We start from the raw sequence: 288,358 nt of genomic DNA on the forward strand, positions 1-288,358 counted from the left end.
GTCAATAAACAGAACTGGCGCATATGGGGAACCGAAAAGCCCCATGTTGCAGTCCCATCGTCCCTGCATCCTCAAAAAATACTGGTCTGGGCCGCCATTTCTTCCAAAGGAATCATTGGCCCATTTTTCAGACCCGAAACGATTACTGCATCACGCTATCTGGACATTCTTCGTGAATTTGTGGCGGTACAAACTGACTTAACGACACTGCGAACACCTCGTGGTTTATGCAAGATGGTGCCCGGCCACATCGCACGGCCGACGTCTTTAATTTCCTGAAAGAATATTTCGATGATCGTGTGATTGCTTTGGGCTATCCGAAACATACAGGAGGCGGCGTGGATTGGCCTCCCTATTCGCCAGACATGAAGCCCTGTGACTTCTTTCTGTGGGGACACTTGAAAGACCAGGTGTACCGCCAGAATCCAGAAACAATTGAACAGCTGAAGCAGTACATCTCATCTGCATGTGAAGCCATTCCGCCAGACACGTTGTCAAAGGTTTCGGGTAATTTCATTCAGAGACTACGCCATATTATTGCTACCCATGGTGGATATGTGGAAAATATCGTACTATAGAGTTTCCCAGACCACAGCGCCATCTGTTGTTGACAATTGTAACTACTGTAATTTCGAAAGTTTGTCTGCCTGAAAATGTACTGTTGTCCCAAGCATATTGCAACAAACGGTGTATTTCCATCGCTGCTCGTTTAGTTCGTATTGCCGTTTCAAATATACCGGTCATTTTTGAAACACCCTGTATGTAAGTACCGTCACAGGAAATTCACGTTTGCGTTTAATCATCTCATGAAATTAAACTGCTTATCGGTTGTTATAGGCTTATCAAGGGTAAAATAATCTGTGCACTCTGTACACTGATGTTTCCTTATTAAGGAGTGGCAACAGAAACCAGCATTAAATGTGAAAACCAGGAAAGCAGATTCAACAAGTTTGAAATCATCATTACTGATACTCAAACTAAAAAATGAATCACTAATATCACACACACATTGCTCTCAGCACTTTCATCATAACTATGCATTTCTACAGTTCTCAACTTCTTTCGTGGGTCAAATTTACTTGCAAGATACTAATTAATCATAACTTCTTTTCAGTTTCCAACAACTGCCTAAGTGAGATAAGACAACAACAGCCTGATTATTGTCTATATAGACCAAACCTTGTTTCCAATGAATCAGTCTGAAACTTACCTCGCAGGAAATATGACATATTGAATTCTTTCTTACAATATTTAGTTACGTGCATTAATGCATATCTAAGAAGCTGAAGTGCTCTGAGTATTTTTAGGGGCAGATTCCCATTCTCTGAGCTTAAACTTCTCCATTTATCTAACCAAGTAAGAAATTTATCCAGGAAACTATACCACATGTCTCCTGCTTTATTGATCAGAGGCGTTTGCATTTCTTCTTTATGATGAATCCCTTTCAGACGCGCTTTAACATTGACAATGTACCACCAGGTCCTAACCAAATCTATAAATTTGGCCGTACCCTCCCAGTTTTCTACATTACGGACTGACCGATACTCAATCAAGCTTCTTTCAACGTAGTCGCTGAACACTTGAGTAACCAGTTTAACATTTTGCCGTTCTAAATATGAAGGTCACAGAGATTTCACTGCCTACATTTTAGTAGTTTTTGACTTTCTGTATCATAAACTTCCATAACTGCAGTAAAAGATGAATATCTGACAGTGTCAATATAATCTATGAATAACAAAATGTTTGCCGATGGTTCTCCATATTTATCCAGTTGTTGCACATACACTTAAAAATGTGAACAGTGTCATGAGGGAAAAAAGAGGTCTTTTACTATCCGTCGGAGACAGGTACACAAAACTGGCTTGTTGTGGATTTGCAAAACGTGCAACTTATTTTCTATTGATGGCATTGTTATCTGCAATAAACTAAACAATCTGAAATCCAACAGCTTTTACATCTATTACTACTGTCCTTACCACATTAAACAAGCTTTCTGCATTCAGTTTCTTCACATGCAGTACACACACAATCTTTTAGAAAGGGAAAGAATACCCTGAATCGTGAATGCATGTGCACTGGTTGCTACATCAGAAGTCTCCAAAGTCAGTTCAGTAATATTTTCTGCCTTCAAATCTAAATATGGCTTGACGTGAATCTCATCTAGCATAAAGGTCACAATAGTTCATGTGGTTCCAAACATGAAACTTCATCCTTCAAATGACTTAAGAAATTAGAATTACTCACGTTCACATTTATATTGTAACTAAGCTCCCTTAATGAATTAGGAAGAGGTATAATGAAAAATAAGCATCTGGAGAAATAGTAAATAATATACAACAAAGAGTGAAGAGCTCTGCATCAAATTTATGAGGACCCTTGGAGTGAAGAGACTGTGCAGTTTGTGACTTCAGGAATGAAACAACCTTCTTCTTACCTTCTTTAAATGGTAAAGTATCAAGAAGCGAGTGAATAACTGGCACGCGTAGATCACTTCAGTTACACTGTTAACTGTCTTTGTGTGTGTGTTCGCAACAATCTTTACAGCCTTCACATACAATTTAACACTGAGGATTCTACAAACAGTTCTATATACGCAATATCATGAGGTGTTTTCTCAAACCTGAAATACAGGAATAGTATATAATCTGTTCCATTAAGTTTCTGGTGTGCAGCTGCAAGAATTCTCCTTCTTCTTCTAATATTTCGGCTGTATAACGTTCAGCCATCTTCAGAGAGAGGCGCAAGACTTCCGCTCCAGTGTAAGCTTCGTCCCTTTATACTCATGTACCCCACGACTGCGCATGCGGCCACAGATGCAAATGCGCCAGAGACGTTGGTCGGCGACAGAGACGTGCACAATGCGCGAGTTGCATCTATGACTCCACAGTCGATCTGTGTTGGCATGTCGATATATCATTGTGAGCTGCACTGTGACGACGTCTTTGTGAGTTTATTACAGCAAGTGCCGGATTCCATGATTTATCAAGGTTGAAACCATTACCTATATTAATTAAATTCCTCGTCAAGCGAATTTCAATTGCCCACTTCACAATCGAGCCCACAAAAGATGATGTAGTTGCCGAAATTTCGACGTTGTCATACAGCATACTGTGACCAGTGTCAATACAGTGCTCTTCGCAGCCGATGACCCATGAATCTACCAATGTTAACTCCACGACATAGGCAAGAGTGACTGAAATGCGCACGTGACGATCGGCACTGAACGTTGGCGCAGTGGCAGAGCGCTGCATGGTCTGATGAAGCCCGATACCTACTTCATCATGCCGATGGGAGGGCGTGAAGCCGTCGACTTCCAGGGGAATAGCTCCTTGATACCTGTACGGCAGGACGCAGTCAAGCTGGCGGTGACTCCATTAGGCTCTGGGGAACATTCACGTGGGCATTCATGGGTCGAGCGGAGCTCGTGCAAGGCACCACGACAGAGAAGGAATCTCGTACACTGGCTGCTGACAGCGTACACCCCTTCATGAAAATCATGTCATTGCCGACGACAGTGGAATTTTTCAAAAAGATAATGCGTGACGTCACAAGGTCAGGAATGTCATGGAGTGATTCGAGGAACACCGTGGTGAGTTCCAATAGAAGTGCTGTCCCCCTAATTCGCCAGGTCTGAACCCGATCTAACGCATTAGGGATTCGATTTAAATTGGCCTCAGAGCTATCGTCCCCCTCCGAGGAATATATGGGAATTAAGTGACTTGTGTGTGCAGCTGTGGTGCTAACTCCCTACACCAACTTACTAAGGGCTCACCGCTTTCATGCAACGATTTGTCCCCGCTGTTATCCGTGACAAATGTGGACGTACCGGCTATTAGGCAGGTAGTCATAATGTTCCTGCTGATCAGTGTATTTTGTACACATATAAATTTGTTTTATGTCTGACACGACCATTATGTAATTATTGTCACTATTATTATTATTATTATTATTACCACACTTCCGTCTGTGAAAAGTGCAGCACCGAGAAGGAATTACACGAATAGCGCCTCACTTGGTGGAAGTGGCGACGGGTATGCAATCAATACGTGATACGTTTTGCAGCGTGATGGATATTGAGGTATTGAATAGAATTGGGGAGAAGAGGAGTTTGAGGCACAACTTGACAAAAAGAAGGGACCGGTTGGTAGGACATGTTCTGAGGCATGAAGGGATCACAAATTTAGCATTGGAGGGCAGCGTGGAGGGTAAAAATCGTAGAGGGAGACCAAGAGATGAATACACTAAGCATATTCTGAAGGATGTAGGTTGCAGTAAGTATTGGGAGATAAAGAAACTTGCACAGGATAGAGTAGCATGGAGAGCTGCATCAAACCACTCTCAGGACTGAAGACCACAACAACAACAACAACACGGACAAGTGGACAACATGGCGGTCATCTCGCCTGTGGTCACACTGTGTCGTCCTGTATCCTGTCGGCGTTGTGTACGGCCCTCTTCTCTTCACTGGTTCCGCAGACGCCTCATTGTTGAAGCAATGTGCCCTATACCAAAGAATGTTCAAATGTGTGTGAAATCTTATGGGACTTAACTGCTAAGGTCATCAGTCCCTAAGCTTACACACTACTTATCCTAAATTATCCTAAGAACAAACACACAAATCCATGCCCGAGGGAGGACTCGAACCACCGCCGGGACCAGCCGCACAGTCTATGACTGTAGTGCCCTAGACCGCTCGGCTAATCCCGGATGGCTGCCCTATACCAAACGGAATGTTACGGAACGGCAGACCCGCCTCCCAGAGATCAATCCCTCTGCCCTGTACTAAAACACTCAAATGCCGATATCCTACAGTGTGATGTCGGCGACGCACGGAGACACTTGATTACTTCCACTTCGTAAGACGGCTCCGCCCCAACTGAGCGTCTCGTAAATTGACCTGTCCGATCACATAAAAGAGGGCGCTGATGGGCCTACGTACACGCCACCTCTCTGTTATTTGGATTGCCTATTATAGTTCCGCTATACTACGAGTTCTTTTATCGTGGTGTGTTGCAGATCATTGCTTCTGAATGTTTCACATTCTTCAAAGGGTAGTGCATTTGTGGATGGCTGTGTTCTTCTTCGACGATCCTCAATTTAGTAAATTCCACGAAGCTGGACAAGATTCAGCATGGATAAAATAGCACTGATGAGTTTGCCGAAAAGAACTTTCTACGAAATGATTTATCAGTATAATACCAACTTTTTTGTTTATAACTTTTAATGTTAAATGTATGAGTTCACATTAAAATGCAATTACGCTTTTCTTTTCTTCCTGTAAATAACTCATATAGATCTGATTTGTATCGTTATCGTTCTAATCCAAAACCTGACAGCCCATAAGTCGAGTTTGTTCTTTCCCTCGATCCGATGTAGTTCTCTTTTTCACATCAGAAAGATAACTCTGAGCAGAAAGATAATCACAAGCAGAAAGATAACTTTTAAGTATGGGCTCAGTGACAAGTTACTTTTAATTCATTCCATTACTGATTACATATATCGAATCTTGATCTCGTAGGGCAACAAAAAGTGTTTGAAAACTGAAAACATCTAAAGTTGTGTAGAAACTAAGTGGTACAGAAAATAGGAAACGAACTATTGAACGAAAGAAGAAGATGCTGTTCAAACTATAAGATTTTGCAGATGTTTCTTCCAAGGGTGGAAATGCAAATTTTAGCTGAATGATAACTAGTAATAACATTAACAATCAATGTGAAATTTTAGCACCATTTAGTGAAAGAGTTAACGACGGTGAAATGAATGAAGGCAGTCGCTGAAAAAACATTAGTAGGAGCTATATTGTTGGTGTTATAGGTGCTGTAGGGGCATTACGGACGGGGGCTTATGATTGTAGCAGGCGAGGAAGTAGAAGAGAACAGAACTGGTGACAAGAAAATTTTCGAAGAGTGTCATAAAAGTCGAAAACAAAGGAAAGGAAGGGGGAGGGAGGCTGGGAGACACAGAAAAGTCTCTGGTAGGGGCGTCGCCTTCTATAAATCCGGTCCTGACTGCGAAGGTCCGATTTAAACGAAAAAACAATACGTCATTAGTCACGATTCCCATTAACTCGACATTAAACGAAGGAGAATTGCAAAGCCATAAATACATTGAAACATAACCATCGAAAATACACTGAAAGAGAGCAGTGTCGCCAGGCCACAGCAGTACGTAATTACTGGCACAACCAAACACAGGGACAACGGAAGACATCTGTTGCAGGTCCGCGTGGGTGAAGGTCGCCCGCCAACTCTCAGCTGATTAGCTGCTTGAGCCGGATCGCCGCAGCGCCTGCAATCTGTTAACAGCAAGCAAGACAGCAAGAATTTCCCCAGATTTGCTATGCTTATCAAATATCTCTTAGTTACTGGTTTTTTCCATACGAGTTGAATACCGCAGATGGATTCTAAACTATACATCTGACGCACTCGTAACTGTGAATAGTTATCTTATCTTATAGTTGACGGAATTTACCAATTTATCGACATTATTTCGCTATCTTTAAAATTTCCATTTTTGATGTATACATGCAGACTGAAGCGACGAATGAAAATCTTCATCAATGCTGTGATTCAAACCCGATCTCCCGCTCAGTGTGCAGATGTGTTAACCACTACGCCACCCTGGCACAGTGGCTTTGCACACTGCACGAACTACCTTAGCACGCCTCCCTCCTCAACCCAAAGTCCCTATCACGTCTTAGTCAACTCTATTTCGATTGAGGAGGGAAGTGTGCTAGGGTGGTCTGTGCAGTTGTGCAGACCCACTGAGGCAAAGTGACGTAGTGGTTAGTGCGTCTGTCTCCTGAGCACACTACGATTTGGTACAAATTTTCATTCGTCGCTTAAATCTGCGTGTAACACCGAAAATGACTTCTGCGCCATGCAAAGCTTTTCGACGGTCAATATCTGGTTAATTCTTATATGCTGCTAATTCTGAATCTGTAAGCTTTATTACAGAAACTACGTTTAATTACCACCCCATGAACCATGGACCTTGCCGCTGCTGGGGAGGCTTGCGTGCCTCAGCGATACAGATGGCCGTGTTGTAGGTGCAACCACAACGGAGGGGTATCTGTTGAGAGGCCAGACAAACGTGTGGTTCCTGAAGAGGGGTAGCAGCCTTTTCAGTAGTTGCAGGGGCAACGGTCTGGATGTTTGACTGATCTGGCCTTGAAACAATAACCAAAACGGCCTTGCTGTGCTGGTACTGCGAACGACTAAAGCAAGGGGAAACTACAGCCGTAATTTTTCCCGAGGGCATGCAGCTTTACTGTATGGTTAAATGATGATGGTGTCCTCTTGAGTAAAATATTCCGGAGGTAAAACAGTCCCCCATTCGGATCTCCGGGACTACTCGAGAGGACGTTCTAACCAGGAGAAAGAAAACTGGCGTTCTACGGATCGGAGCGTGGAATGTCAGATCCCTTAATCGGGCAGGTAGGTAAGAAATTTGAAAAGGGAAGTGGATAGGTTAAAGTTAGATATAGTGGGCATTTGTGAAGTTCAGTGGCAGAAGGAACAAGACTTTTGGTCAGGTGAATACAGGATTATAAATACAAAATCAAGTAGAGGTAATGCAGGAGTAGGTTTAATACTGAATATAAAAATAGGAGTGCGGGTAAGCTACTACAAACAGCATAGTGAACGCATTATTGTGGCCAAGATAGACACGAAGCCCAGGCCTACTACAGTAGTACAAGTTTATATGCCAACTAGCTCTGCAGATGATGAAGAAATTGATGAAATGTATGATGAGATAAAAGAAATTATTCAGATAGTGAAGGGAGACGAAAATTTAATAGTCATGGGTGACTGGAATTCGAGTGTAGGAAAAGGGAGAGAACGAAACATAGTAGGTGAATATGGATTGGGGCTAAGAAATGAAAGAGGAACCAGTATGTTAGAATTTTGCACAGAGCTTAACTTCATCATAGTTAACACTTGTTTCAAGAAACATAAATGAAGGTTGTATATATACTGGAAGAAAAGGTATCAGATAGATTATATAATGGTAAGACGGAGATTTAGGAACCAGGTTTTAAATTGTAAGACATTTCCAGGGGCAGATGTGGACTCTGACCACAATCTATTGTTTATCAACTGCAGATTAAAATTGAAGAAACTGCAAAAAGGTGGGAATTTAAGGAGATGGAACCTGGATAAACTGATTAAACCAGAGGTTGTGCAGAGTTTCAGGGAGAGCATAAGGGAACAATTGACAGCAGTGGGGGAAAGAAGTACAGTAGAAGAAGAATGGGTAGCTTTGAGGGATGAAGCAGTGAAGGCAGCAGAGGATCAAGTAGGTAAAAAGACGAGGGCTAGTAGAAATCCTTGGGTAACACAAGAAATATTAAATTTAATTGATGAAAGGAGGAAACATAAAAACGCAGTAAATGAAGCAGGCAAAAAGGAATACGTCTCAAAAATGAGATTGACAGGAAGTGCAAAATGGCTAAGCAGCGATGGCTAGAGGACAAATGTAAGGATGTAGAGGCTTATCTCACTAGGGGTAAGATAGATACTGCCTACAGAAAAATTAAAGAGACCTTTGGAGAAAGGAGAACCACTTGTATGAATATCAAGAGCTCAGATGGAAACCCAGTCCTAACCAAAGAAGGCAAAGCATAAAGGTGGAAGGAGTATATAGAGGGTCTATACAAGGGCGATGTACTTGAAGTTAACGTTTTAGAAATGGAAGAGAATGTAGATGAAGATGAGATGGGAGATACGATACTGCGTGAAGAGTTTGACAGAGCACTGAAAGACCTGAGTCGAAACAAGGCACCCGGAGTAGACAACATTCCATTAGAACTACTGACAGCCTTGGGAGAGCCAGTCCTGACAAAACTCTACCATCTGGTGAGCAAGATATATGAGACAGGTGAAGTACCCTCAGACTTCAAGAAGAATATAATAATTCCAACCGCAAAGAAAGCAGATGTTGACAGATGTGAAAATTACCGAACTATCAGTTTAATAAGTCACATCAGCAAAATACTAACGCGAATACTTTACTGACGAATGGAAAAACTGGTAGAAGCCGACCTCGGGGAAGATCAGTTTGGATTCCGTAGAAATATTGGAACACACGAGGCAATACTGACCTTACGACTTATCTTAGAAGAAAGATTAAGGAAAGGCAAACCAACGTTTCTAGCATTTGTAGACTTAGAGAAAGCTTTTGACAATGTTGACTGGAATATTCGCTTTCAAATTCTAAAGGTGGCAGGGGTAAAATACAGAGAGCGAAAGGCTATTTACAATTTGTACAGAAACCAGATGGCAGTTATAAGAGTCGAGGGGCATGAAAAGGAAGCAGTGGTTGGGAAGGGAGTGAGACAGGGTTGCGCCTCTCCCCGATGTTATTCAATCTGTATATTGAGCAAGCAGTAAAGGAAACAAAAGAAAAATTCGGAGTAGGTATTAAAATTCATGGAGAAAAAATAAAAACTTTGAGGTTCGCCGATGACATTGTAATTTTGTCAGAGACAGCAAAGGACTTGGAAGAGCAGTTGAACGGAATGGATAGTGTCTTGAAAGGAGGATATAAGACGAACATCAACAAAAGCAAGACGAGGGTAATGGAATATAGTCGAATTAAGTCGGGTGATGCTGAGGGAACTGGATTAGGAAATGAGACACTTTAAGTAGTAAAGGAGTTTTGCTGTTTGGGGAGCAAAATAACTGATGATGGTCGAAGTAGAGAAGATATAAAATGTAGACTGGCAATGGCGAGGAAAGCGTTTCTGAAGAAGAGAAATTTGTTAACATCGAGTATAGATTTAAGTGTCAGGAAGTCGTTTCTGAAAGTATTTGTATGGGGTGTAGACATATATGAAAGTGAAACATGGACAATAAATAGTTTGGACAGGAAGAGAATAGAAGCTTTCGAAATGTGGTGCTACAGAAGAATGTTGAAGGTTAGGTGGATAGATCACATAACTAATGAGGAGGTATTGAATAGAATTGGGGAGAAGAGGAGTTTGTGGCACAACTTGACGAGAAGAAGGGACCGGTTGGTAGGACATGTTCTGAGGCATCAAGGGATCACAAATTTAGCATTGGAGGGCAGCGTGGAGGGTAAAAGTCGTAGAGGGAGACCAAGAGATGAATACACTAAGCAGATTCTGAAGGATGTAGGTTGCAGTAGGTACTGGGAGATGAAGAAACTTGCACAGGATAGGGTAGCATGGAGAGGTGCATCAAACCAGTCTCAGGAATGAAGACCACAACAACAACAACAACATGTTTAATTCACCACTGGCCATTAAAATTGCTACACCACGAAGATGACCTGCTACAGACGTGAAATTTAACCGACAGGAAGATAATGCTGTTATATGCAAATGATTAGCTTTTCAGAGCATTCCCAAAGGTTGGCGCAGTTGGCGACACCTACAACGTGCTGACATGAGGAAAGTTTCCAACCGATTTCTCATACACAAACAGCAGTTGACCGGCGTTGCCTGGAGAAACGTTGTGATGCCTCGTATAAGCGATTGTAGCCTATCGCGTTTGCGCTTTATCGTATCCCGACATTGCTGCTTGCGTTGGTCGAGATCCAATGACTGTTAGCGGAATATGGAATCGATAGGTTCAGGAGGGTAAGACGGAACGCCGTGCTGGATCCCAACCGCCTCGTATCACTAGCAGTCGAGATCACAGGCATCTTATCCGCATGGCTGTAACGGATCGTGAAGCCACGTCTCGATCCATGAGTCAACAGATGGGGACGTTTGCAAAACAACAACCATCCACACGAACAGTTCGACTACGTTAGCAGCAGCATGGACTATCAGCTCGGAGACCATGGCTGCGGTTACCCTGGACGCTGCATCACCGAGAGGACTGCCTGCGATGGTGTATTCAACGACGAACCTGGGTGCACGACTGGCAAAACGTCCTTTTTTCTGATGAATCCTGGTTCTGTTTAGAGAATTATGATGGTCGCATCAGTGATTGGTGACATCGCGGTGGATGCTTATTGGAACTGTGTATTCTTCATCGCCATACTGGCGTATCACCCCGCGATATGGTATGGAGTGCCATTGGTTACACGTCTCGGTCACCTCATGTTTGCATTGATGGTACTTTAAACAGTCGACGTTACATTTCAGATGTGTTACGACCCGTGCTCTACCCTTCATTCGATCCCTGCGAAACCCTACTTTTCAGCAGGATAATGCACGACCGCATGTTGCAGGTCCCGTACGGGCCTTTCTGGATACAGAAAATGTTCGACTGCTGCCCTGGCCAGCACATTCTCCAGATCTCTCACCAATTGAAAACGTCTGGTCAATGGTGGCCGAGCAACTGACTCGTCACACTACGCCAGTCACTACTCTTGATGAACTGTGGTATCGTGTTGAAGCTGCATGGGCAGCTGTAGCTGTACACACCATGCAAGCTTTGTTTGACTCAATGCCCATGCGTGTCAAGGCCGTTAGTAGGGCCAAAGGTGGTTGTTCTGGGTAGTCATTTCTCATGATCTATGTACCCAAATTGTGTGAAACTATAATCACATGTCAGTTCTAGTAGATTTGTGCAATGAATACCCGTTTATTATATGCATTTCTCCTTGGTGTAGCAATTTTAATGGCCGGTAGTGTATGTAATGGTTGCAATAAAATTATCGGGTAATCGCCCCGGAAACTTTGTTTAAATGCATCGATAGCAACGACGAAATGACAATAGCTGTGCCGTTGTTTATCTTTGCGTATAGAGAGTCTCTGTCGCGCTACGAGCAAAGATGGAGCAGAGCAGCTTGAGTCAGGAAAGAGCGCCGAAGTGTTTGTTGGGCGTTCCCGCAGCTGCGGTGTGCAGCTATGACCGCGCCAATGTAGGCGCACCTTCTTTGTTGACCCTCCAGTATTGAGAGCACGGTCTGAGTTGCAGGGGGAGGAATCTGCAATTCTAGCTGTTGTCTGTCCCATAACTATCTGTTCCTCTGTAAACGAATCGTGGTTCGCAACCAGCAGCAACAGCAGCAGCTCAGCGTTGTCGTCGGCAATATTCTCCGTCGTCCGCACAGCTACAACATCGTAAGACTGTTAACTGACAGAGTATAACTAACACTGTACAGTCATTACCCAGTGGCACTTCTTTAACAAACTTTAACGACTAACTTTCTCGAATAATATTCTGCAATTAGTTAAAACTTGTAGGGCATCAGTGTTGTCGTTATCCTCAGACATTATTACCAAACTGGGTCCCTTTCCTTCCCATGCAATCACCGAGTGCCGCAAAAATATGAAAATTGGTCAACTGTTTACTGCCAGTTTTGTTTGTTTGCTAATTACCAGTTTCAGTCTGAATTTTGCTGCCTCAGTAACTGTTCATTCTTGTAATGCGTAACAGAGGCTTAACTAATTTGCAATTTTGGGAATTAACTTCACTAATTTTAAATTTTGTAAAATTTTACTGGCAAAACTAGCAACTAAAGATAAAGCACAAATTAAGAGAGCGCAATTTCATTTATTCTGTATTTCGCTCAGCGAGTGACTTCTGCTGGCTTGGTATATGTTACTTTTTATCTTAAAAGTAAGTCAGTTGATCATTTTCTTAAAGTAAATTCAATCCGATCTCTCAATGACTAAAAGTAAAGTGCTTCCCTTTTTTCCAAATTTTGCATTACGTTATGCTGAAAGTCATTTTTTATGTAACAAAGTTTTAGCCGCAGTCAGTCATATATGTAAGCAGCAACTTCATTTAACTTTGCTTCCAAAATTAAGTATTTCAGAACAAGGAACCTGCAAACTCAGTGCTTTATTTATTTTCTCGTAAAATGTTGTAGAAAAGCGTGAGAACCTTGTGTTGCCACGACAGTGATTATTCGCTTAATTTTCTTTGCCATTACCTTTCATAGGATTTTGCTTATTCATTACAGTAGTAAGCTGGAGACCGTTTAATTATCTTTTTCTTTCCTAATCAAACTTTTTTCCCCCTGTTAAAATAGATTCTTCTTACAGCAGGGTCGGTTGTGCACTTTCCTGCTCCTAATCGGTATTATTTTCCTTCGGTAACGATAGCCTTGCTCATCGTAAAATTTTATTAAGCGTAAGTGATAAAGCTCGTTATATCGCATTCCAGTAAGTCTGATAGAAAGAAGGAAGTTACAGGCGTAGATATAGCATAGATGTTTGAGACCTTTTCGGTTTAATTTGATGAAAAGCAAGTTGGCTGAGGCGTCAATGGACTGAGGAGGGAGCAGTGCTAGAATAGACAGGCAGCTGTACAAAGCCGTTGTTCCAGGGTGGCATAGTGGTTAGTGCATCTGCCTAGAGAGTATTACACCAGGATTCGAATGCGAGCCTTGGCATAAATTTTCATTCGTCGCATCACTCTGCATATAGATATCATAAATGTTAGAAACTTGATAAGCTTTCTGGAACCACTTTTTATTTCCATTTCTCCTCCTCCTACCACGAAATAGTTTGTGGTATGACAAAAGAAAGCATCAAGGGAAAAGGTACGCCTTCTCTGCTACAGAGCTTGCGTATGGATTTCCAAAATGAAAGGCAGGATAGTGAAACTTTGTAAATAATTATTACGGCAATTGAAAACTTTCTGCATTGATGGTATGCAGTGAGTTTTTTCATGCATGTTTAAGAAGACATTTCCGTTTTGTGAAGATTATTTACGCCCTTGAAAACGAACCCTACCACGCTATGTGGACTTTCTGGACCACTCACTTCTTCACCGAGTAATTTGGTAAAATAGTGTGAGATAAGTAAATAATAATAATAAAGCATTTCTGTCATTTCCCAACACACGTTTCTAATATAATTTCTTGTCTCGAAAATTTTACACCAGAGATCTGCAATGGAATATAGAAAACTCTCAACCTGAGCTCAGTATCACTGAGGGAAATTGACTCAGTTTTTCAGTCTATTAAATGTGAAGTTGGGGTACACATAGGGGAAACAAAGCTTCATCGTCATGGTCCTCATGCCAGCTGGCAGTGTATGTAGTGTGTGAAATGATTTCTGTGCAGAAATGAATGTACGGGTAGGTCTATCTTTTTACACTATGAAACAGCATTTTTTGTAAGCATGTATAAACTAAGCAGTGTTGTACACTGAAGATAAAAAAATGAAGTTGCGCTGCTTTAAACTGACCGACCTTGTTATTTTCGGAAGCGTGGACGCGCTAATTCACATCCTCATTTAGCTTTTCCTAAATTACTTCAGGAAAATGCCTACATCTACATCTACATCTACACCTGACGATGTGTGACGGAGAGTACTTCTGGTACCACCAATTGATCTTCCCCTTCCCTATTCCACTTGCGAACGGCGCGTAGGAAGAATGATTGGTGGTAAGTCTCGGAATTAGCTCTAATTTCTCAACTTTTTTCACCGTGTTCATTATGTAAGATGTACGTTAGAGAAATAATACTTTGTCCGAGTCTTCCCAGAAAGCATGCTCTCGAAATATCAGTAGTAAATCTCTCCGTGATGCACAAGTCTCTTGCTCTGTCCAAACGATCTCGTGACGAAACGCGCCAGTCTGCATTCAATCTTCCTTATCTCTTCTATCAGTCCTACCTGTTAAGAATTCTATATTGATTAACAGTACTCAAGAATCAGCCGAACCAGAGCTGTGAAAGCCACTTTCTTTCGTGGGTGAGATACATTTCCGTAGGATTCTTCCCATGAATCTCAGTCTGCCATCTGCTTTTCCTGACGTTTATTTCAAGTGGTCATTCCAGTTAAAGTCGCTCTGGATAATTACTCCTAGATATTTTACGGTAGATACTGTTTCCAGCAGTTTGTCATCAGTTGTGTAGTTTACAGTAATGGAATCTTTTTACATGTATGTGCAACATACAGTATGTATGTTACATTTACTAATATTCATTTGTTAATCCTCCGTAAGTCATTTTGTAAATCGATATTGTCTTTTTGTAGAAAACCGCATCAATTGCGAACAGTCTTAAAGAGCTTTCGACTCTTTCTACTAGATCACATATACACGTTGTAAACAATAACGGTCCTTTCACGCTTCCTTGAAGTACTCCGGAAATTACCTTTACATCGGTGGATTTTGTTCCGCCTAAAGCGAAGTTTTGAGTTCTCTCTGTAAGGAAATACTGAATCCGGTCTCCTCTGTTGCCTGACGCTCGATAAGCTCGTTTTTTTTCAGTAAACAGCAGTGCGGAACAGTGTCAAATGGCTTCCTGAAGTCAGGGAACACGGCATTACCTTGAACACCGTTGTCTACGGAGCTATGGCATTCATGAGGGAACAGAGCTAACTGAATTTCACAAGATCTCTGTTTGCGAAATCCGTGTTGGTTTTTATAGACGAAATCTTCGTTCTCCAAAAACATCACTATGCTTGAGCATAAAACATGTTCAATAATTCTACAACTGACTGACATCAACTATATAGGTCTATAATTAAGTGCATCTGTCCTACGACCCTTACTGAAAACAGGAACGACCTGCGTTTTTTTCCAGTCGCTAAGTACTCTTCACTGCTCCAGCAATCTACAACAAACTGCTGCCAGAAGGGGAGCAAGTTCTTTCGCACAATTTCCGTAGAATCCTACAGGTATCTCATCTGGTCCTGATGCCTTTCCACTACTTAGCGATTGTAGTTATTTTTCTCCCGCGGTAAAACAACTTCGGAAGACCGAATTCGGAATTTCGGCCTTCTCTCTGTTGTCTTCCACTTCAGTACCTGTATGGTCTCTAAGTGGCTGACTAGATGATATCAAATCGCTTACTGATTTTACGTAAGACGAAAACCTCTGCCGGCCGCGGTGGTCTAGCGGTTCAGGCGCTCAGTCCGGAACCGCGCGACTACTACGGTCGCAGGTTCGAATCCTTCCTCGGGCATGGATGTATGTGATGTCCTTGGGTTAGTTAGGTTTAAGTAGTTCTAAGTTCTAGGGGACTGATGACCACAGGTGTTAAGTCCCATAGTGCTCAGAGCCATTTGAACCATTTTCGAAAACCTCGTATGATTTTTGGTCAGATCGGCAGACAAAATTTACTTTCAAAGTAAATGGTTCCTAAAATACACCACGGTCATCTATCTGTTTCGTCCTTGTAACATCATACCCCTTGTAAGTAGGCTGTTTAGGTTTTTATGTTGGTAACGCCATGTAGCGCTCTCTATGAAACTCACTGGCTGTGCTGTGTGCAGTCTGTGGCTGGTTGGCATTGTTGGAATAGTCGCTGTTGTAGTGTTGGGCAGTTGGATGTGAACAGCGCGTAGCGTTGCGCAGTTGGAGGTGATCCGCCAGCAGAGGTGAATGTGGGTAGAGAGATGGCAGAATTTTAAGATCGGACGATCTGAACGTGTGTCGGCAAGAAAGAGTAAATTTGTAATCCTGGAGATCATGAACTGATATATATATATATATATATATATATATATATATATATATATATATAATGACTTTTTAACAGTATTAAGGTAAATACATTGTTTGTTCTCTATCAAAATCTTTCATTTGCTAACTATGCCTATCAGTAGTTAGTGCCTTCAGTAGTTAGAATCTTTTATTTAGCTGGCAGTATTGGCGCTCGCTGTATTGCAGTAGTTCGAGTAACGGAGATTTTTGTGAGGTAAGTGATACATGAAAGATATAGGTTATTGTTGGTCAGGGCCATTCATTTGTAGGGATTATTGAAAGTCAGATTGCGTTGCGCTAAAAATATTGTGTGTCAGTTTATTGATGATCAGAATAAGTAAAGGGTGAAATGTCTGAGTACGTTCAGTTTTGCTCGGCTGTTTGAAAATCAAATAACCTAAGGGGTTTACCAGCACAATCATTTATAAATTTTTCTAAGGGGCGTTTCATATGTCGACCCTTAGCTGAGGATACCTCACTGGAATCTTCTGATTTTTTCTTGTAGTTTGAGTAATTAGTGTAGCTATTGTTTATTGCTAGCGCGTAATTATAGAGAGAATTTCCTTCATAGTTGTAGTTTTTCATTGTTGTACAGTAAAACAGTTGTGGCATGCATGTAGATTTGCACCAAGTATTTCGCAGCTGCGCTTGCAATTAACGAGATATTATTTTCGGTGCTATGCTAATGTGTTTTCTTGTTTTTGTTCTTCAAATTGTGCTTTTCCTGTTATCGTGTGAAATACGTGATAATTATGGCGAGTGAAAGACGTAACACTAGGCTCCAAAGCAAATTGAGAAATGATAGTGACGACGAGCGTAGTTTATCAGCACCACCGTCTAATGAATTAACAGACATTCAAACTAGTAATTTGGTAATTGTGCATAGTGAAATGGAGCGGGCGGCAAATAATGGTGTAGACAGTGAAACAATTAGTGAACAGGGAAGCATTATCGATCGATCGGTCGGCAACAGCTCGCCTCAGGAATCCGAAATGACGGGTCACAATCTTGCAAATACTGTAGATTAAGGTTTTGGATCCTCACCATTTTCTCAAATAAGTCAAGACACATTTTCTGCTTGTCAAAATGTGAATGTTGCCGGTGCAAATGCACTGCAGAAAAGCATAGAGGAACAGATTCCAGACACTAATACATTATTATTGCAATTAATGCAACAAATGAAACAAAATCAGAGACAAACACAGCAACATTTAGACACAATGGAACAAATCTTCAAAGTTAGACACAATGGAACAAAATCAGAGACAAACACAGCAACAGTTAGACACGATGGAACAAAACCAGAGACAAACACAGCAACAGTTAGACACGATGGAACAAAATCAGAGACAAACACAGCAACAGCTTCAAAAGTTAGACTCAATGGAACAAACGCTTGAACAAACACGTGAAGGTTTAACTGCTGAGTTACTTAAAATCGAATCGAAATGTCAAAAAGTCTGTAATGACGTAAAAACACAAATTTGTGAGTATTTCCAACCTATTTTGTCGCTTCATGAAAATGCATTACAGAATCACGAAACAGCCATAAAGGAACTGCAAACTATTGTTCATGAAAATCACGACACCTTGCAAGGTAAAATTGACTCAGTTGCATCTACCGATTCGGTTACGCAACTTGCAAAAATTCAGGAAAACTTAAAGGACACATTAGATACGATTTCAACACAAGTGCACACTCTGGAACTTGGTTCAGAAAACCACACTGAGGACATAAGTTCACTATCGGAGAAAGTATCCGAACTTTCGGACCAGTTCTCTAACTTATCTACAAAGGTAGATGATGACCACTGACACAGAAGAGTATGAACAAATTAGAAAATTCAAACAAAATCAAAATCAAATCAATACACAGTACAAAAGAGAAATCCGGGAAGTACGAGATCAGTTGGCACAAGTAATACAAGAATGCCAAAATCAGACATGCCCGCTCTGCCGTATGCGGCATATCAAAACCTGCTGCACTGTGGAAAAAGCTGCGCAGTTTCGGTATAGGGAAGCGAAGATCTGACGCTGTTTATCAAGCGTCTGCAGAAGAATTAAACGATTTCTTCTCAACAGCTGTAAACTGCCACGCAGCGACAAATTACCAGCCCCAAGATATCAATCTCTCGAGAGACAAGTTTTTCCTAAGACATGTCACTACCGGCACAGTACACAAGGCAATTATGAGAATCTCTTCCGAGGCAGTAGGAAATGATGGTGTGAGCATTGGCATGATTAAGAACGTCGTAGACACTATTATTCCAGTTATCACAGACATCTTCAACCTGTCGCTTGTCAGTAGTAGTAGTTTAATTCAACCTATACCCAAGACTGACAACCCTAAGTCGCCAGGTGACTACAGGGCGATCAGCATACTACCTGCAATATCTAAAGCCCTAGAATACATCGTCCATGAACAGCTGACGGATTACCTCAAAACTCATAACATCCATGACGAATATCAGTCAGCTATCGAAACCACCATAGTACAGCAACTGCATTAATCAAAGTAACTGATGACATTAAACATGCTATGGACAGACGTGAAGCTACTATCCTAACACTGCTTGACTTTAGCAAGGCTTTTGACACAGTTGACTTCGATATATTACTAATTAAAATGAAACAGCTGAATTTCTCAAACAGCGCAATACACTGATTCGGCAGCTACCTCAAAAACAGAAGTCAACAAGTTATTTGTGGGTCGGAAAAGTCACCATGGAAAAACGTGCGCTCTGGAGTTCCCCAAGGCTCCGTCCTTGGCCCACTACTCTTCTCACTGTACATTAATGATATTTCTTCTGTGATTCACTCCTGCAACTACCATCTATATGCCGACGACATCCAACTGTACATAAGTGCAAGCCCCAGAAACATTGCAGACGCAGTAGCGAGTATGAACGCAGATCTTTGCTCTGTTTCTCGATGGCCACAGATCCTAGGTCTGAAACTAAACCCCAAAAATCCCAGGTCATACTTATATCTCATCCAAAGTTAATCAGCCGGTACTTTCGCGAAACAATCCCTCAAATACTCCTCAATGGTACCCAACTACCATACCAAAAAACAGTAAAAGACTTTGGAATAATCTTGGATGAACACCTAAACTGGGAAGAACAAACAGTCACAGCTTGCCGAAAATCGCTCTTCTCCCTACATGCAATTCAAAAATTTAGAAAAATATTTCCAACCCATGTTAAACAAAAATTAGTCCAAACACTAGTCTTGCCTAATCTTTACTACTGTGATGTAGTTCAACATGGCACAAATAGTGAAAATTCTAGATGCCTCGAGCTAGTGATGAATGCTTGCGTTAGACACGTGTGCAATATTCGGTTGTATGATCATATCAGTCCTTCATACTCCCAGCTAGGTTGGATACGCCCACATAAGGCACGCGATCTCCACACGATGTGCTTACTTCATCGATTTCTTAGCCACTGGTGCCCCCAATACTTATCTTCTCACATTAAACACCTATCATCATTCCACAATCGCAATATCAGATCGGATACGTCTAGCATCTTGGCTGTACCTTCACATAACACAAAATCTTTCTCCGTGTCATTCTCCATCTCAGCCATACGATTATGGAACGCGCTCCCCGGTGATCTGCGTCTTATCCAGAACTACTCAACATTCAAGAGGGAACTCAAAACTTACATATTAGGGACGGTATAGCCACCATTGTTGTGCCCCTCTCATCTCCTTCTTTCTCCTCTCCACCACAGCTTCGAATTTTACCATTCTATTTCTCTTTCTCTAACCTATCTACCTCTTATGTATCTCTTTTACCCCATTCTATCGTCTTATGTCTCTGCTCGATGAGAATAACTCACAAGCTGCAAGAACATGACGAGAAAATTCCCAGCTAACAATAGGACTGACATTCACAAAAGAAAAGTATGTTTAATTTCATATACATAGTCATTACTATTATTATTATTATTATTATTCTTGATTGTTATAATTATTTTTTATTATTATAGTTATCATTGTACTACTGTTATAATCTCTATTTTTTTCTTTATCATCAAAACTGCATAATATGTTATATGTCCTTAATGTTCTGTAGAAACGGTAACTCGTTCAATCTGAGTATGCCTGGTTAGGTGTAAGAGAGGGCCTGAAGGCCCTAATCTTGTCAGGCAAAATAAATGCATAAATAAATAAAATAAATAAATTACATATTTCAGAGGACACTCGCGTTCCAATATGGGAAGGGGACATAGAAATACGGAAAAGCCACAAAATAATAACACAGCGCGCTTCGGAAATTATGAAAGAAATTGGCAAGGTACACCGAATTTTGAGATGGAACAGCCGAAAAGAAGTAACAATGACCGATATGCGACTCGCCGGCATAATTATTTTGACTATAAGCTGTTCATTACTACACGTAAATTCAAAACATTTAAGAATTCTGGAAACGACATTCATCCACAAGCATGGCTTCATCAATTCTCTCATTGTTTTCCTCCCAACTGGTCATTGGAGCACGGGTTAGAATGTATGTGTGCCTACTTGGAGAATTAACCAACTGTGAGAATGCGATCGGTCATTCACGATTGTCACAGTGAAGGAGAATTTTATCATGCCTTCCTCTCAGCATTTTGGTCTCAAGCTACACAAGACCAAGTAAGACATAGCATCATAATGATGAAACATTTCGAACAATCTGAATTTTCCAGTCTTGTGAAATATTTTGAAGACATGTTGCATAAGAATCAGTACCTGTCAAACCCATACAGCGCCTCAGAACTCATCCGCATTTGCTTAATCAAATTGCCTGAACATTTACGACATATTATTTAGGCAGGACGTTGCAAAGACGACATTGAAGCTTTTCAGTGACTGTTACAAGAATTGGAAATTGACACTGACAATCGCGGGACGCGAAAACCGGAACACAACAATTACAGGTCACAATTCCGCCATGAAAGAAATAATAACTGGACACTACAAGGCTATAAAGCAAATCATGAACAAAACTGACACCACCCGTATGACAACCGTTGGCAGAGTAGTAATAATTACAGAGAAAGATCGCACTTCCATAGTAATGAATATGACAGAGATAACGATAGAAACAGAGAATATGGGAACCAAAACAATTATGATCAAGGGAGACAGAATAACTTCAGACGCAACAGTTCAGCGAGCAGTTACAATTCAGGGAGAAATTCTCCACCACGTGACCGGCAAGAAAGAAACTATGGAATCTACCGACATGACGACAGACGATATAATCATAACGACTAACCTGAATTTCATCAGAACCGGCGGATTTCAAACAGGGCAGGGCCCTCTCTCCTAATCCTAATAACGAAGCGCGTCAGCAAAGAGACAGACAATGACTCGCACCGTAGGCAGCCACGTGCGCCAGCTGGCTCAGAGAAAAACAACATAGATGCTAACTTTGAGAAAAATTTTAGCGTTCGTTACCGACAGATACAACATACTAATTGCTTTAAAGTTGAAACTCTGCGCACTAGAAAGGGTAAAAGATTGCACCATATTTCACATGTAAAACCGTTTATTGAAAGATAATCTGTTTTTTAATTTAGTCATTGCTAATAAAAATTTCACTTCACGTTACTAGTACTCTTTATCACACTTAGAAACTGTTAACATGCAACTATGTTTTAAAGTTAACTATCCAGTCTAGAACGTGGGGAACATATTTAGACAGTTATTACGAATGCATTCTTATAGTGAACAGACATCACAGTGTTATTGTGCGTGTACATTCTTGCTTGTTAGTTGCACGATTACGTAACGAATATAAGGATGACATACTTAGAACATATACCGGTACCGCTAACGAGATTTTAATGCAACATTTTGGTTTACTTGAAAATACGCAATGGATTTAAAGTGCTTTCTGAGGGATATCAGATGACACAGTGGTTAGTTTATTTGACAGCTACACAATTATATTACGACACTAGTAATATGTGACACAATTTACATTGTTGCTTTTGCGGTGTATCTGTTTTATATCTGCACAGTTTTTCTGAAATCTTCTGGAAAGTAAACATGTTTTAGTAGTAACTTTTGTGGTGTAGCTACAATGAGACAGCCTTTTCCGTAGCGCAACAATACGTTACATTATAGTACTTTCTTGATCACGGTAAGGTAAGTAATAACTACGATATCTATTCACATAGCATTTCACTTTTGTTTATTGCGAGGTAAGTACATTGACTTCTACGGAACATTGCTTACGGACAACGATAACGGTAAGGCACGTAATAACTACGGTATCTATTCACATAGCATTTCACTTTTGTTTATTGCGAGGTAAGTACATTGACTCCTACAAAACTTTGCTTAAGGACGACGATAATTACGACACTTGGCACATTTTTACCCTTAACTAATAACAGAGATTATCTTATAACAAGACGCACAGTTCAGCGCTACAGTACACGTATTTGAGTGATTAATTTTGTACTTAAAACATCTATTTTTAAAGATTTTTGAGTGACAAAGATACAAATGTTTTCTGGGATACATTTCATTCCATTGCTGTAATCTGTAACACCTGATGGTATAATAACATAAATCCTCAGGGAGTACACGCTTATTTTGTGTACCATGTGTTTGGCAAGCGCTAGGAGCCCTAGCTAATGTGGTATTTGCTTATACAACTTTACACATCGGTACCATATTTCTGTAACACAGAATTACACAGCTGTCTGAGCATTTAACTGAGAGAGACAATCATTTTCTTTACTACGTCAGTGACCCATGTTTACGCAGTTAAACAGTTGGGTAATTTCACACTTATGAAATTGAATTTTGTCTGTACTGTGTGAACTGTTCCTATTTTTTCGGAACCATTGTGATACTATGAGAGCTTTGAATGATGTATTTGGTATGGAATCATGATTTTCAGAGTACGTTTGAGGTAGATGACACTACTGAAATGAGCAGAGAATTTTATTTTTAGGTTTTGAAATTACTGCAGAATGCTACGAAGTTTTTGAGATCTGACTGATGTGTTGTTATTATTACGACGACGATGTGTATTATGCTGTTGAGGTATGTTTATGATCAATAAGCTGATGCTATATGAGGAATTTGATTATCCTATGTATTTATTATGATGAAATATTGAAGAAGTGTTGACGAATATGTATGTGTATAATAAGGTAAGGAATAATTAGTAGTGGTAAGGGACTCTGATTTGTGAAAAAGGATGTTGGAAACCAAGAATCGTACTTTAAGAATTATGAAATTGTGTTCATGCGTGAATGTATCACAATGCCGACGAAAATTTTTTTGACTCTGTTATATTTATATAATTTTGTTTCTACACATCTGTAATGCAAATTCTCGACCTGTGAATTTTTTTTATATGAGACTGTCGCTATAGCGGAAACTGCTGTCGCAAATATTTCGGTAAGAAAGCTAAGTGACCTTGACCTAATGCGTTGTGGAGGCCCAGCTGCGCCAGAAGCCTGGAGAAAAAGCCATTAGGTGGAGAAAAAAGAGGCCATTAACCTCGCTATTGACATTCCTTTGTAGACAGCATCGCAAATATGACACGCTATTACTTGGAAACATATGATTATACTGTGGAGCACGTACTTTGTGCTACTTGCTGAAATGCCTAATGAAATGATGAGAAATATTTTATGTCTATACACCTGATTATGACTACTGTCTTTCTAGATGAGGGTCTTTTTTTTACTGCCTTATGAAATGCCATACGGCTAGTGAATGACATTTGACACTTTGCTTTATGTATTTATTTGCTCATTTTGTTTAATATCTAGTTTCTAGTTGCACTGCAGCATTGGTTAAAATGAAATTTAATAGATGTACTAATATCACTATTTTCTGTCTACAGACCCAGTAAAGAATAATTTTATGATGCACTTTCTTAGAAAAGAGAGCACAAATAGACTTTTCCCTTCACAGGAACAGCATAAATATTTTTTTAACAATTTGGTAACTTGTCTGTTACAGTAAGTTATCGTGATGCATCACTCTAGTGTTAAGATGTCACATAGGTGTTAGACATGGCCATCTTAACTGTAATATTTTTTCTACTTGAGCTTTGTCATGTTTAGGTATAAGTTATAACATTTTCTGCTGCTGTTTACCAGGCATAGTGCTACTGAATTTTATTTTGTATTACTCTGTTAAGCCAGTTTTAATACTAATTTATATTTCTTGTTGCTCCACATTGGCTCAAATTAGTTGTAACGTTGCATTTGCTTTGCTAATTTAGATCTACTGCTGCTTGCCATGCCAATTTGCATGTTTCTTTCATTTCTGTTTGTGTTAATTTGTTGTGTGTTGCTGCATTGCCTCATCCCCTAGTATATATATCTTAGCTCAGTAGATTTAAGTTAACTTAAGAGGGAGTAGACCATATAAGAAACTAACACAAAACAGTGGGGTTTAAGAACAACAGTTTTTTTTTTTTTTTTTTTTTTTTTTTTTTTTTTTTTTTTTTTTTTTTTGCAGGATCAAATGTTGAAATAAGACGGAAGATCTATTGAATGAAGTTTTGGGTTGGACTGCAGTGCCAGATGTCTCACTGAAAATAAACCCTGTCCTTTCCTTTTGTTTTATTCCGCTATGTGTTTGTGTACCTTTGTGTATTTGTGTTCTTCCTGTCTTTATATGTTTATCTGATAAGAAATATGTTGTAGAATTTTTCTAATACTATGTTATTTACTTTGTAAAGATGTTTAGACATTATTAATTTTGTTCCGTTTCAATGCTCATGTGTGAAATTAATATTTCGAAAACCATTCTCACTATTTTATGTATTTACTTATGTATTATTCCTGTAACACTGATGTATATTTTTATTTCTATTCTTTTGTAAGGGCTGTGTTACTACAAATGTTATCTGTACTACTGTGTTCTTTAATGATGTATTTTGTACCTTTGTAATTGTATTCTTATGTTGTAAATTTATAATTGTATAGACACCAGTGCTTCAAATTAAGTTACATTTTACTGCACACATTTCTGTTTGTCATAGTATATGCACAATAGATGAGAAATTGGAACTGTTAGTGTTTGCACGCGTGTTGATAATTCAGCAAGGGACTGGTTAACAGCATTGCTGGTTCTAAGGACATACCAAACAGTTTGTGAGTGCACAAGTGGTGGTTTATGGACGTGCTATATTGTCTGCAAGACTCTTTAATGGTGACTATGCACCCACACAGTCGCAACAGATGGCTGCTGGCCATCTTTACAAGGACTACAGTGTGTCTACACCTTTGATGACTCACCAATACCATTATCTCTACAAGGACTACAGTGGGTCTGCATCTTTGATGGCCCACCAATACCATTATTTCTACAAGGACTGCAGTGGGTCTGCAACTCTGGTGGCCCACCAATACCGTAATCTCTACCAGGACTACAATGGGTCTACTCTGTGATGACCTACCTACCAATATTCTTTAAAACTTCGACTTACTCTGCTGTGGGTTTGCTCTGTTGTGGCCCATTACCTGTCTGCATGTGAAGAGTTAACACTGTCTTTCTGTTGGAAGGACTACACTACTTCTTCAAGACTGCAAGGAAATCCGCTACTTCCGTGTGCATTTTCTTTTACTGCTCAGAACTTGCGAAGAACACTACTATTTTACTGTGATGAACGATCAGGACTGTCTTTATGGACTGTGAGAAAATCTTTGCTTTTAACCAACATTGTATCAATAAGTGTGTGCATTTGATTTCTTTCTTTTTGTCATTATGAAAAATTTCTTCAAGTCTTTATTGGCCACTGCCCAAAACAATTTGTAAAAGTTTTTGTGGGGAGCATGGGGGCTATGCAAGTAGGCTGTTTAGGTTTTTATGTTGGTAACGCCACGTAGCGCTCTATATGAAAATCACTGGCTGTGCTGTGTGCAGTCTGTGGCTGGTTGACATTGTTGTAATATTCGCTATTGTAGTGTTGGGCAGTTGGATGTGAACAGCGTGTAGCGTTACGCAGTTGGATGTAAGCCGCCAGCAGTGGTGGATGTGGGGAGAGAGATAGCAGAGTTTTGAGAGCGGACTATCTGAACGTGTATCCGTCAGAAATAGGAAATTTGTTTAAATTGATGTCACAAAATTATATATGCTTTTGAACGCTTTTAAGGTAAATACATTGTTTGTTCGCTATCAAAATTGTTCATTTGCTAACTATGCCTATCAGTAGTTAGTGCCTTCAGTAGTTAGAATCTTTTATTTAGCTGGCTGTATTGGCGCTCGCTGTATTGCAGTGGTTCAAGTAACGAAGATTTTTGTGAGGTAAGTGATTCATGAAAGATATTGGTTATTGTTAGTCAGGGCCATTCATTTGTAGAGATTTTTGAAAGTGAGATTGCGTTGCGCTAAAAATATTGTGTGTCAATTTAGTGTTGATCAGAACAGGTAAAGAGCGAAATGTCCGAGTACGTTCAAATTTCAAGGTCCCGAGTTCGAGTCTCGGTCGGGCACACAGTTTTAATCTGCCAGGAAGTTTGAGTACGTTCAGTTGTGCTCAGCTGTTTGAAAATCAAATAACGTAAGAGATTTATCAGCACAGTAATTCACTAATTTTTCTAAGGGGACGTTTCACTCTAAATATGCAAACGCTTCTTTATACTAATTATAATTTTTGTTCGCAATCTGTATTAACCAGAAGTGTCCAGTATCCTTGCAAAAGTGGTGCACAAATGAATAAAGTAACAACTAGTGCAGCTACTAGTATATGAACGTACGAAAGTGTTGACAAAGAAAATATCAAAATTTTCGTATCCCCTTAGAATCGTGACATGTTAGCATAACCCGAGAAGGAAGACTGAATGTAAGCAATTCGTTGACATTGAGTTCATTACAAACTCTCAGTTCTCTGAACAGTTGATGCAACGAGTTCGGCTTTTGCCTGAAGTGGCCGAGGAAAACAGCAGTAAAAGCGAGACAAAATGACTAGCACGAGCATCTGAACTCTTTTATTCTGAGCAATAGTCTAGTGTCTTAACCAAAGAGCGTTCTGAAACGTTACGGATTGCGTTTGTAGTCACACACCAAAATATCTGCAACATAGAAGTTATTGGAATCATGGTCTGTTAGAAAACCAATTTAAATTTGGTGCATTTATTACACTATTTTGAAAACTACAAACAGGATGGCGATAAGACACTTTTGAAGTCTTACTGACAACTTTACACACACATTTGGAACATGAAGACACCAATGCCACGAACTATGTCACTCCACAAAATCCTAACTGTGACAAAGATGGGATTTTTTTCAGTTATGCAGTATAACTGTGAAGCATGTTTACATTATAGTATTTACAACGCACAATCCCTGTAACTACCAGCTGCAACTGATTTGTGAGTCAAGGTCTCTAAAAACATCGCTACATGTCGGATGGCCGAGCGGTTCTAGGCGTTACAGTCTGGAACAGCGCGACCGCTACGGTCGCAGGTTCGAATCCTGCCTCGGGCATGGATGTGTGTGATGTCCTTAGGTTGGTTAGGTTTAAGTAGTTCTAAGTTCTAGGGGACTGATGACCTCAGCTGTTAAGTCCCATAGTGCTCAGAGCCATTTGAACCATTTTTGTCGTGCACTATGTACCAAAGAGCATTTCATAACGTTGTGATAAAACGCCTAATTAAGAAGTGCTGTTTGAAAGCAATTAAATGGCCTAAATTTACACACTGAAAGATATAGCAGAAAATAACGCTCATGATCCAGTATCTATGAAACTATAAATGGGTCAATGTAGAAAACAGATGTTTGACAGTGTCACAGATACACTCACTCTTCTAACGAATCCGATCAAGTACAAACAGTGATTCAAAATAATAGATTTAAAGAGAATTTCAAATATTGTTACGCTGAAATACGAATTGGTACTGTTGCCTATGACTTAAAATACGACGAAATCGACTCTTTCATCCCATATACGTCATACTCCAAAAGTTTGTCTCACTTTGTTTTCATTACATCCATACCACGATTATAAATGGGAAAGTAGCTCTGTCTGCTACGTTTCCACAACTAGCTCGCTGAATCGATTTCTATGAAATTTCGTATGGAGACAGTCTGAAGGGAGAACATTAGCTACTTTAAAATGTGTGTAGTACAAAATATTTATTGATCTGAAGAAAATTACGCGAATTAGAAAAATATTTATTGTTCGAAAAAGCTATTCACTCTGATTTTATAACTTTATAATATTTGCGTAAATGCGTTTCTTGGTCCATATGTTCTATGTAACACGATTCAACGTAATTTATACAATGCTTATACACTCATCAACGTGTATAATCCATAGTTCCATAGGTCTCCTATATTATTAAATGTAGAAGTAACTCTGTTTGAACCGGCTTTGATGAAATTTGGTACGGAGATAGCCTAAACCATTATTAATATTTTAAAATACGATACACGTGACTGGGACGCAGACGACACTTGCGCGATGGTAGGTGACAGGTTTATAAGTTATCCCGTGGTAGTGTGAATCCAATGTTATTGGTCGTGCGGTTCATGATATTGAACGGCTACACCACCTGGAGTAGCTGGAAAGTTTTTATGGAGCTAGAGCAACAAAATCCGACGGCAAGACCGACACCTAATTTAAAACTATTCCGATATGCCTCGAAATGTAAGTCCGATTTAGGACGTAGATCTAAAGACAGCTTGAGCTGTTTGCAATAAACCTCGGGGCAATCTCAGATACACCGGACATTAGATAAAGAAAGTCTTGCGGCCTTAAGGGCTCCAGAGACATTAGAAGTCACAAGTCCGTCACATTTTAGACGCTGAGTGTCACACGTCCCTTACAGTTACCGAGACACTTGAAGACCCTCAACGACGGCGTCATTGAAAGACTGTACGAAAAACAGAGAAAAGAGTGCCTTTACACATAGCAATGCGATGGGTTCTTTTGGAGAAAGGATAAAAAAATGTAGATATTGTATTGCGTTGATATACACTCATGCTCATAAATTAAGGATAATGCTGATACATGCTGAAACAACGCTCTGGTGGGCGGTTTGGGGTTTAAATCATCTTGGGGTATGAGCATGCGGTGCATCTGACCTGCGGTCGTCGCACGGTGGCGCTGGCAGCAGTACACACACGCACAGATGTGTTGGTGCATGTCAGAGTACGGTGCAGTGAGTAAGTGTGCAGATGTTTTCAGACGTGCTAATGGTGACTGTGTGTTGAAAATGGCTCAATGAATACTTACTGATGACGTTATGAGTGGTAGAATACTAGGGCGACTGGAGGCTGGTTAAACACAGTAGGTCGTAGCACGGGCCATCCGTGTGCCACAAAGTGTGACCTCACGATTATGGCAATGATTCCAGCAGACAGGAAACGTGTCCTAGTGCTACAGTATGGGACGTCCACAGTGTACAACACCACAGGAAAACTGATATCTCACCATCAGTGCCCGCAGACGGCCACGGAGTACTGCAGGCAGCCTTGCTCGGGACCTAACCGCAGCCACTGGAACAGTTGTCTCCAGACACACCGTCTACAGACGACTGAACAGACATGGTTTATTCGCCCGGAGACCTGCGATGTGCATTCCACTGACCCCTGGTCACAGGACAGCCCGTAAAGCCTGGTGTCAAGAACACAGTACATGGTACATGTACTGTGGTCCCAGGTTATGCTCACGAACTAGTCCAGGTATAGTCTGAACAGTGATTCTCGCCGGGTTTTCATCTGGCGTGAATCAGGAACCAGATACCAACCCCTCAATGTCCTTGAAAGGGACCTGTATGAAGGTCGTGGTTTGATGGTGTGGGGTGGGATTGTGATCGGTACACTTACACCCCTGCAAGTCTTTGACAGAGGAACTGTAACAGCTCAGGTGTATTGGGAGGTCATTTTCCACCAGTGTGTCCGCCTTTTCAGGGGTGCAGTGGGACCCACCTTCCTCCTGATGGATGATAACGCACGGCTTCACCGAGCTTCCATCGTGGAAGAGTACCTGGAACTAGAAGATATCAGGCAAATGGAGTGGACTGCCTGTTCTCCAGACCTAAACCCCATCGGGCATGTCTGGGATGCTGTCGGTCGACGTATCGCTGCACGTCTTCAAACACCTACGACAATTCAGGAGCTCCGACAGGGCACTGGTGCAAGAATGGGAGGCTACGCCCGAGCAGCTGCTCGACCACCTGATCCAGAGTATGCCAACCCGTTGTGTGCCTCTGTACGTGTGCAGGGTGATCATATCCCGTATTGATGTCGGGATACGTGTGCGGGAAACAGTGGCGTTTTGTAGCACGTGTGTTTCGGGACGGTTTTCTCAACTTATCACCAATACCGTGGACTTACACATCTGCATCGTGTGTGTTCCCTATGTGCTTATGCTATGTGCCACATTATGTGGCACTACATTCTGCAATTATCCTTATGAGCATGAGTGTAGATGGAAGAAACGGTTGGTATCTGCTGCGGTAGAGGCAATATCTCACTTCCAGTACTTAGTGAGCCAGAAGCAACCATAAAAACTCTATCTCTGTACGAATGTGGTTTTTAAATATAGATGGAAAATATAATGCGTTCTTTTACAGGACTTCGGCGCCCGGTTTTTCACTTACTTTTACGGTTCAAGGTCAAATTTACCGTAGTATTGGCCCTTTGCTTACACCAGATAATCATCAGCGTTATTTCCTACAGAATGACTTCATGGAGGATGAAACCAACGAAGCACACTGTAGGTGTTGCATGAACGTAACCATCTAATAACCACTTTTAAAACAGCTTAAAAGAAAGTGAGAGGGGAAGCTTACTGACTAATGATCTACCCAGACAGTACGCCAAGTGGGGAACACGACAGACAATATAAAGCACCATTGATAAATGAAGTAGCAGCTTTGGTTATGGGCGAACAGTTCGCAAGTCGCAATATCCTTTTGCAGTCTCGTGATGATAGACTAACCGGGGTGTATGATACACGTAAATATTATGATGCGTTGAAGTACCCGGTGTTTTAACAAGGGACGGGGAAGACATGATTTTCAAATATCGTATAATGAGCATAACCCTGCCAAACAAAAAACTGTCATGTATCGACTTTCATGCTTATTTTAAGACGATACGAGAAAATAATTTTTATACGATATCACGATGCCAGCAACTGTCCAATCATTTTATGTCAATATGTATGTTTAGGTGGAAAGCGAACGACTGAGAAAAAAAAATCATTAAATCAAGATAGGCTGACAGCAGAGAATTACATTCATCTTAAAGATGCTGTGTCAAATGATGGAAATGCAAATACTAATAGTGCGGGCAAGACAGTGACTGTACACTTTTCATTTGTCTATAGTCCACGTTACCTGCGTGGCTAAACCAAAACATGTGCGCACGTATAATCGTGCTGATTTATTCACAACTTTCACATGCAACCCAGCATGGACGGAAGTAGTCACTGAATTATTACCTGGACAGGGAGGTATATCATAGTTGCAAGAGTTTTTAGATTAAAAGTAAAGAAACTAATGTCAGTTATAACTAAGGGAAAATATATAGAGAAATGCTTTGTTTTATGTATTCCATTCAACGGCATAACTGCAGCTTACTACATGTATGTGTTTTATTTTGGTTAAAAGACAAATTGAGATCTAATCAAATTGATAACATCAACGGTGGAGAAATATTTCATTTAACAGTTGGCAAGATACTCCACGACATTCTTGTAAAAAATATGATCAATGGTCCATGCGACTCAATCCTGAGTCTCCTTATTTGAGCGCTCAGTCCGGAACCGCGTGACTACTACGGTCGCAGGTTCGAATCCTGCCTCGGGCATGGATGTGTGCGATGTCCTTAGGTTAGTTAGGTTTAAGTAGTTCTAAGTTCGAGGGGACTGATGACCACAGATGTTAAGTCCCATAGTGCTCAGAGCCATTTGAACCATTTTTTTCTCCTTATTTGAAAGATGGACAATACACGAAAAGGGCTTCACAAGAAGGTTATAAACAAAGTACCGACGAAGACCACAAGACACAAGTCTAATTGCAGTGATAAAGCTTCGAAACGTCAGTTACGTTATTGTCGATAAGACGTTGGTCGCCTTTTCTCTACTTTTGTCAAAAATGTTTCAAATGGCTCTGAGCACTATGGGACTTAACATCTATGGTCATCAGTCCCCTAGAACTTAGAACTACTTAAACCTAACTAACGTAAGGACATCACACAACACCCAGCCATCGCGAGGCAGAGAAAATCCCTGACCCCGGCGGGAATCAAACCCGGGAACCCGGGCGTGGGAAGCGAGAACGCTACCGCACGACCACGAGATGCGGGCTCCAATTTTGTCAAAATTGTTTTAGTGTCCATACAAATTTGGAGGCTTGCAGTTCAGTGAGTGGTATAAAAAACATTTAAATACATAAACAAAGGCAGTGTTCAAGCTATTTTCGACTTCAGAAAGAGAGATCTCGCAAATCCCGTAGCCGAGGTACACACACATCAATCCAGCAGTTCCATCAGCAGCAACGAAGCTGTGTGGCCGCTTCTAGATTTTCCGCTACACGAAGGACATCCCACCGTGACACACCTCATTGCTCACTTAGAGAATGGTGAAAAGGTGTATTTTAATGAAAATGATTTTCGTGGGGGAATATTAAGCTATCCATAAAAAACACTGATTGCATTTTTTAATATTTGTGCAAGAGGCGATCTAGCAAAAACTCTTCCATATGTAGAGGTACCGAGGTATTATATCTGCATTACATAGAGAAAAGGCTGGAAACGTAGAGTTCAAGGAATCCCTGTTCACATTTCGCCTGCTGCTAAATCCGGAGACCTTTAGGCAGAATCTATATGGCGCATATCAGCAACATGGAATAATTTTTCTTGGGAATGATGCTACACCGTGTGCCACAGACAATCTCTTTCAGATATCTTAAAATACAAAATAGTCAGGGTGAGGCAAAACGGTTGTTAGAAAATGATCGTGTGGCACTGTTCCTCCGAGTGCCACCATGGCCACCATCTCCCGTTCCCACCCTACAGGAACCAAGAAAAGAGTAGAGAACATGGAATAACGTCGTTTATTTATTTATGTTTCTTTTCGTTCTTTTCTTTTTGTTATGTATTTATTTTTGTCATTGATACCGAAACGATATCAGAAAACCGGCGTCACGCGAGGAGGAGGGCGCAGCATGACGTCAGACAAATTGTGACGATCAACGTAAAATTTTTCCGAGAAGATCATTCTGATAACAAGTCAGTATACCGGATCTAAGTGTGGAAGATGGAAGGATCAGCTCTTCATGACAGCAACACCCCATCTCTGGGGCAGATTAAGAAAGACACTGCAGAGGAAATTGGAAAAAAATTGTATTTTGGATTGCGGACAATTGCACAATGGTGTTCTTTAAGAAACTGCCAAAAGTCAAGGATATTTTTCTCGCCATCAGCAAACAAGTAGTGTGCTACGTGTCCACAAAGCCACCTGACAGATTTCATCTTCGCTTGTGGCAAGTATCCAGTTTTCGGAAAGAGGGGTAGTTGAGTAGGTATCTGATGAGGAGTCGTAGGGTAATTAGGGACCACATTTGTCGCACCAAGAACCACATTTCGCCAATCTCGACTCGAGGCGGTGCTCGTCTGTGTCCATAACATCACAGTCGACACAACAACGGAATGTCTGCGAAGGCGTGTCGTGTGAAGGCGTGACCGGCATACTTGTTTCCCATTGACAGTAAGGTACCATGCAGACTGGACGTCAGTATCAAGATAAGGAGCGCACGCCGACCGCCAAACGGCACGCCAGTCGACGTGGGAAAGCTTCCCCTCGACCACATTCGGTGACCTGTGCTTCTGAAGGAAACCATAGATCGCCTTTGTGGATGTCAATTGCGCCAGCAGTATCACAGTACGGATGTAGCTAAGTTCAAGGAAAGACTGGCCGAAATTTTTTTTAAAAAAAAGGGCGAAGTGACTTCTGAAAGTTGGATAGGTGCTGAAGAGAGTGTAGTGCAAGGGCCTCCAGCAATAGACTGGTAAGTCATGTAGGACTACGGCACCACAATGTTATGTGAGAGCCACTGAAAAGAGCTACCGCTCTGTCAGGCACATGGTACAGACCTAAACGCCCCTGGACCATGGGAGGGTGAGGGTGAGGAATCGCTCGATTTGCGGACGCCAAGGCATCCACCAGAAGCTTCGTCGTAGGTGGTAACCCATGCCAGTGACTCCCTGACCTCAGCACAGTTACGAAGAAACATGACGAGATCGTCTGCATATGCAGTGCAGCTGAATACATGCTCACCGAGAGACATCCCAGCGAGGCGTTGACAGAGGTCGCATAGCAACGGTTCCATGGCGAATGCATACAACAGGGCACAGACCGGGCAGAGCGGGCAACCTTGACGCACTGAACGATGGATCGTGATGGGAGGGGTAAGACAGCCATTATAGCGTACGCGAGACGTAGCTCCACGAGGGAGACGCATTACGACTTCCACAGTAGTATCAGGGTAGCCTCTATTGCGGAGCACCCCTTTCCAAGAAGTCTTGATCGACCCAATTAAACGCCTGGCTGTAGTCAAGAGCAGCCAAAAGTCCAGGCATACGACGTGAGCAAGAGAGATTATGTCCCGACAGCGGTAGAGGGCAGTGCGAATATTATTGGTACCTCCCAAAGAAGCTTGATCGGGGGAAACCACGTAGCGAGCTGTTCGTTTAAGTAGTGCAGCCAACAGCCGGGTGAAGATCTTTGTATCGCTGTTGAGTAACGTTAAGAGGCGGTAGTCGCATATCCGTGATGGAATGGGATTGTAATGAAGAAACCATCGAGGAAACCGTCTGGAATTGGCACCAGAAGGGGAAAAAATGTGCGATAAAACTCCAGTGGCCAACCGTCAGGGCCAGGCGACCTGTTCGTGAAACCCGCCGGTATAGCGTCACGGACTTCGTCCTCCGTGACGTTAGCAATCAGATCCATCGTCGCATCCACGTGAACCGAGGCAAAGGAGATTTTGGAGACCGCCGTAATGTTGACAGGGCGGTGACGTTGTTCAGAGTCGAGCGTAACATAATGTGCATGGAGGACAGACCCGATACCCCAATGGGTATCAAAACACTGCCCGACACCAGTAGTAAGAACATTAATCAAATTCGTCCGACGGTGGCGTCGTTAAGCTATGACATGTGAAACGTCTCCGTGAAGGCGTTTCATAAGACGCTTGTCGAATTCGGTACAACTTATTCACTTTACTACCTGATTTTAGCTCAGTTCATGAACTCTTCCAGAAAGACTGAGCACTCAATAAGATCTATTGAATATTATACGTGTGTTTTAATATGGGGTTTCGGTTTTATTTTGTGAGAATCGCTGAATTGGTCATCGTCTGCTAGGAGCTTCTGCCTGAGGTAGGATTCGAACCTGCGACCGTAGCTGTCGCGCGGCTCCAGACTGAAGCGCCTAGAACTGCTCGGCCACTTAGGGCGGCGGGGCACTCTTCAGTGAACTCTTGGTGAGTACGGATCTAGCTCTTAAGGGGGGTTTCAGGTTCTAGGAAGGAGGTAGAGTTAGGACTTCCTTATGTTTAACTGCTGAAATACTTGAGAACTTCAGCTAACTGAAGCGTGTGAAGCGAGCTATTTTTCCGCATGTGCCATAATTATATTGCCGTAAATAGGCGATTTTTGGGTGTTGAGTTAAAAGTGTCGAAGTTACTTTGTTCATTTTGAACAACGGTGAAGTAGAATCTCAAACGGTAGATCTGATTAGGAAAATCTGGTTAGGATCACTTCAACTGTACGTGAGTGTAATACTGTGTCGAATCAGGTATGATTTATAAAGATTTTAATCTTATATTTTGTGGAAGTTGCTTTTGTCTTTGTGTGTCGATTTTGTGCCACGTATCTGGTAATCAATGACCCTTCTGGTCCACCACGGCATCGCAATAGTCTTCATTTTAACAGTTTGCTATAATTTCTGCAAGAATTTCTGTTCTTTCGTGCGCTTTCTACAAAGCAGCACATTAGCTTGATTCGGGACGTATTACGTGCTCTAGTTTGGCCGTTTGCAAGCAGCAAGCGCAGTTTGTAGGTTGAATAATTATTGCACAACCTCGTGCAATGGTTAAACCTCTGTCCAGAATAGTGCATGCGTAGAATCGTAATGCGAATCTCACTGAGATATTTTTATGCTATGAATGCAAAGGAGATGAAAGTACCATTGTCTCCCACCCCCGTTTTCTGTGCTTCTTCTTGCTGTAGTTAAATTGTGCTCTGTTACATTCTCACCTAGTCCTTACTTAAATATTTATAGTCCGGCACTAGTTATGTGTAGTTAGGATGTGCAACGAAAGACTTAGATACAATAAACAATCTACGTGGAGATAAATTCTGTTTGGTGTTGATCTTACCCACTTACTACGATTTCCAATCCTGAATTAATCAAGTTGCTTCATGCACGACATGGAGTGCTATTTATCTGGCTACTTAAAGAAATTTGCATACTTGTGATTAAATTATTAAGGTAATTAAACCAATAATTTTCCAGCTCCGTTTTTTTTCTTTCTAAATGGTTAGGAAGGGCTTGAGCTGGTGGCGACCCTGAATTTCTGAATTTTTGTCATTATTTGTGTGAGAGAAGCAGCTAGAAATGCGAGATAACGTATATGGCTCGACGAGAAACGTCGTAAAGATAGTAATACGTTACACATGATACATGTATGGTCACTCTTGCACCAGCTCATCGTGTGTGCGCACCCTGACCATAGCTCCTTTATGGTGGCTGCGAGATAGGGACGTGAGCTGTGCCTTAGGACGATTCGCCATCGCTTGGCGCCCTTACGAATACGGCATCATAGTACATTCCCAGAGAACAGTGAAATAGAATTCCTGAGCCCGTCGCCGCCACGCCGTAACCTCCCTTCCGTAAGCAATCAAGGCCTTGCGGAGTGCAGGCTTTGCATAAGACACCCACCATGACAGGGCAGACTAATAGGCATCACGGCGTCGACGACAAGCTGCTCACGTGCTCTCGATGAACTGCCGGCAGTCGGGTGAAGTAAGGTGGATCGTGTTCGGTTTCCGTGGTCCACGGCCGCGCCACGTCCTTTGGCGGCAGAGATTGATGGCGCAGAGATATACGTCATGGTCAGAGAACGCAGTGGGTCAGACTTCAGCAGCCTGCACCCCACTGATAATATTTCGATAGATATGAGCACGACCGAGTTGGCTGGAAGATGGCTAGTGAAATGCTAAACGCCGGATGATCGCCATGAACATGCTCACAAGAATCAATCAGGCTGAGGTGCTGGAGAATCGTCGCTAGCGCCGCGCACGGTGAATGACGTGGTAGTTTGTCTTTGGGTGCTTGGGTGCAGTTGAAATCGGCTCCTATGATCAATGCATCCTGGCGGCCCAGGAAGAGACGTTCACGGCGGCGACCAGAACCAGATGGCGCATAGACATTGACGCTGCTGACGACACTGGCATCAGGAAGATAGGCAACTGCATCAGCGAGGGTGAGGGTACCGTCACGTAAGAGGATCGTCATCCTATTACCAGTAGGAGTAGCATAAGAGACATGTGCTGTAAAACCATGGGGAGCACAGAAAGTCGCAATATGCACCTCCTGAAGGAGAGCTACATTAACCTCCGCGGAATACAGCATGTCATGGAGCAAAGGCAGTTTGTGGCGTACGCGAATAGTGTAGTCATTGACAGTGACTATGCGATAGGTCTGAAAAGCTGCCATCGCCAGGAGGACAGGCATTTCAAACGCGGTGGAAGCACAGGGAACTCCCTGTAAGGTCCCCACAGAAGGGCACATCACCGTGATGCGGAGGGAGCCGACCCCACGAAGGGGGTTCCATCGTTCTGTACACCTCCAGAATGTCCATCCTCAGCATCGACGTCGTCCGCCCAGGAGGCAGACGTGTCACCGGACCGGTTCAGGGGAACACTAGCGGAAGTGGGCCCACAGGTAGCGTCAGACACAGAAAGGGAGGCAACCGCATCTGATTCAGGCAGGGGAAGGTCGGTGTCCGGAGGTGGACACTGACCGGAGATGGAGGCAGGGAAGACGCCCCGACGTCAGGTGTCAGGGCGTCAGAGGGCAGCGCACCATCAGTAGCAGGGTCATCATTCTTTGCAGACTTCCAATTGACGCAGTCATCACAAGAGGTACGGCATTGTCTCTTCCGTTTCCTTGGCTACCGTTTTCTCCTAACACGCTGTTCCGTGTCGGATGGCGGGCAGCTATCGTCCGACATGTGGCCAGACGGCAGAAAGGCGGAGGTAGGTACAGCTCCATGATCAACAACCCTGAGGTCGGGACAGACGGCTTGTACCTGCTGGTTGTATTGGCTCCAGCAGTGGTGTAGGAGAGAGACAGGCAAAACGTCCATCGCGTCTTCGAGAGGAGCCGACGCCGGTACCGATTGATTCAGAGGGGATGCAGCAGACAGCGCCGCCGCAGACGCATAAGACAGAGGTACCAAAGTGGACGCCGCTGGAGGACAGACGTCTCCAATCGGCGTCTGAACCAGTCTATGTCGGAGACACTCAGAACGTACAATGCCTTCCTGTCCACAAACTGAACAGTTGCGCGGCTGGCCATCGTACATGACGACAGACCTGCGGCCGGCAATAAAAAGTAGTAGGAAGGCACATGTTTCCGTAGTTCAATGTGCATCCGACGTACACCATTGAGAACACGGTACGTTTCGAACGTTTTCCACGTTACAGCCAAGTGACTGAGGACGTTGCCGTAAGGTTTAAAAGCGGCCACCAGAGCGTCATACGGTACTTCAAACGGGAGTTCGAATACCCGCAAAGTTCGGAGGCCAAACCAAGCGTTCTCAACCACTACAGTCCCTGTATGCCCGTCAAAGTATCGAAATTTTAGATCGTTAGCGTGGCGCCGCACAACGTCGGCACATAGATCGTCATTCGCCAGCTTTATGTACACAGTAGTACCGAGGATCGAAAAATGTATCCCGCGAACGCCTTGTGGTGGGAGACGCACTTCATCCCGTATAAAACGTTCAGCTTCATACACCTTCGGTCGTTCGTGATCTAATGGAAATGTTAATTTGATCGTGGCTTGGCGGTAAGAAAGATCCATGACGGTGAATGAAATCGGACTCTGAAACAAGCCGCTTCGTGGAAGTAAACAAACGCGCGCGCGCTCACAAGCAGCACAACAGGTGAGACGCAAATAACACGTGTGCGCCTCGCCACAGCCAAAGTCCGACTGCCACATTGGGCGACTTGAGTGCCGGTGATCAGAATTAAATGACGATGAGGACAACACAACACAAAGTCCACGAGCGGAGAAAATAAATCTCCACCTCGGCAGGGAATCGCCCGCTGCACGGGTGGCAAGCACGTTACCACTCAGCTTTTTTTTTTTTTTTTCGTCTGCTCGTGGCGGGTCGCAAGGCTCCCGTTTCAGTTCGTCGTTGATCCATTAACTCAGTTTTTTTTTCTTTTTACAGAGGGCAGATAATCCTCCGACCGAACACGCTGAGTTACCGTGCCGGCGTTAATGTGTGCCCCGACCGGGAATTCATTTTTTTTTTTTCGATATTGTTCGTTACGTTTAGTCTGGGCGGACGCCACAAGACATCCGTTCAAGTTGATCGATGATTCTTTCACTCAGTTTTTTTAAATGTATATATATGTATTACAGAGAGCACACAGCCCTCTGACCGAACACGCTGAGCTGCCGGCACAGGTAAGCAGGCGGACACAACAGAAGAGACCGTGCAGTGCAGTGCAGCGACAGAAGTGGTAGAGCTCTTTGCGGTGTTGATAGCACCCTAGGCTTTCAAATCTCCAACAAATGTTGGAAAAATACAAAAGTTTCATGGCGGAAGGTATATTATCTGATTTAAAGGCGTTAAGTTATGACCTTATTTCACTGCAACAGCAGGCAAAGGAATACGTTCCGCTATTCAGTCCAGAAAAGATAGATTTCAACAACTTTATACAACAAACTGAGAGCGGTCAGGCTGTTTGTTCTTTTCAGATGCTCTGCGAGGAACTGGTAAGACTTTTCTTCTAGGTTTGCTTTTAGCTCAAATTAGGAAAAGCAATAGAGTTGCTGTTCCAGTATCGTCCTCTGGAATAGCTGCTACGCTACACCGTGATGGGTGAACCGTGCACTCAGTACTTCAGCTTCTGTTAAACTTGACTTATGGAGGAACACCTATTTGTAACATCAGTAAAAATAACGATCGTGGACGGATATTGCTGCAGTATGAGCTGTTGATTTGAGGAGAATTTTCGATATTTAACAAATGACCAACTGCATAACTATCTCGTGCCGTGCAAAGTAGTAAAAGCAACCAAACTACCGCATGAGGGACTTTTGCACTATTAGTTGGCGTTTTTTAGCAGAATCTACCCTTAATAAGTAACGGCACACGGGAAAATTAAGTAAATGCATTTTTAAAGGTGTTAAACTTAGCCTATGGCAACACGTTTAAAAATTTAGTTTCACAACAATTATGCGCGTACAACTGCATAGTGACACGGAATTAGGACAAAATGCGGATTCTCTTCTGATAATCGGCGAAGACCGTACTGATACAAATGCTAACGGCATGACTGCATTACATTGAGAATTCTGTAGGAGAAATAAATGGAAAAATTCATAAGTAGAAGGAGATATTGTAGAGTATCTCTTTGTCGACAACATTATAGGCATTAAACAAGTTGTCTCGTACTCTATAGAGTTCCTTAAGTCTTTGGAATTGTCAGGAGTGCTTTTCATAAACTGAGTGTCTCGTCATTTTAATGCGAAATCTCGCCGCGATCAGATTGTGCTCAAGTACACCCAAACCACAAAAGCGTGTAAGTCCTTGCAAAAGAAGGCGAGACCAAAAACGTAGTTTATTGAACTCTTTTAAGGTCTTGCACCTGAAGGAAAAATGCTTGTAGCGTTTAATAATTTTTAACTAAGATTAGACATACTACAAAAATAAATAAAAATGCATCGTTGTGTACCTATATATAGGCACTATAAACGTTCATTCATATACCCACTGCACCACTGCGCCACTATATACACCACTATATACCAGATATTTATAAATTATACTTCCACACCATCACTCATGGCGGTCGAAGGCTGGTAATCCGTAACGGTTAAGATCCAGAACAAGTTCACAGTATCAAGTTAAATACTATTCTTTCCAACACTTGATTCTTAGTTATGGCAGAACGTATTTAGGGATCAAATTCGGAGGACACATAAGCCATTTTTAACTGCATGAAGGTATCACAAGGTTGATTAGTACAATAGTTAGCGGACTTTGTATGGAATATCTTTAGAAACTGAAGAATCAGTGGGTAAATATGCTCACAAAACTGAAGTGTAAAATTAAGCAAAAACATTGTCCAGAAGTGGTCAATGACTGCCGGCGTTCACAAAAGCGACAGTTGCTTATTATCAAGAAAATCTTCCTCCTGCACTTCAACATGCTTTCCTTAAAGGTAGGAAGAACGAAACAGCTGCAGTTCAGTTCACAGAAACACCAGCGAACTTGACAGAACTATTGCACTGTAGGGATGAGTTTGGACTTGCATTTCATACACTAAACTACAATATGTTATTGGAAAAATAGGTGAGAATGGAATAAGAGTATAATAACAAAGAGTTTCAGTCTCATGTTGAAAACAGGTACATGTAGTAGAAATAATCTTGACTAACAGTCTTAAACAAGTAATTAAATTCACATCAAACATGGTACAGTGGGCATTCGACAGTGCAGTGTGTTGAGTCCCTCCTGTTTTTTTTATTTATGTTAAAGATATCAGCGTGCCTACAAGCAAAGCAAATTACATTGCTTCTTGATGACGCAAGTGCTATAATGAAGAACTAGATCAGGCGTTACCATACGCTGCAAGCAGAGTTCTGGCGTATAGACAAAACTGGTATCACTCAGTTTTGGTGACTGTAAATCTTTCAAAACGTAATTTCATTCATTTCAAGTAAGCAAAATAAGAATTTCAACTAGGACTTGTTCTCAGTAACAGGAATCACTACGCGGAGAGGGTGGAGACCACAAAATTTTGGCGGCTGTATGTAAACGAAAACCTGAACTGGAAGCTCCACATTCTATGTCTCACAAACCAGCTGAACTCAGTTGCTTTGCATGACGATTTATTATAAACAGATGCAGCATAGAAAGGTCAGAGCCCAATGGTTTTCTTATGTCCACTATCCAGTTACTTGTGTGATCGACGTCTGGTAATACAGGGAAAAAAAAACTCACATCAGTTTTGACCTTACGGAAACGGGCTTCAGAATAATTACAAATAGTTCCAGATTAACAGTCTCTGAACAACTACTCGTTTAACTAAACATGCTTTCTATTCTTTATCTCTGTATTTAAAAAACGTAATTAGCATAAAATTAACTGAGAGAAATTTAAAAATTTAAACTGATCTTAATCCACACAATACGAAGATATGTAGCAATTTCTACATAAGAGGAAGTAATGTCGGAGAATGTCGAGGCGGTATTCCAGCTCCCGCCGTGTGTTTCGTAACATGTGTTCTGTCACAGCACCCACAGCAGCTTGTATCCTAGCCGTCAGTTCGTCGACGTCAGCAATTGGTGTGACGAAGAGTGTGTCAAGAGGCGTAATGTCTGGAAAGGCTAGTAATGTCCGGATCGGTGGACTGGAAGGACCGGTCCAACACGCTGGGCATCCCGCTATCTAGACAATACGCCCCTTGATTTTTCTTTCTGGAGATATATCAAGGACAGAGTCTTCGTCATATCAGTTGCTAACGTTGACGAACTGGAGGCCATGATACAAGCTGCAGTGGGTACTGTGACAGAACACATGTTACGAAACACCGGGGGGTGGGGAAGGGGGTGGGGAACTGGAATACCGCCTCGACATTCTACCAAGGGAGCACATGCTGAGGTCTACTAACGTAAGTGGTCTTAAAAAAAACTAGTAACACTAATCTATGTAACCGCATCAAATGTAAATTATAATGTCAAACTGTTATTCTGTTATACATTTTTAAATTCAGGGCAAGACTTTGTGCTCACCCTGTTCATCCACTCTTCACTCGAAACCTAATGATCGTGCCCTTTTGGGCGTCAGATAAATCGCTCCGCTTCCGCATTACGACAACGTCTGCACTGTTTTCCGCGTCCCCACATCCTCCCCGACATGCTTTATACACACAACGTCGCACCGCTAGTAGTGCCACCTGCCTTCTTGAGTGATTATTACACGCTGACGTCGACAGTGGTCATACTACTGTGACTGAAGTGTCTAAAATCATTATTTTGAAGACTCCACCACCCTCAAATGCTTCACGAATGACATCTTCCAACCGGGAGAAGCTGCTGTATCAGTAATTTCCTTATTTACGAAAAGTTTGAATCATAGTTCTCCATCGGTTCGACTCAATACAAGAAATATACCACACAAGGGAAGATCTTTGACATTAGGCATGCAAGGAAATAAGAGCTCACTGTATAAAGTTTCATGCTTTTCGAGATGTATTTTGTTCTGCAAACTGCAGTGTCTCTAGAGCCGCGATGCTCAGTGTAGTAGGCCCTTATAAATCGGTTGTGTATCTGACGTTAACAAACTGCCCTTTTAAATTATATTTGTAACACTAGGTAAGAATTTGCATTCTCTTAATCATATGCATCAGGAGCGAAATTCACAAAATTTTCTTACTATATTTAACAGCAAATGTATTGTGCTTTCGAAGCTATCATCGCATTTGCCGAGCTGGCAATCATCTATGACTGAAACCAAACCCAAATAAAAAAATGCTGATATAGCGATTTTGGTAGTACAAATAAGACATTCCTGAATGTTCTGAATATAGAAAAAGAGGGTAACGCAATTATATAGGAATTTTTCTCGCCACTGTTTGTATGTCACAAAATACTTGTTTCTCGACGATTTACGAACTCAACATAGCAGTCATTCAAAATGGATGTTGACTCAATTTCCTTTGAGGCAGTGGTGAAGGAAGCCAGAGGATGAATGTCACAGTACAATGACACTTTCAAGTCTTTCGATAACACACATAAGCGCTTGAGTGCGATGTCAAGTGAACAACGCTGCACTTACGAGGGGTGTTCAATAAGTAATGCATTTTTTTCTCCACCAATATCGGTTAAAAAAATGTGGAATTTGTTCAGCCCCTATAGTTAAATGAAGTTCCGATAGGTGGCGGCGCAATACGTAGCCTTCAAAATGGCGTATGTAATGGAAGTGCGTTCCAGGCAGAGAGTTGTCATTGAGTTTCTTTTGGCGGAAAACCAGAGCAGTTGAGTCACTGGGCGAGGCCTGTGTCACCGTCGTAGCAAGATCACGCAAACCTGTCCGATCCCTCGCGTGCCGACCGGCTACACACACATGTGACTCCTGCAATGTGTTGGCCGTCACAAAAATGCAACGAACTTCTCCTCCATGACAAAACAAATTAGTGCACTCGAGAGTAGCTCACAGAACTTCATTGGACTGTTCTTCCTCAGCCACCCTACAAGCCGGATCTCGCACCTTCGGACTTCCATGTTTGGCCCAGTGAAGGATGCACTCCGTGGGAAGGAGTACTTGGGTGATGATTAGACTACTGATGCAGCAAGACGTTGGCTCCGACGTCGACCAATAGAGTGATATACCGAGCGAGGTGGCGCAGTGGTTAGCACACTGGACTGGCATTCGGGAGGACGGCGGTCCAAACCCGTGTCCGGGCATCCTGATTTACATTTTCCGTAATTTCCCTCAATCGCTTCAGGCAAATGGTACCTTTGAAAGGACAAAGCCGACTTCCTACCTCATTCTTCCCTCATCCGATTGGACCAATAACCTCGCTGTTTGGTCCCCTCACCAAAATCAACCAACCAACCAGTAGAGTGATACTATGCGGGCATACAGGCCTACCAGCAAGGTCGTGTGAGGCCCTCTTATTGAACGGAGACTAAGTTGAAAAACAGGGTTTTGTAGCCAGAGGAGTGGGGAATAATATGGTCCATTGGAGTCCTGAATGAAGTCAACCTTTCAGAAAGAAAGTGTTACATTAGTTATTGAACGTCCCTCGTACATTATGAGGGGTCGCAATGCAGTTTCAACTGTCACCTCGAAAATATAAAGTTACTTAAGTAATTTTTCGTTCGTTTGCAACTACTCGAATCCAAATGGTTCAAATTGCTCTGAGCACTATGGGACTTAACATCTGAGTTCATCAGTCCCCTAGAACTGAGAACTACTTAAACCTAACTAACCTAAAGACATCACACACATCTTTGCCCTAGGCGGGATTCGAACCTACGACCGTAGCGGTCGCGCAGTTCCAGACTGAAGCGCCTAGAACAGCTCGGCCACAGCGGCCGGCTCTACTCGAATCGCTCGTCCACAGTACCCCAGCACTCTGCTATAGGACACACAACAAAACGACGCAGCGCGTTATTAATGTGCAGTATCTTGCGTGAATTTGTTTCCTGCTGTCGAAAGGAACAATGCTGCAGCAACCAGAAGTGTATAAATTCTCCTTCCAGCCTGTCTGCCCCTAATCTCCTCCGCATCCATTAAAGCAGCTCACGGAGCTGCAACGGAAATACAAGAGTACATGTGTACTGAAGCACAGAGGCGAAATCGGGCCAGCACGATTTTCCGCAAGTCTGACAAGCTTCACCGGCCCCAGCTTGCGCTAGCAGTCCGACGTTATTATCCACGTCTGCGTAGGTAGTTTCACTGCAGCTCATTTCTCTTAACGGTGGGAGCAGCAAAACAATTAAACCAAACTTAAAGAAGACTGAAGAGAAATTAAGAATTGGGGAATATATAAACTATGTGATCAAAAGTAACCGGACACCACCAAAAACATACGTTTTTCATATCAGGTGCATTGTGTTGCCACCTACTGCCAAGTACTCCATATCAGCGACGTCAGTAATCATTAGACATCGTGAGAGAGCAGAATGGGGTGCTCCGCGGAACTCACGGACTTCGAACGTGGTCAGGTGATTGGGTGTCACTTGTGTCATACTTCTGTACGCAAGATTTACACACTCCTAAACATCCATAGGACCACAGTTACCGATGTGGAAACGTGAAGGGACACGTACAGCACAAAAGCGTACAGGCCGACCTCGTCTGTTGACTGACAGAGACCGCCGACAGTTGAAGAAGGTCGTAATGTCTAATAGGCATACATCTATCCAGACCAGCACACAAGAATTCCAAACTGCATCAGCATCCACAGCAAGTACTATGACAGTTAGGCGGAAGGTGAGAAAACTTGGAATTCATGGTCGAGCAGCTGCTCATAAGCCACACATCACACCGGTAAATGCCAAACGACGCCTCGCTTGGTGCAAGGAGCGTAAACGTTGGACGGTTGAACAGTGGAAAAACATTGTGTAGAGTGACGAATCACTGTACACAATGTGGCGATCCGATGGCAGGGTGTGGGTATGGTGAATGCCCGGTGAACGTTATATGTCAGCGTGTGTAGTGCCAACAGTAAAATTCGGAGGCGGTGGTGTTATGGTGTGGTCGCATTTTTAGTGGAGGGGGCTTGCACCCCTTGTTGTTTTGCGTGACACTATCACAGCAGAGGCCTACATTCATGTTTTAAACCCCTCCTTGCTTCCCACTGTTGAAGAGCAATTCGGGGATGGTAAATTGCATCTTTCAACACTATCGAGCACCTGTCCATAATGCACGGCCTGTGGCGGTTACACGACAAGGCCTGCACAGAGTCCTGACCTGAGTCCTATAGAACACCTTTGCGATGTTTCGGAACGTCGACTTCGTGCCAGGCCTCACCCACTGACATCGACACCTCTCCTCAGTGCAGCACTCCGTGAAGAATGGGCTGTCATTCGCCTAGAAACCTTCCAGCACCTGACTGAACGTATGCCTGCGAGAGTGGAAGCTGTCATCAAGGCTAAGGATGGGTCAACACCGTATTGTTTTCCAACATTACCTATGGAAGACGCCACGAACGTGGTAAGTTATTTTCAACCAGATGTCCGGATACTTTTGATCATATAGTGTACCAGTCACGAAACAGAACCCAAGTCCAGAAGTGGAAAATTTTTAGTGTGTTTTTGAGGCAGTTTCAAGTAAATCGGTAAGTGTCCCTCAAAGCAACTTGCGTAAAAATGTTACTAAACACTCATTCGGGAACCTCTAGCATGTTACGATATTTTCGTAAATTTCATCAGCAATTTCGTGACTCGATAATTACTTTGAAAGAGGATAAAGACTTAGTGTCCGACAAGTGTGTGGAAATGTGTGCTAAGGACTTGACGCCGTTTTGCAGTATATAGCAGATTGACTGAAACAGGAAAAGAAACATTGTGGATATTAAAAACCACTTTCTCGTGGTATGTAACGTGGTGCCAAGGAGTATGAAAGAAAAGATACTTGTTTCAGATATATACTTTTTAGATTAACATAATATAAAAAGTCGACTTCTTGTTTGTTAAAATGCATTTGGGGAACTGAGAATGAACTGTTTTGGCCACAAGAATAAATGCAGCGAGCCCGAATATGCATCTTGCAAAAAATAATTGAAACTGATACAACTGGAGTCATATTTAGTTGGAACACACTAATGTTATAGAAACTATACTTCCAAAACCTTGCTTTAATTGGCGTTGCAGTATGATAGACATCTTAAGTGGCAAAGGATTTCGACTTTCAGAGATGGCTTAATACTGAAAATATGGATCAGAGGTGACCTGATGACGGTTCGAACTGAGAATAGCAGTACTATTTGAAAGAGGGTGGAGCCGTTCACATCGAATTAATAAATAATCGATAAAAACGCCGATAAGGAAAAAAGGAGAAATTAAATCCTTGTCCTACAAAGAAGCAAAATGAATATTTTGATTGAACCTCGTCTTGTGATACTCGGGTAAAAAATGACTTTTCATCAACTTCCTAATGCTACTCGCAGCATTGTAATAAAAACGTACAGAATAGACTGTTACATAGCGTAGCACAGCGGGAACAGGGCCAGGCAAGATTCGTTTGGTCTGCTTGGGTTGGGCGTGGCTTGATTGGGATTAAGGCAGACTGCCCTTTCTCCTGGTAACGTGCAGCAGCTTGCCTGCTTAGCTAATAGGTAAGCGTGCGCAGCTTAAAAGCGGAGTATGTACACCTCTGAGCAACAACCCATGCCGAGTCGGTAGACGTGTACGACAACAATGCACTGTCGTATGACACTGTGGTCACAGACGCTTTCAGTGTAGCCACAAGTCTGACTGACGAAGAACGAAGTGGCAGACCATATCTCTGCGGAGAATCGAGAAGTCCTGGTACTCGAAGACCTCCGACTCACAGTTAAGACGATAGTGGAAACATGGAAATGAAACACGGATCAGTTTTCAACATCTCGCAAGACATTTTGAACATAACGTAAGTCACCTTCCATTGAGTTACGCCGAGTCAAGGCAGCACCGGAAATGTTGCACATATGTCAGACAAATATAAAATGTTTTGCTTCCTAGTCGCCATGGACGGGTGCTGGGTGTGTCACTATAACCCCGAGACAAAAGAGGAAACTGAGCAGTGGAAACCTGTGAATCCATGATAGCCGCAAAGGCCAAGATCCAACCACAATCAGGCAAGGTTATTCAGTGTAGGTTTTGAGCCTACATTGATGTTTTGCTAACAGATTGTGCTAGTAAGGTGCACACTACAAAGGGCATTCAATAAGTAATGCAATACTATTTCACTGAAGGTAGTTTGGTTTTATTCAGGACTCCAATACACCATATTATTCCCCAATATCTTGGATAAAACCCCTATTTTTGAATATAATCTCCGTTTTATGTAATAGCCTTACGCCAACTTACTGGCTACCACTCTACTGATCGACGTCAGAGCCAACGTCGTGCTGCATGAATAGCCTCCATATCCTGCTTCTCACGGAGTGTATTCTTCATTGAGGCAAACAAGTCGGAAGGTGCGAGATTCAGGCAGTAGGGCGAGGACCCTATCTGGTGGATGAGTGTGTCACCACTGTCAACAGAGACGACCAGTTGTGCAGCAAGGTGTTTGATTGAGATCCTTCGATCACATCGAATGAGAGTGTCCGCACGTTCCAACACTGCAGGAGTCACAGTTGAGTGCGGCCGGCGACTGGCGGCAGATCGGACGGGTCTACGCAACCTTGCGATGATGACAGATGTCTCGCCCAGCGGCTCGCCATAGTTTTGTGCAAGCGCCCATGAATATGCTCTGGTTTTCCGCCAAAAGAAACTCTATGATCGTTTTCTGCTTGGAACGCACGTCCGTTGCAGATGCCATTTTGAAGGTTACGTATAGTGCCTCAACCCTTCAGAACTTCTTGAAAATATAGGAGCTGAAGCTGGAGTATTCCACCATGCCCCACTATAAATTCCGTTTTTTTTTTCAACCGAAATTGACCGAGAAAAAAAGAAGTGTTACTTACTCAACGCCGCTTGTACAGATATCTCCTGACAAGGTAACAAGAGGATGTCAAGGCGAAGTGTCGCCGTAAGTTGTACGAAGGGATGCTTTTGCTCCACGATCAACACCCCAGCTAATTCTAAGCCCAAATTTTGTCTCACCCATTTTTGCGTAAATGACACCGAATGATTTCTATCTGCTTCTTCTGCTGAAGAAATCATTGCGTGGCAGTGATTTCCAGAACGAAAACGAGATGATTTTTAAGTTGTAACGTATCATAAACAACCAAACTACAGACCTCTACAAACAAGGTCTCCACAAAGTCATCTATTGTTGGGGAAAGTCTGTGGCATTGAAGGGTGAATACCTAGAGGAATACTAATACCACCAGTACATTTCATGGTCTCAGCTTGATTTTTTCGAAATGATGAATAAAACTTCATGATTTCTCCTCCAAAAATAGCAGAATTCTACATAATCAATTTAGTTTAGAGTTGTCTAAAAGTTTCATATAATTTGTCTGGTTTAGAGACGTCAGAGTACAAACACCCACAAGAAAGTGGAACACTTGTGACATTTAAGTCACACGATTTCCGCGAGTATTCAGCACAGCCGCTGTGAGGTGACCTTCTGCAGCTTCTGCTGCTCTGTCACCATGACGTGCACTCCCGGCCGGGAAATACCGAACAACTCCGCCTTCCCGTGGGCTTTCATCCTCTCCTTCTGGCCCTTGGCAGTCCGGACGTTCCGTTTCCTCCGTGGTCAGTGTAATGGCCGTCCACAGTGCTCTTCGTCTCCTCACGATTTCCGTGCCAATTGGAATTACATACTGGATACATTAAAGGAAAAAGAAGACAGAACAGGGATAAAAGTGCAAAGTAACATAGTTAGTTTCATGGATCATTTGCACGGTAAATCATAGTGATGGGGAACGAGTTATTTTACATACACAGCGTAACTTTTTTTTTTTTAGATGTAGCTACATGCTGAACATGTACAAAAGCTTTTTAATGTCTGCAGATGTAGGTTAGTACTTTCCACCTATCTCGTTTTACACATTACAGTAATAGAAAGGAGAAGCCTTTTAGTTTGTTTTCAAATTTTACTTTGCTATCTAAAAAATGTTTTACTGGCAAATTAATAAAACATTTTTGTTGCAGCATTATGTATAACTTTTTCTGCTACAGACAATCTTAATGTGGATTAATGAATGTCATTTTTCCTTCTGATACTGTAATTATGTACATCAGTGTTCTTTTGAACTGCAGAGGATTATTTACAACAAACGTCTTGAGGGAATAAATATACTGTGAAGCATCTCTCCAGATGTCTACAAGGTGATCGTAGATGTGCACCACATATTACTCTTACAGCAATGAAGACTTTCTTTATTATTGAGTGAAAATATGCAAAATATGTCAGCTCACAGATTTCCCTCTCCCCAAGATTTGCAATGATTCTAAGTGCAAATGTGTCTGAACTGCTTTTGGAGTTCCAAAGCGTACTTTTTTCCAGTTTAAATTCTCAACAATACGAACACCTAAGAATGTTGAAGTTTCACCATGTTTATTATTTCCTCACCATGTGCTACACTTATCAGAGAAGTAGTCCCCCTGTATGTCAAACACCTGTGCTAAAGTTCGCCAGACCACTGGCCTGCCTTGAAATGAATATATGGGCTACTTAGCATAAGATTTAGATCAAGCATAAATACAACAAGAGCAACGGCAAAGAAAATTAGTCGATGTGAACGTTCCGTTTACATCTATGTCATTAGAAAGAACAGTCTCAGTTTGGATAATCTTTGGAAAGGAACTGGTCTTGCTTAAACAAGCATTTCGGGAATAGGAAAAACCTAAATCACTGTGGGTGCACAGTGATTTGTATCAGCTCCACACGAACGCGAGTCTAGCCTTGTCAGCACTTCTCCACCTCACTACATCTACATCTACACCTACATTTATACTCCGTAAGCCACCCAACGGTGTGTGGCGGAGGGCACTTTACGTGCCACTGTCATTACCTCCCTTTTTTGTTCCAGTCGCGTATGGTTCGCGGGAAGAAGACTGTCTGAAAGCCTCCGTGCGCGCTCGAATCTCTCTAATTTTACATTCGTGATCTCCTCGGGAGGTATAAGTAGGAGGAAACAATATATTCGATACCTCATCCAGAAACGCACCCTCTCGAAAACTGGCGAGCAAGCTACACCGCGATGCAGAGCGCCTCTCTTGCAGAGTCTGCCACTTGAGTTTGCTAGACATCTCTGTAACGCTGTCACGGTTACCAAATAACCCTGTGACGAAACGTGCCGATCTTCTTTGGATCTTCTCCATCTCCTCTGTCAACCCGACCTGGTACGGATCCCACACTGATGAGCAATATTCAAGTATAGGTGGAACGAGTGTTTTGTAAGCCACCTCTTTTGTTGATCGACTACATTTTCTAAGGATTCTCCCAATGAATCTCAACCTGGTACCCGCCATTCCAAAAATTAATTTTATATGATCATTCCACTTCAAATCGTTCCGCACGCATACTCCCAGATACTTTACAGAAGTAACTGCTACCAGTGTTTGTTCCGCTATCATATAATCATCCAATAAAGGATCCTTCTTTCTATGTATTCGCAATACATTATATTTGTCAACGTTAAGGGTCAGTTGTCACTCCCTGCACCAAGTGCCTATCCGCTGCAGATCTTCCTGCATTTCGCTACAATTTTCTAATGCTGCAACTTCTCTGTTTACTACAGCATCATCCGCGAAAAGCCGCATGGAACTTCCGATACTATCTACTAGGTCAAAAATGTTCAAATGTGTGTGAAATCTTATGGGACTTAACTGCTAAGGTCATCAGTCCCTAAGCTTACACACTACTTAACCTAAATTAGCCTAAGGACAAACACACATCCATGCCCTAGGCAGGATTCGAACCTGCGACCTTAGTAGCAGCTTGGTTCCGGACTGAAGTGCCTAGAACCGCTCGGCCACAGCGGCCGGCTACACAGTGGTAATATACGACGTTCTACTCAATGGTCCTTGAACATCCAATGGCACGTGCGTCCCCACCTCCGTGCTGCAAGTGTAGAACAGGTCGGTATTTCATAAGTTCTAATTGGAAACTCCATTCGCAACGTTGTCTAACATGGGACTACTCGACGTGCCAACGTGACCGCGTAGCGAGCTACGACGTACCGTACAGGCGGTACACTGCGACCGGGGCCGACGTATCTTGCAGACGTAGGACGGATAGCGGCTCTAAACATGACAATACTTGCTCAGCGTTTATTGCATGTACTATCATTTGGAGAACAGACGCGGAAGTGGACTATGAATGTTTTAACTGCAGAAAATAACTGAAATGAAGGTGATTTACAGAGACTGTAGAAGAAATGTTGGGGCTGTTGTTGACTTGTATGCCGACCGTTTTCCAGAGAAAGCTCGCTCTCCTTTGTTCTTTTACAAGGTTGTGAACATCTTTATGTCAGATGGCATTTTACAGACGTAAGCACACCGCATGCGTTGTTCAAATGACAGAACGTCCACATTACAACACACACACACACACACACACACACACACACACACACACACACACACATACACACGACAACAGGAAATAGAAGACCTGTACAGAAAAAAATTCTGTGGTGTGAAGGAGTTGACTTAAGTTTCCTTCGTAATATATAGATGTTTATTTAGTTTATTATTAACGATTCTGTTACTCCCCCTCCAGTCAAGTAAGCCTGTGACATTTGCACTTGCCTTTGTGCCCTGTTAATGTTGTCTGTCAGCCTTATCTGACGTAAGATGCTATTTTCCTTGACTTCCGGAAGGCGTTCGATACAGTTCCGCACTGTCGCTTGATAAACAAAGCACGACCCTACGGAATATCAGACCAGCTGTGTGGCTGGATTGAAGAGTTTTTAGCAAACAGAACACAGCATGTTGTTATCAATGGAGAGACGTCTACAGACGTTAAAGTAACCTCTGGCGTGCCACAGAGGAGTGTTATGGGACCATTGCTTTTCACAATATATATAAATGACCTAGTAGACTGTGCGGCTGCTCCCGGCGGAGGTTCGAGTCCTCCCTCGGCCACTTCCGCGTCTGTTCTCCAAATGATAGTACATGCAATAAACGCTGAGCAAGTATTGTCATGTTTAGAGCCGCTATCCGTCCTACGTCTGCAAGATACGTCGGCCCCGGTCGCAGTGTACCGCCTGTACGGTACGTCGTAGCTCGCTACGCGGTCACGTTGGCACGTCGAGTAGTCCCATGTTAGACAACGTTGCGAATGGAGTTTCCAATTAGAACTTATGAAATACCGACCTGTTCTACACTTGCAGCACGGAGGTGGGGACGCACGTGCCATTGGATGTTCAAGGACCATTGAGTAGAACGTCGTATATTACCACTGTGTAGCCGGCCGCTGTGGCCGAGCGGTTCTAGGCACTTCAGTCCGGAACCAAGCTGCTACTAAGGTCGCAGGTTCGAATCCTGCCTAGGGCATGGATGTGTGTGATGTCCTTAGGTTAGTTAGGTTTAAGTAGTTCTAAGTCTATGGGACTGATGACCTCAGATCTTAAGTCCCATAGTGCTTACAGCCATTTGAACCATTTTGAACGATTGTTTACCCATTTCTATTCCTTTGATTACAGCGCCGTCTGTGGCGAAAAGAAGAAAATGCGTCAAACTAAAATTATGTGATGTTGCCATAGAATCGTAATCACCAATAAAAAAAATGGGGGTTCCCATCGAAGATTTCGAAGTTGCCCCCAGCCACCACGCACGGGGTCTGCCCCTGGTAGCTGAGTGATCAGCGCGGCGGAATGTTATACATAACGGTCCGGGTACGATTCCCTGTTGGGTTCGAGATTTTCTCTGCTGAGGGACTGAGTGTTGTGTTGTGCTTATGATAATCATTTCATCCCCATCGACACGCAAGAGGCGTCAACTCGAAAGACTTGCACCAGGCGAACGGTCTAACCGACGGGAGGCCCTAGCCCCACGGCATATCCATTTACCACGCACGGGGTAGAGTGGAGGGTCGCGTATGGTATCATTGAATGCCCTATCCGAGACAAACAAATTGGAATTATAACTTTGTTTCATCCGATGTGTAGTTTTCGAGATATTTCAGTGTATTTAGTTGAAATAATCACCCTGTATATAATAAATAATTTAAATAGATTATGACACTGAAGACTTTTTTTTTCTTTCTTCCCCGCTGCATAAAACACTCCATGGCTCTCCGGTACGTTACCGGTTCCCGGGGCGCTGCGGCGTGCGTTCTGGTTGCATCCGCCTCTTCTGTTGTCTTGTGCGAGCATGACGTCATTTTGACGTCACTCGCAGTTACCCGTAGACCTTGCAGTTACCGAAGACCGCAGCAGCTGTTAGGGACTTGTTAGCGTTCGTTGCGAAGTACGTGGAGACACTATACTGGATTTCATATCGTGACTTGCATGTTATGGATTTTTGCCCTTTAAAGGCAACGGCACATTGAAGATTTATAAAAGCACCTGATTCTTGGTTCGATTTGTCATAATTAAACGTCACATAGTGACGTATCGGCAGTGAAAGTTTTAGTTATCTTGAAGTTATAGTACACTGGGTGAGAATCCAGTGGTGAATCGTGGTATGCGGGTTATATACGTTGAGTTACAGGATATAGGGTTGCATGGAGGCAGTTCACCTCCCCCTCTAAACAAATTTTTTGTGTGCTTATAGGACTGCTCTCTCTCTCTCTCCCCCTCTCTCTCTCTCTCTCTCTCTCTCTTTGTGTGTGTGTGTGTGTGTGTGTGTGTGTGTGTGTGTGTGTGTGTGTGTGTGTGTGTGTGTCTGCCTGTCTCTCTCAGGTGTGAGTTGTCATTGACAATAATTTATAAATTAAGCCTGAAACATACAAAAGCGGATAAATATTCACACTTTGATCATCTAGTTAAGCTAACTACCAGTCAAAATAAAAATCTTAGAAAAGACAGACTAATTTTCAACAGAATTAAAAGGTAAGTTGGTCTTAGTCATCTATAAAGTGTATAAAAGACAATTTACGAAATGGTTTTTTCAGAGCTCTTGTTTCCAAACAAACGTCTTCAATTAAAGCACATCTTTAACCACCAATATTATGCTTCCGCATTTTATTACAACAAATTTTATCAATAGCGACTCTTTTTCGAGAGATCCTCAACGTGCTGGTGTTCTGAAACAGCACTTATTCATTAGAAAGAAGATAAGAGAACTGCTGTTTTATTTCGTCTGTTAGAATGGTAACCCATGCTTTCTAACTACACACCAACTGCAAAAACTAGTCACCAGCGTTTCTAAAAATAAGCTTACTTACTTGAGACACCCTAATGAACGCTGTTGAGCATGTACGTCATTGGATTCAATGTTGGTTGGTTTCAGACTTCTTTTCTTTTTTTCCTTGTAAATCAGTAAGTCGTCTCACTTTCGGGCTGGTGAAGCCGTATTTGGAAAAATAGTTAATACAACTTTTTAAGTAAGTCTCGGAGTTAATTCTTGCCAACACTTAGCTCTCCCTTATCCACAGTCCATTCCACATAAATGCAGAAATAAACACATGTATAAACGATGTAACTCCGGGGTTAACGTACCCAGCAGTACAGATAAAGCGTAACCTCCAGTTCTCTGTACTCGAGGTGAATGTTACTATCCTGCACGTCATGTTCGCCTCGCATTTTGCGAATCGAACGATCGTGAAAGCCGATGGACAACATTTTTCGTCTTTCAAAATGACGTGACGTTTGTTCAAAGTCTTGTGAACTGCGTGTTACCTGCGCCACCGCGATACTAGTTCCTTGGCTTGCGAGACTCGGCTGGCTGTTGGTCTGCCGCAACCGTTGACCTTAGCTGTCTTCGCTGCTCCGTTTCTCGAACTTCCGTCTCAACAGACCGCAGTGCAGCGGACCGGGGACGACTGATAAGATGATACGTTAGCAAAGCCAATCAGAATCCCGGTATGACAGGCAGTCAATCATCAGTACAGCATGGAGACGGCAGCACACCAGACCGCCGAAACATCATACCATTTGGACGACGCTACAAAGTTGAAAACAAAGAAAATTTCAAGAATCCTAAACGCATACCAAAAGTAACTTCGTTTTCCTCCTGCGAAAGTTCTGTCCATATTTTTTCTTCCTAATACAAAGAGGTTATAGTTTTAGAAATGGCTGTGTTCCGATCTTTGATTCCCAGGCAAAATCTGAATTCTGAATTGTGTACTGAGCTAATAACCTTCTACTGAAAACATACAAAATTCATCATTTCCATGGTCTTAATTAAATAAGACCAGACAGCTCTATTTTATACACATTATACGAGGATTGGAACTTTGGTAGTGGCAACTATTTATTTACAGCTCGAACAAAATAGATACGTGTTTCAGAGTTTTACTGATCTTCAACGTAGTCACCAGCATTGTGTACAACCCGTTGCCAACGATATGGAAGTCGTAGGAAACTCTTAGCAGTGCCAGTTGTTGACAGTTCGAGCGGCACTGTCTATTGCCCTACGAGTTTATATCAGTTCTGAAGCGAATGCCGTGAGGTGTTTCCTTCAGTTCAGAAATCGTGTTGAACTCACAAGGGCTCAAGTCAGGGGAGTGCAGTAGGTGTTAGAGCACTTAGCAACCCATCAGTCAAACAAATCAGTAACAGCTTGCACTGTACGTGCTTGAGCATTGTCCTGCACAATGATGGTCAGGTCTTGCAGAAAGTGTCATCACTTCTGTCTCTATGCTGTTCATTTTTGGAACATACCCTACGACTAGCTGAGAGACAGAAGTGATGACACTTTCAGCAGTACCTGACCATCATTGCGCAGGACAATGCTCAAGCACGTACAGTGCAAGCTGTTACTGATTTGTTTGACTGATGGGCTGCTAAGTGCTATACCACCCACTGCACTCCCCTGACTTAAGCCCTCGGGAGTTCGATTTCTAAACTGAAGGCAACACCTCACGGCATTCGCTTCAGAACTGCTACAAATTCGTCTGGCAATAGATCGCGCCGCCCGAAGTGTCAACACAACTGACACTGCTAAGAGTATCCTACGACTTCCACATCGTTAACAACGGCTTATACACTATGCTGCTGACTACGTTGAAGGACAGTAAAATTTGAAACACGTATCTATTTTGTACGAGCTGTAAATAACTATTAAACTTCCAGCCCTCGTATGATCCTCCGAAGATCCACAAGAAAGCCGTGCGATTACGACCAACTGTGAGCAAAATTGGCGCACCGAAAGATGACTTAGCTAAACATCTTACTCCCCTTTTGTGGGGAAAATGCTTTCACCGTATCCGCTGTTCTGCTGACTTTTTTTAATAGACTGATGTCAGTGCGACAAATGGCAGAAAACCTTGTAGGCAAGGCAATAACAGTGGTGACTAATTATGACTTCTTAATTCATAAAATGATCAGTTAACTGGACTAATTAGCAAGTTTAGACGTTGTGTCTCTCTTCACTATGTACCTTTGATAGATTCGTTGTTGGTCATCGGCAGTAGGGGAGAAAGGAGTAATTGCGGTAAGTTAAGCAGTAATCATCATACTAATGTTTAAGAGTACCCCACATCAAAATTCAAACTCTTTAAAGTCGAGCTACTGCTAATGATCATTAGTACTACGCATACTTTCAAAGGTTCGTGTACTTAAAAACTGTGCAAGATGAATTATACTAATTAGGAAATGGTGGCCGTGATGAAAGATGAGTCATGGATCAACCACTTAACCATATAGGGTGATTTAGCTTCCCTACCTCTGTGTTTTGTGCAGACCAGAACACCATCAAATATCAAGCGCAAGATTTTTACATTATCTCGCTCGCAACACGGGCACTATTAGTCTTACAGAAAAAACGAACTGAGTCTTTTTGTAGGAACTTTAATATAATTACATTTTATTCTGCGATACGTTTTCGCTGGTGGCCCGGGTTTTCGAGTTTGTCAATAAAAACGCGTTTAAAGGTCGCTATTGTACGGTTTTTTTAATAACTCGAAAACTATGGCCTCTAGCGGAAACGCATCACAGTACAAAATTTAGCTATATTAAATTTCTCACAAAAAGGTCCTGTGAATTTTTTTCTCCAGAACTAATAGTTTGTTTGTAGCGAGCTAGAGAATATGAATCTTGCTCGTGGTATTTGACAGCTTTGTGGGTTGCATACAACCCAGCGGTAGGAGCAGCTGAACCACCCTGTACATAATTAATAACAGGAGATCATCTATCAACGAAACAAAATAGGATTCTATATCAAACCTACTTATTGGAATAGTTCTCTTGTTTAAATACACTGAAGAGCCAAAGAAAGTGGTGCACCTACCTAATACCATGTACGGCCACTGCGAGCACGCAGAAGTGCCGGAACAAGACGTGGCATGGACTCGAATAATGTCTGAAGTAGTACTGGAGGGAACTGACAGCATGAATCCTGCAGGTCTGTCCATAAATCAGTAAGATTACGACGGGGTGGATATCTCTTCTGAACAGCACGTTGCAAGGCATCACAGATATGCTCAATAATGTTCACGTCTTGGGAGTTTGGTGGCCAGCTGAAGTCTTTAAACTCAGAAGGGTGTATTCCTGGAGCGATTCTGGGCATCTGGGGTGTCGCATTGTCCTGCTGGAATTGTCCAAATGCGTCGGAATGCACAATGAACGAGACTGGATGCAGGTGATGAGACAGGATGCTTACGTACGTGTCACTTGTCAAAGTCGTATCTAGATATACCAATCCCACTGCACACGCCCCACATCATTACAGAGTCTCCTCCAACTCGAACAGTCCTTGCTGACATGCAGGGTCCTTGGATTCATGAGGTTAACTCCATACCCGTACAGGCCCATCCGCTCGATACAATTTGAAACGAGACTCGATCGACCAGGCAACATGTTTTCAGTCATCAACAGTCGGTGTTAACGGGCCCAGGCGAGACGTAAAGCTTTGTGTCGTGCAGTTATCAAGGGTGTACGAGTGGGCCTTTCATTTCGAAAGCCAATAATGATTATGTTTCGTTGAATAGATCGCACGCTGATACTTGTTGAGGCCCAGCATTTAAATCTGCAACAATTTGCGGAAGGGTTGCACTTCTGTCACTTTGAAAGATTCTCTTCAGTCGTCGTTGGTCACGTTCCTACATGATCTTTCTCCGGCCGCAGCGAGGTCGGAGATTTGATGTTTTACCGAATTCCTGATATTCACGGTACACTCGTCTGATGGTCTTACAGGGAAATCCCCACTTCATCGCTACTTCGGAGATGCCGTGTCCCATCACCCGTGCGCCGACTATATACTTAATTATTGATAACCTGTCATTGTAGTAGCCGTAACCGATCTAACAACTGCGCCAGACACTTGTCTTATATGAGCGTTGTCGATCGCAGCGCCGTTTACATTTTTCTGGGTTTGAATACGCATGCCTATACCAGTTTCTTTGACATTTCAGTGTTAGAACTAATCGACATGAATTCAGTGTAGTTATTCTATGCGATCAAAAGTCTCATTTCTGTTCTCCTCATTTCTGCTATCTTCTTTGTTATACTGTACCTTATCTTCCTATGGACAGCCTAAGTTTTATCGAATTATGTTCCTTGGTAGTGACGTATCATACGAAAGCTACTTTTGTTTTACCACAGCTGTAGAGTTGTGTGAGTAAGAAGAGGTCCAACAGCCTGTGGAATAATGTCATTCAACAAATCTGATGCCCACTTTGAAGAAGTTACTTTCGTGAGGTTTAAGACACATGATTATGCTAATGCCTTGTTGACCCACATTTCAACCACAAAAATACGATTACGATGCATTAACAGTTCAAAATGGTTTAAATGGCTCTGAGCACAATGGGATTTATAATGTGAGGTCATCAGTCCCCTAGAACTTTTAAACGTAACTCACGTAAGGACATCACACATATCCATGCACGAGGCAAGATTTGAACCTGCGACCGTAGCGTTTGCGCGGTTTCAGACTGGAGTGCCTAGAACCGCTTGGCCACACCGGCCAGCACACCAACAGTCAAACAAGAAATTTTATAGTACAGATTTAACACGAGTGATAGATTTTTGAAGTACGCAACATGCCTCACTTCAAATCCATTCGGCAACGAAGTACGACGTACGCAACACGTATAGACTGATAAAGAACGAGTTTTAAACATCGTTGTGACGCTATGAGGAGGGCTTGAAAAACCCAATCGCAAGACTGACGTTTGCGTTGGCGGCAGCTTCAGAAGATATCGTCGGTAAGGTGCTACCGCTGAGAGGTATTCGATTATCGCCACACGCTGTCAAACATACCGCCACTGCACTAGGCCTCGTAGTTTTCTTCGGTCTGTGCGATAAGGAGCGCGGACGCTAAGCGGGTGGTGGGGGAACCGTTGGCGGCTGGGTCGGCAGCTTATGCGCTGGGGCCAGTATGCGCCGTGAGCCGGCCGCCACCGCAGCCACTCATCTGCAAACATGGAGCCGCGCATGCGCGGGGTACTCATGCAGTTCGCCGCTGCCAGTTCAGGTGGGTAACCACACCGCTCGTCACTGGCCTAGCCGCTAGAGATCAGAAAGGGAACGAGCGCGAATCCAGTGTTGAGGGTCACGTACCTTAGAAATCAAGGCCCTGCTGTTACGACAGTGCTATTCCGGTTTCCTCTCTTCCACCGGTAATTTCACGACCATGACGAGTCTGGGAAGGAGACGCTGCGATCGTTTCATATACGGGGACTCGTTTTCTCTTACTGAAGCGTGCAGGAGTGTAAAGTCGTGACGTAGCACATAAGTTCAGTGCATGATCTTGTTGTTGCAGTTTAGGCGGAAAATGACCAACCCTCGGGATGTGATGTCTCTAACGAAGCTGTGAGACAGTGGAGAGTGTAAGACGAAATTTTGTGGTCTCGCGGTAGCGTTCTCGCTTCCCGAGCACGGAGTCAGGGATTTTCCCTGCCTGGAGATGACTGGGTGTTGCGTCGTCTTCATCATCATCATTCATCCCCATTACGGTCGGAGGAAGGCCATGGCAAACCACCTCCACTAGGACCTAGTAAGGCGGTGCGTGTCTCCTGCATCGTTTCCCTACGCTCTGTAAAGAAGCATGGGACTTCATTTCCATTTTCCATGTATGTATATACTCTGTGGTGACAGAATTCATGAGTTAGCGATATGCACATATACAGATGGCGGTAGTATCTCGTACACGAGAGCAGTGCAGTGGAGAAGCTGTCTGACTCAGATGATTCATGTCAAGAGGTTTCCGACATGATTATGGCGGCACGACAGAAATTACCAGCCTTTGAACGCAGATTGGTAGTTGGAGCCGGACGCATAGGACATTTTTCTACCGGAAAACGTTAGGGAAATCCGTATTTCGTGATCCAACGTGTCAAGAATACCACATTCCATGCTTTATCTCTCACCACGGACAGCGCAGTGGGCGATGGCCTTCACCTAACGACCGATAGCAGCGGCGTTTGCATAGAGTTGTCAGTGCTAACAGACAAGCAACACTTCGTGAAATAACCACAGAAATCAATGTAGGACATACGACGAACGTATCCGTTAGGACAGTCCAGCAAAATTAGGCGTTAATAGGCAATGGCAGCAGATGATCGACGCGAGAGCCTTTGCTAACGCCACGACATCGCCTGCAGCGCCTCTTCTGGGTTCGTGGCCTTATCGGATGCACCCTAGACGACTGGAAAGCCGTGGCTTGGTCAGATGAGTACCGATTTCAGTTGGTAATAGCTGATCGTAGGGTCCGAGTGTGGTGCAGACCCCACGAAGCCATGGACCCAAATAGTCAACAAGGCACGCTGCAAGCTGGTGGTGGTTCCATAATGGTGTGGGCTTTGTTTACATGGTGTGGACTGGGTCCCCTGGTCCTGCTGAACCAATCATTGACAGGAAATGATTATGTTCGACTACTCAGAAATCATTTGCAGCCATTCGTGGAATTCATATTCCCAAACAACGATGAAATTTTTATGAGTGAGAATTCTCCAAGTCACTGGGCAATTGGTTTGAAGAACATTCTGGATAATTCGAGCGAATGATTTGGTTACCCAGATCATCCGACATGTGTCCGTCGAACATTTACGGGATATAATCGAAAGCTCAGCTCGTACACAGGATCCTGCACCTGCAACAGTTTCGCAATTATGGTTGGTCATGGAGACAGCATGGGTCATTATCCTGCAGGAAATTTGCAACGACTTGTTGAGTCCATGCCACATCGAGCTCCTGTACTACGCCAGACAAAAGGAGTACTGATACGATATTAAAAGGTGTCCCATGACTTCCGCCACCTCAGTGTGTCTACAGTATGGTCCATTTACAGCGACCGGGCCAAATATTTCACGAAATAAGCATCAAACGAAAAAACTACAAAGACCGAAACTCGTCTAGCTTGAAGGAGGAAACCAGATGGCGCTACGGTTGGCCCGCTAGTTGGCGCTGCCACAGGTCAAACGGATATCAACTGCGTTTTTCTTTTTTTAATAGGAACACCCATTTTATTACATATTCGTGTAGTACGTAAGAAACATGACTGTTTTAGTTGGACCACTTTATTCGCTTTGTGATAGGTGGCGCTGTAATAGTCACAAACGTAAAGGTACGTCGTATCACGTAACATTCCGCCAGTGCGGACGGTATTTGCTTCGTGATACATTACCTGTGTTAAATTGGACCGTTTACCAAAAGTGTAAAAGTTCGATATCGTGTATGTATGGCTATTGTGATCAAAATACCCAACGGCCGTGTGCTATGTATGCTGCTCGGTACCCTGGACGACATCATCCAGGTATCCGGACCGGCCGCGCGGGATTAGCCGAGCGGTCTAGGGCGCTGCAGTCATGGACTGTGCGGCTGATACCGGCGGAGGTTCGAGTCCTCCCTCGGGCATGGCTGTGTGTGTTTGTCCTGAGGATAATTCCAAAAAATGTTCAAATGTGTGTGAAATCTTATGGGACTTACCTGCTAAGGTCATCAGCCCCTAAGCTTACACACTACTTAACCTAAATTATCCTAAGGACAAACACACACTCCCCCATGCCCGAGGAAGGACTCGAACCTCCGCCGGGTCCAGCCGCACAGTACATAACTGCAGCGCCTTAGGATAATTTAGGTTAAGTAGTGTGTATGCTTGGGGACTGATGACTTTAGCAGTTACCATACGATTTCACACACATTTGAAAATTTTTGTCAACAGGAAGTGTTGAGCCACATGTGAAAAATCAACCGCGACCTGCAACAAATGATGGTGCCCAAGTAGGTGTTTTAGCTGCTGTCGCGGCTAATCCGCACATCAGTAGTAGACAAATTGCGTGAGAATCGGAAATCCCAAAAACGTCGGTGTTGAGAATGCTCATCAAAATCGATTGCACCCGTACCATACTTTTATGCACCATGAATTGCACGTCGACGACTTTGAACGTTGTGTACAGTTCTGCCACTGAGCACAAGAGAAATTACGGAACGATGACAGATTTTTTGCACGCGTTCTATTTAGCGACGAAGCGTCATTCACCAACAGCGGTAACGTAAGCCGGCATCTGCGGCAAATGGAACATCAGCGACCTTGGCGGGTTAATGTACGGTGCGGCATTATGAGAGGAAGGATAATTGGCCCTCATTTAATCGATGCAATCTAAATAGTGCAATGCATGCTGATTTCCTACGTAATGTTCTACCGATGTTACTACAAGATGTTGCACTGCATGACAGAATGGCGATGTACTTCCAACATGATGGATGTCCGGCACATAGCGCGCATGCGGTTGAAGCGGTATTGAATAGCATATTTCATGACAGGTGGATTGGTCGTCGAAGCACCATACCATGACCCGCACGTTCACCGGATCTGGCGTCCCCGGATTTCTTTCTGTGGGGAAAGTTGAAGGATATTTGCTATCGTGATCCAGCGACAACGCCTGACAACATGCGTCAGCGCATTTTCAATGTATGTGCGAACATCGCGGAAGGCGAACACGTATTGCCAAATGCATTGAGGTTGACGGACAGCTTTTTGAGCATTTCTTGCATTAAGGTGGTATTTACAAGTAATCACGCTGTAACATCATGCGTTCTCAGAAATGATAAGTTCACAAAGGTACAGGTAGCACATTGGAACAACCGAAATAAAATGTTCAAACGTACCTACGTTCTGTTTTTTAATTTAAAAAACCTACCTGTTACCAACTGTTCGTCCAAAATTGTGAGCCACATGTTTGTAAATATTACAGCGCCATCTGTCACAAAACGAAAAAAAGTGGTCCAACTAAAACATTGATATTTCTTTACGTACTACACGAATATGTAATAAAAATTGGGGATCGTATTTTTTTAAAAAACGCATTTGATATCCGTTTGACCTATGACAGCGCCATCTAGTGGGCCAGCCATAGCGCCATCTGGTTTCCTCCTTCAAGCTAGACAAGTTGCGTTCATTTTAGTTTTTTTTCGTTTGACGCTTATTTCGTGATATGTTTGGCCCGGTTACTATCAATGGACCACCTTGTATACTTATATAAATATCTACTTACACATATACAGGGTGATTTAATTGATCGGTGAGAGGATATGGAACAAAGAAGTTCTAATGAACTAATATCCGGAAATGCATGTTTTCCGTGCTAGAGACTATTTAATCAATCACACATTGTTACAGAGACTGCGGTCTAATACGAGCTGTTCCATGCAGCCACATTTACAGTACGTGTTGAAAATAGTTTGCATGTGCCTCAATGCACGCGTGTATGTGCCGTGTTATGCTCTGTCCCACACGTTCACATTAGCCAGGCTGCATCTGAATAGCGTCAAAGGCAGGATGAACACGTTGCTCCTTTGTCTCCACCTCTAAGTCGGCTCTGCATACACAACACATCTGAGATGGACCCACAACGAGATATCGCACGGATTGAGATCCGGTGAACGAGCAGGCCATTCAAGTGGAACCCATCGTCCCATCCATCGACCAGGGAAGGCAGAATTGAGAGGTGTCTGGACATTAACAGTGGAGTGTGCTAATGTCACTTCTTCCAGCAGGGGAGGCAAGGTTACCCAAAGAAACGTCAACAGTTTCGGACTATGGAAGAAAGAGTGGTCCCAAAATATGTCGCCAATTATTTAGCCCACAAATTCCGGCTGCATCGATGCTGAAGATTCGCTGTCACCATACCATGAGGGTTCTGCATATATCACGTAGATGACTCTTTTGATACTGAAGATACCACTCCGTGTAAAAGTGGCCTCGTCTTTGAATAGTATGGATGACATAAATCCCTGCCTAGTGAAGAAACCGGTGACAAAATTGCTCCCGACATGGAAGGTTGTCGTTAGCAAGCCCTGCACACGCTGTATGTCATAATGATAGTAACAATTGTCATGGATGATGTTCCACACAATCGTTTGGCTCACCATGTACTGGAGGGCGAAGTGCCTGGTACTGACACAGCAGTCGCTTTCCACAGCGTTAATCACATTTTCCTCCAAGCCTGGTGTCCGAAAATTTCCGATATGTCCTTTATGATTTCCCGCTTTCTGAAACCACCATGTCACGGTCAAACAGCAGAACACTGTTGCAAACAATGAATGCTGTGGTTGTTGCTGGCGGGGATAGGTCTGCTGATACAACCTTGCTGCCCGCCGCCCTTTGCCATTTGCCTTTCCATAAGTAATCACCGCGTCGGCAAGCTTTCGATTCGAATACGGAACCATTGTGTACAGTGCTCTATCACATCCACTACAAGGTGAGTCAGCAGAGAAGTGAATCGGACACAGCATTACCAATTACGATGGCAGGAGAGAGCGCTAGGGCATGACATATGAAGAACAGTACCACTCTCTAGAAGAAAATCAAGCATACTTTTAACTGTGACTGCATGGCAGAGTGCTTATTAGAGTGCAGTCTCTGTAACAAAGTATGAATGAATAAATGGTTTCTGGTGTGGAAAGCATATATTTCCAGGCATAAATTCATTAGACCTTCTTTGTTCCGTATACTCTCATCAATCAATCCATAGAGTTTGTACACGGTGGAAAGATCACCCTGTAGATACTTACATACAATATAAATATTATATACATTTGTATGCATACACATGTATATGCATTTATACATACATTTGTACATATAGACATATTTAAATACACATATGCATGTACATACATTCATACATGTAAATATAAACTTACTTACATGAGCCCACACATATACATGCATATATTTACATAAATAATTAACATATATACGAGGGCTTCTTTTTTTTTTTTTCTTCTTCCAACCCCCGATCGCTCAGTATAGACGCTACGGGAGCGGCAGAAAGTGTAAATGCGCTGTAGGCTACTGCGCAACTCTCGCACTACACACTCCCGCCGATGCCGACCTCAAGGCATTAGTCTGCGTTGCACTACAGCCACGTAAACATGACTACCGTCATTGTTGCTCGCGTCGAGTGTGAATTACGAAGCGTAATTCGGCTTCTGCGAGCAAAAGGGAATAGCGCAACAGAAATTCATCGGAGAATAACTTCATGACTGATAGTGTAGTGCGTAGACGGTGCCGAAAGTTTAAAGATGGCCGAAATGACGTGCATGATGAAGGGGGTCAAGGACGCAAGTCTGTCGTTACAGCTGAACTTGCTGAACGAGTTGCCAGAATGGTTAGAGAAAATCGTAGGTTCTCCATAACTGCTCCGTCTATGGAAAGTCCGGAAGTTTCAAGATCTGTCGTACACTCTATCGTTACTGAAAATTTAGACTACAAAAAACTTTGTGCTCGCTGGGTTCCAAAAATGTTGAAGGATGCCTTCAAACGTGACTAAATGGCGTCAGCTTTGAATTTCCTTGATTGTTATCACGATGAAGGAGAGAACATTTTGAAATCAAATGTTGTTGGAGATGCAACTTGGATCCGAAATGACATACCGGAAACAAAACGATAATCACAAGAATGGATGCATCCAAATTCACCAAAAAAATTCAAACAAACCTCCAACAACAGAAAGATTATGGCTACCGTGTTTTGGGACCAAAAAGGTATGCTGCTTGTAGAGTTTATGCAGCCCAGAACCACTATCAATGCAGCTGGTTATTGTGACGTTTGCGGAGAGCCATTCGAAACAAACGAAGAGGAATGCTGACTTCAGGAATAGTGTTGATCCATGAAAACGCTCGTCCACGCACTGCTGGCACAACCCAGCGGCTCCTTGAACAATTTCAGTGGGACATTTTCGATCATCCGCCGTACAGTCCTGACCAGGCACCCAGCGACTTTCACCTTTTCCCTAAACTGAAGATGTGGCTAGGAGGGAAAAACTTTCAAACCAGCGAAGATTTTCAAAACAATGTCAATGCTCATTTGAAATCATTGGCGGCAACATTTTTTGAAGAAGGCATTGCAAAGCTTGTCCACAGGTACGATAAATGTCTCAATGTTTTCAGTGATTATGTTGAAAAGTAACCATAAGTGTACCAAACTTTTGGTGTTAAAATAATTGTTTTCTATGAACTTTTATTTATAGCCTATCAGAGGTTGAAAAAAAGTCACTCGTAGGTATCATGTAAATACAACTTACATATACAGGATGAATCACGTAAGAAGTAACACCCCTTTTATTTCGTGAACGATTCCAAATATGGAAAAGAGATTTTCGCCAAATGATAGAAGGAGCGCTTACCTTTGTTATTTGATAAAGAGTCTTAACTCTTATATCGATGGAGATATTGAAGTAAGAATGATTTTTTAAATAAAATGATGTACTTTTTTGACGACACCTGAAAAGACGAGTGCAGTGATATAATGATAGCTAATTTTGAGATTGAAAATAATGTAAAACTGAAAGGTAAACTAGCCGGAATCAGCTTTTGCGTTGTAAACAGGCACATCCCAGGTTACTAATACCTGACCACGATATTACTGCACTTGGACTCCCGCAGCGTTATCGGAAAAACGCGGTGACGTTACAGTAAAAAGGTACAGTGGTGACTAAATAAAAAGCATCAGATTGTGAATGATTTCGAGACAATTATGCATATGCTACCAAGTAGTTCATTGAGTTTTCGAGAAATATCACTCATGATATGTCGAACAAAGTACCCTCACTTCCAGGTGCAGCCGTTATCGGAAACATTCCGTGATGTTACGGCTAACAAGTGCAGTGGTGACTGAGGAAAACCCATCATGCTGTCAATGCTTTCAGCTCAGTTGTCCATATACTATCAATTCCTATTTAGCCCTGGATCACAATAAACCAACAAAAATGCCTTCACGCTCCAGTGCAGTAATATTGCGGCCAACTAATACACCGTTGTATCAAGCCTTTCGATTGTTTACGTGTCTGCACTGCAGAACTAGCAGGTATTGTGTCGTCTTTCGAAAGGTTATTTCTGTTTCAACATTCCTTGCATGCAGACATGTTCACCAATGTGGAGACGTTAGACATGCTACATTCACACATCTAATGTAATAAAAATACTGTCAAGAAGGTACAGCAGTGTTTATGCTGATCGCCGCTGTCCGTCGCGCCAGGCATTTCCACGCATCATTAGGTCCCTAGTGCCAACAGGAAGCTCCAACGTCAGAAGACGAGGATGAAGACTGCAACTCACAGCACCTGAAGACGCTGTTCTGGCTACAACGCTTATCAGTCCGCATGGTGGAACGAGATGTTTTGCCAAGGAAGAGAGTCATTCGCATCTTGCATCGATATAGACCCCCACCCTTATCGCCGGCCGTGCGGTTCTAGGCGCTACAGTCTGGAGCCGAGTGACCGCTGCGGTTGCAGGTTCGAATCCTGCCTCGGGCATGGATGTGTGTGACGTCCTTAGGTTAGTTAGGTTTAATAAGTTCTAAGTTCTAGGCGACTGATGACCTCAGAAGTTAATCCGCATAGTGCTCAGAACCATTTTGAACCACCCTTATCGTCTTTCACTACATTAGGCACTCGGAGTACGTGCTTCCGAACGTAGTACAGAATTTTGTCGGCTTGCCCTGAAGCGCCTGGGAGACGACAGTATACGTTTTTTGAACGTGTGCTCTTTGCCGACGAAGCGACATTTACAAACCACGTTATAGTAAGTTTAAGTAACATGCGCTACTGGACTACGGAAAGTCCGAGCTGGTCTGGTCAGATACAACACCGATACCAACGACTGTGGAGCGTAAACGTATAGTGCGGCATCATAGGAATTTGCATTGTTGAACCTTACTTTATACCAGAGTCGATAAATGGAAATACGTATGTACACTTTCGTACTAACATTCTACCTGCTCCTCCGGAAGAGGTACCACAGTATAAGCGACATGTTCCAACACGACGTCTGCCCAGCTCAATCTTCCGTGTTGCAACGTAAATATTGAATGATAAGTTACCTGACCGTTGGGTAGGACGGAATGCTGCAGTACAAAGGCCAGGCAAGTCCCATGATTTGACGGTTCTTGATTTCTTTCTGTGGGGAGCACTGAAAGGCACACTATATCATGAATATCATACAGCAGGTGATGTTCGCCTTCGAATCGCCACAGACTGCAATGGCATATCATCCAGTATACTTTCACCTGTTCATGTATCTCTCGAACAGAAACTACAAATGAGCCTTGTAATTGTGGTAAACAATTTTTCTACATACTTAAGTAAAGTGCAAAACTACATTTCGTTAAGAAAAGTATTTATTTTGTGAGTGACATGTCGTGAGTCATGTTTAATTTATTGAACATACCTTCCGTATAATCATAATTTTGAGTAGTGTCTATACACACATTTGTCCGACAGGAGGCGTTTTACCTTTTAGAAGCACTCAGGCGTCTCATGCAAAGACAGATCAGTTTTTTTTAGAATCTAGGAAAGCTAATACAGTAGTTTCTTTTTTCCGTGCATAGGGTTGGTTATGATTATGAAGTATGAATCACCGATGTTTCTGTTTTGGCTTTGACAGGTAAGCAGCAATGGGGTGGGGTTTAAACGGAAAACTGCCTGACGTAACTGTAGTTGTTTCCACAAAAACCTGGAAACGTACACATATTTGAAATAGTTTTCCTAAGCTCCATCTGACGTGCCAGAATCTGGCATATGCCGTAGTGCCATATACAAAAATCGTAGCTATTCCTGTATCTACATCGTCTAGGAACTGACGTTTTAGCTCAGTAGCGTAGGCCTCTGCACATAAAATCGGACCCTGATATGAGAGCTCTTCCTGACGGTGTTTACAGTGCAACAGCTGACTCTGGCCAGATAGCTTTCCTATTTTAATACATGTCCCGGATTCTTTTGCGAAAGGCTTCAACTTCAGTATTATCAAGCGCCATATCACTGTAATTGTCTTTCCATTAAGAAGATCATACTTGTTTCAATATCTTGGTTGATACCAAAGTTCAGAGCATTATCCATACAATATATTACATGCCTCTCAGCATACTATCATTTGCGGAAAACGTCGTTTAGATATCTGAAACCAATCATGATTTGAAAGGTGATTACGTCTTATGTGACTCATGCTGTACATACGTACATACGAGGGTTGGAACTTAAATAGTGGCAACTATTTATTCACTACCGATACAAAAGAGTTACATGTTTTCACCTGTCCTGTGCTTCAGGGTAGTCACCAGAGTTGTGTAGAACCCGTTGCCAGCGATGTAGAAGGCGTAGTATACCGTTAGCAGAAACTGTTCTGTTGATGGTGCGAATGGAGCGGTCTACTGCCTGTCGAATCTCTGGAACAGCGAATGCCACGAAGTGGTTACTTCATCTTTGGAATCAAATCAAAGTCACCAGGGCTTAAGTCCGGGGAGCATGATAGGTGGTACAGTACTTCCCAGTCCCATCGACCAAACAGAGCAGCCACAGCTTGCGCTGTATGCATCCGCGCATTGTCAGGTGGGTTGCTCGAAATGTGTCGCCGCTTCTTTCGCAAAGATGCTCCAAAAACGAACAGTGATACTGTGCATTGACGGTCTGCCGTGGAGGAACGTAATGCGTTAGGATAACACCATCACAGACGTACACGAGGATCACCATAACTTTAGACTGCTCCATTCGCACCATCAACAGAACAGGCTCTGCTAAGGGTATACTACGCCTTCCACATCGCTGGCAACGGGTTCTACACAACGCTGATGACTTCGTTGAAGGACACTAACAGGTGGAAACATGTGGCTATTTTGTGTCGGTTGTGAATAAATAGTTGCCACTATTTAAGTTCCAACCCTCGTATTTATATGTATACACTGGATTGGCGCATAAGTTCGTAACTTTTTCCCATAAGTTTAATAAACGCAACAGATGTACGTAACAGAGAGTTTAGTTATCAATAATGTATTCTTCTTCGCTATTTACAGTAGTGTGCCAACGTTGGGGTAAGTTGTCAATTCGGCAACTGCAGAAATCACGTAGTTTTAACGTGAAGAGCGCTTCGAGTCATGTTCAGAGCGCATTTTCATTTGGAAAGGCAGTTCTTTTAAGGTTTCAGAAAACATTGTTCTTGTGCAACGCAGCTAGCTCTTTATTCGCGCCCGCATCTCGTGGTCGTGCGGTAGCTTTCTCGCTTCCCACGCCCGGGTTCCCGGGTACGATTCCCGGTGGGGTCAGGGATTTTCTCTGCCTCGTGATGGCTGGGTGTTGTGTGTTGTCCTTAGGTTAGTTAGGTTTAAGTAGTTCTAAGTTCTAGGGGACTGATGACGATAGACGTTAAGTCCCATAGTGCTCAGAGCCATTCGAACCATTCTTTATTTGTACTAAGTAATGGCCGCTATCGACAGGGGATCGCAAATTGATTCCGTATTTCTAGATTTCCGGATAGCTTTTGACACCGTTCCTCACAAGCAACTTCTAATCAAGCTATCGTCTCAGTTGTGTGACTGGATTCGTGATTTCCTGTCAGGAAGGTCGCAGTTCGTAGTAATAGAAGGCAAATCATCGAGTAAAACTGAAGTGATATCAGGTGTTCCCCAGGGAAGCGTCCTGGGACCTCTGCTGTTCCTTATCTATATAAATGACCTGGGTGACAATCAGATCAGTTCTCTTAGTTTTTTCGCATATGATGCTGTAATTTACCGTCTAGTAAGGTCATCCGAAGACCAGTATCAGTTGCATATCGATTTCGAAAATATTACTGTATGGTGTGGCAGGTGGCAGTTGACGCTAAATAACGAAAAGTGTGAGGTGATCCACATGAGTTCCAAAAGAAATCCGTTGGAATTCGATTACTCGATAAATAGTACAATTCGCAAGGCTGTCAATTCAACTAAGCACCTGGGTGTTAAAATTACGAACAACTTCAGTTGGAAAGACCACATAGATAATATTGTGGGGAAGGCGAGCCAAAGGGTGCGTTTCATTGGCAGGACACTTAGAATATGCAACAAGTCCACTAAAGAGACAGCTTACACTACACTCGTTCGTCCTCTGTTAGAATATTGCTGCGCGGTGTGGGATCCTTACCAGGTGGAATTGACAGAGGACATCGAAAGGTGCAAAAAAAAGGGCAGCTCGTTTTGTATTAACACGTAATAGGGGAGAGAGTGTGGCAGATATGATACGCGAGTTGAGATGCAAGTCATTAAAGCAAAGACCTTTTTCGTCGCGGCGAGATCTATTTACGAAATTTCAGTCACCAACTTTCTCGTCCGAATGCGAAAATATTTTGTTGAGCCCAACCTACATAGGTAGGAATGATCATCAAAATAAAATAAGAGAAATCAGAGCTCGAACAGAAAGGTTTAGGTGTTCGTTTTTCCCGCACTCTGTTCGGGAGTGGAATGGTAGAGAGATAGTATGATTGTGGTTCGATGAGCCCTCTGCTAAGCACTTAAATGTGAATTGTAGAGTGATCATGTAGATGTAGATGTAGATGGGACAGAGAGCGGAAAAGGTGAAAATCTGAGGGCGCAATATCAGATGAATAAGGTGGGTGAGGAATGATTTCCCAACCTAACTACTGTATAGTGTTTTTTGTCGTTCTAGCAGAATACGAGTGAGCGTTATCGTGGAGTAGTATCACTTCATGCACTCTTCCCGGTCGTTGTTCTTGGACTGCGTCTGCAAGACGTCTCAGTTGTTGACAATAAATATCAACAGTGATGGTTACACCTCGGAGAAGCAATTAATAGTACACCACACCGTCGCTGTTCCAGTAGATGCATAACATTTTCTTTTTTGGATGTGAGTAGGCCTTTGTATGGGGAGTTGCAGCTTTGTTTGGGCTCACCATTCCTATGTTTTCTTTATGTGATCATAAAGACATTTCTCGTCAACAGTAATGATACCGGATCGATGTTGTTTACGAGCCAACAGATGACGAGCAAGCAGAGATACATCCGCTAATTTTTGAGATTTTAGCTTAGAGCATGTGCGTACTCATACATATGATTCTTGAATCTTTCCCATTGCATACAAATGTTGCACGTTGGTGAGGTGGTCATGTCTGCCGGTTCTCGAGTACCGTGACGTGGATCACTGAGGATTAATAAGTTTAAACGATCTTTATCAAACCCCACAGATAATCCTGAACGTGGAGGGTCATTAATGTCATAACGATCCTCCTGAAAACGAGAAAACTCTTTCCTTGCCGCGCTCTGTCCATTGGTATTACCCCCATACACGGCGCAAACGTTTATGGCTGCCTCCGCTGATGTCACCCCTCTATTGAACTCAAACAGAAGAACATGTAGGAAAAGTTCCGATTTGTCCACTTGGCACTCCTTTTTCTAGCGTCCACGGATCCACTCACTATCACTAAAAATGTCAAAACATGCAAGCTCAAAGAGCGACAGTGAAACACAAATAAAAGAACATAATCGAAAAATAAACCCATAGCAAACGGAATACCAACAGGTAAAACAAAAACGCTACGAACTTACGCACCAGTTTAATGTAAACCGAACAACTTTCACTGTTGACCCATCGATCTGTGCATTAATAAGTAATAATCGTCATACCTAATAGTTGTGTAAGAAGTGGCAGTGTCACGAGTTCTCAGTTATACTTAACTCCTTTCTCCGCTGGTAGTGCACATGAACTCGACAGCAAAGTGAAGAGTTTTCAGTTAGTGGGCAGCAGTGAAGTCTAGTGTGCTGAGTTTCATCCATCTATTATTTAACCGAAAAGCCGAGCTGAAAACCTGGCTAGGTTGGCAGCACGTTCGTATATAGTGTCTAAACGATAACTCTTTACAGTCTACCACAGTAGAGACAAACAATATGCTCTACGGAACATCTGCGGTTCATCACGCCGGAAAATAACCTCAAATTGGCCTACTACAGCCACCTCACCTACAGCGCGCCTTGTTTGGAACATCTTTTAGCCATCTTTGGCTGGCGCAATAGAAACGCACATAAAGCCTAGTTTACACGACGACATAGGGTTGCGCCACTCGTTGCGTGGAATGAGTTGCACGTATGTCGTTTCATATATAACTGTAGACACGGCGACACAAGTACACACTTCAGTTTAGTCGTTTCGTGGGTCCCTGAGTCGTGTCTGAAATGAAAGTTTTGGCAGCTGCACGTCGCACGAGTTGTGTAGGAGTTAAAGCTTGTTGTGTGGAATCGCTGCATAAGAAAAAAATAAGAAACGTGTTTCGATTCGCGACTAGGTGAAGAAAAGACGTCAGCTCGGTTGCTCAGCAACCTTACTGAAATAATTTATAATGGAAGATCCAAGAAGTTCTTTAAATTGTCTTAGAATGTCATCAGAACTGTTCACATTTCTTCTAAATAGAGTTACTCATGCGATAAGGAATAAAGGTACCGTAGTGCATGAAGCACTGTCGATAGAGCTGGAATTACATATCACATTCCGTGCAATCGAGAACACTTGGCTTGCTGTAAGATTCGGTTTTAGTTGGCGACGACGCTTTTTCATTAACACCAATAATTATTAACATTAATAGTAATAATTATTATCATTAACAGCAATAGTTATTCGAAGCAGGCCGCATTAAGAAGAGAATGGTTTATAAACTACTCTCTTGAAGATAGATCCGTACAGTGGCAATAGTTCAAAATTCTAACATATGTGAATGGGGAGCACTGCTGCGACGTTTTAAATAGATGAATATTGAGTAAAGGATGCAGCTTCTTGATTTGTATAGCCGTACCTCCTGTCAACAACATTCCTTAACAAAGAGTTGGCCAAATCGAACGGTGGGATTTCAGTCTTGTAGACGAGAGCATTGCCACAGCTAGAATTACGCTTGCTTATTTTTTTTTTTTTTTCTTTATTCAGTTGTATACGTGCTCCTAACTCAATACATTTTGCCCTGAAGCTCAGATATTGTCAAACCATCTATGTTATGATCGCACATAACGGTCTCAGCGGCAGCAACATGTTGCTTATTTTTGTAATCAGCATAACTGAAATACCACAAACACCTATGCAAAGCATAGAAATCCAAAACGCGAACATTATTCTCCGTTCCCCACTTCATATTTCAGTTTGTCTACACTCTACAAACATACGTAACCTCAAAAACTCATGCAATTAGTGTCGCCAAAGTTAGAACACGCCGAAAGTGTTTAGCTTCACCAACGAGTTGCGCAAACGTTCGGCGCGCACGCGCAGTGGCCGGTAGCGCAGTTGCCTGCAACCTAGGGTCCTCGTGTAAACTAGGCTTAAGGCTGCGGTCACAATGGCACCGATATCAGTGGAGTCCGCCGACGACCGACATCGTCCGAAGACGCTCATTTTTTCAGACCAGTACGCCACTACGGTGCGGTCACTATGTAGCCCGAACTTACAGATTTCGGACGACACTGTGTGAAATTCAAATCAGGTTTTTTTCGCTCATAATGGCCGAAACGAAGTGAAACATGGACTGTGGGAAACTGATACGTTTAGTCATAGGATTAGTTTTGGAGTCTTGAGAATAAAAAATCTCATAATCGGGATATACACTTCTGGAAATGGAAAAAAGAACACATTGACACCAGTGTGTCAGACCCACCATACTTGCTCCGGACACTGCGAGAGGGCTGTACAAGCAATGATCACACGCACGGCACAGCGGACACCCCAGGAACCGCGGTGTTGGACGTCGAATGGCGCTAGCTGCGCAGCATTTGTGCACCGCCGCCGTCAGTGTCAGCCAGTTTGCCGTGGCATACGGAGCTCCATCGCAGTCTTTAACACTGGTAGCATGCCGCGACAGCGTGGACGTGAACCGTATGGGCAGTTGACGGACTTTGAGCGAGGGCGTATAGTGGGCATGCGGGAGGCCGGGTGGACGTACCGCCGAATTGCTCAACACGTGGGGCGTGAGGTCTCCACAGTACATCGATGTTGTCGCCAGTGGTCGGCGGAAGGTGCACGTGCCCGTCGACCTGGAACCGGACCGCAGCGACGCACGGATGCACGCCAAGACCGTAGGATCCTACACAGTGCTGTAGGGGACCGCACCGCCAATTCCCAGCAAATTAGGGACACTGTTGCTCCTGGGGTATCGGTGAGGACCATTCGCAACCGTCTCCATGAAGCTGGGCTACGGTCCCGCACACCGTTAGGCCGTCTTCCGCTCCCGCCCCAACATCGTGCAGCCCGCCTCCAGTGGTGTCGCGACAGACGTGAATGGAGGGACGAATGGAGACATGTCGTCTTCACCGATGAGAGTCGCTTCTGCCTTGGTGCCAATGATGGTCGTATGCGTGTTTGGCGCCGTGCAGGTGAGCGCCACAATCAGGACTGCATACGACCGAGGCACACAGGGCCAACACCCGGCATCATGGTGTGGGGAGCGATCTCCTACACTGGCCGTACACCTCTGGTGATCGTCGAGGGGACACTGAATAGTGCACGGTACATCCAAACCGTCATCGAACCCATCGTTCTACCTTTCCTAGACCGGCAAGGGAACTTGCTGTTCCAACAGGACAATGCACGTCCGCATGTATCCCGTGCCACCCAACGTGCTCTAGAAGGTGTAAGTCAACTATCCTGGCCAGCAAGATCTCCGGATCTGTCCCCCATTGAGCATGTTTGGGACTGGATGAAGCGTCGTCTCACGCGGTCTGCACGTCCAGCACGAACGCTGGTCCAACTGAGGCGCCAGGTGGAAATGGCATGGCAAGCCGTTCCACAGGACTACATCCAGCATCTCTACGATCGTCTCCATGGGAGAATATCAGCCTGCATTGCTGCGAAAGGTAGATATACACTGTACTAGTGCCGACATTGTGCATGCTCTGTTGCCTGTGTCTATGTGCCTGTGGTTCTGTCAGTGTGATCATGTGATGTATCTGACCCCAGGAATGTGTCAATAAAGTTTCCCCTTCCTTGGACAATGAATTCAAGGTGTTCTTATTTCAATTTCCAGGAGTGTAGCTCGAATCTATGGACTGAAATCACAGGTTTATTGGAAACCACAAGTACGAAAAAACTTTATTGGAAATTTTAGATGTAGATTGTAACCCCGAAACATAGTTTTTTCAAGTGTCAAGGTTGGTGTATCTTATGGTTAAAGTTACTGTAGTCGATCTTTTTGGGTTTCGGTATTTGGGCATTGGCTGGCCAGAAATTATTGTTACTGCTTACGGGGCTTTTTATGACAGTAGACTGGTTATTCTGTTCCATGAAGTGATTTGCAAATGTGGTGCGCGTTTGTTTGTTTTTTTTTTCTTCACTTTAGAATGCCTTAGGTTTTAAAAGTATCTCGAGACTTGGTGTCTATGTTTCAATCGTATCTACATCTAAATCCATGCTCTGCAAACAACCGTGAGGTGCATGGCAGTGGGTAGGGTCCATTGTACCAGTCTTTAGGGTTTCTTCCTGACCCATTCACGTATGGAGCGCGGGAAAAATGATTGTTTGAATGCTTCTGTGCGTGCAATAAATACTCAAATCTTATTCTCACGATCCCTTTGTGAGCGATACGTAGGGGATTGTACTATATATACCCGGAGTCACCATTTAAAACTGGTTCTGGAAATTATGTTAATGGACTTTCTCAGGAGAGTTTACGGTTATCTTTAAGAGTCTTCCAGTTCAGTTGCTTCAGTATCTCTGTGACACTCGCTGAATAACAGTCATTAAAGGTTAACTGACAAATGTCTGCACAGCTTCAAATAAATTCAACAAAACAGATCTCTAGTGCCTGTCTAGAGGAGTGATTTGGGTTCTATTAAAAAATTCGGTACTCACATTAAAGAAACAATTCTGGCTCAAGTAAAACTAAAAGTGACACTTTGATATTTGATATGTGATTACATCTTTCCAACGATTAGACGTACATCGCGTTCTAAAAAGAACAGTTTCAAAGTGTTTGTGTGATATTCTGTATGTTCTGTACCTTGTCCTATATACTAATTTAAAAGCTAATATTTTCAATCTACGGAATTTTTAATTTATTCTGTATTGAGCTAAGCTTTGAGCAAGTGCTCTAAAAGACACTGTAATATTGATGATTCTCTTTAGTACAAGCTACACTGAATCTGAAATAATACTGCAACAGAACTTCCTTTCTCAAATCCGCTGTGGGAGTGTTCAAAGAGCAGTGAAGTTCCTAGTACTAGAATCTGATTATCTGAACAGACCTATTGCCAGTATTGCATTAATATACACCGTTTTTAGAATAAATTGAGCTGCTGTAAAACCGCAAATATACTTTTCATTAATTAAATAACATATGCTTGCTCACACACAAATTTTATCCGTTCATCATATAATAGAAACATCTACTTTCACCTCGTAAATTAACAATTATGTGCTCATAACCTCAGTAGCAAAACCTTTACACCGAGGTCGCCAGTGTTGCATAATAGGACATACTCTGGACAACGTATTTTGGAGAGATTCTTAGTACGTTATATCATTTAAACTATATATTTTCGTACTATATGAGTGTTTCTTAAAACATGCCCGATAATTCCAGTAACTGAATACAGAGTGTATAGTACTCGAAACATGGGCAACGCGCATTTTTGTAATTTAATAGGCTCAAGTGGGAGCGCACAAATTCGGACGCGACGCGATTGTAACGCAACTCTCGCTTGCGCGTGGTCGAGTGGTGTGGTTGTGGGCTTGTTGTCGTTTCGCACTGTGAGAGACGTGAGGAAAGCAGTCCTTTCATATGCTTCCTTCGGTAACGCGCATAAAGGCAGTGGTAGTATTGGCCGTCCGAATGATATTGCTTCGCTTCTGTACTTTAGTGTCATCGATTAGTGTTTCGTTTTACGCCATTTAACCTCTCGGTCTGTTTTCATTAGTACATTATACAGGGTGTTTGAAAAAAAATGTCGAGTACTTTGAGGGGCGGTAGCACTCATCGAAACAAGAAAAATAAGTCCAATAGCCATGAGTCCGTAAATGCATACTTTCTGAGATAAGTCCGATAAACATGTCTCCGGAAACGCATACTTTCTGCAATAAGCAAGTGTTACAGGGGTGTTCAACGTGGTGCCTGTTAATGACACTGCTACCATCTGCCCTCCGAGTAAGGAATGACGCACCCTCTGAACTATACCCAGTTGTTTGTACCGGCTGGCTCGTATTGAAGACCTGACCCTGTAGTGTCTGTACGTCACTGATTGGCGTAGCGTAGACCAATTCCTTCAAGTATCCCCATAACCAAAAGTTTAGGGGAACAAGCAGACCAAGGTGTGGCTCGTAGAAGGCACCGTAGCAGAATATCGTACCCGCCATTACACTTGTCGAGTAGTAGGCTTCCATTGTTAACAAGTGGTGGCAGAGAGAAAATGTAAATGTACTACACGATTTGTAGGTACAAACGGCGCAACTACAGTAAACACATAAATAAATCCTTGTTAGTGAGGCGGTAAAACACCATGATACGTACCCAGAGTGGACTGCACTTTACAATAACGCACACAAACACGACGAAAACTAACGTAGCTTACAACACGACTCGAACCACACAAATGACTGCAGACCACCTAATGGTGGGTAGAATACTGCGAGCAAGACGGTATAATAACCTGCCGACACATTTTACGGGGTGCAGATGCAAATACTATGCTAATATCCGCAACCAAGTGCCGCTTACTTCTTCCTATAAACACGTGATTATCTCGGAAAGTATGATTTTCCTGATCCGTGTTTCCTGGAATTATTTTTCTTGTTTCGATGAGTACTACCGCCTCTCAAAGTATTCGACTCTTTTTTTTTGAACATTCTGTCTTTGTCGGTTATATATCTCTGTATAGTTTTGGTGTTGTGTTTCGTTATTGCTTTTCTTCTGTCAAGAAAAATGCACATATGAATGACCGCTGGGATGATATCTTGTCCCTCCATAATGTCTTCAGATCCCAGGAAGGGACCGACGAGTCATTGCAAGGAAAGTGAAATAGTAAGGAGTATTATAAAACCATGTATCAGGAAGCAATTTTAAATATACATTGAACAAGTTTGTCTAACAGCTACCCATTACGCTGGTACATATGTACGATCTGTTACAAAAATTCTAAAAGTGCTCCTCGTGAAAAGAGTCCAAGATCTAAAGTATATAAGTTTCACTATGATTATTTGGATATGGATGTAATAAGAGACATTACACTACAAAGCGTGTGGACATCACATTTTCACAGTAAGCTAGAAACAATCGAGAAACCCCCACGAATAATAATTCCTAATTGGACCGTTGTGACGAGAAAAAGTATTTCAGTGGTTTCATGCACGATATCAGCATTAATAAGCTGGTTATACAACAGGCTACGCAAATTAAGAATGTTATCGGTATTATTCTGAAAGTACCAGTATCCTGAAAGTGTCTAGTGAAATGATAAATTTAATTAGCTTATATTAGTTGCTGGCATAGACAGGGCTACATCCCTGACTATGTTTTTCGATCGACGTGAACTCTTCCCCTCACGAAGGACTTCTGACTAGCTTCCTCGTTCCTGTCACACGCATTATTCCTCCCATGTACTTCAGGAAATTGCTTTCTAGTCATTCTGAAGTAATCTGTAAAATTAAAGAAACTCATCTCCTTCACAGTTTCAACTTGTCCACAGATTTATTTGGGATTTGAAATGTTTTATTCATTTGAGAACAAACCGACACTTCGTCTTCAGTATTAGTATCCGAATGTGATCCGGAACAAAAATGTAACAATAATTACACTTTCATACGAGAGTTCAACATTATCATTTTGGCAAGTTGTAGATGAGCAACCAGTGTCCGACATGTGTACGTCACTCCGCCTGAATTACACACTCGTCAATATGCGCAGGAACGCACGGCACTATAATGTCGTGCCACTTCACATGTGCTATTCGCGTCTAAATTTGTGCCTAGCCTTTGGCCGGCTTCATTGGTCAGATTTTTAACATATTTTACTTCGTTTAAAATAATGGTAATGACAAAAATAAGACTGTTATAAAAGTTATGCAGAAACTAATTACATTTCGGATTCGAGAAAAACTTACCCGCACTAGCACAGTAGTCTCGTAAGGCCAGAGAAACAAAAAACACTTTTATTCTTGTGCCTCATATTTCTGCAAAATTCTAGCGTAGTTTGCCGTTTTTGAAAAAGAACAACATTTAGTTTGTATATATCATTTTTTTTATTCTAGCGAATTTTAAAAACAAATTTCATAGAGAAAACAATTTTTTTCACTAGTGGGAATGCAGGTCAGATAACGGATAGTTTGGTGATCTGGCTTAAGCTGCCAGCTATCTCACGATTGAGCCACTCTGGCTGTTAGGCATTAGTACATGAAATATCATCCTCCATAATGGTATGAGATCATTTTATCCATCAACCATTAAAACAGCGCCCACCGTGAGACAGCCTACCATGTATAGCATCATTTTAGGTCTTAGTCGTACAATAAACTTTTTAATTTTTATCGCTGTCGAAATATGTTGGTGCAGCAATGTCTCCTTCGCCCAATATTCATGTTTCTATATAGCAAGTCTCACTAGTATCAGCACTGTGGGATTTATAACCTCCTAGCTCCAATGGGAGCAGAGATAGAGCAAAAACACGCTTCTTCAGGCCTGGCATGTAGGCTGCCTGTATGACAGTCATGTTACGTGAGAACAGTACCAGCCTGCCAAATCAACCAGCTATACAGGGCAGCTGTATGTCAGCGCAAGAAACAGTTTCCCAGGGCCTGACAAGTATACTGCCCTGAACAACAGATGTGTTGCGTTGGAGTAGTATCGGTCTGCTTTATCAACGTACTTTGCAAGGTGGCCTTTATGTCAACAGCAAATAAATTATTTTCGAGCCCTGATGAATAGCTCCCCAGCATGACAGTGGGAGTAGAATTGGCCTGCTTTATTAAACTATATTTCTGGGGTTACACATGGCAATGAGCATAGCTGCAGACAGATTGGAATGGATACAGGAGAGGATGGAAAGAGTGAGGGAGAGCAGAAAATGGACAGATAGCTGGAAGGTGTAGAGGGGTGGTGGGACAGTGGAAAAGGAAGAGGGAGAGGTAGAGATGGAAAGAGTGGGGAGAGGAGGATATGGTCAGATAGGGTGAGAAGCATATATAGTGAGAGAGAGTAGGTGGAGGAAATAGACGGATAGAGGAACAGAGAATGAGGAGCAAGAGATAGAGATGAGAGAATGAGATGGACATACAGAGGGAGGAAGAGGTGGACACACAGAGGGGGAAGAGGAGATGTGTTCAATATATATGCACAAAGCCGTGGAGAAATTGCTGGTATCCACAATCTGTTTTTCTGTCTGTGCGTGATGGCTAATTTCAGAAATTTTTTAGAGATTTTGACATGGTTTTCACAAATAGACAGATTGATTCACGGGATAGGTTTCTGTGCATAATTTAGTACAGCTATGCCACGCAAGTCGTTTGGGAGGAAGAGGTGGACACACAGAGGGGGAAGAGGAGATGTGTTCAATATATATGCACAAAGCCGTGGAGAAATTGCTGGTATATATTTTTTAAAGTTCCACAGTCTGTTTTTCTGTCTGTGAGTGATGGCTAATTTCAGAGACTTTTTTAGAGATTTTGACATGGTTTTCACTAATAGACAGATCGATTCACAGGATAGGCTTCTGTGCATAATTTAGTACAGCTATGCCACTCAAGTCGTTTGGGCCATAAATACTTAGCAGGGGAGACTGGGGCTACTTGACATAGATGTTTGTTTTTGATATTTCTATTTTAGCTGCAGTACTTGGAGAAATTCTAGTGAATGCAGCATATTAATATTTTTACTACAAAATCATCTAAAAGCCATCTCTTAATCGCTCATTTAGGTAACCCCAAAGACACTTTTGCTAAAAGTTTACAATTATGCCAAATAAACCTGGATGTGGGGTTAGTTGGCATACTCGTAGGGGCAAGCTCTCATAGCGAGATATGGATAGGGATACTTGGACAGAACACAGCAGTTTTCAAAGAAATACATATTATTGTAGCAAAAGGTGGAGTAACCTCCTTTTCAAGGAATACGTTCCTCAAAAAATAATATCCCTCTGAGGAAATAATATTTGAACAAAAATAATTATTTCTTACATGTAAACAGTATGAACCTAAATGTATGAATAAACAATGAATCCTTCTAGAAAAGTAAACACTGCTTGGTATTATAGTTACCTATAGTTATCCAAATTTGTTTTAAATCAAATATGTTTTAAATCGACGATGAATTTAGGAACTAGGCGTTAGTTTATGTGAATAGAGGGTTCAATTTCCGCACAGTTCCATTTTTGTAGTATTAAATTAAATCTCGAAAATCTCGTTGCCATCGGTTTCGACAATCTTTCCTATACTGGCGGACATGATACTTCACCAAAATAAATTAATTTATATTGTATTCAGGATGATCAGGAGGCCCTTGAGACTGTGGTGGATTTGTTATTGGTCTTGTTCGACGCGACCTATTGACATCTTTGTGAGGTTCTCCAGGGTGTGAACTGTCGAATGAGAACCGCCAACATCGTCTTGGTAGCAGGCTAAGGGTAAAAGCTTTTGGACATGAAAGGTTCATCATCACATTCATTAAGGATGCCAAGCTGTCGTCACTTTCGGCATCTATTGAAGTCAAGTTTTTCAATAAATACTGGCAGAACAAATATATTTAATATGTTATTAACTTTGTGGCCGGATTCCCTTCCTGTGGCCACAGTCGCCAGTTAACCTAAGACAGGGAAGGAAAGTCATATGGGCCGACTGTCTCTGTGAACTTTTTTATGAGGCAGAGACTGGCGACCAGCCATTATTTGCATAAATGAGCGTGGGAAACGGCCTAAAAGCGATACTCAGGCCGGCTGATGTACTACACCAACGGTCTCTAACCCGCCTCACGGAGACCAGCCGGGTCTCGCTTACTTTCCCGTCATGCGAGCTAGCACGCAGCGCTTTACGATAAAAGACATGTTATCAGCAAAACATTCGTACGATATCTACAACTAAAACGAGCGGAAACAGCGTTGCAGACGCCATCTACATAACATATGATATCACACTATAAATAGTACACCAATGTTCGCACCGTTCGCTAGACCCACATCTTATTTATCTACCAGCCATAACTCCTGAATTAACATTTAATTCTTTCCGTACTAGCTCTGATTCTTGTTATTTTATTACGATGGTCATTTCTCCCTATGGAGATGGAACCCAATTTTTTTTTTTTTTTTTTTTGTTTTACATTCACTGGAGAGAGTTGGTGATTGAAATTTCGTGAAAAGATGTAACCCCAACGAAAAACGCCCTTGGTTTAATGAATGGCACTCCCAACTCGCTTATCATAACCGTGACACTCCCTCCCTTGTTTCTCGAAAAGACTAATTAAGTTTCTCATCATTCAAGTTTTTCGATATCCTACGTCAACAATATCTTGTAAGGATCATATACCGCCCAGCAATACGCCAGAAGAGATCAGACGAGCGTTCCGTATGCAGTCTCATTGGTAGATTTGTTGGATCTTCAGTAAACACAGTCTTCGGTTCGCCTTCCCCACAACATTTTCTGTGTGATGGTTCTAATTTAAGCTGGTCGTAATAGCAATCCTAGGTGTTTGGTTCAATCGACCTTTAAATTTGTGCCATTTATCGTGTAATCGTAACGTAACGGATTTCTGTTTGTTTGAGAGACCTCGCAGTTTTTATTCACCAAAATAGACTGCCAGTTTCCGCACCATTCTAAATTATTTTGCTACTGGTTTCAGTCTTCTGATAAAGACGGTAAATGATAGCAATATCCCCAAACAATCTAGGAATGCTTCTCAGATTCTCTCCTTAATCGTTTATAAAGATTAGAAACAGCAGAGGGTCTGTAGCACTTCCTTGGGGAACGCCAAATTTCACTTATGTTTCACTCATCTAAATTATGATCTCTGCAAACCACTGTGAAGTGTATGGCAGAGATTACTTCCCACTGAACCAGTTAAAGGGCTTCTCTTTGCATTCGTGTATGGTGCGCAGGAATATGACTTCCCGTTAGTTACTGCGAACTGTGTTCTTTCTGACAGTAAATCAGGATCCAGTCGCATAACCACGATGATAATAATCCATAGGTACGGAATTAGACTAGAAATCGCTTGTGAGGAAAGCTGCCAAGAGCCTTCTGTGAGTCTAGAAATATAGAGTTAATTTGATATCCCCTATCGATAGCATTCATTACTTCATGTGAACGAAGAGGCAGTTGTGTTTCACAAGAACAATGGTTCTGAATCGATGCTGACTACGTGCCAAGAGATCGTTTTCTTCCAAGTAATTCTCAATATTCGAACATAGTATAAATACCAAAACCCTGCTTCACATCGACGTCAGTGTTGGGCCTATAGGTGTAACTCAGTGGATTATTCAATTTCCGTTCTTGTGCATTGGTGTGGTATTTGCGAATTTCCAGTCCTTAGGTATGGGGCTTTCTATTGTCGAGCGAAAGGTTATATATGACTGCTAAATATGGAGATATTACATCGGCATACACCGAAAAGCACCTAACTGATATACAGCGTAACCTGGAAGTGACGTAACTTGCTTCGCTATACCGAGTATATCTATTTCTAAATTACTCATGCTGGCAGCTTTTCTTGATTCGAACTCACGAATATTTACAGTGTCTTCTTTGGTGAAAGAATTTGGGGAAATCGTATTTAGTAATCTCTTTGGATTTTCTGGCAGCACATGAACATGACTCAGTAAGTCATTTTTGGGTGTACATATTGATTAAAACTTGAACTCAAAGAAGCATTTTGCTGAGCTTCAGCTACTTTTGTTCCTCGTATAATTACTAATTTTCGAAAGAAGTGTGTCATCCTCCTGACATATTTTGTGTACATCCGCTCAATAGCGTCGCAAGGAATAACTTCCTGGGATAACTCATCACTTACGAAGAAAGTATTGATTGTACAAAAGCGAGTAGTGAGGATAATATGTGATGACATGTAGGCGCCTCTTCGAGGAGCTAGAAAATTTAACCCTGGCGTCACAGTATATATTTTCGGTAGTGAAATTCTTCATAAATAATCCACCACAATTTGAGAAGAACAGTGACATACTTATCTACAACACTACAGGGAAAAATGACCTTTATTACACATTGGTAAAGTTATCAGTAACTCAGAGTGGAGCTCAATCTGCAGAACAAAAATTTTTAATCATTTGCCCAATGACATAAAATGTCTGACAGGTAGATAAGCAAGTTTTAAATCTAATTTAAAATCATTTCTCCTGGACAACTCCTACCCCATTGACGAATTTCTACTTAAAAATTGGTAGCGAGTAAAAAAAAGACCTTGTTTCTAAATGTATTTTCATGAGTGGGATAAAATGATAATGTGTTCAATAACGTCGACACTAATCATGTACACATATCCTGTGCACTGACTCGTTCCACATCATTGGCATAAAAAAATCTTCCAAATTATCTCTGTAACTAACTAAATAACTATTTTATTTAGACACAGATGAACGTTAAACTTAGTACACATGAATATTGTATGGTCTTTACAATTTGGTCTTTTACATCTTTGAGGTGAGTCTGTAACCTGAGATCAATTGCTTACTACATCAGTTTGAGTTGATTTATCTGGAATCGGTTTTATTGGACCCTGATGCTTTTCGCGTAGTAACTCTACATTCATAGAAGGCCAACCTCTTTATTTTTGTCATATCTTTTCGCTGCTTGCAAAGTACCTCTGTTATTCTGGGTTTGAATTCTAGTACATTTTATTTATTTCGTATGATTTTGAAACCATCACAGTCCCTCTCTGCAGATGGTACACGAACTTTGAAATTTCCATTTGCATTTAGAACAAATAAAACCTCGAGGATTCATCTCTATTAAAATAAAAACTTCAGTTCATTAGAATTTTCACATCGCAATAAAAGTGAAAAGTTATCAGCTAAACTAGTAACGAACACAATTGGTCGCTGAAGTAGTAGTAGTAGTAGTAGTAGTAGTAGTAGCAGCAGCAGCAGCTTTTTTCGTCTGTAGATCTCTTTTTACAAGGATATAGAACATGTCAAAGTATTTACAAGTTTTGACCAATTTAAAATAATCTAATTCGTATACACATGTATTTACAGACTTCTAGTTAGAGATAATCATTAGATTTACTCCTGATCTACTATACGTTTTTACAAATAACTTATTCAGAAATTTAATGCCACACAGTTCACTAATAACTCACTATCAGTCACTGCACACACTATACACACATTGTTTCGTAACACTTCACTCACTACACTTACACAGTCACACACACACACACACACACACACACACACACACACACACACACACACACACACACACACACACCGGTGATCTCTGGGCCATTTTCTGTACCACTACATCCCATTTGCTATCCTGAAAAACTGACTCAGCATCCCTCCATAATGAGTGAGAAATTGAGCTCAGAAAGAGGAAGAGGTGTTAGTACTGTGCAATGCATAGCTTGGGGCTAAGTTTTTCTAGAAAAGGAACACAGAAGGAAAAAAACTTAATGTGAAGGTGTTATGTGGAATGTTGGATGTTTTATAATCATTATTGTTATTTATATCCAAGGTGGGAATTTAAGGAGATGGAACCTGGATAAACTAAAAGAACCAGAGGTTGTACGGAGTTTCAAGGAGAGCATAAGGGAGAAATTGACAGGAATGGGGGAAAGAAATACAATAGAAGAAGAATGGGTAGCTTTGAGGGATGAAGTAGTGAAGGCAGCAGAGGATCAAGTAGGTAAAAAGACGAGGGCCAGTAGAAATCCTTGGGTAACAGAAGAAATATTGAATTTAATTGATGAAAGGAGAAAATATCAAAATGCAGCAAATTAAGCAGGCAAAAAGGAATACAAACGTCTCAAAAATGACATCGACAGGAAGTGCAAAATGGCTAAGTAGGGATGGCTAGAGGACAAATGTAAGGATGTAGAGGCTTATCTCACTAGGGGTAAGATAGATACTGCCTACAGGAAAATTAAAGAGACCTTTGGAGAAAAGAGGACCACTTGTATGAATATTAAGAGCTCAGATGGAAACCCAGTTCTAACCAAAGAAGGGAAAGCAGAAAGGTGGAAGGAGTATATAGAAGGTTTATACAAGGGCGATGTACTTGAGGACAATATTACGGAAATGGAAAAGGAGGTAGATGAAGATGAAATGGGAGATACGATACTGCGTGAAGAGTTTGACAGAGCACTGAAAGACCTGAGTCGAAACAAGGCCCCTGGAGTAGACAACATTCCATTGGAACTACTGACGGCCTCCGGAGAGCCATTCCTGACAAAACTCTACCATCTGGTGAGCAAGATGTATGAGATAGGCGAAATACCCTCAGACTTCAAGAACAATATAATAATTCCAATCCCAAAGAAAGCAGGTGTTGACAGATGTGAAAATTACCGAACTATCAGTTTAATAAGTCACAGCTGCAAAATACTAACGCGAGTTCTTTACAGACGAATGGAAAAACTAGTAGAAGCCGACCTCGGTGAAGATCAGTTTGGATTCCGTAGAAATGTTGGAACACGTGAGGCAATACTGACCCTACGACTTATCATAGAAGCTAGATTAAGGAAGGGCAAACCTACGTTTCTGGCATTTGTAGACTTAGAGAAAGCTTTTGACAATGTTGATTGGAATACTCTCTTTCAAATTCTGGAGGGGTAAAATACAGGGAGCAAAAGGCTATTTACAATTTGTACAGAAACCAGATGGCAGTTATAAGAGTCGAGGGACATGAAAGGGAAGCAGTGGTTGGGAAGGGAGTGAGAAAGGGCTGTAGTCTATCCCCGATGTTATTCAATCTGTATATTAAACAAGCAGTGAAGGAAACAAAAGAAACGGAATGGATAGTGTCTTGAAAGGAGGATATAAGATGACCATCAACAAAAGCAAAACGAGGATAATGGAATGTAGTCGAATTAAGTCGGGTGATGCCGAGGGAATTAGATTAGGAAGTGAGACACTTAAAGTAGTAAAGGAGTTTTGCTATTTGGGTAGCAAAATAACTGATGATGGTCGAAGTAGAGAGGATATAAAATGTAGACTGTCAATGGCAAGAAAAGCGTTTCTGAAGAAGAGAAGTTTGGTAACATCGAGTATAGATTTAAGTGTCAGGAAGTCATTTCTGAAAGTATTTGTTTGGAGTGTAGCCATGTATGGAAGTGAATCATGGACGATAAATAGTTTGGACAAGAAGAGAATAGAATCTTTCGAAATGTGGTGCTACAGAAGAATGCTGAAGATTAGATGGGTCGATCACATAACTAATGAGGAAGTATTGAATAGGATTGGGGAGAAGAGAAGTTTGTGGCACAACTTGTCCAGAAGACGGGATCGGTTGGTAGGACATGTTCTGAGGCATCAAGGGATCACCAATTTAGTATTGGAGGGCAGCGTGGAGGGTAAAAATCGTAGAGGGAGACCAAGAGATGACTACACTAAGCAGATTCAGAAGGATGTAGGTTGCAGTAGGTACTGGGAGATGAAGAAGCTTGCACAGGATAGAGTAGCACGGAAAGCTGCATCAAACCAGTTTCAGGACTGAAGATCACAACAACAACAAACAACAACTTTTTTTTACCAAACCCCTATTCTGTTTTATCTAACTAATCCTTCAATGTATAAAATGTATTGTATAACAGATACTTTTTAACTGCTTTTTTAAATTAGTGAGTGTTTTGAAGTATCTTTAATCTCTTTTGGTAATTTATTGGACTGTTTTATTCCTTTAGAGAAAATGCTGTTTTGAGTTTCCTGTTTATTTTTTCTTGGCAAATCTGAGTCTCGCTCTTGTTCCATGGTCATGGACAGAACTATTTGTCTGGTAATTGCCAATGTTCTTTTTGATGTGTACAACTGACTGGTAAATGTATTCACATGGAGCAGTTAAAATCCCCAGTGTTTTGATCAGTTCCATACAACGAGCTCGAGTACCATTTTTGGTTATGATTCTTATGGCTCTTTTCTGGAGTTTGAAACATGTGTTCATATTTTGTGCACTTGTTCCCCTAAAAAGAATGCCTTAGTTAAGAAATGAGTGAACATATGAGTAGTATGTAACTAAGAGACACTGCATGTTATACACTGATGATAGAATTCTAAGGGCATAAAATGCTGATGACATTCTGTTTGCAAGTACCTTTGTGTGTTCACACCACTTCAACCGAGAATCAATATTCATTCCTAGAAATTTTTAATTTGTTGCTCAGTCTATAGAGGTGCCATCTACATTTAATTTAACATTGTCAATTTCCCTCTTCAAACTGAAATTCACGGCGTTAGTTTTCTTTATGTTCAATGTCACTTTATTGCTTATTGACCAATTGTAAACTTCCTTGAGAGCTTCATTTGCTCTCTCTCTACAAGGAGTTATCTTGTTTTATCAGTGATTATAGTACTGATGTCATAAGCGAAGAGAATTTTTTCACCATGAGTAACACTACTAGGAACGTCATTGATGTATATCAGGAATAGTATTGGTCCTAATATACTATCTTGCAGAACCCCTATATTAATGTATATCGGTTCTGATGAGTGTTTTACTAAATGTTTAGATCTATTTGAAGTATGTGTTATCTCTACTATTTGTACCCTATCTGCTACGTACGATCGAAACAAGTCATTATCTACCCCTCTTATTCCCAATGCTTCTAATTTATTTAATAGAATCTTGTGGTCAGGTGTATCAAAAGCCTTAGAAAGATCCAAAAATATGCTTGTGACACACTCACTTTTGTCAAGAGCATCAAGTACAACCTATGTGACTTCTACTATAGCTCACTCCATATTTTTGCCACTTCAGAAACCAAACTGTGATTCGCTTAAAAGATTGTAGTTATTCAGGTAATTCATTAATCCATCTTCCATAATTGCTTCTATTATTTTTGAGAATGGTGACAGCAGGAAAATGGGCCAGTTAGCCGGCCGTTGGTGGCCGAGCGGTTCTAGGCGCTTCAGTCTGGAACCGCGCGACCGCTACGGTCGCAGGTTCGAATCCTGCCTCGGGCATGGATGTGTGTGATGTCCTTAGGTTAGTTAGGTTTAAGTAGTTCTAAGTTCTAGGGGACCGATGACCTGAGATATTAACTCCCATAGTGCTCAGAGCCATTTGAACCATTTTTTTTTTGGCCAATTATTTTTCTTAAGGAAAGTTACAACTCTTCCCTGTTTTAAATGCTCTGGAATGTCCCTGATGTGAAGGATTCATTTATTATATTTGTTGAGGGGTCTTGTACAATCTCTATGCATTGTTTCAGTACACACATTGGTACTTCATCTAAGCCTACTGACTTTTAATTTTATAGTTTTTTAACAGTTTTATTGACTTCGTTCTCTGTGGCTGCATTTTTTACAGGTGTTATATTTGTTTTGTGGAATTTTTGCTGTAACTTCACTGCAGTACTTGAAAAATGCTCATTTACATAGTTTGCTAAATGTTGTGGATCATTTATTGCCTTATCACCCTCGCATAGCAGCGTGTTATTCTGCGTTTCTTTGCCTCTCCTCGTTTCCTTTTTTATAACATCCCATGATGTTTTGCTTTTATTATGTGCATTATATATTATTTTGTCACTAAATGACTTTTTTGCAGTAGTCAGCAGCTTCCTGTAGATCTTTTTGTATCTATGATAGAAATTTAAGAATTCTGGATCATTACGACACTTATTCTTGGAACTGAGATACAGGGTGTGCTTAAAGTCCGAGAACACTTTCAATTATTTATTGCACAAGAACCAAACATGTCATTTTGAAGAGAAAACATGAAAGTTTTTTATTTCATATATACAGCCACAGCGTAGTTTGGTAATTTGCCGATAGTCATTTCTAGTCGCAAACATGGCGAGTGCAAGTGCTGTGCTACAGAAGGGGACAGCTGTTTCATGAAATGGCCTCCCCGATCACTAGATCTCACTCCGTGTGACTCGTTTCTGTGGGGACACATTGAAGCTATGGTGTATGTCCCGCCTCTACCACGTGATTTAGCAGAGCTCTGGGAGAGAAGACGGGAAGCGACTGCCACAGTCGCCAATGCCTTGCTGGGACGGGTATGGCAAGAATTCGATTACCATATTGACGTCTGCCGGCTCACTCATAGTTCGCAAATCGGAAATCTGTAAAAAAAAAAAAAAAAAAAAAAAAAAAACACTTCCAGAGTTTCTCTTCAAAATGCAATATGTATGACGTCTGTACAATGTATATATCTTGTGCAATAAATAATCGAAAGTGTTCCCAGACTTTATGTACACCCTGTGTTTAAGTGTTTGGGAGGACTTCTTAATACCTACTGTTATCCATCTGTTTTTGTGAGATGTTGATTCAGAAATGCCTTTTCAAAGTTCAATTTAAATAATGTGGAGAATTTGGAGAATTTCATATTCACATTGGTTTCCTTATACACTTCATCCCAGCTTTGTTTTACTAGTTCCTTTTAAAAATCTTTAATTTTTATTTCTGATAGATGTAGTTTGTAGGCTTGTAGTTTAGGGAATGATTCGATGCCTAATTTTACTGTTGTTATTTGACAGAGATGGTCTGATAGTCCAAGATATCTTACAGCTGCATCACATTTTTCCCTGTCCATATTTGTGGCCACATGGTCAATTACTGATGCAGTCATTGTAGTAACCATTGTTGGCTATTGATCAATAGGGACATGCCAAAACTTTGAAGGATATTTATGAGGGTGCTGCCGGACTCATTTATGATATTAGTGTTGATCTTAATGAACTCACACAGAATTACGTTGACCTTTGTACTTGAGACTTTATCTAGAACTTCTGTTAATTTATTGAAAAAAATGTCCACACTACCACTGGGAGATCCATACACACATAAAATTATTAATTTCAAGCCCTGTTAATTCAATAGCTGATATTTCAAAGTGTTTGTCTTCACTTGCTGTACTGAGGTCATATCTTGATTTGAACTGTGTTCCTTTTCTGATATAAATGCATGATCCTCCACCCCTTGAAGCAGTTCTGCAGTAAGAGTTTGCCCTTTCATGCGATGATAACACTACATGTTGGATTTCTGTCTCTCTACACCAGTGCTCAGCAACGCAAACTACAGTGCAGTTCAAACACTGCAGCTCTACTTCTAATAGTTGTATTTTATTTTTTATTGATTGTACGTTTTGATGGAGGATTTTTAAGTCTGTGAAATGTCCCATGTTATTCTTTCCAATTGTTTGTTTTTCTTTGTGATATTTGAAGAGCTAAAAATCTGTCTTTGTGTGATATTTGACCTGTTAAAATCTGTCTTATGAGTGATTGTTTCAGTATTTTTTAAAGTGCTGGAGATATTCTTTAGGGAAGGGGATCTGTTGTCTGGATTTATCCAAAAAAAGACTTACTTTTCCTACCCATGAAAACAGGTATTTGTCCATGTGTGGCCCGAGATCCAACCCCTTTTTCTTTTATGAATCAGCTGCAACAATATTCTCTTGCCAGCCCTGTTTAGGCGTAGGCCATGCCTAGTGAAACTCCATCTGTTGATAGTCCCGACGGGCACCAGAGAAAGATGAACAAAGTTGGCTGCCCTCAGAGACATCCCTAATCCCATATTGATTCGCCTCACAGCTCCATCAAGGAGTGGCCGAGCATGATGCTGGAACAGCTCATCAAAATATATGTTGGTGCCACGAGTCAGAGTAGCTATCTTTTCCATGTCACCACCTATGTCATATGCCCCATCCTCTTTCGTAAAGTCCTTACTTAACGATCCTACGTCCTCTATCACATGATTTACCCTGCATCTGGCTTGAAGATACTGGTGGCCTGGTACGCTGCCCCTAAACTTTCCTGTAACTGCGGCTGAGTCAAGACCGTTGTTTTCTAATTTGAGATAAAACAGGATTCCACAGTTTTCGTAAAGGGTAGCCCTTGTCCCCATTTATAATATTATCTGCCAGTCTGATTTCAACTGATTCCCTTAAGACCAGACCCAACAGCAGGACACAGGGACAGCTATCTGCGTCTCATCATATGCAGCTGTGTGTCCCTCGACTAGAAAGTGTTCCGCCATCTCAGATTTCTCAGGTTGTAATAATCGTGTATGATGCTCAACAACCCGCCACCATTAACAGTATCACACAGGAATTCTCACGGAGAGAATTGGTATGTTCAAGCAGAAATGCAATAGTGGTCACCACTTTGATTTCTCTTGCTTTGAATTAGAGCATGCAGTACTCCTACAAACGACTTCTGAACATTGTCTATTGAAAGCAAATGTCGACCGAGGGTAAAATAGTTGCAGTCCATCATATATCTCACCTACGGAGGTTTCCTGAATGTGTCAGAACGACCTTTCCTGAAACAAGAAAATCGTTTCCTGACGCGATTTGTCCAATAGGACTCGCCCCATACATGATACAAATGTTTCGACCTGCCTTCTCTGCCTTCGCCCCTCTATTAAACCCAAATAACAACTGAACAACATTTGTACGATTCGAGTATGCAAAATCCTATTCAAATCCAATAACATCAAATGGAGAATGGCAATTAATAAATACTGCATGGGCCAGTAGGCTGTGACGATTTCGGATACAGGATGATGAAGTGTGGAGAACCGTGCTGTGCTGAGGGCCCATCAGGCACTCTGGGTGCTAATAAGATAGCATTAGCCACTTATACATTTATTAGCTTTAGCTTACAATTGAACTGTCTTCTCCACAGCAGAAGTGAAGAGGGCTCTGAACGCAGCACACACAGTGGAATGTGCTGACATGTGCAGCTCAGCAGTTTCTCGAGGCCATCAGTATGGTCATGGTAGATGACATAGGAGAATTGCGTCCACAAGGTAGACCACCCAGCTGGCTACAATCGTTGCTCATGCAGCGTCGACGACCAACAGCTCAACAACGCTTTTGACTAGGGCACACTCGAGAAACCATTAGGAAGTTCCCCAGTTCGCTTTCATCAGCTGTGCATGGAACGGCAATGGTGGTGTAGAGTTACATCATGGCCTCTTCAACAGGCGAAGACTATGGACACCAGCACCTGCTCACAGACGTGAGTCAATGGCAGCAGCAGCTAGCACGCCTCCTGAGTACAGCAACAGTGTGATAGTGTATGAAGCACCATCAGTTCAGGCCCCAGTGAGCTGGCCGTAGGAGGCTTCAACTTCTCACATCAGTGGATGAGAGGCTGTCAGCACACAGCAGCTAAGCTCAGCAAACCAGACCAGTTGCAGTCTCGAAAATAGTAATCTGGCGAAAGGTACACAGCATATTACAGATCCTGTCTCGATGCCAGCTCACTGCAACTGAAATATGGAGGGGCTCAGGGGCCAAAGTATTTAAGTTGTCTATTGGATGCAAGAGGCTCTGTCTCTCCAAAGAGGACTAAACGTGGCCTCGTTTGCTACATCCCTCAGCTGCGTTCTCTGCAACTTGGTGTTCCAATTGTGGTTTTCAGCTTTGCTGTAATATCAGCGGGCTGAAAGGCGTTCATGTTTAAGATTTATATGTAGTTAACGGCGTCTTGCGGAGCTGTCCAAATAACGATACGTTCCTTCTTCAGTGAGGTAATCCTGCTGAACTGGCGATTCATACACTCCTGGAAATTGAAATAAGAACACCGTGAATTCATTGTCCCAGGAAGGGGAAACTTTATTGACACATTCCTGGGGTCAGATACATCACATGATCACACTGACAGAACCACAGGCACATACACACAGGCAACAGAGCATGCACAATGTCGGCACTAGTACAGTGTATAACCACCTTTCGCAGCAATGCAGGCTGCTATTCTCCCATGGAGACGATCGTAGAGATGCTGGATGTAGTCCTGTGGAACGGCTTGCCATGCCATTTCCACCTGGCGCCTCAGTTGGACCAGCGTTCGTGCTGGACGTGCAGACCGCGTGAGACGACGCTTCATCCAGTCCCAAACATGCTCAATGGGGGACAGATCCGGAGATCTTACTGGCCAGGGTAGTTGACTTACACCTTCTAGAGCACGTTGGGTGGCACGGGATACATGCGGACGTGCATTGTCCTGTTGGAACAGCAAGTTCCCTTGCCGGTCTAGGAATGGTAGAACGATGGGTTCGATGACGGTTTGGATGTACCGTGCACTATTCAGTGTCCCCTCGACGATCACCAGAGGTGTACGGCCAGTGTGGGAGATCGCTCCCCACACCATGATGCCGGGTGTTGGCCCTGTGTGCCTGGTCGTATGCAGTCCTGATTGTGGCGCTCACCTGCACGGCGCCAAACACGCATACGACCATCATTGGCACCAAGGCAGAAGCGACTCTCATTGCTGAAGACGACACGTCTCCATTCGTCCCTCCATTCACGTCTGTCGCGACACCACTGGAGGCGGGCTGGACGACGTTGGGGAGTGAGCGGAAGACGGCCTAACGGTGTGCGGGACCGTAGTCCAGCTTCATGGAGAATGGCCCTCACCGATACCCCAGGAGCAACAGTGTCCCTAATTTTCTGGGCAGTGGCGGTGCGGTCCCCTACGGCACTGCGTAGGATCCTACGGTCTTGGCGTGCATCCGTGCGTCGCTGCGGTCCGGTCCCAGGTCGACGGGCTCGTGCACCTTCCGCCGACCACTGGCGACAACATCGATGTAGTGTGGAGACCTCACGCCCCACGTGTTGAGCAATTCGGCGGTACATCCACCCGGCCTCCCGCATGCCCACTATACGCCCTCGCTCAAAGTCCGTCAACTGCACATACAGTTCACGTCCACGCTGTCGCGGCATGCTACCAGTGTTAAAGACTGCGATGGAGCTCCGTATGCCACGGCAAACTGGCTGACACTGACGGCGGCGGTGCACAAATGCTGCGCAGCTAGCGCCATTCGACGGCCAACACCGCGGTTCCTGATGTGTCCGCTGTGCCGTGCGTGTGATCATTGCTTGTACAGCCCTCTCGCAGTGTCCGGAGCAAGTATGGTGGGTCTGACACACCGGTGTCAATGTGTTCTTTTTTTCCATTTCCAGGAGTGTATCTCTCGCTCAACTGATGTCTGGCAATGGCCTTTGTTGTGTGTTACGCTAATCATCATACTGGCTCTCCTGCTTGTTTGTCATTCTGGTTACAACATTGTGCTCGAGCCTGTCTTGCCATTATTCTACACTGGGTGGGGAAGATTTTAAGCAATTTTTATGTCCTGCATTCTGTCTTTTTGTGTTGTATCACTGCATCTTGTTCTCTCAGTTTATCAAGGTTACTGGCTGAGTACGCAGGATTGCCAGTGTACGTATTTATTCTAAACTTCTATTAGTCCGTCTCCTCCTTCCCCCTCTCTCTGTCCTCCTCCTCCACCCTCCACTCTCCATCCTTCCCCTCCAACCCCTCTCTTTGTGCTCGTCATCATCTCTCCTCTCCCCGCCAAACTGTACCTACTATCTCTGTCTCTCTGTTCCTCCGCCCCTCTAATTGCGTTCCTCCACCCCCTTTGTCAATCTCCTCCTCTCCCTCTCTCTGTACATTTCCTCATTCCCCACTCTCTGTCCATCTTCCCTTCCCCCTCTCCCTGATTATCTCCTCCCCTTTCCTTTCTGTGTCCATCTCCTCCTCTTCCTCTCTCTCTGTCCACCTCCTCCTCTTCCCTTTATCTGTCCATTCAGTCTTACCCCTCTGTCCATCTCCTCCTCCTATCTGTACCTATCTCCCCTATCCCCACAGTGTCTGTCCATCTCCTCGTCCTCCCTTCTCCCTCCACGTTATCACACTCACCTCAATTGGAGGCTGATGATTCTTACCCCTACAGTATTTATCCCAGATCATAATAGTAATACGTTAACATAAAAACTGAGGTGCCGATTTTTAATATTAATTACACTAGGAAGCCAATGAAAGTTACATAATTCGAAAGACATTTTGCCATAGACGTGCACAAAGAAGTGTGTATGAAGCGATTGAAAGTGGTAAAGGGAATTAGATGCTTTCATATTCATAACTCTGATGATACCTTCTCTATCACGCATTAAAACCACCAATACTTGAACATTAAAAATTGTAGTGCTACCAATTTCTGCCTTGTGTACCGATCAGGTGCTATGGCGGAATCGACAAACCAAAATAACGACATTTCGTGAAATTGCATTCTAAGGACGTTCATGTTTAAGTATTTCATACAGTTCACTTGCAGCAAGTAACACAGGCATTCCGGGCAGCTACAACGCTACAGTTTTCGTTAATGTTGTCAGCAGTGGAAAGCGAAACGTAGTAACGAAGCGGTCGAGGGCACCAAACGCTGTTTACTGCCATCGTTTTTTCCTCTTACTTTAGTTTGAGAGTAAACGGACCTAAGTCTGTGTTCGTTAGCTGCCGTCACCTCAAAATTTCAAGTATTCCTAGTTTTCAGTTTCTTCATTTTGAATAGCTACGACTTCCTTTACTATACGGAAACTACGAGGGTCACTCTAAAAGAAATGCACACTATTTTCGTAAAAATACAGTTTTCATTCTGCGTGTGTGAAAGTTTTACAGTATGTAGATACATCCTTCCCGCTGTTTTCAAACTTAGTTCAACCTGTTCATGTGAGTGGTGCCGTCACAGCATGTCTTCAAGATCGCTGCTACACTTGACGTTCGTCAGAACCAACGTACTGTCATAGAGTTCCTGTGCTGTGAAAACGAGACAGTAGGAAATATCCGCAAGAGGTTGAAAAGGTGTATGAAGATGCTGCTGTCGATCACAGTACAGTTAGTCGGTGGGCAAACAGGTTATGTGATGAAAGCGGTCACGGCATTATTGAGGATTGTCCTCGCAGCGGCAGGCCTCGTACTGCACACACTCCAGACAATGTGCAGAGAGTTAACGAACTGGTGACTGCTCACAGACGCATCACAGAGAACGAACTGTCACGCAACGTTGGGATAGGGGAAGGAAGCATTTGCAGAATACTGAAAGTGTTGGCGTTAAAAAAGGTTTGTGCCAGGTGGGTTCCCAGGATGTTGACAGTGGCTTACAAAGAAACAAGAAAAACGGTATGCAGATAACTTTTGCAACACAACGAGAATGGTGGAGATGAATTCCTTGGAAGAATTGTGACAGGTGATGAAACATGGCTCCATTATTTTTCACCAGAGACGAAGAGGCAATCAATGGAGTGGCATCATGCAAATTCACCCAAGAAAAAAAAATTCAAGACCATCCCTTCTGCTGGAAAAGTTATGGCTACGGTGTTTTTCGATTCCCAAAGACTCTTGCTTGTGAACATCATGCCAAGTGGAACCATCATAAATTCTGACGCACATGTGACGACACTGAAGAAACTTCAAGCTCGACTGAGTCGTGTTCGACCACATCGGCAAAAGCAGGATGTCTTGCTGTTGCACGACAAAGCACGGCCACATGTCAGTCAAAAAACATGGAAGCTATCACAGAACTCGGATGGACAACACTGAAACACCCGCCTTACAGTCCTAACCTGGCTCCATGTGGCTATCATCTCTTTGGGAAACTGAAAGACTCTCTTTGTGGAACAAGTTTTGAAGATGATGACTCCCTTGTGCACGGTGCCAAACAGTGGCTCCAAAAGGTTGGTCCAGAATTTTACCGTGCGGGTACACAGGAGCTGGTTCCAAGATGACGTAAGACAGTTGAGAGGGATAGAAATTATGTGGAGAAATGAAAATATTGTTCCTAAAGGATATATCTACACACCTTAAAACTTTCAAAAATGTAGAATGAAAGATGGATTTTAAAAAAATAGTGTGCATTTCTTTTGGAGTGACACTCGTATACACTCCTGGAAATTGAAATAAGAACACCGTGAATTCATTGTCCCAGGAAGGGGAAACTTTATTGACACATTCCTGGAGTCAGATACATCACATGATCACACTGACAGAACCACAGGCACATACACACAGGCAACAGAGCATGCACAATGTCGGCACTAGTACAGTGTATATCCACCTTTCGCAGCAATGCAGGCTGCTATTCTCCCATGGAGACGATCGTAGAGATGCTGGATGTAGTCCTGTGGAACGGCTTGCCATGCCATTTCCACCTGGCGCCTCAGTTGGACCAGCGTTCGTGCTGGACGTGCAGACCACGTGAGACGACGCTTCATCCAGTCCCAAACATGCTCAATGGGGGACAGATCCGGAGATCTTGCTGGCCAGGTAGTTGACTTACACCTTCTAGAGCACGTTGGGTGGCACGGGATACATGTGGACGTGCATTGTCCTGTTGGAACAGCAAGTTGCCTTGCCAGTCTAGGAATGGTAGAACGATGGGTTCGATGACGGTTTGGATGTACCGTGCACTATTCAGTGTCCCCTCGACGATCACCAGAGGTGTACGGCCAGTGTGGGAGATCGTTCCCCACACCATGATGCCAGGTGTTGGCCCTGTGTGCCTCGGTCGTATGCAGTCCTGAATGTGGCGCTCACCTGCACGGCGCCAAACACGCATACGACCATCATTGGCACCAAGGCAGAAGCGACTCTCATCGCTGAAGACGACACGTCTCCATTCGTCCCTCCATTCACGCCTGTCGCGACACCACTGGAGGCGGGCTGGACGACGTTGGGGAGTGAGCGGAAGACGGCCTAACGATGTGCGGGACTGTAGTCCAGCTTCATGGAGAATGGTCCTCACCGATACCCCAGGAGCAACAGTGTCCCTAATTTTCTGGGAAGTGGCGGTGCGGTCCCCTACGGCACTGCGTAGGATCCTACGGTCTTGGCGTGCATCCGTGCGTCGCTGCGGTCCGGTCCCAGGTCGACGGGCTCGTGCACCTTCCGCCGACCACTGGCGACAACATCGATGTACTGTGGAGACCTCACGCCCCACGTGTTGAGCAATTCGGCGGTACGTCCACCCGGCCTCCCGCATGCCCACTATACGCCCTCGCTCAAAGTCTGTCAACTGCGCACAGTTCACGTCCACGCTGTCGCGGCATGCTACCAGTGTTAAAGACTGCGATGGAGCTCCGTATGCCACGGCAAACTGGCTGACACTGACGGCGGCGGTGCACAAATGCTGCGCAGCTAGCGCCATTCGACGGCCAACACCGCGGTTCCTGATGTGTCCGCTGTGCCGTGCGTGTGATCATTGCTTGTACAGCCCTCTCGCAGTGTCCGGAGCAAGTATGGTGGCAATGTGTTCTTTTTTCCATTTCCAGGAGTGTATTTGTTCTATAATATCCCTCGAAGAAGAGCACTTTGGCCGGAAAGACGAAGAGCTAGAGAGACACAATTTTTGCGTAGACAAAGTAAGAGGAACAGTATGCATGGTGATAATGATAATCTTATTGCTGTTTTGAAAGATAAATTTAAATATCCAATGAACATAATTTCAAATTATTGTGAGAGTTTGATGAATTTACGGTGCAGATTTTGTAATGCAAATCATTTCGCATCTGAGGTTACCTCACGCGATACAAAGGCACTCTTATTGTGCTGTCATAAGGGAAAAATTAATTTACTGTCATTAACACAAGATTTATTTTCCAGCACACTGTATCAAAGACTTATTTTAAATGATCTAACAATTTAAGAGAAACGAAAGAATTATTTGAAGAATGCTCAAAGCTACAATGCAACATTTGCTATTTACAGTTTTATATGCAGTATATCACTTTAAGATACATGACATTTCTTATCACAGATCAGGCCCACTGACTCAATTTGTGGAATTTCGACCATAAGTGATACTAGTTATAATTAATATGCGTACCATATTTGATTGAAATGATTTCTGGGATTCAGGATGAGCTATTTAGCTATGGCTTTGGCCACACACGAAAATGTCTAACATATTTCACACATATTTAAAGGGTATTTGTACACATATTTCACCTCCATGTCTAAATAATTGCGTCCCGCAGTTTCATTTTCACGCAGCTCAATCTTTATGACGTCGTATCTTCTAAACTACGTGCTCTACAATAATATAAATGTGCAGGTACATCCAGTGGTACATTTGCCTACTGTCTACGGAATGTATTGTGAATAAAGTTAGTATTAAGAAAGTAATCAATTAAAACGTAACACATAATGAGGCAGTTTCTCACGGATCTCAAGGTCTATGACGTCGTATGTCCTGAAATGTGTGTCGTATAAAGATATATATTTCTAGGTACATTCTGCGGCATATGTGGAATCTCCTGAATTATTGGTCGTACAATGACATTTTTGTAGGTACATTGAGGAGCATATGTGGTTACTGTATACGAAAAGTGTTGTGAATAGAATTAGTAGCAAAGAAGTGGTAAATTTAAACTTGTTACATTGTGTGTGTGGCGTGCGTACTGTAAGACCTTCCGTACACACACTATCAGATTATTTGACTTGTCCCTCTAACGAAGTAGGCGAGTGTCAGCAATATGTCTCGTGGTCTTATCGTGGCGTGTTTATCTTCTGCCGTTAGGTCAGACGATAGAAATGCCACTTCCATGCTTAGAGTAGCAGATTGACGGTGACCAACTTTAAACAGAACTTGATTAATTTTCACACACATTTATTAAAATAATAAAAAGGCATAGATATTACGTAACTTGATTCTGGATTATGTTTACAATTGACCATCTGAAGTTCCTTTGGTCTTGGTACGTTAATCTTATTCTCACATATCTCTGATACTTGACAAAGTGTCTATACATTTATCTTCATGGCTATGTACAGAAATATGATAATCTTCTTAGGTGCAGACTGAAACTTGACTATAGACTGGTACAGACAGATGGAGACTAATGCAGACTGACTAATCGGAGGTCTGTACACTCGTTATAATACCTCTCGCATTCAGGTATCACTGCACGAGTGTGATCCGAGAGGAGAAAAGTTTCTAAATTAGCAGCTATCTCATTGGCTGCGTTACATATTAATACACAGATCGGCGGAAGCAGAATTTGGTCCGTCTCTAAGACAGCGCCATCTCGTAGTGCGGAGACGGACGAGCGCTGCGCCTGCGCTGTTGTGCTTAGCGGGGCGCGCTCTAGTGGGAAGGTTGTGTACGAGCTGACTACGCGGAACTATGTACACAACAGTGCGGTAATTTTCACGCGTCTCAGGGTTTGTGACGTCATATCTCTTGCACTAAAAGTCATACAAGGATGTAATTTTTCTGACACATTCAGTGGTATATGTGAATATAGTCTGCAACATGTTTCATGAATACAGTTAGTAGTAAATCAGTAACAAATTAAAACGTTACGCTTCAAGTCGTAGTTTTACTGCATGAACAGCGAAAACGTAGTAAACGATAAACTTTTCTCCTTTCATCATTTTGTGGGCGTCGTCAGTGAGAAAAAATTTCGTTAAGTCTTGAAATTATGTGTAAAATTTGTCGCAAGTCTGTAAGTGCTACCATTCTCAAATACTTGGTGATTAAAGTATGGATATTCTCGCGTCGTGGACTACGCTGCTTTTTCACCGCTACCCCCACCTGTTTGAAAGGTGGTTGGTTCTTAGTGGGTGGTTCTTACACGCCACACCGATTGCTTTCAGACAGTAAATGATACGGGTACCAAGTTTAGTTGAAATCGGTCCAGCGGTTTAGGAGGACATATGGAACGTATACAGGGTGGTCCATTGATAGTGACCGGGCCAAATATCTCACGACATAAGCATCAAACGAAAAAACTATAAAGAACGAAACTCGTCTAGCTTGAAGGGGGAAACCAGATGGCGGTATGGTTGGCCTGCTAGATGACGCTGCCATAGGACAAACGAATATAAACTGCGTTTTTAAAAATAGGAACCCCCATTTTTATTACATAATCGTGTAGTACGTAAAGAAATATGAATGTTTTAGTTGGATCACTTTTTTCACTTTGTGATAGATGGCGCTGTAATAGTCACAAACGTATAAGTACTTGGTATCACGTAACATTCCGCCAGTGCGGACAGTATTTGCTTAGTGATACATTACCCGTGTTAAAATGGACCGTTTACCAATTGCGGAAAGGTCGATATCGTGTTGATGTATGGCTATTGAGATCAAAATGCCCAACGGGCGTGTGCTATGTATGCTGCTCGGTGTCCTGGACGACATCATCCAAGTGTCCGGACCGTTCGCCGGATAGTTACGTTATTGGAGGAAACAGGAAGTGTTCAGCCACATGTGAAACGTCAACCACGACATGTAACAAATGATGATGCCCAAATAGGTGTTTTAGCTGCTGTCGCGGCTAATCCGCACATCAGCAGCAGACAAATTGCACGAGAATCGGGAATCTCAAAAACGTCGGTGTTGAGAATGCTACATCAACATCGATTGCACCCGTACCATATTTCTATGCACCAGGAATTCCATGGCGACGAATTTGAACGTGGTGTACAGTTCTGCCACTGGCACAAGGGAAATTACGGGACGATGATACATTTTTTGCACGCGTTCTATTTAGCGACGAAGCGTCATTCACCAACAGCGGTAACGTATACCGGCATAATATGCACTATTGGGCAACGGAAAATCCACCATGGCTGCGGCAAATGGAACATCAGCGACCTTGGCGCGTTAATGTATGGTGTGGCATTATGGGAGGAAGAATAATTGGCCCCCATTTTATCGATGGCAATACAAATGGTGCAATGTATGCTGATTTCCTACGTTATGTTCTACCGATATTACTATAAGATGTTTCACTGCATGAGAGAATGGCTATGTACTTCCAACATGAGGGATGTCCGTCACATAGATCGCGTGCAGTTTAAGCGGTATTGAATAGCATATTTCATGACAGGTGAATTGGTCGTCTAAGCACCATACCATGGCCCGCACATTCACCGGATCTAACGTCCCCGGATTTCTTTCTGTGGGGAAAGTTGAAGGATATTTACTATCGTGATCCAGCGACAACGCCTGACAACATGCGTCAGCGCATTGTGAATACATGTGCGAACATTGCGGAAGGCGAACTACTCGCTGTTGAGAGGAATGTCGTTACACGTATTGCCAAAGGTATCGAGGTTGACGGACATCATTTTGAGCATTTATTGCATTAATGTGGTATTTACAGGTAATCACGCTGTAACAGCATGCGTTCTCAGAGATGATAAGTCCACAAAGGTACATATAGCACATTGGAACAACCAAAATAAAATGTTCAAACGTAACTACTTTCAGTATTTTAATTTAAAAAACCTATCTGTTATCAAATGTTCGTCTAAAATTGTGAGCCATATGTTTGTGACTATTACAGCGCCATCTATCACAAACCGAAAGAAGTGCTCCGACGAAAACATTCATATTTCTTTACGTACTACACGAATATGTAATAAAAATGGGGGTTCCTATTTTTTAAAAACGCAGTTGATATCCGTTTGACCTATGGCAGCGCCATCTAGCGGGCCAACCATAGCGCCATCTGGTTTCCCCCTTGAAGCTAGACAAGTTTCGTTCTTTGTAGTTTTTTCGTTTGACGCTTATTTCGTGAGATATTTGGCCCGGTCACTGTGAATGAACCACATACATACGTATATCCATTTTTATATTTTGTGTGAATTTCGTGCAGAAAATCAAACTCCAATAATAAACCATATTATGCTTCTCAGCGCGAGAGTAGAAACAAGCCGAAGGTACTCCTAGGCAGCCCCCAGTGTCGTCAGGCGGTCGATGACGTCTGGCCGGTGCCCGATGGTCAGTGGCTGCTATACAAGGTGTGTGAGAAAAGTAACGAGGCCGAGTTTTTATCCACCAAAGGTTTCATTTCTTCATGCAACAATATTATTATCTTCATAGTAGATCCTTTCGGTAGCTACACTCTGGCGGAATCATTTGCAGACTCGGCAGCACTTTTTAATGTTGTCCAGAGACCCAAAATGAAGCCCGTTAAAGGCATTTTTCAATTTCGGGAAAAGAAAAAAGGCATAAGGACTCAGATGATATGAAAACGTGGACTCTGGAACAACATGAATGCCTTTTGAGGTTAAAAACTTCGTGATGCAAGTGGCCGTTTGAGATGGGAGTTGTTACGATGCAGTATCCGCTTGTGTGCAATGTCCAGTCTCACACCATTCACCCTTTTCCTGAGCCTTTCAGGGACAACTGGACTCGCATTCGGGAGAACGACGGTTCAATCCCACGTCCGGCCATCCTGATTTAGGTTTTCCGTGGTTTCCCTAAATCGCTCCAGGCAAATGCGGGGATGGTTCCTTTGAAAGTTCACAGCCGACTTCCATCCTCGTCCTTGCCTAATCCGATGAGACCGATGACCTCGCTGTTTAGTCTCTTCCCCCAACCAACCAACCAACTTTCAGGGACATCCTCGTAAAGCACGTGGCTGACAGAGTTTGCCCTGGAGGAACAATCTAACAAGAGCACACACACGCGTTCGACTTTTTCGTGGTTTTTGAAGTTGAAGGTCTCCCTGAGCAGAGCTCATTTCCAACGTTTTCTACGCTTTCTAAAAATCATTTGTGGTAGCATATACCTAGTGCTGTTGATAGGAAAGGCCAGTTTCAACTTTTCAAAGGTCACACTCGCGGATTCCCCAAGTTTAACACAAAAATTAATGGAATAACGTTGCTCTAAATCCCGCTGTTCCATTTTCGTAACACACAACAGAAACACAGCTTCACTGACGACGCTCTTAAAAGTCATGGCTGTTTGGAGCTGAAACTTGGACCGAGGACCTGGAAGGGATGAACACGCCCGTCTACACAAACAGAGAAACACAACATTCCCAGACTGCGCACAGTGTTATCAGTCTCATACTTTTGGCACACACCTCGTATGGTGACGAAACTATCGAAGTGATGTGAGTGTAATGCTTACCACTGTACTGCTCCAGCGCTGCTGATGTACACGTTGCCACATTATTGTCACAGTGGTGCTGATGCACATGTTGCCACGTTGTAGCCGCAGTGGTGCTGATGCATAGTGTGCGGAAAATACCGTGGCCGGTAGATGCGCAGTCGGCTGGGGAAGCACGAGGAGAGTGGCAGCGGTGGGTGGTCGCTCAGAGTGCCGCAGGGGAAATGCCATTCTAAACTGAGGTCTACACTCACATTTTTGGAACATATTAAGTGGGGCCCTTCCACACCCACACTTGCAAGGTGACCATTCAAAATGATTTGTCACCTCTTCTTTGATCATTCCGCCAAAAATGCGGCGATTTATTTTCGCCTGGTTTGTCAAGAATCTGCGGCAACGGCCTTGCCGCAGTGGATACACCGGTTCCCGTGAGATCACCGAAGTTAAGCGCTGTCGGGCGTGGTCGGCACTTGGATCTACATCTACATCTACATGAATACTCTGCAATTCACATTTAAGTGCTTGGCAGAGGGTTCATCGAACCACAATCACACTATCTCTCTACCATTCCACTCCCTAACAGCGCGCGGGAAAAACGAACACCTAAACCTTTCTGTTCGAGCTCTGATTTCTCGTATTTTATTTTGATGATCATTCCTACCTATGTAGGTTGGGCTCAACAAAATATTTTCGCATTCGGAAGAGAAAGTTGGAGTCTGAAATTTCATAAAAAGTTCTCGCCGCGACGAAAAGCGTCTTTGCTGTAATGACTTCCATCCCAATTCGCGTATCATATTTGCCACACTCTCTCCCCTATTACGTGATAATACAAAACGAGCTGCCATTTTTTGCACCCTTTCGATGTCCTCCGTCAATCCCACCTGGTAAGGATCCCACACCGCGCAGCAATATTCTAACAGAGGACGAACGAGTGTAGTGTAAGCTGTCTCTTTAGTGGACTTGTTGCATCTTCTAAGTGTCCTGCCAATGAAACACAACCTTTGGTTCGCCTTCCCCACAATATTGTCTATGTGGTCTTTCCAACTGAAGTTGTTCGTAATTTTAACACCCAGGTACTTAGTTGAATTGGCAGCCTTGAGAATTGTACTATTTATCGAGTAATCGAATTCCAACGGATTTATTTTGGAACTAATGTGGATCACCTCACACTTTTCGTTATTTAGCGTCAACTGCCACCTGCCACACCATACAGCAATCCAATCTTTTCTAAATCGCTTTGCAACTGATGTTGGTCTTCGGATGACCTTACTAGACGGTAAATTAAAGCATCATCTGCGAACAACCTAAGAGAACTGCTCAGATTGTCACCCAGATCATTTATATAGATCAGGAACAGCAGAGGTCCCAGGACGCTTCCCTGGGGAACACCTGATATCACTTCAGTTTTACTCGATGATTTTCCGTCTATTACTACGAACTGCGACCTTCCCAACAGGAAATCACGAATCCAGTCGCACAACTGAGACGATATCCCATAGGCCCGCAGCTTGATTAGAAGTCGCTTGTGAGGAACGGTGTGAAGAGCTTTCCGGAAATCTAGAAATACGGAATCAACTTGAGATCCCCTGTCGATAGCGGCCATTACTTCGTGCGAATAAAGAGCTAGCTGCGTTGCACAAGAGCGATGTTTTCTGAAACCATGCTGATTACGTATCAATAGATCGATTCCTTCGAGGTGATTCATAATGTCTGAATACAGTATATCCTCCAAAACACTACTGCAAACCGACGTCAATGATATAGGTCTGTAGTTAGATGGATTACTCCTACTACCCTTCTTAAACACTGGTGCGACCTGCGCAATTTTCCAATCTGTAGGTACAGATCTATCGGTGCGCGAGCGGTTGTATATGAGTGCTAAGTAGGGCGCTATTGTATCAGCGTAATCTGAAAGGAACCTAGTCGGTATACAATCTGGACCTGAAGACTTGCCCATATCAAGCGATTTGAATTGCTTCGCATCCCCTAAGGTATCTACTTCTAAGAAACTCATGCTAGCAGCTGTTCGTGTTTCAAATTCTGGGTAAGGAATTTCGGAAAACTGCGTTCAATAACTCCGCTTTAGCGGCACAGTCGTCGATAACAGTACCATCGGCACTGCGCAGCGAAGGTATTGACTGCGTCTTGCCGCTTGTGTACTTTACATACGACCAGAATTTCTTCGGATTTTCTACCAAATTTCGAGACAATGTTTCGTTTTGGAACCTATTAAAGGCATCTCGCATTGAATTCCGTGCCAAATTTAGCGCGTCTGTAAATTTTAGCCAATCTTCGGGATTTCGCGTTCTTCTGAACTTCGCATGCTTTTTCCGTTGCCTCTGCAACAGCGTTCGGGCCTGTTTTGTGTACCACGGGGGATCCGTTCCATCTCTTACCAATTTATAAGGTATGAATCTCTCAATTGCTGTTGCTACTATATCTTTGAATTTGGGCCACATCTCGTCTACATTTGCATAGTCAGCTCGGAAGGAATGGAGATTGTCTCTTAGGAAGGCTCCTAGTGACAATTTATCTGTTTTTTTAAATAAAATTATTTTGCGTTTGTTTCTGGTGGATTTGGAAGAAACGGCACTGAGCCTAGCTACAACGACCTTGTGATCACTTATCCCTGTATCTGTCATGATGCTCTCTATCAGCTCTGGATTGTTTGTGGCTAAGAGCTCAAGTATGTTTTCGCGTGGGTTCGTGGACTAACTGCTCGAAATAATTTTCGGAGAAAGCATTTAGGACAATCTCGGAAGATGTTTTCTGCCTGCCACCGGTTATGAACAAGTATTTTTGCCAACATATCGAGGGAAGGTTGAAGTCCCCACCAACTATAACCGTATGAGTGGGGTATTTATTTGTTACGAGACTCAAATTTTCTCTGAACTGTTCCGCAACTATATCATCGGAGTCTGGGGGTCGGTAGAAGGAGCCAATTATTAACTTAGTTCGGCTGTTAAGTATAACCTCCACCCATACCAATTCGCACGGAGTATCTACTTCTACTTCACTACAAGATAAACCACTACTGACAGACACAAACACTCCACCACCGATTCTGCCTAATCTATCTTTCCTGAACACCGTCTGAGACTTCGTAAAAATTTCTGCAGAACTTATTTCAGGCTTTAGCCAGCTTTCTGTACCTATAACGATTTCAGCTTCTGTGCTTTCTATTAGCGCTTGAAGCTCAGGGACTTTCCCAGCACAACTACAACAATTTACAACTACAATTCCGACTGTTCCTTGATCCAAGCACGTCCTGTATTTACCACGCACCCTTTGAGATTGCAGCCTACCCCGTACTTTCCCGAGGCCTTCTAACCTAAAAAATCGCCCAGTCCACGCCACACCTGACCATCCAGGCCGCCATGCGCTGTTGTCATTTTTCGGGGTGCACTCAGCCTCATGAAGCCAATTGATTAGCTACTCGACCGAATAGTAGCGGCTTCGGTCAAGAATACCATCTTGTGACTGGGAGAGCGGTGTGCTGACCCCACGCCCCTCCTATCCGCATCCTCCACTGAGGATTACACGGCGGTCGGATGGTACCGGTGGGCCACTCGTGGCCTGAAGAAGGAGTGCTTTTTTTTGTAAAGCGTCTGCAACTTTCAGAGAAGAGTCAAGAGTGAGGAATTTTGAGCAAAACCTACACATTTCTCTTGTTGCCATGTTAAAATTTGCTTCATTTTCCAAAACTCAGTGGAGTTTACACAGTTTCACATCACCAACATGTTGTGCAGATGCAGTTGCGAGAGAATTTTGAAATAGTGGTTTATTAAGTTTATTGAGTGACAAACTGGAGAAATGTAAGGTCAGCATCTTATGAAAAAGCACATCCTCTGTCCAGAATAAAGGTGTAATGACGTAACTTATGTTGTTCCAAAACCCATAGTAGTTCCTCATTCAACCACCTATCGATTGCCTTTAAAAATTACATTATTTCTTTGGAGAAGTCTGTATTTACTGGAATAACACAGTAGATAATGAAATTTTGCTTAATAACATACAGCGAAAAACTTTTCTCTTTGTCTGCTATCATTTGCCAAAATCTCATTTCGATATCTGAAACCGTTTATGAAATATGAGGAATGTTGTGGGTTTTGTCACTAGCTTTATCGCTGGCACAGTGCGATCGCAAATCAATGCGCTACGTCAGATCAATTTTTTCGAGATAGGTGACAGATACAGACATCCAACCAGTTCCGAAGAAATATTTAGTGTGTTAGCTAAATTTCATAAGGAAAAACATATTATGTAATACACACCTGCAAAATCTGAGCGACCCCTATTTTTAATTGCAAACTTTTTTGAATTTCGAGAAGTGTCTTACTTTCACGTAAATATCCCAATAACTATGACCATTAGCGAAATGATGGGCTCATCACAATGAACCTGACATACAAAGTTAGAAGTAAACCAAAAACGAATTTTTTTACCGAACAGTTTCTATAAAATCATTTGAGAAAGACTGCCGGCCATATGCGTCGATTCTGTCATCGCCGACCACCCGAAAGGTGGCAAACGCTTGTCGGCCTCCCCTTCTGAACAAACGAATGAACTCACCCAGCACTTTGGACGGAAACTGGTCACTGCGCATCGGCCACCATATCGTGCGCAACCTATACACGTTGCCATGTTGTTGCTGCAGTGGTGTTGCTGTACACATTGCCAAGTTGTTGCCGCAGTGGTGACGATGTACAAGTTGCCACATTGTTGCCACAGTGGTGCCGATGCACATGTTGCCACATTGTTCCCTCAGCAGTGCTCATGTACATGGTACCACCATATTGCCACAGCGGTGCTGATGTACATGTTGCCACGATGTTGCCACAGCGGTGCTGATGTAGACGTTGCCACATTGTTGCCACAGTGGTACTGATGTACATGTTGCCACGATGTTGCCACGATGTTGCCGCAGCAGTGCTGATGTACATGTTATCACGATGTTTCCAGAGCAGTGCTTAAGTACATGTTGCCATGATGTTGCTGCAGCGGTGCTGATGCACATGTTACCACGATGTTGCCACAATGGTGCTGATGTATATGTTTCCATGACGTTGCTGTAGCGGTGCTGATGTACATGTCGTGCGGCGTGTTCATCGGCTGGACGTCGCCAGTGCTGCCGTACCTGCAGGGCGCGTCGTCGCACATCCCGATGTCGGCGGCGGACGCGTCGTGGCTGGTGTCGACCATGTCGCTGGCCATGGCGGCGGCCGTGGTGCCATCCGTGGTGGCCGTCGAGCGCCTCGGCCGCAAGACGGCCCTGCTGCTGTGCGCGCCGCCGCTGCTCGCTTCCTGGCTGATGGTCGCGCTCGCGCACGACGCCGCGCTGCTGTTCGTGGCCCGCGCCCTCGGCAGTGTCAGCGTCGGCGTCGCCTTCATGACGACGCCCATGTACCTCGGGGAGATCGCCGAGGACCGCCTGCGTGGCGCCGTCACCACGCTCTACCAGGTCAGTCGCTGTCTGCTGCACCCCATCTTGCAACACATGTTAATTTCGTACGTGAGGTGTTGGCTCCCTCATGCACCATCACCCAGAAAGTCTGCATGTCTCTTCTTTTCCCTCCGATTCACGCAACTATTCCTACTAAGAATATCTGGACAACCAAACTCATTAGCATGTGGTAACACTACCAGGTCAACACCATACTTTCTCTGTAAATGTCATGAAACAACTTTTGTTGTTGTTGTCGTCGTCTTTAGTCTAAAGAATGGTTTGATGCAGTTCTCCACGCTACTCTACCCTGTGCAATCCTCTTCATCTCCGAATAACTACTGCAAATGGTTCAAATGGCTCTGAGCACTATGGGACTTAACATCTGAGGTCATCAGTCCCCTAGAACTTAGAACTACTTAAACCTAACTAACCTAAGGACATCACACACATCCATGCCCGAGGCAGGATTCGAACCTGCGACCGTAGCGGTCGTGCGGTTCCAGACTGAAGCGCCTAGAACTGCTCGGCCACAGCGGCCGGCCAACTACTGCAACTTCCATCCTTCTGAATCTGCTTACTGTATTCATCTCTTTGTTTCCCTCTACGATTTTACCCCTCCCTCCCCCCTCACCGCCCCACACACACACCTCTCTCGAATACTAAATTGGTGACCCATTGATGTCCTATCAACCGATCCCTTCTTCTAGTCAGATTGTGCAACAAATTTCTTTCTTCACAGTTCTATTCAGTTACCTCCTCGTTATTCATCTGATCTACCCATCCAACCTTCAGCAGTCTTCTGTGGCACGACATTTCACAAGCTTCTGTTCTTTTCGCGTCTAAACCGTTTATCGTCCATGTTTCACTTCCACAGATGGCTTCACTCCATACAAACACTTTCATAAACGACTTCCAAACACTTACATCTATGTTCAATGTTTAACAAATTTCTCTTCTTCAGAAAAGTTTTTCTTACCATTGCCAGCCTATATTTTATATCCTCTCTACTTTGGCCATGATCCGTTATTTTACCCCCAAAATAGCAAAACTCATCTACCACTTTAAGTGCATCGTTTCGTAATCTAATTCCCGTATCATCACCTGATTTAATTCGACTACATTCCATCATCTTCGTCTCGCTTTTGTTGATGATGATCATCTTCTATCCACCTTCCAAGACACTGCCCATTCTGTTCAAGTGCTCTTACGAGTCATTTGCTATTTCTGGCAGAATTACAATCTCATCCGCAAACCTCAGTCTTTATTTCTTCTCTCTGAACTGTAATTCCGTCTCCACATTTCTCTTTGGTTTTCTTGACTGCTTGCTAAATGTGCCGATCGAATAACATCGGGGATATGTTACAACCCTGTCTCACTCCGTTCTCAATCTCTGTTTCCTTTTCAAGCCCCTCGACTCTGGTTTCTGTACAAGTTGCAAACAGCCTTTTGTTTTCTGTATTTTACCGCTGCTACCTTCAGAATCTCAAAGAGACTATTCCGGTCAATACTGTAAAAAGCTTTCTCTAAGTATACAAATGCTATAAACGTAGATTTGCCTTTCCTTAACCTGTGTTCTAAGATAATTCATAGGGTCACTCTTGCCTCGCTTTGGCCCACATTTCTTCGGAATCCAAATTGATCTTCTACCGAGGCCAGCTTCTAAAAGTTCTATAAAGTTCCGCAGTGGAGTTTCGGTTTCACCTTGCAACAGAAAATCCAACTAACTGACAGCGAAACACAACAGTAACTCCGTAATGGCTAGTAGGGCCTACCCCGTATTATTATTATTATTATTATTATTATTATTATTATTACTGGCAGTAGTCAGGCGAAGTATTGGCAGTCTGAAGTCTTCCACTTTCTGCAAGTTCTGAAGTAAAAAGGCCTGGTCTAGATCTAAGTATAGCGCACAATTTTTAATGTGGTCGATTTTAAATGGAGGTGTATGGTTCGGGTGTAGCAGATATCGCCAGAAAGAGGAGGCGTGCAGAGGAAACTTGTTTTGCAACAAGTACCTGCCGGTAGGTTTGTTAGCTTTCATTTCTGAGATGGACTCGTAGGTAGCACACGCGATGCACTGAGAAAAAGAAATGCTTCACAAATGTTTAAAAAAAGGTTGTTGAAAATAAACAGTACTGGCTGAGTGACTCATTATTTCATGGCTTAAAACAAAAACTAAATATCACTATTGAAAAGGAAAATACTTCTTAATGTTCTGGAAAATTATATTTATTCGGTCACGAACTGACTTTCGGTTTCTCAGTCAATCTTTAGGTGACAACTGAATGTCGCAACGCAGATAAACTTTGTGGGATCGTAGTTACTCCCAAAAAATACAATCATCAAAAAACTTACGGGAATGCAGCCGGGTGACGCCATCGACAAGTGCCCATATTTCGATAGAAGCACAGCCTGTCATTTTCAAGGCAAAACTGCAGCAAGTAAGGGCTGTGCAAGCGAACTTAAAACCTCGGTTTTCACATAAACGCCGTAGTGGTAAAACACACACACACACACACACACACACACACACACACACACACACGCATACACACACTGTAAACACTAGCGCCATCGCAAACTCAAAGACGACCGACGTAATAAATTACCAATAGTGAAATCAATAATCATTTGGTGAGGTAGCATAAACTTTGTCCCTCTCTTTTTTGCTTTTTGCTTTTTTTACAAGTGAGAGAGTAGGATTCCATGCAGAATTCAAAGAAAATTTTTATGGTTACTTTCTAATTTAATTGCAACAACTTCCTTATTAACACTATCCCAGTAGGTGTAAGTGCAAGCCAGAATCAGCGTGTTGTTATATACCGCAGGATTACCCTTGTCAACTCTCCAGTGGCGGATTGGCTCGACTGCAGTAAACATGTGTGCTGCATATGCTCAGTACAGCGGTCGCACGTAGTCCTGATAGTCTGACCAATATATGATGCGCCACAACTGCAAGGAATTCGGTATACACCCGCCTTACGCATACCAAGATCATCCTTTACGGGCCCTAAAAGGACCCTGATCTTATATGTTGGTCAAAAAAACATACTTCATGTCATATTTCCACAAAAAAGGACCAATCCTGTTCGAAATGCTCCTTGCGTAAAGCGAAATGGGTGTAGAGTTTTGTGCCACCTCGGTATTATCTGCAGTCAGCCGGTGCACCATTGGTCGATAGCGCTACGCACGTCTGATCCGTCTTTCACTAAACCATTCTGATGAAAAGTGATTTCGAGATGGGCTAACTCAGCTGATAGAATCTCAGGGTCTGAGATTATATGGGCCCTGTGAACCAAGATACGAAGTATACCTACACATTGAGTCGGGTGGTGACAACTATCAGCCGGCAGATACAAATCAGTGTGAGCAGGCTTCCTACAAACGGCGTGTCCCAACGTGCCAGCTAACCAACGCATCAAGGGAGAGAAGGCGATCAACCTTTTCCACCTCCATAGTGAAACGAATATTCGTATGGATCGTCTCAGGTATTCTAAAAAGTCGTTAAAATCCTCACAGTCATGAGGCCACTCAACATAATTATCGTCAACATACCTGAAATACATGCAGGTTTCATAGCCGCCAACTCCAACGCAAGTTCCTCGACGTTTTTGACCAACATATAAGATCAGTGTACTTTTAGGGTCCGTAAAGGATGATCTTGGTTTGCGTAAAGCGGATGTGTACCGTATTCCTTGCAGTTGGTCAGACTATCAGGGCTGTGGAGGACCGGTGTATTGAGCGTAAGCGACTGACACGTTTACGACATTCGAACAAATTCACCATGTCTTGATACCGGTCATCCTATGGAATGTAACAACACGCAGATTCTGGCATGCACTTCCACCTATTGGGATAGTGTTATTAAGAAAACTAAATTAGCAAGTAACTTTATAAGTAGAGACATTGGGTTTTGTTTGAATTCTGCATGGACTCCTGCTCTCTCACTTGTTAAAAAAACAGAGAGATAGAGTTTATGTTACCTCAGCCATTAGTTATCAATTACACTAACAGTAATTTATTATGTCGGCCGTATTTGGTTTGTGGTAGCGCTAGTGTTTACAATGTGTGCGTTATCTTTACGGATTTACTGTGAAAACCGAGGTTTCAAATTCGCATACACAGCACTTATTGCTGCAGTTTTGCCTTGAAAATGACAGGTTGTGCTCGTTTGGAAATACGAGCGCTTGTCATCGACGTCACCCGCCTGCATTCTCGTAGGCTATGTGAACAGATAAACACGATGTGCGACTTACACAGATTTTATTTATCCAGAAGATTTTTTTCATTAATTTTTTTGTGTCTTCTGCACAATATCTGTAAATTGCAAGTCATGTTTATCTGTGTTTGCGACAGTCAGTTGTCACCTGAAAATGGCATGCGAAGCCGAAAGCTGGTTCGTGAGAAAACAAATAAAAATTTGTAGAGCATTGGGAATTGTTTTCCTTTTGAATAGTATTATCGTGTGCTGCCAAACATCAGCGGAAAATTCAGTTAAAACGAGATATCATTTGTTATTATTTGCCCTTTTTAAAATGACAGTGTTCAAGGAAAATTCTTTTTCATTGCTAATTTTCGTGGGACGGTAATGTTGAAGACGATGGTCCAGGTGGTGAGGCGGTGAGGGGGGGTGAGGGGGGCTAACATCTAATTGCATTTAGGGGAAGTGGTCTCAGAAAGGTTGGAAACCACTGTTCTAGGACCAGTTCCCTCTTTTGTACCAGATCCTTTGCCTCGGACTGATTGTGCAGGCTATTTACCTGGTCCGGTGACCAGTGGCACGGTCCACGGACTTGGGTAACCACCAGATTTTGGCAGCTGGACGTTTCAACTGACGTGGCGGACGCCGGCAGGTGCTGCTGAACGTGGGCACGCTGTACTGCTACGCGGTGGGCGCGTACGTGTCGTTCGCGACGCTGGCGTGGGCGTGCCTGGCGCCGCCGCTCGCGTTCGCCGCCTCCTTCCTCTGGATGCCCGAGTCGCCCTACTTCCTGGCCATGCGCGGCCGCGACGCCGAAGCCGAGCGGTCGCTGATGCGCCTGCGCGGCGCCGACGACCCCAAGGCCGTCGAGCAGGAGATGAAGCGCGTGCTGCAGACCGTGGAGGAGCACAAGTCCTCCTCCGTGGCGCCCACCCTCATCTTCACGGACCCCACACACCGCAGAGCGCTCACCTACTCCATCTGCTTCATCCTGTTACAGGTAAGCGAGCCACAGTATTCTGCAAACTCTTCAACCATTTTCCATACGTGCCAGTATTGCAGAGATGGTGTCGCAATTTCTACTAACGAAAGAAAGTAGTTTCATGTTCCATGGATCATTCTGCACAATAAATGTGGAACGAGCCATTTTACCTCAGCATCGCAAATTAATTTGTATGTATGACTACAGGCTTAGCATTTCTAAGTTATTTTTAAGTAAAAGAGATATAAAGATGTCATTTGGTAGTGCTTACCCACCACCTTTTAGACATTACAATAATAGAATTTCTTCTACAGAATAGAAGGAGCACTCAAGGACAAACTTTCTCAGTTTATGTTCAAACTTTACTTTGTTGTCTGTCAGACATTTTATCAGTGGCTAAGTAATGAAGTAAGACATCGAAGAAATTCAGAGGAGGGTTGCTGGAGTTGTTATCGGTAGGTTCGAACAACACGTAACTGTTATGGAGATGGCTCGGGAGCTGAAATGGGATTCCCTCAGGGAAGGCGGTGTTCTTTTCGGGAAATACCATTGACAAAATTTAGAGGCTGAATGCCAAACTATTCTGCTCCCAACAACATGCATTGCGCCTAAGAACCACGAAGATAAGATACGAGAAATTAGGGCTCATACGCAGGCGTATAGACGTTTTTCCATCGCTCCATTTGCGAGTGGAACAGGAGGGGATGTGACAAGTAGCGGTACAGGGTTCGCTCCACAACGCATCTTAAGGTGGCTTGCAGACTACCTATGTAGATGTGGATGTAGATATAGATGCAGATGTAGAAGCGACCTAAATAAAATCTTTTTGTAGCATCTTGCTCTACTTTTTGTATTAAAGGGAACCTTGATGTGGAATACGAATTCCTTCTGGTGTTGTAAACATGTACATCATTATTCCTTTCAAACTGTTGTGTATTATTTACAACAAACTTCATGACGAAACAAATTCCTCATTCCTCAAATAGATGTCTACAAGATGATCCTTGATGAATACCACATATTATCATTATTCTCAAAGCACGTTTTTGAGCAATAAAGACTTTCTTTCTTAAAGACGAGTTACCACAGAACATTATTCCATATGAAAATCTGCAAAATATGGCGACGAACTGAATTGTCTCTCCCCAAGATTTGCAATGATTCTAAGTGCAAACTTGGCTGAACTAAATTGTTTTAGGAATTACAGTATATAAACTTTCCGATTTAAATTCTCATCAATACGGACACCTAAGAATTTTGAAGTTTCCACCCTGTTTATTATTTCCTCACCATGTGTTACACTTATCATTTGTGTAGTACCCCTACATGTGCACAGCAGAATATGTTGTGGGTGCGATCATTCGCAGAAAACGTCAGTGAAAGTGCCAACAACTTTGTGTACCGTTTCTTCGGTTTCTGTATTCACGCTTGGATTGAATACTAGTGTCTCCAAGAAGAACTAATACTGCTCGTCCTGTATTGGGCGGAAGGTCGTTTACATATATGAGGAACTACAGCGGATCTAAGACTGAGCAGTGGGGAACCCCATACATGATTTCTCTCCAGAGGAATGTCCCCCGGACTACGTAGGTTGAATTACGAAGTGCAACTTTCTGCATTCTTTTGATTAGATACGAAATCCATCGGTTGAGTTTTAGATAAGTAATGAGGAATCCCCCACCCCTCTCAAGAACCATGGACCCTGCCGTTGGTGGGGAGGCCTGCATGCCTCAGCAATACAGACAGCCGTACCGCAGGTGCAACCACAACGGAGGGGTATCTGTTGAGAGGCCAGACAAACGTGTGGTTCCTGAAGAGGGGCAGCAGCCTTTTCAGTGGTTGCAGGGGCAACAGTCTGGATGATTGACCGATATGGCCTTGTAACAATAACCAAAACGACCTTGCTGTGCTGATGCTACGAACGGCTGAAAGCAAGGGGAAACTACAGCCGTAATTTTTACGGAGGGCATGCAGCTTTACTGTATGGTTAAATGATGATGGCGTCCTCTTGGGTAAAATATTCCGGAGGTAAAATAGCCCCCCCATTCGGATCTCCGGGTAGGGACTACTCAAGAAGACGTCGTTATCAGGAGAAAGAAAACTGGCGTTCTACGGATCGGAGCGTGGAATGTCAGATCCTTTAATCGGGCAGGTAGGTTAGAAAATTTAAAAAGGGAAATGGATAGGTTAAAGTTAGATATAGTGGAAATTAGTGCAGTTCCGTGGCAGGAGGAACAAGACTTCTGGTCAGGTGAATATAGGATTATAAATACAAAATCAAATAGGGGTAATGCAGGAGTAGGTTCAATAATGAATAAAAAATAAGAGTGCGGGTAAGCTATTACAAGCAGCATAGTGAAGGCATTATTGAGGCCAAGATAGACACGAAGCCCACACCTACTACAGTAGTACAAGTTTATATGCCAACTAGCTCTGCAAATGACAAAAAAATTGATGAAATGTATGATGAGATAAAAGAAATTATTCAGATAGTGAATGGAGACGAAAATTTAATAGTCATGGGTGACTATAATTCAAGAGTAGGAAAAGGGAGAGAAGGAAACGTAGTAGGTGAATATGGACTGGGTGTAAGAAATTAAAGAGAAAGCCGCCTGGTAGAATTTTGCACAGAGCATAACTTAATCATAGCTAACACTTGCTTCAAGAATCATGAAAGAAGGTTTTATACACGGAAGAAGCTTGGAGATACTAAAAGGTATCAGATAGATTATATAATGGTAAGACAGAGATTTAGGAACCAGGTTTTAAATTGTAAGGCATTTCCAGGGGGAGATGTGGACTCTGACCACAATTTATTGGTTATGAACTGTAGATTAAAACTGAAGAAACTGCAAAAAGGTGGGAATTTAAGGAGATGGGCCTTGATAAACTGACTATACAAGAGGTTGTACAGAGTTTCAGGGAGAGCATAACGGAACAATTGACAGGAATGGGGGAAATAAATACAGTAGAAGAAGAATGGGTAGCCTTGAGGGATGAAGTAGTGAAGGCAGCAGACGATCAAGTAGGTAAAAAGACGAGGGCTAGTAGAATACCTTGGGTAACAGAAGAAATATTGAATTTAATTGATGAAAGGAGAAAATATAAAAATGCAGTAAATGAAGCAGGCGAAAAGGAATACAAACGTCTCAAAAATGAGATCGACAGGAAGTGCAAAATGGCTAAGCAGGGATGGCTAGAGGACAAATGTAAGGATGTAGAGGTTTATCTCACTAGGGGCGAGATAGATACTGCCTAAAGAAATATTAAAGAGATATTTGGAGAAAAGAGAGCCACTTGCATGAATTTCAAGAGCTCAGATGGAAACCCAGTTCTAAGCAAAGAAGGGAAAGCAGAAAGGTGGAAGGAGTATATAGAGGGTCTATGCAAGGCGATGTACTTGAGGACAATATTATGAAAATGGAAGTGGAAGTAGATGAAGATGTTACGGGAGATATGATACTGCGTGAAGAGTTATAGGAGTTCTAAGTTATAGGAGACTGATGACCTCAGAAGTTAAGTCCCATAGTGCTCAGAGCCATTGGAACCATTTTAACTGAAAAAGGAAACAAACGTTTCTATGTGCAGATATATTTACTGATGAAATATGAAGTTGAATTTATAATTTTAATCCGGTATTTATAATTGAAACTTTACTATGGGGAAGAAGGAAACTGAGTTTGGTTGCTTAGCCCCAGCAATATCAACACGTTTTCCATAAGGCGCATTACCAAGGGGAGGTGGGGGGAGGAGGTACTTTATGCGCAAACTAAACAAGTTAAAAAAGCTAAATTCATTAATTGTTTTTTAATTATATTAACAGTAGACATTTTAAAGAGGCACTCATGTTTAAGAATAATCCAGAACTTGAAAATATCTTAGCTATATAGACGCATTTTCATAACATGTACTATCAACTTGGGGTTACTTTATTTTTAAAAATGCAACTTTCGTTAATTGTTGTTGACTTTTATTTACAACCTACTTTTTCAAGATATACTCATGTTTGAAGTAATATCCTGATCTGGAAAATATTGAATACGACATTCATTGTGTAAAGTGACATCACTATTAAGACTTAATTTTTTGTATTAAGTTTAACTGAAAATTATTAAACATGTATTGAATCTGATAGAATAATTCATTAAAAACGACAATTTTTTTTCAGAATTTTAAAACATAAAACGCTGACTAAATTACAACATTTCCATAAGGTGGGTTTAAAGTAACACCCCCCCCCCCCCTTTTGGTACTGCGATGGTTAATACTAAGCTGTCTCATATGTTTGTTGATTTTTACCATTTTCAGTAGAGCATTTTTCTGCTTTTCTTAACACAAGGAAAAACTTTATATTTTACAACATATGATTGCTTTAGACCTAATATATGATCATAAAAGGTTTAATCTTTCCTCCTTACTGTCCAGCATCTCTTCTTTTTCCTAGTCTTTATGCTGTATCTTCACGGGTTCGGCATCTTAATTTCTGGATTAGGCAATGTTAGCATTAGAGGGTGGCTGCATGCCCTTCATGTCGCCACCCACATCCTTCAAATTCCACCTGGGCCAACTGTGATTTTTCCATAATCTTCCCACTTATCATTCTAAGGATTTAGAGGTCTGAGAGCTGTCCACTCTGCAAAAGGTGAACCGCACAAATTCGTTTACCCTTCCCTGCTGTAGGCTCATAAGTGGGGCGAAGATAAAACTATGGCTACAACCTCCAGCAGACTGCTCCAATTTAGGAAAAGACCAAACAGTTCATATCCATTCACAGTCGAAAATATAGGCTCTCCAAGGTGGACGACACTATTATTCTTCTACTAACACTGTTTTTTTTTTTTAGGTAGGCTTTCAGTTGAGAATGGGTTATAGTTGCTTGATGGTTTCATCATACAACATCTACTTATATTTATAGTTAGCTTCCAGGTGCTCTGCCAAGTTGTTGTTTCCATTTTCTGACAATATCTCGACCCGGCCGTCTTTTTTAGGTACTGCGAGTTCTGCTGTTACGTATACTCACTGCTAGGACTCCAACGCGTCTACTGTTGGTCTCACAACTGTCTAACGTAACAGTCGCGACTCTCAGTTTCGTTTTTGTTAGCACCGGCGATAGCAGCGCCCCAAGCGGCCAGTAAACAACACCTCTGAATACGACGAGTGCGAGTACTAATGTTTATATTGATTTGTAACACAGCTCTTACAAAAGAGAGTGTATGTAGTTCTATAAAAATCTCCATACGTAAAAAATTACACCACATTTGCAATTTCTTAGTGTCCTAAGGAACTGGGAAATACAAAACCGTGCACTAAAGGACAGTTTATTCAATATTCTCTTCTAACATACAGACATTTACTGAATAATGTCGTTTTTCTTTAATAACAAAAAGTTGCTAGTAAACACCAGGACACCTCACTTTCTACGGAAAGACGGCGTATATCGACTCAACAAAACAGAGTTTCGTTCGCTACATTTTCGGCCAAAGCAGTGAATGTGTAACGAAAATGGAAATGAGCGTTTGGCGTCATTGCCCGGGAGGCCCCTAGCGAGGCATGTCCGGCCGCCTTGGTGCAGATCTTATTACATTCGACGTCACATTGGGTGACCTGCGCTCCAGATGTGGATGAAATGATGATGAAGACAGCACTACACCCAGTCCCTGAGTGGAGAAAATCCCCGACCCAGCCGGGAATCGAACCCGGGCCTGTAGGACGGCAGTCCGTCACGCTGATCATTTTTTTTAAAATTTTGTTCGGTGTTGTTCGTTTTGTTTGGTCTGGACGGACGTCACATGTCATTCGTTCAAGTTGATCGTTGATTCTTTTACTCAGTTCTATTATCACAGAGGACAATCGGCCCTCAGCTATCGGGGCGGAGCAATGTGGAACGAAGGAAACCTATATGGAACGTAATAGCTACATTATTTAACGTATCAAATAAGCCACCACAACTGTAGCTTAAGAGAAAACCACATAAACCTAATAGTAAACCGCCATAAGCAATAACTGTTTCCCGACACAGGAGAAGCAAATTCCACAATTGTTAATAAATCTGAGCCGCAAGCCTCAAGAATCTCCAATACATTCACTTTTGAAACAAAAATAATTACATATTCAAAAATATTCCTAGATTAGAAAGTGGAGTGAAATGTAAGAATGGGAGAATCGTTGGCCTCCTTAAAGATGTTTTAAGAATCAGAGAAAGTGCCTATGATAATAACAACAGACAGCAACATAAATATATGCTTCCCATGCATGAGATGTCTTTGCATTCTCTTGTTCTCAACAGAATAAGCTGCAAATATAGACATATTCGAAAGTATTTCTTCATGAATGAGCTGTAGCGTATGTCACTGAATCAGTGTGATTCGGCTGTGTTTACATGTATTTCACAATAATTCATGACTCGTGGTAACTTACCAACACGTGGAGAGCAAAAATATAACAACTATTCCGTTAATTAAGCAAAAAATAATTAAAAGCAAACATTATCCTTAAGACACATTAACTGTCTGCTTTCTCGCACCTTGGAGCGCTAGTGTCGCTCCAGCTGTCAAAAGGTAACAACTTTCGCACCAGAGTGTCGTGACTGTATTTATTAGACGGTCGTCTCACGCTGCTATTAATGGACGAGTTCGATTCCGGGGGCCCACTACACCCTTAGATGGTTTTTTTTTTTTTTTTTTTTTTTTCAGAGTTCGCACTGGTATTCCGTAATACGCAAAGTCTCTCGGCCGATATGGCATCCTTTCAGCTAAGATAAAAAGTATTGTTTGTAATTTTACAGACGATCTAGGTCTCCGAAAGCCGGGTGAGTATCACTTTCCATCAACACCACATAGATCGAAAGGCCGAACAACTGCAAGAATCTGAAGTTGTGACATCTACGAGAAGCGGCGAAAGTCGACAGATGTCTTATACTGTATCGACAATGTGTTGCGTATAAAAACATGTTGTGCTATGTGATCGTTACGAGATTGTTATTTAAGAGCACAGAAATCATATTGTGTGCATGAGTTTATCGCAACATAATATACAGTTACGCAGTTTCATCTTCATTGTGGTCGTAAAATGTTGCGTACCAAAAGGCAATGGAAATTATATGGCAGAAAACAAGGTTCAAGTGTTCAAGTTTCCTAAAGACGATGTAATGTCTTTATTTTCGAACCATAAATAATAAATCTGTTATCTTCTGTGGATAAGCACCATCATTTTAAACTGAAATAAATGAATGTGTTACTAAAAGAAAGAGCTAGACATTGTGTAAGATTTTTGTCTTTTGTATACATTTAAATCATTTGCTCTTTTCAATTCATTCGTACTTATTTCCATTCTTATTGAGTCTGAGATAATTCGGAAGACTTGTTTTTCATCTACGACAACTTTTACTCTTTGATTTTCGTTTGTAGTTATGGAGTTATCTATATCTGTGAATATGAAAGGCCTGAAGCAGGCTTTGGGCGTAGATATGATCTCAACCATTCAGTTTTTGCAATTACGTGATCTTCCTGGTTATGTTCGATGTCGTGAGTGCTGGGAAAATATACGCCTGAGAAGTGTGTGCTCGTCGTACTTAAGATTTCTTCATATGGAGGTGTACAATTAGATGAGGAACATGGTCTGAGAAATCGAAGCTGGCCTTGAGGGAAACCATGAAAAGAACATACTGTTGGTACTTGAGGTATACCGTGTGGTTTTGTGGGCCTGATTGTCGTGTGAGTGAACGTACCATTTTAGATTGGTATTCGTTTTGTACGAAAATTTGTGGGGAATATACACTGGAGAGCCAAGAAAACTGCTACAGCTGCCTAACATCGTGTAGGACTCCCACGAGTACGCAAAAGTACCACAATATGACATGGAATAGACTCGACGAATGTCTGAAGTTGTCCTGGAGGGAATTGACACCATGAATCTGCAGGGTTGTCTATAAATCAGTGAAGTACGCGGATCTTTTTCCGGCTGCAGCGATATCAGAGATATGACGTTTTACCAGATGCCTGATGTTCACGGTACACTAGTGAAATGGTCGTACGGAAAAATCTCGACTTCATCGCTATCTCGAAGATGCTGTGTCCCATCGCTTGTGCGTGGATTATAACACCACGTTTAAACTCGCTTAAATCTTGATAACCTGCCATTGTAGCAGCAGTAACCGGTCTAACAGCTGCGCCAGACGCTTGTTGTCTCATATAAGCGTTGCCGCCACAACACCGTATTCTGCCTGTTTACATATCTCTGTATTTGAATACGCATGCCTATGCCAGTTTCTGTGGTGCTTCAGTGTATAAAGTGTAGGGAACCTTTGGGGGACCAAGTGTTATCGTCGAAATCGATGAGGCAAGTACAAGAAGGGGGAAACTGCTGTAGGATTATGGGTTTTGGGGACTGTAATTTCAGCTCCAGAATGTAATAATGTACTTCCACCCGAACGAAGGAAGTTTCGTTGAAATGAATTGAAGATCATGTGGCAGAGGGTTCTTTATAATTCCCGATGGGCTTTCATGATACAGGGATTTGGGGAAAAGAGGTTTTGAGCATCTTTTCGTGAACCATGATAATGAATTCCGATATACATACCTGGGGCTTATACCAGTAGTGTAAAAGGCTATTGGTCAATCATACAATCTGTTGTAGGGAGGGAGAAAAGACGCATTTCGACACTACAGAGCCATTTAGATAAATATTCATGGAGGCGTAGTGTACCCGATACTTATTGCCCGTTTAAATGTTTTCTTAAAAGTCTGGGCACATGTACGCTGCAAAATTTGTTATTTCGAGGTGGTGTTGGGGTTGTAGGGTAAATGATAATGAAGGAAAAGTGTTGCTTTGGTTTTGGAGTTGTTAGAGTTGGTGCCTCATTCTTCAGTTTCTTATCTTACGTAATGTTTTATGTGGGTATTTATTTTATTATTTTAGTTCATTTGGTTGATGTGAGCTTCTGGATTTATATGTTTTTATGTATGTCTGTATGTGTGTTTTCTTGTGATATTGTCTTTCTTGTGTAATTGTATGTGAGCATGTGACTTTTGTTGACGTCTTTCAAGACTAACCTTTTTTTACGAATGAATTTGAGTACTGTAAGTTCAGTTTCTTTCATTTTTATGTTGTACTGAATTTATCTTTATCGTGTATTTCTTTGACGTACTATGTTGTTCTGCGTTAAGTTTGGATTCTCAACTGCAGTACGGAGTACAGTTTATACAGTTATTGCTTTTTTCCCCGTTTGCTAGAAGTAGTATTACTACGATATTTTCGAGTCCATACTAGTACTAGTCAACGCGAAAAGACCGACATACGTAAAATTCGTATCCCTTACTTCAGTTGATCTACATAAGTCAACTGAAGAATAGGATACCAGTGCTAGCAAACTCGAAAAAAGCTCTCTATGTAACGTTAGTATCATTTACTTCAGTTGACCTACGAAGGTAAGTATCCCGTTCTTCATTTGACCTATATAAGTGAACTCAAGAACAGGACACAAATTTTATATATGTCACTCCTTTCGTCTTCGTGTAGTTCAGCTGAGGTATAAGTTACAAATGTTACGTAAGTCGATTTCTTCGTTTTCGTTAGCATTAGTACCCCACACTTCAGTTGACCTATAATATAACGTATGTATTTTCACCTTCGCTAGTACTAGTATCTACCGAGGAACAGATTGCTAATAGTAACGGAGACGAAAAAAGCAACACTTGTAATATTTGTATCCCGTACTTCAGTTGACCTATATAGGTCAAGTGAAGAATATGATACTACTGCTAAAGAAAACGAAGTAATCGACGTATGTTAAATTTGTAGCCTGTATTGCAATTAACCTACACAGACCAACGAAAGTTCGGGATACAAGTTATACATATATCAACAGATATATTCCATGCTAACGTCTCATCATTTGAAAGGGGACGTATATTCAAAAGGAGTTTCATTAAACAAAATTCTAGTAACTGAAGTCGTTCTTGAAGCTGTGCTGATAATAGATTATTATATGAATACAACCGTTTGCGATGTGCATGCCTCAATATTTTTCTATAAAATTTTTATTTGGAAATACGTGGATTTTTGCTAAAGAACTACTGAACATTTAAAAGTGCCCCTAGATGTCCCTGACAGTTCATGCACACGAAAATAACGGATTTTTTTAAAGACATCACCAGCTTTGCAAATATGCTAGACGCGTTGCTTATGCTACGTATGAAATCAATCGCAGTCATGCTTTCGTAATTTTTTTTTTCACATTGTCACAAAAACAACTCTACCACGCAGGCGACGCACACAGTTCTCCACTGACGTTAGTTACATCTACATTTATACTCCGCAAGCGACCCAACGGTGTGTGGCGGAGGGCACTTTACGTGCCACTGTCATTACCTCCCTTTTCTGTTCCAGTCGCATATGGTTTGGGGGAAGAACGACTGTCTGAAAGCCTCCGTGCGCGCTCGAATCTCTCTAATTTTACATTCCTGATCTCCTCGGGAGGTATAAGTAGGGGGACGCAATATATTCGATACCTCATCCAGAAACGCACCCTCTCGAAACCTGGACAGCAAGCTACACCGCGATGCAGAGCGCCTCTCTTGCAGAGTCTGCCACTTGAGTTTGCTAAACATCTCTGTAGAGCTATCACGGTTACCAAATAACCTTGTGACGAAACGCGCCGCTCTTCTTTGGATCTTCTCTATCTCCTCTTTCAACCCGACCTGGTACGGATCCCACACTGATGAGCAATACTCAAATATAGGTGGAACGAGTGTTTTGTAAGCCACCTCCTTTGTTGATGGACTACATTTTCCAAGGACTCTCCCAATGAATCTCAACCTGATACCCGCCTTACCAACAATTAATTTTATATGATCATTCCACTTCAGATCGTTCCGCACGCATACTCCCAGATATTTTACAGAAGCAACTGCTGCCAGTGTTTGTTCCGCTATCATATAATCATACAATAAAGTATCCTTCTTTCTATGTATTCGCAATACATTACATTTGTCTATCCGTTGCAGATCTTCCTGCATTTCGCTACAATTTTCTAATGCTGCAACTTCTCTGTATACTACAGTGTCATCCGCGAAAAGCCGCGTGGAACTTCCGACACTATCTACTGGGTCATTTATATATATTGTGAAACGCAATGGTCCCATAACATTCCCCTGTGGCACGCCAGAGGTTACTTCAACGTCTGTAGACGTCTCTCCATTGATAACAACATGCTGTGTTCTGTTTGCTAAAAACTCTTCAATCCAGCCTCACAGCTGGTCTGATATTCCGTAGGCTCTTACTTTGTTTATCAGGCGACAGTGCGGAACTGTATCGAACGCCTTCCGGAAGTCAAGGAAAATGGCATCTACGTGGGAGCCTGTATCTAATATTTTCTGGGTCTCATGAACAAATAAAGCGAGTTGGGTCTCACACGATCGCTGTTTCCGGAATCCATGTTGATTCCTACAGAGTAGATTCTGGGTTTCCAGAAACGACATGATACGTCAGCAAAAAACATGTTCCACAATTCTACAACAGATCGACATCAGAGACATAGGTCTATAGTTCTGCGCATCTGCTCGGCGACCCTTCTTGAAGACTGGGACTACCTGTGGTCTTTTCCAATCATTTGGAACCTTGCGTTCCTCTAGAGACTTGCGGTACACGGCTGTTAGAAGGGGGGCAAGTTCTTTCGCGTACTCTGTGCAGAATCGAATTGGTATCCCGTCAGGTCCAGTGGACTTCCCTCTGTTGAGTGATTCCAGTTGCTTTTCTATTCCTTGGACACTTATTTCGATGTCAGCCATTTTTTCGTTTGTGCGAGGATTTAGAGAAGGAACTGCAGTGCGGTCTTCCTCTCTGAAACAGCTTTGAAAAAAAGGTGTTTAGTATTTCAGCTTTACGCGTGTCATCCTCTGTTTCAATGCCATCATCATCCAGGAGTGTCTGGATATTTTGTTTCGAACCACCTACTGATTTAACATAAGACCAGAACTTCCTAGGATTTTCTGTCAAGTCGGTACATAAAATTTTACTTTCGAATTCACTGAACGCTTCAAGTATAGCCCTCCTTACGCTTACTTTGACATCGTTTAGCTTCTGTTTGTCTGAGAGGTTTTGGCTGCGTTTACACTTGGATTGAAGCTCTCTTTGCTTTCGCAGTAGTTTCCTAACTTTGTTGTTGAACCCAGATACCACAGACGCCGGAAGATTTGCCTGCAGAACAGTAAAGGGGCTACACGCCAACAGAGCGGAGAACCTGCTAAACGTAAGACTAGACGTGTTCGGTTCCTGGGCTCGAGAGATGTGTCTGTGTAAAAGCGTGATTGTCCCTGACCACAATATGCACAAGGACCAGAGCATATTAATTTTTCGTTTCAAGGCACATCAGTATATGACAGATAATTTATTAACAACACACAATGCACCATTTCGTGCTTCCCAATTGGTAGTATTATATAAATGCTATGATATCCTTCACTGTAGTAAAGAACAATGAATATAATATCATAAATGATGTTTCTTTAAACCTATTTTATAGATTGGCAGATCTTTATAATTGCAGTGCCGGCCACTGTGGCCGAGGGGCTCTAGGCGCTTCAATCTGGAACCGCGCGACGGCTAAGGTCGCCGGTTCGAATCCTGCGCGGATGTGTGTGGTGTCCTTCGGTTAGTTAGGTTTAAGTAGTTCTAAGTTGTAGGGGACTGATGACCTCAGATGTTAAGCCCCATAGTGCTCAGAGCCATTTGAACCATTTTATAATTGCATTATTCACAATACAAATGTTCAAATGCATGTCCGCCTTGTTGGGCGTATAGATGTAACCGCCTTTCAGTATTAGCAAGGACAGCTGTTAACATTTCTGCAGCGCAAGCATGACATATTCATTCTTTTAAACACAACTGGATTTTCTGGTTCCGTTTCGTAAACCCTGGCTTTGATAGAATCTCATACGAAAAAAATCAAGGGCATTAGTTAAATCAGGCGTCTCGGTGGCCATCGAATTAAACCACCACGACCTATCCACCGTTCAGGGAACACATTGCTGAGATATCCCCTAACCACTCCACAAGAATGGGTTGGTGCACCATCGTGCTGAAACCAGTGCCTCACAGCTAACTGAAGTGGGATGTCTTCTAGGAGATGCCCAAGATCCACCTCATTCTGTAGGAATTTCAAACACGGCTACCCAGTTAGTCTGGAAGCCAAATAAACTGGTCCAATGATGTGGTCTCCTAGAATTCCGCACCATACGTTAACACAGCAGTGTGCTTTCTTGTGATGCGGTCATAGCCAGTGATGATCTGCAGGAGCCGAGTAATGTACATTATGTCTATTGACAGTGGTGTCATTGGCGAAATAGCATTCACCTCCCCATAAAGTCTGCTTGATTAAATCCGGATTTACGGCTACTTCATTTACGAGACGTCGGCACAACTTCGCCCGAATTTTGTAATCGTTTCCATACAGCTGCAGTGCAGGTGAAGCTTAAAGGGATACCATTTTCGTTCCTCCAGAATACTATGTACAAAAGACCTCGATATTGCCAGGTCTGCCGCAGCTCTTCTTTGTACTAATTATGATGAGAAATAGATATTACTGGGCGAGATCTAATGACTTTCATACTATTAATAATAATGACTATCATGGTATTATTATTATTACGAGGGTTGTCCAGAAAGTAAGTTCCGATAGGTCGCTAAATGGAAACCACAGAGAAAATCTGAAACATTTTATTTACAAGAGTTAGCTACACTTTTCAGGTACACTACACAGTCGGCGCTCCGACTTAGACATTTGTCGGAGTGTTATATCATATTTTCAATACCATCGTCATAGAAGGCAGCCGATACTTCCGATAATTCTCTACGCTGGTCTATAGCGAGTAGCCTGCGCCCAAGTGTTGTCTTCGTATCCAGCGCTTCATGTGAACAGAGATGATACTCAAGACAAGCCAATTAAGGCTGTGTTGTGGGTGATCGAACACTTCCCATCGACAAGGCTGCAGGAGCGTCTTCACTGCCCCTGCAGAGTGCGGCTACGAATTGCCACGAAGAAGGAAGTGTGTGGCAGCTGTGTTGGGTGGGCTGCATTCATTAAGGCGAACCCTCTCAGCAGGCCCACCTACTTGGCGGGAGACATCGTTGTTCTAGGCACCTTTACTCGCTCACAGTCCGCTCACAACTGAAAAGAGCGTCTTGATGCGATCGACGGCCATACTAGAGACACTACCCAACACAACTTCATCGGGTTTTCACTGTGGTGTCCATTTCGCGACCGATCGGACACCCCTCGTATTATTATTATTATAGATGCAAATAACACTTCATCCTAAATGCAATATAACGATAATACTTTCGTTTATACTACACTGTACTTATTCGTTATTTTCATGTAAGCTATACATACTGTGCGTGGGATGTGCACCAAAATACTCAATAACTTTCCAGGCAACATCGGGTGCGTAGCGGACTGATCTTCCACGACAGCTCCCTTGATTCTTAAACGCATTTCCCTACGTCTAAAAACATGCGTAGAAGGTAGATGTCGCGTTGTGAAACGTCGTGAATCCAACCTTCAGGCCTCAGCTGCATTTCGGGGCATCTCCCTGTGGATCAGTATCATTTCGGTGTAGTCTTCGCTGGAGTACATTGCAGCTGTTACCTGTTTGACTGCAAGACCTGACTTGAACTACAAACAGACGCACACGCGACCTGACCAGAGTGGAACAGGAGGAAAACGCGCGCAGATGGGGGCACAGCTCGGTGGAGGTTCGCCTGTGCGTACACTTCCCCTCTGGATAGCAGTGACGAGGCAACCCTCCTTGCACTGACGTACATGGGAAACATAAAACTACCAGAGGACGGCTTGCGTGGACCACCGGATATGTGTTTCCCCTGTTAAATAACCTCATTCAGGTATCAACACAAAAATCTTTAAATTTACTAGCCAAACGATTATGTTGGTGTTGGCTGCTTTGTACTACAATCGTCGCTTGGCTATGAGGTAACGATACGGTTGTTTGGGTTTTTCTGTACGTGGTGTTGATTCCATGGGAATGAGGTATGTCTTACGTGAGGTAGATTATCAGAAAAGATGAGGAGAGATGCAAGGAACACGAGCAATATACCCGACAAAACAGCCAATCAAATCAGCTGTCGCTGAGCGCTGTCTCGAATAGTTATTTAATGGAATACGATGAGACCAGTAACGTGGTGCAAACATCAAGTTTCTGGGACAGCGCTATTAATGAGTCTATCGAAACTAAGACGTCAGAAAAGCTAACAAACAAGGACTGCAGTTTGTTTAAATAACGCCTGGGATCCGGCACTCAGTTTATCAAAATTTCCCCGGCCATCATATCCACCAGCCGCTGAAAGAATCTGTGCGAGCTCTTAAAACTAAAAGAGCATCAAAGAGCGTAGTGGGCACCGTAAATCGAACCCGGCTATAAATAGCGGTGTGAGACCAACAATAGTCGGTAGGGGTCCAATCAGCGAGTACGCGTAACAGCAAACCTTACAGCACCCAAAGAAGACAACTGGGTCAGTCGTCTAAATTCATACATATTGCAAAAATATGTGTGGATATGCGTGTGTGTATGTTCTACATGTCGTTCCAACTCACTGGACCGATTTCAGCCAAACTTCATACACATATCTCATACTGTTGACCTACTAATGATACTGCCTACACTACACTTGTCCGTCCTCTTTTATAATACTGCTGCGCGGTGTGAGATCCTTACCAGATAGGACTAATGCAGTACATCGAAAAAGTACAAAGAAAGGCAGCACGTTTTGTATTATCGCGAAATATGGGAGAGAGTGTCACAGAAATGATACAGGATTTGGGCTGGAAATCGTTAAAAGAAAGGCGTTTTTCGTTGCCACAGAATCTTCTCACGAAATTCGAATCACCAACTTTCTCCTCCTCATGCGAAAATATTTTTTTGACGCTGACCTACATAGGGAGGAACGATCACCACGATAAAATAAGGAAAATAAGAGCTCGTACGGAAAGATATAGGTGTTCATTCTTTCCGCGCACTATACGAGATTGGAATAATAGATAATTGTGAAGTTGGTTCGATGAACCCTCTACCAGGCACTTAAATGTGATTTGCAGAGTATCCATGTAGATGTACTGTCAGGCAACAATTGCTGTGTGAATAAGAACCACCTATATATCATAGTTTAGCAGATATAATGTCATAAACAGTGAAATGCGTGAAAAACGCCGCATCATGCATTACGTTTAAATGTATTACTTCCACAATACTGACTGGATTCGCAATTAATTTCACAAGTAACTCCCACATATGCTGCTAAGTGCACCTACAAAAGTATATCATGTTAACACACATAGTTTTGGAGATATTGCGTCATAAACACTGAGATGTATGAAAAACTGCCGCACTGTGAATGATGTTTAAATTTATTATTTCTTTGCATCTAACTCTATTCGCAACACAGTTGGCAGACAGTACCCATGAATGTCGCTGAATGTACCTACACAAATATATCATTGTATGGCACACAGTTCAAGAGACATGACGTCATAATCACTGAACTTCGTGAAAAACGGCACATCATGCACAAAATTTTAATATATTTATTCTATACTACTAAGACACTTGTATAGTCGAGTCAACTTAAGGAGACCCTGACACCTGGAAGCGCTTTTGAGAGCTTTCAACTGCGAAGCGCAAACAGCTGTAGGAGAAAACAGTAACCATCTCTATCGAGCTATGAAGAGGCGTGACCACAAAGTGGTTTACAAAATTGTGTTGTAGAGACCCGAAGCAGCTGCGCCCAGCTTACATAAACTATCTGGGACCATTTTTCTTAATTTGGGTACTGTAATTATACATTTCTGCACTATGCTTATTTCTTTACACAACTATTTTATAATTCCAAAGGAGTTTTCACGAATATATGGAAATATTTTTTTTCGATACTTCAGAACAAACACAGTTCATTTTTTGTTTTCGTTTCTAATAGGAAAATGGCAAAATGAATACCCGGGCAATGCTGGCTTTATCAGCTTGCATTGTGTATAAAGTAGACAAAGATTCGGCGTAACACTCGGAAGCACACTTTAATCAATCGCACTGAGAAAACCTGAGAGATCACATTTATGTATTTATTCCAAAACGCATTCTAGTGCATTTGCTGTGATATAATGCCTCGTTGGTGTTTTTGTAATGAAAGTTCTCTGGAAAAATGGCAGATGACCAATATTAATGTTATAGCAGCAGCTTTTACACTGCTGCCATGTAAATATAACATAATCGGAACTTTACTGCCTCAACAGACTTGGTCAACCAATGTAACATAGTTTCTGCCTCTCTCAGTGAAACATTTCCTGTGAATACTGGGTAGAAAATCTATGATACTTTTGAACTGGATATGTCTGACCTAGAAAGATAATGAGGTTCAAAATCTGCAAGACGCTTATGGGCAAATCTTACTTTATAAGAGGGTGGGTTAATAGGTCTGGTAAATTTCCATGAAAGAATGGAACATTTTTGTTGCACCTTAATGGTTGGTCAGCGTGGTTATTGCAGTGGTTGTATACAGAACTTCAATAATATGCAGCCGTTTGAATTGGTCAGTGTGTCGACTGCGATTGGAAATTAAAAAAACCGAGTTCTGTGCTGTCATTAAACATTTTCGTTTTAAGGTTTGGATTGCCGCATAAATCAAAATAGAATTTGATGAAGATCGCCCGGATTCTTCACCATCATTGAAGTCCATTTACTTTTGGATTAATGAATTCAAACGTGGTCTGACAAGCAAAGAAGACGAAGCGCATTCCAGCCGTACAGTTGAGGTCAACACAAAGGAAACCATTAATAAGATCCATTATGTGGTAATGCAAGACCGCCGATGTAAATTCGTGAAATTGCTGAGACTCCAGGCATCTCAACTGAGTGAGTGCATAATATCCTGCATGGAAAACTGGCTATGAAGAAGCTGTATGCGCTTTGGGTGCCTCGACTGCTCACTCCACCAAAAGCGCATCTGGCATAACAATTCAACACAACGCTTGATGATGTTTAATAGCAATCCACAATACTTTATGCGCCGATTTGCGACTGTTGATGAAACCTGGATTCATTATTATACATAACAGTCAAAACGTCAGTCAACAAAATGCACCAAGGCTGGTGAAAGTGCACTGAGGAGGGAAAAGACCATTTTATCAGCTGGTAAGGTGATGACCACTGTTGGATTTCCAAGGAACAATCCTCATAGATTACTTGGAAAATGGCAGAACCATTACTGGACCCTATCGATCGTTTGAAACTTGCGCTGGCTGAAAAAAAAAAAAGGTTGGCACCCAAAGGCGTGATCTTTAACCAGGATAATGCATCATCCCACACATCAGCGATAACAGTGGTGAAAGAGCATGAATTGGATTTTGAATTACTTCCTCATACACTCTATACACCAGACTTAGACCGAAGAGACTTCTTCTTGTTCCCTAACTTGGAACTTTGGCTTTCTGGGAAGAAATTTTCATGAAATGAGGAAGTTATGGTTACAGTCAACGAGAATTTTGCAGTTAACAAAACCTCAAAGGAGACTACGTCGAGAATTCAGATGAGTTGTTTACAAAACAAACATTTTTCTTGCTTTTTTACCATACTTGTCAAATCCCCCTCGTGAAATAGTCACGTAACTTTGGAGCCAGTTCTGAATCTGAATGTGTGGTTGGTTAAAATGGAGCCAAGATCAAGGTGTACACTTCAAGAGTATCAATACTGACGAGCCAAAACATTACCTGCTTAATAGAGTGTTGGTCTACCTTTTGTATCTAATACAGCGAAGATTCTGCGTGGCATGGACTGGAAAAGCCCTTGGTGGGTTTATTCAGGAGTGTGGAAACCTAATTTTTACGAAATTGTCGTAAATTTTGGAAGCAGAACTGACGTCCCATAGGGTGCAGATCAGGTGAATATAGTAGTAAAGACATCAACGTGAGTGCTCCTCAACCCTCTGTAGCACGATCCTGATCTTGTACCACGGATAACTATCCTCCTCCAGGACATCAAGCTGAAAGGGATGTGAATACAACAACTCTGAGATGCAAACATCAAGAGGGAGATCAACCGAAACGAAGAAAGACAACTATCCAAAACGAAAGACGACGAAATGGACATTTACAATAAAGTGCATAGGTACATGCAGCGTGGATACGACAGTGTGGGAGCTAAGAAGTCGCTTGGCAGCAGCACTCAACACGCGTCAGAACTCATAACGTGGACGTGGCAAAAATTTTACACCGTTCTGCAGTTCTTGGACCTACATTTTAAAGTAAAATCAGCCTGGAGGTACTGCCTTGGTCTGCTAAAGACGCACCTACGGCTATAAGCGCCGTATGGAACTCCGACTTTTAAGCAGGATTTCTGAATCATTTCTGACGAATGCCAGTGTGGTTCCTCCAACAATGTCACTACCGATTTATACCCTCGTTAGTGCGAGCTAGCGCTATGGCCGTAATAATCATTATGTGCACGGTGCATTAAACCCCTACCCTCCTCCTTACAAGCAGAAAACGATTTAGTGTTCGGGTCAGCATTGCATCTGAGCGAATTTCAAGCGATTCCTCACTTAAATTCTAAGAGTTGATTCGGTCTTTGTCCACGCTACTTGGAGGAGGAAGAGGACATTAGTGTTTAAGGTCCCATCGACGACGAGGTCATTAGACACGAAGCACCATCTCGGATTAGGAAGAATGGAAAAGCAAACCAGTCGTGACCTTTCAAAAGAATCATCCCTGCAATTCCCTTAAGCTATTCAGGTAAACCACCGAAAACATAAATGAGGAGGAGGCGAGTCTGATCCGTTGTCCTTCAGAATGCGAGTCCAGTGTGCTAACCCCCGCATCGTACGCTGCTTGCAAGTACGCAAGATGTGACAGAGAAACGGTATAGTTCACATGCTCCATTTGCTTCTTCGTTTAAAGACTCTAACGTCAATGGGGAGTGCAGCTTGATTCGTACTTCTTTAGCCAGCCTTGTTTACTAATTTCCTCTAAGTCATTCTTGATTCTACATTAGTGCCGTGTACCGTACGTTACAGTGTCTGTAAAGTTATAAGCAACGTTCCTTCTTCGAACATGCAAATTTTTGAAGGCGTTTTTTGATCTTGACATTCAATAAAATCGTAAAAATTATTTAATATCACAAAGTGCAGCTCTTTGTGAAGAAAGTAAGCCTTTAACCGTTACTGTTGGATGATCCGCTGAGCAGATCTAGCCAATTATCGAGTGTCTTTTTGTTCAAAAAATCGATATATCTCGAAAAATAATTAACATTTTGTAACTTTTCCTACAAGTACACTTTTTATTTACCGCAGGCTACGCTTACAGTAAATAGCAAGTATGGGAATGTGAATGTTAACGGTCTTTTCGACATATCTCGAAATTTAAGAAAGCAAACAATACTTATAAACTCTAATCGATAAATCTGAACCCCCACAACTTTCTCAATCAACATTTTTCGGTCGTAGATGTAGTTTTTATGGTTTAACCATAACTAGTTTTGCATCATTGCGGATTTTTTTGGCCATGTTCTCCATCTTGGATCAGGTTTCATGAAAAAGAAGCTCTATTTAAAATTTAATTTCCTCTGCTCTCATGTTTTTGTTTTCAGATAGTAATTTTTGCAATCACTTCTCCGTAATGCTTGGATCAGAACGAGTGCTGCTCACACAGCCTCGCCACACGGATGCAGTGCGCTTTTGCATTCCCTACTCTGGGGCAGGTTGAACTAACGACCATCACTTGTAATAAGAGCCAGATTTACAGACAGTGGTGCCCTAGGTCGGAGGCATTTGGCACCACAACAGCTCCCCCCCCCCCCCCCCCCCAAAAAAATCACACACACACACACACACACACACACACACACACACACACACACACACACACAAGCGCGCGCGAACATCTATTTTTCACATTTCTATCATTTTTTGTCGCCCTGCAAAATTAAGATGTTACAAGAATGTTGTCATTGAGGAAATCACTTAAACATTTCATGTAAATTGCACTTAGAAGCTATTTTTCTCTCGCAAAAAGGAAAAATATACCGAAGCAAGGACAGGAACAAGCTTGTTCTATATACTGTCGAGTTTTGAATGAAAAGGGGTTGTATAGGTAGGAAATTCAATAACCAAATTTCACCTTAGAATAATAAATAGACCAATTTAGCTTACTGACAAAAATAAAAGAAGTACTTTACTGTGAAATCTGGTATATAAACATTAACACAGAAAGTTAGCATTAAACCCAGAAATAATTTTAGTTGAGACTTAATTTCAGCAAAGTCATCAATTGTCTGAACACAATTAATTCTGTTAACGATTTCACTTTAAGTACTTGTAAAAACAATAGCTAACAAGCGCAGCAATGACAACTGAAACAATGTATGCGAATTGATGCGAAACACAACCATGCATGATCTGATCAAAAGTATTGGGACATCTCTGTGTAATGTGGAAGTGACCACTAGGTTTCACGAGAGGTATACCCGCCTGTATAAAAGGAGACAGGCAGTACTGTGTTGTCAGTGGCACTCGCCTCGCTCGCCTACACATCCGACATGGCTGGAAGAGAAGAGGGAGGCAACGTCGCTGCCGTGGTTGATTTCCTCCTCAAGTTGGATGTGGACTAACGCCAGCCAAGAAAAAGGAGACGAAATCAGAGCAATGCTACCGCTGTCAGCAAATTGGCCACGTCGCTAAGAACTGCAGAAATGAGATTGCACGCATGAAGTGTGCGACAGCATATGACACACACAGCTGCACCAAGGCACGCGACGAAACTGCGGTGGCGTTCACGCGGCAGACCATCGCGGTTGTAGTTATGTGAAGAACTGTATCCGCGGCAACAAAACGAACAGAGGGTCGCGGTGCCCTGCAACACCGAGGAAGGGGCGCCACCAGTTGCCCCGCTCCCCCACCACGTCGCCGCTCTCCAAAGGGGGATAGCCGGGCCGTGCTGCCACAAAGAATAAAATGGTGACTTCCGCCCAATGTTGTGGAAAGCCACTGATGACGCAGTTGCTGCAATCAGATCCGCCACGGCGGAGGACAGGGTGACCTTGTAGGCGGAACTGAACGAAGCGTACAGCCAGGTGCAACACCTACTTAAGCCACTAAGTAGCTCGTGTGTGCCTCATGCAATAGAAGAAAAGGCGCATGCCCCCACTAAGAGTGGGGGTAGACACAGGAACACAGATGGTTACCATCCTGATCGATGCGGAAACGCAAGCAGCTTACATGATGGCCATAGAGCTGGAGACGCCTGCCCCAGCCACACAGACAGACAACGTGGATGCGACTGCCTTAGCAGCCCCTCAGAGATGCAATAGGCTGAGGAGGTGGCTATAGGTATGGAGACACCGGTCTCACCTGCCCCCTCCCCCAAAGCTGAGGTGAAGAAGACAGAAAAAAAGACAAGGAACAGTCTTCGAGTACCTGCCCTTCCAAGACAAGAACATCACGATGACGGTGCTTAACGAGATCACCGTCTCTCTTCGTGATGGCGCTTACCTACACCATGACTCTCCCTAACCCTTTCAGCAGCAGACATCCCTAATCTCCCACACCAACCCTACGGTTTCCCATGGGAGTGTGAAACCTTGAACTGGGAATTTGAGGCCCAGGAGTTTATGCTAAAGACAGACCTGGGACTAATAAATTCCTGTCCTAATTTCACCGACTGAGATTGGAAGGACATGACCAATGAAGCAGTCAGGTTCTTACAGTAGAGTTTACCACCACCAGAACTTGACTGCATCCTCGGTCATGTCCTTCTGGACGAGTTTACCACCACCAGATTATTTCACCCTTACATATATGAAATTCAAGCCACCAAAGAAGAAGAACTGATATCCACGTCTCTCTATGATTTTTCAGATAATCTTCAAGCCAATCCACTAACGAGGAGTCACCATCACCAAACTGACAGGAACAGAATAATCGACAACTATCTGCTCAAATCCTTATACACTGCACCAAGGACAAGGTCCATCAGTCAGTTAATAGAAGCAATAACAGCAGATGTAATCGAATAGCTCAGAAATTTGAGCATGATCTAGACACTGGATGTCACATGAGTAACAAAATCTATCACGCACAGTTCAACCCATCTAAGGCTGCCTAAGTCAACTCCTGATAATATGATTATGTAGTGGAAACACGAAGGAACAACCACAGCTAAAGCAAGACCAAGCAGATCTCGTGTACTGACAGAGAGAGACCGTCGAGCATCGAGGAGATTGATTATAAAAAATGAAACCAGCGAAAGGAGTCACTCGTGAGTTCTGAAGTGCTACCAACTGTTCAGCTAGCACATTGACTATGTGTACTGAGCTAAGAAAATGAAGTCCAACGGTCGAGCAGCTGCTCATAAGTCACTTGTTTCTGTAGTCAGCGCTAAGCGACGCTTGATGTGGTGCCAGAAGTGGTGCCACTGGATAGTGGGTGACTGGAAACGAGTGATTTCTAATAATGAATCAAGCTATAACCTATGGCAATCTGATGAATTTGGCGAATACCTGGCATCATCTGTAATGTCACCAGTGAAGTACAGAGGAGTTTGTGGTATTGTGGGTGTTTCTAGCGGTTAGATTGTGCTCCCCTTATAGCGCTTAACAAAATGCTAAAAGTGGAAGGATATTAAGACTTTTTACAAGCACTTTGTACCGCATACAATATAGGAACAGTGTGGAGACGATTATCGTGTCAGTATAACAGTGCACTCTCCTGAAGTCGACTGTCCACCCAAGAGTCCCACAATCCAATAGAACACCTTTGGAATGTGTTGGAACGTTGTTTTCGCTCCAGACCCCAGCGTCCAACATCTCTGCCTTCTCTGGTTTCGACTCTTGAGAAAGAGTGCGCTGCCATTCCTCCACAGACATTTAGACATCTCATTCGAAGTGTCTCCAATAGAGTTCAAGTCGTCATAAAGGCCACTGATACATGCCCGGACCCTCTTAATTAGATAGTGTACAGCAGTTGCGACCAGGGGTGTTAACATTCGCCATCCAACTGAACTCAAAAATTATCCAAACGCTAGTTAGTTAATTAGTTACATGTTCCAAAGCTCATTTGAGTGATTCTTTTATCGAAATAATGTGGAGATTAATGTTAACATTAATGAACAAATTATTATTTTTAGTCCTGCCCATGCAGCTACACCTTTTGTACTGGCTACCAATTTTTTTAGTACAAATTTGTCAATAACATAGGAGAAATTGTCAGGGAAAAATGATGTTAAATTAGACTTAAAACTTGCTTCGCTACCTGTCAGACATTTTATGTTATTGGGCAAATGATCAACTATTATTGTTGCTGTGCACTGAATCCTTTCTGAGACACTGACAGCTTCAATAATGGATAAAAAAGATCTTTTTTGTCTAGTGTTGTAGGTATTGACATTACTGTTCTCATATTGCGAGGGATTATTTGTGACGAATTTCCTTAACGAAAATATGTATTGTGACGTCGCAGTTAAAATGCTCCTTGAAAAGGTATCTGCATGACGTCTTGACGTTATTCTTCCTACTCGCTTTTGTACAATCAATTCTACTTCCTAAGTGATGAGTTAAACCAGAAAATTAAGCCATACGACATAACTGAATATATATACACAAAATATGTCAGGGGGCTGACACATTTGTGTCGAACAGTAGCAATTACACAAAGAGCAAACGTAGCTGAACTAAACTGTTGGAGAAGCTCATTAATATGCTTCTTCCTGTTCAAGTTTTCATCAATATGTACACGCAAAAAATTGTAGCATTCTACCCTACTTACTGCCTGATGTTCACGGGCTACATCAATTGATGGTGTGATTCTATCTGTTGTACAGAACTAAATGTAGTGAGGTTTCTTTTTTTTTCAAAATTTAGGGAGAGACCATTTTCAGAGAAAATATCATTTGCCAGCTCTTCTGTTGCTTTCTCTCTAATGAGATTTATTATAATTCTAATACTGTCAGCAAAAAATACAAATTTTCCTTGTTGAATGATACACTGAAGAGCCACAGAAACTGGTACACCTGCCTAATATATTGTAGGGCCCGCGCGAGCACGCAGAAGTGCTGCAACACTTCGTGGCATGTACTCGACTATTGTTTGAAGTAGTGCTGGATGGAACTGACACCATGAATCCTGCAGGGCTGTCCATAAATCTATAAAAGTACGGGGAGGTTGGGATCTCTTCTGAACAGCACGTTGCAAGTCATCCCAGATATTCTCAATAATGTTCATGTCTGAGAAGTTTAGTGGCCAGCAGAAGTGTCTAAACCCAGAGTGTTTCTGGAGCCATTCTGTAGCAATTCTGAATGTGTCGGGTATCCCATCGTCCTGCTGGAACTGTCCAAGTCCGTCGGAGTGCACAATGAACATGAATGGATACAGGTGATCAGACAGAACGCTTACGTACGTATCACCTGTCAGAGTCGTAACTAGACGTATCAGGGGTCCCAAATCGCTCGAACTGCACACGCGCCACTTCATTGCAGAGCCTCCACCAGCATGAACAGTCCCCTTCTGACATGCAGGGTCCATAGGTCATGAAGCTATCTCCAAACTCGTACACGTCCATTCGTTTATTTCAATTTGAAACGAAACTCGTCCAACCAGGCAACATGTTTCCAGTCACCAACAGTCCAATGTCGGTGTTGACAGGCCCACAGCTTTCTGTGGTGCAGTGATCAAGGGCACATGAGTGGGTCTTCGGCTCCGAAAGCCCATATCGATTATGTTTCGTTGAATGGTTCGCCTACTGACACTTGTTGTTGCCCGGCATTGAATTCTGCAGCAGTTTGCGGAAGGGTTGCACTTCTGTCACTTTGAACGATTCTCTTCAGTCATCTTTGGTCCCGTGCTTGCAGGATCTTTTTCTGTCCGCATCGATGTCGAAGATTTGATGTTTCACCGGATTCCTGATATTCGCAGTACACTCGTGAAGTGGTTGTACAGGAAAATCCCCACTTCATCGCTACCTCGGAGATGCTGTACCCCATCGCTGGTGCGCCGATTGTAACACCACGTTCAAGCTCACTTAAATCTTGCTAACCTGCCATTGTAGCAGCAGTAACAGATCTAACAACTGCGACAGACAGTTGTCGTCTTACATAGGCGTTGCTTATCGCAACGCCGTATTCTGCCTGTTTGCGTATCTCTGTACTTGAATACGCATGCCTATACCAGTTTCTTTGGTGCTTCAGTGTGTAAGGAACATAAGTGGAACCAAAATTGGACCCTCCCTTTGGTATTTTTTTCTCCTTTACTAAAATTTTCCCTCCCGACATGATCTGATCTATTCAGCGTAACCTTTTGCATTCTTTTGTCAAGTATGTATCAAACCAGCAGCGTATGAAACCATCAGTTCCATAAAACTTAGGTTTTTCTCAGAGAGTATCATGATCTACGCACTCAAACGCTAGTGATGAGCTGCTGCGCTGGCTTCCTTTTTTTTATCAGATGTGTTTCATTTTTCGTGTATAACCACGTATACCGAATACACGTAGGTTGGAACATAGATAGTGAGAACACTGCTGTGAAGACACTATGCAATGGAATCTACTGTTGTCGCTGATAGTACACGTTTTTGGAATACCTACCTTACCTCCGAGCAAATGGACTCACCCGTCCCACGTCACTGGCGTGCTCACAATCGCGGGAAACACAGTCACTTGTGAGCGAGCGGTCTAACGTAGCGGTGTCACCATGTTTTCGAAACAGGAACAATGGAGTTGGATCAAGAGTGAATGTGCCAGAGGTCGTACAGCAAGACAGTGTCATCAAGGAGCGCGGGGAATCGGCATTGCCGTACATAAGAGTGGCACGTCGGGTAAAAGCCTTCAGCGAAGGTCGGCAAACGGCGGCAGACGAGCATCGGGCAGGTCGTCCTAGCGTCTCCGAAGAAGAAGTGCATTTTGTTGGCGCGTTAGTGGACAGTGATCGACACCATACGATTCGTGAGGTCGGCCACGGAACCGGATTAGTGCATACGCCTGTGCCTCGCATCCCGAAGTCCTAGACATGTGAAAAATTGCATCACGATGGGTCCCGCATGACTTGACGGAAATTCAGACATGGATGCGTTACGACGCTGCTAAGACGCACTTGGGGCACTATGAGCGCGAAGGAGAGGCTTTCTTACTCCTTATCGTAACACTGCATGAGACATGGGCCACATCGTACGAGCCAAAACAGAAACGCCAATCCAACGAATGGCGTCATTATGGGTCTCCGCGATAGTGGAAAGTGCGTCAGAGCCCCAGTATGGTGAAAATTATGGTGACGCTCCTGTACGACTGTGATGATGTTATCCTAACGCATTACTTTCCTCCAAGGCAGACCGTCAATGCACAGAACTACTGTTTGTTTTTGGAGCATCACCTGCGACCAACTTGCGAAAGAAGCCGCGACTCTCTGCGCAAGCTGTGGCTGCTCTGTTTTGTCGATGGGACTGGGAAGTACTGTACCATCCACCACACTCCCCGGACTTAAGTCCTTGTGACTTTGATTTCATTCCGAAGATGAAGGAACCACTTCTTGGCATTCGCTTCAGAACTGTTCCAGAGATTCGAGAGGCAGTAGACCGCTCCATTCGCACCATCAACAGAACAGGCTCAGCCAACTGTATACTACGCCTTCCATATCGCTGGCAAAGGGTTCTATACAATGCTGGTGACTACTTTGAACGACAGTAACAGACGCAAACATGTAACTCTTTCGTATCGGTTGTGAATAAATAGTTTCCACTATTTAAGTTCCAGTCCTCGTACAAGACGCTATGAGGGTCGCTGGGTGCCCCCTTCCTCTCAGCAAAAATGGTTCAAATGGCTCTGAGCACTATGGGACTCAACTGCTGTGGTCATCAGTCCCCTAGAACTTAGAACTACTTAAACCTAACTAAGCTAAGGACATCACACACATCCATGCCCGAGGCAGGATTCGAACCTGCGACCGTAGCAGTCGCACGGTCCCGGACTGCGCGCCTAGAACCGCGAGACCACCGCGGCCGGCGTCCTCTCAGCACTCTCAGCTCTGGGCTTCCTAGCACAGGCGTAACCCCGGTCCTTCTCGTCATTCCCGCAGTCTTCGAGCGGCGTGATGGTGCTGGTGTCGTACGCGGCTGACATCTTCGCGCGCAGCGGCGCCGCGCTGGACGTTTCCGTCAGCTCGATGGTGCTGGGCGCGGTGCAGACGGCGATGAGCGCGGTGGCGGCGGCGGTGGTGGACCGCGCGGGCCGCCGGCCCATGCTGCTCGCCTCCTGCGCCGGCTGCACGGTCTCGCTGGCCGCCGTCGGCGCCTACTTCTACCTGGCCAACACCGGCGCCGACGTCAGCTCCTTGGGCTGGCTGCCGCTCAGCGCGCTCGTCGTCTACGTGGTGAGTCTGACGCCCCGTGTCCCGTGTCGGTCGCATAGCAAGAGCCACTCAGAATTAAAAGCAATCACACTCGGTTACCACAAAGTTGTTCACAGGTTATTTTCTAATTAATATTAGCACTGAGATGTCATAGTCCTTACTAATGTCAAGCCATGTCAGTACATAGCGCTTAAATTCACATCTATGACCTCTTTCCACATCTCAGATAATACTCTTTGTACGATCCTTAGTAGGACCGAGACTCGAACTCGGGACCTTTGCCTTTCGCGGGCTAGAGCACTTGCCTGCGGAAGGCAAAGGTCCCGAGTTCTGCAAGGTTCGCATGAGAGCTTTTGTAAAGTTTGGAGGGTAGGAGGCGAAATACTGGCAAAAGTAAAGCTGTGGGGACGGGGCGTGAGTCGTGCTTGGGTAGCTCAGATGGTAGAGCACTTGCCTGCGGAAGGCAAAGGTCCCGAGTTCTGCAAGGTTCGCATGAGAGCTTTTGTAAAGTTTGGAGGGTAGGAGGCGAAATACTGGCAAAAGTAAAGCTGTGAGTACCGGACGTGAGTCGTGCTTGGGTAGCTCAGATGGTAGAGCACTTGCCCGCGAAAGTCAAAGGTCCCGAGTTCGAGTCTCGGTCCAGCACACAGTTTTAATCTGCCAGGAAGTTTCACATCAGCGCACACTCCGCTGCAGAGTGGAAATCTCATTCTATTACAATAGATGCTCAATAAGTAATGCAACACATTTTCTTCCTCGGCCAATTTCAGTTGAAAACAATGCAGAATTTGTATTGAGACATCGTGGAATGTTCCCGCCTCAGCTCCTATAGTTTCACGGTATTCCAGTGGGTAGCGGCGCTATCTATAGTCTTCAAAATGGCGTCTGTAACGGAGGTCCCTTCCAAGCACAAAGCGGTCATTAAGTTTCTTTTGGCGGAAAACCAGAGCATCGCACATATTCATAAGCACTTTTGGAACGTCTAAGGAGACATGGCAGTGAACAAAAGGTCGGTGAGTTGTTGAGTGAGATGTCTGTCATCATCCCAACAAGGTCCCACAAACCCGTTCGATCTCCTGTTTGCCAGTTGGCCACACACAGCTGTCGCCCCTGCAGTGTTGGACCATGCTGACACTCTCATAGAAGGTGAACGACGGGTCACAATCCTCTCGCTGCTCAGCTGGACGTCTCTGTTGATAGTGCTGACACATTCGTGCAACAGTTGGGGGTACTCAAAGTCGTGTACCCACCGAGTTCCTCCAGCAGCCTAAAAGAAGACCGCGAAGAGAAACAAAGGGCCACCTGTGCAGAATTTCTTGCATGTTACGAGGTTGAACTTGACAATTTTTTGTCGAACTTTCCCCCCTTGCAACAGCAGTGTACCGCATGTCTCTAGAGGAACGGAAGGTTCCAAATGATATGAAAAGAGCACAGGTAGTTCCAGTTTTCAAGAAGGGTCGTCTAGCAGATGCGCAAAATTATAGGCCTATATCTCTGACATCGATCTGTTGTAGAATTTTAGAACAAGTTTTTTGCTCGCGTATCATGTCATTTCTGGAAACCCAGCATCTACTCTGTATGAATCAATATGGATTCCGGAAAGAGCGATAGTGTGAGACCCAACTCGCTTGATTTGTTCATGAGACCCAGAAACTATTAGATACAGGCTCCCAGGTGGATGCCATTTTCCTTCACTTCCGGAAGGCGTTCGATACAGTTCCGCACTGTCGCCTGATAAACAAAGTAAGAGCCTACGGAATATCAGACCAGCTGTGTGGCTGGATTGAAGAGTTTTTAGCAAACAGAACACAGCATGTTGTTATCAATGGAGAGACGTCTAGAGAGGTTAAAGTAACCTCTGGCGTGCCACAGGGGAGTGTTATGGGACCATTGCTTTTCACAATATATATAAATGACCTAGTAGATAGTGTCGGAAGTTCCACGCGGCTTTTCGCGGATGACACTGTAGTATGCAGAGAAGTTGCAGCATTAGAAAATTGCAGCGAAATTCAGGAAGATCTGCAGCGGATAGACACTTGGTGCAGGGAGTGGCAACTGACCCTTAACATAGACAAATGTAATGTATTGCGAATACTTAGAAAGAAGGATCCATTATCGTATGATTATATGATAGCGGAACAAACACTGGTAGCAGTTACTTCTGTAAAATACCTGGGAGTATGTGTACGGAATGATTTGGAGTGCTCATATAAAATTAATTGTTGGTAAGGCGGGTGCCAGGTTGAGATTCATTGGGAGAGGCCTTAGAAAATGTAGTACATCGACAAAGTAGGTGGCTTACAAAACACTCGTTCGACCTATACTTGAGTATTGCTCATTAGTGTGGGATCCGTACCAGATCGGGTTGACAGAGGAAATAGAGAAGATCCAAAGAAGAGCGGCGCGTTTCGTCACAGGGTTATTTGGTAAGCGTGATAGGATTACGGAGATGTTTACCAAACTCAAGTGGCAGACTCTGCAAGAGAGGCGCTCAGCATCGCGGTGTAGCTTGCTGTCCATGTTTCGAGAGGGTGCGTTTCTGGATAATGTATCGAATATATTGCTTCTCCCTAATTATACCTCCCGAGGAGATCACTAATGTAAAATTAGAGAGATTCGAGAGCGTACGGAGGCTTCCCGGCAGCCGTTCTGCCCGCGAACCATGCGCGACTGGAACAGTAAAGGGAGGTAATGACAGTGGCACGTAAAGTGCCCTCCGCCACACACCGTTCGGTGGCTTGCAGAGTATAAATGTAGATGTAGATGTAGAACAGGTGATGAAACATCGGTTCATCACCTCTAACTGGAAACGAAACGGCAATCGATGCAGTGGCGCCACGCCACTTCTCCAAAGAAAAATGGTTCAAATGGCTCTAAGCACTATGGGACATCTGAAATCAACAGTCCACTAGACTTAGAACTATTTAAACCTAAGGACATCACATCCATGCCCGAAGCAGGATTCGAACCTGCGACCGTAGCAGCAGCACGGTTCTGGACTGAAGGGCCTAGAACTGCTCAGCCACAGCGGCCGGCTCTACAAAGAAGAAGTTCGATGCTGCACCCTCGGCTGGACAAGTCATGGCGAAAGCCTTATGGGGCTCTAAAGGGGTTATTCTGTTTTGTGTTCTCCCTCACGGTGCATTGATCAACTCTGAGGCGTATTTTGCTACCTCAGGAATTTGAAGAAATGCGTTTAAGCATGTTCGTAGCCACAAAAATGCCAAGGAACTTCTCCTTCCGATGACAAAGCGAGATCTCACACAAATCTGCGCACCCAAAAGGAGCTCACAAAACTTCATTGGACTGTTCTTCGTCATCTACCCTACCGCCTCGCTCTCGCACCTTCCGACTTCCATCTGTTTGGCTCAATGACCGATGCAGTCCAGGGTAAGTAGTGCATGGATGATGGGGAGGTTATTGATGCAGCAAAACATCGGTTCCGACGTCAACCAGTAAAGCGGTGCTATGCGGACATATAGGCCGCCCCAGTGCAAGGGCGCAAGGCTGTCGTATTGAATGGAGATTGTGTTGAAAAATAGCGTTTTGTAGTCAGAAGAGTGGGAAATAATATGCTGTATTGGAATCTAGAATTAAACCAACCTGCTTTCAGAAACAAATGTGTAGAGTACTTACTGAAAGCCCCTCTTAAATGAACGTGTAACAAAACGCGCCGCTCTTCTTTGGATCTTCTCTATCTCCTCTGTCAGTCCTACCCAGTACCGATCCCAGATGACGAACAATAGTTAAGTATTGGTCTGAAGCAGCTTTTGTAAGCCATCTCCTTTTTGAGAGGACACCTCTGGAGGACTCTCCCAACAAACTCAGCCTGGTGTACGCCTTACCTGCGAATAGTTTTATGTGGTCGTTCCACTTTAAATAGCTCCTTACACATACTGCTGGGGAGTTAATGTGTAACTGTTTCGAGTGCTGCTATCGTGTAATCATACAATAATTGATCTTTTTGCCTATTTACGAGCGGACATTTCTTAATGTTGAGGGTGAACTTTGTAGGGCTTCCTGCATTTCGCTGCAGTTTTTAGCTCTGTGACTTCTCTGTATACAACAGCATTATCCGCGAAAAGATACATGGAACTTACGTCATTATCCTGTTTCTGTCCGTAGTAATATGTGTGTGTTATTACCGTTTATAAACAAGACTACATCTGGGATCTAACTATGGACGCTCTTATGGTAAACTAATGCTTTATTAACTCTTTCTGCAATCTGCCATGATCAATGCTGCCCTCTTTAATTAAGGGGCTCATATTCTTTCCTGGCTGAAATTGGGACATATCTTATCAGACTGTGAAGAAATTTCTCTATCCTAAAACCCACATGTGCATGCTACGAGCTACATGTACAGCCTGACCTGCTAAGGTGGTCCTAATTTTACACACGATTACAGAGGTCGAGAAGTCCGCACTAAGACAGTCACAGAATCGTCTGATCCTCTGATTTAAATCTTCCACAGAGGCCCACGTTTCGTTCAGGGAACGATGCTGCAAAACACTAGCTGTCTCTGCTTCCACTCCACGTACGAAGCTAGTTGCCTTCAGCAAAGTGCTGACACGAGCCACGATTTGCAGCTGAGTGCAGCCTGGACGCTCAGTCACTGCCGGCTGAGCCTTCCCCAAATCTCGGACGTGACCCCCACCTCCCCCCCCCCCCCCCCCCCACCGCCCGGCAAGCAAACAGAGTGAGCACTGGCTTTCCTTCCTACCTGCTATATCTCTAAGGGACTTCATCACTCGTCTAACGATGGAGCTCTCAGCAACTAGTTTCTCTACAATGTTTTGGGCCCGTTTTGTGGATCATACTTTCGTTTCGCTCATCAGTCGTAGTATTAGATTATCAGGTTACTCCAAAAGCATTCGGTAGTTGGTTACACAAACCATTTGTGCGCTGTGACCTTTGTTTGTTGTTGCAGCTGTGTTTATGTCACAGGTGGGAAGTTCAGGTCCGGATCAAGTGTGGGGATCTGGAGAGGGTCACAATACGCAACAAACTCTCTCCCCTCCCACTGCTACCCTCTAAAATTAACTCGCCATTACACCCACTTTCAGTGCTCCAAAGATTCTTACAATAATAGCAACACAATATAGCAGGTGTTTTAATACATGCTACGGCCTTGGCGCAGTGGATACACCGGTCCCCGTCATATCACCGAAGTTAAGCGCTGTCGGGCGTGGCCGGCACTTGGATGGATGACCATCAGGGCCACCATGCGCTGTTGCCATTTTTCGGGGTACACTTAGCCTCGTGATGCCAATTGAGGAGCTACTCGACCGACTAGTAGCGGCTCCGGTCAAAGAAAACCATTGTAACGACCGGGAGAGCGGTGTGTTGACCACACGCCCCTCCTATCCGCATCCTCAGCTGAGGATGACACGGCGGTCGGATGGGCCCCTTGTGGCCTACAGACGGAGTGCTAACTATAACATGAATAAGTTTCCATGCTTAGTGCATCACTTCAGCACAACTACCAAGAAATTACATTTCAGGTAAATACAGGACTTGAAGAGCGTTCTTTGTTAATTTAAGGGAATTGTATGACATGTGCATAGACATCTGGTTCCACATAATTCGGAAAAACCTACCAAGGACTCATCGCATCCATGCCACTCACAATCACTTCTTAGCTGCGTTCCAAGCACGGACCAGTAAACTATTAAGCAAGGAGTCGTAACGTTTTGGCTCATCGGTGTAGATATCCCACCTCTCACACCAAACTTCCAGATCTTACCCAACAGTCCACACACCCTAAACAGCTGAAGACGTAACACAATCATTGAAAAAAGAAGAAAACGCCGTATTTAGTTACAATATCATCACTGACGCCAGCTTAAGAAATATTCCAGAGTCGTTCACGTAGTCCTTTCCACTCTTCACAGTATCATCCAATTCACAGGTTATTTTCTACAGTAGCGCAAAATACCAAAACTACAAGGGGCGTTTAATAAGTACAGGTAATGTAGCACAAGTATTTTCTCCACCAGTTTCGGTTGAAAAAAATAGAGGAATTTACTGTGGGACATAGACACTACTGGCCATTAAAATTGCTACACCAAGAAGAAACGCAGATGATAAACGGGTATTCATTGGACGAATATATTATACTAGAACTGACATGCGATTACACTTTCACGAAATTTGGGTGCATAGATCCTGAGAAATCAGTACCCAGAACAACCACCTCTGGACGTAATAACGGCCTTGATACGCATGGGCATTGAGTCAAACAGAGAGTACAGGTACAGCTGCCCATGCAGCTTCAACACGATACCATAGTTCATCGAGAGTAGTGACTGGCGTATTGTGGCGAGCCTGTTGCTTGGCCACCATTGAACAGACGTTTTCAATTGGTAAGAGATCTGGAGAACGTGCTGGCAAGGCAGCAGTCGAACATTTTCTGTATCCAGAAAGGCCCATAAAGGGCCTGCAAGATGCGGTCGTGCATTATCCTGCTGAAATGTAGGGTTTCGCAGGCATCGAATGAAGGGTAGAGCCACGGGTCGTAACACATCTGAAATGTAACGTCCACTGTCCAAAGTGTCGTCAATGCGAACAAGAGGTCACCGAGATGTGTAAACAATGGCACCCCATACCGTCACGCCGGGTGATACGCCAGTATGGCAATGACGAGTACACGCTTCCAATGTGTGTTCACAGCGATGTCGCCACACACGGATGCGACCATCATGATTCTATAAACAGAACCTGGATTCATCCGAAAAAATGACGTTTTGCCATTCGTGCACCCAGGTTCGTCGTTGAGTACACCATCACAGGCGCTCCTGTATGTGATGCAGCGTCAAGGGTAACCGCAGCCATGGTCTCCCCGCTGAGAGTCCATGCTGCTGCAAACGTCGTCGAACTGTTCGTGCAGATGGTTGTTGTCTTGCAAATGTCCCCATATGTTGACTCAGAGATTGAGACGTGGCTGCACGATCCGTTACAGCCATGCGGATAAGATGCCTGTCATCTCGATTGCTAGTGATACGAGGCTGTTGGGATCCAGCACTGTGTCTCGTATTACGCTCCTGAACCCACCGATTCCATATTCAGCTAACATTCACTGGATCTCGACCAACGCGAGCAGCAATGTCGCGATACGATAAACCGCAATTGCGATGGGCTTCAATCCGACCTTTATCAAAGTCGGAAACGTGATGGTACGCATTTCTCCTTCTTACACGAGGCATCGCAACAACGTTTCACCAGGCAACGCCGGTTAACTGCTGTTTGTGTATGAGAAATCGGTTGGAAACTTTCCTCATGTCAGCCGACCGCGGTGGTCTCGCGGTTCTAGGCGCGCAGTCCGGAACCGTGCGACTGCTGCGGTCGCAGGTTCGAATCCTGCCTCGGCCATGGATGTGTGTGATGTCCTTAGGTTAGTTAGGTTTAAGTAGTTCTAAGTTCTAGGGGACTGATGACCACAGATGTTAAGTCCCATAGTGCTCAGAGCCATTTGAACCATTTTCCTCATGTCAGCATGTTGTAGGTGTCGCCACCGGCGCTAACCTTGTGTGAATGCTCTGAAAAGCTAATCATTTGCATACCACAGCATCTTCTTTCTGTCGGTTAAATTTCGCGTCTGTAGCACGTCATCGTCGTGGTGCAGCAATTTTAATGGCCAATAGTGTATTATGTTATTTGAGATATGTGCATCCACAACGTACTACTGTTGGAAAGAGCAAACTCTCGAGTTTTAGATGGTGCCCGCTAGGTAACAGAAGTGTTTGCCCACTTCAGTTCTAGTAAAAATGGTGTCGGGACAACAGAACGCGTTTTGTGTTCTACGTTTTACGCCGTGTGGGTCAGTTATAATTGTTCAGCGTGGCTTTCGTACTAGATATGGTGTGGATCCTCCTACAACACAAAGCATTAGACGATGGCATGAACAATTTCGAGAAAGATATTGTTTGCGTAAAGACAAATCGCAGGCCGTCCCCGAATATCTGACACAGTAGTCGAAGGTATCCACCATAGTTTCACAAGGAGTCCGCAGAAATCTAAAGGCGGGTATATTGATTACATACGAAAAGGAATGAAAAAAAAACTTTTTGAATTTCCCGTTCATCGAAAAACAAAATTCATTGTATATGTTTATTAGTTTCAGAAATACAAGCGTGCCAACGGATGATTGTTTTTGATACACCCTGTGTAATCTTTGACAACAATAATGCTGGTATTGTATGATGGTGGTGTTCGTGATGCATGAAAATAATCATGTTCATATTGGAAGTGTAATGGTGAGCTATGATTATGGGGCGTTGTGGAACCATAGATAGCGAATAAAAGTCATGGAGGAGGAAGAATGGGGGATAGGGGCCGGAGGAAAGAGGGAAGATGTGAATTGGGGAATTGTGACAAGGGCTGGAATGAAGGGTGTAGAGGTGTTTGATACAAATATGGAAACAGCGCGAGAAATGCATGGTTAAAGATAAATGCTGGCGCCAGACACGCCTGCGGGTGGCGCTGTTGCATTTGACCACAAGTGACACCCTTGCAACGCCCTTGGTACGTTGCAAGTGTCAGTCATGGTCAGAACAGGGTTCTGTGTAGCAGTGATTGCAATGTGTCGAAGGTAATTGAATTTGAAGATGGGCAAATCGTTGGTGCTCGTATGGTGGATGTTTCCGTAACCAAGGTGGCTGAAGTGTTTGGTGTTTTAAGAGGCGCCGTATCGAAGACTTTAACTGCATACGTGGAAAGTGGCAAACATCACCCGCTAAGTCACAACGTGGACGAAAGTGTGTGTTGAGTGATTGTGACAGACGATCGTTGAAGAGGATTGGAGCGAAGAATAAGATGAAGGTAGCTGCAAAAGTCACTGCAGAACTGAATGTGCAGTCACACTACCAGTACACGAACTACACAAACGGAGCTCCTTTGTCTGAGAATTGCAGGGCGAAATGGAATTTCAGAATCACACATCGGTGATCCAAATGCCTGCAAAAGGAAAACATGGTCCCGAAGTCATATAACCTGAGCTGTCGAGCAATGGAAGAAACTCATTTGATTGTATGAGTCTTGTTTCACACGGTTTCCAATTTACGTCTGATGTAGGCTGTGCCATGTATGTAATTCCTTTGTGGCAGACACAGTCTCCTTTCCTTTGCTCTACTTGGAAATGGAACAGGAAATGGAACGACTAGCAGTGGTGGATGGTAACGTCCGCCATAAACTAAATGGTGTCTTGTGGGGCATATATGCTGATTTACCTGGGATTACTGTGGCCCTTTGTGGTTAACTCACTGGTGGGGAAAAAATTAATTTTTTGTTGCTAAAATTACGTCATTAGCGTGGAGCAAATAAGACAGAATCCATTTACTACGTGTGAATAATGATCTAGAAGGTTGTGAATTCTATGAAATAACATCGTGTTGGCAGCACCGAATTCAATGTTGTTCATATATATTTTAACAGCTATTACTCCGCAATAACGTTCACGTCAGTTAAGCTAAAAATACAGAGAGTGTAATTTTGCATTCCGTCAGTATTAGGTTGTTGTTGTGGTCTTCAGTCCTGAGACTGGTTGCATGTGGCTCTCCATGCTACTCTATCCTGTGCAAGCTCCTTCACCTCCCAGCACCTACTGCAACCTACATCCTTCTGAATCTGCTTAGTGTAGTCATCTCTTGGTCTCCCTCTACGATTTTTACCCTCTACGCTGCCCTGCAATACTAAATTGGTGATCCCTAGATGCGTCAGAACATGTCCTACCAACCGATCCCTTCTTCTAGTCAAGTTGTGCCACAAACTTCTCTTCTCCCCAATCCTATTCAATACCTCCTCATTAGTTATGTGATCTAGCCATCTAATCTTCAGCATTCTTCTGGAGCACCACATTTCGAAAGCTTCTAATCTCTTCTTGTCTAAACTACTTATTGTCCATGTTTCACTTCCATACATGCCTACACTCCATACAAATACTTTCAGAAACTACTTCCTGACATTTAAACCTATACTCGATGTTAACAAATTTCTCTTCTTAAGAAACGCTTTCCTTGCCATTGACAGTCTACATTTTATATCCTCTCTACTTCGACCATCATCAGTTATTTTGCTGCCCAAATAGCAAAACTCCTTTACTACTTAAAGTGTCTCATTTCCTAATCCAATTCCCTCAGCATCACCCGACTTAATTCGACTATATTCCATTATCCTCGTTTTGCTTTTGTTGATGTTCATCTTATATCCTCATTTCAAGACACTGTCCATTCCGTTCAACTGCTCTTCCAAGTCCTTTGCTATCTCTGACAGAATTACAATGTCATCGGTGAACCTCAAAGTTTTTGTTTCTTCTCCATGGATTTAAATACCTACTCCGAATTTTTCTTTTGTTTCCTTTATTGCTTGCTCAATATGCAGATTGAATAACATCGGGGAGAGGCTACAACCCTGTCTCACTCCCTTCCCAACCACTGCTTCCTTTTCATGCCCCTCGAGTCTTATAACTACCATCTGGTTTCTCTACAAATTGTAAATAGCCTTTCGTTCCCTGTATTTTACCCCTGCCACCTTCAGAATTTGAAAGCGAGTAATCCAGTCAACATTGTCAAAAGCTTTCTCTAAGTCTACAAATGCTAGAAACGTAGGTTTGCCTGTCTCATACATTTCCCTCACTAGATGGCAGAGTTTTGTCAGAACTGGCTCTCCCAAGGCTGTCAGGAATTCTAATGGAATGTTGTCTACTCCCGGGGCCTTGTTCCGACTTAGGTCTTTCAGTGCTCTGTCAAACTCTTTTCGCAGTATCATATCTCCCATTACATCCTCATCTACATCCTCTTCCATTTCCATAATATTGCCCTCAAGTACATCGCCCTTGTATAGACGCTCTATATACTCCTTCCACCTTTCTGCTTTCCCTTCTTTGCTTAGAAATGGTATTAGGTAACAAGGTCAGAAACTGTTATTTGTGTGAAATTCAATTTAGATAATATATTTAACACTTCTTTAAAATGGTACACATCTTTGCAAAATATGTGATTATCTTAGCCCGGGCCAGAGCAACCTCAACAAGAAAGTGAAATGGTATTAGAATCTGAATGTGATTCTTACAGTTTTCTGGTGTGGAAGATGATGTCCAGCATTACCAGATGTTGAAAACCAAATTATCAGTTGAGCAATACGCTACGGTTTTATACGATAAAGACGAATATTCCGGAATTGGGACTGAGTCGACTTATGGGGGCACTAAGGTGAACTGTATGGGAAAGGCAAAGTCCTGCTGGAAATTACCAGAACAAAAAGATTAAATATTATATTTTTGAGAGAATTTGACAAGAATTACCAGTCGAACACGACTAACAAAACATGGGTATTTTCAGGTACCAGAGCTTCAATAAACGGTGTAATAATATATTTGTATAATAATATATTTCCATGATTCGACTATCTGAAAAATTTCTGTCTTACGTATGTAGTCTTCATCCTACACTATTACAATCGCATCCCTTTGCCTGTCTTTTAGATAACTACTCTCTCTTATTCAATCTAAGTGTGCAATTTACTGACGGCGCATATTTCCTTCCCTTTCCTCCCAGGAAACTGCTCCTCTTCGGATAAGACACATGTGTTTAATTACAGATCTGATTATGCAAGGAGTTGAAACATCATTGTAATTAAAGACGTACAGGAAGTGAAATAGTCTGTTTTATTAAGAAAAAGGGCTTAACTAGCACATGCTAGCATTATAACACACATGGAATACGTTTTAGTCAACACCCCCTCACGCCACTGGTTAGAAAGAAACTAAGCAACTAAAATACATGAAGCTATCAATAAAGGACATCAGTCCCCGCCACTACAATCCCGCTATCCAATCAGAACTCAAGTTTCCATGACTTTTTTGATAATGTGGCATTAGGAGCGGGATGAAATAATATATTATATACACTGGTTCTTTTTTAAATTTTCCATATTTTACAGGAAATAGTAGTGGTCAAAATTAGAAAAAAAGTCCTATAAACAGATGCCTGGAAACAAATACTTGTTGGAATTTGGGCCTTCTGTCCTACGGCATATATTTGTCTGTTGACTGTACAGGATGTGATCATCAGAGTAAACACCCATATTTACACGTTCTTCAGCCCTTTTTCTCAAAGAATCAGCGACTCGTGTGAACACACCTGGCTGCCCTCGAATCTGGTCACACACAAGAGACAAGTGACGCACTGCCGATGGGTATGGAATACACCAAAGCCTTCAAATGTTCCCATAGCCGTAAATCTCAGGAATTGAGGCCTAGTAAACGGTGAAAGATGGAGGGGTAAGAGGACATGCCACCTCACCTCCTCGGCCAATCCATCATCTATTCTGCTAAAGTATGTGGCCTATAAGACTGGCACTCGCAATTCCCGCCCTCACATTGTCACTCGTTGATGCTAAATCGAACTTGATGTCTTTCTCCCATGACCGCACGATGGTTTCCATCTGGTCACACAAGCAATAAGATATAAGCAACTAACGCCCCAGGAAGACAGCCCAGAGCATTAAGTACTGACCTCGCCACAACTGACTGCTATTGCAATACACATTTTATATCTAGTTTTGAACAGAACTGTCTCCCATAAAAATGGGGCACTTAAAAAAAATAAAAAAAGCATACCATTATGTTTATGTACAACACATGCAAGAATAAGATATGTTGCATGTCAGAGAAGTAATGTGAGAATTCAAGCGCCAATTTCAAATAAATATTACGTTTCATGTAAGTACCGAGACTAAGATAGTAACTTTAATCGATTTAAATGTCTTGTCAGTCACGTGCAGCGAGATAATATTTTGTTCTTGATATGTGTGTAACCTTGTTACTTCAAGGCAGTGATTAGTCTGTTTCCACATGCTTTGTATCCGAGATAATGGAAGGATAGATTACCATCAGAATTTTAGTCGAGCATTGTTCCTCAGTAGATAAAATCTTTTTCACCTGACAGGGTCATTTTGAGTCTAAATACCTTTAAAAGCTTTATCATTAATAGGAAACATATAGCACACATTTTAGAGAAACTGACTGCACCGACGTAATGCTTTGAAGTTCAGTCTTCGTAACACACAGAGAACGGAAAAACCGACTGAGCTATTCGAATGTCGAGTTAAAAACTAAGTGCTAACCCACTCACCCACACCGGTAATCTTACAGCGTTATATTAATCTGATTACCTTCATTGATTGCAGCAACGCTGCGTTGCTGAGACGTTGTTTGCAGGCTGTTATTCGTTTACGTATAGTGTTGTACTTGTAAACTGTAACGTCACGAAGGATAACAAGTAACGGAATTCCAGCTATTGCGCATGCACAGTACAGTAGGATTGTTAAACCTGAAAGTGATTTGGTAGTACACAAGATGTGAAATTTAATATTGAACTGCCACCCCTTCTAACAAAAGCGGCTGTAAACTGGCTAGCCATCGAGTTGGACTGAGCTTGAATGGCAGATACGAGTACGTCATTCCACTATGCTTCAATATTCTACTCGTATGTCAGGTCAGTAGTAGTGGCTGGCGAGTAGCAATGTGTCATCTCTCGGCAACACATACACACACGTTTTCAGTGGGTGAGAGATTTCGGAGAACATGCTGACGAGGGCTACATCGTAACACCCTCTGTATCGAGGAACAGGGGTTCGGCAAAAATATGGAAACTGTGACAAATTCGCGCTTGAACGTAAATGCAGATACTAGGCAAGCCTACAGATGGTGTTGGTGTATTTGACCACGAAGGGCACCTGTGAAATGTCCTCGAAACGCCGCAAATGTTAAGTCGTGGTCAAAACAGTGTCTGCGTAGTCGTAAGTGCATTTTGTCGCACGAAAGTGAATTTGAACGTGAGCAGATTGCTGGTGCTCGTATGTTGGATGCTTCCATATCCAAGGTAAACGGACGTTTTTGGTTTTTCAAGAACCACCGTATCGCATATTTGTACCGCATACAGGGAAAGCAAAAAAATTATCATCCACTAAATCACAAAGTTAGCTAAAGTGTGTGTTCAGTGATCGTGACAGACACTCAGTGAAAAGGATTGTGACGAAAAATATGAGAACAACAGCCGGAAAAGTCATTGTAGAACTGAATGTGGCATTCTCGAACCTTGTCAGCATCAAGACAAAACGAAAGCAGCTCAATAAGTTGCAATTTGCAGGACGGATTCCAAAACGACACATCAGTGGAGCAATGGAAAAAAGTCATTTGGTCGAATAAGTCTTGTTGAACACTGTTCTGGTCGAGTTTACGTCTGGCGTAAACCGCCGTAAATCTACAATGCAGACTGCTTGCTGCCAAGAGTGAAACGTAGCAGTTATTCAGTGATGATTTGGGCTCCCATATCATGGCATTCTATGAGCTCAATTGTTCCTCTGCAAGGTAGCATTACTGCCAAGGGTTATGTGCCCATTTTGGCTGATCAGGTCCAGCCCATGATACAACTGTTATTTCCCAATGGCAATGCTCTGGTTCAGGTCGACATGCCCTCTGCTTACACAGCTATTTGTCTCATCTTCCCTGGCAGTCGCAATCACCATATCTCAATATTACTGAGCCTTTCAAGAAAAGGGTGAGTGATAGTTATCCACCTCCATCGTCGTTACATAAGTTTGCCACAATTTTACAGGAAGAATGGAAAAGAATTGCCTTGAAAACCATATAGGACCTGTATTTACCCATCCCGAAATGACTGGAAGTTGTTTTGAAAGCCAACAGTTTTCCTACACCTTACTGGGCATGACAGTGTCTTGTGTTTTTGGTGTTCCCATATTTTTGTCCACTTCCTGTAGGTGAGCATAGTGCAGACAAAATGTATTTTTGCATTGTCTTGTTGAAAGATAATGCCGCAGAGTCTTCGAAGATAGTGCACAGCTACTGGACTTAACACATCAAACATGTAATGACTGCTGTCCAAATTACTGGTGTGTGAGCCAAAGGTGATTGTGTTTTGTACCCAACGACATCCCAGACCATTACACCAAATTTCGGACCCTAATGACGATGAAGAATGCAATCTGGCAATGTTCAGAGCCTCCACACATGGATACATCCATCGTTATGCTGTACACAGAACCAGAACGTCATGGTACCAGTCCTGTGTCCAGTGTGGTCGGTGGGTTCCTCTGACACTGCGTCTCTTTATTGCCGTCAATCGACTCTGCAACAGTTGTCACCCTGCTGACTGTGTGTAGTACTACAGACAAGTCTCATTGCCAGTAAGGATATGCACCCATTTCCTGATACCTGGTATATGACTGTATCTGTACGATCCAGCTTGGCCAAGTGAAGACTATGTCTGTCCTCTTTGGTGCTAATCACATGGGGCTGCTAAGATCCTGCATGATGTTTGTTCGGCACACAAATAGTAATATCGCAGCACAGTAAAATACACTATCAATGGGCCATGATCCTGCAGCTGTCATATTTCAATACACACTGGTAGACTTTTCTCCATGTACTCAAAGACACAATATGGTGCATAGTGTAGGATATCTTGTAACACACTTTCCCTTTCCTGTTCCTCTAGCAAGTTCATTGCTCCACCTCTTAACTGTGTCAACAGAGGTGCTATACTTTCCACTTTTTAGGTGATCCAAGACAGAAAAATCAAGAGAGTTGAGGCCATGTCATCTTGGAGACCAAGGTGCAGATTCTGCTCCACTTGTTATCTTGGACAATATTGGTGTGTTCGACACTATATAACTGTAGCAGCAAAATGTACCAGATCTCCATCATACATCTACCACATTCCACAACCATGGCACATAGGTGTCATGCAGAGCCTAATTAGAAGTGGACAGTCGAAAAGTTTATATTTGTGCTAACTACCATAGGAACACAATGGGCATTCAAGATACAAACTGACCTTTGACCTTTGCACTGCAACATACAGGGGCAACAGCAAATGTATGACAGCAACATGCCCCAAGTCACATCCACCCTCCCACTCCCACTCCCACTCCCGTTACCTGCCCCTCTCCTCTCCTCTCCTCTCCTAAATAAAACAACTTTCTTGGAAATATGATAACCAGAGAGCTTCTAAGCCAACATGGACGTGTTTTGCTCTCTGAGTCACAAACCACTATTTTACTGGCCATTTAAATGGAACAGCCAATCAAAGCCCAGTATTTTACTAGGCATTAGAATGAAACAGCCAATCAGTACATACCCCCAGAGCTAGCCATCCTGTTCTATGTTTACCACCTGGCACCCAAATACAACTGCAGTTCAGTCTTTGAACACTACTTGGGCCAAGGCACAATGGACTGTCAAATTAATTATCACAATGTTCTTTCCCCGTCTAAATTGTCTATAAAAGTACAAAATACACGTGGCTCATCAGTTGGCACTACTTGTGTAACTCATAAGTTAAAGTTTGGTTGATGCCTGAAACATGACAGTGGACCCTCATGTTAAGTGTTACAATTTCATCCCAATATCTAAATTGTCGGTAATACTTATAAAAATACGTAAGATATTAGCATCTCAATTGTAGGCCCTCTTACAGCTATGTCACTGATAGTACAAACGTTTTTACAAGTTTTTTTTAGTAATGATTCGCCTCAGCAAGTGCCATTTCAGGGGGACAAGGTTATGCATCATTTTCCACATTAAAAATGTAGCTGGTGTTATTGGCTGGCTAATACAGCTTTATTATCACTTTTGTTCTTAAGCATACTTGAGGTTATGTTGCTAGTGGTACAGAGATAGGAAGACTGTAAAATTGACCAGTTGGAACTATGATTCAAGAGCTTTCTAAAAAAAAGTTTATAGACTTCCTTTCCTTAATCAACTACTAAATAATACCAAGATTTATAGAATATTCAATTTTACCGACACTTTAGCATGGCTAACTGTATGAAAAATGTGTTTTGGAGAGATCTTTAACATGGTATACCACTTAAACTGTAAATTTTAGTAACACCCAAATACAACAATGAAAAGCACCAAAATTAATTAATTTAATGTTCCGACCCTTTAATAAGTACCACTACACCCATAATGCACATTCACAAATCAATGTTACGTCCATGTCAAAATTTATATCACAGCTGCGAATCAGTACAATGTAGCACATGCCTGCAAGTTGTTACTACTGAAAGAGGAACATTAATACATCCCCCTCTGACATTCTCTAAACCCTCTGTCCTGAGGGAAGCAGTCAACTTTACTTATCTCATTGACAAATTCCCCAATGTCAAATGAAACTAAGTATATTTTAAAATATCAGTGTCTCTGTAGGTATTTTTATTTGTTAGTGAACAGGAGAATCACATGTTTAAGAAGCTCTTAACATTAGGTGATGTTTTTGGATTTGGGTGTTAGTCGCTAGATGCATATTACTATAAAATATGGCTAAGAATCATGGGCTGCATGAAAGCTTGACTCACCATTTGATGAGCACTGGTTTAGACACACTGGTAACTCAAGGTCATGGTGGGGAGTGTTCATCACTTGCTCATCAACACAGCCCATGGGTGTTACAGTATGCAGTCTCACTATACAACTATTCCATTGCAAGAGAAATTTATCGGTGGACCCAGAACAAGTTCCTTTGCTCTAGTACTAACAAAATTAACTGCCCAATGTAAAAAGTCAAGCACCAGGAACACATGGTCAGATGTCAATGTAACTTCAGTGGGTATATAAATGACAAAAGTTGCAGTTCTTTGCAACAGGTGGAATGTCCACCAGAGAGCACTAGTGTTGTTTGTGTTTAGTGTTGTTACCTTGCCTAGTAGTGTGCATATGAGGCATCAACAGTGTTGGATGAGTGATCAGTGTGAACAACACAGAGATGCTGTGTACTCATCAATGATGTCGTAATCAGCACATGACAAGTTTTAAATGGGCACCATTGTGGTTTGCCTTTTGGCCAGCAGGTCAAATCATGCAGTTTGCAGATTTTTGGAGCATTCGGATGTGACAGCGGCCCAGTGTTGGACTGCATGGGAACAGAAGAGCAGGCATACTCTCTGTCGAGGTTCTGATCAACCAACCACATCTTAATCCCTTCACATCTGCACACACCATCTGAAAACAAATAATGGACTCCCTGAGACATTCTGTGTCATCCTACACCCCTGGTCAAAAGCTAGCTGCAGCTGAACTAGGGGTTTATGGTCCCATGTATAGGTAGACATTAACACTACAATGCAAATGGCTGCAGTTGGAGTGGTGCCATGACTGGGAAGCATGGATGTATTATAAATGGTGTTGCATTGTGTTCAGCACTGACTCAGGGTTCTGTACTAACTTGGATCATGACCATTGTCAGTGAGTTTGGCAGTGACCTGGGGAGAGGCCCCATTCTCCTAATATTATGGAGAGACAAAGCACTGCTATTCCAGGTGTAAATGTGTGGGGAGCCACTGCGTTCCACATCAGGTCACAGCAGGTAGTGACTGAGGACATGTAGATGGCACAACATTTCCTCATGGACATCCTGTGTCCTCATGTGTTCCCTCTCATGTGGCAGTATCATGGTGACATTTTCAACAGAACAATGCACATGGCATGTTTTTCTATCAACTGTCTGTATGATGTGAGGTGCTTCTATGGCCAGCAATGTCCTCACATATTTCCCCAACTGAAGATAGGCGGGACCAGCTCGGATGCCAACTCTGTCCAAGTGCCAGCAGCCAGGATCTCAAGGAGCAATTACAACAGTTGTTGGGCAGCTCGCCTCAGGAGATGATGCAACAGCTTTACAACATCCTTCCAAACTAAATCAATGCTTGCATCAAGGCAACAGTAGGTGCATCATCATACTCATAAGTGAGCCGATGCTGTCAGTTCTTTGTGAATTTGTCTCAATTTTGTAATTGCTAAAATAACATCACATACCCTCTCAACCTCTTAAGTTTCATTTCTTTTTCTCTTCCCTTTCTGGTGTAGAGAAACAACTGAAAGATTGAGACTGAGAAGCATACATACACGAATCAGCATAGTTTTAGAAAGCATCACTTGTGTGAAACTCAGTTCGCTCTTTTCTCACATGATATACTGCAAACTATGGATGAAGGGCAACAGGCAGATTCCATATTTCTAAATTCTGATGTAGCACCCCATTGCAGGCTGCTAACAAAGATACAAAGACATAGAATAATTTCACAGATATGTGAATGGCTCAAAGGCTTCTTAAGTTATAGTACTCAGTATGTACCCAGTATGTCAGAGACAACTGTATCATCAGTATTGCCCCAGGGAAGTGTGATAAGACTTCTGTTATTGTCTCTATATATAAATGATCTGGCAGATGGGGTGGGCAGCAATCTGTGTTTCTTTGCTGATGATGCTGTGGCGGTGTGGCGTACAGTAAGATGTCGAAGTTGAGTGACTTTAGGAAGGTACAAGATGATGTAGACAAAATTTCTAGTTGGTGTGACGAATGGCAGCTAGCTCTAAATGTGGGAAAATGTAAGTTAATGTGGATGAGTACAAAAAACAAACCTGTATTGTTTGGATACAGCATTAGCAGTGCACTGCTTGACACAGTCACATCATTTAAATATCTAGATGTACAATTGCAAAACATTATGAAGTGGTACAAGCACGTATGGATTGTAGTAGGGAAGGTGAATGGTCAACTTCTGCTTATTGGAAGAACTTAGGAAAGTGTGGTTCATCTGTAAAGGAGACTGCATATAGGACACTGGTGCAACCTATTCTTGAATACAGCTCATGTGTATGGGATTGGATTGAAGGAGGACATCAAAGCAAATCACAGGCAGGCTTCTAGATTTGTTACCAGTAGGTTCAAAAAAAACATAAGTGTTATGGAGATGCTTCAGGAACTCAAATGGGAATCTCTGGAGGGAAGGTGATCTTCTTTTTGGAGAACACTATTGAGAAATTTAGAGAACTGGCATTTGAAGCTGACTGCCGAATGAGTCTATTGCCACCAACAAACATTGTGCATAAGATAAGATATCAGAAAATAAGGTTCCTATGGAAGCATATGGGCAGTCATTTTTCCCTCACTTTATTTGTGAGTGGAACAGGAAAGAAAATGACTAGTAGTGATACAGGGTACCCTCCAGCACACATCATATCGTGACTTGTAGAGTATCTATGTAGATGTATATGGATGCTTCACTCTTTTGCCAAGCAATGTAGTTTAAATAAGGTTATCTTGGCCCTTCAGGTGATGGTAAATAAGTCAGCAGTTACATACAACCATCATCTCTGCAGGACTTGGATTACCTTCCGGTAATTTCTAAATTCATGCTACCAAACCAAAAACATGCAGTGTTTCCATTTTCCACATAATCCACAACTAGCACCCTACAATTTCATAGAACAGCATAGCAAATATATGGTTCTAGGAAACTGCTCATGCAACTCCATGTCCACCCACGGAACATGGGAGTTCTTGCAGTATTTCCACACCAGAAACAAACCTCAGCCAATCCCAAATATCTGTCTTGAAATACTAATATAACAGAAGTCTGTCAGTCTCTGATGACACATTGCCAACAAATGACATGAAAGCAGTCTTCTCATCTTCTTCTTCTGTGTCGCTCCTGGGGCTGTTGTGCCGCAGGCCAATCTGAATCTGTCGGTTGCTCTATCCATTCTTGTGGAAGATGGAGTATGCCCTGTGTACTAGAATGCTATTCTACCTCAAGGGATGTTGGCAGCTGGAAGCATGGACATATAAATGGAAGAGTGCCATCTTTTTCTATATCCTAGGTAACCTGTAGCGGATAGAATTCAGAAGTTCTAAAAAAAAATTGGTTCCCTGTGGTCAAATGACAAAAGTATTGCTGACAAATCAAAAGAAATGAACAGGTTTTAAAGTCGAGAAAATACATGGCAATCAGTCACTAATAATCTTATATGCGAAAGCAGGCTTTCTCGGCAAATTTCATATATGAAGTCTTCACGGGTTGTCAGCTGAGTAGCATCGTCGTCTCGTAGCTATGTTTTGATGGAATACGTCTCCATTATCTTCAGGCGAAGTGTCGGGATTTCGTCAGTTGCAGGCTTATATCTCTGCTGGACCGCTCTCCGCTTCCCGCGGCCGGCCAATCATATGCCCGCAGAATTGCCCGATGCACCTGGGTGGGGGGGACGCATGCACAGGGTTCGAGTACCGGCGTCCGTCTCTTTCTGCTCCGACTGTGGCCCTTGGTGGAACGGAACGTTCTTCCCTGATTTTCCTGATTGCAGGCTCCCAGGCTGTGCTGAGATGGTAACACTGTCGCAATTGATTAGGTTGTCTTGTAACTGTATTTCTATGGATTCTTTGATTACTGAGTCCCAAAATCCATTTTTACTGCATATTTTCTTTGTGTCCTCGAAATCAAAGGTGTGCTTCTCATCAGTACTATGTTCCGCCACAGCAGATTTGTTGGTCTGACCCAAGCGTACATGCCTAATGCAATATATAGGACAGATGCAGCATTGCATCTCACGGTGCTGCAGTGAACACATTAGGCCTTAACCATCTATTCCCTTCCCTATTCCCATTCCACAACCTCCTATTCCACAGATGCATCCACAGTCTTTTTGCTTCCCTCCTTTACCATTTCCCGCTGTCTAATCTCCTGAATGCACCTAGCTGCCATACCCTCTCTCCACTTCGTCCCTGTATGCTCCTGCTCTGACTCCCCGTCCCAGCCCCAGCTACCCCCAACACCCAAATTGCTTCTCCCTTCAAGTGCAGTTGCCCGCAACCTGGCTCTGGCAGGCAGAGACAGTGGTCATGTGTGTTTGAGTTGTGTTTGTGAGAGTGTATGTGTGTGTATTGTCTATTTCAGAAAAGGCCTTCTGACTGAAAGATTGTGTGCTTGCTCAGCAACTGAATTGTCCAGTTGTTTCTTAGCCACAGTTTGTCAGTGACCACACAGATAGACAGCCTGTTGGTTGTCATGCCCATGCAGAATGAAGCACACTGGTTGCAGCTTAGCTTGTAGATCAAATGAAACCAGTATGAGGAGTTGCTGCTTTGTTTGGGCTCAACCATTTCTTTCTTTTCCTTGTGTTAGCATAAAGACACAATTTCACATCACTAATTATTCGTGAGTCAATTGATGACAAGGAAGCAGTGGTGCAGATGTGGTCACCTGCTGATTTTTGTGATTTTTGCTTAGAGCATGTGGTACCCGTACACCCAATTTCTGAATCTTCCCCATTGCATACAAAAGTCACACAATGGTAGAATGATCACATTTCACCACATTCGCCAGTTCTTGAGTATCATGATGTGAATCATTGTAGATTACCGCATTTAAACAATCTTCATCAAACTCCAAATGTCTTCCTGAACATGGAGAGTCACTAATGTCTTGAAGATCCTCCAGAAAATGAGACAACCATTTTTTTGCAAACTCTGTCCAATCACATTATCCTCTCTCTGTTGTGTGTATGAAATTATGCATCAAACCAGTAAAGCAGATATGTAACTAACGTATTAAATTCTGCTTGTTCAATTCCACTAACTTCCATAGGATCAAAGGTACGGACAAATAGCCATTTTTTCAGCCCCTGACATACAGTCTGCCCTGCAAGACAGGTGTGTTGAGTGAGTAGTATCAGCCTGTTTTATCAACCTATTTTGCAGTGGCCACATGTGCAGATATGGGCACATCTGGGGGAAAGTTGAGATGCACTGAGGAGGAGAAGGACAAGTGGGAGGTAGGAGGGGATGGACAGGGAGGGAGTGGACCGGGAGCGGATGGAAAGAGATAGGCTGGAAGGAGGAGAAGGGTAGATAAAGGGGGAGGGAAGAGATGGATAGGGTTGGGGGAAACAGATAGAGAAAGGTAAACAGGAAGAGATGGAAAGAGAGAGGGGGCAAGGTGAGTACAGACAGAGGGAGGGGCAGAAAGATGTGGTCAGAGAGAGGGGGGGGGGGGGGCACAGTAGATTGGACAAAGAGGGCAGAGGAAGAGATGTGTGAAACATATATCTCTTAACACACATGCAAACAAAGCCACAGAGAAAAAACTAGTTATTTATGTTTGAAAGACACATTTGTGTTGATACACTGCCCTCCCCGTCAAATTGCATTATGCAAAAATTTTGGCCAATTGCATCTTTTTCATGTAAACCATTTTTAACAGTAATAATAATATTAAAGTCTGAACCATGTTTAGCAAAAATTAAATCAATATATTCTAGCTACATTTTGAGAGTTATTTCTGGCAATTCTTTAATTCTTTTTTATCTTCTTGCATAATACCATTTAATATTTTTATGTTTATCTTATTCCATTTCCTAAACTAAAACATACATGACCTTCTACACAACAAAGAAGTTTGTTAACCAATTTTGAATTTTCTTCTTTATTTCAAATGTAGGTTACAAACTGAATTTAAGAATAAGTTAGAGTATCTTTTATCTGAAATTTCACCAATATCCATAGAATCAGTTTCAAGATATCCAACATTTATAAATATATTGTCACATAGAAGAAGGTGTAAATAGCTGAATGACGAAAACTTACTTCACTTAACAAAGGTTTATTCACCACTTGCACATACGGCCAGAACACATACAGTATATATACAGCTACAGAACATTCCAGTACAATAACTCTTTCCATTTGTGGATACTTGTATAATGTACTCAAACCGAATACAGAAATTAAAATTGTACAGTCCAGGTGAGTTTTGTACTCAGGACCCTCGGTGCAACAGTTTAGTATCGTAACAACTACACCACATCTCTACTCAGCTTCTTCTGTGACATTGCTCCCTCCTTAAGAGAACAGCATCTCAGTGTTACGTCCTAGTTCGGGAACAAGTCATCGGCCCTGCATACTCCCACTCCCGATGACTGGTGCTTGCCCTGGCGGTGATCTTCTTAGAATTTCTTTCGCCACTATGCTCTTTATCACCTTTCCGCTTTTTGCCTGTTACTGGAGCTTCAAATATGCCCTCAGTTGCAGAATCCTTGTAGGGCTTCATTCAAAGGACGTGGACCGTATCTCTAACCTTACGTCATCTTGTGCCGGGGTCGAAATCTTCAACTTCATAAGTAACATCAGACAACTGTCTTACAACCTTATAAGGTCCAAAGTAGCGCCTGAGGATCTTCTCAGAGAGATCAACCTTCCGAACAGGAGTGAATATCCAGACGAGGTCACCAGGCTGGTAGACAACAGGATGGTGGCTTGCATCATACCTTCGGCGATCGTTTTCTTGAGCCTGCAGCGTGCAAAGTCGAGCTAACTGCCAAGCTTCCTCAGCTCTGGTTAACACCTGATTGATGTAGTCATTGTCCATGTCATCAGGGTGTAATGGAGACACAGTGTCCATCGTGGTAGTCGCCTCACAGCCATGCACCAAGAAAAATGGTGTAAATCCTGTGGTGTCTTGTTTGGCGGTGTTGTAGGCAAATGTCACAAAAGGTAGCACCTCATCCCAGTTGCTCTGCTCAACATTGACGATCACTGATAGCATGTCGGCCAAGGTCTTATTACGGCATTCAGTAAGCCCTTTAGTTTGAGGATGGTAGGCAGTCGTTGTGTGATGAGTAATGTTGCACTGATAGTTTACCTCTGTCACAAGATTCAATTGAAAAACTTTCCCTCAATCTGTAATTATGACCTTGGGGCACTGTGTTTTAATACAATGCCTTCCACGATGAATTTGGCTACCTCGGATGCTTTGGCTGTTTTCACGGCTCTTGTAATGGCATTGCGTGTCAGATAATCAGTGCAAACAATAATCCATCTACTGACACTAGCAGATGTTGGAAATTGTCCAAGGAGGTCAATCCCAACACGCTGGAAAAGTGTTTCAGCTGGTGGAAATGGTGTAAGTTGGCCAGGTGGTTTCTGAGGAACTGCCTTTCTCCTCTGGCACTCTCGACAGTGAGACACATAGTGATGGTCACTCTTAAATAAACCTGGCCAGAAAAAATCTGTCACAGATTCTATCGTATGTCTTAATAAACCCTAAATGTCCAGTGTCAGGTGTGTCATGGAATTTCTGTAGAATGTCTAAGAGCATGTGTTTAGGAATCACTTGTAGCCACCTCTTTCCAAACGGATCAAAGCTTTTCTTGCAAAGCAATCCAGTATCTACCTTAAATTGTCCTTTCACATCCTCTGACCAATTTAAGGCATGCATAATCTGAGATATCTTGGTGTCCTCCTCCTGCTCAGCAAAGAGATCCTGGAGTGCAGCAAGACAGTCACTATCTTCTTTGAAGTCTTGATGGTCTTGCACAGGGTTTCTTGAGAGACAGTCGGCATCTTGGTGTTTTCTTCCACTTTTGTACACTATCGTAATGACATACTCTTTAAAACGTAGTGCCCACCTGGCAAGCCGTCCTGTTGGATCCTTAAGACCCTTCAACCAACAAAGTGAATCATGGTCTGTAACAACTGAGAATGGCCTTCCAAAGAGATACTGTCGAAATTTGCACGTGGCTCAGATCACAGCAAGACATTCTCCTTCTGTAGTTGAGTAGTTTCTCTCGGCTTTAGTAAGTGTCCTAGAAGCATTGGCTATAACCTTCTCTTTTCCATCCGAAATTTGCACCACAACAGCACCGATCCCATACCCACTGGCATCTGTGTGAAGTTCTGTACGTGCTCTCTCACCATACAGACCAAGTACAGGGTCAGTCATCAGAGCTTTTCGCAGCACATCGAAAGAATCTTGTTGAGCAGCACCCCAGATAAATTTAGCATCAGCTTTCAACAACTCTTGGAGTGGCCTGGCTTTGATACAAAAGTCTTTAATAAGACGACAGTAATAAGAATCCGAGGAAGCTTCTCATCTCTCTAATACTTTTAGGAATAGGAAATTCCATTATAGCTCTCACCTTTTCTGGATCTGGCCGCACACCTTCGTTTGACACAAGGTGTCCAAGTGTTTTGATTTCTTTTGCTCCAAAGAGACATTTTATTGGGTTAAGTTTAAGTCCGCCTTGTTGGAGACACTTAAGAATGGCCCTCAGTCTTTTTATATGTTCATTAAATGTCTCTGAGAACACTATAATGTCATCTAAATAGCAAAGACACATGGTCTACTTCAGGTGACGTAGAAGATTATCCATCATCCATTCAAAATTTGCTGGTGCATTGCACAAACCAAACGGCATTACCTAAAAATCATAGAGGCCCTCAGGGGTGACAAATGCAGTTTTCTTACAATCAGCCTCATCTACTTTGATTTGCTAGTATCTTGAGTACATGTCCATGGCTGAGAAAAACAGACAATATAGTGTATCGTCAATTTGTGGAAGAGGGTAAACGTCCTTTTTAGTTATCTTATTAAGCTTCCTGTAATCAACACAAAAGCACCAACTGCCATCCTTCTTCCTAACGGAGACCACTGGTGACAACCATGGGCTCTGCGAAGGCTGAATGATGTCATTCTTCATCATTTTCTCTACCTCATCATGAATTATTCGATGTTCCATTGCTGACACATGCTATAATCTCTGGTTTATTGGCTGATGGTTTCCAGTGCTAATCCAGTGCTTCACTGTCGATTTGTCTAATTTCCTGTTCACCTGTGGATTGAAGCATTCAGAGAACTCTTGAAAAATGGCAAGTAGCTTCTTCTGTTGTTCCTTAGTGAGATTTGGTGATAGTCAAGCTAGAAGATCTTGTCTCGTAGTGGTAGTGCTAATTTCACCCAAAGACTTGGCATGGGAGCTTTCTATAACACTCAGCTGTTCTACAATTGATGGCTCAGCGTTTGCTACACATGTATCTTGGAAGGACCTGCAGTTCTCAGCGACAGTTAACTATCCACAATTCACTGAATATGTTCTTAAACCAGATGACAGAGACCGGGATGACCAAGTTATTCTCCAGTAGTATGCTTCTCTTACATTCCACTACAAGATCCACAGGGTGCTGCATGGAATGACAGATGACAGTTACCTTTCTAGCACTGACTGCAGGAATGATCATTTCATCCAGCACACACAGTCTCCACACACTCATTTCACATCTTCCTGTCCACAGTATCTAATCTCGTCTAGGATAATCTTCGAGCGACCACAATCTATAATTGCCTGAGAAGCTTTCAACAAGCCCCATTTGAGAATGACGTCATGACTACCCTACTATGGGCTGTGTCAGGCCTCTTATACCCACATGAATGGTACATCTTCCTGTAGGTCTTACATATTTCCTATTAGCCACCTTTCAGCAGAAATGTTTTGTTGTCAACGAATACCGTTTTCTGCAACTGGCGATGGTACTTCTCTGAAATGACTAAATATGATGCTGCAGAGTCCATGAGGATAACAACGTAGTTTCCTATCATTTTTGTAGAGATCGACAGCGGAGGATTTTTCTCTCCAGTGGCCTCACCTCCACGGAAAGTTGCACCTTTAGTTTTCAAGGTTGCGGCAGCTAGGTGATTGGCTGGAGCTTCTACACAGTGATGGAGACCTTGATCAGCATGTTGGGGAGCATTGGCTCCAGCGGCTAGCTTGTGGCGATGGTGACCTACGTTGTACTCCATCCACATCTTCTTGCTCATCGTCGTCATTCAGGAGTTGGTGTCAGCTAAGATCAGTCTGCTGTCTTCTGGCATGGGTGTCATCAAATATCTGTCACCTTTCTCGACAATAGTGCACCACATGTCCCGGTCATCCGCAGTGGAAACATACTGGTTGGTTATCTTGGGTCCTCCAGACGTCAGTCTTCCTTGGTGCACAAACAGGTCCCTCATGCGGCATTGTAGGAACGTAACTCTGCTTGGGTCTCAACTTTCTCACCATTTTAAAGGGAAATGAAGGACGAGAGATTGCGTTCAATGTCTGTTCTTCCCTTATGACCTTTTGAAGTGTCTCGGTTTTTTTGCTTGCTGTGCAATCAAAGTGCCTTCTTAACTTCCTCTCTCACTATCTGTTGAAGAATACTTGCGAAATCAGTTGCTTCCCCCATCACAGACATCGAAACAACATTTGGAAGCCATTCAAAATTCTTGCATATAATTCTTTTTCAATGCATTGTCCTGATATACTGGCACCATTTTATGAAGTCATCTGCTGTCGAAACCTCCTTCGGGAGTAGGACTCGATACGTGTCCTAAGCAACACCCTTCATGAGATGTGCAATCTTATCTTCCTCCTCCATTCTGGGATCCACTATTTTATACAGATCTATGACATCTTGAATATAAGATGCTTTAGTTTCTCCTGGATGCTGTGCCCTGCACTTTAATTTATCTTCAGCCTTGCACTTCTGTCGTCGTGTGCCGCCGAAATACTTGTGCAGTTCTGCCTGGAACACTTCCAGCTTGTGAACTTCTCCTTGTTGTTCTCATACCACTGCTTGGCAGTGCCCTCCAAGTAGATAAATACATTAGCCAAACATACGGTATTATCCCATTTGTTAAATTTGGCTATATGCTCATTTACCATCAGCCACTTGTTTGGATCTTGGCCATCGTCACCAGAGAACCCGGAAGGATGTCTCATGTGGTGGCACACAGTTGCTGTCATCGTAATGTCGTCCTCTTCTGTCTCCGGTAGATTGCGATCAGCTGAGTAAGGCTCGAACTCGGGTTTCTCGCCACGTAAATGGCGGCTCTGTCGTGGCCTGATGGGAGCCACTGTGTCATCGATATTGTGTGCTATCACAAGTTCCAATACCCAGGACCTCAACAAGAATAATGTCACGTAGAAGAAGGTGAAAGTAGCTGAATGACGAATACTAACTTCACTTGACGAAGGTTTATTCAGCAATTGCACATACAAGAGTGCAGAGCTAACTGCCTCCAGCCAGAACACATACAGTATATATGCAGCTACAGAACATTCCAGTACAATGATTCTTTACATTTGTGGATACTTCTAGAATGCACTCAAACCGAATATAGAAATTAAAATTCTACAGTCCAGGTGAGTTTTGAACTCACAGCCCTTGGTGCAACAGTTTAGTAATATAACAACTACTCCAAATCTCTACTCAGCTTCTTCTGTGACAATATTATTACTGTTTACAAAGAACATTCCCACAAAGTACTACAGTGAGGACTATTATATTTATTTACATTGTCAAAATTAAAGATTTGTCATTTAATCCTGTTCAGGATTTAATTTTGTTTAACACTCTGGAAAAAGGATCAAATTTCACATTTTAACATTTTCCAATTTTGAATAATTATTTCAAGCTCAATTTTGAATAATTATTTCAAGCTTATTTTTGAATATTTTTGAGAAATGTGTAAATGTTGTTGATGTTTTGTATATTGTGATTTTTTTTTCATTCTGTGGATATTTGAAAGATTTTTCTTTTTTAATGTGTGGGAAGTTGATATTATATAGGGCTTGAGAACACACTATCGAAAGAAGTAAAGAGAAAACATAGTGATCCAGGAACTCCTTACCTAAAGGAACTCAGAGATAAACGTTTAGCCTTGTATACCATGACAAAAGCTGGCTATCCTATTTGAAGCAGGGATATAGGACAGCAAAAAATATATACATGATGGACATGCAAGAAGCAGGAGAGCCAATGATATCTTCACTGAAAAGTCTCACAACAAATCCAAAGCAGCCCAGAAAATACAGAAACAGCACAAAAATACAGAAACAAGCATGTGACTTCAGTTTCACCTGAGGTTTGCTAAATAACTTCTTCATAAACTGTTCAAATCGGGAAAATCTGCTACTTCAAAAATATATGTAAATTCTGAAGGTACTTTGGGCAATATAAGCCTACCTGATTTGAGACATAAGTGCACTCAGGTTAGTTGAAAAACTGGACGCTGAACTGTTTCCAAACTAGGTAACCCACAGAGTGAAAATACCTATGGCTTATCAAATTATATCCTAAAACATTTAATTGACGTTATACTGTTTCCTCTGCCTTAGCTTATAAACTGCATGTTGCGAGTTGGAAAAGTCACTGATGGCTCAAAGTAAACAACTGTTGTCCCAGTTTATAAGGAAGGAGACAAAAACAGTCCTGACCGTTAAAATGCCAATGTCCCTCATTCCCATTGTATCTAAGGCCACAATACACAGCATAAAAGAGTGACTATGCAGCTTCTTAGAGAACAATAAGCTGAGACTATGTGGCTTTAGGCCACTGAAGCTGTAAAATCTCTGGTTGCAGATGATCTGGGATCCTTTGAAAAGCATTCTTTTGCCTGTGCTATGGTCCTCAATCTGAGCAGAGTAATTGATACTACATCACTTTATGTCGTAATATATAAATTTCAAGAATATGGAATCAAGGACAATGAATTATCATTAATCAAATCGCATCTGTTAGATGGGAGACAAGCTGTCACTGTAAATAATTGTAGATCAAATGCCCTACTTGTTACTATAGGCATGCTTAAAGATTATATCCTGGGCCCTTTTCTCTTTCTTATATACATGAATGAACCACCTAGTTCTTTGTCCTCTGACTCAGTAACATATGCTGATCATACAGCCCTCATACTGACCAGTCACAAAACAGATGAAATGAAAAAGAGAACACAGATAATGGTGGATGTGCTTACACAGTGGCTACAAAAAATATTAAATAAAAACATAACTGAAACAATATATTACTACATCCACAAACAAAGTGAAAGAATAAATGAGTGGAAATCTCTCATACTACTATTAATTCAATTGGGTTCAAAACTGAAATGGGATGCACACACCGACCAAATGTGCATTTAACTACAAAGAGTGATTTACTTACTATGTAAATTAAAATCCTACAAAAAAAAAGTTTATGTGGTAAGAAAAGCAGTGAGAACAATTATAAGAATTCCAAACAGTGTCATCCCAGCCACATTTCAAATTAGAAAACATTAATCGTGCCATCTCTCAGTATTAAAGCCTGTCTCCTCTCAATAAAGCAACTAGTAAAAACTTCCAACTGTACTATTTGGAGGCAATGAGTTCTGACCAGTGTGCTGCAGGAGGATATGGTATGGGCAATGTTTCAAGTACTTGTCCTTAAGTTCTCTTCCATGTGATCAAGAACGTCATCATCAAAGTCAAGAGTACAGTGTGTGCACGGAAGACCACAGACAGCCCTCCTAGTTCCAAACATACTAATTGCTCGCAACTGTTGCTGTAGCCGGACAAAGGCATTATATGATGTCATAATTACAAAAGGGACTGATGATGGCATCCTTTTCTCGGTTTCTGCATGTACTTTGAATCTGAAGATTTAAAAGTGATCCGATCTTGAAACTTATTTTATATCCAAGTGATATATTTTCAAACATGGGTGTCTTATCAAAACCAAGTCCCCTCTTAGCCCTTAAAAGGATATAATAGGAATTTTGAATTACCCTGTATAAAAAACTACCCTAGCAGTGATCATACCATTCCTTTGAGAGTTATTTGCAGTACCTATTCATTGGCATCTGTGTTTATGAAAAACAAGATTTCCATAATAGTGTCATATCCTAAAACCAAACTGTTAATTTTTGATAAATGTAATGTCTAATTTTTAAAGTATTACTGTCCACACATTAAAAGCTATATCATGTACATCATCAGTGGTAGGTGAATAAATGAATGAAAAGGGCCATACCACATCTACTTCCAGTCATACGACCAGGCTGAAATATTGTCAACTTCTGACAAAATACTCACTTTCAATGAGATATGTCAAACTGCAGCTGTCTGCAGAGGAAGGCAACATGATGATGGAACTGATGATTGGTGTGTGTGCGTGTGTGTGTTTAGGTTTTCAACTCACTGGGCATCGGGCCACTGACATGGGTGGTCCCAGCAGAGCTGCTGCACCCGTCGGTGAAAGGTGTGGGTACGTGCCTAATGACAGTTGTTCTGGGCCTGTACGGGTTTGCCGTGGTGCGGCTCTTCCAAGTGGTGGCCGACGCACCGGAGTTGGGAGAGCATGTCGCCTTCTGGGCATTCGCTGTCTGCTGTGCACTCGGCTTTGTCTTCGTGCTACTTGTGCTCCCTGAGACCAAGGGCAAGTCCTTTCTGCAGATCCAGCAGGAGCTGCAGCGGAAAGCAAATTCCCCTGGATGAGGGCTACACAATTCTCAACTATGACTCAAGTGTGGACAAAATGAACATGAGTTGCTGTGCATTACTTGGTGAACGTGTGTGCAGACAAATGAATACGACTCATTCTGCTGAATCAGTGGAACTCTTAAAACCAGACATGTGTGTTTCCTGCAGACGAAATTGTGGTGTAGAATCATCAAAGGATGTACAATGCTCTCAACTGAACATTTCCTTTTTTTAGTTTTCTATGAAATCAAACTCCCCTCTCATAATAAAGCACACCAGTTCAGGTATTCTTCCTTTATGCAACACTTCAAAACTGTAATTCTGTAATTTTTATTACACAAAGTAATGTAAAATGTTATCAGCTTGGAAATATAAGTAAATGAATTTGTAAAAAAATGTTATCTTCGCAGTATTTACCTCACACCCTACCCCCTACTCCCCCCCCCCCCCCCCTCACACTCACTCTCTCTCTCTCTCTCTCTCTCTCTCTCTCTCTCTCTCTCTCTCTCTCTCTCTCTCTCTATAAGGAAGAAGTAAGACCCAAGTTTAGTGTCTTGTGGAAGGTGAAGTCATTAAAAACAGATGACAAGTTTGGCTTGGGGAAGGATGGGAAAGGAAAGAAATTGGCAGTCTCCTTTTTGAAGGGACAATCCAACACTTCTATTTAGTGATTTATTGAACCATGGAAAACTAAATCCGAATTGATAGGCATGGATTTGAGCTTTCGTTGTCCTGTGTGAGAGTTCTGTGTCTTACCATTGTACCAACTCTTGGTAGTCATTCTTCAATATGCACAATTCAATTAAATATCATGATCATACATCACGCATTCACTAACAGACAGATAATTTTTGACGATAATTTTATCTAAGAGTGTCAAATAAAACAAATTAACAGAAATAGGGACAAAATAGAAAGAAACTTCCACATGGGAAAAATATATTAAAAACAAAGATTCTAAGACTTACCAAGCGGGAAAGCGCCGGTAGATAGGCACAATAAATAAAACACACACACAGAATTTCGAGCTTTCGCAACCGGCGGATGCTTCGTCAGGAAAGAGGGAAGGAAAAGGAAAGATGAAAGGATGTGGGTTTTAAGGGAGAGGGTAAGGAGTCATTCCAATCCCGGGAGCGGAAAGACTTACCTTAGGGGGAAAAAAGGATAGGTACATACGCGCGCGCGCTCGCACACACACACACACACACACACACACACACACACACACACACACACACACACACACCCATCCATACATACATAGACACAAGCAGACATATTTAAAGGCAAAGAGTATGGGCAGAGATGTAAGTAGAGGCGGAAGTGTGGAGGCAAAGATGATGTTGAATGACAGGTGAGGTATGGGTGGCGGCAACTTGATAATGAGAAGAGAGGATATATTGAAGTTCCCATCTCCGGAGTTCGGATAGGTTGGTGTTGGTGGGAAGTATCCAGATAACTCGGACGGTGTAACACTGTGCCAAGATGTGCTGGCCGTGCACCAAGGCATGTTCAGCCACAGGGTGATCCTCATTACCAACAAACACTGACAGCCTGTGTCCATTCATGCGAATGGACAGTTTGTTGCTGGTCATTCCCACATAGAAAGCGTCACGGTGTAGGCAGGTCAGTTGGTAAATCATGTGGGTGCTTTCACACGTGGCTCTGCCTTTGATCGTGTACACCTTCCGGGTTACAGGACTGGAGTAGGTGGTGGTGGGAGGGTGCATAGGACAGGTTTTACACCAGGGGCGGTTGCAAGGGTAGGAGCCAGAGGGTAGGGAAGGTGGTTTGGGGCAGGATTTTACTGCCCTGAAATGAGATCCATCCTTCATGAAATCCTCCCCACTCCACCAAGAGTGTCTTTCCGCCGTCCACCTAACCTTCGTAACCTCTTGGTTCATCCCTATGAAATCCCCAAACCACCTTCCCTACCCTCTGGCTCCTACCCTTGCAACCGCCCCTGGTGTAAAACCTGTCCTATGCACCCTCCCACCACCACCTACACCAACACCAACCTATCCGATCTCCGGAGATGGTAACTTGCCCTTCAATATATCCTCTCTTCTCGTTATCCACCAGGCCTCAATCTCCGCTAATTTCAAGTTGCCGCCACCCATTCCTCACCTGTCATTCAACATCATCTTTGCCTCCACACTTCTGCCTCGACTTACATCTCTGCCCATACTCTTTGCCTTTAAATATGTCTGCTTGTGTCTATGTATGTATGGATGGGGGTGTGTGTGTGTGTGTGTGTGTGTGTGTGTGTGTGTGTGTGCGTGTGTGTGTGTGTGTGTGTGTGTGTGTGTGTGTGTGTGTGTGTGCGCGTGAGCGCGAGTATATACCTATCCTTTTTTCCCCCTAAGGTAAGTATTTCCGCCCCCGGGATTGGAATGACTCCTTACCCTCTCCCTTAAAACCCACATCCTTTCATCTTTCCTTTTCCTTCCCTCTTTCCTGACGAAGCATCCGCCGGTTGCGAAAGCTCGAAATTCTGTGTGTGTGTTTTATTTATTGTGCCTATTACCGGCGCTTTCCTGCTTGGTAGGTCTTGGAATCTTTGTTTTTGAAATAGTGACAAAGTTAGAGTGTGTCATAGTCAATCTCATAATGAAATATAATTCCTCCATCTAAAAAGAAAATAGTGATTCAAGAAACAGCATTGACAAAAAACATGTATTCCTCATAAAACTAATGAAGGAACAATATTGAAGATAAAGTTGCACAATGATATAAAATACAATTATTACATGTAGAACAGTGTAAAGAAATGTTTCAGTACATTTGGAGTTATGACTTTAAAAGAAAACTGGCAAATATGCAAAGATTTTTCTAGTTGCATCTAATTATGACCTTACGGAGTCAGTCACCATTCGTATAAAGTGTTAACAATTAGTGCTATTCCTTCAAAGAAAAGAAGAGAGATGTTTTCAAATTTAAAGACAAAGAAGTGGATCTCATGGCAGCATATTGGGATATGTTTACTTTATCAAGCACAGTGTCTGCAAATACAACAACGGCAACACATAGGGGGTCAGTCATGACATTGTGATACAATGCAGGTAGAGTAATATGTCTGGAGCAGCTAACAGAGAGCCATGCAATATAACTTCACAAAGATGCTTAACTAGACTTGATAAACAAGACATGAGCTCTTGAAATGAGTCAAGGCATTACATGTTTATGCTTATTTCAATACTAGTGCAGCCACTACTATGAATCTGCAATGTGTATTATGGTTAACTATTCGTAGAATATGAGTTGGTCAAATACAGTGTGATGTGCAGAGAATGCTATTACTATAAACCATATTACAAAAAATGGTTATAATGGCTCTGAGCACTATGGGACTTAACATCTGAGTTCATAGAACTTAGAACTACTTAAACCTAACTAACCTAAGGACATCACACATATCCATGCCCGAGGCAGGATTAGAACCTGCGACCGTAGCAGTCGCGCGGTTCCAGACTGAAGCGCCTAGAACTGCTCGGCCACTGCGGCCAGCAAACATTACAACATCACATACAATTATGGAATCACTTTCAAGGTATAGGACACAGTTGAAAATGCTAAAGGACTAGAACACCCATGAGCATTGTTACCTTCTGTTACTTGCTAGTCAGAAAAAGTACTCAAAGAAACACAGTGCTCCTAGCACAGGAAATCAGGATTTAGGAAGTCAGTTTTTTCCCCATTGAGTACATAGGCCAATGGTGTATTTCTCATTAATAGTGTGACACCTTAACGTCCAACACATTATACGGATGTGATGTCATGGAGGGAAAGCACACAAATGAAGGTTTATTTTTATTCTCTAACTAGCCTTGAGTTATCACTGAGCCTGACAACACAGTTGCATTTTGGGATGAGAAATTCAGAATGACATGTTTGTGCGCAAAACATCACGATATTGTTGTAGCCGACTAGTGGTGTACACAGAGATCAGCACTGATGGTCTAATGAATCTACATTTATTTGAAAAGGTCCTTTGACAGCTTGACGTATGTAGACATAGATGACATTCTCCTGCCTTTTGTTTTGTCGTATTCGGGTGGCATGGGTAATGCTTCCCAGATTTTAGATGACAAAGCTCATCTCCAGACAGCTGCATTAGTGAATGATGTGCTGCTAAGTAATAGTGCCATGTCAACACTGCAGTTAGTTTGGAAAAGACTTGCCAAAAGGCTACCTAGTATCTGGTATGTTCATATTCAACACTGACTTATAGTAGTGTTTCAGCTGAAGACAGGAAGTAATCACTCACATACCACAATAAGATACAAACACAAGCTGAGACAGTAGTAGTAGTAGTAGTAGTAGTAGTAGTAGTAGTAGTAGCTTTATTCATCTGTAGATCTCTTTTTACAAGGATATAGGACATGTGAAAGTATTTACAAATTTATATCAATTTGAAATAAGCTAATTCGTATACACATATATTTACAGACTTCTAGTTAGAGACAATCATTAGATTTACTCTTGGTATACAACACTTTTTTTACAAATAACTTATTAAATAATGTAATGCCACATTGTTCACTCGCATCTATCAGTCACTGCACACACTATACACACATTGTTTCATAATACTTCACTCACTACACACACACACACACACACACACACACACACACACACACACACACACACACACACACACAGGTGATCTCTGGACCATTTTCTGTACTGCAGCTTCCCATTTGTTATCCTGAAAAGCTGAGTCAGCATCCCTCCATAATGTGTAAGATGTTGAGCTCAGAAAGAGGAAGAGGTGTTAGTATTGTGCTATGCATAATTTGGGGTTAAGTATTTTTAGAAAGGAAAAATGAAGGAAAAAACGAAAGGGAAGGTGTTATGTGGAATGTTGGATATTTTATAATAATCATTATTATTATTATTTATTTGTAAAACATTTTTTATCAAACCCCTACTCTGTTTTAGCTAAGTAATCCTTCAATGTATAAAATGTATTGCATAACAGGTACTTCCTAACTGCCTTTTTAAATAAGTGTATTTTTGAAATTTCTTTAATCTCTTTTGGTAATTTATTGTACAGTTTTATTCCTTGGTAGAAAGTGCTATTTTGAGTTTTATGTTTATTTTTTCTTGGTAAATGTAAGTTGAGTCTCTCTCTTGTTCCACAGTCATGGCCAGAGCTGTTTGTGCAGTAATTACCAATTCACATGGAGCAGTTAAAATCCCCAATGTTCTGAATAGATCTCTACAATGAGCTTGACTAGTATTTTTGGTAATAATTCTTATGGCTCTTTTCTGAAGTTTCTTAAGTTTGAAAACTGTCTTCATATTTTGTGCATTTGTTCCCCAAAAAAGAATCTCATAGCTAAGAATTGAGTGTACATATGAATAATATGTAACTAAAAGACACTACATGTTACACACTGATGATAGAATTCTAAGGGCATAACATGCTGATGACCTTCTGTTTGCAAATACCTTTGTGTGTTCACATCATCTCAATTGCTCAATTGAGAATCAATATTCATTCCTAGAAATTTTGCATTTGTTACACAGTCTATAGAGGTGTCATCTACATTTAATTTAACATTGCCATTTTTCCTCTTCAAATTGGAATTCATGGCATTAGTTTTCTTTATGTTCAATGTCACTTCATTACTTATTGACCAATCATAAACTTCCTTGAGAGTTTCATTTTCTTTCTCGGCAAGGAGTTCTAGTTTTCTTAGTGACTATACTATTGCTGTCATCAGGAAAGAGAATTTTTTCACCGTGAATAACACTACTGGGAAAGTCATTGATGTATACCAGGAACAGTATTGGTCCTAATATGCTACCTTGCAGAACCCCTACATTAATGTATTTTGATACTGTTAAGTGTTTTACTAAATGTTTAGATCTTTCTGAAGTATGTGTTATCTCTATCCTATCTGTTAGGTATGATCGAAACCAGTCATTAGCTATCCCTCTTACTCCTAATGCTTCTAATTTATTTAATAAAATCTTGTGGTTAACTGTATCAAACGCCTTGGAAAGATCCAAAAATATGCCTGTGACACACTTTTGTGAATTCTACTATGGCTGACTCCGTATTTTTGCCACTTCGGTTACCATAATGTGATTTGCTTAAAAGATTGTATTTATTCAGGTAATTCGTTAATCTGTCTTTCATAATTGCTTCTATTATTTTTGAGAATGCTGACAGCAGGGAAATGGGCCAGTAATTTTCTATGTCTTCTGCATTACCTTTCTTAAGCAAAGGTACAACTCCTACTTGTTTTAACTGCTCTGGAAATGTCCCTGATGTGAAAGCCTACTGACTTTTTACATTTTAGTTTTTGAATTGTTTTACTGACTTCATTCTCTGTAGTTGGAAGTAACATCATTGTGTTTAGTGCAACATTATTTACAGGTGTTGTATTTGTTTCAGGGAATTTTTGTTGTAACTTCTCTGCAATACTTGAAAAATGCTTGTTTACATAGTTTTTAAGTGCTGTGGGTCATTTATTACTTTATCCCCCTCCCTTAGCAGTATGTCATTCTGCATTTGTTTGCCTCTTCCCGTTTCCATTTTTATAGCATCCCAGACAGCTTTGCTTTTATGCTCTACATTATATATTATTTTGTCATTAAATAACATTTTACTATGTGTTCACATTCATGTTTGAGTCAAAACATATTGCTGTGTTAATAGCCAGTGGCACAAATGATCAGTCATTTCCCTCAGCAGCCCAATAACATCTTTCACTAATCATCTGTTCCCATTACTTTACAGTATGTGTGCTAATGAGAATCAATCTTGTAGTGTTTTAAATTATTTTACACATAGTCTATTGTATTATTCCTGTCCCCTGATAAGCTTTCCATTTCTGGGAACTACACTGATGATGCAAGTCCCTACACCCAAAAAAAGCAACTTGTTGTCAAACAGAGCTCTCACATGCAATTCTCAAGGCAAACTTTGTAGTGATATACAACGTTAGGACTTAACCACCCGCTGATTATGATGAGTCACCACAGCAGAATTTTCACTTTTTACAAGAAAGGTTTTTCAACATAAGAAACAAAAAAATTGTGTCCTAAAATAAAGAACTCCTACTCCACACACTAGACTCAACGGAAAGGTGACCTGTGACATTGTTCAAATGTGAGATGTAAATGTTGCATAGCATTTTATGCTAGTAATACTATTGTTAGTTAGGACGAATGTCCACAGACACAATGTTAACACTGACAACATTAAATATCCTGTTGCTGAGCAAGGCAGTATGGATTTCTGTAGGTGAAGCGAATTCAGTTCATATGAACCCCCTCCACAAACAGCAATGCTTCATATTTCCTAGTCTCTTCAACAAATACAAGCTGTCACCATCAATTTGGACTTAATTTGTGCCTTTCTCCACTTCCTTAAACAAGGTATTTTTTCATCTTTTTTCATTTGGAAATGGCATTATCTGTCTCTATTCTCACTAGTACCTGCTTCATTTTCTAATAACTTAGTATTTTAATTTTATCTCTCTATTTTTGGAATAACATTTAATTCCTCGAAACAAGCCAGCATGCCCTTCAGCTCCATATTTCATGCAGTAGCAAATCAATTATTAACTGCTATGTTCTGGAAACATTCATTCATTTATCATCATGGTTATGAAGAACATGCCATCATAATCCAGTTGCAGCACAGTTACACTACATTTTTATTGCATGGTTTAAACCATACTAACAGTGTCTTGCTAAACTAATGTGGAAGAATTATTAGTTGGTGATCCAACCTTGTGTAAGCAGAACATTCCTTTGTAAACACTGCCTCCCCTGCCCCCTCCACCACTGCACCCCAAACCTATCTTCTTCACATTCTTTTCAATTCTAATTTAACTTATACTTCATATACATATGTAGTCAGCTACATGTTTACCAGTTCACTCATATCTTTGATCTCTGAGCGACCAAAAGCTAGTACTATTCTAGATGTTGTATACTGCATCTTAGTCCTATTACTTCTGAATTACTTCCTGCCTACCTTGTTTCTTTCCTTACTTGTTCTCTCCCTCAGAACCTGCTTCACAGTCCTCATATTTATCTCTTTGACTACATCAACTTTGTTATTTTGATAGCTGTCACATACTGTTCCTCTTCTACTCCTCATACTGTAAATGTTTTAGTTGCCCAATAGTGTAAAATTTACCTTTCCTTCTAAAGCTCACATTTTTAAGTATTTATTGATTATCAAAATCTGAATCACTCTTAGAAAGAAGTGCATAAATATCAGTCAATGACAACTGTAGGAAGGTTAAACCAAGCATCAATTTGAAGGTTCATTTGAACAGTGCAGCGCATGTGGCATGCTATTCCCCTCCCCGGAGGTGTTAACTAGCCCATCCAGCTAGTTATGAGGGAGCATACAATTTTATATGTTTTGAACACAATCTGCCTGACTCCTCACCAAAAAAGAAAAACAATTTCTGAAATTGTGAACAAAAAAGTAAACATTATAAAGTTGCTTTTCATTTATTGTTAACAATGTCAATCACAGTTAACAGTATTATATTAAAATTAATTAACAAAACTAGATAGCTAAAAAACAAAATTTTTAGTCATCAGTGCAGAGTCAAATGTGATGCTTCCAGAAATAGGTACCAGCAGACAAAGGGACTGCACCGGTTGTTAGCAAATATATATCAATATGACAACTCGCCATGGAGCTATTGGCTTTACCAAGCACAAAAATCAAATGATTTTATATTAATATTCATTAATATAATGAGTTAATTACAAAATGTTCATGTAAATAGATGTTGTTATTTACGATGAGAAAGCACAACTTGGAAGTCTGCATGCAAATTATTAATTTAAAGCACCTCCCTTTCCTGTCCACTGTTCTATGAGTTTAACTTCACAACCCAAATCACGCAGGGCAGCTTTTACATCATAGTCACATCTTTTATCATGCTTTTTGATGATGGAATTAAGATGCTCTTCGATACCCATCTCAAGAAATAAAGGAGCCAGCGATCGTTCTCTTGCCACAATGTTCCGAATTGCCCAACAACCTTTCACCTGAAACCAGAGAAAATATGTGAATGAGAAATGACACACACTACATGCACAAAGAACGCCATGAACAAGTGAACTGTTACTATAAAATACTGCAATTACAATCAAAGTGAGGACAATAGAAGTAACAATATGTGTCCTAAGTACAGACATGGAGATTGAATTTTTTTTTTTTTTTTAAGATGTTTTACCTCCAGAAAAATTATACAGATAATGACTGATATAAATTACTACCCAACAACAGATACAGCAAGCAATCTACCTGACTCTTATTTCGAGTTCAGTAAAGGTGGACATTATCATCATTATCACCATCATTATAACATTGTCCAAGGGTTTGGGTAAATAGCCTCTTGTGATGGCCACTATTCCCAGGTGCTTCTCAGATTTCTCCTGATGGTATGTGCCTTGCTATTGTGGATTTTTGACTGCAAGAGAGAGCCCCAACAGAAAATCACAGGTCTTACAAGGAAACACAGGGATGTGTTGGGCTTGGTATCCTCCACATACAAAAACTGTAGTTACTCATCATTCCACAAGTATATACAAACCTGCCTGCCTCAGTAAGATCATTATGTATAACACTAACTCAAGTCTCCTGCCATATCACATTTTGTGTATCCCACAATATTTTCTCAAGGAAACTGCATGGTACCATCACATGTTGGTTATTTGTTACTGCTGGCAAATAGCAAGAGTCACATATAATACTGATTTTATCAACTGATAAGCTCTGTACCAGTAAGCAAGCAGCACCTACTAAACTTAATGCAATATGTACAAAATGGTTAAGAACAATACTGACTCAAATGCTACTTCTCTCCAACAGCAACAAAAAATTGTCACACTAGTGTCTACTTGGGTCATACCTGCAAAAAAGTTTGAAAATAGGATAGCTCTTGGGCATGGTGGCTTTTCCAACTAAATATCTGACACTCAGCAGGATCTGAATGATTTCTCTTACACTGAGGACTTCCTTCCACACTAAACAAAGCACATGTCAACAATGCACAAATCACGCGTTGTCTTCAATGTTAAACTGAAAAAAAATTAACACAATCTCTTTTGCAATTCACTTATTGAGGTATACAACTGTTTCCTTAAATCAGGGAAGCATTACAAAAATAGCAATTGCTTAGGATAACATAAAGCAATAATGTACACAGTACTGCTTGAATGATTTCGTCATATTCAATCATGCAGTACACTTGTTTCATTGGCACACAGCAAGTAAACTGTACATTTCAGAATATGCCAGCAACTGATGTTTGTTGGTTTAAAAGAGGGAGGGATTGACTGCGAGGTCATCGGTCCCTCGTTATGATTAAAATAATTCCACAGGGGTGGGAGTCAAATAATCGAGGCATGTAAAACACAGCTGGAAGAAAGGAGAAAACCGCAAGAATGACATAAGGGTAACAAACACTAAAATGGGCAAATTCAGACAAGAAAACCACAGAGAGACACATGAAACATGTAGAAGAGATCAAAACAAGAGAGCAGAATGGCTGACCATAAGAATAAAAAGGAAAAGCCAGCCACTCTGCAACACATTAAAACCTCCACCCTAAAAGCACAGGGTGGAGGACACAGAGGCACAAAAGACATACGTTAAAGTATAGATCGAATGATAAAACCCACCCTTATGAATAAAAATGTGAAATTAAAGCCACTGTTAAGGCATTGTTGCCCAACACCAAAGGTAAGGCACAAGGAAAGTTAAAAGTCTGCCGCAAAACGGCTAAAAGTGGGCAGCCCAGCAAGAAGTAGACGACCGTCATTATTTGTGAGCCACAGCGACACTGAGGTGGGTCCTCGTGATGGAAGAGGTAACCTGTGTTAGCCACATATGGCCAATGCAGAGCTGGCAGAGGACCACTGATTCCCTGCGAGAGGACTGCATGGAAGACTTCCACACATTCATAGTCTCCTTACTGACAAGCAGTTTGTTGTACATACTGTTATGCCATTCCATCTCCCAAAGCCAAAAAACCCTACGGCGTAAGACAGAATGCAGGTCAGTTTTGGAGATGCCCATCTCCAGAAGCAGTTTCCACATAGCCTGTTTGACCAGCTTGTCGCCAAGTTCTTTGCCTGGGATTCCAAAGTGTCCTGGAGTCCACTCAAACACCACTGAACGCGAGGATGGCGATGGTAGCACTGGTCGATAGCTTGTAGGCTGCTCAAGGAGTCAGTACACAGAAGAAAAGACTCACCAGGGCATGAATGGATGTGGATGTGCTCAAGAGAAATATGGCTGCCAGCTCTGCAGTGTAAACTCTGAAGCCATCTGGCATGGAGTGTTGTTCAGTATGTTCTCCATGAACATACACAGACCTACATGACCATCAGCCAACGAGCCATCAGTGTAAACCACTTCCTGGTCCTGGTACATGTCGATAATCGAGAGGAAGTGATAGAGAAGAGATGCGGGGTGAATGGAGTCCTTAGGTCCATGCGAAAGGCCCAGAAGAATCTGCAGCCTAGGTGTACACCATGGAGGTGTATGTGAATGGGCCTTGAGGAGAGGTGGTAACAAGAAGGACTCCAGTTCAGACAGAAGGGACAGGATGCGAACCACAATCGTAAGCCCTGACCTGGTCCGCCGATGCGGGAGATGAACCGTCGTGATTGGGAAAAAGAGATGGTAATTCAGATGCACAGGAGAACTACAAACATGTGAAACACAACTGGGGAGCAGTTGCGCACGCCTAACCTTCAATGGAGGGACTCCGGCCTCCACTAAGACACTGGTCACCGGACTCGTTCTAAAAACTCCCGTCACTAGCAAATGCCACAGTGGTGTACTGGGTCGAGTAAAAGCAACGCTGAGGGCACCGCCGAACGGTAAACCACACTCCCATACTCAAGGCAGGATTGAACAAGGGCTCTGTAGAGCTGCAGCAGCGTAGAGTGATCTGCACCCCGGTTGGTGTTGTTCAGGCAGCAGAGGGCATTGAGGTGCTGCCAGCACTTCCACTTCAGCTGACAAAGGTGGGATAGCCAAGTCAATCAGGCACTGAAAACCAGTCCTAAGAATCGATATGTCTCCACTACAGTGAGTGGATCATCATTAAGGTAAAGTTCTGGTTCTTGATGAGCGGTGAAATGCCAACAGAAATGCATGACACGCGACTTCACAGCTGAAAACTGGAAGCTGTGGGCTAGAGCCCATGACTGCTCCTTGTGAATGGCTCCCTGTAGGTGCCGCTCAGTAACGCCAGTACTGGAGGAGCAGTATCAAATGCAGAAGTCGTCCGCATACAGAGAAGGTGAGCTGCTGCTAGACTATTAATAGCCACTAAAAATTGAGACACACTCAATATGGAGCCCTGATAAATGCCATTCTCCTGAATACAGAGGGGGAACTATGGAAGGCACTGACTTGGACACAGAAAGTACATAGTGTCAGGAAGTTTTGGATAAAAATCACAAGCAGGCCCCGGAGACCCCACTCATATAATGTGGCAAGGATACGATGTTACCAGGTCATGTCATATGCTTTACGTAAGTCAAAGTAGAAGGCAACCGGAGGTTGGCATCTGAAAATGCTGTTTGCATGGCAGACTCAAGGGGCACAAGATTATCAGAGGTAGCGCAACCCTGGCAGAAGCCGCCCTGAAATGGAGCCAGTAGGCCATGTGACTCCAGGACCCAACCCAACCGCTGACATACCATACATTCCATCAGCTTACAAAGAATGTTGGTGAGGCCAATGGGCCAGTAGCAATCCACATCAAGTAGGTTTTGACCAGGTTTGAGCAGCAGAATGATGGCACTCTCCTGCCACTGTGATGGAAAGACACTATCGCACCATATCCAGTTGAAGATGACGAGGAGATGTTGCTTGCAGTCAGACAAGAGATGTTTAATCATCTGACTGTGGATCCGATCCAGCCCAGGAGCTGTGTCAGGGCAATGTTCAAGGGCCCTGAGGAGCTCCCACTCTGTAAATGGGGTGGTATAGGGTTCACTGTGGCGTGTAGTGAACTGGAGGAGTTTCCTTTCCATCTGCCGTTTGAGGGTGCGAAGGGCTGGAGGGGGGGGGGGGGGGGGGGGGGGGGAGTTCTCTGATGCAGAGGCTCGAGTGTAGTGTTTGCATCGGTATATAACACACCACTGATATTAACACCAGGAGCATCTGTTGGGGTCTGGTACCCAAAAAGACGTCTGATCTTCATCCTGGCTTGGGAAGGTGACGTATGGCACCCAATGATCGACACATATCTCTCCCAACACTCCTGTTTCCATCGTTTTATAAGCTGGCAAACACGGGCACAGAACCACTTAAAGGCTATTAGGTGCTCTAGGGAAGGGTTGCGCTTATGTCATTGTAGAGCTCACCAATGCTCTTTAATTGACTCAATTACTTCTGGTGACCACCAAGGGACTGTCTTCTGCTGGGGGCACCCTAAAGAACAAGGGATAGCGTTTGCAGCTGCAGAAATGATCGTTGTAGTGACCTGCTCAATGACAACATCGATGGCACCATGTGGGGGAGATTCACGGGTGACAGGAGAGGTGAAGGCTTCCCCCGTCTGCCTTGTTTAAAGCCCATCTGGATGGGTGTCCGTGGGCATGACACTGGGGTAGTGACAGGAAGATGGGGAAGTGGTCATTACCGCACAGGTCATTACATGCTCTCCAGTGGATAGATGGGAGAAGGCCAGGACTGCAAACCAAGAGATCAATGGCCAAACATGTGCCACGTAGCACATTGAAATGTGTGGGGGGCACCGGTATTTAAGAGGCAGAAGTTGAATTGTGACAGTACATTTTTGACCTCACTACCTCGAGCGTGTAAGCATGACACCACCCCACAAGGGGTTATGCATGTTAAAATCTCCCAAAAGTAGGAAAGGTTTGGGGATTTGATCAGTCAGTGCAGCCAATATGTTCAGTGGTACTGCACCATCTGGAGGAATATATACATTGCACACAGTTATTTCCTGTGTTGTCCTTATCCTGACAGCCACAGCTTCAAGAGGGGTTTGAAGGGCACTCGTTCATTACATACTGAGTTCAGGACATAGACGCAAACTCTACCTGACACACTATTATGGCTGCTACAGTTCCTGTAATATCCCTTATAGCTGCAGAGGGCAGGGGTCCACATTGCCGAGAACCAGGTTTCCTGGAGGGCAATGCAGAAAGCAGGTGTAAAGCAGCTGCCATAGCTCAGCCAAGTGGTCGAAAAAACTGCCGCAATTCCATTGGAGGATTACGTGATTGTGAGACTGGAAAGGCATGAAACACTCACTGAGGCAGTTTATGCCTCAGGGTCACCTGCTGCCACCAGATGAATACCTGTGCAATCGACATCCATTGTGTCTGAGGGCCCAGCAAGATCTAGGTCCTCAGCAGATGCCATAACCTCCACCTCATCCTCAGACACAAAACTTGTAGAGAGTGGTGGTGTGGGTGCCACCACAGTGCCTTGGTTCTTGGGGGTCTTTTTCTTTGTAGGTTTCCCTCACTGCTCCTTAGGTTTGTCCATCTGGGAGGGCTTCACTGATTCAGTCTCAAGGACTGAGGAGGACTGTGAAGCCCTATGACCAGCTACCTGTGGTTGCTTCAGCCACTGGCGGGTGTCAGCTTTGCCACTGGTAGGAACCTGGGAAGGGAGTGACCCAAGGGACCCCTTCCTGGCGAGAGGAGCCGAAGAATTCTCTGGCTGAGAAGTGGGAGCTGACATCCCCAATTGTTGGGGTGTGTGTTGCTCCTGAAGTAGGTTGTGCAGGAGCACCAGGGAGGGAAGTGCCATCCACCATCAAGGGGGCAGGTGGAGTCTGATGGCTCTGAGAGCCAACTGTACTTCACAGAACGGAAGATGGTAAAACCGTTGTCATAGTGGTGGCGTAGGTTGACATCATATGCGCAGAATGTAGCCTCTCATATTTTTTCTTAGCCTAGTGTAAGTCAGTCAGTGCAGGGTCTTGTATTCCATTATTTTTCTTTCTTTCTGGAGAATCCTGCAGTCTGGCGAACAAGACAAAGCATGCTCTCCACAGTTGACACAGATGGGAGGCAGGGCACAGGGAGTAGTGGGATGTGAACGATGTCCACAATCTCGACAGGTGACACTGGAAGTACAGTGGGGAGACATGGCTCAACTTCCAGCACTTAAAGCACCGCATCAGGGGAGGGACATATGGCTTCACATCACAGTGGTAGACCATCACCTTGACCTTCTCAGGTAATGTGTCACCCTCAAAGGCCAAGATGAAGGCACTGGTGGCAATTTGATTATCCCTCAGACCCTGGTGGACACGCCTGACGAAATGGACAGCTCGCCGCTCTAAATTGGTGTGCATCTCATTGTAAGACTGAAAAAGAAGGTCCCTGTGAAATATGATATCATGGATCATATTTAAGCTCTTATGGGATATGATGGAAACAGAAACATCCCCCATCTTCTCACAGGCAAGTAGTGCCCATAACTGGGTAGAGGATGCTGTTTTTATCAAGACCGACCCTGACCGCATTTTGGACAAGCCCTCCACCTCCTCAAACTTGTCCTCTAAATGCTCCACAAAAAAGTGAGGTTTCATTGACAAGAAAGATTCTGTATCACATGAGGTACCAGGGTCAATAAGCTTCACTGCCATCCTTAGCCTGGCATTACTCCCAGGGTGTGTCCAGGGGAAGAGGGGGGGGAACGATTTGGGATCGTTTTTCTTAGCATTGAAGTTAGACCTTGATTGCTTAGAGACTCCTGTGTTTGACCACCAGCAAGAGATGACGTACTACACTTCATGGCGTGTTATCCACCCTGATGCCACCTACTCTGACCAGGGGCCCTCCCAACGAGTGCCACCCAGCCACAGCAAAGGCCACCTGGCAGGACGGCCATTGCCGAGTCCCAATGCCCCAGGGTAACGGACATCTACTCCTTCGCATATGTGGGGAGTTAATGGCGCGGGCATCAGCAGAGCAATCCCTGTGTGGTCAGGGGGCTACAATCAACAGGGTACATGGTGCCCCACCACAACAGACTGGCCACCTCATCTACATCTACATCTACATCTACCATGCTGGATATCAGGCACAAACAAGCTACATTATCGTCGACAGTGCAGAAAATGATACTGCACAGAGGATGGAGGAAAACAGACCCAGGAAGGTGACCCCGCCCAACAGCTGGAGAATGAGCAGAAGTGCAGATCCATGTTGATGAAGGATGCGAGAGATCTCAGTACATGATGGATACTATGCATCATGTAAAGCACCCTTCCCCAACTGGTTCGCTCTTCGGGAAAATATTGAAAAATGGAGGTCAAACTCTACAGGGGACCATCACATAAAGGCCGAAACATGTAAGACTCCTTTTAGTCGCTTCTTATGATAGGCAGGAATACCTCGAGCCTATTCTACCCCCAGACCTGCAGGGGGGACTGATGATGTGAGGGTGAGAGAAAACAGCTGGAACAGCCAATATGGTCAAACAAGTTCAAAGTATCATTTATGCAGTATGGGTCATTAGGAAATTGGAAAGGCTTCAATAAAGTTTAGGTTTAGCCCAGGACTACCATGCACACTGATGAGCACTGTTATGGTATCTGCACGAACAGGACTGCAAGCCTGCACTTACGTCTTCCTGCAGCCACTTGATCTATGATATCATGGGCAGATGGCGTCATGTAGGCGATATATTTGCAAGACAACCAGTCAATGGTGTCGCAGATACTTTCACATAACAAAGCATATTTAGTGGGTGCAATGACATGTAGACTGGACAGCAGATCACAGAAGGAACTTTTCCCCTCAAAAGTTTCAATTTAGCTCATACCAGTAGACACCCCCTCCCCCCCTACCCCCACGCCCAATTCTTTTAAAGTATTGAACTCTTGAGCATAAAATGTGCTATCTCCCAAACTATGCACCATAAAATGATATAATTTTGGAGGTACTGTGGGTAAAATGTGTTGGAAATATACAGTTAGTAGTAAATAGTAATAAATTAAAACGTCCTGCCTGATGCTGCAATTTTACTGCGTGAACTATGAAAATGTACTTAAACTTTCTTCCTTTCATTCTATTGTGGGGGATGTGAGTGAGTGAACATTTTGTAAAGATTTGAAATTATGTGTAAAGTTTGTGGCAAGTCATTAAGTGCTCATTCTCAAATACTGGATTAATACAGTCTGAGTATTTGCAAATGTTGAGTTACCACCGTCTCAAGACACACACACACACACAGTTTCTAGCTAAAATACTTAATTTATTGTGCTAAACCTTTAACATAAGATTATAGTTCTTCTTTTGCTGAGTGGCTTCCATCTTTTCCCTGAACTGAAGAAGTGGCTAGGAGGGCAGCACTTAAAGATTAATAAGGCACTTCAAGATAGTATCAAGACTTATTGCAGTTCATTGGCACCAAAATTTTATGAAGAGGATATTTAAAAGCTTCGCTGCAGGTATGCCAACAGTCTCAATCATTGCTGTCATTATGTCAAAAGGAACTTTAAGTGTCCACAACCTTCAATAATAAAATAATTTTTATGTAAACTTGTCTTTGGTAAGCAGCTTCTTCTGTTTAGTACATGGCAGATGAAGAAGCTCTTTTTATTTCTGGTGTGGTAATTTGTTTCTCTGTGTATATATCCTGCAGATCAGGGAAAGTATTACTACAGTTTTTGTATTCAGATCTCAAACTGTTAAAACTGAAATCCCTGAGTATGAGAATTGAAGTGGAATTCCTGAAGTGGAATTGACAGAAGTTCATAAAGATGTCAATATGAAATCAACCTCCATAGTGACAATGGGTACTCATGTGTGGGGGTCTTGCAGAAGTTAGCATGACATCCTTCTCCTTTTGACATAGCTCAACAACCCACTTTGTGCCCATCAATTTTTGAGTGGCAACAGACAAAATTGTTACACATTATATCTGTTTTTCTAAACCAGCATATTTCTTTGATTTGTAGGCTTGTCATCACTTAAATATGAAATCAGCATTGTCTTGTATAGTTTCCAGTCACTGCCCATGTCTGTCTAGAATACAAGCCTCTCTATCATCATCTGTCTTCCCACCATCTTTCCATCTCCACCTTGATCAAGGCTGCTTCTTTATTTTGCACACAGTCCTTCACTCCTTCCAGCCACCTGTACCTTGGTCTTTCTCCTGATCTTTTTCCCTTCCCTTTCATCTTGTGTATCTTTCTAGGTATCCTACTTCACTTAATACATCCATTCACTTAATATGTCCACGCCATCTAAGCCTTTATTCCTCTATCCTATCCTGCAACTGTTCCTCTTTCATTTATTCCTTGATTCTCTCATTGCTAAACCTGTACATCTTTGCCACTTCAATATTATTTCTCAAGAATTTCAATTCACTATGTTGTATTTTGGTTTTATCTCTCTTCTTTTCATTACCCACGTATCTAAGGCATATATTAGGGTTGGAACATAGTGCGGCTGATAGACAGCCTTTTTGCTGGTTTGAGAGACATCCTTGCACCATATCAGGCTTGGGGCATGCTTTTGATGAATGCTTGTACTCGTTTCCCCCATTCATTTATTTCTGTCATTTCTTCCCAGTTTCTCGTATCTTGCTTCCCAGATACTTGAAACACTCTGCCTTCCTCAATTGTTCTGCATCATTTGTTATTCTAGTTGCGGTCATTTCACACTTACTTATGCCAAATTTCATCTCACATCCATGCACTATTCATTGTCATGTCTTATGTCCAACTGCTCCTCCACTTCCTTCTTCTTGTTCCCTCAAATAACCAAATTGTCTGCCGAAACTGTTTTCCCTTCACCCAATTACTTGTGCCACATTGATCATCATGTCATCTATCACAACAATGAAGAGCAATGGTGAAAGCACACTTCACTGTCTCGAGCGATTCTTCTGGTCCAGCCAATATGAGCTCACTCCTTCCACTTTCACACAGCTCACACCCCCATAGTAAATTTCTCTTATCCTTCCTATAGTCTGCTTTTCTACTCCTCTGTTCTCCAGGGACTTCCATGTGTTGTTTCTACATACACTACCATATGCTTCCTCACTGTTCACGAAAAACATCAGTAGATCTATTACATATTCATAGTGGCATTCCTGTAGCTGCCGTCAGTGAAAATTAGATCCACTGTGGACCTTCCTACTCCGTACCCATGTTGTTGTTCTCTTATCCTTCCTTCTATTTTTGCCTAAATTCGTGTTTCCAGAACATTCTCTTATGCCTTTGCACAACTGTGCCAATCTTGAAGATTGAGCAATCATTCCTTTCTTCCAGTCTTCTGGGATTCTACTCTCAACATTTTTTTGAAGAGCTTATTGCTACTGCTGTGAAGGCCAAATTGCCTCTTTTGTTGCAGTAGCCCGAGTTTGTGAGTTCGTGAAAGAGCTTCTGGTGCAGTACACCGCTAAGGTAAATTCTCCCTGTCCCTGTTACACAGCTATATCACAGAGTCAGGTAACAGGATAGGAGAACTAAGGTTCCACAATACTCCAACAAATTAGTAACAAAGCCACACAAATGATTTAAAAAGTTTCGCTTATCTTTGTGACTTGCTGAGTAATGAAGTCTGCAACTCTGCATGTAATATAAAACAAAAATGGCCCTCAATGGTTTAGTGTAAATAATCGTAGGTAAACTTCACAGTACATGGCAAATGCAATTTACAACAGCAATCTGTTGACTTCTAAAAGTTCACTAAACGACATTCCCTGCCTATGTCAGCCCTGGACAATGATCTAAAACCAAGTGGATGACGACTGCTCTTCTATCCTATAAGTAGGCATTTATCCATTGTTGTCCGGTCATTGGCAGATTGTACTAGGCTGGCTATTGGCTGAGGCAAAGTCAATATCTTCATCTTCAGTGCTGCCAACGGCACTGGTGGAACTCGCGAAAGTGGCAAGTCTCTATGACACTGGCACCAGCTCGCATATTTGCAACTATAGTGCTTTTGTGCTGGCTGTATCTTGTTTGGACAACACAGCATACACAATTTTCATTACTCAATGGAGTCATTTTATCCCCACCCCTCCTCCTGTTCTCATGATTTATGCAATCAGCTCATGCAAACATGGTACCCTTCCTCTTTTCATCTTTCTCAATGCATCTTCTACTTCATCCCATGTTAAGTAGTTTTCCATTTGCAGTTCCTCACCTTCCTCTTTGTCCATGTCTCCATTTGGGATCAAGAGTTCTTCGAAATACCCCCTCCACATGCTCTTAAGTGCCTCCTAATTTTTTACATTTTGGCCACTTTTATTCACCATTCAAATATAGTCCATCATATCACTCTGCTTCTTACTTTTAACAATAATAGATCTTTCCTGAACCTTCACCATCCTCCTCCATCATTCTAGTCCTCTTCCACCCAACTTCTCCCCTCTGCTATCACTCTTTTCCCTCTTTCTTTCTTGTCTGGTATTCTTCTCTTGACTCTGGTCTGGTATTCTTCTCTTGACTATGTTGTCCTATTCTTGAACGATACCCTAAAGCCTCTATTCTTCTTCGGATTGAATATGGAGATTCCATACTATAATAGTTATGTAAATGCTTTGTAGTTTCTTTAGTAAACCTGGTTATACAGTTCATGTGCTTGAACCCAAATTTTCCTCTTCTTTATTTTTTCTTCATGGCACTGATCCACCTGAGCTTCAGTTTCACAACAACTGCCATGAGGTGAGTGTTATGTTCTGATATGCATAGTGCTCTGCACTTTAAAACTGACATTCCCAGAATTGCTCATCACTGCCTAATAACTGATAATCCCCATTCCAGTTCTTCACATTGTTCCTTCCAAAAATTTGCTACAGCTATTAATATAAATTGAACTAAATAAAAAATATGTAGTCTAATAATGTGACCATAACTGTACTGCCCACTTTTCTAAGGTTTATTTTGATTACATGAGAGTTTATGGTTCAAATTGCAGTGTTATACCGGTTTTTGGAATCCACTTCACTGTCCTCCAACAGTTATTAACACTTTGGTGATGAAGCCCGAACATAATTCGAGCCACAACACTGTGTTCAAAATATCGTACCACAGTACAGTTTGGGTGAAATTTTTTCAACAGAAGAGCCACCTATCACTCAAAAACTGGACTCATTTCATATGAGAACAATGTACAGACATCTTGCTGTCTGTACCTCCACAGGTGCTGCCTGTAGTTGTCGATTTCCAGAATTACTTTTAAAAGAGCTGTTGTCATAACTGACTAAGCCAATAAGTGCTTAGGTTATCGTGAGTTTTGTGCATGAATTCATTAGGTTTTGCATTTTGCTGTATTTCTGCTACAGATATGTCATGTCTGTAGAGCGAGCAAGAAATTTTGGAAGCTGAAGAGGAAGACTTCAATGATTCTGGGTCAGAGGGAGAAATATCTCAATGGAAACAGATTGAAGAAAATTCATATTCAGGGAGGCTGCAGCCTGCTACAATTTTTTGTGATAAACATTGTTGCTACAGACACTGCTGCTGTAATTACAATTTACATATGAAGCTCATGATGAGGCAGCATCCAACATGGGTTTTCAATATTTGTTTGGAGAAGACACAATTCACTGGTAAAACAAGCAGGAAAGAAACTGAAACTTCCAGGCAGATTAAAACTGTGTGCCAGACCGAGACTCAAACTCTCCTGCGAACCTTGCAGAACTAGCACTCCTGCAAGAAAGGATATTGCGGAGACATGGCTTAGCCACAGCCTGGGGGATGTTTCCAGAATGAGATTTTCATTCTGCAGCGGAGTGTGCACTGATATGAAACTTACGGCACACAGTTTTAATCTGCCAGGAAGTTTCATATCAGTGCACACTCCTCTGCGGAATGAAAATCTCATTCTGGAAACATCCCCCAGGCTGTGGCTAAGCCATGTCTCCGCAATATCCTTTCTTGCAGGAGTGCTAGTTCTGCAAGGTTCGCAGGAGAGCTTCTGTAAAGTTTGGAAGGTAGGAGACGAGATACTGGCAGAAGTAAAGCTGTGAGGACAGGGCGTGAGTCGTGCTTGGGTAGCTCAGTTGGTAGAGCACTTGCCCATGAAAGGCAAAGGTCCCGAGTTCGAGTCCGGGTCCGGCACACAGTTTTAATCTGCCAGGAAGTTTCATATCAGCGCACACTCCACTGCAGAGTGAAAATCTCATTCAGCAAAGAAACTGGTATCGGCCTGAATGCAACATATCTGTCTGCATGCCAAAATACTTCAAACTTTCCACACAAAAGACATTTACATGTAAAATTGCTCAAGAATCAACCACACACTTTTTTCAATGCTAATTATACTTTTTACCATCATTATTTCAAAATTTGTAATCTATCAACTAACTAAAATAAATATGAGAAATAAACCTTGACACTTGGTCTTTTTCCATGTGTTTAGCCTTTGAGATACATAAAACACAAATGTTCCAGTAACACTTTAAATGATGACATAAATGGGTGCTTTTCTGGGCCCAAAACCTTTTGGTTTGAATACAGAATCAACTTTTCTGTAGTGCTTTTGTTTTCTAATTGCATAAAAACTTTTCTTACCTGCAAATCAACTCTATCCAAATGTGCCTTCATGCCATATACAACTGCTTCTGCTGCACCAGCATCACACAGTGCTCTGCTATGCAGTGGACTTCTTAAGCTCAGAGCAGCAATGCATGCATTTCCTGCAAGTATTACATAAGGCGATTTCTGTAAAAACAAAGTACAGTGTAAATATTATTCTCCTGTACAGCACTGTTTAATACTTTGGTGGAAATAAATGCACATAATAATAAATAACCTGCTTAATGTACATGGAAGACCTGAAGCTCTATGGAAAAATTGAAATTTAAATCCAGTCTGAATCTTCAGCAATGATATCCACATGGAATCAGATTTTTGTAATTTTTTTTTTTCTTTTTAGTATGTGAAGTTCAAAACTCGATCTCACAAAGCAGTCTGATGCACTTCTCAAAAATTCTCAACAAAAATCAACTTTGACGTTTTCCGAGGAACTAAAATTAAGGTGATTTTCATGACAGGCTGCATGGTTCACTCAGTAGCACTGAAGAATCATAAACAGGTACTCAATAGATTCTGGTTCAGATCTCCCTATGGTCTTTTTTTGTTTTATTTTTGCTTCAAATCAAATACCTACATCACATAAATAAAAAAATTCATCAAATATATGCTAATTAACACATTTCAAGACTTTTTTTTATAAAAAAAGAAAGGCTATATGAGGAATCCACTAAATTACAGGCCCATGTCACTAACATCAATATGCAACAGCATTTTGGAACATATACTGTTTTTGAACATTGTGAATTATCATGAAATGAATGGTCTATTGACATACAGTGAACACGGATTTAGAAAACATCATTCTTGTGAATTACAACTAGCTCTTTACTCACAGGAAGTGATGAGTGCTATTGACAAGGGATTTAAAATTGATTCCTTATTTTTAAATTTCCAGAAGGCTTTTGACACCGTATCTCACGAGTAGCTTGTAATCAAATAGTGTGTTTATGGAGTATCTTCTCAATTACGTGACTGGATTTGTGGTTTCCTGTCAGAGAGGACACAGTCTGTAGTGACTGAAAGGAAGCCACTGAGTAAAACAGAAGTGATTTCTAGCATTCCTCATGGTAGCATTACAGGCTCTCTGCTGTTCCTTATTTATATAAATAATTTCAGACACAATCTGAGCAGCCACCTTACGTTGTTTGCAGATGATGGTGTTTATCATCAAATAAAGTCATCAGAACATCCAAATAAATTGCAAAAATATTTAGAAAAGATATCTGCATGGTGCAAAAATTGGTAACTGACACTAAATGATGAAAAGTGTGAGATCATCGACATGAACTCTACAAGGACTCCATTAAACTTCAGTTACGCGGTAAATCGATCGAATCTATAGGCCGTAAATTCAACTTAACAACTAGGATTTACAATTATGAACAACCTAAAATTGAGAAGAAGAATAGAAAATGTTGTTCAAAATGTAAACCAAAGACTGCAATTTATTGGCAAAACACTTAGAGGATGTAACAGATCTACTAAAGTGACTGCAACACTATGCTTGGCTGTCCTCTTCTGGAGTACTGCTGCGTGGTGTGGGATTCTTACCAGATAGGATTAACAGAGCACATTGAGAATGTTCAAAAAAGGGCAGCACATTTTGTATTATCAAGAAACAGATGAGAGAGCATCACAGACATGATACAGGATTTGGGGTGAACACCTTTAAAACAAAGGCACTTGTCATTGTGGCAGGATCTTCTCTCAAAACTTCAATCACCAACTTCTTATTCCAAATGTAAAATTTTTTGTTGACACCAACCTACTGTATGTAGAGAGAAACAATCATCATAATAAAATAAGAGAAATGAGAGCTCGCACAGAAAGATATATGTGTTTTTCCACGCGCTGTTCGAGAGTGGAATAAAAGAGAATTATTGTAAAGATGGTTCGATGAACCCTCTGCCAGGCACATAAATATGACTTGCAGAGTATCCATGTAGATATAGAGGTAGAAGTCTTCGTGTTTCTAATTACATATCGTACACAAAATCCCAATTTACACTGCAAATTCTTAATTACTGATATTTTATAAAAGACTGTTAATCAATTTCAATTTTTTAAATATAAACAATACTAACAATCTTTTATAAATCATCATAATTGAGAATGAACAGTTGCACATGGCACACATTTTTCATAAAATAAGACTACTGATATTAGATGTGTTTAATCAGCACATATTTGTTGATGATGATGATGATGATGATGATGATTACCGTATTTACTCGAATCTAAGCCGCACTCTAATCCAAGCCACACCTGGAAAATGAGACTCTAAATCAAGGAAAAAAAATTTCCCAGAATCTAAGCCGCACCTGAAATTTTAGACCCGAAATTCAAGGGGAGAAAAAAGTTTTAGGCCACACCTCCAAATCGAAACAAAGTTGGTCCATTGTAATATGAGGCACAATTTAGGTCGAATGAATGACGATACAGCTACAGGACTTTTGTTCGAGTCGTAAGCTTAGCAGTTAAGCTTTTTGTTCAAGTTGTAAGCTTAGCAGCCAGGTAGCCATTGCTATGCGTCAGGCGCTCCGTCCATGTTTATGCGAGTGCCATTCCTTTTTCACATGCTTCATCTAGTTTGAATTGATTTCTTATTTTTCTTTGATCTGAGAAGTGCTTCTCTTTGTTATAGGTGTTTACGTCACTCTAAACTGAAAATGCATTACTGTACTGTGTCATTCATTGTTTGTCGCATTCTGATAATGAGTGTTTATGGCCTGTCGCCACTCGCAGCATGGCTTGCTTTTGTGCGCGCTACCCTCGCTTACAATTTTTAAAAAATAGAGGAATTGTCTCTTAAGCGAAACAATGGCAAGAGACTGCTATTTGTTGTTACTTACACTGCTGCTTTCTTCGATAATGATCAACAAGAACCAAATAATAGACTGCGTATGATAGATGATGTTCTGAATGAGAGTTTAGCGAAAAATTTTCTCCGTTTGAAAATCTTTGCAGACGCCTCTTTAGTACATTACACTCAGCACAGAAATTAGAGTCATCTTAGATTTAACAATCTAGTCTATTTCTGACTGTACCACTATTAGGCATAAGAATAATACGAATATAAACATGACATGAAATGTATATTCTTCCGCATTTGCTGTTGTCTCACTCTAGTTTCGTAGTTTATTAGACAGACAGGATTTAAATGAGATAGCAGCAAACATGAAAGAATACATGGCAAAATGTTTATATTCGTATTATTCATATGGCGAAGAGAATACTGCATGTGATTCACATTTCATCAGGTTCCTAATAGCAACCATCTCTTCTCACAGGTAAGAAAAAATTCAGAATGTTGAGTTGGCCGTATTGACAAACATCCTTAACAGTCTTGCCAGTCAGATTTTCATTGTTGTTGTTGTGGTCTTCAGTCCTGAGACTGGTTTGATGCAGCTCTCCATGCTACTCTATCCTGTGCAAGCTTCTTCATCTCCAAGTACCTACTGCAACCTACATCCTTCTGAATCTGCTTAGTGTATTCATCTCTTGGTCTCCCTCTGCGATTTTTACCCTCCACACTGCCCTCCAATACTAAATTGGTGATCCCTTGATGTCTCAGAACATGTCCTACCAACCGATCCCTTCTTCTAGTCAAGTTGTGCGACAAACTTCTCTTCTCCCCAATCCTATTCAATAACTCCTCATTAGTTACGTGATCTACCCATCTAATCTTCAGCATTCTTCTGTAGCACCACATTTCAAAAGCTTCTATTCTCTTCTTGTCTAAACTATTTATCGTCCATGTTTCACTTCCATGCACAGCTACACTCCACACAAATACTTTCAGAAATGACTTTGTGACACTTAAATCTATACTCGATGATTTTCGTAGTACATTGAAATGCTGCTACATTCGAAGATGAACAATATTAAATTTGTATTTACTTCATTGAATAATGTATAAAAATGCAGTGGTCGAAACTCGAGGCGGAGAAAAAAGCTCATCTTCCACCTTTTTTTAAAAAAATTTATTTATTTACACAGAGGTTTTGGCGCCAGTATTTATCTTTGTGCCTGCAAAACATGCCTGTGTAGCGCTACATATATTAGACGGCAGAACTTAGTTGTGGCGGCACCTACCAACATTTTTCAGAACTTCCACTTACTTTGCACTCGATTCTAAGTAGCAGGCAGTTTTTCTGAATTACAAAAACCGGAAAAAATGTGCGGCTCAGATTCGAGTAAATAGGGTATGTGTTTAAAGGGACAAAACTATTGGGTCATCATTCCCTCCTTATCATGAGAGAAACATCTGAAAAGGTAAGATGCTAAGAAAATGGAGACTTGGGCTGCTCAAGCTGTATTAGCAAGTCAAAGAGTTTAAAAGGGTGTGATGGTAACTGTAACACAGTAGGTAAAAGAAAATAGAGATAACCCAGGCAGCATCTTGCACAAGAGGGTCTAAAGGCACAACAAGATGACAGGGGAAGAAAGTAACATGCAGTTGCTTGGAGAGCACCTTTCACAGGGGGAGGCTCTCGCCCCCACAACCACCACAAGCACTGGAAGTGGAAGAGTATTATAGGTTAGAGTAAAATCCGCTCTCTCTCAGGAAATGCAACACTTTGGAGGTGGCCGTTACATCATCAGCAAGCATCTGGGTTAGATACATAGGCAAGCTGAGAGCGTGCCGCAGATCAGCCAGCAGGGGGCACTCAACAAGAACATGCACTATCGTCAGTAGACTACTTCAGCTGCAGTGAGGAGGATCCTCCTGATGCAGAAGGAACTCATGGATGGGTCTTGTGTGACCAATGCATAGTTGGTAGAGAGGGAGCTTTAGGAACACAGACTACGAAGACTGTTGGAGGTCCTCCAGCAGAATATCGAATGGGATCCCAGCTGGTTTCCCAGTTTTGCATGATGCGCCAACAGTCTCAACAGCTGGTTGTGGAACAGAGTTGAGTAATGTGTGGGTGGTCATCTGACAGATTGCGACTGCGTAACTTGCCAGAAGCTACTGTCATCTAACCGGTAATGATGGGACACCAGCTTCCACCAGGAGCCTGTCAACACGGCTCATACGCAAGGCTTCCATTGCCAACAGCATGCTAGTGTGGTGAACAGGGTCCAGCACGCCCAGTACGGCTAGTGCTGCTGACCCATAGGCAACATGTCCATAGTCCAAGCGGGATAAAATCAGCACTTTGAAAAACCTCAGAAGAACTGTGTGGTCCATGAACCACAAGGAGTAACTAAGAAAATGGAGAGCATTCAGCTCCTTGATTCAAGTTGCCTTGAGTCAGAAGACATGCAGCAAACAAGTTAGCTTGCAGCCAAATAAAATACCTAAGAACTGGAAAGTTGCAACAACTTCATATAACTGGTCACCGAGATAAACTTCTGGATACAGGTCCACAGTCCGGAGTCAACAAAAAAGTATAACTCATGATTTCCCAGGAGAAAATTGATAGCCAAGATTCAGGGTACAATCATGAACTCTCCAGACATCTCCCTGAAGTTGGCACTCAGCAGTGTGCAGTGATGCAGAGGCATCGTACAGGAAAAGTTCATGCATGTACAGTGACGGATAGACTGTGGAGCCCACAGAATTTACCCAATACCATTGATGGTGATAGCAAACAGCGTTACTTTCAGAACCAATCCCAGAGGGACTCCAGTTTCCCTGCACATATTGGTTGCTGAGAGTCAAACCTACCTAGGACTGAAAAAATCGGGGAGCTAGGAAATTCTGGATGAAACTAAGTAAACTGCCCTGGAAACTCCACTCATTCAGCGTAGATAAGATGTGACGTCACCATATGGTATCGTATGCATTGTGTAGGTCAAAGAACACAGCACGGCGCACTGCAGATTCCAAACAAGCCAGGTGATCTGTGATGGACCAGAAAGCCCGAACGCCACTTTGGAATCATGATATGTGCCCTCTGGTTTCAAGACACCAACGAGGACATTGGATGGCCATTCATTCGGTATCTTACACAGCCCACTTGACAGACAGATTAGCCGGTACTTAGTTACAATATGTAGGTCCTTTTCCAGTTTCAGGACAGCAATAATAATACATTCCCGCCATTGAGAGGGAAATACTCCCTCCCGCCAAATGCGATTAAAATTCCTGAGGATATGTTTCATGCTGTCAGCATGAAGATGTCTGAGCATTTGGTTGTGGATTTTGTCAAGTCCAGGGGCCCTACCGTGACACACTGCCAAAGTGCTGCAAAGCTCCGATTCAGTAAAGGGTCCATTTACGATGGAGAGCTGTGTGCATGGACATATAGCAGGCAGCACTCTTATAAGGTGTTTCTGGGTCAGGAAAAGAGGATGGTAATTACTGGAAGCGGATACTTCAACAGACTGTGCTGCAAAATATTCGCCACGTACCATGGGATCAGTGCAGATGTTACCATAGACAAAGATGCCAGGAACTGCTATGGGTGGTGGATGGCCGCAAATGCAGAGGAGTTTATCCCATTGTTGGGGCAATGGGGTGTGGGATCGCATAGTTCAGACACATTGCTCCCACCACTCCTGCTTCCTTTTCTTTCTTAAAAACCACACTTTCACCTGGAGTCTCTTGAATGTTATTAAATTATCCATGGACGAATGGTGATTGTGCCGTTGACGCACCCTGCAGTGTTCCCTGATAGTTGCAGCTACATCTTCAGAACACCATGGCACCAGCAGTCTTCGGGATGCGCCAGAGGAGTTGGGAATTGTTGCTGCTGCAGCATGGGTAATGGCATCAATAGTATCCTGTACCAATTGGTCGATATACATCACACAACTGGCTGCAAAAGAGGCTGCAGAGGAGAAAGCCTGCCAATCAGCTTTCTGAAGCGACCAACATGGAGCACATTCTAGATGTCTGTGAGTGGAGAGAGAACCATAGGAAAATGGTCACTGACACAAAGATCACTTATCGACATACCGCTAAATCAGGAGTAAGACACTCAGGCTGCAAACTGTGAGGTCAATAGCTGAAAATGTTCGGTGGGCCACACTGAAATGGATTGCAACTACATTGTTGAAAAGACAGACATCCAATTCTGAAAGGAGGTGTTCTAGTACTTGGCCTGTGAGACTTAGCGTAGCTGCCCCACAGAGGATTATGGGCATTAAAGACCTGCAATAAGAGGGAGGGGGCAGGGAGCTGTGCCACTAACTCGAACAGCTCATAATGATGGAAAGGTTGGTCTGGGGGCTGATAAACATTATATACTGTCATCTGAACTGACAGGTAGACACAAACCAGTCATGGCCTCTAGTGCAGTGGTAAGGGGCACTTTATCACTGAAAAAAAAAAAAAAAAAAAAAAACAGAGTGTAAGAGGATACAAACATCACCAGACACTCTATTGACATTAATGCAGTTGGTACAGTAGGGTTGGTAGTTTTCCAGAGCAGGGAGGTGTGTTGCCATAAACTGTGTTTCCTGAAGCATTATGCCAATTACCACATAAGTAGCCTTTAAGAGATGAGTTCAGACAAATGGCAAAAGTAGCCATTCCAGTTCCATTGAAAGTGCATCGGAGTCAGGTCTGAGAAAGTGAAGAATGGAAAAGATGGGTGTGATTACTTTGTTACCAGTTTGTGGTCCACCTGATTGTGTGATCCATCACCCATGTACATAGCCTTGATCGCTGCAGGGCTGGGGACCAGAACATCTGAAGTCTCAGAAAGTAGCTTATTTTTCTACTTAACCTTCTTATCCTACTGAGTCTTCGATTTGTGTGAAGATTTCCCCATTTTAACATCTGAGAGCGAAGAGGACCGTACTTTTTGTTGGGCTGCAGCCTTTGGCTGCTGGTCCTTGTCTTGAGAGGGGTCCACCTCGACAGGTGTCCTCATCCCTGACGCCACAGGATGACTAGGCATCTCTGGCTGTACCAATCGAGTGGGAACCACCAGTGCTATAGGTGTAGGGGATAAGCAGGGCCAGGAGGTGTTGTGTGAGATCTTGTGATGGTTTGAAGTACGGACTGTGACATGACAATCACAAAATTGGAGGCTATATTAGTCACATGAAATCTTTCAAACTTTTTCCTTGCATCTAGGGAAGACAAGTGATCAAGTGCTTTATACTCTTGAATTTTCTTAACCCTCTTGAACACTGATCATTGTGGTGAGCGAGGAGGGTGCAGTTCTGGACAAGGGCTACCCTCATGGGGCACCTGTCCACATGCCCTACATATAGCCTCACTAGAACAGCAGAAGAACGTGCGTCTAAACCTTTGGCACTTAAAACATCTCATCAGACAAGGAAAATAAGGCCTGACATCGCACCTATAAACCCCAACCTCAACCTTCTCAGGTAAAATGTTGCCAACAAAGACTAGGATAAAAACTCCAGTGTCCACTCTGCTACTCTTGGGTTCCTTCTGGATGCGGCGTAGAGAATGGTTTCCACGCCAAGCCAGATTAGTACGCAGCTCTTCATCACTTCATACTATTAGATCCTGATAGTAGATAACAGCTTGAATTCTATTGAGCTCATTATGAGGGGAAATGGTGACTGGTATATGCATCTCCTAACTTGAAGAGGGCTTGAAGTGCCTGTGATTGGTTGGCATGTGATGTTTCGATCAGCAAAGATACATTTCTCATCTTCTCTATTGCTGCAATGCTCCAAATTGATCTTCAATATTTTCAATGAAAATATTGGCTTCACTGAAGCAAAAGAACCACCAACAGTGCAGGACCAAGCCAAGAACTCTTAGTAAACTGTCCACTTCAATTTCGCCTTGCCTGGCTCTAGTCTTGAGACATGGTCAATTTTGGAAATGCCATGTAGGATTATAAACTTCTACATTAAAATCACTGTTCTTGACTGATGAGATAGTCGTTTTGGCATGGTCACTATTAAGCATGATCCGTTTCATTTCTTATCATCTGTCCCGATACCACTCCCTCTGATCGGAGGCTCACCCCATAGGCACCGCCCTGCCAAGGCAAAGGCCACTTGGCAGAGTAGCCATTGCCCTGAGTCTTGGTACCCCAAAGTTGACAGGCACCTACTTCTTGACTGACATGGGGAGGTCACAGCTCATGCATCGGCAGGCAATGCCTGCATTGTCAGACGGTTACTGCCGCGAGGGTACATGATAACCCCACCACAACAGACTGACTACCGTGCAGAGGAAGATCCACTTGATTGGTAGGTGCATAAGATAACAGTGCATGGTGGAGAGGTAATGCACCACAGTAAGGTGTCATTCCCCAAATGGTCCACAGTTTTGTAAATTTGGAAAGTGGAGGTAAAACCCAAAAATGGGGACCAGAATTTAAAAACGCAAAAATGTGAGGGAAAATGCATTAAAAAAGTGAAAAGAGCGAAAACAGTCAGTAGTCTGAAGAACAGTCACAAGACTAAGGTAAAAAAAACTCGAACCAGTAAAAAAGACTCCTATTATTTACCTCTTATAATAGGCAAGGAAGGGTTGCAGGTCTATTCTACATCCCCCACCCTCCCAACACCACAGAGAGGCACATTTGTTGAATTTTATATTTAAATGATGTAGGTATTTGAACTGAACAAATAAAATAAACAATAAAGCAAGACCACAGTGAGATTCAAACCAGAGATTCACTGATTGCCCAACTGCCATTCTCCAAAGCTACCAAGCGAGCCACAGGGTCCATCGTAAAAATCATCTTAACTTCAGTGAATGAAAATTTGCTCAGAAACCTGCAAAGTATATTTTCTTGAGAATATCTGACAGTTACATTTAACTCCCTGGGTAACTGATATTTGAGTTTTGAACTCCACATGTCACAAATATAAAAAAATCTGATTGCAAGGCAATCTTGTTAGACACGTGTGTCACGTTGGAACTAAAAAAGGGTAAAATCTCAGAAAGTGGAGACAGTGAAATGCCAAATGGCAAAGTCGTTAATTTCCACTAGCCAGAAGCCTACAAATACTTAGGCATTTTGCAGATGGACATAATCAAATACGGGCACGTAAAAAATGTGACCAGCAATGAACATACACAAATGCTCAGAAAAATTCTGAAAAGCAAACTACAGTAACAATACCATCAAGCTACTCAAAACCAAGGCCATATTATTATCAAATAAACCACACGCATTGTGAAATGAACAAGGTACAGCCAGATAATCTAGAAAGCAAAACGAGAAACTCATGATAATTCACTATGCACTCCATGCTTCACGGTAGAATTGACAGGCTGTGCTTGCCCAGAAAAGTTGGCAGAAAGCTGTGCAACAATGCCATACTGCCAGTCTGAACAATTAATTACTGCATGGGCAGTTTTCAGGAAAGATTGAAGGCAAAATAGATGAAGAAAAGACAAGGTAATGGCTTACCAACAGAACCCTAAAGAAGGGAACAGAAATATTGATTTTTGCTCCACAGGAACAAGCTGTCAGAGCTACTGCAGTCAAAGCCAGATTCAAAAAATCAGGAACGGTCCCAAAGTGCAGACTCTGGAAAGAAGGTTATGAAACAACTGGCCATATCTTGAGCTGTTGCAGACAGATTAGCAGAGAGACACAAGGGTGTAGCACAAAAGAAGACCAACAAGAACTTATGTCACAAGTACCACCTGCTGGTGGCAAGGAACCAGTGGAACCACAACCAGAAAATGTTGCAGAAAACAAGCCAAATTACTGTGGGATTCTCAACTTCATACAAACTGAATGTTGGAATATAATATCCACACACCACAACTGTGGAGAAAAACAAAGTGTGGATCACTGACATTGTCACCCAAAGTGATATGAGAGCCGACAAAAAACAACTTGAAAAACTTACCAGAGATAAAGATCCAGTGGTTCTTGGCACACTGGGAGCTGTGCCAGAAAAGATCTTAGTGGGCATCTGAAAACCATTGGCATTGATAAATGTCCATCTACCAACTACAAATGCCATTTTATTGGAATGTGCAGAAATAATCCACCAATATATCACAGAATCTTGGGAAGTGTCCAACTAGCAATAGAATCCAGCATAGTGAACTCATTTCCTGTGTTTACTGTTTTAACGACAATAATGAAGTGTGATTAATATTGGTATAATTATTAGCTACAATTGTGGTCTCTTAATCTGAATAACCACATTAAATTTTCCATTATGCAAAGTGAGTTATTAGTAACAATAAAAAAATCAGGACAGGAGATTGAATAATACAGTTTAAAAAGGCATTAAATTGGAAAAACAACATCCATTTGAATGCAGTAACAGTCCTTTAGTCCTTTGTTAAAGCTGCAGCGACAAGAGGAAGGGAAGGAGAAGAGGGGAGGGAGAGAAATGTGTTACAGAAAATAGACAGGCAGACAGAGAGAGAGAGAGAGAGAGAGAGAGAGAGAGAGAGAGAGAGAGAGAGAGAGAGAGAGAGAGAGGATAACTGAAATGAAAATGATGAAGAAAATTAAGAGCCAAAAGACTAGAAGGGAAAAACTTCAAGGTGAAAATCAGTGGCAAGTAAATGGAAAAGAGGATATACATATAAATGAGGAAAGAGATAAAAAAATTAACTGGCAAAGGGAAAGTACACTATCACACGTACATGAAGCAGAGCTTTTATGACATTTTAAAAATGTGTGCTGACCAGTAATTTTGTCCTTTAAAGACAGTGCTTACCAACTGTGCTACCTGCGAACAGCTCAAACAGTTCTGACTGTCAGTTTCGGTTTGCCACAACTGTAAATCAGCTACTATCAAAGGAATAAATACTGACCAAGGAATAAATACCAACAGGTAGTTATACAGTATAATTTTCCTCCAAGATTACAGTAAATCATTGCTTTAGGCAAGTGTCTCCAGTGCTCAGAGAAGACTGGGTACATAAAATACATGTGGTTTGGAGTTTCAAGGGGTAGCTTTATGCTGGTAAATACTCTCTGCTCAGGCAGAAGACCATCTTCACATGTCACTGAAGAGAATTTTGCTACACTGCAGGAACTACATAAAGAAGACCTCTGGATGTAACACAACCACACAAAGAATTCCTTGGGTCAAGCTGCACCAGCAATCCATATCATGAAGCAATTTTGTTCTCTATAGGTATTAAATATCATATTTCAGACACTGAAGCCCTATAGTAGTGGAACAAAAAGTTTTTGGAACATAAAAATATATGGAGCAGTACAATAATCTTTGTTTAGCATCCTTTTTTGCTGACACAAGAGCCTGAAGGATAGTACAGAATGTTTCAATTGTCACCAATTCTGCCAGTGAAAGATTTCTTCCTTATTTGTCTATTACAAAAAGAGAATTATAGTGATACCTTTGATTCTGTCTTATGTATTTTCAGGTGCATGTTAGGGACATAAGGCTCTTTCTTACATTTAACTGGAAATTCCTAGTATTTTACCATGACGTTCACTATGAAAACACATGTTGAAGACATTTTACATGAAGTGTGGCATCAAACAGAATTAGTTATCACAAAACAACAGAAAAAAACAGAAATATCTATGACAGAAAAAAAAATTATCAGAAATATTTTCTGCCAGATTATGCAAACAATTAATCTTATTATTGCCCAAATATGTTTCAGCACATCTGTGCCATTATTAATTAATATCTTATGTGAAGATATTGTGAAGATAGTACAAAATTGTGAAGATAGTACAAAATAAATGCATGGTGACATGTTACTTTCATATCAAATAAATCAGAAACTAAGATTGGTAATAATTTATTCAATGCATGTGAGACTGGTAATGTCTTGAAAATTCACCATGTTAAGATGAAGTATTTCCATTTCCCTCAGAGTTTTGTTTGACTCACAGAAGAGCAGCACATAAATACTGAAAAGTCTGAATAGTCAGATGTTTGAAGACAATCACCAAGTATCTTACAAAAGTCTTCTTAGAAAGTTTCAAGAATCAAGATTAACTGTAGAATATGCTGCAGCCCCCAACATGTAACATTCATATACTGACTCCAAATATATGATTAGACTAAACAATGTTGTACATGGGAAGTACTCCCTATCACGCACTTTGCAGTGGTTAGCGGAGCTTGGATACATATGTAGCTATATAAATAAAATAGAAAGAAACTTCCACATGGGAAAAATATATTAAAAACAAAGATTCCAAGACTTACCAAGCGGGAAAGCGCCGGCAGACAGGCACAATGAACAAAACACACAAACACACACACAGAATTACTAGCTTTCGCAACCGATGGTTGCTTCTTCAGGAAGGAGAGGGAAAGACGAAAGGAAGTGGGTTTTAAGGGAGAGGGTAAGGAGTCAAGGAGTCATTCCAATCCCGGGAGCGGAAAGACTTCCCTTGGGGGGAAAAAAAGGACAGGTGTACACTCGTACACACACACACACACATACACAGACACAAGCTTTTTCATTGTGCCAGACTGCGACTCAACACCTCCTCTGTATGGTGATTGCAATTTATCCTTTCCATATTGTTGTTATTATCCACCTTAGTGATGTTTATGTGTTTTGTTCATTGTGCCTATGTAGCTATATAGTTATATATGGAAACACATGATCACTAGAGCCCGGAGACGACAGCGGCTGCATGTGTGAGTTATGCTTGTGTGACTGTGAAAGTGTTTTCTATTTCTGATGAAGGATGTAGTATGAAAGCTGAATGTTTCTAGCATTCTTTTTCATTGTGCCAGACTGCGACTCAACACCTCCTCTATATGGTGATTGCAATTTATCCTTTCCCTATTGTTGTTATTATCCACCTTAGTGATATAGTTATATAAACCACAAAATAGTAAATTGAAGCAAGAACAGTCAATTATTATCTGAATTTGTTGAATTATCTACAGTCAGAATTACCTAAATGTTCCAAAAAACTAAAACATTATTAAATGTCAATAGTTATGATATTTAAATATTAAAAATCTCATAGTAATTATACTGAAATTTTACCCAACATTATACACAAATAATGGCAGTAAACATTGCTTGACATAATATCAAACACATAAGAAAAAGATTTTATTTTCACGCTCTAGACCTGAAGTACCCTTTTCCAGAGGACAATGAAAATTTGCTGGGTGAAAACGTGACACAAGCATAAGCAGTCTCCAGAAAACCAAAAACTTCAAAATATATACACAAAACATACAAATCATAATAGTAGCACTGGCAAAATAATTAGAATTAGAGCTGATTACCACAGACATAGTGCCATAGTACATAGCATTAATCTGAAGAAGGCCATTTTTAAAAGTGGTTGAAACGTTCATTTCCATCGACATTACACAGTCACGAAGCCAAAATACCAGAAACTGAGAATGTGTTACAGGAAAGTAAGATTGATAATACATCAGCTGTTTCTCATAAAGAAACTATGTAGATGGAGAAATGAGTGGCACCTTAATTTTCAAGGTGAAACAGGAAAATGTGTTGCAAAACAATAAAAAAGACAAGAATGAAGGAATATACTGTCAGAAAGTAAGAGTGGTGAAAAAAAATGGGGTGAAAACTGAATAGTACAAGAGGAGGTGAGTTAAATAAAAATAAAGATCACAGATATAGCAAAACTTTTAAAAACAAACACACAAAGACACACACACACACACACACACACACACACACACACACACACACACACAAATGTGGCAACAAATAACTACTTACCCTATGTCTTTCCATTGCACCAATAATTAATGGAGCAGTTCCATTACGTATTATTTTCATTTTAACCTCATCATTTCCAGCTAAATTTTTTAGTAACCACAAACACTGCTGATTGATTTTCTGCAAATCAGAAATTAAATCAAACTGAATATTATTACTTCTCTTCAGCTGCGAACAACAGATTTTACAATATATCTTTAATTCTATTTCCTGATAAATAACCAGTATTTCATATTGTCTACTTCACCCTTGTGAAATTCCATGCAATTAGCGTCCACAGGTGCAAGAGATTAAAAGAACAAAATTTCCACATTTATTGTCACATTATCTGCTTCATTTCTCACTGAACGTTTTTCCTAAGAGTCATAATAACAGTAGCAGCTGTTAACTATTTATGAACGTAGAGTAATTTAGATTTTTGTGACTGTTTTTTGTGGCTTGAATCAATCAAAGAAAAGCTGTCAATTGTGTGATTCAACAAAAATAAGTGAATGTGCTCAGAACAGATGATACAAAGGACTTTCTGTCTAAAGAGACAAAATTGAAACTAATAACAAATGGTGCATGAAGTTTATTGAATGTTAATTCGCTAGGATACAGGCTTCTTGTGCTAATCATCTTATAGAACACTGAGATCTGAAGATTTCACAATTCTCATCCCCACAAATAAACCACTACATCTGGATACTTCAGTTTCTAAAAACAACACATCTTGGTATATATTATTTTTTAAGTTTCTTTAGTAATTGATTGATGTATACTACTGAACACCTGTAGAATTTGTGGACTTTGTACATTACTTATTACATTAACATTAATTACAGTTGCAAAAGAAGAAAAGTTTGTGTGGGTATTGGAAAAAGAGGGATGGGAAGATGGGGAAGATGGGAAGAACTTACATAACTGGCAGTAAGTCATGCAATAACAAATAAATACATAAACACAGAAATATCACCAACAAGTCACGTCTGAATCTACAATGATGGCTACCAAATCCATGAATGATGTTTGCTGTTCAAACAATATATACTTTATGTTATCCCAGCTTGCTCTATTTACCTTGTGCAGCACCCAGATGTCTCAGTGCTGCTGCAGTATTTTTATATCTTACAGATTACTGGACTTTGAGTCATGGACTCTGCAAATGGACAGAAACCCTACACTGTTTAACTCTGTCCATAACCAAAATCATATAACAATGGTTGCATGTAACTCTAAGAATCAGTATATTGCAACTTGGAAGATATTTTAATTTTTATGCAGTACATCTGGAAAACTCATCAACTTGAGAGAGAGAGAGAGAGAGAGAGAGAGGGAGAGAAACAGAGAGAGAGAGAGAGAGAGAGAGAGAGAGAGAGAGAGAGAGAGAGAGAGAGAGAGGGAGGGAGGGAGGGAGGGGGAGGGGAGGGGACAGAGGGAATGGGAGGGAGGGAGGGAGGGAGGGAGGATGAATTATTCCCAAGCTAAATTACAATGTTTACCTTCTTGTTGATTTTTTTGTCAATCACTAAGAAGCAAAGTGTGTGACAACAAATGCTACCAACTGCAAGAAAATGTGGTTGGATTATAAATCACTCATCCCAAAAAGAGTGATGTAAGCCATTCATATGCAGAATTGGATCTTTTCTCATACAATACATTTAAAATTAACACATATTGAAGATCTAAGAGAGAACTTTGGTAATATGAAGAGTCAAAACATCAATATAACTAGACTGAGAACACATCAAAAACAACAAAATATTGCTAACTCCTAGATGTGTACTACGTTAGGCAATATAAGCTATACGCTAGAAAGATCATTGCTTTTGTAAACTACAATGTGAAGAACCACACTAAAGTTACACAATAGTCAGTACCCATCAGCCTCCATTTTGTGCACTGAAGCATAAGTTTATGTTACCATATGCTTGGCGAAAGGCAGGTTATGACATTGACATACCAAAATCATTTTTTTAAAACGTAGCGTGATGTTTTATATTGGACTGCTTGAATGCAAAAATTATGTTGAAGGCGAATAAGTGGCTCTAGTCAGATGCATATGTTGTTATATCCCACTTTCCTTTGGGCACTACACTGAAAACCCATACCTGCATTTTGAAGATGGAAACCATCAGGTCAGTAGAACATTTTTGTTGTTTAGGCATCACAATTGTTTTAAGTAGAGGGGAACATATTTATATGTAAGACACTGAAATGTGCATGTTTTAGGTCCTATTATATTGGTATTTTGAGTAATCATATTTACCACAGTTCCTCTCTTAGACCTTGAATAGGTGATCACCCAAACATCCCTTGCCGTAAGAAGTGCTGCTTTGCATGTGAATGTCTCATACCACTGTTTTCAGGATGAGCGATTTATATTCAAAGCACATTTTCATGTAATCCTGAGTACTTCCTTTACAGGATGAGATGTTAACATGAAGAACCACTTTCAGATTTTTCTCATACAGCCCAAAGTAGAAAATAATTAAACAATGTTATCTGTAAGTTGTTACATTTCCTTAAAAATAACGTCTGCTATTAATAAGCAATGACAACAAATTGGACTTCCTTCACCATAATCAGCTAATCATTTTACAGCAGTGACGACAACAACAAATTGGGACACTCATACCATAATCAGCTACTTATTTTACACCATTATCTTCTGCATTATAATCTTTTTTCTGTGAGAGCTTGTAAGTCTTTTTTTGTGAAAAACTTCTTTACTCTTCTTGTGGAATATTTCCTCTCTCCTGTCTTGAATACAAGAAACAATATAATCCTCAGAAAATAAGACTATCCAATATGGTGACAAAGAGTAATTTTATTTTTGGAACTACCTACAGAAGGAAGACTACTAAGCTGAAATATGTCCAAAACTCATTTATTTCATTGCAGTTTATGACTGAGGAATTGTTGCTATTTAGTGATCAACAAATGAGTTAGTAAGACTTTCAAAATAAGTTGTAACTGTTCAATCAATGCTCTTTACATCTCAGACGCACTCTCTATTTGGGTTATTGTTAAGTGATAAACTGATTTTCCGTATAAGACACAATATCTGTATAAGATATAATAAAACATATGTTGATCACAAAAAATGGAGAGTGCAAGTGATATACGTGCTGTGTCAAATGTGGGCAAAAGACTGCCAGAAATCAGCGAGCTGAAGCATCAATACTAACAAATACATCTCCAGAACCACATGCATGATTTAACAGTGCTGGAAATTGCCACTGAGGATGCTTCCCAAATAAAAGAAGTGAAATGTGTATGGCAATAAACACACTACCTTCAATTAGTTGCATAGACGGAACATAACTCCATGAAGATACAACTCAGTTAATTAGTATTATACAATTCACCTCTACAGTTGTTCTTACATAACATTCAAACGCCAAAAGCCGAAATATTCTTACATTTCAATGATGCAATCTGGATTCAGACCCAACATTTGTTGACAAAATGCCACAGGACTTCCTGACTTGAACTTTCTCCACATATTTTTTTTTTTTTTTTTTTTTTTTTTTTTTTTTTTTTGCCATCACTGCATTATTTATATTTGAGAGTGACTTGTCCCACTGTTTCACCACTCTAACCGAACATCAGCAATATGAAGATTAATTTACACTCTTCTGACTCGTAGTTCAATTTTTTCAGTTGCACTAACCTAGGACTTGTTTTCTATTTGATATAAAAATCATTACTCACTGGCTGCAACGAAAACATTCCACAGACACCTGTCTCACATATCCCATTTCATGTTGTGTATGGAAACACATCACACCTTTTGCTTTGGCAGGATTTATCTATAGCCTGGACATTACGAATACTGGCTGAATCCCAGCAGATGACGTGAAAGGCATTTATGACTAACACAAGTGCTCTTTGAAATGAATTCTGCTGTTTTAAAACTAGTCATGCTTATAAAAAAGCAAGGAAAGTAACTGTTACAAGATGAGTAAGTTCTTCGCATTAAAGAGTTGCAGCCGTGGATCCAACATCTCATGTTCAAGAATATGGAGAAAATTAAGTAAAGCGGATAGCTGCACACCTTTTAGAGCCCTCTTCAAAGACTTCGGAATTCTTACATTCATTATCCATTACACTTAACCCCATAATAGCAATTACTGTTAACAATAACAATCAGTTGTACTGAGATTTACACAACTGCAATGCAAGACCTAAAAGCAATTTTCATCTGACTCAATCTCTTTGTCTAGGGTCAAAGTGGAGCTCTATATTCTGGTCTAAACATCTTCAAGAAAAAAAGCTACTACTACTTTAGGTTACCTGATTATCGAGATTAAGGACTGAAGAGTCTGAAAGTTTCAAGACTAACACCTATGTTCATTTTAAATAAGGCTCTATAATTAAAAAAGTAGATAATTCTTATTATTTGATAAATACCAATGCAGGCATGTAGATGTGAAGCCAGTAGTTGGACGAAATCAACAACTGTTAAATTTGAGAAACAGCAGCTTATTTCAAAGTAGCAGTTGTCCTCCAATTTTACTATACTAAATTTACCTGATAAACACAACTATCACACGGCAGTGTGGTGGCAGTGTATTGTTAATATGTACAGATTTAAATTCTAACAGCTGCTTTGCTTTTGTTACTGAACACCTTTACTCATTCGACATCACTGAAAATTAGCTCTCAAGATAGGATCTACAGAACATGATAACTCAAATAATCAGTCAGTCAACCTATATTTAGCATTAGTAAATTTTTTGTGGATGATAAACGGGAGATGAAGGAATCAAATATCTTTGTATAGGCCAAATTCTTCTATTTCACTGAAAAGTATCTTAGCAAGGATACTTAAAATAATTGCTTTAGGCTATAGTATTCTTTACATTATTACCATAATGTTACAATATTTGATAAATTTAAGCCTTTTAAATATCTCATACTAAAATACAGTGTGCTCTTTGACTTCTTTCATCATCTCAGATACTCATATTGTGCAATACATGGACTACAATTCATTTCATGTACTCCAAGAAACACAATATTTTTATACACAGCAGACAAATAATTTTCCAGTCTTAATGGTGACAAAACTTAGTGCATCATAAGGACAATGTGAACAGGAAATCTTAAAAAAAAATGCATGCTGTTTATATATTACAATCTGTCAGAAGGTCTTGAAGGAATATAACACACTATTGTGCAATATAAATAATGACACACATGGGAATACCAAAGATACTACGTAGATTTTTAAAATTATTTATATTACTTTTAAGTAATTATTTTATGTGTATCCTTTTCCATTAAATGCATAGTTGTACTGACACATTTGAAATTACGTAAAAATATTATGAGTTATATTCATATATATGAAGTCATGTGCAACATTTGGTCAGTTCTTGTAGCTAGATAAAAGACTAAAAGAAAATAGCAAATAAACAAATAAATACAGGTTGCAATTATAACGACTAGCAGTGTATTTATACCTATAGCCTCACAACACTCTCTGAACCATACTAGTAACATTCCGTTTGTCACCCGAGACTTAAGAAATTCAATTACTTCTTCCTCAGATGCTTCGATTACTTCTAATCAAATCCTGATATAACAGATATCCTTACCCAAAATCCAACCCTAACCCTAATCCTAACTACCCTAAGCATTATTACAGTTCATCAGTATGTCACTCCTGCACTAAGTCATGTCCCTTTCACTGGTGGATGGCCTGAGTGTAAGACCTGTCCTGTACATTCAATCACCACCTCCTATTGGAATCTTTCCACATGCATTTCTGAACAGATCAAAGGTATGGTCATTTGTGCCAATAGCCATATCACCTACCAGCCATACAGATATTCACAACTATTCACTTTTTCATTAGATTACTCACTTCAACATTAAATTATCCAAATAAATCTCCTGACCCATCCAAAATTCTCAATGTTCTTATACAATGATAAGCCAAAACATTATGACCACTGCCATCTGTGAGAATGAATGCCACCCGGTGATGTTGTAGGTGCAATTGGTAAGGAACGTATGTATGTAGAACAGAGATTAACGTGGAATCATTCTCACGACAATACGGGGAGCAAATGGGAAACCCACTAATGTAAGTGACTTTCTCAGGTGACAGATTGTTATGATTCAACAATTTGGAACAAGCATCTCAGAAGTGGCACAGCTGACTGGTCGTTCATGTGCTACAGTAATGTGCATCTAAGGAAACTGGTTGAAGGATGCTGAAACATGAGCAGATAACAAGATGTGGGGACATCCACACCTCATCACGGAAAGTAGACATCAGACTCTTTAAGTAGAAAAGGTAGTGATATGTGGTAGACCTGACAACAAAGTACAATGCTAGATTAGGCACAAATGTTTCACAGCACACAGTTCTGTACACTCTGGTGAACGTGGGGACTCCACATCAGTCAACCCCTCCACGTTCCAAAGTACTGAACGATACAATAAGTTACGACTGTAGTGGGCATGTGACTAGCAAGATTGGACTATAGATAAATAGAAACTTGTTGCCTGATCAGATGCATCATCATTACACCAGGTAAATGGTCATGAAGGTCTATGGTCATGTCAAGATATTCCATCATCCAGGCATCACACCATGGACGCAGGTTAGTGGTGACAGTGTTATGCTATGAGAAATATTCATTTGGTTTTCTAGTGGTTTGTGGTAGTAATCAAATGCACTATGGCACCTGTGGACTATGTGAACATTATTGCTGACCACCTGCAATCCCTTCTCAATGATGTATGCCCCAACAACGATGGCATTGGACATCAGGGTAACTGTATTACAAGGCCAGAATCATTCTACACTGGTTTGACGTGTATGACAGTGAACTCATATTCATGTCATGCCTGTCATGAATCTGAGGGAACACATCTATAATGCTATCAAATGCCAACTCTGTGATCACATACTATCGATCCATAACTTACAGAAATTGTGAACCTGTGAGAAGACATCTGGTGCCACATAACTACAGAAATCTACTAAGAATTTGTCAAATCCATCCTACACGGAGTTGTTGTTGCATTGTGATCCAAAGACAGACCAACATACTATTAAACAAGTGATTATACAGTTTTGGCTCAGCTATGTACCTGTATCAAACAGAAAACTTCAACAATGGCTTCAAAACCCATAGTTTGGGCTGAATCTCCCTCTCCTTCTTCTTCTTTCTCCTCCTCCTCCTCCTCCTCCTTCTCCTCCTCCTCCTCCCCCCGCCCTCCAGAAAAGGACCAGATACTCTTAATTACCCTGATGGGAAGTGATCCTTTGTTCACACCTTCCCCCCATGGCTAAATCTTTGCTAGTCGTCATCCTTTGAACCTGTTTCCCTTTCTAGTCATTTTTCATAACCCTCTCCAATTCTAACTTTCAATTCATCTCTCCTCCTCCTCCTCCTCCCCCCCCCCTCTCTCTCTCTCTCTCTCTCTCTCTCTCTCTCTCTCTCTCTCTCTCTCTCTCTCTCTCTCTCTCTCTCTCTCACACACACACACACACACACACACGCACACGCACACGCACACACACACACACACACACACACACACACACACACTTCTAATCAAATTTCAATTATTTTTAGAAATTTACATTCCATTTAAATGGTGAAATATTATTATCAACTAGCCGCTTACCTCACTATCTGGGAAATTAACCATAACATCATTAATAAATATAAGTCCCCCAGCTTCCTCCACTAGCTGACAGAAATCATTTGTTACTACCAGTGCACTTAATGTTGAAAACAAACTGCTAAGTGTTTCTTTATCATCTGGGTATTCTGGAAAAGTTAACATCAAAAGCCATTAGCCACTCATAGAGAGAGGGTTTTGGGTACTAGGTAGCAATTAATATTGAAAAATGTTAAAAATATCCTATTTTATCAATTAATACCATGGCAGTGAACATCAAAGCTAACAAAATTTTAAGAAATATGTGTATCACATTCTTTGAATATAAATTCAGTCAGAAGGTTGAATGAAGCAGGTACAGCTGATCTATTGATTTAGGGACAAGCAATAAAGTAGTTACCAATTTATTTTTAGCATATCATCTCATTAACTCGTTTTAGTGCAGTGTTATTTCTGTAGCAAATGTGGGATATTACAAACATGAAAGTATATTTATGTAAAATGTTCTACGATTTGTTGCAGAGGTTTAAGACAAAAAATACTTGTTTTTATTTTGGTTACTACAACGTGTGACACATAGAAAAATTAATAACTTGTTCGAAATTAAATTCTGTACCCAGCTGAAATCCCACATTTGCCAAACTATGCATGTTTTCTCTGTAAGTTGTCTGTATTGTGTTCTATCTTTTAATGTTTGTATTATACTTATTCCATTGTATTAGAGAAATTCATTTGAAGCTGGAAAGCAAGTATCATAGAAGCTCCATTATTCAAATGTAAAACATGTGACAGTTGCAATAAAGATGTATCTGCAGCATTAGTAATTATGGAAATACATCATGTGAGGGATTACAGATGAAACAACAGTATGCACAGAAAAAGCAAAGTCAATTTTATCTGTCCATCATTTTACGTGCAAATTTTGTCTGTCCATCATCATTTATGTGCATTCCAAGAAGGCTACAAATGCCAAAAATGTGTGCAGTAAGTTGTTAGAGGCGTATGAAGATTCTGGACTCTCCAGGAGGACATGCTTACTAAGAATCATCTTAACAATAGTCAATATGCTGGGCCACATGACAAACACAAGCCAATGATGGTTGGTTTGGCAAATTCAAATATTCCTGCCACCGTAGACAACTTGAACAACATAACTGCAAGAAACAAAATGTAACATTTGCTCAAAATCACCACCTGTTAACACTGTTTTCAGGCAATGTATTAATGTCATAGTGAGGAATCTTGATAACGCAGCAGCTTTCATCAATGTAATATGCAAATCAGATTGACCATAAAATCTACTAGCTGAAACAAATTGGAACCATTTTCAAGTGATGCTACCACATAATGCAAATGGCAGAGACATTCTTGTTTTGATACAATGGAAATGTAATGATCTGGTGTGTGTGTGTGTGTGTGTGTGTGTGTGTGTGTGTGTTTATTCCTAAAGGACCAAACTGCTGAGGTTATCGATCCCTGGACTTACACAGTACTTAAACTAACTTGACACTAAGGACAACACTCACACACATGCCCGAGGGAGGACTCGAACCTCTGGTGGGAGGGGCTGCACGATTAGTGACATGGTGCCTCTAACCGTGCGGCCACTTCGTGCGGTAATGATTTGGCCAAAGGTGTGACATACAAAGGGGTTGTCAATGACTATGTACCATGTTCAGAAGGCAAGCAGACTCTATCAAGCTAAGAGAATCACAAATTACTTCATTTGAATCTGTGTGAGCCAGGACATTGGACATGCAGTACAGAACCAGGATACTTTCTAACTCTTATCAATGATAACTTAAGAAATGGTTTTCTTAAACACAGTTATATACAAGGATCAGGAAACATAAATTATTTGAACTTCCAAGAAACTACAACTACACCTATACTCTGAAAATCACTGTGAAATGCAAAGCAGAGGCTACTACTACCTGTTACACCATTTTTTTAGAGCTTCATCCAATTCCATTCAAGTCTGAAGCATAGAATGAGCAATAGCTTAAACATCTGTGTGCACATCTGTGTGCGCGCTGCAATTACATTACCCTTGTCTTTGCAATCATTACGAGAGCAATATGAAGGATGGGATGCTGTAATAAATTCCTAACTCTTGACTTAAAGCTGGTCCTTGAAACTTTGTAAGTGGGCTTTCATGAAAGAGTTTTCATCTATCTACATGTCACGGGCAGTTTTTATCTGTCAGCAGAATTTGTATTGTATGCACTGAAAACTGAAACAATTTTGTAAATATGAAGTTAATGAAAAATGCAGTTTGACTCAGATGACTATTTCTCAATGCAGAACAAAATAAAGAATCTGAGCACTACAGCAGAAAAAATGTTGGAAGGGGCAATTCTTGTCATCACTTTTCCTTGGATTGTTACTAACATGCATTGTTATAAATCACTTATGAGAAAAAACATAAACATCCCCTCAACAGATCAGTTACAGAGACACTGCAAAAATACACTTCCGGAAACAGCATGGTCAAAAAAGAACCCAGATCTTTGACACCTAAGAATACCTGGCAGTAAAGAGTAGGGTTGCAGCCACATTCCAAGGGGTAATGAGCACAAGTATGGCATGGAGAGCATCAAGTACATACTTGCTGAATATATGTGAAGAAAGCACAATACACTGCTTTGTTTAATCTGTTTACAAGAGTTTATCAGTAGCAAGGATAATAGTTCAAAAGAACAGAGTGTAGTCGCAGCCTTCAAATGATTTACAAAACAGGGCAGAAAATGTATAAGATGTATAACAATGCCAATTTACAAGAACAGAATCATATATTTATTTCATGTGTTGAAAAATAAGGATAAAATAACGGAAACAGGGTTGGGGACAATTATATCAAAGATGATGATGATAGAACTATTTTAGTGCAAGACATCGAGGTATTTGGTGGCCATATCATAAATTAAAGACTCTTTAAACAAGTAACCTCTTATGGTAGCAGCACTAAACTATTCATTCTTAATGAATATTTTGGGCCACATCAATGAATTTTGCACTGAGAACATCTCCCAAAATACATAACCTAAGAAGATGGCTAAGTGTGTTTCTTATCAATCTAAAGAGTACTCTCACTTAGATCCACTGGCACTGGAAGAAGCATTACAGTCTAAAGCAGGAATGTCCAAGCTTTTAGCTTACATAAGTGAGACTCAAAGATACCAAATGAAATCAAGAGGCATGTTGCAAACTGTAAAACACATCCTACTCTCAAAGGACTTGAGGGCGAGTTCGCCTCAAATCACCAGATCATGTCAACTCGTGGTCATGAATTTCTCTGGAAAAAATATGTATTAGACCTTTACATCATAAGTGTTAAAATACTTTTATTTTCATTTTATCTTAACTTTTGTAAATGGTACAGCTCTTTCAAAAATATATATTTTGTAAATAACTCTTAGAACAGTAGAGAACAAGAAAATATGTTTTGTGTTAAAGCTCCCTCTTATAGCACTGGAATTTAGTTCACACCTGTACACTTACAAATTTAAGACAAAAATAGGAATTTAAGTTCATTTTTCCACTTAACCTTTTTTTTCTGACTGAGAAAGTCACAGAACGCTATCTTTCCTGTCATATTACCAGATACTACTGATGTAATTATAAACAGTATTTGCTCTGTGGCAGCTATCTGTATTATGTAAATATTTATTATCAAAATGTAAAAAATTGCATTTTTATGAGTCTTTACAAATTATCTCCTCAAAAACCACCCATCTGAAAACTTTTGATAATTACACAAAATATTGTTTAGTTAATATGTTAGTAGTCAGTGCAAATACAGTGGAGAATATTTTTCTGTGCAAAGTGTTAAAATTTTTTAACATTCTGCATATTTCGCATCACTGAATTTCTAGTGCAAAATATGCACTTTGGCAACAGTGTTTCCAGTGCTCTTCTGTTTATAGCAAACAAGTGAGAACTTGCACACAAGCCTTTGTGCATCAAGTTTTGTGTTTTGTTTAAACTTTTTGTTACATATAATGTCAGTGAGGAAGTACAGTGGTGAAAGAGAGAGGTGTGTGAACTATGAAAAAAAAAGACACAAGAAGGTGGTGTTTAATAAAAGTGAAAAACACTTCACAGTTGTTGGAAATCTGTCAGACGTATTGCAAAAATATCTTGGTCCTCAAGTAATAGTATAAGCATCACATCCATTGCTCAGGAATTGCTACACTCACTACAAGAAGAAATTTGGTGGCAACCCACCTGAATTATTACCATCACCCAAATGTGAAACTGAAGAACATAGTGCAGAAGTTTGTATTCCTGGGTGTGAAGTTGTTGATGCATTCAATCTTAGCATTTCTGCTGTAGCCCCTACTGTATCCCCCCCTTAAACATAAGAATCACAAGAAGAAAATGGTATTTAAAAAGAAATTGAAACAAGTTTTACACTAGCAATACTGCTATCTCGGCAGCCACCTATACTGAGAAGTTACAGTTACTGACAGTGGTACCGGGTAGCTACCCCAAGCAGCAGATGCAGAAATACATGCCCACTTCCTCACATTATTTAATTTCAAAAGCTCGTAAAATAAAGAATGGGGAAGGTATTTGGGCATGCCCAGATTCTTACTGTGGACATCCATTGCAATATGATATGCTTACTGTTGTTATGGAATATTACCTAAGTGAGACAAAGATTGCAGCAGCTGAAGTCCTAACCAGGCTGATGTTATCTCTGTTAGTGAACATGGTGAAAAAGTTAAAAAGACAAAAAGATACACTACAAGACCAATAAGAGAAGCATATCTCCTAATGAGAAAGGAGAACCCAAATTTAAAAATTGGTCTCATGAAATTCCACTCCTTATGACCAAACTGTGTAAAATGCCAGCCAGTGAAGGAAGTATGAATACGTATTTACTGCACTAATTTGAAACTTATTTGTTTCACCACAAGCAGTGTCACATGAGAGGAGTTCACAGAAATGGATTTGATGCTTTTGTGTATTTGTCAAGAGACGCAAGGTAAATGTTGGTTGCAGATGTGTGCAATGTGTCCTTGTGCTGAATTGATGACTATTGAAGCATTTCATGCATTGTGGGATGGAGGACAGTCAATGAAGAAGAGCCAGATAAGTTTGTTACAGAGGTTAGGTATTGGCTCATGAAAGGAATAGCTCACCATCATACACAGAGGATTCCGAGACAGGCCATGGAGAAGTAAAAGTTAGCCATGTCCCAGAATACTGACACATTATTTCTTCATTTCGACTTTGCTGAGAACTGGTCTGTTGCTTTGCAGAACAAAATTCGAAGTCACCACTGGCATACACCAAGAAAGGTCATGAAGATGTAAAATCATGACAGAAAACAATAATAATTTGTGAATAATATCATAAAAACAAAAATGGGTATAAATAATCTTTACATATCATTTTTGTTATAAAATGCTTTAGAGCAAAATTATGAATTGTTTTCCCACTCACTTATAATGCTGTAAAGTAATTATTTTGATTCAGCAATACCAGTTTTGTATGACATTTACTTAAAATCAGGATTCATTTTAAATATTTAAATGCGCATGATCTTTTGGCCTTGAGAGTAGAGCTGTGTCTGTCTAAAAAAAAAAAAAAAAAAAAAAAAAAAAAAAAAAAAAAATCTCACATTTTACAGAGACAAGTATTGCCCACTCTGATTTTATACTGTATTCCCTAAGCCACACACCGTCAGGTGGCTTGCGGAGTATGGATGTAGATGTAGATGTACAATGACCAACTAACGTACCATGAAATTTTTTGAACATTTAGGATGGGGGTTTTGGAGAAAATAATTTCTAAATACCCAAAAAATTTCAGATTCCTTGATCTTTATGTACAAATATTTTGACAGTTCAAGAACTTCATGCATTACTGTCATAGCTGACAGTTGGCAGTCCTTCCACTTCATCATTTCTCAAGACAATTAACATCCCTTGACTATTCATATTTTCAAAACATAATTTTGAAATTCACAAAAAGTTACAAATTTTCATAGTTTATTTGTTGTGGTTGGCAGGAGAGCCAACCTCGTATTTCTAAAGGAGGCCAAAATGCACACGTCTCAGCTCACGCAGGCTGGCGTGAGGTCTGGAACATGACAAGGGAATTAGAATTGAGATAAACGGACGTAGCTGGTGGAATACTCAACTTTAATCCATTAATGACGAACGTCGCTCTTTATGGTACATGATTCACAATATCAATAGTACGGATACTGGCGCCTTGCTAGGTCGTAGCAAATAACGTAGCTGAAGGCTATGCTAACTATCGTCTCGGCAAATGAGAGCATAGAAGTCAGTGAACCATCGCTAGCAAAGTCGGCTGTACAACTGGGGCGAGTGCTAGGAAGTCTTTTTAGACCTGCCGTATGGCGGCGCTCGGTCTGCAATCACTGATAGTGGCGACACGCGGGTCTGACGTATACTACCGGATTGCGGCCGATTTAAAGGCTACCACCTAGCAAGTGTGGTGTCTGGCGATGACACCACATTATTCTTCTAAAAAAAATTTAAAAAGCTCAAAAGTGTGTATGTAATAATCATGTCTCTTAGTATTGGGAACAAAATATTTATTGAAAATAAATTCAAATCTCTATCACTTACGGCTTTTTATTACAATTTTTCAATTTTCCCTTTCATTATGACAGTTTCACAAACATTGTCATTTAGAGAGGTCTTTAAGTGTTTTAATAAATCATCAGAAAATCAAAATACTTTAGTTTTGGAGATGTATTATGTGGAACTCCAACATATATTTTTTTTTCAGCAAACACATTCACTCTTGACCTTTATGATTTGAGATGAAATCACCCATGAACAAAGAGTAGGTTTACATAATTATGAAAATTTTACACCAATGATTAGATATAACTCACTAGATATCTGTTTAGATTTACTACTAGGTATGATTTTCACATGGACCATCTACACGCAGTTACTGTTTTTCTTGGAGTTGACATTAGCAAGAAAATTTCAGAAATTACTCCATTTACTAAAACAGTTAAAACTGTTGTTGTTGTTGTTGTTGTTGTTGTTGTGGTCTTCAGTCCTGAGACTGGTTTGATGCAACTCATCATGCTACACTATCCTGTGTAAGCTTCATCATCTCCCTGCACCTACCGCAACCAACATTCTTCTGAATCTGCTTAGTGTATTCATCTCTTGGTCTCCCTCTACGATTTTTACCCTCCACGCTGCCCTCCAGTACTAAATTGGTGATCCCTTGATGCCTCAGAACATGTCCTACCAACCAATCCCTTCTTCTAGTCAAGTTGTGCCACAAGCTCCTCTTCTCCCCAATTCTATTCAATACTTCCTCATTAGTTATGTGATCTACCCATCTAATCTTCAGCATTCTTCTGTAGTACCACATTTCAAAAGCTTCTATTCTCTTCTTGTCCAAACTATTTATTGTCCATGTTTCACTTCCACACAAATACTTTCATAAACGACTTCCTGACACTTAAATCTATACTCGATGTTAACAAATTTCTCTTCTTCAAAAACGCTTTCCTTGCCATTGCCAGTCTACATTTTATATCCTCTCTACTTTGACCATCATCAGTTATTTTGCTCCCCAAATAGCGAAACTCCTTTACTACTTTAAGTGTCTCATTTCCTAATCTAATTCCCTAAGCATCACCCGACTTAATTCGACTACATTCCATTATCCTTGTTTTGATTTTGTTGATGTTCATCTTATATCCTCCTTTCAAGACACTGTCCATTCCATTCAACTCCTCTTCCAAGTCCTTTGCTGTCTCTGACAGAATTACAATGTCATCGGCGAACCTCAAAGTTTTTATTTCTTCTCCGTGGATTTTAATACCTACTCCGAATTTTATTTTGTTTCCTTCACTGCTTGCTCAATATACAGATTGAATAACATCGAGGAGAGACTACGACCCTGTCTCACTCCCTTCCAAACCACTGCTTCCCTTTCATGTCCCTCGACTCTTGTAACTGCCATCTGGTTTCTATACAAATTGTAAATAGCCTTTCTCTTTCTGCATTTTACCCCTGCCACCTTCAGAATTTGAAAGAGAGTGTTCCAATCAACATTGTCAAAAGCTTTCTCTAAGTCTACAAATGCTAGAAATGTAGGTTTGCCCTTCCTTAATCTAGCTTCTAAGATAAGTTGTAGGGTCAGTATTGCCTCATGTGTTCCAACATTCCTACAGAATCCAAACTGATCTTCCCGGAGGTCGGCTTCTATTAGCTTTTCCATTCATCTGTAAAGAATTCACGTTAGTATTTTGCAGCTGTGACTTATTAAATTGATAGTTCAGTAATTTTCACATTTGACAACAACTGCTTTCTTTGGGATTGGAATTATTATATTCTTCTTGAAGTCTGAGGGTATTTCGCACGTCTCATACATCTTGCTCACCAATTGGTAGAGTTTTGTCAGGACTGGCTCTCCCAAGGCTGTCAGTAGTTCTAAATGAATGTTCTCTGCTCCGGGGCCCTTATTTCGACTCAGGTCTTTCAGTGCTCTGTCAAACTCTTCACGCAGTATCGTATCTCCCATTTCATCTTCATCTACATCCTCTTCCATTTCCAGAATATTGTCCTCAAGTACATCGCCCTTGTATAGACCCTCTATATACTCCTTCTACCTTTCTGCTTTCCCTTCTTTGCTTAGAACTGGGTTTTCATCTGAGCTCTTGATGTTCATACAAGTGGTTCTCTTATCTCCAAAGGTCTCTTTAATTTTCCTGTAGGCAGTATCTATCTTACCCCTAGTTACGTAAGCCTCTACATCCTTACATTTGCCCTCTAGCCACCGCTGCTTAGCCATTTTGCACTTCCAGTCGATCTCATTTTTGAGACATTTGGATTCCTTTTTGCCTGCTTCATTTACTGCATTTTTATATTTTCTCCTTTCATCAATTAAATTCAATATATCTTCTGTTATCCAAGGATTTCTACTAGCCCTCGTCTTTTTACCTACTTGATCCTCTGCTGCCTTCACTACTACATCCCTCAGAGCTACCCATTCTTCTTCTACTGTATTTCTTTCTCCCATTCCTGTCAATTGTTCCCTTATGCTCTCCCTGAAACTCTGTACAACCTCTGGTTTAGTCAGTTTATCGAGGTCCCATCTCCTTAAATTCCCACCTTTTTGCAATTTCTTCAGTTTTAATCTACAGTTCATAACCAATAGATTGTGGTCAGAGTCCACATCTGCCCTGGAAATGTCTTACAATTTAAAACCTGATTCCTAAATCTCTGTCTTACCATTATATAATCTATCTGAAACCTGTCAGTACCTCCAGGCTTCTTCCGTGTATAGTTAAAACTATAGGTGCCTAAAGACTGGAAAGGTAGTTTATTGTTTAAAATGAGACTGTTGTTATAATCAAGCTGATAATCTTCACTTTCAGTAGCTTAATGGCAGATCCTTGAGTTTATCAGAGAAATCAAGGTAAAAAGATATTCATTGTTGCACTTCAAGTGGAAGACACACTGATTTTTACTAAAAAATTCATGACTGAAGAATGCTTACAAAGAAAAACTTAAACTTTAAGACCTTGAAAAATTTTCAAACTGTTTGGATATATAATATGAAAGATAGTAATTGTGAGCCTCTGTGGACAAATTAAAATCATCACATAAATCAGATTTGGGAGAAGAACTACATAAAGGACTGCAATCTGATCTGAACACCTCCACAAACAAGTCCTCACCCACAAAATAAGTTTCAAAGAAGAAGTAAAAGAATGAAGAATTGTCTTCGTTGAAAAACCAATGGTAGTCTTGAGTACGTATAATGTGTGATTAAACCTGGTCTTGCATATGCTGTTCATGTGGTACATCATTTTAGTGCTAGCTCTGACATGCTTCACATGTAAGTAGTGACAAAGATTCTGAATTATCTCAAAGCAACCAAACACATGAAACTGTAATTCTCAAAAGAAGACAACCATCTTATTGTTGACTGTTCTAGTACTGATTGGACAGGAAATGGTTATGACTGAACATCCACAATATGATTTTATTTTGATCACATGAAGCAGCAAATTCCTGAAGCAAGACATGGGAACCAACAGAAGACCTTTCAGCAAATGAAGCAGAGTATTTGGTGTTGACTTCAACAAGTCAAGAAGTATCCAGGCCACAAAGTTTAATGTAAGAAATATCTTTAGTTAGCAAAAACTTGGAATCAAACTTACATGTGATGTCAATGGAGCAACAGATTTTTGCCAATACAGTTTTGAAACATATCTTAATGGATTTGATATCTGGTGACATGACAAAGACACTGGAAAGTCATGCATTTTTAATTTATTGGCAACTGGACTATAAGCTTAGTCAGTACAGATTCTGTTTGGTGTGTAAAAGTTTAAAATTTACAACCAGTAACATTTCCAACTTTTCCAAGTTACACAGGATAATATGTGTGCTCTGTGGCACATTCTATTTTCAAATGTTTACTTTATAACTTTTTACTGGTTTGGTGAGTAAGTTGCCAGAGTACTAATTTAAACCTCCAGGATTCAGTCTTCTACATCTACATCTGTATTCCACAAGCCACCTCGCAGTGTTTAGGAGTGGGTACTTCGTGTACCACTAGCACTCCCCCCCCCCCCCCCCCCTCTCCTGTTCAAACTACAAACGGTTGGTGGGAAGAACGATTGCCAGTAAGCCTCCGAGTGCACTCAAATCTCTCTAATTTTATCTTCAGAGTCCTCTTGTGAGATATACATAGAAACATACACTCTCAAAACTTTAAGAATAACCCACACCTTGATGCAAAACATCTCTCTTGTAGTGTCTGCCACTGGAGATGGTTGATCATTTCTGTGATGCTTCATACTTATGAAATGAACCTGTAATGATCTCTGAATCTTCTCTATTTCCTCTATAAATCATATCTGGTATGGACCCCATAGTGATGAGCAACATTCAAGTATTGGTCAAAGAAGGGCTTTGTTGATGGACTACACTTCCTGAAGACTCTTCCAATGAATTCAATCTAGCATCTGCTATTAGATTTAAATTATTGTTTCACTTTAAATCTCTCTGTACACATACTTGTATGCAAACACAACATGTTAATATTTGTTTGTGTTGAATACCAATTGCCACTCCCTGCACCGAATACCAATTGCCACTCCCTGCACCAAGCATCGATCCTCTGCAAGTCTTTTTGCATTTTGGCACAATTTTCTAGTATTGTGACTTCTCTGTGTACAACAGCATCTGGGTCTTTTTGTCACCAGCAGGTCCAAGATGTTACCTCCATTAGTCTCTTGTCCCTAAGACTTTGTCAGTCACTTATCACTTTTTTCATCTTCCATGATAATTTTTATGTGTCAAGAAAGCAAAATTGCACTGTAGTTTTTATGTCCACCTTGATATGTAGGTGCCAATACAACTGGCCAGCTATGTCCTGTTAAATGGTTGGAGAGACACAAGGCCATTCCATCTTCAATAAAACCATGCCCAGCAAAATCTCTAGTGATCAACTACACCTATGGATTGAACACAATTTTTCCTTTATCTGCTGTATAAATCAGTAAGAAGTTATATTTACGCAACTGTAGCAGTCTTCAGTCACATAAATTAATTACAATTTTGAAAAATTTCCTTAATGGTCGTCGAGAAAAGTGTAATTTCCACCAATAAGCTATAAAATCTACTTACAAAGACTACACAATATGACAGTGAGCTGGCATGATCTCAAACATGAAGTTGTAGCTCAGACATTTAGGATATAATATACACTCAATGAGTCACATTCCGCTATTCGTCTAATATGTTTATAGCTGGTGCTTGCACACAACTTGAGTCGTGGTGTGCATCTCATGGCAAAAACATGCATTTGTACCACTTTTTGAAAAAAACTGGAGAATATTGTGCAATCAAATACTTAATTTCAAAGGCAAGAAATACAGAGGGTCAAGTCAAGTCTAGTTATAAGCAGTGTCTCTCTTTTGAGCTGGGCTTTGACTGTCCTCTTTCCCTCTTCTTATGACTCCCCTGAGCTGCATAAAGTAGATTCCTGGAAGATTCTTTTGAACATCAGGTTTTGTGCACTGTCTCTAATGACCTCATCATCAATGGGATGTTAAACCCTAAACTACTTTACTTCCTTCTTTCCCTTCTCATCCAAACTTCTTCACATATTTATTATTTCACTAACTGTTACTCAAAACTGAGTTCACATATCAGTAGTTTTTTCATTAGGTTGAGGGATAGTGAGTAAGTAAGCCTATGTGCAGAAGTGTTCATCTACACACTGTGCTAATCAAGTAGCAACACAATATACAATGTGTATATTATGCAACAAATAGTGTAGTAGTATGGATTAAGCACACTGAAGATCATATAAGCATTTTATTCTTTACATTGAACCATATCACCAAGCACCTATCACCCAATAAAAGCATTTTCACAAATCTGATAAAGATCAAATGCACAAAAAGTAAATTGCTTTTTCAAAAAGTAACTTTTTTTCCTAATTCGCACAATATTCTCCAAATCAAAAAGTATCTTGTACTACACACTTTCTAAAGCAGCCTATGTTCTTCCACAGGGTTCAAGCAACCTCCCTACCAAATTTCATCAAAATTAGTTCAGTGGGTTAGTCAAGAAAACCTACCAGACAGAGTCACTTTCACATTTATAAGAGTAGTATGGATAAAATTTGATTAAATAAGGCCTATGTGGTGCCCAAAGCTATGCCCAAGTTACAAGGGGAAAGCCCATGAAATTTCATCTAGTAGGTTTGGAGATTAGCGTGTTCCAACAAATGACAGATGTACAGACAGACAAGACAGTTTTAGTAAAACTTTAAAAAATCACAATTTTTTCCCATAACCCAATTCTGATAAACTAAAATTTATACAGTGACACAAGCTATGCTCAAATTGCCTGTAAAAACACCACGAAATTCTGTCTAGTAGTTTTGGTAAAGGATGTTCAGACAGCCATGACAGTTTTACAACTTTATGATTAGTGTAGATATATTTGTTCATCCTGTCTGCTTACGGATCTCACACACCCATTACTCTTAAGTATAGATCATTTATTACTGTCAAAACTCCAACAAGGGATTTCCTCAGTACATCTTCCACTGGGTCTATCAATTTAGCAGTAACGAATAATAGTAAACAATAGGTTCCAGAGTGTAACATTAATGACTTCAGTGTGTGTGTGTGTGTGTGTGTGTGTGTGTGTGTGTGTGTGAGAGCAGGATACAAATTTTATGTAATCAATAGTGGTGTCACTTAGTAACTATCAATCCTGGAACTTTCTTGAAAGTTATTATGTTTTTATATTCTGGAATATTCTGTGTTTGTATAAACAGCAGCACTCTCCGTCTAGGGATGAGTTCTGTTCTGGTTGTATGTTGATGTTTGTAATAAATGAGCTTTCAGTGCTAAGTGTTGTAATTCACCGACAATCCTACTTTTGGATTTGGACTTGAGAGTGGTTACAATGTGACCCTGTTTGGTAGAAACGCTGGGTACTTCAAAACATCTACATCACAATGACACTAATCAGGCAATGTAAAAGCAGTTGCATACACAAATAGGAACTAGAATACAAGCAGTATATAGTGCCCAAGGTATGTATATTCACAATACCTATTGCATTCCACAGCAGCAACAAGTAAGCAGCATATCAGGCATCCCTCAGTGTTTTCCTGAGATGCAGGTCACGGTCAAATGAGACAGTTGAAAGGAGGCAACTGAGTTGCCAAATACCCAGAGCAGTTGACATGATATGTTTGACAAGTGGGTACTTTTACTTGGATGGCACATCCCAGCAAAGAACTCATCCAGTGGTGCCAGCACATTGAGGAAATGCAACAGAAAAGGGTCTGATGAAAAAAGTATGACCATCTCATACATTTTGTCCGAATGGCAGTTCTGGAAAACCACCACGACCTTTCCCTCCTCATACGCCAAGTAGGAGAGAAGCGATGCAGCACTTTATGGCAACCATAACAGTCAGACCAAGCAAATAAGACATAGCAGCCACGACTGTTGGGCCCGTATGTCAGGAGATAATATACCATGTTGAAGTAGAGGTGTGTCAATCTTTAGCACCAACCTCCATAGCCAGTCTAATGCACCAGGAAGAATGGACTTGGCCAGCTCAGACTTATTGCACAGCCATCAAACAACAACACAGCAACCGACTAACTCTGATACATCCATCTCTTGCAAAAGAACACTCATTTGGAGGACACAAACAACAGGCCATTGTGTTTCCAGTGTGGGCACCCTGGACATGTACATTACTGCAGAGAAAGGAGGATAATTTTTTATGACAAGTTTGATGCCGAATGTCAACCATCACAACAGTTTCATTCACACCAGTCAACTGCAAATGATTAATAGTCAAATTGTGGGCCAAATGCCATTGCCATAACCTGGAAAATGTCAGTCCACAACACATAACAGCCATTCCCAACACTGTAAAGAGGTACCAGTCGCTTGCTTGGTTGCCAAATTCAAGCAAACTTGGTGATGTAACCATCTAGCAAGGGAGGCCACCACATAAAAATCCTCCAGGATGACAATTACCAAGCTGTTATGAAATCTCAATACTTCTCAATACTACCATCATCAATGGCCAATCTGCATGGGTGCTAGTCATCTTGGGAGTTTTCTTTCCTGTAATGTCGAATGCTTGTTGTCATTCACTAAAGAAGACTCTTCTGTGATACAAAAGCAATTGTGCTGAAAGTCAGAAATGGGAAATATGTCCAGCTGATAGGAACATACAGTGCAAAAATAACTATCAATGATAGAATGCAGTCATTCAAATTTGTCACTTAGTGGAATTAATCACACTGTTATTCTCGGATGGGCCTTCTTGCAGGCATTACAAGCAGTTATAGGCTGTTGAAGATCAGAGCTCCACAACGATGAAGCAGTTCCAACATGCACATGGAACTGAGATTACTCTGGCAGTTGTTTGGTGCTGAAGACGTTATCCTGCTATCATCATCAAGACACTTTCCAGTCACTGAGATGCTTGGTTAAACTGTGAAGCTTTTGTTAGTTTCAAAAAGCTACTCAGGCTCACAAAAGAAATCTATGTGCCAGTTACAGTCCTAAGCACTGCAGGTGACCAAGGAGAACTTCAAATCACTAACTGACACACACATCCACAACTCATTCCTAAAGGTACACCCAATATGGGCAGCCTAATCAATCTGAGAAGGGCAGCTTAGTGCTTCTGATAAGAAATTTGCTCTGCTATGACTACAGACAAACTGGGGAGAAAGCTGCTACCTAACTACCAATAGGATCTGGCATAACTGAGAAGCTATATGGATGAGTGTATCTGTTCTGTGCCAATATTCGGATGCTTTCAAATCCAGAGAGGACAACAGACACACCATGCAACCCATGGTAAAACCTCGTATCAACACTGAGGATCATACACCAATTAGAGAGTACTCATTTAGTGTTGCCGGCTGAATGACTGATAATCCAGGAGGAAGAGGAGAAGATGCTGCAAGGTGACATCACTGAACCTTCATTGAGACTTGGCCTTCTCCTGTGGTTCTTGAGAAGCAGGAGGACAAGCATATGGCATTTCTGCATTGACTGTCAACTGAACAACATCACGAAATAGATGTTTACCATTGCCACACATTGAAAACTCCATAGATTGCTTAAAAGGGGCAAAGTGTTTCTCAACTATGCACATGCAGACAGGCCGCAGACCAATCAAGGTTGGAAAGGTTTGTCAGGAAAATGACAGCCTTCATAACATCTGATGCCCTATATGAGTTCAAAGTTATGCTGCTTGGACCGTGTAACGCTCCAATCATCTTCAAATGTATGATGGACACCCTGCTTCAACACCTCAAATTGACAAGATGTATTTGCTATCTGGATGGCACTGTCATTTTTTCGAAGACATTTCTAAAACATCTAAGCCTTCTGATAGTCATGTTGAACTGTGTTCAGGCGGAAGTCCTCTACTTGAATTTGAAAGAGTGTGTCCTCACCACCCAACTCAGATAAAATAAGAGTAGATTTTCTGACTCCTCGACACATTCGTGATGTGATGAGTTTTCTCAGAATGTGTTTGTACTACTGATGACTGATTAAGGACTTCTGTACCAAGACACATCCCTTGCAGAAAATACTGCAAGGATACACCAAAGTTTCCTGGAGCATTGTGCAAGAGTGATCTTGCAGTCTCCTTCAGGAGACAGTGACATCTTCTCCAGTCCTAGCACTGTAAGACAAAAAAGCAAAACCAATACTTCAGGCCACAACTAGCAGCCATAGCTTAGGCGCAGTTCTAGAACAAGTTCAGAAAGGTGCTGAAAAGTTGATAGCTTGCGCTACGAGAATGCTCTCCAAGTCCAAGATGAACTACTTTACAATCTAGAAAGAGTGCCATGCAGTTGTGCCGGTCATCAAGGAGTTACGGTCATATTTATTTAGCAAACCATTCACCATTGTATTAAGGCACAGAATAGTAAGGGGTACAAATTGAAAAAGAATTTATTAAAACTCATCCATACTGCCTCATGCAAAGTCAAGTCATGCAAGAGAGAGGTGGAATCAGGAAGGGAGCCATTATGTTGCAAGTGAGTCAGGTTGATGGGATTGTCTGCCAAGTAAGGAACTAGAATTCAGCAGAAAAAGAGGATGGAAAACAGAAACCCAAAGGAAGCGAGACAAGCATACCTGGTAACTTGTATAGCAAGTTGCAAGAAACTTTATCTGTTTCACAAGAGCACTTAGCAAGGGACTGATTGGTGGAATTCACAGTGGTAGCACTCGATTCCATGATTATGATGCTGAAGTCCTACATGCTCCAGCACAGTCTATGAACTAATGAAAGATGGTGGCCTTCACCAACCATTCCTTGATGGAGAAACTGGCTATCTTCTGACAACACCATATTGCACAGTGCTGCCAATACCCAACTTCACAGCATGAGCCAGCAATAGGGCCTCTTGGAATCCTCATTCCTGCTCAACACTCAGGTATCTTCGGGTGCTGAAACATGCCAGCAGTAGGGAGGAGATCAACTGACCACTCAACTACTGACGCCTGGTACATCATGGATGGGTCATCGGGGTTACTGTAGAATTCAGAGTGGGACTGGGTACACTCTGCAGCCAGCATGAGAACAACTTCACCCCACGCAGCTGCTCTCCCACTCACAGTCAGTCACTGTGCCACTAGGGTCACTGACTTCACCTCCTGGGTGTGCAAACACTGAGCTGACTCGATGGATGACAGCTAGAATCCAGCATGCAGCTGAATTATCAACAGCCAAGGCTGTTGCAGAAGAATGACAACTTGTAAACGATGTGAATAAATAATTGAATTCTAATAATGATTTACTGGAATTATCGATGCTTCACGGTTCCCCAACAGCTACCCTCATTTAATGTGTCACCGATTGGCTCTCTGTAACTGTGAAGAATCGCCATTCTCTATGCTGGCTGCCTAGCCTGAAGGATTTGTCAGGTCTACTGACAAGACGGGCATTAGCGTTTCAGCAGTACAACATTAAAGTGGAAGAAAAATGGGGATGCAAACACAAGGATAGTGACTGCTTTTCAAGGGATCTTTTGGCGGAACACAGTAGTGTGTATGAAATCTCAATCATCACTGCATTAAATGACACTGCTGTTAAACAGAGGGAAGATCCAGCACTGCTGAAATCCTTAAAAGGCTTGAAGGAAAAGGAAATGAGCAAAGAAGAATTCCAATTAATGAACAGAACATGGTATCAGTGGACTATGATCCAATGGGGCAGAAATAGTTGCTGTACATCCTGCCTCATCTATGGCCTACTATTCTGAAATATTCCATGACACACTACATCTGGTCATCTGGGATTTGTGTAGATTCTACACAGAATCAGTCACAGGTATCACTGTCTAGGCCCCTACCGATCAATTAGACACTATGTAAGCCACTGTGAGGAATGCCAGCAACAGAAGCATATGCTGCTGTTACCTCGATGGCATTATAACATCTCAAGACCCCAACATTTTCAAGACTCCAATTTAGTAAAAATAATTTTATTGTGGCATACTTTAATATGCTGCCCTCTGTGATTCTTATCAAGGCAGCAAAGGACATTTTTAATTCTCTAGTTGTCCACCTCTCCATGAAGGTTCAGATGTTATCAGAGTTCTAGTTAATCATCCATATCAGACTGATGTTCATGTCCTCTGTGTGAAATCCTGTGACTACATTCCAATGGGAAGATCAGCGACGAGGTCTCCTCAATCAAGGAAACTGGACACCAACTCGACAATCACAAAGCCTCGATGGGAGGTGTTATCTCCGATGTTCATCATAGTGAAAAGGATGTGACATGAGCAGAACGCGACCATCTATCAGCGCTGTCAAAACAGAGTACCAGTGACAAGGTCTATATCTGGTGTGCTGTAACTGGCATCAATATGAACTTCAGAAACAGTGAATCGTCGTTTCTCAAGGAGAGGGAGCAACGCCGTGAGCTGTGGTTCATGCAGTGTGGCTAAGTGGTTTGTGTCGTTGGCTGGCATGCTGTGGGTTGCTACTTCATACCTGACTGCTAGCAACTATATGTAATCTACCAATTATCATTTCTGGAAATTTCTCTTGTTTATATATCCTGGAATAATTAATTTTCGTGTAAATAGCCGCCCTCTCCATCCAGGAGTTCAGTTCTGTTCTGCTTGTATGCAGGTGTTCATAATAAACCTGCTTCCAGTGTTCAGTGTTGCACTCCATTGTTGACCACACTTTCTCAGTATCATGGGTGGGCATAAAATGGTAACAGGATCATTTTATCTCCCACCAGACTCATCTTCCACATCTTCTGCTATAACAAAAAAACTTTAGAGAAAACTTCATTTTGCTTGTACATAAGATCCTCAATCATATTTTAATCAGAGTGGAGACTTTAATCATCCAACAATCAACGGAGCAAATAACAGTTTTGTTAGTGGTGAGCAATGTAAGATATCCTGTGAAAAAATGGCTTCTCTGAAAACTACCTAGAACAGATAATTCAGAACCCCATTCATGATGGAAGTATATTGGATCTAATGGCAACAAATAGACCTGAGCTATTTGAGGATGTCCACATCAAAATTGGTATCAGTAACCATGACACAGTTGTGGCAACAATGATCACAAAAGTACAAAGGATAACTGAAACAAGATATATACATATATTCAGCGAACTAGACAAAAATCAGTAACGCCATATCTCTATGAGGAACTTGAAACTTCCAGAACAGGGCAGGATAATGTAGAGGAACTATACCTCAAGCTTAAAAGAATAGTTGACCACACTCTGGATAGATACGTTTCCAGTAGAACAGTTCATAGTGGAAGGGAATCTCCATGGCATACAGTGAATGTAAAGAAACAAAGACTGCTGCATGATAGGATTAAAACAAAGCATAGGGCTAGACAAAGAGATGCTGAATGACATGTGTTTGGCTGTCAAGAGAGCAATGCACGAAGCCTTCAATGACTACCACAGCAGAATACTGTCAAATAATCTCACAAAAACCCACAGAAATTCTGGTCATACATAAAGACTGTTAGTGATGACAAAGTTAAAAACCAGTTCTTAGCGAATCAGACAGTAACTGTGATTCTGGGTATGAAAGCAAAGGCCGAAACTCTTAATTCTGTTTTCAAATGGTCCTCCACAAAAGTAAGCCCATGAGAATTGACCCAATTTAATCCTCATACCACCGAAGAGATAAGTGAAATAAGTATTAGTGTCAGTGATGTTGAGAAACAGCTAAAAATCCTTATAACTGAACGAAGCTCTAGAGCCCGCTGGAATCCCAACCAGATTCTATACTGAATTTGAGGCTGAGTTAAGACCCTCTTTTAACTATCCTGATACCCCTCAAACAAAAAACCTTGCCTAGTATGTGGAAGAAAGCACAAGTCACACCATTCTACAAGAATGGTAGTAGAAGTGATCCACAAAGCTACAATCCAATATCACTGACATTGATTTGTTGTAGGGTCTTGGAACATATTCTCAGCTCAAACATAATGAGGTATCTCAAACATAATGACCTCCTCCATGCCAACCATGATGGATTCCAAAAACATCCATCATGTGAAACCCAGCTCACATATTTCTTACTTAACATACAAAAAGATTTGAATCAAGGCATTCAGGTAGATTAAATATTTCTTAATTTTTGAAGAGCATTTGATTCATAACCACACCTATGCTTACTGTCAAAAGTTTAATCATGTGAGGTATCAAGTGAAATTTGTGACTGGATTTAATACTTTTTGATAGGGAGGATGCAGCAGGTTATCTTAGATGGGGCAATCATTATCAGATGTAATAGTAATTTCGAGCATGGCCCAGTGAAGTGTGTTGGCACCCTTGCTGTTTATATTGTATATTAATGATCCCAGGGACAATATTAATAGTCATCTTGGATATCAATATACTGTTTCATCTGTATTTTGTTTTTGTTATTTGATCGGTATCGGTTTTGAGGCACTGTAAGCCATGTCTTCAGGTGAACATATAATTAAAACATCTAAACTAAAAAATATTCACCTGAAGATGTGGCTTTTGGTGCCATGAAATCAGTAGTGATCTAATAATAAAGAACAAAATACAGCTGTAGTGGTTTATTAATACCCAAGATGCGTACTCATAGCACTGGTTGCCCTACCTGTAAGGTTGTCTGCAATATTATTAGCAACCTCAGACTTTTTGGAGATGAAGCAGTTATCTATAATGAAGTGCTGTCTGAAAGAAGCCACTTGAATATTCCATCAGATATTGATAAGATTTCAAACTGGCGCAAAGACTGGCAACTTGCTTTAAATGTTCAGAAATATAAAATTGTGCATTTCACAAAATGAAAAAAATGTTGTATCCTATGATTATAATATCAAGATATAACAGCTGTCATTGGCCAACTAATACAAATACCTGGATGTAACATTTTGTAGGAAGATGAAATGGAATTATCACTTACGTTCTCTCGTGGGTAAAACAGGTGGTAGACTTCAGTTTACCTGTGAAAGTGCAATAAGTCTACAAAGGAGATTGCTCACAAGTCACTCATGTGACCCATTCTAGAATAATGCTCACGCATGTGGGATCCGTACCAAATAAGATTGTTGATATTGAACATATACAGAGAAGGGTAGCATGAATGGTCACAGGTATGTTTGACCCATGGGAGTGTGTCACAGAGATGCAAAGAAACTGAACTGTCAAACTCTTGAATGTACACACAAACTATATCAAAAAAGTCTACTAACCAAGTTTCAAGAACTGGTTTCAAATAATGACTCTATGAATATACTACAACTACCTACATATGTCTCACATTGGGATCGTGAGGACAAGCTTAAATTAATCACTCTATATGTGAATGACTGGGAAGAAACCCCAGTAACTGGTACAATGAAATGTACTCTCTGCCATGAACTTCATGGAGGTTTTCAGAGTTTAGCTGTAGATGTAGAAGTATCAAAGACATTCATTTGACAATTCAAATCAAGCAAGTAATCGAATTTACTGCCAATGAAAAAAATCTTGCTTACAAGAAAAATATAGAATTTTGAATGATTCGTATGTGCTCTAAGGAGTTTGAATGCTTCCCAGTACCAAAAGGCTTTTAAAGAGAGGAAGGGGTTGAAATAGGGGAGGCATTTATTGAAGAAGTTATTCAACACCTGAAAGTTTTGAGGAGTTGTTATTAGTATTTTCCAAACAAACAACAGACTAAAAATGAAAGTGAATTGATGATTAAAAACCTATTTAATGTGCATACACGACCATTGACATGTCAGCAGAATACAAAGCGTTTACTGAACTGAAATCTCGTTCATCATTAAAAGAAAAAATTTAACAAATGCTATTAGTGGAATCCTAGTGCAGTTTTAAAGAGGAATATCCTCACATCACAAAAGGTCTGTTGGCATTTTTCACCATTTGTAACTACATATCTTTGAAACTGTGTTCTCAGTTTATGTTGAAGAAAAAGTAGATATGGCTACAGACTTAATACCAGACAAGTCACGAGAATTCGACTTTCATCCATAAAGATCAATATTAAGTAAATCTGCAAAAACATGTATGATGTCAATCATCTATTTAAATTTAAATTTCAAAACTTTGTCTTATTATATTACTTTGAATTTAAGTTGCTTTAAGGACTTTTGGATTAATTTTGAAATTAGTTTTTGAATCACATAAATATTATTTTAGGTAATTGTCATTTCTGTTGCAAATAATCAGTCTATAAAAGTAGCAGTAAAAGCGTACCACAGAAAAAACAGGGGTTTACAATAAAAGTGTGGATATTAACAAGCCATTAACTTATAGCAAAGATTGGCTGTCATTGCCTTAAGTATATATACATGGTATCTGTTCTTTTGGACAGGTAGGGTTTCTCAAGGATAAAGACAGTCAGTAGAAACTCTTTATGGTATGCAGGCGGGCATTATCTTGCTGAAATGTAAGCCCAAGACGGCTTGCAATGAAGGGCAACAAAATGAGGCGCATAATATTGTCAATGCAGCACTGTGCTGTAAGGATGCCATAGATGGCAAACAAAGCAGTCCTATTATGGAACAGAAATGGCACCTCAAATCATCACTCCTAGGTTGTTGGGCCATATGAGGGATGGCAGTCATGCTGGTATCCCACTGCCATTTAGAGCACCTCTAGAAATGAGTTTGCTGGTCATCGGGGCTCATTTCGAAGCAGGACTCATCATCACTGAAGACAATCCGCCATTCAATGAGATTCCAGGGCGAAGACATGTCTGGAGACGACATAGACAACAGTGGAATACCAACCTGATTGTCGCCTCCCATACAGCCCAAGAGCCAGGAGTGGTGATTAGGAGCACCATTTCTTTTCATAGCAGGACCTCTTTGGTCGCCGTCCACAGCATACTTATGCAGAGTGGGAACTTGACGATATTCTAAACTCCTTTTATTGCTCTTCATGGCAAATTATCCTGGGCTTATATTTCAGTAAGATAATGCCTGTCCACATATGACGAAAGTTTCTACTGCTTGTCATCATGTTTGCCAAACCCTACCTTGGCCAGCAAGGTTGGCAGATCTCTCCCCAATTAAGAATTTTTGGAGCATTATGAGCAGGGTCCTCAACCCAGCTCAGGATTTTCATCATCTAATGCACCAGTTGGACAGAATTTGGCATGACGTCACTCATGTGTACATTCGACAACTCTATCAATGAATGCCAAGCCAAAGCACAAGGTAGACTAACACATTACTGACTTGCTCAATTTGTGAAGCTCTTTTCCTTGAATAACTCATCCAGTTTTTCTGAAATTGTAACCATTTGTTTGTCTGTATACATATCTCGCTTCCAGCTCATTCAGATAATCTTCATGGTGCACTTTTTCTTCACCACCCCCTCCCCTGTGTGTACTAATGTGTAAGGTGCCTCTGAAAAGTTCAGTGAATGGTCTCAGAAAATAAAGAAAACAAGAGTTACAAACAAAATGCTCTACTGACCTACAAAATAATAACCATTAGCTACAACACACTTCTGACATTGGTTGTAAAGCTTTTTAAAACTCTCAGGAAATGCTTCTTGTGGAATCTCGAGGTTATACGTCATTGAACATCTGCATCATTAAAGAAGATGAGACCTCGTGCTACCAAAAAAATCCAAAGACCAAGTGGCAGTCAGTGACGTGGTGTTCGTCATCTTTACTATCACCCTCATATAGAAATTCATGATGGATCGAACCCTCGCTGTCATAAAGGACAATCAACATTGTCTTGATCTTGGATTTTGACAGATGACTTTGTTTTGGGAGGTGGGAGAAATGATGAAACCATGACATTGACTATCCCTTGGTCTCCAGACCAGCCTGGTAACACCAGGTCTCATCTCCTATAATTGTGCAAATATCCAACACCACGTGATCACAGCTTGTCAACCAACTCGACAAGAAGCATTTGCTGACAGTTTCCAACAGCTTGTTGTAGCTAATGGTGAGTACTATGAAGGCCTGTAAAGTTTTTTCCCACCTCACTTCTAGTGTGAGGAAGGCATAAATTTTTGGCCATGCTAGCTGTATCTGTGAGATTGACTGATGCTGTCACGCAATGAGTAAAATTCCTTACTAAGAGCAAAAGTTTTTTGATAGTGTAAAACACTTTTGGAATTCATAAAGCCTTCAACATAGAAAATTGATAAAAATATGGAATGGTAAAGATGTCTTGTGATGTTGATACATTTTCCAAACATTGAGGCTTGAGAATATAAAGTTAAATTATTTTAACTGTTTTTCCCTTCTCACAATTTAACTCAAGATTTTTGGACACAAGAAAGATCTGTTACAAGATGGTGCCAAGGGACATAAAAAGTGGACCAAAAGACAATTAGAGGAATGGGTGGCGGAACCTCTCTGGCAGAATAAAAAAGGCAGCCTGTGATTTCTTCAGGACTGCTATCACTGGTACAGAATCATTCTTTCTTAGGCATGATCTTGAAACAAAACACAAACTCAAGGTAACACACTGTCCAAACACCTTGACTGAAGAAGCTCAAATGCGTAAGTCAGGAATCAGCCCCATGTTCACTTGCATTTTATCAGCAGTATGAGGCTCATTCACAAATTGTTTGTGTCTCTGTAATAAATTGTGAAGCAAACAGTTTAGAATGAAGTCAATAAAATACACATAAAAACTGTGATTCACATAATATCACATAATGAAGACATCCGGATGCTCTACCATGACAATATTTCCATCACATGGCCTTTTCACTCAACCAGGTTTCTTGTTTTTCTTAAGAATGAGAAAAATGGATTTTGATTGTACTCCAGTTCCCTCAGATAGCTATGTCTCAGTAAGAGTACGTCATTCTTTTGAAAACCTTGTGAAAGACCAACATTTGCACATCTCTGATCGCAATATAGGAGGATAATCGAGAACTGAAAGTCGAAAGCTTGCACAAATGTTACACAGAGTGGAAACAGTGGTTCCACCAATTTATAGCTTCCCAAAGGAACTAATCTGGCAACAATATGATTAATGTAAAAGAAATAAATACACAGTATAAAATAATTGTAAAAATAAATAACAGTTGCTACTTTTCTGTCAACCAAAATGTTAATTCAAAACAAATGTATGATCTCCTCTCCCTCTACCATACTAGTACCAAACACACACACACACACACACACACACACACACACACACACACACAGAGAGAGAGAGAGAGAGAGAGAGAGAGAGAGAGAGAGAGCTAGGATTAAAAACAATAATAAATGAAGGAACACTCACTTCTCAGTAAGTCCACAATTATTGTTAGAATTTCATTTGCAAAGCTTCTAGCATGCTCATGAGCCTTCCCAAATTCCACCCTGATGTCATCGTCCACAACTAGAGCTTTTGTGACAGAACATACATCTCTTATCAACAAAGCACTAGATGCACCATTTTCCAAAAACTGTTTTAAAATATTGACTATATCTTGATCAAAAATATTTTGTCTGTTATTTTCATGTTTCAGACAACACTGCTTCGTCCACTGTAAAACCTGGCGTTGCGTGCCTAGGTCAATATGCTCTTTCAGAAATTTGATTATCAAGTTAGTGCCTTTTTCATCTAACAGATCAGGTTGCCCAGTCATTAAGGAGATCATAGCATCAAGTGTTACAAGAGTCACATCCCTGTTTGTTTCATACAACTCCAAAACTTTTATTAATAAATCATAGGCTCCATTTTTCCCAGCCAGAATTTTGTGGGCAAGATCTTTGTCACATTCAGCTTTCAATTCTGATAGTTCTTGGCAAAGTTCAGGCAATTTTGTGTCTGTTTTTAAAAGGCCTTTTAAACGACTAATTGTATGCAATAAAGACTTCTTGGAACTATCAGCAGGTGTATTCTCCATGAGTTCTTTTACTACATTGCTCAAATCTACACCCTGTAAAAAGAGAAGTATGAATTACTAAAGAATGCACAATACCATCATTTTTATATCACACTTACATATATTTATTCTATAATTGTTCTTCAAAACCAAAACCCAAGTTTAAACATGTTTAGGTCAAGAGACAACTAACTAGGAACTACAACAGAAACAAAGCAAAGGAAATGCTACAGTATTCACAGCTTGACAACAAAATACATTTTACACATACGTACAGAATTAATCTCTAACAGTGTTCATATTTTATTCATTTGGTATTGTGTTTAAGTTCCACAGGATTGACCCATTAACACTGATGTTTAAAAACATTACCACTACATATTAAATTTCTCTACTCTTGTAAACTATTAATCAAACAATTTTCTCATTAAGTCCTGTGGTGACAGGACACATTCACCATCCTGGGACATCAGTCTTATAGGAAAGTTAGAGAATAATTATGAAAACTACAGGTGCTAGATACTCAGTACCATTTTTTTCCAATGTACAAGAACATTGTTATGAGTATACAAGTATATTCTCTCTCAGTCTACAAAGTGGGACAGGCTAATGAGTTACCTACTCAAAACAATCTTCTCAACAAAGCACCGGTCATAACAGACTTTATAAAATTGTTAAGGCTTTTGTGGCCACTTGTTGGCAAACTGCCTATTGGCTTCTGTTCTGGGTCTTCAGCCGACATTCATCTAATGATTTTACTGATGTTTCGCCAGCACGAGTGGCTGGCATTGTCAAAGCTTCACCCGCCATTGCCGGTGGTTAACTGGAGCCGAGCTCGCAGCCACAGACTATATGTACCTGGCATGCCAACGTCTGGATAGTGCTTCTCTACAACCAGCACTTCCTTGTCAGAGAATTTTATTACATGGTCAGTCTAACTCAGTGCGTGCTCTGCCATGATCGATTTCTCCACCTGCCCCAACCTGCACTGTCACTTATGTTCTTTGATCCTGGTGTTCATTGATTGTCCAGTCATTCCAACAAACTTTTCCGCATTGTGGCGTCGCAACTAGTGCGAGCGCACAGTTTTCTATCAAATATTTACTGTGAAATGTAGACAGACTGTAAAGTAGCCATCAGATTAGCATATGTGCTGTAGCGGGCAGATTACCGGTGTCCGTTCGTCTGACGTCACGACCATATGGCATGTCTGTACCGTGAGAATGTAAGACCTGTGCGCTAACTAGCCGCGTGTATAACGTGGAACTTTCATCTTTAATAACTTCTAACTGAGGAACCTGAGGAAATTAAAAGTTAATATACTAGTTTCTGTTATGAATAAAAATAAGTCATCCAAATTTGAGCTTTGAAACCTGCATATTTTGGAAATTAGAAAAATCTTACAGAAAACGCAAATTTCTACAATTTTCGAGTCTAAATAAATACCAGTATGTATAGATCACCTTCAGTGACCATCCAACTATGAAACAAAATCACCTTCCGTGCTTTTGTATTTATTTTGAGAATTTTACTTTTAGAAATTCACCTATAACTTTGTTAAAACCATAAATGTTTTGAATTTTTGTGAACAGTTATTTTATATGAGTAGGTGAGAGTGAATGAGTGTGCCTGAGTGAATGAAAGAGGGACATTCGCCATTCTTTGCAAGTGTATAAAATCTAGGTTGGAACTCGCAAGTGTTCAGACGATGTAACCGTGGGAACAGAGTCGCCAGTGGTTCCCCATCTTAGTGAATGTCGGATGTCCAAGAGTGTATGGTATTGTACAAGCAGCCAGAACGTTCGCGAGTATTTAAATAATTTCTGGAAATAAAGTAAAGTCTAGTTTTCCTTTCGGTTTGTTAAATTATACAGTAAATTTTGTGTAACAAGAAATCATGACGTAAATGATTCAGAAGTCATGACTGGTGCGTGCTAGATTTTGGCGCGAGGCGCACCCAAAGAGTTAATTCTGATTGGCTGTGTGATGTGTGAGCCAATGAGATGCGAGGACGGTTAGCAGACTAGGAGAGTGAGTCGCGAGTGGATGAGGGGTCGCGAAGGAACTGTGATCGAGAAGAGACATGCTTGATGTGTCCTCGCGAATAATGTGTAAAATGAAGTCATAAAACGGCTTCATCGGTTCGGTACTGTGCGATTTGAGACTGGAAGAGTCCAGTAACGCGTAGTGTGAGTTTGAGCGAGTTGTGACTTTTCGTTCCGCGAAAGACGCGAGTAACTTTAATAATTAAAAGCGTGGCGGTACTTCGTAAACTTTTACTAAGTGCTTATGGCGAGCATTAACGTTAAAAAACGAACTATTATTGAACATCGACTGCAAACGTGTATGTTAGAAAATCGTCTTGTGTTGCAGTTAAGTAAATTCCGTAACTTTGAAAGCTAATTCTGGCGGGGTTTGAGTGTGGATAGAATTGTGAACTGAACTTTCTTCAAACGTAGATTAGCGGGCTGATGATCAGGCTTAAAGACAATAAAGAGCTTAAATAGAATTACCAACTTCGCGTTCTCGTTTGAGTAAACAATTACTACCATTCCAATAACTCAATTTATTTAGGAAGATTGCTCATAGATTGTATTTCAGCAAACATGTATCGCGGCCTCCGGTGAGCGGCTATTAAATTGCAGTTTCTTCAACACTGCTTTTCTGCAATTTTTCCAGTAGCTGCTATCAGGAGAGGCGAGTGCAGCAACTACCTAAGAAACGAGGTAGGTGGATTTTCTTTCAGGGAAAGGAAACTGCGCGATAAGAGCCTGACCCGTCGCAAGTGGTGCATCGGCCGGGAACAAAAATAGTAAATTCCAGTGAATTTCTAAAAAAAGCAGTAGTGACAATTACCGGACAATACAGAAGTGCTCGCTATGTGTAGGAACTGTGTAGCGTACAAATTGATATCGCCACGTGAATAGGAAGGACAGTGAAAGTGTCCGTGAACTGTAATGTGTTGTACGGAACGGAAGAATTTTTCGGTGACTACGCGCCGATTGGAATAGCAGTCTACGACGGCGTCTGGCAGACGACGAGCTACGGAGACTACGCAGAGGCGACGACAGCAGTGGCAGTTGGCAGCGCTGATTCGAGCGGGGGCCCGGAAACTGGTACAGCATTGCAGTGTATGGTGAACGGACCCGCAGTTTCATCTAGCAGCAACGCAGCACGCCGAAGCACAAAGTTAAGTACAGTGCTTTTGAAAACTTTGTGTGTTTGTGGAGTCAAACTGAGAAAAATGGCTGAGTTTCAACCAAGTGACAAAAAGGCGGAACTAAGTTGTGATAGTGGGATGGAGACAGGGGAAAATGACCCCATGAATTTTAGTTTAGATGTGTCTCAACCCAATTTCAGTAGTAGTTTGACTGATTCATCCTATGTTAATTATAGTTTGGAGTCAGATCCAAATATGTCAGTGCCCAGTGAGTTACAGTTACCCATGCCGGTAGTTAATGTTAATAGGGACATTGTATCAGCAAATGAGGGGGCGAAGGATAATGTCGCCAGTATGCTGATGAATCTATTAACTAAGATGAACGTGTTGGATTCCAATATGTCAAGTAAGATGGATTCCAGTATGTCAAAATTGGAAACTAATATGTCAAGTAAAATGGATTCAAAAATGTCTAAATTAGGATCTGATTTAAGTAATGAGATGACTAAAATGGGCGCTGATTTAGATTCCAAAATATCCGATCTCAGAGACTGTTGGAAGCAAGATTTAGCAGTGCTCAGTAGTAAAGTAAATGTTGAAATACAGCAGGTTAAACTAGAATGTACAGAAAATATTGTTCAAGTGCAAAGTGAATTGACGACACGAATCGAACAGGTTACTGAGGATCAACAGCAATTTAAATCCCATGTTGATGCAGAATTAGATAAAGTATGTGAGCACATAAAAGTGGTAGAGAATTCCAATGAAATTAATCATGCCGCCTTAGAATGTAAAGTAAATGATACCAAAATTCGGTGTGAGAAACTTGGAGAGCAAGTTGTAAATAAGGTCAATAATTTAGAGACTCACATAAGCCATTTCAGTGAAAGTGTGAATGAGCAACTTTGTGGGCATGAATGCAGACTAACCAAAGTAGAACAGTGTGTTTCTAACCATAGTGGTAGTATAATTTCCAGTGGAATAATTGAATCTACCGAGGTTGCGTATGTTACCCACAGACAGTTTTTAAAATTTGACCCAAGTAAGAACATGCACCCCAGAGAATTTTGGAACGATTTTGAAGACGTTTTGCCGAAAGTATGGAGCGATAAACAAAAGATAGGCTTTATCACTTCAAATTTGATGGGAGAGGCCAGAGTATGGGGGAATTTAGCCTCTGAAAAATACGCGAAATTGTCAGAATTTAAATTAGCGTTCTTTGAGGAATACTGGGGAAAGAGAAAGCAGATGGATGTTCTTAATCGGTTCTGGTCGGGAGAGAAGTATGACCCCAAGAGAGAGGGCATCAAACGATTTGTTCAAAGGTGGGTAGCAACTCTGTCCTACCTTAGTAATAAGTTAGAAACAGAACAGATCATATTAGGGGTAGAAAATAAGCTACCGTGGAACTGGAAAACTAAGATCATATCTGCGCCCCGAGATAACATTGACAAGTTCGTACAGTATTTAGAAAGGGTTGAATCCGTCCAAAAGGAAGAAGAAAACATGAGGAGGGAGCATCGCCCGCCTGCTAGGCAGAATGACAATCGCGCGGATGTAAACATTAATAGGATGGGTGTTCAGAGAGGCGGCGGATACCGTGGCAGTTCACGTGGTAGAGGAAGAACATATGTTAACAGGTTCAATGAACGCGAGCAGTATGACAGCGGCCGACAGATGTCAGGAGGTGAGGCGGTCAGCTGGAGGCATAGTGATGACGCACCGCGCTCGGAAAACCATTAATTGTCTACGAGTGTGCTGGCGATCGTAGGCAACAGCGTTTAAAGTTAAATCCGCTGGCAAAACCATTCATAAGAAAGCAGCCTGAACGACCACCTAACATAAATGTTGTTGCTACAAAATTTAGGGAGGATAACGTAAAACAGACAGAGATAGTAGCTTTAAGTCAAGTGGAGGTTAATGAACCAATTAACTGTAAGAATAATCATAAGAAGCCACTTATTGAAGAACTAAGTACTAGTTATAAGGGTAATAATCAGAAAGACATTATGCACAGTAAAACTAATGAAGAGCTGTCGGATAGGGGTGAGAACAGTAATAATGGCAGGGTTGTGACTGTGCTTGATAAGATAATTGATGTTGTAGATAGTTACGAAGAAGAGGATAGATTAGAGGAGGAGGTAGAGGTTAATGACGACGCCTTGGATAGGGTCGTAGAAAAGGAGGTTAATGAGAAAGAGGGGGAAACATTGGAAAAATGTTTTGACTTAGCAATAGTGGATAGGCTAATAGGAGCTGCCACTAGAATTGAGGGTGATAATAAGCATGAAATAAACCCTGTAAGTGTGAATGTGATTGCCACCCAAAAGACAGGCTTCGAAAGGAGAGAAATTGTGCAAGATTTATTGGAGGAAGCAGAACCCAAAATAAATAAAGAGTACTTAGGGCAACCGATAGTAGAGCTAAGAGTATTAAATGAACCAGTTAAATGTTTGATAGATACTGGATCGGAAGTCTGTGCAGTATCCCAGAACTTGGTAAATGAACTCCCTAACAGTAAACAGATTGTTAAGATGCCAGTAAGTGGCTTGAACATTGTAGTAGCAACCGGTAAGACTAAGAAGACAGTAAAACAGGAAGTGTTTCTACCCATAGCATTTAAGGAAGTAGAAATAAGACAGAACTTCTTAGTTATAAATGGACTGAGTGTAGACATATTGGTGGGGGCTGACTTTTTGAATAAATATGAAGGATGGGTGAATTTTTCTACCAATGATGTTATGGTAAAAATTAAGGGTAAACTAATTACTATACCTTTCATCGGTAAGCAGCTATGTGAGGATCCTGAGCAGAATGATTTTCCTATATGTATTTGTAAAACAGAGAAATTCTTGGAGGGCTATAATGAGTACGTGGGCCCATTTAGAATCGTAGAGAAGCCTCACCCAAATGCTTATAGACTGGAGTTTGTGAAATCACATAAGGTGTTAGGGCTTAGGAACATTGTGGATTTGAAAAGATATGTTCAAAAGAGAGACGTGGCCAGGAGTGAGTAGATACCTCAGAGAGCTTTGCACTCTTTGCAGAGCTAAGTGCGTGACGAGCACTAGGTCTCGAGTCGTTTGACAATATTTCTTCCACTTTCTTTTCCGTATTGTCAACCTACCTCTTCTTTCATTCAGAACTAAAATTCTATCGTCTTTCCTTCTTCTCTATCGTAGTTTTAAGTGATAAAGTGTTTAAGTAATGAGTAGGAAAGAACCTCAGTGCAGTATAGGTTAAGCGTAAGGAATGAGTGTAAGAGAAAATCAAAAAGGATTAAGATACCTCAGATAAGTAATAAGTCTCAGTAAAGTAAATGTTTGGCCTAAGGTGTGAGTAATGCCCTTAGAAAGGTAAAATAACTAAGAAATGTAAGAGCCTCAGAAAATATGGTGACGAACATTGAAGCTGTTTGTTAAGTAACAGAACGATATGTTAAGACGTAACATTAAGCTAATGTTTAGGAAAGGAAATGGAGCAGTACAGTAAAACTGTCTGTTCAATGAAGTCAGAGCCTCAGGAGGTGATTTAGTGGTAAAATGAGTAAAGGTACAGTGCAACAAGGTTGACTGTCAAAGGGGTAAAGGAAGTTAAGTTAAAGGGACAGTGCAGCAGGACTGACTGTCAAATGAAGAGAAATATGTGAGAAAAGGAGAAAGAATGAGCATAGTGTTTGGCTAGCTCGATATTAGGAAAAAGTGAGGCTACGAAGGTGAGTAAATAAAAAGCTTAATGTTGGTAACCAGAGGTGGCGTTTGTTGGTAAACAGAGGAGATGTTTGTAAACAAAAGGAAGTGAGGCTACGAATGTAAACAGAGCTGAGGCGACGTTGGTAACTCAGGAGGTGGATGTATGTTAGAAAGTATGGGTAACGAGGTTTCGCAGATTAGTAGGAAACGCTTTAACAAATACTAACCTGAGTGTGTGAAGTATGAGTATGAGAGTTGTAAATTAAACCCGAATGTGACTAGAGAAAACCTGATGTTGACAAGAAATTGAAGTAACTCCAGATATGTGAGATGAGGAAAGTACCCATGACATCGATTCCATTTTTGACCAGAGACACACAAAGCTCCCCAAGTTTGTCGTAGAGATTAGTATAAGGATTGTAGTGTTGATAAATGAATAAGTAAATATGTATTTTTCAGTGTTTAATTTATGATACAGGACTACAGGAGATTGCCTGGAGACAGAATTGTAATATTGATAATTTTGTGTATATTTTATATTGTTGTGTATTGTACAGGAACTGGAGAGTCACCAGTGCTGGCGGAGATTTATTATGTATTTGTGAACTATTTGTAGGAATTGTTTTTCTTAGTATTTCTTATGTAACCATAACTTGTTTGATTATGAGATGAAGAAGTAATTAAAGAGTAAATGTGCCACTTCGGTACTGCATTAGGAAAGTCAATTCACTTTTCACTTAAAAAAAAAAATTGAAAATTGTACATACTGTAAAGTAAATTTTATCAAAAATATGAGACTTTAGAGTCAAGCAGATAGCGCCATTTATCGCTGCTGTAGGTTAAGACGTAGCAGTTAGAAAGGGAACTGAGGCCAGCTGATGTTTCAGGTGCGCCGAAGTAAACAGAGGTGGTAGCACGAGACTTGAAATGGACCTCCCAAGCAGGACCCGGTCGAACTACGAGTGCTATCAAAATCTTAAGTGTAAGTGGTAAAAAAGTGACGCTCACCATAGCGATAGTAGTGTTAGTGTGCGTGTGACGTACATCAAGATAGTATTTAGGTTTGTTTTCTCTTTCAGGAATTTGTAAATAGAATTTTGTAATCTGAAAAATTTTTTTTGAATGATGATAAAAGTGCATGTTTAGATATAAGATGTTTTGTAGGTCGTCAGCCCTAGGTATAAGTGGATGATTGATGTACAGGAACTATAAATGTTAAATAGCTGTTTGAGTAAATCTTTAATAGAAATTTTTTTAGAAAACTAAAAGTTTGTCATGAATGAAAAAATTTAGTTTCCTCAGGAGGTGTGTGGCGTCGCAACTAGTGCGAGCGCACAGTTTTCTATCAAATATTTACTGTGAAATGTAGACAGACTGTAAAGTAGCCATCAGATTAGCATATGTGCTGTAGCGGGCAGATTACCGGTGTCCGTTCGTCTGACGTCACGACCATATGGCATGTCTGTACCGTGAGAATGTAAGACCTGTGCGCTAACTAGCCGCGTGTATAACGTGGAACTTTCATCTTTAATAACTTCTAACTGAGGAACCTGAGGAAATTAAAAGTTAATATACTAGTTTCTGTTATGAATAAAAATAAGTCATCCAAATTTGAGCTTTGAAACCTGCATATTTTGGAAATTAGAAAAATCTTACAGAAAACGCAAATTTCTACAATTTTCGAGTCTAAATAAATACCAGTATGTATAGATCACCTTCAGTGACCATCCAACTATGAAACAAAATCACCTTCCGTGCTTTTGTATTTATTTTGAGAATTTTACTTTTAGAAATTCACCTATAACTTTGTTAAAACCATAAATGTTTTGAATTTTTGTGAACAGTTATTTTATATGAGTAGGTGAGAGTGAATGAGTGTGCCTGAGTGAATGAAAGAGGGACATTCGCCATTCTTTGCAAGTGTATAAAATCTAGGTTGGAACTCGCAAGTGTTCAGACGATGTAACCGTGGGAACAGAGTCGCCAGTGGTTCCCCATCTTAGTGAATGTCGGATGTCCAAGAGTGTATGGTATTGTACAAGCAGCCAGAACGTTCGCGAGTATTTAAATAATTTCTGGAAATAAAGTAAAGTCTAGTTTTCCTTTCGGTTTGTTAAATTATACAGTAAATTTTGTGTAACAAGAAATCATGACGTAAATGATTCAGAAGTCATGACTGGTGCGTGCTAGATTTTGGCGCGAGGCGCACCCAAAGAGTTAATTCTGATTGGCTGTGTGATGTGTGAGCCAATGAGATGCGAGGACGGTTAGCAGACTAGGAGAGTGAGTCGCGAGTGGATGAGGGGTCGCGAAGGAACTGTGATCGAGAAGAGACATGCTTGATGTGTCCTCGCGAATAATGTGTAAAATGAAGTCATAAAACGGCTTCATCGGTTCGGTACTGTGCGATTTGAGACTGGAAGAGTCCAGTAACGCGTAGTGTGAGTTTGAGCGAGTTGTGACTTTTCGTTCCGCGAAAGACGCGAGTAACTTTAATAATTAAAAGCGTGGCGGTACTTCGTAAACTTTTACTAAGTGCTTATGGCGAGCATTAACGTTAAAAAACGAACTATTATTGAACATCGACTGCAAACGTGTATGTTAGAAAATCGTCTGTGTTGCAGTTAAGTAAATTCCGTAACTTTGAAAGCTAATTCTGGCGGGGTTTGAGTGTGGATAGAATTGTGAACTGAACTTTCTTCAAACGTAGATTAGCGGGCTGATGATCAGGCTTAAAGACAATAAAGAGCTTAAATAGAATTACCAACTTCGCGTTCTCGTTTGAGTAAACAATTACTACCATTCCAATAACTCAATTTATTTAGGAAGATTGCTCATAGATTGTATTTCAGCAAACATGTATCGCGGCCTCCGGTGAGCGGCTATTAAATTGCAGTTTCTTCAACACTGCTTTTCTGCAATTTTTCCAGTAGCTGCTATCAGGAGAGGCGAGTGCAGCAACTACCTAAGAAACGAGGTAGGTGGATTTTCTTTCAGGGAAAGGAAACTGCGCGATAAGAGCCTGACCCGTCGCAGCATGTGCATGGTATATGGTATATTCCCGACATTGCAAGTGGATCCCTTTTCTCCTTTGCTGATCCAAGACACTCTTTGATCTCCCTTGTTGGTTTGAAAATCGTCTTAATGCCATGTTTGCGCAATATACGGCTGATTCTGTCCATCGCTCTGGGAATATATGGCAGGAAGGCCGTACCAGACATTTCTTTTTCTGATTCCTTACTTCACCGAGTGTTTGGCTCTGTTACAGTTCTAATATAATTTGTGGAGTACCCATTGCTCATCGGAACACATTCCAAGTGTTGCATTTCATGTCTGAGGTGCTGCGGCTCACATATCCATCCTGCTCGCATTACAAGTCTCGCATCATGTCTCTTTTCTGGCTCAGGTGGTGGTTTGATAGTTTGTGCAGGTATCGGTCTGTGTGTGTCGGTTTTAAATATACGCTGTGTCCCAGGTTTTTGACATCCCTTGTGACTAGCTCATCTAGATATGGCAGTTTTTTGTCCTTTTCTACTTCCATGGTAAATTTTATGTTGGCATGGAAGCAGTTCAAGTGTCTGAGGAAGCCACCGAGCTGTTCTTCATTATGGTTCCACACAACAAAAGTATCAGAAACGTATCTGTACCACACCTTACGTTTGCAGGTCACCAAGTCCAGTGCCTATGCTTCGAACTGTTCCATGAAGAAGTTGGCCACCACTGGACTAAGAGGATTACCCATGGCGACACCTTCCAGCTGTTCGTAGAAATCGCCATTCCCTGTGAAATAGCTCGTGGTGAGACATGCATGGGAGAGCTTTGTGATGTCTTGTGGAAAAATGGAACCGATGTGCTCCAGAGTGTGACTGAGTGGCACTTTCGTAAACAAAGAAACAACATCAAAGCTGACCAGGATGTCATTTGGTGTAAGTTTCAATTTCTTCAGCTTCTCAATGAAATGTCCTGAGTTCTTCATGTATGTATTGGTTTTCCCCACATGTCACTGGAGCAGAGAGGCCAAGTGTTTTGCCAGTTCATACGTTGGTGAGCCAAGAGCACTAACAATCGGTCCCAGTGGAATGTTGTTCTTATGGATGTTGGGAAATCCATACAGCCGAGGTGGTAGGGCTTTTATGTTGCACAGGTTTCTCTGTATGTCCACCAGCAGAGAAGATGCCTTGATTAATCGATTCGTATTCCATATGATATGCTGCGTCGGATCTGCACTTAGTTTTCAGTACACCGTCGGATTTAATACATCTCGGATCCTTTGCTCATAATCCTTGGTCTTCATTACGACAGTCGCATTCCCCTTATCAGCAGGCAGTACCAGTATACTCTTGTTGGCGTTGAGATTCTTAATGGCTTGTACCTCTTCTTTCTTCAGATTGCAAGCTGGTGGTTTCGCTCGGGGCAGTATCCTGGCTGTTTCAGTGCTTTCTCCTCTAACATTTCACAAGGAAAATGGCTGTTTCAGTGTTGGTAATGATGTCCTCCATAGGTGTAGTTCTCGGGATGATAGCGAAATTCCCTCCTTTTTGAAGAACAGACACTGCCTCTTCAGTCAATTGTTGTTCAGTGAGGTGGACCACTGTGTGTGACATGTCGGGAATCGCCTTGTCAGTCTGCTTCCGAGATCTTGCAAACTTTTTCTTCTGTCACTCAGTGCAGCACTCGAGTTCGTTCTGCATGGTCCTGTGAGTGATGCTGACGATCTGGTCCCAGTCATCTTGATGCATTCTGCTACTTAGTTGATAGAAAATATCCAAAAGTTCCTGACCCGTTCTTGAAAGTCTCTCCATGTTGTATGAATTCACTCACGAAGAAAAGCTCATTCCAATCTGACGTATATAAGATGTGCTTGGGCGAAGGTGAATAGGCGGTTACATTCCAAGAACTTTGGTGTAGCACCTTCATCTTGGCACCACGACAGAAAGATAACAGAGGATATAAATCGCACTTTCATCTTCTGTCACTGGTCCAGGCGTCCGTACAATCTGCAAATCTCCTTCCCATAGAGGCGTAATACAAAATTGTTTAGGCTCTCGTGGCCACTTGTTGACAAACTGCCTATTGGCTTCTGTTCCAGGTTCTTCAGCTGACATTCATCTAATGATTTTTCTGATGTTTCGCCAGCACGCGTAGCTGGCATAGTCATATCTGCAACCTCCATTGCTGGTGGTGAACTGGAGCCGAGCTCAATGCCGCAGACTATATGTACCTGGCGCGCCAACATCTGAGGGCTTTTCCGCTGTCATTTCTGGTGCGGTTCTCCTCTTGCTACCTGCGACGGTCATTCACTGCACTACGGGAAGCCGAGATCCATTTACCTTAAAGCTTTCCTCATTCTTGTTGAAACTGTTCACGTGTTTTTGTATTTCTACAGCTTCTCTGAACAAGCATGTTAGAGCTTCTCTAAACCACAGACCACAGACAATGGAGGGTGAAGCTTTGACAATGCTAGCCACTCGTGCTGGTGAAATGTCAGTAAAATTATTAGATGAACGTCGGTCAAAGATCGCGAAACAGAAGCCAATAGGCAGTTTGTCAACAAGTGACCATGAAAGCTTTAACAATTTTGTATTACTCCTCCATGGGGAGGAGATTTGCAGATTGTACCGACGCCTGGACCAACGATGGAAGAAGATAGCGCGATTTATGTCCTCTCTTGCTTTTTTGTCACGGGGCCAAGATGAAGGTGCTACACCGAAGTTCTTGGAATGTAAGCTCCTGTTCACCACCGCCCAAGACCGTCGTACCTACGACAGAATGGGGCGAGCTTTTCTTCGTGAGCGAATTCATACAACACGGAGAGACTTGGCAAAAACAGGTCAGGAACTTTTGGACATTTTCTATCAACTAATTAGCAGAATGCATCGAGATGACTGGGACAAGATCAACAGCATCACTCACAGGACCATGCAGAATGAACTCAAGCACTGCACCGAGCGACAGAAGAAAAAGATAAAAGATGCTCGAAGTAAACCGACAAGGCGATTCCCGACATGTCACACACAGTGGTCAACCTCACTGAACAACAACAGACCAAAGAGGAAGTGCCTGTTCTTCAAAGAGGAGGAAATTTCGCTATCATCTCGAGAACTACACCTACGGAGGACATCACTGCCAACACCGAAGCAGCCATTCAGACCCTTCATTCACAAATGGCAGAGGAAATACGCACTGAAACAGCAGGATACTGTGCCGAGCGAAACCAACAGCTTGCAATCTGAAGAAAGAAGAGATACAAGCCATTAAGAATCTCAACGCCAACAAGAGTATATTGGTACTGCCTGCCGATAAGGTGAATGCGGCCGTCATAATGAAGACTGGAGATTATGAGCATAAGATCCGAGAACTATTAGATCAGACGATGTACCGAAACTAAGTGCAGATCTGATGCAGCATATCACACGGAATACAAATCAATTAATCAAAGCGTCTTCTCTGCCGGATGACATACAGAGAAACCTAGGCAACACAAAAGACCTACCACCTCGGCTGTATGGATTACCCAAACCCGTAAGAACAACGTACCACTGAGACCGATTGGTAGCGCTCTTGGCTCACCAACGTATGAACTGGCAAAACACATGGCCTCTCTGCTCCAGTGACATGTGGGGAAAACCAATACATACATGAAGAACTCAGGACATTTCATTGAGAAGCTGAAGAAATTGAAACTTACACCAAATGACATCCTGGTCAGCTTTGATGTTGTTTCTTTGTTTACGAAAGTGCCACTCAGTCACACTCTGGAGCACATCGGTTCCATTTTTCCACAAGACATCACAAAGCTCTCCCATGCATGTCTCACCACGAGCTATTTCACAGGGAATGGTGATTTCTACGAACAGCTGGAAGGTGTCGCCATGGGTAATCCTCTTAGTCCAGTGGTGGCCAACTTCTTCATGGAACAGTTCGAAGCATAGGCACTGGACTTGGTGACCTGCAAACGTAAGGTGTGGTACAGATACGTTTCTGATACTTTTGTTGTGTGGAACCATAATGAAGAACAGCTCGGTGGCTTCCTCAGACACTTGAACTGCTTCCATGCCAACATAAAATTTACCATGGAAGTAGAAAAGGACAAAAAACTGCCATATCTAGATGTGCTGGCCACAAGGAATGGCAAAAACCTGGGACACAGCGTATATTTAAAACCAACACATACAAACCGATACCTGCACACAAACTATCAAACCACCAGTCGAGGCAGAAACGAGGCATGATTAATACACTCGTAATGAGAGCAGATTGAATATGTGAGCCATAGCAACTCAGATATGAAATGCAACACCTGTAAAGTTTTCTGATGAGCAATGGGTACTCCACAAATTATATTAAAACTGTAACAGAGCCAAACACTCGGTGAAGTAAGGAATCAGAAAAAGAAATGTCGGGTACGGCATTTCTGCCATACATTCCCAGAGTGGTGGAGAAATCGTTTGTGGCAGAGCATGCACTGAGTGAGACCGACCACGTAATAAAATTTGCCAACACAGAAGTTCTGGCTGTAGAGAAGCACTATTACACACTCTTGTTCAGAGAAGCTGTAGAAATACAAAAACACGCAAACAGTTTCAACAAGAAAGAGGAAAGCGTTAAGGTAAACGGATCCTGGCTTCCCGTGCTGCAGCGAACGACTGTCGCAGGTAGCAAGACGAGAACCGCACCAGAAATGACCGTGGAGAAGCCCTCAGCCTTTGGCGTGCCAGGTACATACAGTCTGTGGCCGCGAGCTCGGCTCCAGTTCACCACCGGCAATGGAGGGTGAAGCTTTGACAATGCCAGCCACTCGTGCTGGCGAAACGTCGGTAAAATCATTAGATGAACATCAGCCGAAGAATCCAAAACAGAAGCCAATAGGCTTTACAAAACTGGTACTCGCATCATCAGCAGGTATGTCTGTGTTACAGTCATCCAAGGCTTTTGGCACTGTTGACCATAAAATATCACTTAACAGACTAGAAGTGCTAGAAATAAGAGTAATGGGTAATGAATGGTCCAGTCATATCTGGTAAATAGAGTGCAAAATCAAACAATGAAATATCTGGTATGCCAGCAACCTGCATAGTTCTTTCTCCTTCTCTCCTCTCCCTAGCTCCCATCCCCTCAGCACAGCTACGGCCCTCCCCCCTCCCCTTCCCAAGCACATAATAACACCCAGCAGCCCACTATCCTGTCCCCATCATATCTCTTCACAATCCTATAGGCACCACCAGCGTTTCCCCTCACCCCTACATTGTGATAACATCCCCTCCTTGCCCCACCCCTCTTCTTTGCCCATCAGTAGAGAAGACTGTATACCTCAGACACAACCACAATCGTGCCTTACTGTCCAGAGATGACAGCAGTTGCATGTGTGTGTGTGTGTGTGTGTGTGTGTGGGAGGGGGGGGGGGGCGCACTATTGCCTCTGAAAAAAGGATTATATCTAACAGCCTTTTATCAAAGAACTTGCCTACATGTTGTACATTGGGCGTACAAGGCAGAGAGAGTTCACGCTTCAGGTAATGCCAAATTTTCTGTAAAACAATTACCAGGCTCACATCACATCAAGTGCTTCTCAGAGGATTATATTAGGATTAATTCTGTTCTTAATATATGTCAATGACTTTCCAAGCAATTTAGTCACGGAAAAAACATCACAACTTCCAACTGAGAAAGCAAATTAAATCCTTAAGTATGTTTACAATTGGGCAGTATGTACTAAATTATCAATATATAAAGAAAACAAATAGCAAAAGTTTCATTATACATCTACAGACACAGCAGAAAACAAAAAACTTTTAGGGATTAATATCAGCAGCACATTATGTTCTTAGGTTCCTCCCATCCATCTGTACTGCCTTGCCTTTTCTGGGAATCAACTGTATATAAACTGCAGGCAGGGCCCATAACAATAATAGCTGAAAATAGTAGTCAGCCTCATTATCAGGAAATGTTCTACACAACTGGGCATCTCCACTGCACTGAGTGAGTTAATCTACCATCTGTTATGCACATCCAGAAGAACAAAAAAAACTCCACACAGCATTTTATCACAGATTAAAAGTCTAAAATTACTGAAATTCTCTGGGGTATTACACCATATTTCCTGACAGTATGAGATTATGGACTGAAGGAAAGTGAAGTATACCAGATTTTTATATCACCTATGTCTGACAACACTGACATTGCAAATAAAGATACATTTAGGCATTTCAACAGTTCTGTGGTATGATGCAACAATTGAATTTGTTATCAAGTTGAATTTAATGCTGTTAACCTTGCCCATCTGCTTATTATACACTGCTCAAAATAAAAAAGTTGTCACTTCTGCAAAACCAATTGTCTTCCATTGCTAAGCATGAGTTTGAAAATTGGCTCAGTAGTATCTACAACCTTTCTCCTCAATGGTGCAAAAGCATGGTGCCCTGCAACTCACCCTCAGACTGAGCAACACTTCAAACTGCAAGATGTCGAAACATGTGAAAAATGGCCACAGCTCAGAAGTTCATGTGAGGTTTAAGGTGGGTTAATACTGTCACATTGGCACCAAATTTCACAATTGTTGACATGTCACATGACAGGAAGGTCATCACAACTCTTATCCACATTTCACACTTTCTTTTGACACCTCTGCAATCGAGTTCAAAACAATGACGTTCAGCATTTGAGTCATGTGGTTTTCTTATGTATGGCTGAGGAAAATATTTCAGACACACCACCGCTCAGAATCGACATGAAAAGCTCTCAGGTGGTGACAAAGGGCATCAACATAACCACACCTTCCCTGGGGGCATTGATTCTCACACCTTCTGCAGTCGAAAACAACAGTTGACAGTGCGATGAGCAACAGTATGATTTTCTTGGCAACATTCGACACTGCTGACACCCCCGGACAATTCAACCCTACATTAAGACATTGTGGAGCTGCAAACCCATCAAATGTAATCTGACCCCCTTGGTTGTAGCGCAGCCAAAATTTTTTGCTCTCGTATATGGTGTGGAACCACAACATTCAAAACCACTTGAAGAAATCCGAATGTGATAAGAAGCAGTAAAGAGTGTTTATGCTTTTTCAGCCATCCTGTTTGTAACAACCCCCAGCTCAGCAAACCCCCGCCCCCACACACACCTAACTTTGTTGAGCATGTTAAAAATGTACCTGTCAGAATACCCATTCAGCTGAATGGTGCCTCAGGGCATGCAATCCCTTTGACACCTCTTAGGTGGGGTTGCCTGCCTTCAGGCACTAGAGCAGCCAAGAGACACCTCTTAGATGAATGGGTCTCAGAGTCTCTGACAGCATCATCTGTAATGTACTCAACAAAGATGCATGGGTGGCATCAGGGGTGTTGCCAAACAGGGAGGAGGAGGAGGAGGAGGAGGAGGAGGGTGGTGTCTTATGGGGACCCTCTGCCTTATTATTCATGAACATCTCAGTGTAGCATACCTCCGTAAAACAGGAAAAAGCTTAAACACCATTTGCAGCTTCAAATCATTTCAAATTTTGACAAACGCTTTTAAATCACCACAAATGGTTCCACCCTGTATACCACAGCAAAATATTGTGGTCGCACTACACACAAAAGAGGTTAGTTCACATTCAATGCGGTTGCAGCCCCATCATGTCCTTAGAGTAGGGTTGAATCGTCCATGGGATATCAGCAGCGTCAAATATTGTTGAGAACATCGTTCTGCTCTCATCGCACTCCAGAACGTCATTCTCAACTGCAAAAGGTATGGGAATCAAAGCCCCAATGAAAGGGGTCTTTCACTGACACCCTTTTATGCCACCTCCTGAGAGCTTTCATGGCATTTTTTGCGGCAGTGTGTCTGAGACATTTTCCTTGGCCGCACATTAAAAAATCAAGTGATTACAACTCTGGAGGTCACGATTCTGAGCTCCACAGCAGATGTAGAAAAGGGAGTAAAATGTGGGAAAAGTGATGTGTAACAACCTTCCAATCATATGACATGTCTACAATGGTGTTTGATAGAATTACAGTGAAATTTGGTGCCAATGTGACATCACTAACTCACCATAAACCTTCTGATCTACAGCCTTTCTTTTTTCACACATGTTTGACATCTTGCTGTTTGAAGTGTTGGCTAGTTGCAGGTAGTCATGTTTCTACACCATTACAGAGGAAGGCTGTCGGCACCTATGAGCCAAATTTCAAACTTATGCTTCACAATGGGGGACAATTACTGTGTTTCAGAAAAGTGGCAACTTCTATTTTTTATTAGTGTATTTTAGACATTAGTCATTCCAATCCCGGGAGCAGAAAGAGACACCCTAGGGGAAAAAAAAAGGACAGGTATACACTCGCGCGCACACACACACACATCCATCCGCACATACACAGACACAAGCTTGTGTCTGTGTATGTGTGGATGGATATGTATGTGTGTGCGAGTGTATACCTGTCCTTTTTTCCCCCTAGAGTGGGTCTTTGACTCCTTACCCTCTCCCTTAAAACCCACATCCTTTCATCTTTACCTCTCCTTCCCTCTTTCCTGAAGAAGGAACCATTGGTTGTGAAAGCTTAAATTTTGTGTGGTTGTTTGTGTGTCTATCGATCTGCCAGCACTTTTGTTTGGTAAGTCATATCGTCTTTGTTTTTTGATCTAGTAGAAAGCATCAGATGCTCTTTAAGGCTATTAGCAGATAATGCAATTGTCTATACCAAAGAAGCAACACCAGAAGATAGTAAGAATTTGCAAAACAACTTGCAGAGAACTGATGATTGGTGCAGGCTCTTGTAGTTGACCCTTAATGTAAATAAACATAACATATTGCACATACATAACAAAATAAATCCACTATTGTACAGCTACACTATTGATGACAAACAATTGGAGACAGCACCTCCCGTAAAACATCTAGGCGTTACTATCCAGAGCGACCTTAAGTGGAATAACCATATAAAACAGACAGTGGGAAAAGCAGACACCAGACTCAGATTCATTGGAAGTCTCTTAAGGAAACGCAACTTATCCATGAAAGAAGAGGCTTATAAGGCACTTGTTCGCCTGATTCTAAAGTATTGCCCATATATCTCGGATCCCTATCAAGTAGGACTGATAGAGGAGATAGGGAAGACCGAATGAAGAGCGGCGTGTTTTGTCATGGGATCACTCAGTTGGCGAGAGAGCATTACTGAGATGCTAAACAAACTCCACTAGCAGACGTTACAAGAGAAACATTGTGCATCATGGAGAATGTTACTATTGAAATTTCAGGACAGCACTTTTGAGGAGGAGTCAGACAACATATTACTTCCCCCCCCCCCCCCCCCCCCCAAACACACACACACACACACACACACATACACACACATCTCGAGTATTGAGCACGAGGGGAAAATTTGAGAAATTTGAGATAATACAGAGTTTAGCAACAATCATTCTTCACATGCACTATTCACAAGTGGAACAGGGTTGGAGCAATCAGATAGTGGTACCGACCATACCCTCCGCCACACACCATTAGGTGTATGAGAATGATGTAGGTGTAGACGAGAGTCAGAGAAAAGTGGCTGATGGATAGGGGGAGAGAGATGGCAGATGCACAGGATAAGAATGTGGCATCAACTAGCTTGTTCTGGCTGCAGGCAGGGAAGTTGTGAGCAGCACACAATCACATGCAGAGTGAACTGGGGAAGGGAGGTAGAAGAGAGGACGAGGTGAAACTGAGGAGATGAGGGTAACTGCATGAGATGAGTGAAGTTATGATCATGGGATGCATGTGGATGTGAATGTGGGGCTAGAGCTAGGGGACATTTGAATCCAGGAAGAATAAGGGATTGCAAGGACAATTCCCACTTATGCAATTCAGAAAAGCTGGTATGAGGGAGGAAGAATTCAGATAGTATGGGCTGTAAATTAGCTAATGAAATTGTTGTGCTAAGCAGCTTGTTTCACTAATGGTTGGTCAGCTTTGCTCTTTGTCATGGTTTGGTAGTTATTCTGGTGGACAATAAGTTGATGCATAACCACACAAAATGCAGAAATTACACCACAGCTGGTACGTAGCATAAAAGCTTTCACAGGTGCCCCTACCTCTGATAGGATAGGATAAGCCTGTTTATGAAAGTGCAGTAAGATGTTCTGGGTGAAAACATCAGACAGGTTTAGAGCCCGGGCCTCCCATGGGGATAGAATCCATGTACGATAGAACCCACGTGACAAGGGGGTTGGGAGTATGTGTGACATAAAGATGGAAGATTAAATTTTAAGTCCCACTGACAGCACTGTCATAAGAATTGGAGTACAAGTTCAAGAAAGGGGGGGGGGGGGGGAGGAAATTGGTTGTGCCCTTTTAAAGGGAACCATACTGGCATTTGTCTGGAGCCATTTACGGAAATCACAGAAAACCTAAATCTGGGCAGCCAGATGCTGATCTGAACTGTCATCCTCTTGAACGTGCATCCAGTGTGAAGACCAATACACCATCTCACACGGTCAAAGGATGGACTAGAACATACCTTAGACTGAGTGGGCAGTGGAATATTATTTTGGGGAGAAATGGGGAGGATTGTGGCACAATAATTGAGGATTGTGGCATAATAATCAGTAGAGAAGGAGATGATTATGTACTTCCCATCTAGGATGATACTGGGTTGTGAGAGGAGTGCTCTTTTGTAGGGAATTCTAGAGGGGCAGATAGAGGATTAGGGAAATGTACCAGGTGATCAAAAAGTCAGTATAAATTTGAAAACTGAATCACGAAATAACGTAGATAGAGAGGTACAAATTGACACACATGCTTGGAATGACATGGGGTTTTATTACAACCAAAAAAAATACAAAAGTTCAAAAAATGTCCGACAGATAGCGCTTCATCTGATCAGAATAGCAGTGATTACCATAACAGAGTAAGACAAAGCAAAGATGATGTTCTTTACAGGAAATGCTCAATATGTCCACCGTCATTCCTCAACAATAGCTGTAGTCGAGGAATAATGTAGTGAACAGCACTGTAAAGCATGTCCAGAGTTATGGTGAGGCATTGGCGTTGGATGTTGTCTTTCAGCATCCCTAGAGATGTTGGTCGATGCCGATACACTTGCGACTTCAGGTAACCCCAAAGCCAATAATCGCACGGACTGAGGTCTGGGGACCTGGGAGGCCAAGCATGACGAAAGTGGCGGCTGAGCACACGATCATCACCAAACAATGCGAGTAAGAGATCTTTCATGTGTCTAGTAATATGGGGTGGTTCTAATAAAATCCCATGACATACCATGCATGTGTATCAATTTTTACCTCTCTATCTACATTATTCCGTGGTTTATTAAGTTTTCAAATTTATACTGACTTTTAGATCACCCGGTATAAATATCATATATGCAATTTAGTTTGCAGGATAGGTTAGCATGCAACATCCATGAGTGAGCAGACTGCAAGGAAGAGATTTTTTTAGTGTAGATGGGATGAAAGTTATCAAAATGCAGCACTGTTGATGGTTAGTGGGCTTCATAACAACAAAGTTTTGGACAGAGGTATCAGAGAAGTGGAGGAAATGCCAAGGCAGGTGACACGCAGGGCTGAGGAGACCAGGTAAAGAGGACTGTGGAGGAAAGTGGATAGACTGTCTTGGTCTTAAGTCCAGATCATGGAGATATCATCAATAAACATGAACCAGACAAAGGGTTTTAGATTTGGGTGGTTAAAAAGATTTCCTCTAGATGGCGCAAAAAAAAAGTTGGCACAGAAGGATGCCCTGTGAGTGCCCATGGCTGTTGTGACGTTCGCCTGACTTATTTCTTCGTTGATAGTCCTCAGTATCAATATACTGCACTGTTATGCAGGATGAAAAATGTGGGGGTGGAAGTTCAACACTGACTATTGTAAATGATGTAGCTGACAGTTGCACAATTGTGTTTCAGTTCTTTACCTTCACTGTTCACAACCCCTCAATAATATACAATTATATGGCCAGTTCACTATTGGCAAATGTTGATAAGCCTCATTAACACGTTGCAGGCAACATCAGCATACTGCTACAATAGTTTGCTATTGAACAACTATGAGCAGTAAAAACCTAACCACACAGTTCTTACAGAATAATACGGTACATATGACACTATTCTTCAAATAAATTAAACAGAGATTTTCATTAATTGTTCTAACACACAGCCTATTTTTGTTACACTTATTTCACTGTTAAGAATGCATTGTTGTTAATCTAACCAATATGAGTTTCACATTTGAAAATAGGCCGTGGACTGACTGTCTTGGGACCAAAAATTGGTGCTTAATATATCCTCACAAAAATATGCACTGAAACTATACATTTTTAGATGTTTAACTTACAGAAATTATAATTAAAACATGTTGTTGTTGTTGTTGTGGTCTTCAGTCCTGATACTGGTTTGATGCAGCTCTCCATGCTACTCTATCCTGTGCAAGATTCTCCATCTCCCAGTACCTACTGCAGCCGACATCCTTCTGAATCTGCTTAGTGTATTCATCTCTTGGTCTCCCTCTACGATTTTTACCCTCCATGCTGCCCTCCAATAATAAATTAGTGATCCCTCGATGTCTCAGAACATGTCCTACCAACCAATCCCTTCTTCTAGTCAAGTTGTGCCACAAGCTCCTCTTCTCCCCAATTCTATTCAATACCTCCTCATTAGTTATGTGATCAACCCATCAAATCTTCAGCATTCTTCTGTAGTACCACATTTCAAAAGCTTCTATTCTCTTCTTGTCTAAGCTATTTATCGTCCACGTTTCACTTCAATACATGGCTACACTCCATACAAATACTCTGAGAAACGACTTCCTGACACTTAAATCTATACTCGATGTTAACAAATTTCTCTTCTTAAGAAACGCTTTCCTTGCCATTTCCAGTCTACATTTTATATCCTCTCTACTTCGACCATCATCAGTTTTTTGTTCCACAAATAGCAAAACTCCTTTACTACTTTAAGTGTCTCATTTCCTAATCTAATTCCCTAAGCATCACCCGACTTAATTCGATTACATTCCATTATCTTCGTTTTGCTTTTGTTGATGTTCATATTATACCCTCCTTTCAAGACACTGTCCATTCCGTTCAACTGCTCTTCCAAGTCCTTTACTGTCTCTGACAGAATTACAATGTCATTGGTGAACCTCAAAGTTTTTATTTCTTCTCCATGGATTTTAATACCTACTCCAATTTTTTCTTTCGTTTCCTTTATTGCTTGCTCAATATGCAGATTGAATAACATCGGGGAGAGGCTACAACTCTGTCTCACTCCCTTCCCAACCACTGCTTCCCTTTCATACCCCTCGACTCTTGTAACTGCCATCTGCTTTCTGTACAAATTGTAAATAGCCTTTCACTCTCTGTATTTTACCCCTACCACCTCCAGAATTTGAAAGAGAGTATTCCAATCAACATTGTCAAAAGCTTTCTCTAAGTCTACAAATGCTAGAAATGTAGGTTTGCCTTTCCTTCATCTTTCTTCTAAGATAAGTCGTACGGTCAGTATTGCCTCTTGTTTTCCAACATTTCTACGGAATTCAAACTGATCTTCCCCGAGGTGGGCTTCTATAAGTTTTTCCATTTGTCTGTAAGGAATTCACATTAGTATTTTGCAGCTGTGACTTATTAAACTGATAATTCGGTAATTTTCACATCTGTCAACACCTGCTTTCTTTGGGATTGGAATTATTATATTCTTCTTGAAGTCGAGAGTATTTCGCCAGTCTCAAACATCTTGCTCACCAGATGGTAGAGTTTTGTCAGGACTGGCTCTCCCAAGGTTGTCAGTAGTTCTAATGGAATGTTGTCTACTCCGGGGGCCGTGTTTCAACTCAGGTCTTTCAGTGCTCTATCAAACTCTTCACGCAATATCATATCTCCCATTTCATCTTCATCTACATCCTCTTCCATTTCCATAATTTTGTCCTCAAGTACATCGCCCTTGTATAGGCCCTCTATATACTCCTTCCATCTTTCTGCTTTCCCTTCTTTGCTTATAACTGGGTTTCCATCAAAGCTCTTGATATTCATGCAAGTGGTTCTCCTTTCTCCAAAGGTCTCTTTAATTTACCTGTAAGTAGTAACTATCTTACCCCTAGTTACATAAGCCTCTACATCCTTACATTTGCCCTCTAGCCACCGCTGCTTAGCCATTTTGCACTTCCAGTCGATCTCATTTTTAAGACATTTGTATTTCTTTTTGCCTGCTTCATTTACTGCATTTTTATATTTTCTCCTTTCATCAATTAAATTCAATATTTCTTCTGTTACCCAAGGTTTTCTACTAGCCCTCGTCTTTTTACCTATTTGATCCTCTGCTGCCTTCACTATTTCATCCCTCAGAGCTACCCATTCTTCTTCTACTGTGTTTCTCCCCCCCCCCCCCCCTCCCTCCTGTCAATTGTTCCCTTATGCTCTCCTTGAAACTCTGTATAACCTCTGGTTCTTTCAGCTTATCCAGATCCCACGTCCTTAAATTCCCACCTTTTTGCAGTTTCTTCAGTTTTAATCTACAGTTCATAACCAATAAATTGTGGTCAGAGTCCACATCTGCCTCTGGAAATGTCTTACAATTTAAAACCTGGTTCCTAAATCTCTGTCTTACCATTATATAATCTATCTGATACCTTTTAGTATCTCCAGGGTTCTTCCATGTATACAACCTCCTTTCATGATTCTTAAACCAAGTATTAGCTATGATTAAGTTATGCTCTGTGCAAAATTCTACCAGGCGGCTTCCTCTTTCATTTCTTAGCACCAATCCATATTCACCTGCTATGTTTCCTTCTCTCCCTTTTCCTACTGACGAATTCCAGTCTCCCATGACTATTAAATTTTCGTCTCCCTTCACTACCTGAATAATTTCTTTTATCTCATCATAGATTTCATCAATTTCTTCGTCATCTGCAGAGCTAGTTGGCATATAAACTTGTACTACTGTAGTAGGCGTGGGCTTCATGTCTATCTTGGCAACAATAATGCATTCACTATGCTGTTTGTAGTAGCTTACCCGTACACCTATTTTTTTATTCATTATTAAACCACGGGCAACGTATGAGTGGCCAAGTAAGTGGTCCCGACAGTCAGGATACCAGTTACTTTGGAATAAGGCTGGGCATCTCAGACATATTCTGAGTCGTGGTCACCTTTGTGCTCATACGGCAAAAACTACCAAATCCACCGGTTAGTCCCTCAACCGTTAGGGGTAAAACTCAATGGGACTCGGGGCAAGTAAGGCTAGCAACCTGCTTCCCCGATATTTTAAATATGATGCTGGCAACAATCAGAGCAAAATGCCTTGGACCTTTGAAGGTGATGGAGTCCCACCTCTAACTGACAAACCACGGACTCCTAAGATACGACTTGGCAAACAAATGGTAATGAGATGGGGAGCTATTAATATCAATGGGGGCTACCCTGGGAAGAAGGTAGAGCTGGCAGAGGCTGCAAGTAAGATGGGGCTGGACGTTTTAGCTGCTAGTGACATTCGGGTAAGGGGTGAGAAAGAAGAGGAAGTGGGAGAATACAAGGTCTACCTGTCAGGAGTCAAAGCAGGAAGAGCACAATGGGGTGTAGGGCTTTACATCAGGAAAGAAATGGAACCCAGCATAGTTGCAGTAAGGTATGTAAACGAACGACTGATGTGGATAGATTTGACTGTGTCTAGCAAGAAAATTAGGATTGTGTCAGTATATTCGCATTGTGAAGGGACAGATCAAGATAAGATGGATAGTTTTTATGAGGCACTCAGTGATGTAGTTGTTAGAGTAAAGGACAAGGACAGTGTTCTGCTCATGGGTGATTTTAATGCCAGGATTGGAAATCGAACAGAAGGGTATGAAAAGGTTATGGGTAAATTTGGAGAGGATATGGAGGCCAACAGGAACGGGAAACAACTCTTGGATTTCTGTGCCAGTATGGGCTTAGTAATCACAAACTCCTTTTTTAAACATAAGAACATTCACCGGTATACTTGGGAAGGCAGGGGAACCAGATCTGTCATCGACTATATAATAACAGATCAGGAATTCAGGAAGGCTGTGAGGGACACACGTGTATTCAGGGGATTCTTTGATGACACTGATCATTATTTAAACTGCAGTGAAATTGGGATTGTGAGGCCGAAAGTGCAGGAGGTCAGGTCCATATGTAGGAGGATAAGAGTGGAGAAACTTCAGGATAAGGAAATCAGGCACAAGTACATAATAGCGATCTCAGAAAGGTACCAGTTAGTTGAATGTAGTCAATTACAGTCATTGGAAAAGGAATGGACAAGGTACAGGGACACAGTACTAGAAGTGGCTAAAGAATGTCTTGGAACAGTAGTGTGTAAAAGTAGGATGAAGCAAACAACTTGGTGGAATGACACAGTCAAGGCAGCCTGTAAAAGGAAAAAGAAGGCATATCAAAAATGGCTACATACTAGAACTCAGGTAGACAGAGAAAGCTATGTTGAAGAAAGAAACGAAGCCGAACAGATAATTGCAGCATCCAAGAAGAAATCTTGGGAAGACTTTGAAAACAGGTTGGAGACTATGAGTCAAGCTGCTGGAAAACCATTCTGGAGTGTAATTAGCAGTCTTCGAAAGGGAGGTAAGAAGGAAATGACAAGTATTTTGGACAGGTCAGGAAAACTGCTGATGAATCCTGTGGATGCCTTGGGCAGATGGAGGGAATATTTTGAAGAGTTGCTCAATGTAGGTGAAAATACGATCAGCAATGTTTCAGATTGCGAGGTAGAATGGGATAGGAATGATGATGGAAATAGGATCTTATTTGAGGAAGTGGAGACAATGGTCAGTAGATTGCAGTGCAATAAAGCAGCTGCGGTGGATGAAATTAAGTCGAAACTCATCAAATACAGTGGAACGTCAGGTCTTAAATGGCTACACAGGATAATTGAAATGGCCTGGGAGTCGGGACAGGTTCCATCAGACTGGACAAAAGCAGTAATCACACCAATCTTTAAACATGGAAACAGAAAGGATTGTAACAACTACAGAGGTATTTCTTTAATCAGCATTGTGGGTAAAATCTTCTCAGGTATTGTTGAAAGGAAAGTGCGAGTATTAGTTGAGGACCAATTGGATGAAAATCAGTGTGGGTTTAGGCCTCTTAGAGATTATCAGGACCAGATCTTTAGCTTACGGCAAATAATGGAGAAGTGTTATGAATGGAACAAGGAACTGTATCTATGCTTTATAGATCTAGAAAAGGCATATGACCGGGTTCCTAGGAGGAAGCTATTGTCTGTTCTACGAGATTATGGAATAGGAGGCAAACTTTTGCAAGCAATTAAAGGTCTTTACATGGATAGTCAGGCAGCAGTTAGGGTTGACGGTAAATTTGGTTCATGGTTCAGAGTAGTTTCAGGGGTAAGACAAGGCTCCAACCTGTCTCCACTGTTGTTCATATTATTTATGGATCATATGTTGAAAACAATAGACTGGCTGGGTGAGATTAAGATATGTGAACACAAAATAAGCAGTCTTGCATATGCGGATGACTTAGTTGTGATGGCAGATTCGATTGAAAGTATGCAAAGTAATATTTCAGAGCTAGATCGGAAATGTACGGACTATGGTATGAAGATTAGCATCTCCAAAACGAAAGTAATGTCAGTGGGAAAGAAATATAAACGGATTGAGTGCCAAATAGGAGGAACAAAGTTAGAACAGGTGGACAGGTTCAAGTACTTAGGATGCATATTCTCACAAGATGGCAACATAGTGAAAGAACTGGAAGCAAGGAGTAGCAAAGCTAATGCAGTGAGTGCTCAGCTACGATCTACTCTCTTCTGCAAGAGGGAAGTCAGTAACAAGACTAAGTTATCTGTGCACCGTTCAATCTTTCGACCAACTTTGTTGTATGGGAGCGAAAACTGGGTGGATTCAGGTTACCTTATCAACAAGGTTGAGGTTACGGATATGAAAGTAGCTAGGATGATTGCAGGTACTAGTAGATGGGAACAATGGCAGGAGGGTGTCCATAATGAGGAAATCGAAGAAAAACTGGGAATGAACTCTATAGATGTAGCAGTCAGGGCGAACAGGCTTAGATGGTGGGGCCATGTTACGCGCATGGGAGAAGCAAGGCTACCCAAGAGACTCATGGGTTCAGCAGTAGAGGGTAGGAGGAGTCGGGGCAGACCAAGGAGAAGGTACCTGGATTCGGTTAAGAATGATTTTGAAGTAATATGTTTAACATCAGAAGAGGCACCAATGTTAGCACTGAATAGGGGATCATAGAGGAATTTTATAAGGGGGCTATGCTCCAGACTGAACGCTGAAAGGCATAATCAGTCTTAAATGATTATTATTATTATTATTATTATTATTATTATTATTATTATTATTATTATTAAACCTACTCCTGCATTACCCCTATTTGATTTTGTATTTATAACCCTGTATTCATAACTCATTCAAATAACTGAATACATTGAAAAATTCTTCTATTTAGGTTAGGCTGAATTACTTGTTTAAATAATGAAATTAACAGATACAGTTATACATACAATACTTTTGACAAACCCGGTAATTATTTTGGAATTAATTAAGGCCTGCCTTGCTAATATGTTTTCGAATAGAGCCAAAAAATACTTTAAGAATCCTATTAGTTCTTCTTCCATATGTTAATAATTAGTACAGAATTTATATTTGTTTATAAGTCAACAATAGAATCTAAGTCACAAAACAACTACTGATTTCATCCTGTAATGATTTGTTGCAAAAGATATTAAGTAGGAAAGGTCAATATAAATTTGTAAATTACATACACAAAACTAAGCATAAAATTAACCTGGTGCTATATTCCTTAGGACTGAGGGCCAACCTTTCTCTTTTGTCGACATGCAGATTAGACTCATGTATGTTAATGGTAATTAGGCAAAAATGAAAATAAAATGAATTTAAGGAGGCAGATGGAAAAACAACAGAGGAAGTAAAGAGATCCTGGCTTGCTTTGTCACACAGTGCTGTGAACATGTTTGTATATCTTTAATGCCAAAGAGATGTGTAAGGCTACAGTTTGCCAGAGGTATAAAAAATTAGGTGGTTTGTTTGGAGTTGGTGTGATCTTGAAAGGGGTAGTGATTGAGATAGTGTTCAACAGTGCAAGGGTATGGGTATGGGGGACCTTGTATAGGGATGTGGTGTCAACAGTGATAAGCAGATATTCATGAGGTAATGGGGTGGGGATGACTTTGAGATGGTAAAAATAAGTGGTTTGCAATGTGTTGGAGTTGGTCAACAAGAGATGATATTCTTTCCATGGGCACACAGTGAGCACCTACAATGGGGCATCCAGAACTGTTAGGTTTATAAAATTTTGGGAAGCATGTAAAAGGTGAGTGTGTGCACAGCACATCTCCATTTCAGTTCCTGAAACTCAAATCTTACGCAATTATTTGTCTTTACTTCTCTCTTCTTGTTATGCCTGATAAACATCTTTTCATTACTCACTGAGGTATCATCAGTTTTTTAATTGTCTGCACATTTAATGCCAATTTTTCACTTCCATAACTTACTACAGGCAGTATATCTTGGTTATATGGTTTCCATTTAAAGCACATTGAAATTTTACTTCTTAATACAGGTTTCATTTCTCAAACGAACTCCAAACTATTTTTAATCTCCTATTTATTTCTTTAAGTGTCCATCCAATTGTTTTCAGTTTTCCTCAGTATACAAATCTTTCAACTATGTCTATAACTTCAGAAAATCCAGGACGGAATAACAACAACATGAATTAAGATAAACTGCTATTTGCCACACAGAGGAAGTGATAAGTAGCAATTCCAAATATGGAGGAAGACTTTATCAATAGCTTAATCTAATTTTAAATGGGCCTGTCTACTGATTAATGCCTCTTCTATGTGGTGAGTAGCAATCTATCCTGAATTATATTGTTGTTATTTCTATAACTTCATAATCAATAATACTGATGTGACATGATTTTGTTCCTACTATAATTAGTCTTTGGGTCCACTGTCATAATTGCTCTGTTCACATCCTTCATCCTTTGATGAGCTTACTCTGAATATGAAACAAAATATGTTATCCACAAATCAAAGGCAGTATACATACCACCTATCTGTGTGTGTTACTTTCTCATTCCAGTTTAACGATTTGAAGACCCTTTCCAATGCTGTTGAAAATAGTTTTGTTGAAATGGAATCATCATGCCTAAATTTCTTTCTCAACTTTTAAATCCCTTGATGTAATCAAATGGAAGCTACAGCATTCTTGCAAATATTCTCCAAAGCACTGATGTAGACAGATTCTATTCCTTGGTACTCAAGAGCTGTCAGCACAGATTTTATATTGACAGAATCAAATGCCTTTTCATATTCTATACCACATACTAAGTGGTAACGGACATTCATTATTTTCTTGATAACCAATGAATGGGTTCATTGCACTATGTACACTTCTACAGCCTCCTCATTGTTTTGGCTACTTGACGTCTGGAGTTTTTCCTCAATCAGTAAGAATTTGTGTAAAAAATCTTGTCTACAACTGACAAGAAACTAGCTGGCCTGTAGTTCTTTGCGTCTTCCCTGCTCCCTTTATTGTGGATTATAACAATTATAACATCATTTCAACTATCTGGTATCACCTGCTCACACAAATATTTTGTGAATAACTGTGCCAGTTTTATTTGACTATCTCCTGGCCCCTGCTTTTTTTATCATTTCTACAGGTATCCTACCATCCCCAGGCACTATTTCTCTTTCCAGGTGCTCAATTGCATCCCAAGTTTCTTCTGGCAACACATCCGGAATCCATTCATTCTCACAGTCTATTACTAAAGTCTTCATTAACACCCAACAGTCGAGGAGGTGGAAAGTACTCTAAAGTCTTTATAAAGATATCCCAGCACTTTGCAGTGTCTTACAGCCCTACAGTAAAGCTTGATCTCCAACTAAAAGATCACGTGGTCACCATGAAAGTTGGTAAATATTCACTCTGAAATATATGATAAACACACACACATATATTCTATGAAGTGTTCTATCAAGCAACATATACTACTCAGTGAAGAAGGCTACTGACAACTAGTAGTGAACTACACTGAAGCGCCAATGCAACCAGTATAAGTACGCACATTCAAATACAGAAATACGTGAACAAGTAGAATATGGAACTGAAGTCGGCAATGCCTATAAAAGACAACAAGTGTCCGGTGCAGTTGTTAGATCAGTTACTGCTGCTACAATGGCAAGTTATCAAGATTTAAGTGAGTTTGAACATGGTGTTATAGTCGTAGCGTGAGCGATGTGGGACAGCATCTCCGAGGTAGCGATGAAGTGGAGATTTTCCCATATGACAATTTCATGAGTGTGCCGTGAATATCAAAACTCTGGTGAAACATCAAATCTCCGACATTGCTGTGGTCAAAACAAGATCCTGCAAGAACGGGACCAACAACAACAACTGGAGAGAAACGTTCAACATGACAGAAGTGCAAATTGTTACAGATTTCAATACTGGGCCATCAAAAAGTGTCAGCATGAGAACCATTCACCGAAACATCATTGACATGGGCTTTCAGAACAAAAGGCCCACTCATGTACCTCTGATGACTGTATGACACAAAGCTTTACGCCTTACCTGGAACTGTCAACAGTGACATTGGACTATTGATGACTGGAAACATGTTGCCTGGTCGGACGACTCTCATTGCAAATTGTACCGAGCAGATGGATGTGTACGGATAGTGAGACAATCTCATGAATCCATGGACAGTGCATGTCCACAGGGAACTGTTCAAGCTGGTGGAGGTTCTGTAACAGTTTGGGGCATGTGCAGTTGGAGTAATATGGGACCTTTGATATGTCTACATACGATTGTGACAGGTGACACAATGTAAGCATCCTGACTGATCACCTGCATCCATTCATGTCCATTGTGCAGTCTGGCGGACTTGGACAGTTCCAGTACGACAATGTGTCACCCCAAACATCCAGAATTGCTACAGAGTGACTCCAGGAACACACTTCTGAGTTTAAACATTCTGCTGACCACCAAACTCCACAGACTTGAACATTATTGAGCATATATGGGATTCCTTATAATATGCTGTTCAGAAGAGATCACCACCACCTCCTACTCTAATGGATTTATGGACAGCCCTGCAGGATTCTTGGTGTGAATTCCCTTCAGCACTACTTCAGACATTAGTCGAGTACATGTCACATCATGTTGCTGCACTTCTGCACACCCGCAGTGGCCCTACAGGATACTAGCCAGGTGTACCAATTTCTTTGGCTCTTCAGTGTAGTTTCTGCACTACCATGCTAATTTGGTTGTTTCCTGTTGACGTACTATCATTTGACACATCTGTGACACTGGCAGTCAGCTTAGAGCAGAGTTGTGATTTAGTAGTTTCAACACATTTTACAGCAATGTCCACATAATACAGCTATCTATTTTGAGGTTCAGGCCTTTCTATGTTCAAATCTTCTCATCAAAACTACTTCAACATGCACAGCAGTTATCATAATATAAAATTTATCTGCCAGAAAGGCCTTGTATTTGGCCTATTTTATGATCACCTACTTCTGTCCCCTTTGCCAGTCACATCATAACTCTCACTTGCACAATAATCCATGTCCTATTAATCAACTATTGGCTCCAGCCTTGTTAACTTAGCACCGCCCAAACTGACTATCAGAAAAACAAGCAGCTGTGCTCACAGGGAAAATGTAGACGATTGTAAAGAAAGGTGATATCCAAAATATTTTACATTATGGAGACTGTCATGCACATCTTCGCAGTTTTGGTGAGATGATTTGAACATAAAGCCAATGACAAGAGCATCGAAACTCATAATATATTGCTGTGTTAAGTAAATATTATTGTAAAGTGTGTTGAATGTTATTAAGCTACAATGATTTGACCTAACATGCTGTACGTCACACACACACACACACACACACACACACACACACACACACACACACACACAGAGAGAGAGAGAGAGAGAGAGAGAGAGAGAGAGAGAGATGAACAATAAAATTAAAGGGTTCACTGAAATTACTGCAACAGACACAAGTCTGGCTTCTTCCTGGTTTACTTAGATACTGAGTTCTACTGTAGTTTGTCTGATGGCATTCAAGCACAGTCATCACTGCAATTCATCTCAGGCTTAAAAGACAAGGTGATAGCCACAGTGATTATAGAAAATTCTACTAACAGTTGACTTTCACCACAATAGATAACAAGAACATAAATGACGCTATTCTAGAAATACTACCCTTTAGCCAAAAATACCCTGCTGTATACTGCACTCATTACAGCAGTGAAACAGTGTGTGTACAGGCCAACTACCATTAATACCTCCTTTTACCAGTGACATATCAACTATGTGCTGTAAACACATTTCAGAGGTAATCATAACAATGATGCACGAATATATATATACACATGTGCATGTATGTTTTTATCAATGGTCTTTCAGTCCATAAACTAAAAGTTACTTATCGGACTATCAATTTTTTTTTTTTGATAAATGCAGCAACACAATTAACTCACCTCCTCCACCTCCAATAAACTAATGTTAATCAATGCTCCACACTCCAAATTACCAGATTAGCCAGCTGGGTAATATGCCACAGTTCTATTCCTTCTGCTTGTACTTGCAAGTGCATGAACATGTCATTCACATGCCTTATATTGTTAGTGCCAGCTGTGCTGAAGACAGTCTTTGGTGTCCTTCCCCCTGCATCTATCCATCCCTAAAGTATGTCTCTTCAAGACGTGCAGTACCACATCCTTGGTCTGTTGTAACTGCACCCCTAGACGATTGTAAGTGGCCCATAATACCTGGTATTCATTACAAACCTCATCAAGTATAACCATCTTCTGCACTTCCTACTGGATCTCCGCAAAGGCCTCATCCAGTGTCCAATACATATTTCTTAATACCCAGGTGCTGAACATCACTTTTAATGTCCACTAGTGATCTCTCAAGATAACATTTTCCTGCCAGCTGAGCAGGACTCCACCATCAAGTAGTCACAACTTGGAACACACTGAATTGTCAAATATGTCCAACTCCTGGAGGAACGCAGCCTAAGCTGCAAGTGGGTCTTCACAGCCAGCTGAATAATATGTAGGTATGCCGTAGCCTTATTTCTGCAGCTGAGTGATGAAACAGTGCTGGTTCAAGCTGATGCCGAGCCATGAGAAAACAACAATGCTGCATTCTGTTGTTGGTGGCTGGACATAATGATACATGGTGTAGCACAAAGTAAAATTTCCACAGTCGAGTACTGAAAAGGACAATGCCTCTGGCAGCAATACACCTGGCTGGGGGCAATACAAAGGCTGCTGGCTTGGCCAACAAAATTTTTCTGCATCCTGCATTCGACTGGCCAGTCATTGGTCAAATGTAGGTGCAGACAACAATGGTTCTCATGAAGCAGTGTTATTTACTTGATGAAGCTACTTGTCTATAAATCAGCAGTCAGTCCTGATAGTTCTGGTCTTTGAATGGGATCTGCTAGGGTAAACCATTCAGCGAGTGTCATTGCCCGACACAGCAGCCAGTCTTTATGACAATTTCTAAATACCATCAGGGGTAATGATATCGTACATTGAACTGGTTATTTTTGCAATCCATTGCTTGCTCTCAATCTCTATCAACAGTTCTCATTTCAACACATGAAAAGTGCAAGTTTGCTTTTGTTCTACGGTATTACTTTTATAAATGTCTGAAGATGGCCTTGTAAGCCGAAAACAGGTTAACATAATAAAAGCAACACTGCAGAACAAAAGTAAATGTCTGATTAAGGCCTTGTACGCTGAAAAAGAGTTAACACAATGAAAGTAATTCTGTAAAACAAAAGCAAACTTGTGCTTTTCATTTATTATAATGTTGCTCTACCAAGAAACAATGGAAGATTCATTTAACATAATCCTCATTTCATTTAAATATGAGGGCTAATTTGCATGGCTCTGTATAAATTGAGGCTAATTCTCTGTGTGTTAAGAATTTTATATTATTTTGCATTGTGATATTTACAAATCTAAATATGCTTCTGTTTTGCTACATAAAATCAATACTGTAACCACTGCATGCAACATCCCAAATACTTAATTACAGCAGTGTGCAGTTGTCAATTTCTCCTTTTGTTCTTCAAAGTTTTTTCTTGAGCAGCTGATTACTTTAGTTTTCTTTGTGTATATAATGTTTAAAACAATTTTTTTCAAAAAAAAAAAAAAAGAAAAAAAAAAAAGAAAAGAAAAAGAAAGAGAAATCTCTACATTTATTTAAATAATTATGAATGAGAAGCCTAGTGTATTCTATAAAAGTCAACTCACCAAGCAGTCACAGGACAACACACACAAAAGAAAACTTCATTCACTACTACTGACCAGATAAAAGTTTACCATGTACTAAGCATTCCATTTCCCATTCCACCCGCAAATGGAGCAAGGAAAATATGATTACATACATACTTCCGTACAAGCTCTCATTTCTCTTATCTCATCTCTTTCCTTCTCGTTCCATCTGGTAAGTCTTCCATGACCTGGGGTCTGGGTGACCTTCCCGAATGGTACCCCTTTTCCTAAATCTCTCCAGTCCTTTTCCTTCACCCCTCTTCCTTCCTCTTCAACTCTTCTGCCGGAAAAAGGAGCCATTGGTTCTGAATGCTTGCATAAGTGGAACCCTTTGGGGTGTGTGTGTGTGTGTGTGTGTGTGTTCTCCTGCCGCCACTTGGTCAGGAGTTTTTTTATCTATTCCCCACATTATATTGTCAAAAATTGATTATTTTCAAAATAAATATAAGAGGTACCAATTTTTTACATAATACATACACAACAAGTTGAATTATATACTATTTCTGACATTTCCAAAAGCCTCAGAGAAATAATACAAATAAATAAAAACAAAACTAAAAGCTATCATTGCTCTCAGGAAACAGTACAAACACTTACTTAAAAAGAGTATGGTTCCTTCTGAAACACCAACACCAACTAGGGAACTGAAATTCATACTAAAAATCTTGGAATCGGTGGTCAACAGATTAATGCACATAAACTGAAGGATGATTCTACGCAGACATTTTAATTTTGGCTTTGCAATGGATTTAAAACAAAGTAATCTCTTGTTAATCTTAAACTTGAAACCACCAATAAATACAGTAACACACATTCCAAAAACTTAATTCACTACTATTGATCAGATAGAAGTGTACCTTATACTACTGCTAAGCATTCCCTTTCTCATTATACTCCACAAGTGGAGCAAGAGAAATACAATTGTAGGCCTATATGTACTTCTGTACAAGCTCTCATTTCTATTATCTTGTATTCACAGTTCTTATGCGAACTGACATGTTGGTGGCAGCAGGATTATGCTGCAGTCTGTCACAAATGCTTGTTCTCTGAAGTTTCTCAATAGTGATTCATGAGAAATCCTCCTTCGTGCCATGGAATCCCATTTGAGTTTACAGAGAGTTTACCTAATACTCATGTGGCAATCAAGCCCACCAGAAACAAATCAGGCAGTATGCCTCTGAAGGGTCTCAATGTCTTCCTTCAAACCGACCTGATTGTTTGCTAACTGATTTGCATTAATTTACATTTTTACACATTTCGAGACAAGCTGTTGCCTATCATACCAAAAAAAATACTGTCCAAGTCATCTTCCTATAGACACCCAACATCGACACTTTCCCGTACTGTACAGTGTCATAGAAACAGTTGTCGCTGCTCTCCCTGATCTGATGAGATCATTTATATATGTGCAAAACAAGAGCAGCCCTATCACACTTCCTTGTTGCAGTCCACACAGTACCTTTGTCTGCAATGCATATTCGCCATCCAGGACGGCGTACTGGGTCCTATTACTTATGAATTCTTTGACATTCTCACCTATTTGAGAACCTATTCACCATACTCGGATCTTTGTTAAGTCCACATTAAAGCACTGTGTTAAACATTTTCCAGAAATCTAGGAATATAGGGCCTGGTGTCGCCCTTCATCCGTGGTTTATATGATACACAGAAGTCACCTATGGATTTTTCTAGTCACTTGGGACTTTTCATTGTGTGAGGGAATCACAATAAATCCCAGCTAAGTATGTGGCCAGTGCTGAGGAGTACTCTCTGTAAAACTGAATTGGGATTCCATCTGGGCTCTTTGGGAACAAAAAAACCTTACTCTCAATCTGGAAAGCCAAAAGCACTCCTAATTCCATTCAACAACCAAGATGAGGAGACAATAATTTAATCATGATCACAGTATGACATTCAAATAACTGAGTTCAGACAGCCAAAAGTAGTGGAGGTGACAAAATATGATTTGTTCAGATGAGACCCAACAGAAAGCAAATAATACAATGAAAATGGATGGTAAACAATTGTGCTGATGGTTTTCTGGCTACTATTGTTTCATCAAAGAGACAATGCTAGGAAGGCCTATTGTGAAAGAGGATTTAAACAATCTCTTGTAACTTCAAAAACAAGGGACCCTCAAGGTGAAGAAACATATGGCGATTATAACATGAATAGGAAATCTTAGACGTGTGGACATATTAACCTGTAGTACAGCCCGAGATTAGGTTTAGAGGTGACCTTCTGGTTGGACATTTGCTATAAGGCACAGACTTTTTCAGTTAATCCAAAAAATTATCTTCCTCAAATTAAAAAAGGAGACCCTGTGAAACTAAAACTGTACGCCTATGCCAATTCCTGCAGCACCTAGGGCAATGAAAGGTTGCTTTACAACCACCCACAAGGCCAGGAAAGACCTTTCACAGTTATAAAACAGTATTCTTACTGCTACTATCACATTTTTTAACGATGCTCACATTCATTTCCTTGTTAGAAAAACCATATAATACATTTAAAACTGCAGGAAGGGGGGTGTTTTATATTTTTCTCTAAACGCATTGTATACTTGTAAACCTCGAGTTAAACCCTGGAGTCGGGTATCAGTAATTTACTGGTCTAAAGATCACTTTACAATGATACAGTAACTGTCAGCTTAATAAATTCAAGCCATATATACTGATACATGAATGCACACAGGTATTTGCTGAGAAGAGTGAAGGACAGATGGTCGGTCGGTACAAAGGTAACAGTTTATTTCACTATAGATTGGAAAAACACAACATTTACTTCAATAACACTGTATAGTGTGCTCTGACAACTGGAAATGGCACTTATTACATGCTTACTGCATATACAGCGGCATGGCAATACCTGCGCTTCGAATTCCTGTACAGCAGATTCAATAGCTTCCTCCGGTGACATTGAAAATTCTTGGATATTCTCCTTTACCACATCGTTAAAAGTTTCTTGCGATATTACTCTCACCATTTTCGAATTGTTTAGTAAAGAACTTGTATATTTAAAAATTTTCAGTTTCTCCCAAACATAACAACAAAACACAGTTTGACGCAAACGCAGATGAAAAAGAGATGCATCTCTGACCAGAGATTTTCCTGAAAACGTAAAGCCGGATTCCCATACGTATGATTGCCTACAGGTGCACGTGCATGACTCCATCACCACTCCGTTTAAAACATAAGGAAAAACCCTACTTGCTCACTGTCATGGCAACTGACGCTTTAATTTAAGCTATGATAAGCGTGTAACTTTCTTGCATGAACATAAGACCCTTGTTCACGAATAAACTAAACAAAAAACCTAGTAAAGAATGCACTTCTACGTTTAAAATGCGACATAATCCTTCACACGAGAGGAAAATTTCATAAAATAAGTAAATACTGCAACGTCATGTGTTAGTCTAATTTATAAACAAATTGTGGTGGAGTAATATGTTTTTCTACTATAGGACAGGTTGTTCAATCTCCGATTAGCAGCCAGTTAAGCCGGGTTCACACAGGCAACAAAAGTATCGCCACTGCGTATGGCGAACTGCAGTTGCTTTGTAGTTGCATGTGTGAACTCCTAGTCTTCGGTGGCGCCATTTAAGAAGCGCCACTTTTGACACGCCACAAAAAGTTGAACTAGGTTCTACTTTGTTGCGCCATTTTGCCTTCTCCACAATCGAATAACTTCATTCGATTGCTACCTCGCGGCTAGATTCAAACCTTTCCAGTGCCACTTCATTCGCAGATAGTGCTTTTGTTTGTGCGTTTGCTATTAATATGTCGAAAAAGTGATCAACAGCGACAATTATGAGCTACTTGTAGGCGTATCAAGA

The 288,358-nt window shown here is 41.6% G+C and overlaps 2 protein-coding genes across 2 annotated transcripts; one reads left to right on the top strand and one right to left on the bottom strand.

The window, feature by feature from the left end:
• The first annotated feature begins 61,186 nt into the window (after window positions 1–61,186).
• Window positions 61,187–179,138, top strand: LOC126365855 (facilitated trehalose transporter Tret1-like). The gene is made up of 5 exons (XM_050008518.1): window positions 61,187–61,290; window positions 112,898–113,283; window positions 118,122–118,469; window positions 146,561–146,854; window positions 178,449–179,138. The coding sequence occupies exons 1-5, from the start codon at window positions 61,239–61,241 to the stop codon at window positions 178,755–178,757; spliced, it is 1,389 nt and encodes a 462-aa protein (XP_049864475.1). The 5' UTR covers window positions 61,187–61,238; the 3' UTR covers window positions 178,758–179,138.
• Window positions 179,139–183,366: 4,228 nt separating this feature from the next.
• On the bottom strand, window positions 183,367–288,063 carry LOC126365857 (armadillo repeat-containing protein 6 homolog). The gene is made up of 6 exons (XM_050008522.1): window positions 287,392–288,063; window positions 248,764–249,406; window positions 223,494–223,639; window positions 215,862–215,981; window positions 201,272–201,421; window positions 183,367–187,778 (listed from the first exon to the last, which is right to left on the bottom strand). Exons 1-6 carry the CDS (start codon window positions 287,695–287,697, stop codon window positions 187,566–187,568), a joined length of 1,578 nt encoding a protein of 525 aa, XP_049864479.1. The 5' UTR covers window positions 287,698–288,063; the 3' UTR covers window positions 183,367–187,565.
• Between the last annotated feature and the right edge of the window lie 295 nt (window positions 288,064–288,358).

This window comes from Schistocerca gregaria, chromosome 4, assembly GCF_023897955.1.
Source record: "Schistocerca gregaria isolate iqSchGreg1 chromosome 4, iqSchGreg1.2, whole genome shotgun sequence".
Lineage (NCBI taxonomy): Eukaryota > Metazoa > Arthropoda > Insecta > Orthoptera > Acrididae > Schistocerca > Schistocerca gregaria.

Coding starts and splice junctions, on each gene's coding strand:
- LOC126365857 (XM_050008522.1), bottom strand. CDS start 287,697: ATGGAGTCATGCACGTGCACCTGTAGGCAATCATACGTATGGGAATCC. Junction 223,640..248,763: donor AATTGTGGACTTACTGAGAA/GTGAGTGTTCCT, acceptor TAACTTTTCCAG/AATACCCAGATGATAAAGAA. Junction 201,422..215,861: donor GTGCAATGGAAAGACATAGG/GTAAGTAGTTAT, acceptor TTGTTTTTACAG/AAATCGCCTTATGTAATACT.
- LOC126365855 (XM_050008518.1), top strand. CDS start 61,239: ATGGAGCCGCGCATGCGCGGGGTACTCATGCAGTTCGCCGCTGCCAGT. Junction 118,470..146,560: donor TCTGCTTCATCCTGTTACAG/GTAAGCGAGCCA, acceptor TCATTCCCGCAG/TCTTCGAGCGGCGTGATGGT. Junction 146,855..178,448: donor GCGCGCTCGTCGTCTACGTG/GTGAGTCTGACG, acceptor GTGTGTGTTTAG/GTTTTCAACTCACTGGGCAT.